The sequence below is a fragment of the Corvus hawaiiensis genome, chromosome 23, assembly GCF_020740725.1.
Source record: "Corvus hawaiiensis isolate bCorHaw1 chromosome 23, bCorHaw1.pri.cur, whole genome shotgun sequence".
In the NCBI taxonomy this organism is placed as follows: Eukaryota; Metazoa; Chordata; class Aves; order Passeriformes; family Corvidae; genus Corvus; species Corvus hawaiiensis.
This window is the reverse complement of record NC_063235.1, coordinates 19,050-262,842: the sequence shown is the minus strand read 5'-3', so window position 1 is coordinate 262,842 and position 243,793 is coordinate 19,050. Positions and strand designations below refer to the sequence as shown.

Sequence of the window (243,793 nt, the reverse complement as noted above, 5' to 3'; positions counted from 1 at the left end):
AAGCCCTTTCTTGGTTGGTTGTCCCCAAACGTGATGTTTTTGGGGCTGTGGTTCGTGCCCAGGCATGACCCCTCACACCAGCGCGTTGTCTGAAGGTGCTGGGACCTCCCTGGGGCCCAGCTCCCCAGAACAGGGCTGTTTTTGGCGTGACCCTGCGGGGGCTGGGGAGAGCAGGAGCCTGGGAGGTAACGGGACGTGGCTCTGCCGCAGAGCTGTGAGTGAGTCACGCTGCTGTGACACTTACAGGAAAGCAGCCTCGGTGGTGGCAGTTTCCCAACTCTCCAGGGTCAGTTTCTGAGGCTCCTTGGTAATTTTGGCTTTACAGGACACTGAGATTTAATACTTGGAAGCAAACTGTCCAGGGTCAGGGTCGAAGAGGTGATGGCTGTCTGAAGCAATGGGAATTCAGTGCTTTAGTACAACATGCCCTATGCCACCCTTCCTTTTCTGCCTGTTTGTTAGGGAAATTGAGGCACGGGGAGGTACCACAGCCAGCCCCTGGGCTGCCCCTGCCCCCAGGGAAGCTCTTCCCAGCCAATTTCCAGTCTCCAGTTGCCCTAACTGGGCCAATTGGCTCTTGCTCTCTGTCAGGCCTGCAGCCAAGATGCCCTGTCAGCTTTTTGTGCCTTATTGCTGTCCCTCTTAAAGTTGCTGCAGCCAGAAAAAAAAAATGAGATAGGACCAAAATATTGATGGATTTGACAGTTCCCCCCACTCCAGTTCAATCATACTAACTCAGAGCTGGGCAGCAGCTGCTGAGCACAGACTTCATCTGGGCTCACCACAAATTCCGCAGCCCAAAGGGAGGTTCTGTATCAAGTGATGCTGCTTTGGGGCAAAGTTGGACTCTGGGAATTGCTTCTGGCCCTTTTGGGGAGCTTTGGCCCACATGTGACCACACTGGGAACTGTTTAAAGGGTATGAAGGCACCAAGAGCCCAGGGAAATACTGGCCCAGGACTGGGAGAGCTTTGGCACCACCGTGGCTACCTTTTGGGGGCTTTGGTTTAGGCTGGTAAAGCCAGGCTAAGGAGAGAGACCTGGAGGAAGGTGAGAAGAAGGAAGAGAATTCAGTGCCAGGGAGAGAGTTTTGTTTGAAAATTTATTGAAAAATGCAGTACAAGAAGCAATACTGAACACTCAGGTCTGCCTAAACGCTACGGCAACTTTCCCTTTGATTCACTATGAAAATCCAAAATAACAGATCCCGTCACTAGTTGATCTAGAAAGTTTTGCCAACTTTAGAAGTTCCTATTTTGATAAAGAGTGTAAACGCCTAGCCTAGACAATTCACAATTGCCTTAAAAAAATTTTACAAAGCTCCTTCATCTTCTCAACTAAATTATTTTATTTATTTTTATATTTTTTTACAAGTTTCATCTCTAAGGCTGGGACACTACCACCTCTTAAGGTAATTGTACAATTAGGAAAATCAGCAAACCACAGTTTATTAAAACCAGAAATCAGTCAGTCCTTTGCTAACACATCTCTGTTGGTCAAGGGATTGCTACTGGGCAACTGGAGCTGCCATTCCAGTTTAATGGAGGAGAACAGGAGCTCCTTGCCTTCCTTTCTATAAAAACATTCATTCATATATAAATAGCTTCCATATAATGTATATTATACAATCAAGACAGTCTCTGGGTGAATTTGTGGAGTGGGAAGAGCTGGGAACATTCATATAAATAGACCTTACTTAGCTGGTTTGTCCCTCGAGCTGACACAGCATGCTCAGAGCCAAGGATTTTAAATCCCACCAGAGGTGGAAGGGGAGTGGGCAGCCCCACCACGGCATTGAATGAGGGTGAGAGAAGCTTCTTCTGCTTTTAACTTGTATCTTCTTCCCAAGCTCCTGTCCAGCTCCTGGGCTTGGGCACCACGTTGGCAGGAGCAGGGCTGGAAACTCCTGAGGTCAGACAGCAGGTGATGGCAAAGGGCACAGGAGGCCATGACTTGTTTAAATTATTCCAGGAGAAGCAAGAACTCCGCAGGGGAAGTGTGAGAATGGACAACCTGGAAACAGCCACCCAAAATCCAGGGAAAAAATAAAAATAGGGTTATTCTAGTCTATGGGCCCTTTAACAAGGGACATCCGCAGCCACAGTGAGCACATCCTTTTGGAAAGGAACCACCTCTCCTGCCAGGTTTCTCACCCCAGAAATCCCCTGCTTTGTCTCACTCATCATGCTCAGGGCATGGGATACCCCAGGGGAACATCCAAGGACCAGATTCCCCTAAATTCTCCTGACAGCAGAGTGCCTTCAAGTGCTATGGACAAACTGAATTTATCACGCTGGCTCTGCCTGGTAAAGCCCAGAAATCCTCTCAGCCACTGCTCCATGTGCCCCTTCACTCCTCAGGTGGCTGTTGCAAGTGAGAAGGAAGGACTGAGTAGCAAAAAACTCAATTCCCAGAAAAAGGACAGTGCCAGAGGGTGCTCAGCATGATGGGTGTTTAAGGCAAGCATTACCCAACTAAGTTGAGAACAGCAGAGACACAGACCCTTTCCAGGGTCTGCCTGGCAGAATAAGGAAGAAAAGGGCTTTTCAGACATGGACAGGAAGACTTAATCTCTACACTACAGCTGTGGAGCCCAGGACTCTCTAAATCCCCAGAGCACGATGCCCTGAGGAAGGCAGAGCATCCCGGGAGGGGACCCTGCACCCAGAGCAGCCCAGAGGCAGCTGCCGGCATGGGAAGACTGGAGGCTGAGCAGGACCCAGGGCCAGCAAGGCTCAAATAGAGCCAAAATCCAGCAGCGTCTCCAATCAATACTGACAGCTTAATTAAAATTGCACCTGAAGCTGAGAAGCTGCACCAGCCCCAGCGCAGTTCCAGGGCAACTACACAGTGGAGTCTTTGCAGCCTGAGCTAAATTCAGTGACTTCTGAAATACATTATTTAAATTTAAAACTGGAGAGCATTTTTCTTTATTGCCATTTTCTTCCCATCCTCACCTGAGGAGCAGAGCACTCCCTGCCCTCAGCTACCACTGTGCCACATTATATATATATATATTTATACATTAAAAAAAAAAATTAAAAAATCACAATCTCAAGTGGACTGAAGTGTTCACAGGTGTCTGGGCAGACTCTTTACAGAGCTTGGTTGGTTTTTTGCTTCTTGAATCTTGAATTTAAATGCTGAAAGGACAAACCAGGCAAGAACATTCCCACGAAGCTGAGAGAGCAGCAGTGGGAGCACATCCAGCCCCTGAAATCATGTTTTTGCATCACCGCTTCTGTGCTGGAGATGGCCCTGGGGGTCTGTAAGCTCAGCCTCAAGATTCAATCACCCTGATATTTCATTCCAGCAAGGGGGTCATGAAGCCAAATCCAGACCCTTAGGCCAGTGTGGAAGAGGGAATGGCAGCACTTCCCATGTGGTTTGGCTCTATCACAACCAGCAACACTTGACACCTCCTAAAATTCCTTGTTCAGCCTCTCCAAATACAGCTTGCAGGCCTAGGAAGGATTGTCTAAAGGAGTTTAAATTAAATGATAGTAGGATACATGCTCTGGGAAATGGGTAACGTGTTCAGCTTTAAATAGCACTGTGAGGGGAGGGAAAAACCCAACCCATGACTTACAAAAAAAAAACCCTCCCTAATTTAAAAATCATGAACACAAACAAGTGAAAAACTATGACACTGAAAAACTCAGTTCCTGTGAATGCTGCACAAGCCTACCTTAATAGCATCCCGAGTCCAAACACCTTAAACACACACTTCTACGGGCTTTTTAATTTAATGGCATCTAGAAAACACAAACAGGTGGGGAGCACTCGGCAGAGACACACAGGAAGAAGGCAAGATGCTATCACAGTCCTCTTAAAGCTCTAAAATTCACAGTATAAGATACTTGAAGCAACTTCCAGTATTCCTTAAATCTAGTCAACTATTCAGATGTGTGCATAGGCTACACCACAAAACCCTACTGTGATCACACATCAGGGCTGGAACCCAGCGGGGAGGGAGCTCGGAGCAGCCCGGGGGTCGCAGTGGGGCTGGAGCTCCCCGGAGCTACAAAAATAATCCAGAGGCAATTGGAAATGCTGCACAAAGTCTGACTCTTTAAACTGACTCTCCTGGCAGAAGGACCCATGGCTTTGTGAAGGCGCGTACAGATCCCACACTGGGAATATGCATGGATACAGCTCCGATATCCCTGATGAGGCAGAGGGAATACAGGTTAAAACAGGGAGCCCTGGAGCCCTGCGAGGTGGAATTCTGTGTCTGAAGAGGCTTTGTGTGAGAGGGAATGCAAAATTGAAAACCTGTAAAAAATATTCAGTCCAGTTAGAAATATGGCATATTTCTGTCACAATAGATATAAAAAAAAAAAAAAAAAAAAAAGACAAAACAAAACCCCATATCCAATAGGATCCAGTAGAGTCTGGAAAAATCCCAAGTAAAATGTCAATGCACAATGCTTAATAAATGATATGAATGTCTCTGAGTGTCAAGTCGGAAATCCAAGGTCTTTGTGCTCCAGGTAGTTTCTTGGTAGTTTTGCTGGGTTTCTTTTTCCTGGTGGTGTGGCTTGCAGGAATGTTTCCTATCAAGAGAGAAAGAGGGTAAGTTACAGCTACCAACAGCACCTTGCTGGGAGAGACAGGAATCTGCCTCCCTGAAGCCAGATGGGAACTGATTTCAGGTGAATTATCACTAATGGCAGGTGAGAAGTGCCTGAAGGGGCTCCAGGAGAGCTGGAGAGGGACTGGGGACAAGGGACGGAGGGACAGGACACAGGGAATGGCTTCCCACTGCCAGAGGGCAGGGATGGGTGGGATATTGGGACAGAATCCTTCCCTCTAAGGGTGGGCAGGCCCTGGCACAGGTTGCCCAGAGAAGCTGTGGCTGCCCCATCCCTGGAAGCATCCAAGGCCAGGTTGGACGGGGCCTGGAGCACCCAAGCACATAATGAATGTTTGGGAAGGCAAAGCAGCCTCATGGCAGGAGCTGTGTAGCTTTTAACTCATTCTGGCTCATTTTCACAGGATTAGTCTGTCTGTGACTGCCTCATCAGCCTCCATGGGTCTAACAGGAACAGCCTGAGCAGGACTCCGCAGAGAGCAATGATCATTTTACTTCAACTCTGACCCTGTTTACCCAAATCTCATGTGCACAGAGATCAATCACCCCCTGCCCCCAGCTGAGGTGGTCTCTACTCACACAGCCCGGCTACTCCTCCGCAATCTCTGTCTCCTGGTGCACAACCACTTTGGTCACCGACATGTCTGGGTGCTGCTCCTTGGCAGCCTTGATCGCCTGTGCCAGGACCTGCGGGACAGCATGGGAGAGCACAGGTTAGAGCATGTCAGAGGGTGTCAGAGCGTGTCAGAGCATGGCAGCCACCATCCCCAAGGGCACAAGAACCTGCTTCTAACTCTAGGGTGTGAAAAAGAAAAGTGGATGCACTTCATGGAATTACAGAAGATCCCAAGCTGGAAAGGACCCACAGGGATCATCCAGTCCAACCCCAGGCCCTGCCCAGACACCTGAAATCCCACCCTGGGCATCCCTGGCAGCGCTGCCCAAACGCTCCTGGAGCTCTGGCAGCCTCGGGGCCGTGCCCATTCCCTGGGGAGCCTGGGCAGTGCCCAGCAGCCTCTGGGGGAAGAACCTTTCCCTGCTCTCCAGCCTGAGCCTGCCCTGGCCCAGCTCCAGCCGCTCCCTGGGTGCTGTCCCTGGCCCAGGAGCAGAGATCGGAGCTGCCCCTCGGGAGGAGCCGCAGCCCCGCTGAGCTCTGCCCTCAGTGTCCTCTGCTCCAGCTGGACACACCAAGGGCCCTCAGCTGCTCCTTATGTGGCCCCTCCTGACCCTTCACCATCTCCACAGCCTCCTCTGGAATCTCTGTAATTGTTTTAGGTCTTAAACTGTGGTGCCCAAAACTGCCCCCAGGACTTCAGCCACACACTTTGGTGACTTTAGGTGGTATTACATTATTTCTGAAAGGAAAAGCACTATTTGAAGAATAACCCCCCATCTCTCCACTGCCCCATGGCAGAAGATGGATGAGAGCAATTAAGCATAACCTGCTTATTCTTCCAGCAAGCGTGATAGGCACATTTCAGATATCTCAGACATTTTCTGTTGGAGTTAATAAATTAGATCTTGTCATAAGAATATTTTCCACCCCCACGATACTTGCGACTAAATTTAAATTCAAAGTATAATTCTCTGATGACAAAACCATCACTTCCAACACACGCAAGAGGCCAATGAGCCTGAGTCATCAGAAAGGTTTCATATAAAGCCAAAGAGATGTAGCACAGGTGCTGAGTGCTCTGAAATGACTTCTGGCACTGTAGAGTAGCAATAGTGCTTCAAAGTTATGGGAAAATGAATGCAGATCAGCCAGATGTCAAGGAAAACTTTTATTTCACATTTTAATGGATTTTTTTAAAAAAACCTACGACTGTCCAAAACAATTCTGGAATCAAAACTTTGCTGCCAACACCAGCTTCAGAATGAAATTCAGTTTTGCTGGCTCAGCTGCATAATGTCAAAAAGGAATTTTCTACTGATATAGAATCATGGAGTGGCTTGGCTGGGCATGGACCTAAAACCTCATCCCATTCCACCCCCTGCCATGGGCAGGGACACCTTGTACTAGACCAGGCTGCTCCAAGCCCTGTCCAACCTGGCCTTGAACACTTACAGGGATGGAGCAGCCACAATTTATAAAAATATGAAATTTTATTTCTACCCCAGTAAAATTTCCCTGGCTCATTTTTTGGTGACATTTTCTTTGAACAGGCAGCCTGACTGATTTTTGCCAGCTCTGGGAAACTCTTTTGGATTATAGCCACACTCCTACCTGGTCATGGTCTACATCTGCATCTCCTGTGATGACAATCCTCTTCTCAATCCGTGTCTCTGAAATGCCACCTTTCACAGTCTAGAAAAGACAGAAAAGCCACTGTTAGTGTAGAAGTGCAGAGGAGTTTGAGCTCACTGGGGCTGCCTGTCTAAAGACAGTATCCAAAAATAGTGTCACCAAATAGTGCTGTTGTACCCGGCATTAGAGTCATGGGAAAACTGCTGCTGCTCAAGGAAAAACTGTCAAAGAGTCATTTTTTATAGCTGAGCCAGGGAAGAGCTTTTCCTCACAGTACAGCTCTCCCTGCTGTCCCACAGGACAGTCAGAGTCCAGACTGTGCTGCAGTTAATGCACAATCCACAGATTTAACACAACCAAAACTGAACCCCTCGTGCTTTGCTCCAGGTACTAATCACGTATTTGAAAGGACCTTCCAAAAGCTTTTTTTCCCTCTCACTCATCCCTGCCCATCTCTCCTTCAGGTTGTTGTCTGAATTGGTGTTTTGTGGTGCTTCCTGGTGTTACCTTGGTGATCTGGGTGGTGGTGGTGCTGCTGGTGGTTTCCGAGGTGATGGTCTGGGCAGTCAGCAGAACGCCAGGGTCTAAATCCCCATTGCCACCATCTGTCTGTGGGACACAAGAACAGGCCCTGAGCAGTGGGGACAGAAGCAGGGGCTCCACATCACCAGAGCCAGACAAGACAATCTGAGGACAGCAGCTCCATCATGGACCACAAGACACAACAAGTCAGCCTGTGCCTATGTGCACAAGAGCTGGACAGGTCTCTGAAAGCTCAAAGTCCCTGTGCTTTGAGGTTGGAAAAGCACAGATCCTGCAAGAAGGACCTGTGACACTCCTCAGATCAGGAGGGCTGGGATGTACCCCAATCTGGGCACGCTGCTGGCACCACGGTACTGGTCATACTGTCCATGCCTGAACCATGACAGGAGACCAGCATGGACACCAATCCCAAATTCCACCTGCCTGTATCCATGGAGATCAACAAAGCCAAGAGCACAACCTGATTCAGAAGGTATTTGTCACCCTCCCTCCCTCCTGACTACACCTTGCACATCCCTCACTTTATGCTCTGCAGAAGCAGAGAGCATCCAGACATTTGCTGAAACAGGAGTAACTTTTAGAGCTGGTTCTTGGTTCTCACCCTGCATGATTCGACTGCTCAAGGTCTGCCAAAAATCCCAAACTAAGTCATCCTGGCCAGCTCATCCTGGCCGTGCTTTCCATGTGCCCACTGGGCAGCGTGCTCGCTCAGCACTGGGACAATATCTGGAATTACCACAAGGTGGGACCATTTTCCACGGACTGGAAGAGATCTCATGGCACATCACACCATGCATGCACGGCCCACTGATCCCAGCCCTGTAGATGACCTTTCCTTTCCATTTCCCAGTTAGAGCAAAACTGCTCTATTCACCTACTCGCTGAAAGCCAGGGCAATGCTCACCACCACTGTCTGAACCATCTCTCTGATCCTGCAGTTGGGAGGATGCTGAGCAGCCACAGGATTCCTTAGGAGTCCCAAATTACACAATCATGAGATTCCTGCATCCATAACAACATCCCACAGTCACTTCACTGCAACAGCAGAGCACGGGTTGCTGCTGACAACCACAGTGATGGCAAAGCCAAGCTGACACAGGCTCCAAAATCTCAAATACATAAATAAAGGCTGAGAGAGATGGGGGTGTTCAGCCTGGAGAAGGGTCTGGGAGACCTTAGAGCCCTTCCAGGGCCTAAAGGGGCTCCAGGAGAGCTGGAGAGCGACTGGGGACAAGGGACGGGGGGCCAGGTCACAGGGAATGGCTTCCCACTGCCAGAGGGCAGGGATGGATGGGATATTGGGGAGGAATCCTTCTCTCTGAGGGTGGTGAGGCCCTGGCACAGGTTGCCCAGAGCAGCTGTGGCTGCTCCATCCCTCGAAGTGTCCAAGGTTGGACAGGGCTTGGAGCAATCTGGTCTAGAGAAAGGTGTCCCTGCCCACAGCAGGGGGCTGGAACTGGGTGAACTCTTAGGTTTCTTCCATCCCAAATCATCCTGTGATTTTGTGATTAAAACCTGTTTTAGATCGAGGATAATTTTAACCTTGGCAATGAATCCATACCGGAATATCCTAATATTCCTCTACTAACATTTTTACTTTACCGATCACCACATACCCACTCAAGTTGCATTTTATACAAAACATTTGGTGTTTAACAACCATTTCAATGTTGAAACCTAAGGATGACCAAATAATTTATAAACCAAGTTCTGAAGAGGCACAAACAGCCTCTTCAGGGTAGCTGGGAAAACAAGGCATCTCTTGCAGAAAAAAGGCCAACTCATGTTAACTTTGTACAGACAAATTCAATTCCTGAAGCCACCAGTGGCTGAAAATAAATTCTGTTTGCAAGCACATCTTGAAAAAATAATTACTCTTCAGGGATAGCAAAACCACTGCTCCTCTAAAAATACCAGATGCACCTGGAAATAGTGTCCACAGCATCAGTTAATGCGTCTGCTGCACTCAGACATGCGGAAAAAGGCAGGTGCTGCTGTCTCATCCTGAGGACTTGGAAACAAAACGTTTACTTGAGTTTAATTAAGCCCCTGGGAAATTTATCAGAACACACCTTACCTGTGCAGCTTCGTAGGTGATGGTCTTTGTCTCTGTATGGACAATGGGGACTTCTTTTGTGGGAATTTCGCTTTTGACGGCGCTGGACACATCAGAGATGGTGACAGTCTGTGTCTTCACTAGCGGGGGCTGTGAGACAGGGTTAAAAACATCTTGTAAACACCCAGTTCCCATCTCCACATCCTGACTGGGCTGCTCTGACACTGATCTGATAAAAGCACTATGAGAACCAAGGTCAGCCTGGAAATCTTTGGGTTTAAGTCTCTGCACTGCTCCGAGGGCAGAGATCAGGCGTGAGGATTAGACAGGCAGCAAAATCCTCCAGCCCTTCCCCACACCGTGGACTCTGGTCAGCCCAAACCAGGCATTAAGGGTTTATTGGGTGTGTCACAACACCACAGACGCTGTCTCCACTGATTCTTAACTTTCTAATTACCAGAAGCTCAATGCCAGCTGCCAGGAAAAGATGACCCTCATCTGTTGATACCAATGTCAGGATTAACACCAACCCTGGGCACAGAAAGACTTGATCACAGCTGAGCAGCTTTATGCTGACCTCAAGAGCAACACTGTGTTATTAAAAATCCTCATCAGATCTTTAACTTTTATTAAATCAATGTCAGATAAAACAGAAAGAAAAATAAGGGTGGGGAGAAATCAGTTGTTCCATCACCTGATGATTATCCAGAAGAAGACAGAGTTAGTTCAGAGCCAGTGCTTCCCCAGAGGGCTCGATTTCTGCCACCATCCCCAGCCCTGCCAGATGCCACTGTGATCATTAGGGGGGAAATGGGCATCTACTGAACCAAAGGCAACATCAACACTGGAGCAGGCAAAAATCCCTCCCATAGAGGGGAGCACAACGGGGGCATCAAAACACGCTGGACAGCACCTCAAATTTGTTCTGCTGTGCTGAGGGACAGCTGCCAGTCCAGCCGGAGCCAGCAAAATCCTTAAGGAGCTAAAATTACATGTTTTTTGAGCCTAAATATTGCCTTTTTGTGGGAATGCCACAGGATGCTTCAATCCAAGAAGAGCAAAGGGCATTGCACCGTGGCGATTGTATTTCATGCAAAGATAAATTGAGAGGGACTCATATTTAATGCAAAGACAAATTGACGGTGGCTCATATATAATTCAAAGATAAATTGAGAGGGGCATATTGCACTGACTGCAGGAGATGCACCAGCTCGTTAGCTCCAAGCATGAGTCCAAGCCAAGCAAACCCAACTCCTCTGTGGGTCTGTGGCATCTGCTTGCTGCAGTGTTTGGGTTCCCACTCCAAAGGCAGCCAGGGAGAGGGGTGCAGGAGCTGGGCTCACTACCTGGAAGCAGCGAATGAGCTCTGGCAGCCCGTTAGGAGCATCTGGGTTGGGACACTCGCCACGTGGCTTTCTAAAGGCAAAGCTGTCTTCACCATCCTCTGCCACCTCCTTCTCCTCTCCTCCCCAGGGCTGCCAGGGAAGTGCGGCAGGGCTTAGGGGAGGCTCTGGCTCAGAGAGCTCCGAGTCCTTCTCCACATCCACACAAACCCCCTTTTCACATGTCAGGTCCTCCTCGCTGGCAGAGAGGCTGGTAACCGCCTCCTCCTGCTCCTCCTCCTCTTTCTCCTCCTCGCTGCTTAGGGAGGAAGCACCAAAGTGCCAGCTGGGAGAAGGCTGTGAGGGCACTGGAGTCTCACTAAAAACTACTGACTGCTTTGAGCCCTCCCATGCAAAGCCAGTGTTAAAACTGCTCCATTCTGGCACTGCAGCCACATCCTCTTGGGAGAGAAAGTCACTCATTTTCTAAAAAGAAACGGATACACAAAAAAGGCCAGGGAGAGAGAGAGAGAAAGAGAGCAGGGAGTTAGGGAGAGCACGAGGTCAGAAGGCATCAAGGCAAAACATCAGGTTCTTATCATATATCACATCTTCAGTAACACATGCAACAGCGGGGCTGGACACCGGAAAACCTCTGTGCTATGTGTGTTGTACCCAGTGCTTTACTGACACAGCCTTCCTGGTACACTAGCAATCCACTCTCCTAAGTATTAAGGAATTAATATGAAAACAACTCTCTGCACCTAGAGGAAGAGCCACCACTAAGCGCTTTTTGCTCAGTTTGGAATAATTTCAGTGTATCAAGTGGGGACTGGTGCACATCCAAAACTTCCACAGGCAGCAAAACCCATCACTAATCCAAAACCATCCCCTGATTCTGCTTTTAACTCCTTGAAACTGTTGCCTCACTTTCTAACAAGAATCCCTGGGCAATTAAAAAACTGTAATTTGTGCTTGAAATGTGGGGTCTGAAGCCTGTGGGTTATTTGGTATAATTCATATTTTATACACCAGAGGCTTTCACTTTGACTGACCTCCTTTAATGGCACAGCTCAATGGTAGGGTAAGAGCAGGAGCCACTTTATGCAAGAACAAACAGACACCTTTTTAGTATCATTTCAAGAAATGGCTCTTCCTCCATTTCTCATGGGTATTTTTCAGTTCTCTGCTTCTTTATGTTACAGACAGATTTAGCTGTAAGATTTCTATCCATTAGAATTTCCAGCCTCTTGTGCTTTTGTTAAGCTGTTGGGATACTGCTTAGCAAAATGCATTTAATAGGAGTGGAGGGAGAGCAAGCAGCACTGAGATGGGCAGGTCAGACTGCTCACAGGGAAAGGTTATTTCTGATCCAAACCCACTTCCACATGTGCTCCTCCAAAGGAATATTTAAGAGAAGACCTCAAGGCAGTTTGCAGATTTCTCCTGAGGGGCCACTCCGATCTCTGCTCCCTGGGACAGGAGCCAGGGAATGCCTGGAGCTGGGCCAGGGCAGGCTCAGGCTGGAGAGCAGGGAAAGGTTCTTCCCCCAGAGGCTGCTGGGCACTGCCCAGGCTCCCCAGGGAATGGGCACGGCCCCGAGGCTGCCAGAGCTCCAGGAGCGTTTGGGCAGCGCTGCCAGGGATGCCCAGGGTGGGATTTGGGGTGTCTGTGCAGGGCCTGGGGCTGGACTGGATGATCCCTGTGGGTCCCTTCCCACTCAGGATATTCTACTATATAATTTCCAGATCCCACCCTCATTTCCTAACACAAGACTCTACATTGCAATATTCCACAAATCAGAACATGAATGGGGTTATCAGCTGTATACAGCCATGTCTTCTTGTTGGTTTAAAACCTGAATTTACATACTGTCAATATCATCTTCCCTTAATTATAGATGCTAAACCTTGCAAATTACTCATGGGACCTTGAGAAGACACAGCTCATCTTCTGGGGTTTAACGGAACATGCCTTAGGAGTGAGATTTCCTTACATAAGAGCTGGGACTCTACTCAGCCAAGAGAAGAATCACAGATAAAATGAAGCAGATTAAGCAGCTACACAAACACTGATGTATTTATGAGGCAAAAATCTGTATACAGTCAAAACAACCTCCCAGTTCCCTTTCACAGACCGGGAAAATAATTTGCATTTTGGAAGCATCTTGTATGAAAGATGCATAAATGAAGGGAGAGCTGGAAGAGAGCCTGTGCCGTGAGTATACTGGTCACCAGTAGAGCCAAGTGCAGCAGCAAACATGCAAGCTGGAACGACAGAATGAAATCCTGATAAGATCAACTGATCAGAAGCACTTTTTGCCTTGCCTTCCTATTCCACTCATAAGAAGATAAACTAATGGGAAGGTATTTGTTTCTAGATAAAATTATCTATGTAAAACTCTCTCATAGGAATTTCAGCATGTGTTACAAATTCTGATCTTATCAAGATTTGTTTTAAATTGCAAATGCCAAAGCATCCCTATGTTTAGAGCTCAGATTTGCAGAGTTCCAAGCTCACCTTGAGACCCAGGAAACCTGAGAGGTGCCTGGACTGCCCAGCTACTCATTTCCAGGGACACAGCCCCAAACCAGCAAGGCCTAAGGCAAGCATGAAGCAGCTGAACACAGACTAAATTAAATACAGGACAGGATGCAATGCCCCAGAAGAAACAAACTGACCCAGACATGAATGCAACTAAAGCACCACCCTCAAAATACAAATCTTTGTGCCCCTGAAGATACAGCTGAAGCATTGCAATGTGAAGTGATACACAATAATTCAGACTGGGGATAAATTAATAACAGGCTTAATTGCATGTTTGATACCGATGGCCAAAAGGATTTATTTTTCTTGCAAAGTGCTTTTGTATAAATTGGTTTGCCTGCCTTTTTTCAAGACCCTGCTGTTTTGGATCAGGATCTATTTGTGTGATCCAGCCGCCCTGTGCTGTCAGAGTGGATGTTTTTTTCATGCTGCTGCCTCTCTCTGTTGAATACTCCATTATTCCCACCCCAAATCAGACCACTATCCTGCAGAAAACTTAAGGAGTGCTAAAATGATGTCAATTGCCACTTACTATTTAATAAAAATTGCTAAACCCATGAAGTTATAGCGCACAATAACTCCCTACAACCACCACATGAAATGCCAGGAATCCCAGCTGGTTAATATCGCCCAGCCCTGTTCTTTTCCAGCATGACCATGGAATTGTTGACACTGTTATTAGGTTATCCCCAAACAAGGATCCACAGAAGCTCACAGGCTCGGAGTGACTGACTAGGGATGCAAAAGGAGACGATGTTGCTTTTGCAGCAAACCACACTCACCAGAGAGCGCTCCCAGATCAACTGATGCTCAATCTCACAGCTGGCAAAGCACTTGGGTAAAAAGTATTATAAAGCAGAAAACAAGAGATCCTTATTTTACAGTACCCACCATTGCCTTACAGAACTGCTTTGCCTTAAGGTAGAAATTAAAAAAGTTTAGAAGCTGTTCAACATACCCTGGCATTGAAAAGAATGGACATCACATATGGATTTATGGTTTTCAATGGATTTTTTCATTGCCATTGATCTGATCACAACATCCTGACCAGCCTACTCAGATGACAGAAGGATAAAAGAGATTTTGACCAAAATTAAAAGTAATGCTAGAAAATACAGTGTGCTCAAAGCTTCAAAAGATTAAATTATGTCATGAACAAGAATCCAATATATTACACAACACACAGCAACCACCTCTAATCATTGCATCATTGACTTGGGAACATGAAACAACATCAAGATCAAAACTTAAATCATCAAAATAAAGTTGTTGGGCAATATGGTTCCTCTGCCCACTCCCACTGGTCCCCTTCCCATCCCTTTTGTGGGACAGGTACTCTCACACAAAGGGCTTTTTATTCCAAAATCCCTCTGCAGAGCACAAAGTAGTGGCACTGCAAGAGCTGCTTTAGTGCAGCAGCAGCAGGTGAGGAGATAAAATCAGGGTTTATAAACGCCAACAATTTTGTGCTGCTCATTCCACTTCCCTCATTCCATAAATGAAGTTACAGCTCTGCCTTGGTGCCAGGCTCATCTCAGGGACCAGCAGCATGAGCAGCCAGACCTGCCTTCCTGAGATCAATCGTGACAGCACAGAATGAGCCAAATGGTTTATCCAAAAGTAAATAATCTCACAAAACTTGGGAGTTAAAACTGACTCTTGACACAGCCTCAAAACACAACCTGAGCTTCAACCAGCCAAAACCCACCAGAAGCTTGTGTCGTACCACTGAGCTGAGGAGCAGTGGTTCATTAGGAATGTGGTTTCTCCACTTACAAAACCAAAAGGAGCATTTTGTCCCCAGATTAACACACCAGGTAGGACAGAGGCTCTTGTAGCTGAGCTGTGCAGGACCTGCCACTTCTACTCTCAGAACAACTTTCTGTAATTGATTTTTCCTACACTTCAGTCTCCAAAGCGAAGAGGGAGAAGGTGTTAAGAGTGACATTAAGCATTTGGTAGAGGGCTCCTGCAAACAAAGCCTGTCTTAAACCAAGCTGGATTTAATCCTCAATTGAATTATTCTGGTCAGTTTGAGAGCTTAGAGCTGCAGCCTTGTGTGCTCCCTCTCCCAGGAGCACCAAACCCACACCCAAGAGTGTCCAGCAGACCCAGCACCCTGAATACCACCAGCAGTGACCCAGGGTCTGATGGCTCCTGCTTTGAGAAAGGAATACTGAGGGTTAGTGCAAGGAAGTCATTAACACAGGTCATATATAGCTTTCTTGGTTAAAAAGCAGTAGAAAGAAAGATCTGATTTGCAATAGCATTTATTAATGATAAATGTACATATTTACAAAGAAAAATCTGAGAAAAAATACAAAACCAAAATAGTGTTCCAAAAGAGAGCATTTTAGGTAAAAAAGAAAGTGTTTCTAGTCCCCACAGACTGATCCAACAGGACTGTCTACCATTGCTAAAAGATCCCAAAGGGGCCCAAACCACAGCCAGTCCTTCCCTCCAGCCTCACAAACCACAACAGATGCAAACAGACACAAGAGGAACCACCTCTGCCAGGTCACCCACTAATAAGTACCGACCAAGAAGTTTTTTGCATGAATCCATAACCCTTTTTTGGGCTGAATTTATCCAGAAAGCTTCTTCCCTCTTTCTGTAGGCCAGAACAGGCAACATCAACTCATGATGAGGAAAGAAAGAAAACCCAATAAACCAGGGGAACAATTCTCAGAGTGACAAATTACTGACACTGATGTGAAGTGAAAGACACTTTGCCCATAACCATTAGGATCTGAACTTGATGATCCTTGTGGGTCCCTTCCAACTCAGGATATTTCATGATTCTATGACAACCTTCCCAGGAGCCTGTGGTACAGCAAAGCCTCATTCCTCCAAACACAAACTACTTCCCTTGGTGCTGAGGTAATCCACCTCTCCTGATTATTTCAGGATAGGAGGGAGATATGGAATGCCTACCCTTTAGGGTCATCATTAGTTACTGGACAAACCACAAGGGAGGGGAGCTGGTCTTGGCTGAACACTGTGCCCTGACTGAGCTGCCCATGGAGAGTCCTCAGCTCACCTTCTATCACTCCTCGAGTGAGGCAGGACATGGGAAGAGATGCAGCCAACACCCTCATTTATCTGATCCCTTTTAGCAGTTGAAAAAGGGATGTTGTTTTACAGCGATGAACACCTCGAGTATCAGCACACACAGAGCCCCACACCCAGCGCAGCCTGGGAGCTGAATCCGAGTTCCAAGCTATTGGCTCTGCCACATGTGCTGCTTCAATATACTGGTGTCCACCTTTTCCTAAAGCAAGAAAGCACAAGAAACTGTGTGTTTTAGGTGGTGCTCAGAAGAGCTGGAATCTGGGTAAGGAGATTCAGGAAGTGAGTGTGGAGCCAACTGCCAATATTGCGATGGGAAGCACCAAACCTCCAACAGCTCCCAGTGGGATCCTACACATGAGCACCAAAGAGCTGAGTGACCACACCACGAAACACTGGGCAAAACCGCTGGCAGACTTACCCTACCTACGTCACCAGCATGCCAGTCACCAGAATGCCATTGCAGGAGGGATAACTCAGCTCTCCATCACTCACAGCCTGGCACTGCACCAGCCAGGCCAAACAGGGTGTGCGAACCCCTGTGTTAATGGGTGCCAGTGTCGGGGCAGGCGGCCAGGAGCTGCTGGTGGTCCCAGCAAGTTTGGTCCTGAGCAAAATAGGAGCAAAGTACATGTCTTGGTTCCCTTACAGATCCCCTGAAATCTCAGTCCTTAAACAGCACTAGAGCCCGTCAGCTCTCCCTGTGCACAGGGATGACAGCAGGACTCATAAAATACTCCTCTCAGTGCTGCATCCTGTGCTGACATCGTGGGAAAGGGGGGAAACCACAGCACTGAGGTGTAAGAGATACGGAATGTGCACAAACGGGATACAGAATGCGCAGGAATGAGACCTTACGTGGATTGCCATGGACTGTCACTCCCTTTGCATTACAAGTAAACAGGAAAAAAATGCAGAGGAGCGACTGGGAAAGGGGCTATAGCCCAAAGGGCACATCCCTGGGGTGTTGGACAGATGAGGTTTCTGTTCCTGGTAAGTTACAGGTTTCCTCTGTCAGGAGGGATCATATCTACCTGGATAAATACAGATAACTGGCCTCTAAATTGCCAGGGAAATAGAAAGCATTTGTTCAATTTGTTTATACTCTGCAGTGATAATTGGTATATAAATCCCAAAAATGTTCCTGAGTGTTCTCAGAGTGTAAAGTTTCCAAGGCTTTTGCTGATGACAACCAGCCTTATCTCAAGATTAAAAAAGAGAGAAAGAGACCATTTGAATTGAAGAGTTACAGCATTGAGTTGAGGTGACAGAGCCTATCTGTTACCCTGCTGGGATGAGACACCCTGAGCACTCTGGTCTAAGGTTGCTCTGGGCAAAGAGTTTTAGACTTCAGGTCCTTTGGAAATGGGTGACAGAGCTACAGAAACCATGACTTTGCCAAAGCCACCAGTGTGGCTTCCAAGTTCTTGTCACTGGATCAGAAATGCAGTAAACTCAGCAGTGCTGAGCATCCCAAGCAGTGATCCTGAGCAACGGCTTTGGGATGGAAGCACCTGTGTGTTCAACCTGCTTTTCTCCAGGAAATACAAACAGAAAATGGACAGAGAGAGATCCAAACAATTCCTGTGTCTTCCCTCTCCACACCATGCTGGGGAGAACAAACAATCCCTGTTCTTCATCACAACTGTTACCACCTTGGGAAGGAGATGCAGGCAGGGAATGCCAGCCAGAAGCATCCTCTGACTTCTTCCACCCTGCATTTTCTGCACAGCACATGGCACCCCAGCATCCTTCCCCAGCTCTCCTCTCCAAGGCCCACCTTTGTCTTCCTAAACTCCACACCAAATCCACTGGAGTCCAAGTGCATTCCAAGGGATGCTCCAAGGGACACAGCCTGCCGACACTCTCCTTCACACCAGACTATGCCTGGACAACAACCCTCTGGCTTCTACGCTTCCTAGTGCCAAAGGAGGAAGACTGTGTATTAAAGGCAGTGTATTAAAAAGGGAAGAGTATTTTCCAATGAAAAATCAGCATCCGCACAAAACAAAGTCCTAAAGGCACAAACTGGTGAACTAATCGGAGCAGGTTACAAGAGGAATGGGAAAGATTCCTGTGGGATTAAAACAAACGGTTTCACTAGCAACTTAATTTTCTGAGACAGCATTCAGAGCCTCAACCTGTACATAGAGAGCAAGAGGTGGCTCGAGTGGTCCATGATAGTCCATGGACCCTCAGACCAGACAGCACATGCCATGTTTGCCTTATTCCTTCAAAGTTATCTGCTAGCTTCGTAAATAACACTGTTCACACGGATACAGATCTAGAGAGGGTTATAAATACAAGTATTTATATATATTCACACATTTTAGTCCATGTAATGAAGGCCTCCTCCTTTCTCTTCCATGCTGCTGGAGCAGCTGCTATCACTGGTGGCACTTCTCAGAGTGACTGTGTCCAGCCCAATCCTCCAGTGGACACAGGAGAGCATGGATTAGTGCTGAAAGGAGATGGGGGGCTCAGCTCAGCCCCATCATTACTATTTACAGAAAAGAAACCCCTCAGACACAAAGTCCCACCTTCCCTCCAGCTCACAAACCAGCTCTGCTCAGCCAGCTGGGCTGGAGCCTGCACAGCTCAGCCAGGGTAACTCGGATAAATGGGAGCATCATCCAGACATTTACATTGTAGGCAATAAACAACAACCAGCATGCAACGGTTTGGTCAAAGAAGTCAAAAACTATCAAGGGTTTTAACATTAGAAGGGTGTCCCCATGTGGCCAAGCCAACATGCCAACAGAGGGAATGCTCAAACAGCAGGTAACTCCATCCCTGTGACCTGAGCAAACATGCCTCAGTTAGTTCCACACAAATCAAATAAAACACATCCCAAGTGCCCCAAGACCATCAGACTCCCAAAAAATTATTAATCTAGGTTTACAATAAATATCTCCTTGCAATGGGTTTTCTCCTTTAACACTATGTATTTTCTTGGATGTGAGAATAGGCATGGAGAGGGAAGCTGGGATACTTTGTCAAAGGCTTCCTCCACTAGGAAATGAAAAGCTGACCCTGTCCCTAAGTTATCACCAAGAGCAGCAGTGAGAATCAGCACTTTTTATTTAAATGCCAATCTGAGTTTCCTAGAAACTGAGTGGTTATGGATTAGATTCCAATGTTCTTCCTAGAGATTCGACCTCTTGTTGCCCACTGAGGCTGTGGACTCTCCATACCTGGAATTGTCCAAGGCCAGGTTGGATGGGGCTTGGAGCAGCCTGGTCTAGTGGAAGGTTCCCTGCCCATAGCAGGGGGTGGAACGAGATGATCTTTAAGGTCCCTTCCAACCCCAAACCATTCCAGGATTCTGTGATTCAGCAGATTCCTGCAAAGCCCCTTTTAGATCAGTGTCAAATGTTCTTCAGGTTGTGAACATCTTACATTTAAAACAACAAGCTCAAAAGCAATTCTCCAGCAGTTCCTATGGGAAGTCTACAGAAGCTCAGGAAAACAAACTCTCCTCCCATCATTTCCTCCCTCCATCTGGCCTCCCACAGCAATTGGGAGCACAGTTCACAGAATTTGCTTTTGCACCATAGGAAATTTCAGAACGGACCTGGCAATCCATGACCACTCCTGCCAGGTCCCATCACAGCCACACAAGGACATACAGTGGGATTAATACGACAGTCACAGGGTGTCCCTCCCTGGGACAGTGAACTACGAAGATCAAAGACCAGGACAAGGAAGTTGCAGCAGAGACTAGAGCCAAGAAATTCAGGAGCTTTGGTCTTGAGGTTTCAACATGACCCTGTTGCCACTCAGAGAAAGAGCAGCCACCAAACAGTCAGTGCTAGGACCAGGAGAAAGGACATCATAAAGGGAATACGTGGAGAAGGAAAAATGCTAGAGTACAGCTGACACTTTTTGAGTGATTTCTGCTCTTCAGGGATTGCAATAGAAACCTTTGGAAGAGTTGCTTCACTTGCTGGCCGGGGAAAGGCTGTCTCAGTAGGTATCTCCTGCTTTTTTAGTTTGTCTTCATCCTGTACTAACAGAGGCCGTTCCCGTGTCTGCTTTCATGGTAGAAGATCAAGAAAGACAGAGAGAGATGAACAAAAATGACAGATGGAAAGTGCCCAAAATGACACTTGGAGATGTGCAAAGCGTTAGGGCAGCTCTTCTCAGCATAAAATAAACTGCCCTGGGGAGCAGAGCCACTGGTGACCTGGGTCACACCAGCCCTGGAGCTACAGAACCATGTCCTCTCTGCACAGCTCATCAACATCTGCATCAGGATCATGGGTGTTTGGTGCCTGCCCTCCCAGAAAAGTGGATTCTCAAAATCTTCCAGAGTGTTTTGGAATTGGAATGGTTGAAAAAAAGGTTTCAGGCATTCGAAACAGGAATGGTGCAGTACAAAATGTGGTCTCTGACAGCTTCCTAATCTACAGTGCCCTTAACACCCAGCGTTTGGAAAATCCCACGGAACAGCCAGACTGCAGAGCAGAAACAAAACGGTTTTCCAAAGTTCTGACCAGAGTATCAAAATTTCGATTGGTTTGAAAATTCTACCGGAACAAGTGAAAAACTGTACATCTTAGAAATCCCACGCATGGAACGGGCAGGATGGCAGTAGGAACAGTGCAAACTCCTGGAATTCTGCTCTGTGTTTAACATTTTTGTTTCTGGAGTCTAAAGAATGATAAAAACCCGGAATGAGTAAATCAGCACACAGGACCATGCAAGGGCTTCAGCACTTCTGCTGAAGAAAGAAAACATTGTGGGAATGTTGCTGTTCCGTAACTCTGCATCCCTTTAGTTTGCCAGCCCTGGTCAAACCCAAGTGTATTTAGGAGAGGAAAAACTTGGCTCTAAGCTCCCTCAGCTGAGCCAACCTCCGCTGGTCAGTGCGGTATTTTGGGACTGGTTCTTTGCACACCCCTAAGTGGTGAGAATTCGGGAGAAAGTAGCTGGGAGACTGGGCAGCAAAAGAAAATATAAAATGCAAGAGTAACATGATCATTAAAACAACAACAAAAAAAAAACGGAAAGAAAGACAACATAAAAAGAACAGGGAACAGTTAAATTTTCAGAATTGCTTTCGTCTCCGAATACACGGTTATATCGGTCATGCAGCTTTTTCGAACCAGCCATGCACCAAAATAAGCAAAAACTGAAAGCTGCAGAAGCTGCAGCAGTGCCAAAGTCCTCTGGGTGTGAGTTATGAAACTACTTCATGTAGCCAAAAGAAAAATGTTATCCAGCAGCTGCTGTTGAGTTTTTGCTCGGTGCCATTGCAATAGCAAGTCTGGTTCAGAAGCACAGATCAGAGCAGCAGCTTTACCTCAAGCCCACCAACCTGTCTCTCAGAAGATGGGACAGTGACTTTCTTGACCTGGACACACAAAGCGTGTTAAGGTTCAGTTGTCTCATAATAAAACATACAGGAATAGCAGAAAAGTGGCCCCTGGCAAAAAACCCTTTGGCCACTAAGGCAGGGTGAAGGTACCACCATGAACAGGAGCAATGGCTTTGCACAATGATTTACCATCCTTAAATTACCATCTGATTTATGATCCTTCAACACATGCAGGTGAGGGAAAACTTTCTCCCCAGTCAGTGCCTGGGGAAGATGCATTTCTGGAAGTTCATAGCAGGACATGGCCACCTCCAAGTGAGATCACTTCAAAGAGGACCAGATTAAGAAGAAATTTCCAGAAATGCAAATCCTGGGCTGACACCAATTCTTGCAGTGCTGCAGACCCACTGCAGCCTTAGGTGGGACAAGCCCACACCATCCAGTTACGGTGACCAGCAGCCCTCCAAGATCTCAGTGTGGTCACCTTGCAAGAAGTTCTTCATAAAAACCAAGAATAACATCGTTGAACTGAATTTGTGGAGCTTGAGAGCCTCAGCTCTATCTCCCACCCACACCCCAAAACCCACGTGGCACTGTGAGCAGAGCTCTGCCACCCACACTCCTGGGGAATCTATGCTGAGGCTCAGCAAGAGGGCAAAGTCCATCTGAATGTTAAACAGGGTAATCCCAATGATAAGATTGCCCAGAGCAGCTGTGGCTGCCCCTGGATCCCTGGAAGTGTCCAAGGCCAGGTTGGACAAGGCTTGGAGCAGCCTGGGACAGAGGAAGGGGTTCCTGCCCATGGCAGGGAGTGGCTTTAAATTCCCTTCCAACCCAAACCATTCTGAGATTCTCTAACAACCAACCCTGACTAAGTTCATTTTGGGGATCTCATTTTTCTAGCAGGCAAAGAAAGCCCTTTAGCTGTCCTGGCTTTACTCCGAGCTTTGAGGAGCCTGTAGTAAACTTGGTGTTAAAGCCCTTGTATGTGTTCCAATAACCCTCCATCCACTGCAAGATTATTTCCTGATTAATAAGTATCTGCCTTGTTTGAAGATTAAATACTAGTTCATCTGCAGGGCTGTGGGACAGAAAGGGAAAAACTGGGCATTCAACCAGGAGAGTCTTCAATTGCCCCTACTTGCAGTCAGGATGCAATTTCTCTGTTGCAATAAAAAATTGCATTTACTACTTAAAAGACTGATTACCACAGGCACTAACTACAGTTTTACTCACAAGCTCCAAATCTGAGCCAGTTATCACCAATATGACACAGAGGTGTCTGTTAGCCAAGAAGAAACCAGTTGGTTACTGGTTTTTCCTTGAAAAATTACCTTTTTAAGGAAATTAGCTGAGAAACTGTGAGTGTATGTGGTTACTAACATACAGTTCCTGGAAGGAGGGAGATTCCTATCATGTTTGAACAGCCCTGCTGTGGCCACCCAAGGAGTCTTCTCGAAGCCTCCACAGCAGATCACCACCTGGAGTTCCTAATGCAAGTCTAAACCCAATGACACACCAGATTAAGTGGAGAATAAAGTGAATTTGGAAAAATCAGCCCATCCCATTGCAGATAACCCAGTGCTTCTCCACTGAGTTATCTGCAATATTACCTCTGAAGTAATAATTTAGGTCTTTGGATTTCTGGCTTGCCAGGGATTTTTCCACATTTTGGGGAGATCCAGGAATGAGCCAGTCCCCGAATCAGCCACGGGAAGTGCTCTCTAGCATCACACTGACAGCAACACTTCAATGCCAGTTAAGGGATTCTTATATCCTTCTCTACCAAAAAATCAGATTTTTATGACACTGTGACTAAAGCTTTGATTCTCTCAGAGAACATTCTGCATGTTACAAGTCACTACTAACTGTTACAATGCAAAATAAGCAGAAGCTAAGGGGAGCTGAGGCTGAACCCCACACTGCAAAGCCGCCCCTTGGACACCCTGTGCCGAGGTACTCACTCCATCCACTCCCGTGGGAATCTGCCCGTTGACGTTGAGGCTTCGGAAAGGGGAGTGAGTGGACAAACGCTTGTCCCACTCACTCGGCCGAGGCTCCGGGACGGACTCCATGAAGTTCTTCTTCAACTCACTGATGTTGGCATGGTGCTTCTTTATTTCTTCCTGGGTCTTATCTAGATCCTATCAGCAAAAGGACAGGGTAAGTGAGGGGACACAGAGAGGCTTGGGACTGCCTAAGCTGTGCTTAGCAAAGCTGCGCTCAGCAGAGCTGCTGCCGACTTCCCAAACTGTGCTCACACTGCAAACACACAAAGGGAGCATCCTCTCTCCTCCTCTTGGATTAATTGGGATAAACAGCAATCACGGAACGGGGTCTCCTCCAGGAGCGGGAGATGCCATTGGTTCATCTCAAGCTACACCAAACCAGATGACAGCTGAGCTGGAAACTCATGGATTTTCCCCAAACAGGATTCTTTAAAGTTGCCAGACTAGGTTTGTTTGGGTTATTTAAATTAACATCTTTAAACTGTGTGGGTTTGCTTTCTTTTCCCTCTGCTAGCCTGAGTATTTCCAGGTATCAATACAATTAATGATCAAGAAAATGTTTTCCCAATTTTATTTACTCTCTTCATACCTGCTTCTCTTTTATCCTAGCAGGAATTATCTTTGCTTCTAGAATATCCCCATTAGCATTTTTCTTCTCCCTCTCATCTCATTCCTCCAGGAGCTACCATAGGAGGTTTTAGACTCCAGAAATGAAGATGAGATGATTTTTTTTGAAAAAAAAATCAAACAGAAAATTTATTTTATGCTCGATCAATCAAGAAACTCCTGCTAAAATTTTTCATCTGGAAAAGGTCATGTTTTTACTCTTTGATGCCAGTTTACAGCATAAACACACAGACTTCAAGGCAAGTCAACTTGTTGAAAGTAGTTCTTCCTTGCATGCAAACCAGAGGTTGTAGAAAAGAAAGCTTTTGCATAAGCCAAACAACAACTTTTCTGGACAGGGCCAAAAAGTAGCAAGAAAGGGGGAAATCAAGATCAGTGAAAGCATCGCCGGGAAATTTCATTGTTTTTGTGCTTTTAGTTGTTACTCAGCCCATCGATTTCAGAAGATGGGACAGCAAACACAGCCCTAAAGGAGGGGCCTTCCCAAAGATCTTCATTCCTGCCGCTCACCCAGAACACAACACCCTCCCTCCGCAGAGCTAGACCCCAAATGCCTCTTTAACAATATTTACTCTTTTTGGCACAGTTCTGGGGGGAAAATAACAAATTTTGGCTTCCATCCTAGATGAAAGTACAAGGCAGGCGCCTGTTAGGTAGGAGAAGAAAGCAGAAATGAGTCTGCTGTGGACTCTGGGGTAAATCCCTGGCTGATCCAAGAACCCCACAGCTGCTCCTGGCTCAGAGAAGAGAGAAGGACCACCTTGGCTTTCCAGCACTGTGCAGGAGCAGGGCCTGGGAGGGCTGGCAGAGGAGCCAAAGCCACGAGGAGCTACGTGGAGCTGGGTCTGGGGAGCACCTTGAGGAACCAGCTTGCTCAGCATCACCCTTTTCCTCCTGTTTTGCCCTTTCTGCAGGAACCCGGAGCACGTGGAGCATTAAAAGGCTTTCAGTAAGAACAACAGGCAGCTTCAGGAGGGTGATGTCTGCCAGGAAAATATCTGATCTGCCAAGTGCATGGATTAAAAAAATAAGGGAGTAAAGGGGGTCAGCCCAGTTGTAGGGGAGGGCTGGAGCACCTGCAACAGAACTGTGGGAAGGGGAGTGGGGAGGGAAAGGGCTCAGAGGCAAGTATTGCACTGACAGGAAAAAGGGGGTTAGAAGCAATGACAAAGCTCTCTTTGGGGTTGGGGAATTGGAGCTGTTTGAGTTGGGTGAAAAAGCAACAGGCACGGTCTTCAGAGCGCTCTGGCAGTGGCTAAACTCTGCCTATCATGTGCAGACCCTTCACTTGTGACTCAAAGCTCTATGTAGTAGCAGTCAAAAAAAAAAAACCCAAAAAAACCCCCAAAAAAACAAAAAAAAAAAAAAAAAAAAAAAAACAACCCACAAAAAAAAAAAAAAACCCTCCAAAGAAACCCACACAGAAGCTGCAAAACTTTGAACATTCTGATGAGGAGAATGCAGTTAGTACACTCCACTTTCAAGAGATACCACCAGGGAAACTCTGTAAGCTGCTGGTGCTGCAAGTTTGAGTAGAAACACATTACACAGGACCAGAGTATCAGAAGCCACAAAACATCTGCCATAACAGAGTGTATTAAAAAAAATAAAATATATGATTGGCATGGTCTGTTCTGAGACTGAGCTTGGGTGAAAGCAAGTGCAAAGGGCTCCCAAATCCAAAGGGAAGAGCTGTAATGTGGAAGGATGAGCCACCAGTGACCACTGAGCCTCTCTGTCAGATCCACAGGGACCTGGCACTGAGGTAGGATGAGGCCCAGGGGTGGTGAGGCGGTTCAAGGCCAGGAAGGGCTGGGAGGAGGACGGAAAAGCTGTAAACACCACTGCAGCATCCAAGAGGATCCCTCCTGCCTGAAGCAACATGGACATTGTGGTGGCCTGGACATCACAGAGTTGACAATTTCACGGAATCCTGGAATGGTTTGGGTTGGAAGGGAACTTAAAGCCCATCCCATTCTCCCCCTGCCATGGGCAGGGACACCTTCCACTATCCCAGGTGCTCCAAACCCCATCCAACCTGGCCTTGGGACACCTCCAGGGATGGGGCAGCCACAGCTGCTCTGGGCAATCTGTTCCAATTTCACCTGCAGCTCATCCTGAATTTTGTATTTTCACAGACTGACTTTTCCCCTAGGAAAATAATTTGTTTCAAGCAGTGAAAATCTGGTCCGTGAGCCCCCCATTACAATCCATGACCCCCTGAGCAGCCAGCGGATCCCAGAACAGATCTGAGCACTGCCAATCATGTATTTTGGGTAGGTATGAGAGAATGAAAGTCAGAAGAGGAAAAAGGAAGAAGGCCTGCACATCATCATGTTTACTGTCACCATGCAGAAGCACAATTAAAAAATCAAATCAAATCAAATCAAAAGGTCTTTCATGCAAGAGCATGCAAAAACAAAGGCAGCAGCAGACGAGGAAGAAGTTCAGCGCAGATGCAGAAGGTTTAGCAAATGCAACTCAAAAAAAGCTTTGAGTTCATACAAACCTCCAACATTAAATTGCTATGCCTGATATAAATGTTTTCACCATCTAGCCTCTTTGATCTCTTCTGTGAAAATGAAAGAAAAGGGGAAAACAAAACAAACAAAAAAAGCACAAAAAATTAAAATGTTGGTCTTGCGGGATCGATAAATTGGCAAATTAAAAAGTTAACTTAAGGTTGGAAGTGCAGCGCTGTGGCAGCGTGGGGTGGGAATTCCCGCTGGGAATGGGGTCTGGCACATGGAGAATGGGAGATGCAATGAGTCCTTTAAAGAGACAGCTCCCAGGGGGCCTTGGCTCTGGCCACAAAGAGACAATTCCTGGTTTTCTGTGGAAGCCTCGAACAGTCACCGCACCACATTCCTGAGAGATGCAGGCCCACCCTTGGGTTTGAGGCTGCACTGCTTGATGGCATTTTCACGAGGTCCCGAAGTGCACAGCAACTGCACCTTAACCACTTTCCCATCTTGGATGTTTCCCTATTACTTAATCAATACCAAAAAAGCTTTCTCCTGGTATGGTTTTTTTTTTTGCATTTCCTGCAATGCAGGCTACATTTAGTTTCTAACTAAGTTTGTTACAGAGAAGAAATTTCATAAATCAAACCAAGCGTGTTTCTTTTGAACATTCAACATGCATAATTTTAGCCATCAGGTTGTCTATGGGACAAAAAGGTATTAATTTCCAAATCAAGTATTTGCTAGTTTAAAGAAAATCAACACCCCAACCTAAAGCCCATGAAGAAATTGGAGCATTGTCTTTTTAAACAGGTTACAGATGCATGAATGACATGGCAAATTTGGCTAGTGAAAGGGTAAAATGGCTAACCTTCCTCATTCTTATCAGCTCTTCCTCTTTTTCTGCAGGCTGCTGCTGTTGGGCAGTGATAAAAAAAAAAAAAAAAGAGTTGTTGGTTCATTTAACTACGTTGAACCTTGGAAAAAAAAAAGTGTGAACAACCTAAACTGAATTATTAGCACAAACCTGGGGCTGGGCACCATTCGTGGTGGGGACTGTGACCTCAATGTGTATTTTCCTCACCTACATTTAAGAAATAAATTGGTAAAAACATTTCTCGTTAGTAGATTTGTTTCAAGAAACCATTTAGTTTCCAAACACGGCTGCATAAAGTTGGTTTTGAAGTGCTGGGGGAACATGCAAAAACCAACATGCAGCCCTGGGCAGGGGTTAATGACATGGCAGCTCCCCAGCACTCTGTTAGTCAACAGCATGTTAAATAATTCCTCCAGGTTGAGAATTATTTGTATTTGAAACCAGTGCTCTCCAGTGCTTCTGAAGAAGGGCTTCCCACTTGCATTAGCTTGGCCAGGCAATGTTTTCAAATGGCGTTTGCAGCTGGATCTCCCAGTGAAAATCCAAACAAAGCAACATGCTCAAATTAACACAGACCTTCCCAAACCCAGAAATTATTGGTTATATCACAGGTATTATGTTGGCAGAGGCAGTAAGAACAGGCATAGCTACAAAACCAAGCCTAACATCACAAATTAAGTTCTTTCCTGTCCATAAGTAGAGAGCCAAGATTGTCTTAACACTCTAAGGGAAGTATTTTAGGGAAACTGGATTGCAAAGGACTCTGAAGGCAAAAGCATCAGTGGGTGTTAAAAGAAGTGATGCAGCTCCATTGGAGAAACAGTAAATTTGGCACGTTTAAATCCACAATTTCCTCCCACATCTATATTTAAAGGGGGAAAAAAATCCAATGTTTAAGCATTTAGGAAAAAACCTGTAATAAGTGAGATGGGATAAGTAAAATTTCCTCGTTCTCAGTGTAACATGAGGGAGGGGGAGCAGCTGGGCAGGAACAGCAGGGCAGGAATTCTGTGCTCCGATTCCCACCCAACAGTGACAGCCTGAAGTTCCCTTCAGCATTTTCATTTAAAAACTACTGTTCACACAGGCCATGGGATTTTTTGAAGCAACTGCCCTTTCTTCACCTTCTTCTCCCAACCTTAATTAATAGGAATCTTCCCTGGAGATGTTCACACAAGACCCACTGTGTGATATGTTATAGAATATGTGGCTCCAGCAATGCTGAGAGCAGCTAAATTTTGGAGTAATGTGAAAATTGGGTCTCAAGGCAAACACTTCTGGTGCACCACTGCAAGGTTTCAATAAGTCAGTAAGATCTGCAGAATATTAAGGACAATGTAGTATCAACAATAATTTTGCACATTATTTCAACTTATTAGAACAGCACACACATATCAACCCCAGCAAAGACCTCAGGCACTTGTAGAAAGATCAAATAATGGTTAAAAGTACTGAATTTAAACAATAAACTCCCCAAGGTCTCACCAGTGTCATTTTCAACTAAAGTTTTAGTCCAGTTTGCAGCACTGTATTACTAGCTCTCCCAGCAAAAGCCTATCAATGTGAAAAACATTCTGGCGCTGAGCTGCAGACCAGATCCATTATCACTGATTTCACTGAATTCCCTCCTGCTGTCATACCAGGAATCGGGGGGTACAGCCTGACCACGGGTAAGCCCTGAACTCCAGTTCCATGACCACGTGCAACTTTTGCCAGTGTTTTTAACCAGCTATCAGCAGGCTGCACTTGCTTTGACTACAACCACCAAAACCCGTCTGCCCTGGAGCTCCTTCTTCTACCTGGAATGCCAGGGCTGGGATTTCCCTGGCACCCAGACCCCCATGCCAGCTCCAACGCAACACCTGGGAGAGGTATAAACCCCTCATCTCCCAGGACAGAGCTCCTGCTTTGGGGTGGCTTCTCGAGTGATGCTCCAGCCTGGCTCTTCCCAAGAGACTCTGCTCTGACCTACCCTTGAGGCATCCACTGGCTCCTTGGCTTTCTCCGGTGGAAATTCTTCACGTCTCACATCAAGTTTTGCTGTTTCCTTCCCTACTTTAGATGTGGCCACGTCCTTCACGTCAGGCTTAGCTGGGGCTGGCTCTGCGGGGTGGCTCTGAGCGATGGCCGGGGCTGAGGTGGGCCGGGGACTCCGCTCTGGGGTTATCACGGCCACTGCTGAGGATGGGGGACAGACAGGGACAAGGTTCAGAGCAGGTAATTTTTCAAAGCACTATGCAAAGTCTTTCCAAATTACAGTGCTGTCATTTAAAAAGAAAGGGAGAAGGAGGAGGAGGACAAAAGAAAAGGGAAAAGAAATAAAGATGTTGAGCAAAGCAGCTTGTGCGTTTAGTACAGGAGAGTTGAGATTATTTTCCTTATGGTTTAAAATAAAATCAAATAAAACCCCACACCATATGGTTTACAAAAAGCAAGCTTGCACTCTGCAGAGAAGCCACACCAGAAAGGCAAATCTATTTTTGACATTGTGCCATGGATTTCTGGGTCCTTCACACACAACTGACACAGATTCCACTCCAATGCAACTAGAAAAGACACAGCATGAGGAGTTCTGTACTCATGGGCATCTCCTCAACCAGAAACAGATGGCTTCTGGAAGAGAAAACACAGGCTTTCCTCTCTCTCCCCAAAAAATAATCAACAAGCATTGCTCTAGAAACCTTGTCAGCAACTTCCCGGTGGGTTTCAAGGCAGGCTGGGGCTGCGTGTCTGAACCGGGTATCTTCACGGCAGTGCGGTGGGAAGATACCCAGCACCTCCAGGCCAGTGACAGTGCAGAAATGAACAGCATGCTGCCAAAAATCATCTTTTCAGAGGATGACAGTCATAAATACAAGCACTAGGTCCACATAAAATCAACTGCCTACTCATTTCTTTCAATTCCTGATTTGCCAGGTAGTTGCCTGACCCCAAGGAAATATTCAAGCCAGAGCTGCATGACAAAGCAAGCCCAAATTAATTTCCTGTGTGTACCTAGGGATACAATAAGCTATTTGGTTCTCCTGATGTTGGTTTTTAGGGATGTTTCACTAAAATGATACCCTGTCACATAAAATATTATCTTTGACGTGGTCTCATATTCCCAAAGCCACAGTCTGCAGCAGGATCATACTGTGTATCCTATTCCGGCCAACAGGAGGTCACTTGTGTCCAGCCAGTCAGTCAAAGACACTAGAAAATTTGGTGTTAAAATAAAAATTTTAATTTCAAGCAACTTCTTAGTAAGAACTCCCGTTGTACTGAAAAGGTAACAACATCTCATCTGTGTCTTAATAAAACACAGAGAGCATAAAGTATCCACATGGCCAAAAATGTACAAGGTGGAGGGGAAAAAAAGAACCTGAGCTTCCAGAGATTGGAATTATACTTTCAAGACAAACTCCTGGACACCACATCCTGTTGTAAGCAACCTTAAAACCCACCCCACCACTGCCAGCTCCACTCTCTCCCTGCTCCTCAGCACAGCAGTTCATTTCTGTGACCCAGACACTGTGTTGGCCTCTTCGAAGGACAGTCGGTGCTGTGTCCCAGTGTATTTATGTCACGGAAGCAGTGACAGCTGCTGGGAAGGTTGTACAGAGGTGAGATGGCAGGGATGGCCGGGATGAGGAGGATGCTGGGAGTGCAAAGCTGTCATTGAGGTGGTACCTGACTCCTTCGGGAACGGTTCTAGTTCTCTCACCACCATCATTTTCTCTTCCTCCTCCTCCTCCTCCTCCTCTTCAATTGGGCTTATCTCAATACTGCCAAGATCACGTTTGGCTAAAAAAGTTACGGATGTGTTAAAATGCCACCTTAAAGAGGAAGCAGCAATATTGCCACCAGTAAATCCGCAGGGCCACCTCTCTTGCTGCTCTCCCAGAGCATCAAGACATGTAGGAAAAATGGTAACAGACACCAAGCTTTTCCTGTGCCATCCAACAATGAGTTCTGGGCTGCCAGAACTGTATTTTAGTTACATTTTCCTGATTAACCACCTTTGGCTATTTTGACACGATTTAAACACAGTAAAAAGCACTGCCCCAAAATACGAGATATAAAACATAGGCTGGAACTGGATGATCCTTAAGGTCCCTTCCAACCCAAACCATTCCAGAATTCTATGACTGATCACCATCACCTCACCAACAGTCCCTACTGGGAGCAGAAAAGCCAGGATGAAGAAAAGTGCAGGAGGTTGATGAGAAGGGGCAGCTCCAGCAGGAGAGCCCTGGATGTGTTTGGGTCTGGAACCAGCTGATGTTCCATCTGCTGCCATACATCCCATGGAATACAGAATCACAGAATCTGCAGAGTTGGAAGAGACCCACAGGGATCATCAAGTCCAACTCCTGGTCCTGCACAGGACATCCCACCTGGTGCCTGAAAGCGGTGTCCAAATGTTCCTGGAGCTCTGGCAGCCTTGGGGCCATGACCATCCTCCAGTGGTTTTCATACTAACCAAGGAAACACGGGATGTTCCCAGTTACCTCCCTCTATGGCTTCAACTTCCTCTTCCTGATAAAAAATAATCAACTCTACTTTTAATTATGATTAATATGAATCTGCAGCAGCGATGTTGCTCTGACATCGTTCCCCAACTAGGGAAGTAGCAGCTCCCTAGCGAAGAAATTAAGTGGAATATAGGTGACCTCCAGCAGTCCCAGATCTCGTAACCTGATTTCCAGGCACTGCACGTTCCTACAGCTCAGAGGAACAAACCTCACAAGAAGGGACAGTATTGGAGGAGCATTAAGAGGCCACTGCACACTCATTTGCACACACAGCCAGGGCACGGCACCCCCTCACTGCACCCAGAGCACCTGAAAAGCAGCACACGGCAAGCCGGGGTGATTTTAGTGCCAACAAACAGCACCACAACCAGTGTAACCTCTGTCCTACAGCACTGCATCACTTCACCCCAGCAGCAACAGCACAGGAGCCACCGCTGCCAAACACCACTGCGGCTGTACCTGACCGCAGCTGCACCAGCTCCGCTGACTTTGGCTTGACAACAGGAACCTTAACCACCTCTACCTTCTCCTCCTCCTCTTCCTCCTCTGCAATGGGTTTCATTTCAAAAGTTTCAAGAGTGTGTTTGGCTAGAAAGAGGTTTGCAGGTGTTAATGGGGGGTGGGGACCCGCACAGACCCGCAACGGTCACCACAGCAAGGAGTGAGGAGATCCTTCTCCGTAGCTGGGAACAAGCAAGGAGGTTTGGAGGCAGCTCAATAGTAATTTCCCACCATGGAACTGTGTGTCAGTATTTCTAATGCTGTCAGACCCAACAGTATATTGGATGAGAGGAGAAAAGAACACAAAAATAAGCTTTACGGGCTCCTTGCCCAGGAAGGGAGACGTGGGACACATGAACAGCTCTTGAGCGTGGAACTAGGAAGGGCTCTGCCCACAAAGTCTGGAGGGAGGTAGGTGCTGGCTGGCAAAATCCAGGAAAAACACATCCAGATAAAATCCTATCTAAAACCTAGCATTTTTAATTGAACATATTTGAGTGATGAACTTCTAATCTACCCTGGTGTCTGAAATTCCCCATCTTCTGCTTTTACAGCACCGGGCTTTCTCCACCAGGAGATGCTGATTAGTGAGGATTCAAGGAATGCCCATGGTGGGGAAGTTTGCCACACCTCATGAAAACTTGATCTAGATACTAGAAAAGCAGTAATGCAGTCAAAAGTACGCCGTAAAAAATTCTGGGTGGGAGGAGGGTACCCGAATCATTTGCATGCGAATTATATGCAGCCCTAACACACCACAGGTGGTCGCTACCCAAGTGATGAAGACTGCAATATTTGCAACACTGCTGCTGTGATACGAATATTCAAATCTGCTGTTGTACCTACACACCTCATAAGGACATTCATATTTATTAATAGTACCTATCCTAAGAGAAATACAAGCTCCACAGAGTAAAATGGGTAGCATTTCTCAAACCCCAAAAAAACCCCAACCCAAAATGGCAAGGAGGTCCTGGGATGAAGAATTTCAGAAGCTTCACAAGATGTTTCAAGATCAAACTTTAAAGTTTTCAAATCCATATATACAAAACTACCCAAATTTAACAAGAGAGTTCTCGAGTGCCAGCACATCCTAATCTTTTCCCTACCTCCCCACAAGAATTATGGTCTAATGAGGTGCAAAGTGGAAATTTAAGGAGTCTCCCAGAGCTGGGCTGTGTCACCTCACTGCAAAACTCTTCTTGCAAAGAAATGAAAAGAGAAAGCCACCAGATTTGGTGAAACTTGGAATTGTCAGGAACAAGCATGTAGAGGATAGGAAAGGCACTGCAGAGAGTTTCAGCCACCACCACAGCTATACCTGGCTTCTCTCGGATCTGATCCGCAGGTTTTGGTTCAGGAACCTCAACCACCACCACCTCCTTCTGCTTCTCTTCCTCTACGGTTCTGAACTCAACCTTTTGAGTCGCACGTTTAGCTGAAGAAATGGGGCACACATTAACGACCTCCCGCACAGCAAAGGCGCAGACATCAACGGGGGCAGGAGTGTCACATTCCCAGGCTGGCTCTTTTCCAAGCTCTGACATCCAGGTGTAGCACTGCAGCTGCGATTTCTCTACTCATCTGGGGTCAATGGCATGGGCGAGGGGAAACCAGCAGCACCAGTCCCCTCGCTGCTGTGCCCCGTGCCTGAGGAACTTCACATGCCCAGACCACAGGGAAGCTGGAATTTGGATTTGCTTTATGAAGCTTGAACCATCCCTTCCCTCCAGTTCTGAGGCACAAAGCCCAGGCTCAGGATGTCACTGAGCCCAGGAGCAGGGACAGCCTGGCTGCTGCTGGCCATGGGGTGCTGGGCAGCCCTGGTGCCCCCAGGCTGCAGCACAAATTCAGGGCTCAAAGCGACACGGTCCCTGCTCCATCAGGTGTCCGTGGTGCACAGGGATGCTCCTCTTTCCCTGGATCCTCACAGTGCACAGGGATGATACTCTTTCCCTGGATCTTAACACCCTGTGATACAGGTCACATGGATCAAACTTAGGCACTCCCTTTTCCATGCCTCACCTCCTCTACTGCTATCCATCTCTTTTAAAAATCTCAGGGATGAGCCCATCTGACTGACACACCTCAACTCCAACCTGAGCATCGCTTTTATAGACACCAGAAAAGTTTCCATCGTGGCAAAAAATCTCCCCCTCATGTAAAACTATGGAATTTAAGAAGTTACATTAAACAAAACAAACAGAATGGCTTAATTCCCGATTTTCTAAAGGAAAATGCTTTGAGATTGAATGAAGAAATATCGTTACAAACAGAACTTTGCCATAAGCCTTCAGCACCCGGCTACATTCTTTTCATCAGTGAGTTCTGCTGGGACCACCCTTGGCTTGCATTTTTGTATTGGGTCTGGCTGAGATGACGTTCATTTACCTGTAACAGCCCTCACACTGCTGTGATATTGAGATAAAAACTGGGAGAGGTAATGGGAAAAAGTACTGAACAATGTTAGAGAGTGGAACAATCGTGGAGAATTCTTCTTGTGATTGTGCTGAAGGGACAAGGGATTTGGTGTAAACTGTCCACTTTTGTTCTGTGTTGTGATGATGCTGTTATGGTTTTTGTAGGGGGAATTTTTGTTTTGGTTTTGTTGATGTGAATGAAGGTTGTGTGATGAAACAGAATTTTCTGAGTTGGAAGGGACCCACAAGGATCATCGAGTCCACCTCTTAAGTGAAGGACCTATATGGGGAACAAATCCATCCCTTTGGTGTTATCAGCACCCTGCTCTAACCAACTGAGCATCAATTCAGTCTCAGTACAGGCACATAATTCCTAAATGTGTAAGGGGTGGGAACAAGGTCTTGTACTACAGTACAGTACAAGTTACGCCTGCATTTTTGTACAGCAGGGAATCCAGGTGTTCCTTAAGGAGTAATTCAGCATCCTAGTGATTCCAGAAGGGAGAGAGAAGATGCAGCAGGGACTCACTCACCTCCATCGAGGCTCCTGGACGCTCTCTTGCTGGCCGTGCGCTCGAACTGGGGCGCAGGCCGGTCGATCAGGGCACTCGCCTGCCGTGTCTGCGCCTGCGTCCGGCCGCTGTAGCGGAACTTGGAGCCCAGCGCCAGGAACCTGCTCTTCGGGATGGCCTCGGTGGAAGTCAGCCTGAAAGACACACACACACCATTTAAAAATCACACCTCCAGGGCGAGGAAGGGGCATGTGAAGAGGAATTAAAATATACATTAAAGGAATCCCTTGCATCCACCCAGCCAAGAAAATGCACGTACTAATAATGTCTCACATCTACATGACCCAAAGATCTCTGTCTTATGAGTCTTGAAAAGCAGAACTTGCTTAAAATTTACTGCAAAATAAACACCTACAGTCCCTGCAACCATTTCACTTAATTTTTCCAAAACTCTAAAGAACAATATTCATTTTCAATAGTTAAATTCAAGCACTAAGTTACTCAAGGTGAGGCTACTGTTCAGAAAACCCACCTGAAGAAGGTGTGATGTTCAACACATACTTTCCACAGCTTCTTTGCTGCCCGGTAACTTGGTAGCTTGAACCCAATTGTACTTTCATACTGTTCTTGCTGTGGAAAATATCAGTTATTTAGGTATAGCAGGAAATAAATGTGACAGGAGCCCAGTCCCCAGTCCACCACCCTGTTCTGCTGTGGCACAAACTGCTGAACTTGCCCTGCAATGTGCAGCAGGATCTCAGGTCAGAGGAAAGAGAGGGCTTTGGGCACTAGTCTGGGCATCCCTCAGGATGCACCGGGATTTGCAGAGGAACATGCCGCAGGTTTTGCAGCCAGTCAGCTCATTTATTCCTCCCTGTCACACCACCCAGCTGTGGGCTGGGGTCAAACACTGACCTCCCTGCGAGGCCGGGTCATGGCAGTGAAAGCAGAAGGAGGAAGAAGAGGAGAGAGGTGGATCCCCATTGTAGCCTCTCTCCCTGATGAAGCCAGGCTGCTCCAGGGATTTCCCCATTCATGAGAGGTAGCATCAATGCATCCTTTCCCTGCCTCCTGCACTTAGGTGAAAAGCTCATTCTAATATTTAATTATTTTCTTTGAATGAAAGCAAGACAAAGAGCCATTGTCTTGCCCTGTTTCCAAAAAAAGTAGTTAGCGCTGCCCCAGTTTCAGCTGTCAACCTCCCACGCGTTTCCCTGGATGCTGGGAATACCCGGGGATGCCAGGAGGTGGTGCTGGATGTCACCAGCTGGTTACACTGTCACCAGCTGGGCCGCAGCTCCAGCTCTGCCCGGGCTCGGCACCAGCCGAGGTCAGACACCCCGATGTCACACGCTCACGCAGGGAAGAGCCTGAGCCCTCCCCGCTCCATTCCAGGGACACACACAAGGAAGCAGAGCACGGCAGGAGCCCGCAGCAGCCAGCCGTACCTCCCCCGGCCGAATCTTTATGAAGAAGCTGCTGCGTTTGTAGGAAATCTTCAGGACTTTGGGCCACGGGAAGCGGTTGATTCTCAGTTTATCTTTGTAAACAAGAAGGCCACTGGAACAGACTCCCAGAGTGATATCCACTCCTTCCAAGTCCTGGGAATGCAGATGAGGATTTAAGCAGTGTCAGGGTTATGAGTTTCATGCCAACAGCTGCCTTCCAAATTATCTCTCTGGTCTTCACATAAATCACCTCCCCACCACCCAGACTCCAGCTCCCAGCTCCACGGCCAGCCTCCCTTCTCGTTCACACTTTTCCTGACAACCTCCTCCCTCCTGCTGCTCTCTCCTGTTCTGCTGGTTGCCCAAAGGGCTCATCTAGGGCCCATCCTGCATTTCCTGGAGCACAGAGGCTCATGTGGCAGGGAATATATATTGTATTCTAAGTTACTCAGAGCAAGGACCTGTCTATACGAGGAGCTTTGGAAAGTTTCCTGTGACATATAAATAATAAGAAACCAGGAAGAATCACTTCTCTTGCAGGAATGCTTGAGGCATTCCTGTTTTATGTTTGCATTTCCATACTTCCTCTCTTTCCAAAGGAGTTTCCTGAAACAGGTAAACTTGCTCCTGCAAGGGAAGGATAATCAAATTACAAAATCCACAGGTAGGTGCACACACGCTGGCTCTCACCTTGGCTTGGTGAAGGTCGACTCCATACATAGACAGCTTTTTTGCATTCTCAAGAAATTCCAGGTCTGCTTGGGCTGGAGTCATGGATCTGCAGAAAAAGAAAGGGCTTGGTATTCTCGAAACTGCTGTTTTTAAGAGGAGACAGATCAGACTTCATGAAATTCTTTAGATTTTCTTTTGCTTTCAATACAAATTTTTGCCCAGCTGACTAATTATTAAATCACTCTGACTGCCCAAATTTGTGGTTTGAGACATCCCAGTAACGTGGCTGCACTTTATTCCTGTGAAGCTGTACAGACACTAGAGAAGGAAGTGAGGAAGAGCAGTGAGGTGACGAAACTTGATTCAGCATAAGAAACCCAACTGAGCAAAAGGTGACAGGTCCTGTCCCCCCAGACCTGCTGCCTCCAGACCTCCCCAAACCCAGCTATTGTTCTCCAAACCAAACACACGGACAGCTGAAACCACTCAGCAGAGATTCCAGTCGGGGGACCAGATGAATATGGGGTTTTCTGGGAACAGATGGTGCCCTGTCTGCAGGAGGGGCACAATTTAACAAAGACATCCTGATAATGGAGGCCATTATCAACGTTATTGAAGTGTCCCTGTTAATAAGTTTCTGGTGTATGTGGTACATTAACAGCTCTGCTGGGAGAGGATTCAGCTGCATACATTTCATTTTCTGCCCTCCTTTGATGTCTTCCTTACTGAGCGCTCACATACATCTTGTGTGTGATGTAAACAGAGGTTTGAGTGGTGAGAGACGGGGCAAAGTCCACTGTAAGGACAATCTTGTAGGAAGGCCCCAGGAGCAGTCACCATCTTGATATGTGCCTTGTGCTTTGCAAATACAGTAGCAAGTGCTGGGGCATGGTTTAGCAGAGATTTCCCTGGAAATGTCCAAAAAACACATAGATGATACACTTGGGGACATAGTTTAGTGACAGGCTTGGAAGGGCTGGGTAAATGGCTGGACTCAATGGTCTTCGAAGTCTTTTACAACCTTAACAATTCCATGATTCTAGGATTCCCACTGAAAATCTTCTGAAGTTTAATGTTCACAGAATATGGACCAGAAATTAAACGGGGACGTGTTGCTTCCTCCTGCACATGCAGACAGATGAAATATAACTACATCTTATACCTTTTGAAGCCTCCTTCTAACGAAGCCATGAATAATTCAGCACTGTGATCCACCACTTCTAGCATAGCCAACGGCCTTTGACTCCAAGTTATGAAGCTTGTCAGAGGCCCAGTACTTATTTTCCCTCATTTCCTCTCCTCTCAGTGTAAATGGAGGGGAATCAATTTAAAATATTGATTTGCAGGGTTGAGTGAGGTGTTAATTGTACCTCTGGTCACAGCCAGGGCCCACATCCACCCTTCCCACTGTGCTCCAGTTTTTTGTTCCCATCTGCCTGTGAGAAAGTCTTGTCTTTGCTCCTTCTTTTCCCTTCAAGGAAGATGTGCCCAAAATAAGATGAGGAAGAGGTTTAGTTACTGTCACCCTTGAATCTGATACCAAGGGGACTCCTAGGAGTTGTTCAACCCTACCTGAACCAGACACCCCTGCCCAGGTCATGGCTGCACTATGAAACATGTAACTGCAGGTTTGTAATTCCTGGATCACCTGGAATCCTTCCACGTTAGGAAATGAATGTTACTCATCAAATGTGGTAGAAGAACACCCCAAACAGGCTGTAGGCTACGGTGTGTAGGTGTGTACACTGTAGCCTAGAGAGAAACTGTAGCCTCTAGAGAAACGAGATCAAACTACAATCCAAAATTACACAGATCCCAAAGAAATATATTAAGAAAAGACAAAGTGCAAGGTTAAAACAAGTCAATTTTACATTTGCACGTGAACTAACCCCCACTCTCATGGCTATTCTGTGGGAAAAATGCACTTGTTAATAAATAATTGCAAGATTTTGCATGTGCTTTCTAAAAACTTAGTTTCTTCTTCATGCAGGAAAAAAGAATTCCAGCTTCTAGAAAGATTTTATCCTAAGTATTAGATCTTCTGTTAAAAGTTGATGTTCATAGAATCATCACAGAATCACAGAATGGTCTGGATCGGAAGAGACCTCAAAGATCATCCAGTTCCACCCCTGCCATGGGCAGGACACCTTCCACTACCCCAGGTTGCTCCAAGCCCCATCCAGCCTGGCCTTGGATGCTTCCAGAGATGGGACATCCACAGATTTTCTGTATCTCACGGAAGTGGGGAAAACACCAGAAAATCCCATTATTTCCCTTATTTCCTGTTGCTGTGCACGAACAAGGCCTCCAGCTGCCACACCTTACCTGTATGTTTTATGAAGCTCCATAACCTTTTCTTCAAGCTCTTTTGTCTGGTTTGGGGCCAGTTTGAACTCACTGATGTAATCTGGACCATGGAGATCAGGATCATAGTCTCCCAACTCTGACTGGACCGTGTAGGAACCCAGCAGGGCCAAGGTGGCAAAGGAGCAGGGCAGCCGCCCTGTAAGGATGTCCTGTCTAAGTTGCAGACACAGGTAATACCTGGGGGCAGAAAGGAAAATACTATTCACAGAGAACAGGGAGAAATTTATTAACTTGAGGACCAGAGTCTCTGTTTTTATGCCACTGATGAACACACAACAATGCTCATTTCCAATTTTTACTTATTCCCAAGGTAAACAGCATGGAGGACTGGGGGATTCAAGGTCACCTCCACTCTGCAAAGGGAGTAAAGGACACTATGACCAGAAAATCTTGGGTAAGATTTTGGGTAAACCTAAGGTAAGAATTTACTTTTCTATACAAACACACACATGGCAGGGTTATAAATGACACTGCTTTACACATGGAGTCCAGTGGCCAGTGAGAGCATCCTCACATCCTCTAAAAGCAAACCAAACCCCCTCCAAAAGGTGAAGGCATCTGATCTCCTTGCTGAAGGAGGGCAAAACCACCCAAATATGAAACACTTCTATTCCATATTCAGAAGAATATGGCAGTAGGATTCCCAGGGGACTCACCTGGTGATGTCCTCTGTCAGCTGGGCAGGATCCGGCGGATAAAACTTGACATTGAAGGTAAAATCCCAGGGGCCTCCTGCAATGACAAGGGAGAGCTTGAGAAAAATAAACACACCAGGACAGCTTTGTGATGGTCAGTTGATATAAAAAAAAGCTGGGAAAATCCAATCTGATCTTCAGAATTCAGCAGATGCAACACTGATTTGATACCGCTCGTTCTCACAGCTGGCTGCAGCTTAACATCCGTGTAAGTGTAAGATGTGACTTCATATACAGGAGGTAAGAAAAGCAGGAGAAAAAAAAGCAAGGCAGGGAAATTTACCTGGATTAACCACAGCTTGTGGCAAAAATTAAATTGTTTGCTAAGAAGCTCAATAACTGACATGTTTTTTCATTGACTGAAAAGGAATTCATGGAGAGAGGTCAGGCACAGAATGTAACTAATGAATTAGGACTGGTTTACTGCTCAACCCAATTTTGAAATTTGGAGGAGGGCTGTGCTAAGTCACTCCTCAGCCTAATGCACTGTGATCAGGTGGTCAGACACAGGTTAAACTCAGCCCAACACAAGCATCAACCTCTGGGTGAAGCCAGAAAGCACCAGGATAGGAAGAGCTTTTCAAGTCCAGACCTAATTGCTTTAATACAGCTTGTTGCAAACCTTGTATAGCACCATTACAGACATTAACTGGGCCAGAATCCACATAATCACACATAGAATTGGCATTATATGTGGTATGGACAGCCCAGACGATACAGCTGAAGAGGTAACTCTCCCTTCTCCTTGAAAATAATCCCATTTCCCAGTAGAAAACAGCCCTGACTGAGTGATTTTCATAGTTACATCTCCCCCTGCTGTGCCCTTTAACACTAGTTCGAAATAAGATTTATTTCAGAAAGAGAAGATCTACCCCTGTGCTTAACTCGCTCAGAGGTTTATTCCAATCTCACACAGGGAAGAGGGGGAATGGAGCATTCCTGGATTTACTTCTTATGCAACGCCATAACTGGGATTAAACACAAGGCACGTTGTTTTCATCACACACAGTTCAAAACAAGTGATTCCAAGATGACATTGAAGGGAGCAGAGGTTACCTAAACCACCCCACACTGGTGTCCACATGTTCATATGTACATGCAAAATACCTTCACTTTGAGTAAAATCAAGTAATTTGCCATTTAACCCATCTCAGGGGGCCAGATTCCACAGCAGGCTGCTGTTCATTACACTCATGGATGAATTCTATGGATGGAGCAGCTCCTGCCCTTCACACGCACCCTGCTACTGATTGCAAGAGAAGTTGGTAAGACCAGGAGCTTTCCCTACTCCACAGCCCTGCGCTTCCCCCTTAATCTGGCCTTAATGACACACTTTGTCCTGGGCCTCCCACCAAAAGCATCCGTAAAACAGTATTTTCCTACCCAAAACCAGTATTTTACTTCCAAAGCAGTCAGACTTGCTCCCAAGAGAATACAAAAGCCTCTAAAACATATTTAATTTTGACACTGTCCTCATCTTGAACTAATTCAGTGCTAGCAGACCTTAAAATACAATTTGGTATTTGAGCTGGTATTTCTCAAGCCATTTTTCATTCCAGCCTCAGAGTCCATAAAAAACCTTGTTCCACCATAAAATTCTGCTCGGGGTCTCCCAATCTCCTTTGGGATTTCAGTGGTTCCCACTGACACCCATTTTCCCATCCTCCAGCAAGGAGCACATCCCCACTTCAGCACTGCACAGACAGTGTGGCTTTGCTTCAGGCGAACACACCCCAAGCTGTTTTACCACAGAAATTACATTTTTTCCTAAATCTAGAGCATCCCTAAGTCCTTAAGAAGGAGAGAAAGGATGCACAGACTGCTTGAACTTGTGCTGATCCCTGCTAGCCACCCACTTGACCTCTCCCCATCCCTGGGCCCCCCGGATGGCTCACCAAAGCCACACTGGGAGGAACCACACCTCCCCACACATGATAAATTCAATCTACTTACCATGAACCTGCTTTTTTATTTCTTTGGCAGGATCCAGCCACGTCTGTAAGAGGATAAAAACATTCACAGTTTACCAGACATTCCAGAAACACCACAGAAAGCTGCAAATTGCTAAAAATACAGCAAAAAAAAAAAAAAAAAAAAAAAAGACAATATTTGACACAAAGGCAGCCATGGAAACTGGAGAGATGGTACATTTTTCGCTACTTTTACTCCAGGCTGTGGTCTCAGTGGGTGTATTTCCAACCATTCACCTACCAGGGACTCATAAGGAAGCTGGAGGAACAAGAGGGGGAAAAAAACCAGAATATTAGGGCTGCAAGAACAGAGCGGCAGGTATGGCCACGGCCACATCCAGCTACCAGGGGCACTTGTACAACACCTTTTTTTTTTCTCCAGAACCTTTAAAAATAGGTAAATAGGACAGATACATTCATTTTAAGCACCCTGTCTCCTTACTTACCCTATTCAGATCAAAGATCACCAAGACTTTCTATTATTAGCTATAGTTTTCAATGACCTAATTGCTGAAATACGAGTAAAAGCACCCAATTCCTGAGTAAGGCTGGAATTTTTTATAGTGTGACATAAACTTCATTTAACTATGACTCAAGTTTCGAGTAATTATCTCTGCTACAAATTTAGAAATGTATCTTTTTCCCCCCTCCTCTGTAATTTGGGGTTTTGTGGGATGGTGGTGCAATGTAAGCCTCAAAACACAACTCCTGCTTTTTCCATGGTCTGAGCCTTTCCCTTTTGCAGGGGTCAGGGCCTGTCCCGCTGCAGGCACTGGCGCTGGGCTAACAACCCTCCTGGAGATGCTACATTTAACCACCTCTTCATTTTCACCAGCTCTGAGCAGGATTTGGACTGTCCAGGTCTCCCGAGGTGAAGGAATTAACTCATTGAATCCCCCAGGCTAATCTCTCCTGACCAGAAGGAGACGTAACTTCATGGCAGGGAGACAGCAATACTTGCATTTAATCTCCTCTTTTTATATGCCTGCTGCTCTAACATATAAAAGTGGGGATACAAAATCCATTTGAAAGGAAGGCTTCCTCTTTTTAGGGCCACAGCTCAGAGCAGAGCATCTCCATGGCCGGGCTGGTGCCACAACTGCTTGTTACTGGGGTGAGCCCAGGGTGCAGTCATACATCCCACCCCGCCTGATCCAGCAGACAATGATAGGAACAGCAATTAACAGCACTTTTATCCCACTGGGTCATGAATCAGTGGGAAACAATCCTCCCTTTCAGGGCAATGAGCTCCTTGCTGCTCCATGGTGACCAGCTGCTCCGTCACAACCTCCTAATCCCATTGTCACCCTCTGCTGTGTCCATGTGGGTAATTACTGGTCCTTGGAAGGTTTATTCCCCAAATATCAAGGTGGAAAATGTCACCTACAACCCCTCCCTACCCAGGAATACACACGTGTATCTCCACCTGCTCCACACAGCTCAGGTGAGGTGCCAGAGCTCATCTTTGGACCCTATTAACACCATTTTACCTGTGAATCAGTAACTCTGGGGAAGTCTTGTTTGAGGTTACAGCAGGAGAGAGATGGAGCTTCAGATTTCAAAGTTCATTGAAACATAACCAGATAGATTAAAAAAAAATAATGGTGTTTTCACCCATCAGAGCAAACCAAACCAACTTCCTCCACACTGGAGCTGAACAACCCCTGGACAGTGGCCTCATCTTCCCCAGATTCCAGCTCTGGGACACAGACCCGACAAAACAATCTGTTTTCAGTCCCTATGGTTAAAAAGATGCATAACCTCTCGGCCCTGGATGGCTTGGGGGAAGGAGGTACATGCTTCTGCTTCCAGAAGAATCAATGCCAAAAGCCTGGACGTGAGAAGAGCAAGTCCAAGGGTCTGGGAGACCACGGAATCATTCAGGAAAAGCCCTCTAAGATCACCAAGTCCAATCATTTCTCTAGCATTGCCAAGGCTACCACTAAGCCGTGGCTGCACATGCCACATCTATATGCTTTTGATCACTTCCAGGGACAGTGATTCCACCACTTCCTTGGGCAGCCTGTGCCAAGGGCCTGACAACCCTTTCCAGGAAAGAATGTTTCCTAACATCCAAATGCAGCAGCAAGCTACCCACAGCACACGCAGAAGAAGCGGAGCTCCAGCTAAACTCTTCTTGCTCTAAGTTGGATCTAAAAGTACACCTACCTCTCCCTCTGCAAGAACAAACTCTGAGGGTAAAAAATATCCACGTTATATACATGGAAACACATTTCACATCCAAGAAAATTGGAAGACACCAGAGACTGTAAAACAAACCCAAGTGGGAGTTCTGCCTGCCTCAAATAGTGTTATTTTTGGTTGTTATTTTGCCTGTGTATAAAACACTATAGAGTATTTAATGACACACATCTGTCAGTCAGTCACCTGGCTACAGGGATTGCTGCAGGTGAAGCAGAGAAAGAGTCAGAATATGGACCAACATAACCCGTCTAAAGGACATAGAATTGGGCCCTTAATTTCAATTAACTCATTTTTGGCTTTATGAAATAAACCTTGAATAATTGTTGAGTTACAGGGTAACCAAGGTTTTAAAAGATAAGACACTGCTTGAGTCAAATCAAACAAAGACCTTAAATTGAAACCGTGAGTAGGAGTTTTGGTATAGAGTCCCATCTGTTCTTCTGCAGGGCAAAGGCTCAACTCCAAATGCTCTGGATGGCTCCAACCAGACCTTCCCAATGCTGACTCCTTCAGCTGCAGCTTTATAACTTAATGACATCATCTTGCAGTCAACTAATATGACTTCTCCAGGTGAAGACCCAAGTTCACTAGGATTCATTCTATGATTCACATAGCTTTTTGACTAAAATCCACGCTCCTGTAGTCATTTATTCACCATTTATTCCTGTGTGATGACCCGCAATCCGTATTTAGGGAGGACACAAAACAAGTTTGAAGAGGAGCTTATGCCCCACTTCCTGCCCTGGGGAGATGATGCAGGAAGAGCTGAATCCCCTCAGGGCCAGCAGCTGCTTACCCTGGAGGTTGGTGTGTCCCATATGGCCAAACCAAAGTAGTCTTCTTCCAGCAGATTGAGGTGGTCGCAGACTTTTTTAAGAACATCCTGTCCCTTGGCGTGTTTCTGCAAATAGACAAAGAAATCCTGAAGGACAGGGTTGGGTTTTGTCTGTCTTTGTTCACAGGAGAGGGGAGGAAGGGAATAGGATCAAACCACACTGTGCACTATCAGTAAGGGGAAAAAAGGTCCTGGGTAGCTCCAAATCAAATCTCCTATCTCCAGGCTGTTTCAGAGCAAGGACTCCTTACAGTAAAGGGCACCAAACAATAATTCCATGGAGAGGCAACAGGAACCACAGTGGGCCTCTCTCTTCCCAGCAGCTCCATGTCTGAAAATCCCCCAAAGCTGGACTTCCCAACACAGCTCCATAGACACCAAGGATCTGTACAGGTTTTCCCTCCCAAGGTACATCTGCAGTGCTGGAATCTCCCTGGCCCTGGCTGCCCGACAATCAGGTGTGGATCAAGAGATGAAACTGCTGCTACAACCTATTCACTTCACAGACAACCTGACTTTTCTTAGGTTCAGAAAAAAGACAGCAGCACATAACCAAAGCCCATGATTTCCGTGGCCCTTCCATCACCCTGATCTGCTGATGAAAACCAGCTTCTCCCATCTGCCTCATGTGCCCAAAGCTGCTCAGCACACAGCCTCCTGCCTCCAGAAATACACTTTGAGCATTCCTATTTCCTCTTTTTCTTTCCCCCAAATCCTGCAGAAGTGAACTGACCCAAGGAACAGATACCCTTTTGGTCCAAAAACATGAAGGAAAACATCCCTGAGGCATTAAAACTATGGCAACCAGAAGCAGCTCATTCCATCGGAGGCTTTGCTAGAAGAAAGTGCAGTTCCAGTGACGCAAAATCAGCTTCACTAATGCCCGCAGCTCTCCTGTCAGTCATCTCTGCATGGCAACTGCTCCAAGACCCCTGCCATGTTTTATTCCTTGGCTTTATTCCAGCCCTTCAGCTGTCAGGTCCTTTGTGCACACGTTATGACTCTATAGGTAACATAATGTATGCGTTAGCCTGGGTATTCCTCAAGGAATTGGCACTGGTATAGGAATGAAAAAGCTTCCAGGGCTGTCAGTCGGAAAGGATGCCTGAAAGCACTAATTCTCCTTGGATAAAGGCATTTGTGCTGCTCTTTGCCTACACCTTTGCAATTCCTTCCCAATTAAATCTTAATAAACTCTCAAAACGCCAGAGCAGAATTACACTGGCGCTAAAGCCAAGGGTGCTTCTCAAGTTAAGAGGATCTCACTGACACCATGGCCCCGCTAATCCTCTGCAGTACCCACCACGACCCTCTGGACCTACAGAGAGACATTTCTCATGTCCTGCTCAAGTCAGGACCCCCCATCCCCCCACAGTTCTCCCTCCAACAGTGTCCATGACGGTATTCAAAGGCATCGCTGCAGCAAACTCAGGCACAAAGCCATGGCAAGCTGTCACCGGGATTGGAAGAAGACGCTCCTTGGGGCTGCACACAGTATCCCTGGCCAAGGGGAAAGTGATGGGGGCAGTGATGCTCTGAGCTGATCCCAGGCAGGACCAGCAGCACCATCATTACACAAACACTCAGCACTGACCTACTTGCCCAGGATCACCCAAGGTGATGGTTCCCACAAGGAGCACTGCGTCCAGATACCCTCTCCTGGCCCATTTACCAGCAGGACTGAGGGAAAACAAGCTGGTGGAATTATGCTCCAATGGTAAGTACCAGATTATTAATATTCCAGACAAGCACTTCGATACTAAAATAGGGATTTCTGCTCACTTTTTATTGCCCTGACAGCACCACAACCCTGTGAGAGAATGCACAAAATAAAGGGGAAAAAAAGCTCTCAGATGAAGGGGGTTGCAGTGCTCTAAGTCAACATAATAATTTTAAATTGTTTACTGGAAATACATTCAACTGCAGGCTAAACACAGTGTGTTTTCTTTACATCCAAGCACCAGGAGCTAAGTTAACCAGCAGCCTGAGAGGTTAAGGTACCTTGGGGGACTAGAAAAGCACAAATCAATTTCATTCAACCTATTTTATTCAAAGCCAAGGAGGCAAAAGTTATTTAGAGAATTGCAACCTACCCCAAAAACCTAAACTCTAGCCTGGGATACAAATGAGAGAGATGGTGAACAGCAAGTAATACAAAGTTTGGGTTTGTTTTTTTTTAAACTTCTCCCCACCTCTACAAAGCAAGGCACCCTGGAATTGTAGAACAATAAAAAATAAAGATTCCTAGTACCCAGAGGTTTTTACAACACACTAAATAAGTTGTTATAGCTTACAGCAGACTTGTTCTGCAGTAAAACCTGTCATGTAATTCCCTGGCAGCACATTAGGCCCCTATTAAATCGTGTTTGTGGTGATTTTTCAAGAGAAGCAGAAGGGAGAGGGAAGAGAGGAGAAGTAGAACCAAAACCCCAAAGTACTTACATCCACAGAACACTCAAAAATGGTGTCATCCAGCAAAACGACTTTGCAGTACATGTTTCTGTGTCTCTTCACTGCTTTTTGGGCAGCTTTCAAATCCTTGTGTGCTTTGGTCTCTGGAGACTCTGGCTTTGGTTCTGGCTTGGCACCCTCCTCCTTTGCTTCCCCTTCTTCCCTGTCCTCGAAGTCTCTTCCCTCTGGCTCCTGGTCGTCCCTCCTCTCCTCCTGAGCAGGCTGAAACCCCCGATTTAGAGGTGTCAAACAAAGAAAGCATCACATGGAACAAGCACTACAGGGCTGGGATCTCACACAGAATTCATTATCCCACTTTAACCTGTAACCCAGGACCTGGAGCAGCAGCTGGAGTGACCAAGAGAACAGTATTAATTTTTAAAGCTCTTCCAAGTAATTTTCAAGTTTTCATTTAATAAAGGATGTAATAAAAAAGAAGTAAGGGTTGATTAGAGAAATCAGGGCAGATTACATCATGCATTCATGGTGTTAATGACAGCACCTTCTGGATTGGGAAGGTTTTTTCCCTCCCAAGCAAGATCCCCAGTGCTCCCACTGCCACTCTGTCATAGCTGTTGTTCCAGTGCACCGGTCCTTAGCATGGCAAGGAGGAATTGTTTCACATTGACAGAGGCTAGATGGCATACTGGGAAGAAATTCTTCCTTTTGAGGGTGGGGAGGCCTGGCACAGGGCACCCAGAGAAGCTGTAGCTACCCCTGGATCCCTGGCAGTGCCCAAGGCCAGGTTGGATGGGGCTTAGAGCAACCTGGGACAGTGGAAGGTGTCCCTGCCCGTGGCAGGGCATGGGACAAAATGGGCTTTAAGGTCCCTTCCAACCCAAACCATTGTGGGATTTTATGGCAGCAGTGGCACTAAAAGGAGGGTCAGGGCTGAGGTTTTGTGGCCATCGGAGCTGACCGAGCAGCTCTCTGCCACCAAAAAGGGAAGGCAGCCTCCACATCACCATCCCTTTGCCTACGGAAGCACTTTGAGAGTCAGTTTAATGCACTCCAATAGCAGAAAGAGATGCAGTTTGGGGACAGGAGGAGGAAGGAAGCTGGGTTTTTTTTTTCTTCTGCCACTTCAGCAGGTTAAATGAGTTCATGGCAGGCTCTGACGACGCTGGAAGGGGCTGGATGCAGCAGGAGCACAGAGCTGCAGCAGAGGAAGAGCAAAACCTTGTCTGTTCAGCCCATCACATCTCATGAAATCACACCCAGGCACAAGTGCACAGAGGTATTTAAAAACTAAATAATGTCCACAAGCTGCTGACTTCTGTTCCAGCAGAACTGGGACAATCAGGAGCAGTGAATCAGTCAAAGCTCCTAATGCCCGTCGGTCAGCATTTATCAAACTGCAGCACGTCGCAAATGCTTTCACAGCAGAAATATCTGCCGAGTGTCACAGTTCAGAAAGCCACTGACAGTGATCTAAAATAAGAACTGGAAAAAAAAAAGGCACAAATGCTTCATCTGAAATGAACAGCCCATGAAGGAAGGCTGGGGTGCAAATTCACACGGGCTCAGGAGCAGCAAATCAGAGATAAATAGAGAAAGAAATCATGCATTGAAAAACCCAGAATGGCTTAGGTTGGAAGGGACCCTAAAGCCTCCTCTCACCTTCCACTAGACGATGTTGCTCCAACCCGGTCTTAAACACTTCCAAGAATAAGTTCCTCTTGAAAATACAATTTATGGGCATGAAAATCTCCACCTCTTCCCCATCCTGCTAATCCCTACCCTCAGAGGTACAAAACATGAGCAGAGATCATCCCATGGTCTTCACAGGCTCAGAAATTTGGGAAAAGAAAGGAAAAGCTGTTACCTACTATCCTCTCTACAACTTTGTAATTTTAACGAGGCAGATTTACAATTACTGCCTACTGGCAGTGCTTGAATTTGTAAAGGATTGCTCCAAAATTGAGCATTTGTGGGGATCTGGAGCCACTCTGAACTTAAGGCAGTGAGTACGAAATCCAGATTTCACCCTGTCTGGCTCCAGCAATACACACGGTTGGTTGGGTTGTACGAAATTCCCAGCTGAGGAGAAGGAATACCTACCTTTTTCCACTCCAGGATCAAGTAACAGCAGAGCTGTAACTACCCAAGGAGGAAGAGAGGGCACCCAGCACCCCCAAATCAATAACCAGCCACAGCTCAGTGAATGTTCCCTGGGGGTGTATCTGCCTCAATTTCTATTTTAAAATTTTAAACTTTAAATTTTGCATGAGAAATGACCCTGGCTGGAAAGAGCAGACACCAGACAGGTTCCAGGAGCTGGGCTCAGCCCCACACGCCATGCAGAAATCCCTGTCTACATGATGCATAAGCAGAAAACATCTATATTTGGCAGGCTCAGCACTAGCCCAGACCAAGCAGATGACCAAGTCCTAAAATGCCACGCTTGTGCTCCTTGAAGCTGAAGAAACCCTCTCCCAAATCCAAATCCACATACTCTTGAGATCTCCACCTTGGGCCCCTGACCTGCCTTGATCCGGCTCACACCAAGGAAATCCTGACGATCAACCCTGGTTTTGAATCCAATGAATGTGAACCCTCTGTGTTCTGGTGTGACATCCCAAGGCTCAGCAGAGCAATGGTTCAGCACTGGGCATTTTACATTATGCTGGAGTGTGAGCCCAATTCCTGGAACAGGTGCTTTGCAGGGATGCAAGAGGGGGAAGTACAAAATGAAACACAGGGAGCTGACAAGAGCTTTTTTGGCATCTAATGACCTTTTCTGGTCAAGCTCACATGTCTGGGATATTAAGTTTTTATAGTTTTGGCTACAAATATGCATTTTAAAGCGGCAGGGAGCACGTCCCACGGAATGGGGTGTTTTACCTGCGTTTCTGCACTGCTCAAGGAATGAAGATCCAGTGATGGGTCAGTTTTGAGCTCAGGCTCAGGAGCTGCAATTGGGGCTTTCACCAGGATGTCTTCATCAGGGCTGGCTCCTAATCCTGCATCTTTCTGGTCACCTCCCACTTCTTTAGGAGCATCAGTGTCTTTGTCCTCTTCGGACACCTGAGACTTGGGCCTCCTGAGGAAGGAGGAGAAGAGGCGGGAGAGACCCCGGCCCTCGGAGGTGCGACGTTCTTTCTTGCTCTGCTCCTCGTGCGTGGGGGTGTCTCCGTTGGAGGCCTTCTGCCTCTGGGGCTGCCTCTCCGGCGTTGGCTGAGCCCCTTCCTCCAGGGAAGCCTCTTGCTTCTGTGTTTCAGCAGCTCCTTCCTCCTCCTTGGCTTGTTGCTGCTCCGAGTTGTCAGCGTCGGCTGCTGGGCTCTTTTCTGTTGTCATGATGATGCTGTATGAGAGGAGCAAAAGGGCTCAATCAAGGAGTTTCCAATACCCATGTCTGACTGAGCTACTCAAACCAACCACGAGCACAGACACGCCGGCCATGTTCACCAGTCACACCACCCTGTCACAGAACCAGAGCGGAAGGGACCCACAGGGACCATCCAGTCCAGCTCTGAAGTGAATGGCCTGTAGGGGGATGAAACGCTGGCTGACTCCAGCCTACAAAGTCAGCAAGAGCAAAGTCATTCCTTTTGCTACAGTTTGCTTTGAAGATAGTCTTTAAGGTCCCGTCCAACTTAAACCATTCTGGGATTCTATGATCTAAACACACCAAACCACACTGCTGGGGACAGGACCCACCAGTGTTGAGCAACACTGTTCTGCACGAGATGAATCCAGTGGAGCCCAGCAGGCTTTGGGATTCATGGGATATTTGCACTGCACACTAAAAAAATGTCAAATGAAAAGGTTTCCAAACAACATCCATAATGGAGAGCAGATTTCCTCAGAGCTTGTGCTATTAAGCTGATGCAACGTTTATTTCAACTTTAGCCTGGGCTGTTGACACAAAAAGATGGAAATCACATGAGAAGAATATCTATTTAAGGTATAAAGAGGACCCAAAATAATCATGCTTTAGAGGGGATAGAACTAATCTTTGCACACTGCATCACATGTATCTGCAGCAATAAATTGCCACTGCTTACACTGAGCAAATAGCATATAATCCAATATGCCTCAATCCCCCAGCCCGAGCCTCGGTGTATAAACATTTGCTCAAAATACACACTTAAAATTAAGAAACATTGAAGATGTCATCCTCCTACATATTATTGCCTTCATCAACTTTAATTTAACTCATCCTGATTGCTAAAAGAACCAGAGTGCTTGAAGGGGAGAAGCTTTCCCAGCTCTCCAAAGGACTTTCCCCTTGCGTTTAATGCAAACATTTCATATTATTTCTAATGCTGTGCTTAAACCAGCACAGCATCACAGACCTTCCCTGAATTTGTTTCTGCAGCAATGCAAATTTCCTGAGGTTACAAGGTTTGGTTTGGGGTTCTGGTTGGGTTTTTTCACTTGGACTCAGCCCCACCAGCCAGCCCTGGGGGACGAGCTGCAGGGCTCATTTTAGCATGGTCTCCTGGCAGAAGACAGAATTATACTCCACTCACCATCTCCCCTCAGTCAGCTGCTCTGGGTATTTCCAAATCCAGTGGAGTGGCAGAGGCCACCGAAACAGCAGCTTCCAACCTGCACTGAGGAAAGAGGCACCCAAGCAGAGAACCTACATCATGGGCACCCAATGGACCAGGGATGCTACAAGGCAAAGAGAGTGCCCAAACCCAGATGTGCCCAGATGTGTCTGTGATCAGTTTGCAGATGGCAGTATACGTGTGACTTGTCCTTGCAGCTCTTACTTCTGCTCCCCTTCCTCCTGCGATCCCTTGCCACAGATGCTGCTGGCCCTGTCAGCAACCCACGGCTCCTACTGCAGAGAACCCCAGCCACCACGCAGCCAATTTCTGCTCTCATCAGCTCTCCAAGAACTCCTGGAGATGCCACAAGGCAGTGGAGAGGGCAAGGACTGTTCAGCCAAACACCCATCACCCTGAACCCACTATGCCAATGTCCAGGGCAAAGCTCCCAATGTCTCAGCACACATGGAGTGGAAGGGATACTCTGCAAGCCTGTCCCACCACAATCACACACTGACAGCCAGCTCCCTCTGGCACCAGCTGTTGGAGCAGCCTGCTTTGTAGTTGCTTCCCACTGTGTTTGTTTTGAATAAATACATTTGTAGGAATCGTTATCAAAACACACAGCGTTGGACACTTTGCTCTTCAAACCAAAAAGGCAGAACCAAGGCTTTGGAAATGACGTCGGTGGGGAGGGCACAGCTGAGGAGCAGCTCTTATCAGCCGCAGGAAGCCCCAGGGACAGCCCACAAAGGAACGTTTCCTCTGGATGTACTTTTCTCTCTTTAAACACCAACAATTTGGAACAAGATTTGTTGACTTGTTTACATTTCAAAGCCGCAGTCACGGACCTTTCCCGGCGCAGGAAGGTGGGTCTGGCTGGCGATGAGCAAACATCTCCTTGTCTTTCCTCCATCCCCCGAGAACCTTGCTGCGGCTCAGCCAAATCGCCTCAGCAGCGCTGGGGATGCGGAGACGGGCACGTAGGAGCCCTTCCTTTCCCAATAAACATTTCATAGCTGCCAGCACCAGTAACTCACTGAGTACAGCAAACATCTTGCTGCGAGACCCGAGTGCACTGCTCCAATGCATGGGCTCCTGGCCGGCTCCCACCCTTGGAAGTTTTATGCTCAGAAATGGTTTTCCCTACATTTGTCATCAAAAGCAAAGAGATTTGTAAGTAAGTAACATAACTGAGAGGTTGCCCATGGCAAGGGGGTGGAACGAGATGGTCTTTAAACCTTCCAACCCAAGCCAGTCTGTGATTCTGTGATTATACAATGAAAAAAAGGACCTTTCCTGCAAGGAGATGGGTGCCAACTGGTGTTTTGTTTCCAAGCCAGCCCAGAGCAGAGCAGACACAAAGAATGAGGTTCCCGCTCCACTGCTCTTCAACCCATCCCCTGGAGAAAACACTGCCCACAGCCAAACCACAAGCAGGATTTTATTTAAATTAAATTTTTCTTCCCTTGCTATTTCACAAGGCAATTCTGCTGAGCCTGCAGGTGCCTCAGGAGCTACCCGGATGCTGGAGGAGGATACTCTGCTATTGTATGAGCACTCAAGCAGTGCTGCTCACCTCCTCCTCTGAGCTGCCACATTGTAAATACTTCATTTGGGGGCCTTTCTTTGGTAGAGGCTGAAGGTTTGATGTCAACCTGTAAAAGGCAGGCTCTTCACATGTCTGGAGTGGAGAAGGTGTTAAACACTGTGGAAATAAGCAAGCTACAACAAAGCTCAGATGTGATCTGAGAGAGATTCTGGAGTAACAATCTCATCAGAAAAGAGTACAAATATGTATTTATATCTAAATATTTATATCTATTTTTAAGCTGAAGAACATCCTTCACGTAAGAAGGCTTTGGCAACAGGAAGCGACCTGAAGAGAAGGGAGTTAAGTATTTCCAGAGCAGAAAACAGGCTTTGCCCTGCTGAGGACACCTTCACCATGGGCTGACCTCCCACCAGCAACATCCCCCTTCATCTGCACCTGAGGGAGGACCTGAACCTCCTCAGGAATGTCGGTGCTTTGGTGATGAAGAGGGAGCTCCACAGATCTTCTCTCAAAAGGCATCAGCAACTCCGAACACCAAATGTCAGAGCAAACCAGTGCAGGGGCACCTTCTGAACCTGCCGTACCTGCGAAGACCCTCCAGCCTCCCAGCACCCGAGCCCTCCAACCTCAGGGCTTATCCTTCTTTCTGGCCAAAGGCACAGCTGTAGGGAACATTCAACATCGCTGTGGACTTGGTGTAATTCATACAGACTCATCCCTCTTTCCTGCATCAAAACCCTTGGAACAAAACAGACTTAAAAGGAGTGCAAGTGTTCATTGCTCACCCTGCTGCCAACATATATGGTTCAATCATAAAATCATGGAATGCTTTGGGTTGAAGGCACCTTAAACTTACCTCATTCCAACCCCCTAGCATTGGCAGGGACATTTTCCACTATACCAGGTTGCTTCAAGCCCCATCCACCCTGCACCAATTATCTGGTGAGCAGATGATGGCTAAACTCAGTTTCACCCGCACACGGCTCCATGGGTTCTGCTCTTGCAGATATCAAAAGACAACCCCAGTCCAAGTGAAACCATCCCCATTTTCCAGCCTGCACAGAAGCACAGAGATTTATCTAAAAGATTTTAGAGTAGCTCAAGACACCACAACAGCTCCCTGTTGAGAAAGCCTTCAATCCTCAAGAGAAACCCAAATCCCTTCCTTATGGTGCCTGTGCTCTGGAAGGTTCTCATTAAGTAATGGCACCTGAGCTCCCTGGAAATGACAGTGCTGCTCATTTGGGCTGTTCCATGATAAGTTACAGGGGCTCAAGAAACAGGAATGTTTAGGTATCTGTCTATCACCCTCTCCTACCTGTCAGCCTACTTCAGTCTCTCTTATTTAGGCACACAGTAAGTTTAGTGATAATAAGTTGAACCTATGCTGAAGGAAGGAGGGGTTAATTAGAAATCAGGAAGAAATCCCTGCCTGTGAGGGTGGTGAAGCCCTGGCACAGGCTGCCCCTGGATCCCTGGAAGTGTCCAATGTCAGGTTGGATGGGGTTTGGAGCAACCTGGCCTAGTGGAGGGTGTCCCTGCCCATGGCAGGGGGTGGGATGACACAGGCTTTAAGGCTCCTTCCAACTCAAACCAGTCTGTGATTCTGTAAAAAATCTAACTTATCCTTGTTTCCAAGCCTGGAAAAATTATTTATGGCTCATGTCATAACTTACTTAATTCCCAGTGGCTTAGTCTTTCAGAGAGAGAAGAAAAAGGACGGTCCACAGGGAAGGTTCAGTTCTTGGAAACACAAACTGTCTCGCAGAGATGCCCAACACCAGATAACGGGTGGGACAAACTGTCTTGACCTTCCTACGCAAAAATGTGTGGCTTCACTGAACGCTGCAGCTCCAGCAAGAGCTGGAGACAATGATAAGACAGAAATTTCTGCTAAAAATAGGCAAAAATCAAATAGTTCCAGCAACAGTGTAATGGTTTTTTTTAAATGCGTTCCTTCCCATTTCATAATGTGTGTGAAAAGCACATAATTCACCAGGGAAACTACACAGAACACTGCTCGAAATAGAGAGCACAGCCTGACAATTCAGTTTTGTCAAGACCTGGTGCATGTGCAACAAACCTGTGGGTGGGAGAGGAGGAAACTGCAGCTGCCACCAGCATGACTTGCTCCACGTGTGTGTTACGTGTCCTACACGTGATTTTTACTACAGTAAAGAAAACACTGGACAGAGCTTGGAGCAACCTCATCTAGTGGAAGGTGTCCCTGGCCATGGCAGGGGGGTGGAATGTGATGGACTTTAAGGTCTCTGCCAACTCAAACCAGTCTGGGATTCTATGACCATAGCAGAAATGTATGCTTGGGGGTTTCAAACAAAGTAAGATATTAAAATGCAATAAAATAAGCCTCTCAACAGAAATTCAAACAACTTTAAAATACTCTAAAGACTCAGAATCTTTCAGAATTTATTTAATAGATTTTATTAGAGGAATAATTAGTGCTGACAATTTATAACCCCTCTTAGAATTAACATGCCTCATCTTTCTGTGCCGGTACTTTGGATCCTGAACAAAAAGGACGCTGCCACTCAGCCTGACCCAGAGGGTAACAGGAGACTTCAGGAGCCTCATTGAACAGGAGAAAAATAAACCACCCAACACAACACAGATGGCACATTACAACTGCCCGGATTTAATTCTCACCAGACCAGCCCTGGTAATCTACTGCATGTCGGCAGCACCGTGCCCCTCTCCCATCTCCTGCTATCGTACAGCTTTCCTATTTAAATGAAGGCAAAAATAGTAGCTCACCATCTGCTGAAAGCAAATCATTTATGTCAAATTGAAGACTGGGCTTATAAAATGACCTGACTAAATGGAGCAGTAAGTGCATTACAACCAAAGGGAGCTGAGAGCTCCTCCTCTGTATCCTCAAAAATCCTCCTGGATGCTACAAAATTCCTTACATGGAAATTCATGGGCTTTGCTCATTGGTGAAGTGCTGAAATTTAAATGAAAACATGTACTTGTCACTGGGGCCTTGTCTACAGCAATGGGTTTGGAAAGGCTGCCTGTGTGGGATCTCTCTGGAAAATTCGCTTGAACTTGGAGCAGTTGGACCCAGAACAGACACGGAGAAGGCACGTGCAGCAGGCTGCCAGCAAAATCAAGCTGCTCATAGACTATCCCTCCTCTCATTGCAACGCAGTAATTGGCTAAAAAGACTAAGAAAAGCAGCAGTTTAATACAAGTGTTGTTTCCTATTCAGTAGTGAGCAGTAACTCTTGGGGCTCCCTTCCCCTCTGCAGCAGAGGCCAGAGCAGAAACAACATGGTTTGGTCTCAAACACACAGTGCCTGACAGGGCTTCTTCTGCAGAAACAAGTCTCCAAACCCGCCTGGAGGACACAAGGGCTCAGCCTGGCAGGCAGCAGTCACTCCAAAACCCTCCTTTGCTGAAGGAGCCGGTATCTGCCTGACCTGGCAGAGGGAGGGAGGGATCCATCCAAGCCCATCCCCACCCTACGAGCAGCTCAGCCCCTGTGTGGTGCAGATAACATCCTGGGGCTGCTCCCTCCACCAGCCTCCCATGGAAACGGGGGGAGTGGGGACTCAGCAGGCACCAGAAATCTGTGCAACAAAAAGCAGCAGGAACGGTGCTTACAAAAGCACCATGAGCAAGCCGTTCCATCACAGGGAGGCAATGGCAAGGACAGGCTCCATCCCAGCAGGTCACTCCATCACAGACGCTCCTGACTCCGCACAGAAGGAATACCCGAGGTGGCGATGACAGCACAGCAGAGATGACAATGCCACCGCTGTGTGTGACGATGGCTTTCCCTGCAGCAGCACTCCACTTGCTAAAGCAACAGTTCAACAGAAATAAGCAATAGATCTCCATCAGCTGAACAAGAGGATTTTTTCCATGAATTATTCATAAGGATTTTTTTTCCTGCCTGAACATAGATGTGTTTACTTATGTAATGTAATGTACCTCATTTACACTCAAGGTTTAACATAACAGGGCTCATATTCTTTCCTTACAGTTTCCCAAGAATGGGGGTAAAGCACTTTCTGCTTTTGTTGTTCTCCATTTGGTTGCTTCCAAACCAAAGCTATAATTAGAAGCCCAGAGGGCCCTGAACGCTCCTTTGATAAAGAGCTGCCTGCTAGGTAAATACCACCCCTGCACACACATACACACAGGCACCTGCCAGGATGAACCGCTGCTGCACGAAGAGCCAGAAGGATGTTTGATGCTAAGACCTCTTAACAGGCTCCATTGCCGACTGCCCCAGCTCACACACATGGGCTGCTCCTCCCCTGCGTGCCAGGGACATCACACTTAAGTGCTTCATTTGTTACTGCATGGCTCTAATGCAATTTGCATTCACCCAAGTGTCTCAAATACATCTGCCGCACCCTGGTACAACGCCCCAAATTCATTAAAAAGAACCCTAATCGCACAGTTATTCAGATGTTATTAGTGCACAAGAAATGCACAATATTTGAACTATCTGAGGGAACACAGGAAGGGCTGGGAGAACAAGCGCTAGGCTTGTTCTCTGCCGAGCCCTGACGAAAGCTGGCTGAAAAAGCTGGATGAAAACGTCCTCAACCCTGGCTTTAAGCTGGGCTTATTGCTTCAGAATTGCCATCAAATACCACAGAATCCTAGCATGGTTTGGGTGGGAAGGGTTCTGAAAGCTCATCTCGTTACACCCGCAGCCATGGACAGGGACACCTTCCACTGTCCCAGGCTGCTCCAAGCCCTGTCCAACCTGGCCTTGGACACTTCGAGGGATGGAGCGGCCACAACTTCTCTGGGCAACTGCTGCCAGGGCCTCACCACTCTCCCAGGGAAGAATTTCTCCCCAATATATCCCACCTAATCCTGCCCTCTGTCAGTTTGAGGTCATTCCTCTTTGTTGTCTCACTATATCTGCCTGTGTAAAAAGCCTCTCCCTCCTTTTTGTAAGCCCCGTTAGGCACTGGAAAGGGCTCTAAGGTCTCCCTGGAGCCTTCTCTTCTCAAGGCTGAACACCCACAACTCCCTCAGCTTGTCAAGGACACTTAAGTTAGTGCTACACTACCCTAAAATGATTCCAAGACCTTTTCTCCTGACAGCAACACTCCAAACATATTTAATGCAGAGGAAATATCATTCTCCCCCACAAGAACCTGCAGCGAGGGGAAACCCCCAGGACATGGTGCCTAACCCAGTGATGCCAGGGTCTGCCCAGGGGCACAGCAATGTGGTTTTGGGCTGTTTTAATGAGTTTTAAGAAGTTGTACCAGCTGCCAGGCTGAGTTGATTGACCTGGTTTGCTCTCACATGCTCACTGCCACCATCGAGCAGTGAAGCAAGGCTGCAAGGTAACTAAAATTACGTTTACACTAATTATCAGCCTGAACATTGCACTTTTAAAGATTAATGACCCTTACCTAGGAATACACAAATGCACTGGCCAGCTGCAGGTTATCTACCAAATTCCTTGACTCTTGGTTTTCTGGCCAAGCTCCAGTCACTTACACCTGCAGAGCAACAGAGGGGATGGAGAAGCTGGAGATCATCTCAGCATCCACAAGCCAGATGCAGCACAGCCATGGCTGCTGGCTCTAGAGACACAACTGGGACAGCAGCAGCTCCGAGGAGCCCAGGGGAATGAGTCAGCGAGCAGGGGGTTGTGAAGCTGAGTTTCACTGGGCGGGTACAAACACTGCAGGCATCAGCGCGCAGCAGCCTCTGCTGCTCCTGAGCTGGGGGAAGGCTTTCTTTCAGGAAGGACCACCCTCTTCTGAAATCCCCTCTTCTTTCAGGGCTCAGCATCCCACGCAACAGCACAGAGAAGGAGAGGAAATCCATTCCTACCACAAACCTTGAGCTGTAAACTCCCAGTATCACAGAAAGAACCCAACCTTCAACAATTTGACAACTCACAAGACCAGGCAGCTTGGTTTTAGAGCCCACTAAGAGCTAATTGAAGTCCCCCAACAAAAGCAGCAGAGCACGCTCCAAGCTGGCTGCAGCTCCCCAAGGCACATAGCAATGGGGAATGCAAACTGGGATGTTGCTGACCTTGCCTCAAGACTGGGAACAGCAAAGCATCTTCTGTGGGCACTGTGCACAGGAGGGGGGTGGGGAGACACCGCCTCCAGAAAGCTCCCCTCTTTTTTCTTTAAATATTGCAGGTGATGATTAATTCTAAACTCTGCACCACTCCCAGAAAAAAAACCCCCATGGGGATGACCTGCAGGCTCCTGTCTATGCCCAAGGAGAGCAGGCAAACATCCAAAACCTGGGTGTAACTATGTTCCCAACAGACCTGGTCCACAGGCAACAGACAGAAAACCAGACACTCAGCTGTTCTCCCAAATACTCGGAGCCAGGAGTCAGAAGCTGTTTGTAAAGCCTCAAGGTATGTACTCAGTTTGATTGGGACAAACTCCAGTGCCACCAGGGCCCCAGAAGGATGCTACCCCAATGAATGCAGCACCAGAAGAACACTGCATGTCTCAGGAACCCGCTCGGACACTTCACACCACCTCCATAGGGATGGTTTTCTTCCCATCTTTCCTGCTTGTGATGCTCAGTGACCACAAAGTCACCCTTGACCCTGGGGTGGCTTCCAGAAGCTGGGCAGCAAAGGAGAAGATGGTTCCTGGAAAATCAAGGCAGGTTTTGCAATGCCTCCCACGCAGAGGACGTTCTCTAGAATCCCTCCAGGGATCCTGCACCACAGGGCAGGTGACACCCGCCTGGAGTCAAAAGGCAATGGGATATCAGTGCTTGGATTAGTGAGACATCCTCACTGGCAGTCCCCATCCCATAAAAAAGTCATTCTCCTCTTAGCAAGGCTAGGGAGAAGCCCTTGGTGAGCACAGCTTCCTAGTATTTCCATTGCACAATGTTCTCTGTCCCCTATTTGGCACAATTTGGCCTATTTCATGCATACAAAAAGCACCTCAGGGATGCCTGGAGGTTCTGCCCTGTGTCCTCACACACATCTCGCTTCTGCTTCTACACAACAAGATCCCACAGCACCATTCTGAACAGCTAAGGAGCTGGGGATGGGTACCAAGATGGTGGGAGACAGCAGGACAGCAAACTAACACGGGGTGACACAACTTTCACCTTCCCGAGGTTGCACCCCAGCACGGCTGGCAGAGATGAAAATCCTTCCATCTCCACCAGGAACAGGAACTAAACAGAAGGGGAACGTGAAGCAGCAATGAAATACCATCATGTGCAGTCAGCAGTCAGTTATGGGCACACAGCAGAGCAGCTCAGTCCTGTCACCTCCCAGAGCTGCTCCTTTCGTGAGCCAACAGACTGCAGCAGAACCCCTCCCACCATCCCCCACCAAGACTCGGCCTCCAGCCGTTTCCACCAGTCTGTTTTTTCCATCCAGCAGTGAAATCAGGCAGCTTTAGTTTTTAATCCCCTTAATTAGGGGTGTGCAGCAGTCTTCATTCCTTAATTACATCCATTCACACATCTGATGCAACACATTTACAAACAACCATTTTCACTGGAGATGGCTTTGAATCAAAATTGCTGTCGAATTCCCACACTGGCTGTGCTGTGTCACCAACAGGGAGAAGACACAACGTGGCATTCTGGATGCTTTAACAAGACACACAAGCTTGGAAATGCTATTTTCATTAAATAATCACCTGTTTCTTTGGCACGATTCAGGTGACTCCAGAGCAGAGAAACCACTGGCAGTCTGAGGCAGCGGAGCAGGAGCGCAGCTCTCAGCGGTTTACACGAAAAAAGTGACCATTTCAGACAATCCTCTCAATACTGACCCACGGGATGGAGGAATGGCATTTCAGTGCCTATCCCGACGATTTTGGTCCATCACCATTCAGTAGCTCAGTTAAAGGTGGACAACAGGATGCTCCATTTCAGCTGCTCAGCTGCCAGGAATCCCTTTGATCCTCTGGAAGACTAAACACCCAGTGAGCACTTTATCATTCCCACTTCTGCTGCAGAACCAAAATAATGACGCTGACACCTTCTGCCTGCCCATGGAGCCATGGATGCATTATCCCACAGGGAGCCTGTGCTCACTTCTGCTTTGAATTACTGCCCCAGATCCCATCCTGATGCACTAATGGCTCACCAGGACACAGCAGCTGAGCTCCAGCCTGCAGCCTGGCCTATAAGCAGTCGGAAATAGTGAACAGGATATTAAACACCATCTGGGGGGAAGGGAGAGCATTGATTTAAAGAATGGGATGGAAGATAAGATGGTATTGTGAGGGCTTTTTCACCCCTGGAGACCCAAGTAAGGATCCATGCTGGTCCCCGCAGCACCCTCTGCTCAGCTCCAGAGTCGCTGCAATTATTTGCATGGAGGAAATGTACACAAACATCGCTTTCTTCAGACTATAGAAAGGAAAAGGAAGTTGTGTTCACCCTCAGTACTGCAGGGAGGGGTCAGAAATACACTTTGCACCCACATTCAGGGGCTGTTTGCTCATATTTTCGGTTGCCACCCTCCTTTCTGCACTGGATGGGTTGGTGTGGGAGGCTGTTGTGGGTTGTGATTTCACTGAACAAACAGCAGCATGGCCACATTCCACCGGCTCTCAAGAGGTGTTTTCTACCTCTTCAACACCCACCCTTGCCACCCAGCACACCACAGAAAGGTTAGTGCTGAGTATCACACTGGTGCTCCTGGATGGCCCTTGTGTTTCTTAACAAAACACTGCAGCACCTTCCCCTCCAGCCACACTTAATCCTGCTGATGCAAACACTGCTCCACCCAGGAGCTCCATGGACAACACACACTAAAAGGATCTCTCCTACTCTCCTGTCTGGCTGCAGCAGAGCCGCTCTTTCTTCCACCACCCCCTGATTCCCTCCAACCTTCTCCCCAGTTCCAGGGGCTGACCAGGACCCCCCTCCCACCCACTCACATCTTTCTCCCCAATCATCTCCCTGCATTACATACGACACTGGGAGAAGTTTAACGTCCCCAAGGGCATTAAAGGGAGCTTTGGGCATGAAGTCAGGTGAGCATGAGCAGTGGAGAAACTGGGGCAGCACTTGGAAGTTGTAAACCAGCTTTTTCCACTCCCACTGGTGCCAATGAAACCTGCCCAATGCACAGCCAGGACACTGCTGGCCACCAACCAGCTGAGAAGACAACAATAAACAGCTTCCAACTGTTTTAACATTGCAATATTTGAAAATAAATCAAGAGCCAATAAAGACAAAATATCTCCTTTAGTGGGGATAAAGCATATGCAGAAAACAGCAGCTGGTTTAAACATCTCCCTATTAAAATAAATTGTACCTGGAGCTAGTGGTGGTTTCTGGATAAGCTACTGGCCTTATGTACACAATTTAGCATCCCATTGATACTTATTTTATGAGTTAGGTCTCAAAATAATCCTTATTCTATTCAAAGTGTGTGCTTGTGTGTATACCCACAAACACCCAACAATGTAACGGTGGTAGGAACAACCACATGTGTTTTTGGAGAAGCTTTGCTTATTTTTTCCTTTTTTACATTTAAATCCCAGTCATGCAATTGCTTTACTCACAGCTGAAGTCTCAGTGAGCCCAAGAGTGCTTCACCCAGCTGAAAGCTCCACAGACTCACAGGGACTCAGTGTGGCTCAGGTATTTATCAAGTACCAAAAGCAACAGCAAATTAAGAATAAACCATATTATTCTCAGTATTTTTGACCCAAAATCAACTGGTCTTGCCCAGTACTGAGGACTAAATGGAGAGCCCCAACTAAAATTATGCTGCTAAAGGGCTGCAAGTCCCACAGTCGCAATTCCAGACAAGTGAGCCACTCTTTTCACCATGCTGCTGACAGCAGGAGCCACACAATACTGCTGAAATCCACATTCATGCAGCACAAGGGAATAAAATGCCACACAAATCCTCTTTTCTGCAGGCTCTGGTGATATCATTGTTTGGGTTAAAACTGCCATGAGAAGACCCTTCAAACGAGTGGAGAGAGCAAAAAGCATCGGTGAGCTCACCCAGGCACCTCAGCCACGCAGCTCCTGCCAAACCCGCTCTTTCCTCCTCCAATAAATATATTCTTAAACCACCTCCTCTGCACTTCCTTCAGGTTGTCTTTCTATACACACAATCTGAAGGTAAATAGTCGCCTGTTCCTCTCTAAGATGAAAACAATGAACATACAAACGAGGTCTGAGCGGGTTGAGCTAGCTCCAAGGCATCTCCTCACCACTGTAAGCTGTGAGCAGTGCAATACAGAAAATAAAAGTAGAGAAATGCCTCACCAGCTGCAGAAAGCAGGAGCCCTTACAGTGGCAAGAAGTGCAGTTCAATAGTAAAAAGCAAAAACAAGACAGAAACAAATGCAATGAGCTGGTCTCTGGTTAGGACATCAGTGCATGGCCTGAGCTCAGTTCCCCAGCTAAACAAGCTGTAAAAACTCTTTAGACATGAACTACAACTCCACAACAAGAACATTTCATTCTCTTATTCCTAAGCATGGGAGATGTTTAAAAAATATCTGCCTTACCGGGCTGTGTCCCCTCTTCAGCACCTGGGGAAGGAGAAGAGGACCTGCCCTGCTCTGTAGGCTTCGGTTCACTGCCTTGGCTTTGAAGCACCTGCATTCAGCACGGACCTCGCTGGCGTCACTGCCATGTGGATTTGCCGTTTCCCAGGCGTTTTACCTGCGTACATTATGACTGCCAAGCCTGTTTGTTTTATTTAACCATGCTCCTACTCTTAAGCTACCATCCAATTAATGCTCCCAATTACTCGGTGCTCAAGAGCCAACATTAATTAGAGAGTACCCTGCATATGAGGCTGCTGCCAGCTGAAGTGCATGGAGCTGGAGCATCCAGGACCAGTCGCTCCTCTGGGAGAAGAAACAGAGATTCCTCGTCTCGATGGTGGATTAACAGCCCTGAGCATGAAGGGCAGGGTTGGTGAAACAGTGGATGAGCTTTGTACCCTCAATGCCCAGATCTCAGCAGCCCTTTGGATTCCCCATGTATCCACAGCAATAAATATCTGTTTTTCCCTGTGGGATTCAACAAAACACAGCACCAGTTCAAGCCTGGGGACGTTAACCCAGTAATCTCCGGGATTAAGGGCACATACCAACAACGGCAGCCAGTGCTGTATAAATGCACCTTTGGCAAAGCACTCAAAACCAGGAGGATGAAGACCCCAAACTCCCCAAACTCTATGGGAGAAATGCCTAAATACCGTGGCACTTCAAGCACAGGTCACTTTATATGAAGAACTGAGCTGTTCAGGAATTAACAACAGACCTGTGAGGTTAAGACCCAAAACAACTGCCTGTTCAGAGCCCAGGGACACAGGAGTACAGCGTGAGCCTTCGGGAAGGGCATGGAACACCCATTTGCCCTCACACAGTGGCCTCTGCAGACAGCAGCGTAACAAGTTATTTTGCAACTCACATTACTCAGATTTAATAAACCCCCTAGTGCAAGACATCCTTCTATTGGATTTGGAGAAAGATCCTGTAAACTTTGGCCTCTTTTTTTCCTTTCTACAAATAGATCTCTATTGCACAATGCACCGATGCTGTGCCACCTGCGTGAAAACAGCAACATGCCAGAAGGAAACAGCACTTCACCATGATTAACTACTAATTTTTTAATTGAATATTAGATTTTTTTTCTCAAAATGTGTTTCTCTTTGCATGGTGCAGTGCACTTTCAAAGTGTTTCACCAACAGCACTGCAGAACTCAGTCTTGACAACAGCAGGGAAGATCAGTGCTAGACCTTTAAACACAAGAGGAAAAATAAAAAGGTGAGTAACTCTTCTCTGTGCTTCACTTCTGCTCCCAGACCTTGCCAAACACAAGGTTTTGATAAAAATCCATCTTGTAGCACCAGAGCAGGGAACACCATGGCGGCTTGAACTGCTCATACCAAGAACATGCCTGCATGGGGACACAGGGAACACATCCCACATCTGGGAGAGCATCGGTCGAGTACTGTGGAGCAGCAGAACATGCTTCTATAACCCACAATAAATTTCATATTAAGGGCAGCAATTAAATCAATTAGTGGTCACCCAGCGAGCTGCTACTTTACAGAAGTTCATTTTAAGCAGCAAAACCAACTTCCAGCATGGTTTAAAATAAGAAGGTGACACAAGCATACACATGCTCATGCCATTAGGAAATCGGGAATGGCTGCAGAGGCTTCTGCTGCAGGTGGCTTATACCGAACTCTTCATTAGTACCAGATGGGTGGATCTCAGATTCCAAATGAAACACACACATCCCCATTTACAGTGATTCAGCCCAAAAAAGCCAGTCCTCCAACTAAAATGCAAGTGCCACATCCATTTTTCTCCGCAGTAAATGCGGATCACAGATATGATCACTGCAAAAGCCAGAAGGGACTGTGATGGGTACCACATTGGCTAATTACTCGTGTGACAAATTATCAAGTTAAAAATCAAATATCTGCACTGCTCCAAGCTGAATTTTTTCCCAATTTACATTTTTTTCCAATCTGCATTTTTAAAAAATATAATTCACTGCTTGGAGCAGCAAAGACACTTTTTTTTAAACACAGCAACAAATTTCAAGCCTATTTCCCAAAGCACCATCAAAAAACTCATCACTGCCGATACCAAGAGGTCTGGATCTTTTTGTGTCTGGGAACCAACCCTTAATTTTAAGTTTTCGCAAAGCCTGTTCTCTTGTTTTCAAGAAACTTGCCCCATCCTGAGCTCTAGTGACTCATCCCCAGATGTCTCTGACTTGCAGCACCTGAACTGACTGCACTCATGAAACACCCTGTGACTAGGCAAAACCACAGTCCATGGGTGGGAAAGCAAAGCAAGGAGATTAACTCAGAAAAACAAGACAAAAACTGCACGTTCCCCAGTCGCTGTTTCTTCTGGAGATGTGGAACTGAGCAACTGCTGGGCTTGGCTGACATCGGGATGTTGAGGCGATGCTCAGTGTCGTGGGGTACAGCTGGCTGCATGTCTGCCCTGTTTTCCTAAACCCCAAACGCTCTTGCTCTAATAGCAAAGCTCTGACAATGCTTTACAACACAGAGATTTGTGTTTTTCCTCTCTCCACTTGTTTTTTGTTTTAAAGAAATGTCTCAAAATATTTTCTCAGGGAGTGTTTCTGCTGAAGGGAATTGGGGAAAAACACAAGCAGACACCTGAGGTAGACAGGAACCACCCACTCACAAACCTCCTGCTTCAGAGGTGCACAGCTGCAGCTCCAGTTGATGTTCTCCTCCCCCTCCCCAACCCCAGTCTAGAAAATTTATTAGAACAAGCATTTTTAGTAAAAAAACAAATGTTTTTCACCAATCCTATAGTGTTTTTCTAGTGGTAAAGCTGAAGTGCTATGAAAGTTACAGTTAATCAAACTTCATCACTCCTTGGTTTTCTGCCACAGCCAGAAGTTTCAGAAGGTTAAACTGTTTCCAAAACAAGCACAATCTATCAACAATTTTTCAGCTGATTTTGTAGTTAATACATCAAAAGGGCAAAGTTCTTTGTTTCCTTACATTTGTGTTTTCAAAGGCCAGGCAGGAGGTGATACCGCTGCACAGCAAAACCAGGGCTGAGAGCTTTTTGCATCTACTCCTACCACAGGAGAGATTTACAACTGTTTGTGCTGAGAAATCATGAGAAAAGGTTAACGTACAACCACTTCCCCCAGCAGCATCAGCCCAGCAAACGGAGCCAACCCTGTAACCAGGCCAGCACCTCGCCAAGACACCAATGAGCTCCACGCACACCTTCCAACCTCCTGAACCTGTGCGTGATGGAGCTGCGGGCACAGGGCGCTGGCACCTCTCCTTCACCTGTGTCTGCAGGGAACCCTATCACTGGCACAGACGCAGCTGTGCATCTACCTCAAAAAAAGGAGAAAAACGTTTAATTCCACTGTATTTGCATATGCTGTATACAATATCATGTATTTGTATTCCCAGATCACCAGCCTTTGCTGTGATTAGCACTGTGCAGATCAAACCCACCAATGCAATAAGCAATGCTCATGCTGGAGAGCCCAGCTCAATTATAAAAAGAAATAAACCTGCAAGAAAAGCATCACAGTGAAATACCAAATTTCTCTATAATTGCAAGCCTCTTTGCTTTGTGAATTCATCCCTCATGTCCATTATCTACTCCCATTCCTGCCTCCGGAGGCATGCAGGCAAGTAACACTAATAGATTCAGTTTCCCCGAGCTCTCCCTCTCGATTCATCATGCAACAGGGACTCTTTTTTTTAATAAACCACATCTTTGCAAAAGGAATATCACCATTTGTCATCATCAGGGTAGATGAAGAGAGTCAATCATCATTTTTAAATAAGCCAAGAGCAGCAGATGCAAAACATGAAGCCACTAACACTGTCCGTGCCACTGCTGGTTTCCCCACCAGCATCGAGTGGGTGCAGGTGGGAGCAAGAGCACCTGAACCAAGAAGAGGAATGTTTTCTGCATTGGTGCCCCAAAACTGAGGGGATGGGAGACACCAGCTACTCAAAGCATCTTGCTTCAAAACAAAATAAAATAAAACTTGCTCCAGTGTGTAAGCAGAGGAAAAAAGGTCATTTTTTGAGACTAACATGCTTGGACACCACAAGTCCCTTGGGTTCTCATTATCATTGGGTGAAGCACCCCAAACCTCACTGAAGAGAGGGGCAGGGATTAGGTCCTGCACTGGGATGGGCACAACAGCTGCTCTGACCTCATCAACCAACCCCAGCTTTATTCCACCATTTCCTGGAGAAGCGAAGGAAGGAGCAGGGACAGGTGGGAGCAAACAGATACTGCCATCCATAAACAAAGGAAGTGTTTTTTGAAGGCAGCATCTAGGTAGACCTGATGGAAATAACAGAAGCAGCAGCTACAACACCACCACCACCACCACCACCACAAACCCCCCCAAAGTCCATAGAAACTATGGCACTCACTGGAAGCAGTATCGGAGGAATTCAGCACGTGGCCATTTTCCCCCACTACTGCCAGCACACCCTTCCCAAGTTGATGCAGTTGCTCCCACTGCAGATAAATCCCCTTCTCCAGGGCCACCCCTACAACATTAAGTTTTTCAGAAAGCCCCGAAGAATGAGCCAGTTCATCTGTGTAAGTCAGCCAACCCACATGTCTGCAAGACCCCTTTTCCATCGTGTTTAAACACCCAGGGGGTCCTGGATGCACATGAAAATCCATAGAAAAGCAATATATATGTACCCTACACTGTTCCCCTCTCAAAACAGTTTCTCTTTCTTGTTGTTCCCCCTCTTCAAGAAAGTGTGGGGGTCCTTAAACCCTTTTGACTAGAAATACATATAAACAGCTGAAAACTCGCATTTTCTCTGCACTTAACTCCTCTCCAGGCCCCAAAAGCTTTCCTTCAGCTTTTCCTAGATGAAAGTTATTCCTGCAGCTGGACCAGGCAGCCCACAACTGAGTTTATCATGTTGCTACTTCATGTGCTTATTCACCAAGACTCTCACGAGCTTCTCACCACACACACTCACTTTCAAGTTGGCAGCTGGAGATAAAAAAGCAGCAATATCAGCATCGGCCACCGGCACCAATCCCAGGAGGAACGGAGGGGACATGGGAGCAGTGCTGGTATTTCCTAGGAGGAGGGATGGAGGGGCACCAAGGAAGTGCCTGGTACTCATCCCACCTCATTTCTCCCTGCTCAAATTTTAATACATGCTACTAAGGGTCCTAAACATGCTGTTCCCTTGCATGGAATGTGACCCCTTCCTCCGACAAGCTGTAGAAACTCATCCTCAGTCTTCTCCCTGTGTCAGGATATGTTTACATGATAAATGGCCTTTTTATTGCCTCTACACACTTACACACACACACTCATGCAGGAGAAAGAGGGATGCTGCTTAGGTGATTTTTTTTGACTTCACACCAACAACCACCCCCACAATTTAAACACAATTTTTCACCTTGCCTGTCAATCACTTCCAACCAACAGTTGTAAAACAGGTATTTAGGTCAGAAAACTTTGGCCTAATGCTGAGTTTCAAGACTTTTCAGACCAAATGAGCTGCTGAGTTTTCATGTACATGAAGGACAGGAGGACTCCCTTGTCCCAGGAGGATGACAGCTCACCACTGCTCTTCTCCAAGAGGCTGCATCCCCGGAGGGTCCCATTGGCTTGTGTGTGACGTGCATGTCAAGGTGACACTGCCAGGATGTCTGTCTTTGCAAACAGGACTAAAACACTATGTGCACACGGAATCCAGTATTTAAAGGACAGACCAGCAGTTTTTGTTTGGGGATTTAAGAGAGTTTTTTGTCACTCTGAAAAATGTCACCCTGAGCTGCCTCTGCACCTACTAAAGTTTGCTTTTTCCCATAAAGGCCCAGGGCATCCTGCTCTCCTCTGGCTGTCGTGTTAAGAGGGTAAATCAGGGATATACATTTCGGTGAGACACCAGAAGTTTCTTCCCCCAGAGGGTGGGCGGGCACTGAGCAGAATCCCCAGGGAATGGTCAGAGCCCCAAGGCTGCCAGAGCTCCAGGAGTGTTTGGATAACGCTCTCAAAGATGCACAGGGTGGGATTCTTGGGGTATCCTGTGCAGGGCCATGAGTTGCACTTGATGATCCAACTTGTGGGTCCCTTCCAACTCAGGAGATTCTATGACATTGGTTATAGGGTGCTCTTAGCCATCGGTTCAGGAACTGGAAGGCAGCATGCAAGGCAGGGCTGCAGGAGGAAAAATATTTGCTGGCTAGGGCAGCTGAAGCTGGACCTGAAAGATTTTTATCCTTCCAGGAACCAGCCCCTGCCCAATGACAAATGACTCCTAAAACTCCCCAGGAATGGTTACCAGCTGCATGTTTCTCATTTTCCAAGTGCCTGGCTCGAGGCACTGCAGGCAGCTCACGGAGGCAGAAACCGGGGCTGGAACATAAAACGTTCCATCAAGCTCTGTGTCAAAGGGATAAAACCAAACCACCCTTCAAGCCATCTTGGAGCATCCAGACCATCTCATGAGTGAATTGCGAAGACCAGCTCATGCTTTTGATTCATTTGCACACAGGCATCGCAGATGAATCTGGGTGGGGATTAATCCTGTCTTCGGAGCAGAGTTTGAATAGCAGGGAATAAATACAGCCTGGAGCCCTGGACACAATGGGATGGGACTGTCCCCACTTAAACCCTGCTCACTCTCATATTCAGTGATACACAGGCCTCAGGGGTGAAAAGTCCATATGGAATCACGCTCCAAGGCCACACCAGCATGGGAAGGCAGGGAGATGCTGTGGGACCAGCAGCAGCACACGCCATCTTCCACGTCCAAGGGTTTGGCTCTGCAATTCTACTATAAAGCCACATGAGCAGCTTAGTTATTTATTTAACTAAAAGCTTTTAATTATCTCTCTCACACACACACATTCCATGGGGCGGGGAAGGAGCAGAATAATCAGCCTACAACCAGTGACTGGGGGGTTCAAAGGAATTGTGGTTTTCATAGAAATAGCTAACTAGTCCTATTTTTCTTCCACTGCATTCAAAGTGTACTCCCATCCCCAGGCTCCAGCCACAGCGTGTCTTGCTATGGTTACATCTCAGGCTGAGCTGATCCCTGTAAGAAGGATTCGATTTTGACAGGGCAAAGGATCCTCCATAGGTCTGGGCTCCAGGTTTCTTAAGGCAGCCATGGAGGGTTATTCCATGGTGTGACCCTGTCTGAAAGCCAGGCTGACATCCCATGGCAGTCACTCTCACCAGCAGATGGACTGGGCTGCTCCCCAAAAATACACGTGTGGGAGGGAAGCACCCAACACCGTGGCCACGGCCACACAACCAGGCGGTCATGGAGCTCTCCCACTGCCTGCAAGGAGAAACACTCCCCTGAGCTGCTCATCTTCCTACATCTTTTAGGCTCTGCATTGAGATCAGGGAGATACAAAATTCTCAGTCCCCTCCGAAAGCACCGGAGTTCAAGTGCTGTGAGACTTCATAAATTATAAATTACAAACCACTGCTGTCGACGTTTGCTCTGAGCACAGCAGCTAAAGCAAACTGGCATGGGAATTTGTTTAAAAATCCCGGATCAGAAATGCAGCAGGGTCCGGAGGAGCATGCTCTGGAAGAGTACGATTGCTTGAACATACCCCCCAAGCCTGTACAATTTCCCTCTCTGTGGAACTGCTTCATTTAAAAAAAGAAAAAAAAAAAAAAAGGAAAAAGAGAAAGAAAGATTTAGTCCATCTACACAATCTACACAGACAAATTAAAAGCACTGGCTTTTAATACACAATGTGAGTGGCATTACACAAGCAAAAATTCACATAAAGAGAAAACAAGCGTAAACAACCAACTGAACGTAAAGAAACTAATAATATTAATCTGGATTAAGTACGAGCCATGAACATTCCTACCTAATCCATCCGATGGACAAAGATAAATCCCTGCTATGCCACATCCTAGAGTTCTTTGCAACTTAAGAAACCACAATACTGATCAAAACAGTAGTAGATAAGACACATAAAGGGAAATCTTTACGTTTCACTGCCTGCTTAATCTACACAAGATTACAGCAAAAGAAAAGCACCAAGAAAGCAGAATAATCACTGCAAAAGATCCCCAGGCCCAGACTGCAATTTCTACTCCTGATGCAAAGCTTTATATTCAACTTCCCCAGAGAAACACATGACAGCAACAAACACAGCTCCAAGCCTGAACAACCTGAGTATCTGCGATTCCTTAACACTCAAGGAAAGTTGCACAGAAGTTAGAGGGAAGCCAATAGATCTGCAGTGGAGTTTAAAAGTACAAAATAAGGTTTATGATAGGAAATTATTTGCATCCATAGGGCTGCTGCAGGGAACCTCACACTCTCCTATTAAAGCCCTTAGATTCATCACAGCTTATTCCCAGGAATGTAAAAGCAGCTCCAGCAGGTCCAGACACTGACCCAATGTGGCACACCAGTACAGCCCAGCTCTAGCTCCCCACTGCAGCCCCACGCATGCCTCCATCCACAGAGGGGTGGGAAGCTCCCCCTAGGAGCAGGGATCCCTGGCCAGGATACCTGGGGAGAGCCCAGAGCTCTCCCACCCATCATGGACACAAGATCTCTGAGCATCACCGATTTCTAGGGTTTTTTCCAAGAAATATGTGAAATATGGCAGTAAGGGGCTGAAGAAAAACCCACCCTGCAGTGACACACGTACTGTCACGGTTCCCCCAAATGAAAAGGCTCTCAGCACATACCCCTCATTTGGGAACACAAGGAAAGGTGTTTCTCCCCAAACTCCTAGTCAGATGCTGTGGACACTCAGCCAACACTTCTACTGAACCGCCCCAAGGATGAAGAGCCAGAGGTTCACCCACTGACCCCAAAATCTAAGATTCCTTTGAGATGCCAAATAACTGCTGTGAAAACCTAGTACAGAGCCACTGCCTTCCATCAGCAACCCTTCTGTACACACAACTTTATTCCAGCACGTGCCACATTCACAGCATCATCTACCTATCAATGTATCAAAGCACATGGAGCAGCCCAACATCCCTGCAAGGTACCCCAGCACAGTAACACTCTGATCTCTAATGAATGAATTTGTAGAGGTAGGCTGCTCACTAGATAAGCCGCATGCCCACCAGCCTATGTCCCATCCATTCAAATACCTGCTAAACAACCAGTAAGCGAGGCGGTAGGAGAGACGTGTTTTACCACTTTCCGAAAATCAAATGCTGTCAGGACAAACACTGTGGATGCTCATGCAGAGCACACGGGCACTTGACGGGGAGATACCGGAGCCAGGAGCTGTAGGTTTGGAGTAATATCGCCCAAAGCATTTTTAGGCTTTAGGAACATACAATGTTTGGAAACAGGCCGAGAGGAGTCCTCACTCCTCAGGATTGCTGCTTTCCCATGAAATGCTTTGCTTCTGATAAGATTATTTGTTTTAACTTGCAATTTTGAGATCAGGTGAAAACACAGGTAATTCCTGTTCTCATCATCTAAATTGTTACAGGAAATAATGAATGTGTTTATATTAGGGAAAAAAAAAATCATCCTTCTCTCTGTTTCATACGGCTCTGAGTTTTCAAGGTAAGGAACACTATGTTTATCCTGATATTTACCTTCCACAGCAGATTACGTTTGACCATGGGAATCCTAGAAAATCCTCACCTTCTTTATTAAGACCATGGCAGCAGAGATATGCAAAGGACCGCACTGCCTTTTAAATCACATCCAATGCTCAAAACTGCCCCAGAAGTGCAACTGAAGATGCAAGATGATGTAAAATACAAATATCAAGGGTATCAGCATCACTGACACGTGACACACAACCCTTAACAACCACAAAATGCTGCAGGAAAACCTTCAATTCATTAAAAATATGGCTGGACCAGCCATTAAAACAGAAAAACAACCTACTTTGGATCTCCACAAAGCAACCTTTGAAGTGAAGGGAGCAGCTCCTGGGGCAGTGACACATGAGTTAGCTAATTGTGAAAGGAATTGCACTCCACAGCAGCAGCAGCCAGGGCAGAGCCCCTCCGCATCCCTCATACAGACCCAGCATATTCTCTGCCCCACGAGACCTTACAGGGATTATTTTTACATATCTCAACTGTGAATAAGAATCACTAATTCAAAGACCATCCCTCCAGATCTAGCAAACTAAGGCAAGCAAAATCCAGCATTTTTGAAAAGCCTTCAAATCCTAAATGGAAAGAGCAAGGTAAGGCAAAAATGGAGTTTGTGGTACTGTTCAGAAATAAGATTTTCATGGAATAGTTTGGGTTGGAAGGGACAAATTTTGCCTTGCTTCTCCAGTATCTTAATTAAATTAACACACAGAATTATAACTGAACCAGCATAGCACCTACCCCAGAATTTGGACAATCTCTAAGAAATTTCCTCTTCACCACCAAACATGCAATTCTTGAATAACCATTTACACAGCCATAGAGGGGAGACTTGCCAGACCCTGTCCAAAACCAGCTTCCCCAAACCAGCGCACAAAGGGTGAACAAGTTCCTTTTCCCCAGAAAACACGGAAGCAAGGACTTGGGACACTTGCAGCTGCAGCACTCAGAGGTGGTCGAGGTGGATTTTAACTCATTCCAGACCCTCTGGAGTAATTTTCATTACAAACGGTGCCTTGCTGGAGATAGGAAATAAAAATACGCCTTGGTGGAAAATCCAGATAGCTGAAAAGCATCGCTTCCCAGTGGGTTAAGGTGTTTTCTTGAGCTAGAACTCAGGAGAAAGCAGGATGCACAGACAGGAAAGAGCCGTTGCCTGACTGATGCCAGACCACAGCATCCACATTTGTCCCATGGGTGGGTGAGCAGGCATCGGTCTGTGAAGCCCGAAGCACTTCCCCGACAGCCCTTCCCCGCCATATCTCCTTCCTCCTCTTCCTCCTGCACAATGGACTCCGGGCAGAGCTGGGGATCCCAGCTCGGCCACAGCAGCCCGGGCAACCCCGCCCCAGCAAAGGCGAACACTGGGTGCCAGCTCCCCTGAGCTGTGTGTCCCTATCCTGCTATCCCCATTTCTTGCCTCCTGCAGAATCTGTCTCGGGCTGAGCCTCAGCCTTTTGACTTCCAGAACTCCATGTCACACACAGCCCCACGGAGCCCTCGCACATGAGCCACGCGCACACACACTGTGCACACACAGACACACTGGATTCAGTCACACAAACACACGCTTCACACACAGATACACTGTGCACACACAAGGGGCAAACACAGACATGCTGCACACACACAGAGTGTGTGCACACATATACATGGTGCACACAGAAACACCAAGCACACTCACCTGGTGTGCACAGACACATGGTGCACACACACGCACAGATTGCACACGCACTGCGTATACACGGAGTGCTCACACGCACAGAGCTCACAGCAGTCACACCACACCCCCGATACAAACGACACACACGGGGTGCTTGTGCAGACCACGCGTGCACACTGCAACACCCCACGCACACACACCCTTTACACGCACAGGCACACTGACTGCACACACTCGCTGTGCAGACGCACCTTGCACAGATGAGCACACGCACTCACGCGGTGCACAACCACACACGCGCACATACACGTGCCCACCCGCACAGAGACCGCGGGCACGCACCGGCCCGCCGTTTGCGGACAGGGGGACAGGGACACAGGGACACCGGGACACAGGGACACCGGGACACGGACCCGCCGCGCAAAGGCCGTGCGCGCTCCCCCGAGCCGCGCACACGCTCCCGCGCGCACTTACCCGGCCGCCCCCGCGCGCAGCGCCCGCCGGCCTCACACCGAGCCCCGCAGAGCCCCCGCTGCGGTGCGGCACCCCGGGGCCGTGGCGGGCCGTGCCGTGCCCAGCCAGTCGCTCTGTCTCCGTTCCTCCCCGCTCCGCGCCCGCCGCTCCGCGCCCGCTGCCGCCCGCCCGCGGCTCTGCCCCCCCCGGCCCCGCCTCCTCCCCCCATAACACTGTAGTAAGTTCTCATTGGCCGAGGGCGAGGGGCGGGACGCCAGCGCCGCCTCGCTATTGGCTACGGGGAAACCGCGGCTGGCGGCGCGGGCGGGGGAGCGCGCGCCCCCTCCTGGCTCCCCCCATCCCGTTCCCTCACGTTCCGCTCCCGCGGGCGGCCCGGAGGGACCGCTCAGAGCGGCCGCCCTGAGCCCGCTACAAAAACACCGCGGCAGCGAGAGCCTGAAATAACGGGGCTACCGCCTGTTCCTGCCACCAACACACCCCTCCTCGCTAAGGTGATGGTGGCGGGGGGGCGATAATTTGGCGCCGCACGGGTCCGGTAGGAACGGGGCAGGAGGGGTCCTGCCCGCCGGTACCGCGGGCGGCAGCGCCGCTCCCCCTCCCTCCGTGACCTAGATTTTAAATACCGTTCGCTGCCTCCCAGAGAAAGTCGTGGCCCAGCTCTGAAGGGAGACCCGGGGTGGAGAAGCAAGGAGGAGTGTATGAAGAAACGGGGGGCGGGGGGGAGGGGAGCGTTGGGGTTTTCTTTATGCTGTTATTATATTCTTCATTTTTTAAGCATAAGGCTATTCGTAATCGGACAGGTACTGCCTCAGTCTGTGGCAAGCCAAAAAAAAACGACAATTGAGGTAGCGACCGCTGGTCAACAAGAAACCCCCGAGGAGCTCGCCCTGCCCCTGCTCTGGAATCCCGCACCTACGGCATGGACCGGGTTTTCCTCGCTTACAGCCAAATTAGAATCAAGTTATTTTTGTCAAGCAGAGCTGTCCAGCTCTCCGTGCTACGTACATCAGAGCAAAACATTCTGCCGAGTGCCTCTTGAGCACTTCCAAAGGCTCCAGCAAGGCTGCTGCCAGCCTGCTCATCTCAGGAACCAAATCGCCCTTAAATATTTGCACAATCCCAAAATACGCCTGGCACCAAGGTATCTCCGTTTGTCTCCCAAAGAGAATTAAGGTCTCGGACACATTATTCTGCTTGGATTAAGAGCAACCACCCTGCCTCTTCATCAGCAGATAATACCCAAGGCTGATGCACACCCTGGCTTGGACAGCTCCATCACCATGTTGAGCCTGCACTGGTACCTACCTAGCAAGGGCTACTCACACACTGAGGGCATTTGTGCTATATGGGAGCTAAAAATACCCAGATTTTTAGAAAAATTAACATGCTTCTCACACCTATTTACCTTTTCTCCTTTATGCATCCATGACACTCAGCTCTGCCAAGAAGAACGGGGCAGCTCCTCTTTGTCTCAGTGTTGAGACCACTTGCAAAAAGCTCCTTAATGAGAGGTAAGGCGGATATTTTTGCCTTAAATCTGGACTACGTGGTGGTTTCCTTGGACTCAGATGAGCACATTTCATTAAAAAAAACACAGGCTGGGAAAGGTCTGGCGGCTCTAAGTCGCTGCTCCTACATTAGGGACACGTAGTTCCCTTGAAACATGCCCTGAAGCTCTGACTTCAGTCCCCAGTGCAATAACTTAACACATTTTAATAGCCCAGGCAGTGCATGGAGGAGCGTGAGATGTTCAGTACTGACCCACCACAACTGCTACGTTTGCTACTGCTCACCCATGGGTGGGCTTAAAACACTGCCAGAAGAGAAATACAAATCCAAAGGGCTTTGAGGAGAAAACCATGGAGCAAAGAAACCACAATTTTTGGTTGGCAACAGCTTCTTGCAACTAAGAAAAACAAGCAAACAAACCCGCACTGCTTCATTGTACACCACACACAGCAGATTACATGGAGGAGAGACTAGGGCAACAAAAACTTTGCATCAAAGCAGTGATTTAACACCACACAGCGCATCATCCATCGCGCTCAGATCACCAGATGATCCCCAACTCCATCTGCCAGCAGCTGAGAACAGAGAGCAGCAGCTCCTGCACTTTGTATTCCCAGGTGAAGCATTTATCCACAGGGAACACTAGTGCAAGCTGCCAGTGCGCTGTGCACGAGGGCAAAGGATGCTGTCACCTCTTCAGACCCTAAACAAATGGTTGGGAGTTTGATTGGCTCCAAAGCTAAAGGAAGAGAAACTAAAAAGTTGAGTTATCAAATATGAAAAGAGGCACTTGGTCTGTGCCACGAGAGGCTGAAAAATGTTCTTCTGGGGCAAGGGGATCTGAGCCTACACCAAAGCAGTTTTTTACAGGGAGCAGAAAATATGGGGAAAAAAGGAAAAAAGAAACCCAAAACCACCACTCTTGTGCACATGGAAATACACCCCCATCACCACCACACTTCTGCTTGAAGTCACTGGCTTAGCTTCTTTTTCCTTCCTACACAGCCCCAAACTGACCTCTGAAATCCCATAGGAAGTAATGGAAATTTCTTAAATTCTTCACTGTAAGAACAGTTTACCCTGTGCCAAGCCCCGATTGCAACTATTTAAAGAACTCTCCCAGTTACAGCTGGTTTAAGTCGCTTTATGGGAGTCATCTAGAGACACAGAATTATTTTAATAAGTCAGGATTTCTTGGTATTTGCCTGCTGGATATAGGAATAAGGACAGGAATTATATTCATTTTAGGCATGCGTTTGGAGTGGCTAAGGCAGAGGTTGTTCCTTGCAAGGTAAAAGGCCACTGGGAGCACTCAGATCCTGATGGATTCAGTCAGTGCAAACCAACTGGGTCATGGAGAACAATGCCAAACCTTGCCCTCTGCCTGGGTGATGTGCAGGCACTTGCAAGGAGCTCAGCAGGACACACTGCAGCATCCTAGGAGCATCCAGACAGCAGATTAAATCCAGCTCAAGCAAGTTCTTCATAGAACAGACCTTTTTAAGGTGATCCAGCACTCTACAGGCCCCACAGGACACACTCCTGGTATGATTTGTTGTAAAACAGGGCTCCCAGTTTACATCAGTGCCGGGGAACACTGCCCAGAGCATTACTGGCACAACAATAAAAGGCACAGAGCTCTCCTCTTTGTCCCGAGGAGGAGCTCCACCAGTGAGGAATTCCCAATCTAAACAAAGCAATTGTGCATCACACTGGTGCTGTGCTCCCTCCCCCAAACCAAGCAGGATTTAAGGTGAAGAGAACTACTCGGGATTACATCAAGTTCTAGGAAAACAAAGAAATTAAGCTGGTCAGATGAATCCTTTATCTATCCTGCTCTAAATGAGCCACATTACGCACACATTTGTGAACACACAACAGGCACACTCTGTTTCTGTGCCTCGTTCACACACTTTGCAAACAAGCGCTGCTGCGGCAGCCATTTCACAAGAGCAAACAAGGTGGGAGGAGAGCAGGTGGCTCAGTTTTGCCAGTTCCTGGCCCTCTGCCCTTGGCTCCTCTTCCAGCTTTGCTGTCACCATCAGCAGTGCTGATTTGGCCGTGAGCAGAAGACAGGAATGAGGACGAAAGGAAACCTCTCTTCAACTTCTCAAGCTTTGTGTTCCTGTAAAATGGTGATCTAGAATTAAGATATTGCAGGTAAATGATTCACCTAGAAGGAAAGGAACCTTCAGCTAATGCTGCATTTCTTCCCGGCCCACCCCTCTCGCCAGCACAGAATTAACTGCTGAAAAAGCCTCTGACAGGCTGAACTGCAAACTCAAGGAATTTTCACTAAGGTCTAGAACACTTTGCACTGCTTTGCTACAACTCACGTGCACAGTGAAGGCAGCCTGGAATATCTACACTCACCTGGCTCTGTATCATGTATTTAACCAAAGATTAAATGTAGTCCAGCCCATCATAACACTCTCCAAAATCAACATTCATCGCTGAGATAGTTATTAAAGGGCCAAGGAGCACCCTCCATAGCTAAAGAGACTGAGTGATTTAGGTATTGGAATCACACTTGGCATCAGGGCAGTTCACCTCCAATTTTGCTAAATCCAAACTGCTTCTCCCATCCTTTTCTGTGTGGTTTCGTTCTGGAGAGTTTTCTTTTGTTGACCGTAATTTGTAGCCTTTAAAGGCTGCTGTTGCTAAACTAAAACCGCATATTCTTTCCCATGGGCAGAAGAATCCCATTTTTGAGCCATTAGATCTTTTTGGTACTGGGCTGGCTCATATGGATCCCTTTTGGGCAGATGGGGAAAGCAGAAGGGGTGGCTGGGAACTAAGTCTGTACACCCAGGAATTCCCATCCCACCTGCAATCTGGTTAATTGATACAAAAAGCTCCTGTCATGGCTTTCATTGATTTGTATGAAGCTGATGTTCATTTGAGTCAGTGTCTCGCAGCACAGCAGACAAGCTCCAAGAAGAAAGAGGAATAAAACAGAAGAGAAGCTTCAGTTCTCTCCAGGCTGTGTGCCAGTGCAGGGAAGAACAGCTCCTGGAGAGTCAGCTTTGTTTAGACTTAGGGCTTAGAGTCAGTGCGTAAAGCACATTTCTGCCAAGATGCACCATTAAAGATTAGAGAAGGTCAGCTGCAGCCTGCAGGATCGAGTGTTCATACAGCGAATGTTTCTATATTGGCAGAGAAATACTTTTCCTCTCAAGTACGAGTAGGAAGTATTGAACATACGAGTGGCTGCAGTGAAAGGATCTAGAAAGAGTTTAATAAAGCCTGGAGAATAGATTATAGGTGATGCTGTGAATACAGGCAGTGCAGGCTCAGGAAAAGGCAGTCAGTGTGGCATGAGCCTGAGCTCCAGAAACAACCCAAGAAACTGACTGAACCATGGAAAAAACCATCACAGGAGCCTCAGACTGTCCCACAGCACACCCATCTCCACCACCTCGAGACCTCACCTTCCTTCCAAGCATTTACCAGGATTTCATTCTCTGGCAGTCTCAGTAAAAGATGACATGACTAAAACCAGAGGAGTGTGTTCACAGACAGCACTTGACTCCCTACCCCTCTTTAAGGAATGCTGCTGGAAACCCCTATGTTTGGGCAGCAGGAAGAAGTTCAAGCCCTTGCGTCAGCCTCCTAAACCAAGCAGGACCAGCCAGCCTGGCCAGGGAAGCAGCTGTCCCTTCAGCGGGGGACAAGCTCAGCTATGCAGTCTTTCTTGAAATGCACCCAAAAATAACAGTGAGTGCCACCAAGAGACCAGAGCTTCGGCAGGGAGGCAGCCAAGCTGCACCACTAACAAAAGATGTCAGGGGGTGATTTACTCCTTACATGGATGAGGAGTCAAACTGCAACCAAGAGAGACTCTGGCTTCTTTTAATAACACCAGGTAGGTGTGTTTTGAACTGCAGCTTCTCCCCAGAAAGGCACCAATTCAGTGAAGGAGATTTGACTCCATACTGTTACACTCTTGCTGGGCAAAGAGCATCCCTTGGCTTCAAAATGCCCAGAGCTCTTTGGTTTGGGGAAGGACAGTTTCAAGATCAGGGTTTATTTAGGACTAGTGTGTACCTGGCTGTAAGTTTGAGGCAGATACTTGGTAGAGAGCATTCGGGTCTGCACTAACACATCCCATGTAATCCAAAGGCCAAGCAGCAAATTCACGCAAGCCACGAACCCAGCACTAGTCAACAGACAGCAACTGGTGATCAAGGGCTAGACCTGTGCCTCAGTGAGGGACACCTGGAAAAACCCAACATTTATTTAATTAAAATTTTACCAATGGATAACAAATACAACTTCTAACCATTATTTTTTCCACAAATAAGAGCCGAAGCTCTGCACCACCTTGTCCAGCGCTGCCTCCCCTGCCTGACACATCCTTGGACCTCGCAGGGTTTGTCTTGAGCTACTAAACTGGATCAGACTCATCACTCTGAGTCCTGCCTATGGATGTTCCCAGAACCTGATAGAGCACAGCCAAAGTCTGCCCAGAGGCATTTCTGCAGGTGCACAATGATTAATTGGTGCACATTTCCATATCGCAAATTAAAAAGATCTCAGCTTGCTTGAAATGCAGTATATTAACCTCTGAAACGGGCAGTCATGGATACCAGCTTCAAAAAGATTAATATCAATAAGACAGAATCCCAGACGATAGCATCCCACTGCTGTCAGTTTTTCTGGAGCTCAAAATAAGGCATTTTGGGGGTTTTTTAAGGTAGTAACCTTCCATGCTTATTTTATTAAGAAAACCCAAAGTGGTTCATATTTATAGACAGAATCCAAGTAATGGAGGAGGGCGAGGGGGATAAGAAGTTGTCAAGGAAAGTTGTGGGCATGGACGGAGAGACAGGGAGGCGAGGGCAGGAAGCATACTGCCATTGTCACAGTTAATTGCCAAGAGTCTGAAAAGCTTTGTAACTAAAATAAATAACAACTCTGTCTTTTCAGGGCGTTCTGCAGGTCCACTGAGGCTGCACAGTAACAGTGCACACAGTAAATCTTTGGAGCAGGAGACGCAGCAGCAGCTTGGAGACGCCAGTCTCACCCTGCACTCACTGCAGGCTGCGTCAGAAAAGCTAATAATCATTAAGCTGCCATCTTTTATTTCTAATTATTTGTCTCCACAGCAGGGTTTCTCCAACCATCAAGCAAAAGGGAAGCAAGTCTCAAAGGAGTAACTGTTTTGAAGTGGGCTCACAGCTGCCACGGCATGAATGGCTCTCCAAGAACAGTAGCAACTGCTCTGCACGGCCCACGGAGCTGGGAGGGAAAGCATCTCTGTTTAGGCTGGTTTTCAATGTCGGTTTTTAGGTCAACTAAAACAGCTTTTCTTATGCAACAGAAAGCTCACTTGCTTTGGAGTTTTTGCTTTCATTTAATTAGATGGTAATTCAGAGGGCAGCACTGCTATTCTGAAAGCCACAATGAGAACTGCTTCACTGCTTTACAAAGCAACAAAGTGAAAACACTGAGCTAAGCCGGCCCTAGAACTTGACACCACATCGGAGTCTGATGGTCCCCTCTGAGAGGGTGGGACAAGTGAAAGAGATACCCTGCTGCCACATTTCCATAGAATCATGGAGTCATTTAGGTCGGAAAAGCCCTCCAAGATCAAAGAGTCCAACCATTAACTCGACAATGTCAAGCCCACCACTAACCCATGCCCCTAAGTGCCACATCTACAAGGATTTTAAACCCCTCCAGGGACAGGGACTCCATCACTGTCCTGGGCAGCCTGCAAGAAGTGTTTCCCTAATACCCAACTTAAACCTCCCCTGGCACAGATTGAGGCCATTTCCTCTTCTCCTGTCCCTTGTTCCCTGACCGATCCTCCCCTGGCTGCCCCTCCTGTCAGGGAGCTGTGGAGAGACAGAAGGTCCTCCCCAAGACTCCTTTTCTTCAGGCTGAGCCCCTTTCCCAGCTCCCTAAGCCACTCCTGGTGCTCCCGACCCTTCCCCAGCTCCGTTCCCTTCCCTGGATACACTCCAGCCCCTCGATGTCCTTCTTGTTGTGAGGGGCCCAAAACTGACCCCAGGATTCAAGGTTTGGCCTCACCAGTGCCCACTACAGGGAGACTGCCCTGGTCCTGCTGGCCACACTGGTGCTGGTATAGGCCATGTATTACTTGCCTTCCTGCCCACCTGGGCTTATGTTCAGCCACCGTCAACCAACAGAAGAGGTTAAAGAAGAACATCTCACCAAAAGGTGCTAGAAACCTCATTTGTTCTTCCTCTTTGGGCTATGTGTAAACAAAAACTAAGGGGAGACCCAAATTCACAACACAACAAGCTGTCCAAGGGCTCCGCAAAGCAGTGCCCTTCTCCAGGTCACCCATGAAATCTGGGATAGAAAGAAACAACATGTATAGATAAAGATGACAGCACATGGCTTCCAGCAGCACCAGTGCCACCATATGGAAAGACAGAGCCCAAAGGCAGCCTGTGAACAGACACCCTGCACCTGCCACCACAGACACAGCTCTGAACAATTTTTCAGCCATGACCTCACCTTGGATTTCTTGACAGGCTTTAAATAATGGCAACATATGTGAATCTCAGCTCGAAGGTCAAGAGCAAAACCCCCACCAGAGACTCCTCTTGCATTTTCAGCATTTTCCTTCATGGTTTCTGCCCTGCAGCTACTCTCGGCTTCCCTCCATGGAAGCTGCTGGTGTGTTACTTTCAGGACTGATGCCCAACACTTACCAGGTCAAGAGAGGAGATTATCTTACTAAAACTCCTATGCATTTTATGTTTACCTATAAGATAAGCCAGGCTTAAAGATGGAGAGGTAATCTGAGCCTGCTGTTTTCTCTGCTGGGTGAGGGTCAGGGCTGTCCCTGAGCCAGTGAAACTGTACCACACCCCCTTTATCTTTGCCATCCCTAACAAGGTACCACTTGGCTTTCTTGTTTGCTGACAAAGATTGACACCAAGTATTCAGCAAGCAGCAAATTTCATCTCATATCAGGATCAAAACCTCCAAAGCCTGTAACAAGCAGGACCACCAAAGCGCAGTTCTCTCCCCTCTGTGCGATACATGCAAGAAAACAGGTAAAATAACACAGAGTCTGCTCTGGGGAGAGGAAACCAGGGATTGTCCACGTTATCAGCATTTCCCAAGGGAGAAAGTTGCCTTTGACCAGAGACTTGTCACACAGAGATAGTCAGATGGGTGACTGTCCTGAGGAAGAGTCTGAGCAGGAAGACTCTCTGGCCAAAGACCTGCTCCAGGCTACCCTGGCACAGCTGCAGCTGCTGTGCTGGTACAGCTTTGCCTCTCACTAACCCATTCCAACCATCACACGAGTGAGCACTTGTATCTTGCTCCACATCCAAGCTCACAGCAGCTTCCAGCTGTACCTTTCACGTGGAGGGAGTTTCATTCTGCATTCAAATGACTGCCGGGTGTTTGGTGGAGTTGGAGCTCAGCACCTCTGACCAAGGCAGGTTTTCTAGTTAATTAACGATCCTGCTTGTAGAGATTTGGTAGCAAAACTCATTCAGATCAGGAGGCAGCTGCTCATCTTCCAAATATAGTGCTCACTTCTGAGTAAGAACAACAGGTTTGTGCTTGGATTTGATTCATCTCTCCTGCCCCGCCATGAGGCATTGTATAATGATGTCGAGTTTAAGAATAAAGCAATCTGTTCCCAGCACCTTCCTCTGCTTTCCCTTCAAGTCTTTCATCAATAACTGGCAGCAAATGGAATGCTCAGGCACAGAGCAGAACTGCTCTAAATGTGCTCTTACTGGAAGAGGAGAGGATGTTATTGAGGAAGAGGAGTGATGGACAGTAGAGGGGAAAGCTTAGTGGGAGGACAGTTTGAATTTTAAAAAAGAAAAAAAGTAAATTTAAAATTACTGAATTTTCCAGAGATCACAACCTCAATGCAAAGGCACCACTGCATCCAGAGAAACAGCTTCACCAAGCAGATCCCTTCCTTCCCTCCACCCTGAGCACACACACCTTGTCCTCAGAGGCTTGAATATACAAACACCACCTCACGGTCAAGTTCAGGGGAGGCACCAAACCTCTGCAGGGAAACCGTAAGAATCCACCCCACCAGGGCAATTTTTCCCCCATGCAAAGCAGGCTCTCCATGAACACAAACTGAAAACATCAGTGCCTGATGCTCTTCTCCAAGCTTGACATACACTTCCCCTCCTCTCCTGCCAGAAGAGCCTCAGGCTCCTCTCCCTGCCCTGCAAAGCCCCAGACATCCATGGCTTGCAAAGGGCAAGGTGGTCCAGTGCCATCAGAGAGCCCCTTTCACAACCACAGCACTGACTTGCCACTAACAGATGTCAGGAGACATCCTGGGAGGAACAGGAAGCATTGCTTTCCATTCTCAAAAACATTTTCCCTTCCATTTGCTCACTTGCTGGCACTTAGTGTGTTTTTATCCCCAGGTCAGTGCTCCACAGCCCAGGCTAGTAGGAAAAACTACTGCTGGGGGCTTCCACATATTATAAAATACAGCAATTTCCAGGCCAGCTAAGTGCTTTTCAATATCCAAAATCTTCACACACACACAGACAATAAATCATGCTGTTTGACAACAACCAATGCTTCAGAGTTTAAGACAGAATAAACAGGTCAGTTTATTATTTAAATAGGTCAGATCACTAAGTTGAAGCAACTCATTTCAACCATTTCCTCCCACTGATCTAACAAAGCAGGTACTTACCCAGAGATGAGACAGCCGGGCCAACCACACAGGCGAGGCACCAAAATCCATCATGGGGCAATGGATAGAAGAGAAAGGAGAACAGACACTGGTCAATAAGCAGTTCCAGCAAAACACGAAAAACCCATGCACCCACCAAGAAAACCCCTCGAGCCATAAAGCCAAGTGCTCACACTTGTACCCACATGAGCAAGGCAGCAGAGAAAACTTCAGTATCTGACTCTTCCCAGAAGTGAAGGTGGAACCGGATGTTCACGGTCAGCCACTTCTTAGAAATGTAAACACCAAGTGGGGAAGGAAAAAAAAGTCAAAAACATCAACCCGGCATTACCTAACGCTGATAATACAGCGAGCAGTGACGCAGGCACCCCATGCCTGCCAGCGTCCACTGAGTACAGCCTCCCGTGAGTACAGCCTCCGGGGCCAGCCCCAGGGCACGGGCCAGGCAATGCCGAGCTCCGGGCACAACCGGGCTGGAGGAGCAGTGAGCTCCGCGGAGGCTGGACGGGCTGGCCCCGTGCACTTCTGCGCCCGTCCAGCTCCTCCGGACTTATGTAACTTCTCATGCAAACTTCTGGAGGCCTGGACACAGCCCAGCGCCGCCAGTCCCGACTCCACAAGGCTCCAACTGAGCCCTCTAGTGGGCTTCAAAAACTCCACAAAACACCAGGAGCCTTAATTTAATTAACACTCTGCCAGAGGCCTCTAAACCCTAATCCTCTCAACAAAAGGATCATTAACTAAATGAAGAGATTCAAGAGAGCAACGGTGCTCCCAGCCACAGCAAGGCTGGCTGTGTGCTCCGGTGGGCCGAAATTCAGCCAGATCCTCAACCCATACAACAGCCCCACTGAGGGTACAGGGACCTGCCTCACACAAGCACACAGTCGAGCCCTCGTGGCACAAGTCTGGCATGATGCCACTCAACAGTTACTCTGCCATGCCAGAGAATCACAGAATCATGGAATGGTTTGTGTTGGAAGGGACCCTAAAGCTCATCCCATTCCAACCCACTGCCATGGGCAGGGACACCTTCCACTAGACCAGGTGGAGAGATGGGCACAAGCCCATACCCACCCTTTGGGATGTACCATTATGCCAACAGTCCCAGCGCCGTCATCTCCATCGAGACTGAAAACCCAAACTGCCGAACCAGGAGAGGAGCTGGAGCACCATTTGTTTTTTAAGTGTTATTATCCAGCCTGGATGCAGGTCAAGAGCAGCTCTCCTTTCTAGAGGCAGCCTCAGTTCTGCAGCTGAAGGCTGGGAAAACATTTCCATCTTGTCCAGCCCTGCCAGCATGAACAGCAGGAAAGGCTCCCCTCACCAAGGAGCTAGGGTGTACCTTGGCAGAAGAATTCACAGCACACAGGGTGCAGTCAGGGAAAAGCCTTCACAGTCAAAGGTTCCCAGCCCACATGCCTCAACCCAATGTGACAGGGATGAAGATCTTGCCCTTTGCAGGTGGCTCTCTTGGAAAGTCACCTCCAGCTTCGGAGCCACACAGAGGATCCAGAACGGCTGTGAGGAGCACATCCATGAGACAGCTCATTAGCATGGTGAACAGGAGCAGAAGAGCTTAATTACAGGGCAGGAATCGTTCCCTCTGGATTTGAATGCCAGCAGCAGCCTCAGCAGGACCATGCTGCCCCACAGGACAGGCATTCCTCAAAAGCACCTGCAGCCAATGTCATCTCTGCCCGTGGTGAGTGGGATCCTGACTGGGGCTCTGAATGGTCTGCAGAGCCTCAGGCTCCAAATGTGAGAACCCAAAATGGGGAAGAATTCAGGTGTTGCTTGCAGAAAAAGCTTCTCTGCCAGTAGCAGTCTGCACAGGTCTGGAGATGCTAGTGCAGGCAATGGTCCCCTGCTTTTGGTGCTGTGCGTGAGCACCCCAGTCTACGAAGCAGCTTCTGAGGCTCAAATCAAGCAGTTCACCAGGACAGAGAGAGCAGTGGCTGCTGGTGGGGCAGTCACACCCCAGAGGCTGCCACATCCTGGGCAGGGTTTTTGGGATGGCCAGGAGATGCTTTAGTGTGCTATCTCTCCTCAGACCAACACAGCCTTCCCTGGGACCTCAGCCCTCTATGGTGCCCACCAAGCTGGTCACAGACCCTCCATGTTTGGGACCAGATGCTGGACAGCATTTGCAGAGGTTTCCATTTTTAGCCTTTGCCCCCAGATAGAGCCTCCAGGATAGAGCTGACATGTCGATGCCTCCTTGCCCAAAGATGCAGGAACAACTGTTCCCAGAGCTAATGAGGCTGTCCTGCTCTGACCCGGGGCAGTTTTCAGGATACACAGAATAAGCAATCCTCTCCATGTTCACCTCCTGGGAAAATCCCAAGAGCTCCCATCTCCCCAGACTGGGAAAGAACACAGATGGTCATAGAGATTAAAGTATACAGAGAATTAACCACCCCATGCAAATGAGCTTCTTCATCCAGCCCAGCACTGCCAGGTGGTTTGAGGTCCAGCACTTGGATGTGATCATCATGGCTTGCTGAGCTCTGATAACAGCCTCATATTGACCAGGACTGGGGCCAGGAAGCTGAGCAGGATGAAGACAATTTGTAGGGAAGGCAGGATGCAAACTGCTGGAGTCAGGCAGCTGCCGAAACCAAATTCACCTCCTGCTACAGCAGAAGAAAAAGCAGCAGCACCAGAAATAAGCCAGGTCAGCAGCACAGATCAATTCTGCACTTGGATATCTTGTGTGTTTCCACTCAAAGGCAGCTCGGATGGAGCAAGCTGCAACCACAATGTGAGCCATCGGACGCTGCTCGCACAGCACCAGGCGCCCATGGGATGGCAGAAGAAAACCCTCACCGGCTCCTGCTGCCTTTCCTAGAAGGCTGAAGTCTTGGCACCCAGCTGAGGCACGGGATCTGTCAGCACAGCACACTGGGATGGGGCCACATAACCTTCCCAAGAAAGGCAGGGTTTCTCCAGGCTACCTCCCAGGGAGGAGCTGCACCCCAAACCCACCAGCAATAGGTTTAAGTCTTATTTCATTTTTACTCAAAACCTCGGAAAAAATTTCAGTGGCCACGGACATCTTGTTCAGCCAGTGCCCAGCTGCCAGTGGATCCTTAGGGCCAAGTTTCAGGCCATGCCATGATGCAGATGTCTGCGTTTGCTATTAAAAGCCTCCACTCTGCACCCGAGGAAATCCTCAAGCAGTGCTGACCCCATCTGCCAGCCTGTGAGCCTCTGAGCAGCCCCGGATTGGCTGAGGCCAATCCCGGCCATACGGGAGAGGTTCACCTCCACGTCAGACACGGCACCTCCAGCACATCATCAACACAGACGCACGAAGTCACGTTACAGCTCAACGTGGCTCTGTGCCGGGCTAACATCTGCCCTCCCTCACTCCCACACTCAGCATTTAAGTTCACTCAGGGGCAGGGAGGCAACTTGTGCTGTCCTGTCCAATACATACCCTCAGCACAGACAAAGAGCTCCCCTCACGTTCTGAAGTGCCCACAAACAGCTTACCCCATCTCCACGGGGTTTTGGAGAGTGGGTGTAGAAATACAAGCCCTTGGATGGCTGGTACTATCCAGCAAGCACCTAAACCACCGTGGCAATCAGAGGGATCAGGTCACAGAAGTCACATACAGCATGATACACAGGTGCCTTAACACCCTGGTGATGCTTCGAGGCATCAGTCCACCCCACTCCCCCCCACAAAGCTGAGGTCAGTGCCAACACCAAGTTCTCCAGGCCCTAAGGCAGCTCAGAGCTTCCCCATAGCTGCCCTGCACTGCCTTGTTAGCAACACCTACCAGATTGTTGTAATGCCACTGCAGTCAACTCCAAAGGCTCCCAGCACACGCCAAGCCTCACATCCCCTCCTTAAATCCAGCTCTGGTCAACTGTGGCCAGATGTAATTACCTACATGAAAGGCTCTCAAAGCTGTCTCTAACAAGAGGATGTATTCATGCCATCAGGCTGGGGTTCCTCCTCCTCTGCTGCTTTCCAGGGCTCGAAAACTTGCCTCGCATTAAGTGGACCAGCAAGAACTTCACCTCATTTCTTGTTATGAAACCTTCCTTTCCCAGGAATGGCAGGAAAAGTCAGGTTTCTCAGTCATCTATCCACAAACAGGAGCAAAGAACATTTTAACAGGATTTGTTCATTTAACTGAATAGCACACAGGGGCTTTATTTGTGTTGGCAAAGGTCTTTGGGGTGAGCAAATGGAGGAGCAAGGGCAGGCCCCATGCCCCAAAACACTTCTCAGGGACCAGTAAACACGTCAAGGTCGAGCCCGTGGCCTTACTCAGGCCAGGATGAGCTCCCACAGTCTCAGCATCCTCCCAAAGGGGTTCCCAGCTGCCCCAAATCACCAGGAAGTCACCACCAGCCGGGAGACACAGCACAAGAAGATACCTCAAGTTCCCATCAAGCCTCTTCTCCTAAAATCTGCCAACAAGCGGCAGCTTTGGAGCCTTCCCGGAGCCTCAGGGTCTGACTTGAGGGGGTTCAGACAGCACAAAGCTGTTCCGACACCGCATTTGTGTCCCGACACAGACTCCAAGCCTGGAGCCCAGATGGTGGTTGTGTGAGCCTTGCCCATGGCGCCCCATCCTCATCTGGTAGTCCAGGATTTTCTCGGGGGGCATCAGGAGGGGACTAGACACAAACCATACTAATTGGATAGACGGAGAGTCCTGCAGTCCTACAAAGCTGCGAGCAGCTGCTCAGAACCTCTTGTGAACCACAAAAATAGTTTCATCTACAGAGAGTGGATTAAACGCCACAAACACCCTTTTCTTCCCTCTGTGCAAAGTGCATTTTCCCCCACTGCAGTCCCAAAACAAAATCCAGCCCCGCAGCTCAAACCAGGAAATTCAGCAAACTTTGAGCATGAACAATAGCAGGAGGATTTTCCAGACCTTCAAGCTTGTTTGGCAAGACCCAGATTATGTAAAGCACTGCTCTGCCATTGTCGGGGAAGCCGTGCCTGGAGCCAGAGCCAGCTGGCACCACACTGCCCACCCGGCACTGCCTGTACCCAGCAAAGGCAGCGGGGCTTGTGCAACACCACAAACTCCTTCCCAGGCACTTCCACTGCAGCAGCCACTGCCTTTCATTTTACACCTCATTGTTATGTGATTAATCATCTTCCCAGGGTCCTGGTTTTCCAGCCCCTTTACCACGGCTGTGCCCAGCGGTGTAGGATCCCTTCCATGGTTTAACTAATCCTTGGCTTTTCTGCCAGTTGGGCCACGCCGGAGGGCTGAAGCGCTTGTCCCTGTGCTCACATCCTCTGGGAAAACAATAGGAGAGCCTGGACTCATTCCACATTCAGCACCCAGCTGGAAAAACCCCTGAGGCAGGCAGGGTGGTAGCCGGCATCCATGGTACCCGGATCCCCGCATGATCCATGTCCCCTGGCAATGGCCTCGCACATGGTCCCGGTGCATTTACCTAATTAAGACTTAATGAAGTGGGGAGATCTATTGTGGGCCTGGCAGGGGAGCAGATGTGCCCTCTGAACCCGGCCACTGCCAAGGAAAGCACACTGCTGTCTACAGGGTGAATCAGCAAGAAAAGCTCAAGCCGGGATGTTCAGCCCTGCAAATTCCAGACCCCGCTGCTTTCTCAGAGCAGGGACGGAAAATGCTCTGGTCATCAGCAGCCTCTAGCGGGGAGAGGTGGACAGTCGGGCTGGCTGCTTCGGCCAGACCCCAGAGCCCCAGCCAGCCCACCCTGGCTGTCCCCACCAGCTCAGAAGGGGATGGCATGACAAAGTCCCAATGTCCCGGCATGAGAGACCCAAACCATCATGGCCTCATTGGGATAACCGCTGCGTGAGACTGCTCATCCCCTGAGTGCTGGTCCCAGGCTAAATAGGGACAACCAACTACAGCCCCTCCCGATGAATCCCAAGTCAGAGCTCCCACAAATCACTGCATGAAACAAAACTCATAAAAAGGACAACCGAGACATCCCCCTCCTTCCTGGGCAGCTCACCTCCGGGCTAATGGTGGGTAAGTCCACCCCCTTCCCAAATCACACCTCCAACCGCAGCATCCAGCGTGGCAAAGAGCCAATTATGACCCTACACTTCCAGCCATCACAGCCTCGAGCCTCTTCCTGCAGCTGTGAACACAAAGGTGAAACACTGCTGAGCAGAGACAGGACAATTCCTGCCCTCAGGGACAGGGACCACCTGCAGCCTGCCTTGCCCTCCGGGCAATAGCTGGGGAGGGAGCTCAGAAAAACCTTGCTGTATATTAAATCAGTGACATAACTTCAGAGTGCCCTGCTCGGAGAACAGCTGATGTTTTGCCCTCCCGCCGAGAGATCCTCTCCCCACCACTGGCTCCGAAAGGACCGTGCCAGCCTGGGGGGACGCGCGGTGCAGAGCGATGCGGCTGTAGGCAATTCCACCAGCTGCCAGGCTGCGCGTCAGGAAGAGGGAGCCTCATCCCAGCAGTACCGCTGCAGATGAGAAGGCAGTTTCTCTCCTCAGCAGGTTTCAAGCCCTCTTGGAAAGGCCTGAAGTTTCTCCTAAGCGCCAGGAAAAGCGAAGGGAAGGGACAGGGGACCCCCACATCCACGGAACATGTTGAGCACCACCATGGGAAGCAGTCTGATGCACAGATCAACTTTTTGCTGCTGCTGACTCGCCGTCACCATCGCCACAGGCAGAAGCAGCGTGTGCCCCACTTTGTGAGAGAAACTGAAGGGCTGCCAGCACATTGAGCTGGAGGAGACCCACATCTACACAGGCCATGGAACTGGGAGAGGAACTGTACTCCTGGTGGGATGCAAATGGCTCCACAAGTTTTAGCTGCCTCCTCCTCAGAGACAGGCATGGTGCAGCTGCACCACCACAGGCACAGTGGGTACGAGCAGGGCAATGGCTCAGAGGAAGGATTAAGCCAAACATGGAACCTTGGTCCCATGTCACCCCAACTCCGGTGCAAGTTACTTCCACGAACTAACAGGGTTACTCTGGCAGAAAGAGGACGCAAAAGAGACCTGACTCTGGCTCTCCTCTACAACTGCATCTGTACCTTCGCTAAGCCTTCGGAAGGGAGCACAGGGATGGGAACGTTCTGGGATGCACCTTGCAAGAACCCAACTTGCTCCCGTGCCCCAGAGCGACTTCTCTCCCAGGAGGCAGCAGAGATTCCCTGCACCACCAGCCTTTCCCATGCTGGCTGTTTGCTGCGGCTCAGCTGTTCCCACTGCCAGGCAGTGGCAGGGCATGTGCGACAGTGACAGTGCCAGGGGCCAACGCTGCACCCCAAACCTCGGCCCTGCGCACCTCACACAGCCTGACCTCATGGCAGGGCACGTGTGACCGATTATCAGCCCTTGACATTGTCCGACCCCTGGCTCAGCCTCACAGCCCCACCGCAGCCTCTCCTGCTCACACAAACCGCAGAGCAGTTGTTGGCTTTCCCCATGCGGGAGCCTCGGCGTAAGTCAATCCTCCGGCGAGGAGGCGGCTGCCCGTAGCGCCGAGCCAAGGCACACCCCTCCATTGCAACACAGCCCTAAAGATAGTCACTGTCCCCCACTGTCTCCTGCCACCCCGCCAGCCGCTCGGACCCCGCCAGGGAGCGGGGAAGGCAGCCACCACCGGCACAGCCCACGGCACGGACTAACGAGCAGGCTCACCAGCCTCTCGTCCCACCACGACTGCAGGAGGGCGAAATTCAGGAGAGGAAGAGATTGCAGTAACCGCCAGGCACGCCGCACACGCCTCTGGTTGCAACATCAGCGCAAAGTGTCCCCGTCGAGGAGGGGACGTGAAGACACAGACCCCCCCGCGGGCGTGGGGAAATCGATGGGAGGTTTCAGCGCGGCCACGACCGGCGCCGGGGCAGGGATCGACGGCAGGAGCAGCCCCCGTCGCTCCGCAGCTCGGCCACTGCTGCCGGCTTTGGGAACCGTCCCGGCGGGCGTAGACGGGGTCTCGGGGAGAGACCGCGGCCGTCCCGAAGCCACAGGCTGAGCTGCTGCACCTCGGGCACAGCCCCAGCAACACCGAATGCTCCGAGAACCAGAGCTGGACCCAAATGCCAAAGCGGGAGCTGCCACCTCCCAGGAAGGGACACCAGTGCTGCTGCCGTGACTGTGGGGTGCAGGGGGGACCCCACTCCCCGAGGCTGCACCTGCCTTTTCCCCTCCACTGCACCAGTGGCAACAACAGTACGGGGGGAAACATCCGAGTCCCAGGGTTGGCACTCCCCGTGAGGCAGGGCCCCATCCACCTCCTGAGCATGAACCCACTGTGGGCCCGTCAGAGCACCCCAGCCCCCCCACCCCACATCCTCCCCCTCAGCCCTACTCAGAGTCCCTAGGACAGCCCTAGTGCATGCCATTCCCCCACACCCAGCCTGACCCTACTGGGGATCCCCCCACTCCAGAGCACCTCTTCCCCATAGGCTTCCTGACAGCGCTGCAGGTGCTCCCCTGGTCTCCCCCAGCCCCCGAACATCCCCCATTTTTCCATAAACCCCCTGCTCCACACCTCAGTCACTGTGGGTCCCCCACATCTAGACTGACACCCCCACCCCCCCCCCCAAACCCTTAAGCACCCTAAAACACCTCACATCCAGCTTGACCTCTACGGGTGCCCCTGGTTCCCGCAGCCCCAGGTCACCCCACATCCAGCCTGACCCCACCAGACACCCCCTGCCTCACAGCACCCCATGTCCCCTGGTAACCCTCCCCACTCCATAACCAGCCTGAGCCCCCGTGTGCCCTCACAGCATCACAACCCCTCCTATGACCCCGCAGCCCACGACCAGACTGACCCACCACGAGTCCCTCTCGGGAGCCCCAAATCCTCCAGAACCTGCCTGACCCCTATATGCCCCAAAGCACCCCAGGACCCCCACAGCACCCCCGCACCCCATAACCTGCCTGACCCCTACAGCCCCCCACCCCCCAAAACCTCCCTCACCCCATAACAGGCCTGACACCCGAGGAGACCCCCACCTCCCCCCATGACCCCCGCCCCCCCCACTCACCGGGGCCGCCACTCCGCTCCGCGCTGCCTCCACCTGCACCGCTGGCCCCGCCCCCTCTGACGTCACCACGCGAACCCCGCCCCACTGCCGCGCCCACTGGCTGCCGCCGCCACCCGTCAGCGCGCGGAGGGGGCGGGGCCGGCGCGCGTCGCTGCAGTGGGCGGGGCCCGCAGGTGACGGGCGGGGGGTGGGGCCGGGAGATTCCTCCCAGCGCCCCGGGACGTCACAGGCCCATAAAAGGAGAAGGTGTTCCCCCACCGGGGTTCCTCCCGCGCCATGGCAGAGCCCCAAATCCCCCCCAAAACCAGCAGCAGCAGGGATTTTGTCGATTTTTTTGCTCACTTTCACCCTTTTCCTAAGTCTTCTTAGGGAAAACCCCGTCCCTGCTGAGGGCTGGAGGAGCCGGGGGTGTCCCCCTCCTGAGCCTACCGCAGGGAGGCTGCGCCGTGGCCGGAGCCGGTAACGGCGTCAGGGTCACTGAAGTGCCGCCAAACCCGACCCCATCCCTGGGGCCACGCCCGGGTTATCGGTGCCGCGCAGGCGGCTGCTGCGGAGATAAGGGGGAACAGGGCTTCCCCGAGGACGGGGATGGAGGTGGCGGCAGGATGGAATTCGGCCCCAGCACCAAGGGCCTCGCTGCCCTCTCCGCTGTCCTGGCGGTGGTGGTCCTGCGGGGGCACTGGGTGCCGGGACTGGGCTGAAGTAGGCGGGTGCTAGCCGGGGTCACGCTCAGCAGCCGGGTCCTCCCAGCACCCCTGGGGCCCCCCACATCCTCGTACCCTGCCCTGGGGACGGGGTGTCCCCATGGGGAGGTGCCTGGTGCCATCTAATGGGGACGCTGGCGAGGACCGTCACTGTGTGTCCCCCGCTGCCTCTCCCAGGGCCTTTGCAGCCCCCAGAGATCCACGGGCCGGATCGTGCCCCGAGCTCCGAACCTCAACACCACGCAGCTCGAGCGTGACAGGGGTTTGTTCCCCCGTCACCCACCCCTGCCCGGAAGCCCTAAGCCTTCCCCGGCGAGGATGAAGGTTTGGGAGCAGGAAGAGCCTCTCGCCCCTGCCGCGGTGCCGGGGTGGGAGAGGGGGGGAGTCCCTGGCTAATGTGATGAGAGGGGGATGAATCCATAAGCTGTTAAGCCACTGCAAAGCCCCTCGCGTTCTGGCCCTGTTATCACCGACTTCTGCTCACATCTGCTCCCGGGGTTATTTTTAATCGGGTATTAAGGACTTGTGGGTCCTTCCGCAGGCGGAGGGGGGGCTCTGCTTGTCCCCCCTCCAAGCAGTGGAGGGAGGAGCTGTGTTTTGTGGGCCGCAGAGATGCCTGTGAAACACTAACATCAATCCTGCTGCTATTTGGGAAGGGGAAAAGAACCCCCTGCCACCCCCTCCCCTCCAGCACCCAGCCATCAACTCTCTAGAGGGTCCCAGCACTGGTCCCAGCACCCTGGTAGCACTGGGGAAAGGTCAGAGGGGGAACCAGGATGCAGCCTCACACAAAGGGATGAGTTCAGGGATATAAAAAATAAAAGGTATTTATTAGCGTTGAGTAAAGTGCAACCTCAGCATGGTTTGAGGCTCAGCAGCCATATGAACAGCAGGAGAGAAGCTCAGAGAGGGGAAACAGCCTGAGCAGGGCTGTGCCAACAGGATACTGGGACTGTACAAAGGCCTTAGAAACAACATCAGAAAAATTATTTACAGTTCAAATCAATTATAGGAGGCTGAAGGCTCATGAGCTGCCACAGGCTGAGAGAAAGAACAGGGCCTGGGATGGGACATGGGCCCTGAGCTAGTGTGTCAGTCTGGAAGTTCAGGGTAGCAGCTGGGGACAGCTAGGACTGTCCCTTGGCATCAGGCTCTGATTTGGGGGAAGAAGATATGGTGAGGTGAAGCCTTGGGGCTGCTGCTCCTGCCTGGCTGGAAGAGGAATTCTTTGTGTTTTCCAATGGTGATAGGCAGGGATGATTTAAGAAACAGGATCAGGTCCTGTACCTGGATGTTTCTGCTAAAAATCAGAAGATTTTTCCACACCTGACAAGACCTTAGCAGTCCCACAGAGCTGCCAAGGTGCTGCTGGACACACCACTGGCACTGGCTACTGGTAGCCTTTCCTGGACCTATGGGCTGGCAATGAGGTGTCTCTAATGGCAGAGAGACTCTGCCAGGTCTGTGGCCAGGAGGGAATCCCACCGCTGGAGATGCCAGTGCCAACAGCTCTCCATGGCACTGCCCCAGTAGAGCTCCAGAAGGGATCTGCTCCATTTACAAATATGAGAATTTCCCTTGCCAGTGCCTTAAACTCTCCAGGGAGACCAGAGCTGAATGGTGTTCCTCCTGCTTACAAACATCCAGAGCAAAGACTCCAGAGCTGAAACAGCTGCAGCCTCCCTGTGCATGTGTGAGCTAGTGGGGTCCAGTCCCTCTCCCCCCCCCCCCCCCCCCCCTCCCCAGAGCCATTTCTGACAAGATTAGGAAGAAATTCCTCCCTGTGAGGGTGGGGAAGCCCTGGCACAGGTTGCCCAGAGAAGCTGTGGCTGTCCCTGGATCTCTGGAAGTGTCCAAGGCCAGGTTGGACGGGGCTGGGAGCAACCTGGTCTAGTGGAAGGTGTCCGCCTCCACGGCAGGGGGTTGAAATGAGATGAGCTTTAAAGTGCCTTTCAACCCAAACCACTCCATGGTTCCATGAAACGCTCATCAAGCCACTAAAAGCTGCCCAGAGCGGCACCTGCAGGGGACACATCTTGGTCTGGCAGCCTGGTCCATCCCCAGCTCATGCTGGAAGAACTCCAGGGGTCTGAATCAGGAATTGTGCTCTGGGCTGGAGACTGGCTGGAGCCACATGACTTTGATCCACTCTCCCCTCTGGCCAGTGGGAATACGGATCAAGTTTGCAGCTCAAGCCTGTTTCTGGTTCCTTCACTGATCTTTGCACCACTGTGGGTGGGGGTCAGGGTGCTGGGGCGGCTGGGGCTCTTCCCCCTCGGCTCGTTGGGAAAACAACAGGGACCACTTGTGTGAATGGTGCTGCTGTGGAAGGCACAGCCCCTCACAGAGGGGGAAGAGGCTGCATTGTCCCGGGACACAGCCATGAAAGCACTGCAGAGCCCTCCCGGACACCTCGGAACCGGCAAGACAGGGCTATTGCCGCTCGGTCTTGATGTGGTCTCCGATCATCCGACGGTGATACGTGGCCAGGAAGATGTCGTTGTCTCGGGGGCAGTCGTAGTGGCAGGAGCACATCTTGATGAACATCATCTTCCTCTGGAAAAAGTCCCCCTCGGGGCAGCGGAACTCCACGTCCATGGTGCTGGTCAGGAACGGGGTGCAGCAGCGCCCATCTGAGCAGCCGCCACAGAACCGGGGCCGGTAGGAGTGGGTGCTGGTGCATCCCGAAAACTCAAAGTGGAGGCTCTGGCGCTGCTTTGGGGTCCGCACACACTTCTTCCCCTTCTAGGGAGAGAATGGATGGATTAACATGGACGCGACAGGAAAGATGCACTGAGGCCTGTGCTCTGACCCCATCGCTGGGCAATGGGACACAAGAGGAAGTGGAAGCACAGAGCAAACCCTGTGACCCAGGATCATTCCCAAGGCTGTCCCTGGCATTTGGGATGCTATGTCTCCTCTCCTCCAGCACTGTACCTTGGTTTTCTCCATGGAGAAGCTGCAAGGCCGGACCATGCAGAGCCGCGTCTCCTTCTCCAGGCGGCACTGGGGGTTGTTGTTGGTCACACGGGCAGAGATGCCCATTCCACAGCTCCGGGAGCACGCGCTCCACTCCGTGGTCTGCACCAGGCAGTTCTCCTGCAGGTTGTTCAGCTCTGGCTTGTGAGCTGGATCCTCCCTGAAAACTGAGCCATGAGGAAGAGACACAAGGCAAGGCTGAGGGCTTTGGACAGAACATGGCAGCTCCACGGCTGCTCCCAACTCAGCCTAACACGTCAGGAACAGCAGCAAAGGTCTGGCCCATCCCATGAGATGCTTGGCCTCTTAGCAGGAAGGGGATGCAGGTGAGCAGGGGCTGTTTCCTACACAGCCCAGCTCCAGCCAGTTCTGCTGTGACACTTCAGGACACAGGAGCCTTCCCATAGCACCATTGAGGTTTCACCTTGTGTTGGGTCTGGCTGAGCTGGAGTTGATGTTCCCAGAGCAGCCATCCCGGTGCTGTGCTCTGCAGTGGGAGCTGGAAAGATGCTGATAACACACCGGTGTTTTTGGCTACTGCTGGGCGGGGCTGGTGCAGCATCAGTGCTGTCTCTCCAACTTCCCCCCCCTCCCCCCCCACCCCCGATCAAGGGGCTGGGAGTGGGGCAAGATCCTGGGAGTGGACAACTGACCCAAATTCACCAAAGGGATATTCCAGACTGTACGATGTCAGCTCAGATATAAAAGCTAAGGAAAGGAGGAGGAAGGGGGTGGGGGGTGGGGCATTCGCTATTTACAGTGTTTGCCTTCTGGTGCAATCACTCCGTGTGCTGAAGCCCTGCTTCTTAGGAAGTGGCTGGACACCACTTGATGATGGGAAGGAAAGAATAAACCTATTTTTTTTTCTCTTTGCTTGTGTACATGCAACTTTCACTGATCTCAACCTACAAGTCACTTTCCATTTATTTTCTCCCCCCTGTCCAGCTGGGAAAGGGAGTGAGAGAGCAGCTGGGTGGGCTGGAGCTGGTGTCCAGCTCTGGAGCTCAATACTTGGTACCCACCCCCACCATGATGATGCACAAACCCACCACCAGCCCCAAACCAGTTGGTGCCCCAATCCACCCCTCTTCCTCAGCAAACAGTTCCCGACCCCATCCCACATGCCCCACTGACCCGCCATGGCCGTTCCAAAGTGATTCTCCTCGCTGCCCTCCTCACACACCCACTCCTCGCAGCACTTGTTGTGGAACTTCACCCTCCGGGGGTTGGGGCACTCTGGGGACGGCAGGCGCAGGTCGTCGGAGCAGAGCGGGATGCAGCCGATGGCCCCATCCATGCAGATGCACTGCAGCTTGCACGTGGGCTGGAAGCTCTCCCCGTTGAGGTAGATCTTGCCCAGCAGGTCACATGTTGCACCCTCATGAGCTGGGGGAGGAAGAGGAGGAGAAGGAGGAGTGAGCAGGAGGCTGAAGCCCTCCCTGCCTTGGGGACATGGAGCTCTTGAGGAGGGACAGAGCCCACCCTCCCCTGCTCTGCCATCCCAGTGCTGGATGTCTCATATTTGCCTCCCTGGACCCAAGGCTGTTCCTGACACTGATTTTTCAGAAGTGCTGGTCCTCCCAAAATTCTCTAGAAAAATTTCTTCTCCACTTGGATGAGCTACTAAGTGTGATTTTGTCTTTGGAGCCTGTAAAGAGCCTGTTTCCCTGTCAGAGTTCTTCCCAGCCAGCTCGGAGTTACCGGTCAGTGGTGCTGTGCAAGACACATTCCTGACGTGGCACGTGAGCGTGGCTTTGCTCCTCAATATTCCTGAGATACCAAAAGGCAACACTCTTCTAAGAACAGCTGGCTCCCCCATGGCAAATGGTACCTACAAAGGAAAATGACACTTTGGGTTGGTGACCTTTTTGGCCCCTCTGCGATGCACAAATCTCTTCCTCCTTCCAGCCTCAATTTTTTCCAGTTCTCTCCCTTCTGATCTCTGGATCTCTCATCTCCAGACATCCTATCAGTCTCTCCCTCCTTCCCTATAAAACTTAAATGGGCAAAAAAAGGAAACTCATCAATATCTGACACAGAGCAGCAACCTTTACTCTGCAGGTGCGACAATGCTCCCAAGTAGTTCTTATGACTGCATTAGCCAGAACTTTCCCAGTGGAAGTTTTCCAGCAGAAATCTCTTACCTGATTAAGACAAGGAATGTTTTCAAGAAGAACCAACTGAAGCATTTCACTTTGATATGAAAGATGTCCTTTATGTTCAACCAAAATACTTGTGGGATAGTATCCATAGAGGGAAGAGTTTTGCTCTGGTAATTATTTTAGATACTATAAAGATCAAGGTGAAATATTTTGATAGAATGGAAAGGGAAAGTTTTGACACAGACAGGTGAGTATTCTAAGTAAGTCATGGAAAGTTTTGATTTTTTTTTTTTAATATATTGATATACCTATACATACATACATACATATATTTTTATATATATATATATATATATATATTTTTTTTTTTTTTAAATGTATTTTTTTCTCTCAGCCTGAAATTAAATGTTGAAATCTCAGAGTTGTTCACAGGACAGAAATCCTGATTTTGGACAGTTTTCAGCAGCTGCTGCTTTCTGCAATCCTGAATCTTAAGAAAAAACATTTTAAAAACCCCATGCAAACCTCTATGGGGAAGGATTTTTGGCTGCTTGTGGAGGCTTCCCAGGAAACCTGATCTGTTTTCCCCTTAGTCCTGTTTGCCTGGGGGACACTGTTTCAGACAGAAAGTGTTTGAATCAAACAAGGAGTGAGAATCTCTTTCCATTGCATCCCCATCCCTTGAGGGGACACAAATCTCTGTTCCTATCCAGACCTGCATCTCATCTTGCAACTCTTTTCAATGTCATTGGGATAAAAATACTCCCGTGCTCCAACTTGGACATTTCAAAATCCTCACTTTTTCCATCAAAGTGGAAGCCATCCATCCACCCCCCCTCTACACAACCATTCATACTTACTTTTAAACATTCTCTCCCTGTTTTTCCAGCCTGTGCACTCTCCCATCCCGCTGAGTGGATCATGCTGTTCCCTCTCCTCCCTCTCCCCTCCCCCTGCCATTCCCCAAGGAATAGCAGGCCGCTCCAGGGGTTGACTGTTTTCCAAACTCAATTGCTCTGTTGTGCCTTATTTACCCTCCATGACCTCCCTTTCCCACTGACCTGATCCAATTAAGGCTCCATGACGGCGCCCGTGGAGTGATCCAGCTCTTCATTCCCCGGTTCTGCCTGGCACCACCCACCCCCAAACGAAAGAGCTGCTCCATAAAGCTCTACGAGCTCCCTGCACCTCCTACCAGTGGATGGGGCCTGCAGGTGACGGGTCGGATGGGACTTGGAGCAACCTGGGACAGTGGAAGGTGTCCCTGCCCACAGCAGGGGGTGGCTCAAGAAGAGCTTTAAGATCCCTTCCAAGCTAAACTGTTCCATGATACTCTGATTCTGTCTAAGGCTGGTGCTGGATCATTTCCAGAGACATCCAGTGCTGTGGCCAAACATTTCCCTAAGTGCTCACACCAACCTGCCAGCTCTCAGGTCTTCCTGACTATTTTGAAAAGCTTGAATTTAAGAAAAAAAGGTCAGCTCCTGTCAGAGATGGGGTAGGGGAGTCTTGTTTTTTAACAAAGACCAGGAAGTTGAGGAAATACTTTATTTTCCTCTAGACCAAAATAATTTCTGCTTGCTCTACAAGGAGCTACTAAATTTAAAAAAATAAATCAAAAATATTTTTCTTTTCTAGCTGAAAAGAGGCATCAAGAGAGAAAGCATTTCCATTACCTGGCTTGGGAATGCTCATGTTCCACACAGACACAATGTGGTGAAGGAGCTGTTCAGCTCTTCCCACCCACACAGTACAGTCAGAAATACACTTTGCCTCTTTCATGGGAGCAGCCAAGTGCAGAACACCCATCCCTGGCACAAGGCAGAGGGATTTGGGGTGGGATATTCCAAGAAAAAGTACTTTCAGTAAGAGATCAGATTGGTGATATTTACCCAAAGGGATAGAGGATGACATCCCTGAGGATGTCACAGGACACATGAGAGTCCCACAGCCCCACTCGCGCCTGGCTGGAGCTGTGGGAAGGCAGCTGTGTGTGTGCCAGGGGATCTGCTGTTCCCAGGGCTGGCACTGATCTCCCAGCATGACACTGGATGAAGCTCCAAGGAAATTCTGATGGGTGTTCTGGGAGGCACCACAGAAAAACCACACAAGGACAGAACCTGCAGCTCTCACCTAAGCAGATCCCACTGCCTCTGTGGATTTTGGAGAAGTCACAGTAGAGTCCCTTGTGATGGTCACAGGGCCTGTGCAAGGAGCAGAGCTCGCCCAGCTGCCGGGCACACACCTTGCAGCAGCCACAGGCATCCCACACGTGGCTGGTACCTGCAGGGCACTGCAGAGGCTGGGAGGGACACTGGCATGGGAACGTGCAGGCCTGTGGTTCTACCTGGAAGGCAAAAAGCCATGGAGAGAATGAGTCTTCCGCAAGGCAGCCGGGCAGGGAGAGGAAAAGCACAGCTCTGCTGCGGGCATAGACACCCCAGAGAGAGTGGGACAGCCCTGCTGCAGGGGGGTGTGTGCAGCTCCCAAAGACTCACAGGACTCATGTTTTCCTCATCCCTATTTCAGCTGGAGCTCAAGGGGAAAAAAGAAAAATGATGCCTCTGGGAAGCAGAGACAAAACAAACAGAACAAGTGGTAGCTCAGAGTCCCCTGCACAGCTCACCCTCCACTTCCCTGGAAGCAATAAAGTAGTAATTATTAACAGCAAGAAACTCCAGCTTTTACACAGGACAGACATCAAAGCCTCTGCAGCAGCGTCAGACCCAGTGGAAGCTGGAAAAGCGATGTGCACAGCAACAGGACCTGCCCAAAGCCAGGCAGTGGGACTGTGGGGATGCTGAAAACCCCAGAAGCTCCCGAGGCCCATTTCGTCCCCTGCATCTCGCACTTTCTTCTTTATCACATGTACCCTCTGCTTTCCATTTTCCAAGGAACACAGCATAACCAACCTTCCTGGGGACCTTGTGACTGCACAGATACCCCCCTTTGGCAGCATTTCACTGGACAACCCTTGAAACCCACCCCTGGCTTTATGACACTTCAGACACTAAACAGAGACCAGGCTATGGCTGAAGGGTGGGTTACCTGCTCTGGAAAACCCAGATGTGTCCAGCGTCCCAGTCACTGAGCTGATGAATCCCTGTCCTGCATCAGCTCAGAGCAGGAGCACCAGCTCAGCTCTGGCTGTGCCCAGATTTGGGCAAGATGTAACACCCTGACTGTGAACAGTGCAGAATGTGTGGTCTCTAGAGATCCTCTGAAACCTCCTCAGAAACATCAGTGCCAACTCCAGCCTGGTTTTCAGTTCAGATCCTGCCCATCCAAATTCCCCCTTGCCCCACTCCATGCACCACTCCACCACTCTGGACACAGCTCAGCTACCATCCAGGGCTGACACAACCCTCACACATGGATGATGCCACCAAAACACTGCTGTGAGCAGGGTGGAGAGGGAAGCATCCAGTGGGGCAGACCCCTCACAGCTCTGCTGTCACCCCAGGAGAGCAGCAGCTGAGCTGGGAATGGCCTTGAGGGCAGCAGAGAGGGGGACATGCACCTGGAACAGGTCAAAAAATATATCTTGTTATGGCTCTGTTTGCACTTGTCAGATCCCATCCAGCTCTCACTTGTGAAGCAGCTTCCTTGGATATTGTGTTTGTTACCAATCACAGCAGGAAAACTTTTCCAGCTGTTTTGACTGTTGCTCTCACTTTAGCTCATGTGGGGTCAGAAGGTGCCAACTTCTTTGTACAACTGTGTCACCAACACAGCACTTGCGGGACTGGGATTGGGCTAAACCTTCCCTCAAAGTCATGGAATATCCCAGGTCGGGAAGGATCCACAAGGATCATTTAGTCCAACCCCTGGCCCTGCACAGGACACCCCAACAATCCCACTCTGTGCCTTAGAGCATTGTCCAAATGCTGCTGGAGCTCTGGCAGCCTTGGGGCCATGACCATTCCCTGGGGAGCCTGTTCAGTGCCCGACCACCCTCTGGGGGAAGAATCTTTTCCTAATATCCATCTAAACCACTCTTGACACAGCTCCAGTCATTCTCCCAGGTGGTCCCCAGGGGTGAGTCCTCCCAGTCTCCCTGCTCAGCAGGAATCAGCATAATTCTCCTGGATAACTCCTAGCACAAAGTATTTTGGAAACAAGCCTCTCCAGCCTGCAGCTCAGCTTTTCCCCGCTGACTGTCTGGGAGCCACTCACCAGGACCTGGCATGTCACAAGAATCAATTCCCGACTGCTGAAGTGCATTAAAAGAACTAAAAATACAGAAATCTTCCCTACTTTTTTCCATGTAGCTGCCAAGGAACGTGTTATTCAGCCCCAGATGAGCTGGGGTGGGGGGGACGTGAGATCACACAAGAGACAAAGCATTCCTAACACAGGATCTATGTTAAGATGCAATCCATGCACTTAAGAAAAAATAATGGTAACAGGCATTTTCCAATGCAGTGTCAGCCACAGGCCATAGAAAGAAACACTCCCAAAATAGCTCTCCTGCTGAAATCCAGACCAAAACAAGCTCTTTTGGGATAACAGAACACAACCGTTTTAAACCCAACTGAGTTGTCCCATCCCCGGAAGTGTCCAAGACCAGGATGGACAGGGCTTGGACCAACCTGGGATAGTGGAAGGCGTCCCTGCCCATGACAGGGGGATGGAACTGGATGGTCTTCAAGATCCCTTCCAACCCAAACCATTCCATGATTCTACAATTCTGTGTGTTTTCTTTCCCACCCTCATTAATCATTGCTGGCACTAGTTATTTCCTTAATAACTCACCCACACAAACCAGTCCACCTGGTTTTACCTTCTGTTCACAGCACCTTCATTTCCTCATTGTATCACAGCTGCTTTTCAGCAGGAGAACATCTAGATTCAGATCTCTTGTGCATCAGAGACCAGCCGGGTGACCCTGCACCCACCTATGCTGTGCCTCAGCTCCCCCAGGCGTCAGCTCAAAAGTCCAATTCATCATGATTTTCAGGACCCTTCTAAATACTCCCAGATGCCCCCACCAGTCGGCTCAGATGTGTCTCCCTCCATTGCCCAGGAGGTGCTGGGGCTCCTGTTTGCTGGTTTTATTGCTGAGCAAAGTCAGCCCGAGCTATTTATAACTCCTGCTGCTCTCCTAGGTCTGGTAGAGGAGGGAATGAGCTGGAATGGGGTTTGGCTCACACACACCCAACAGCCAGAGCACTGAAAAACTGCCTGGCTAGGGAGCCTCTCAAGTTGGGAACAGCTGGGAGAAAGTCAATGTTGAACCGACTTCCTTGAGCCCTCCATTACTGAATTTTCTTTCAGAGAGGCTGAATAGTGGATTATGTTGGTTTTGCATGGAGCATCCTCCACCCTGCATTCTTTCCAAGGGCTGCTTCTGGTTCTTCTGCCCAAAGAACTGCCCTAAAACTGCCCCAAGGAACTCCCCAAACTGTTCCCAATAACTGCCAGGATTGGAATTCAGGGCTTTGTGGCAGACCCAAAGGTAACACAAAGCCCAACACTTCCACATAACCTGCCACTGACCTGGGTCCAGAGGGATTCAACTCAGAGAACATTTCGTTTTCTTCCCTCTGCAAGAAAGGGCTGCCCCAAAACTCACTTCTACCTTCACTGGGCATGCTCCTGACTTAAAGTTCACTACAACCTTGACCTGGCTTCTGTTGAGGTTGGCAGAGCATTTCTGTGAACTCTGAGAGCAGCAGAACAGAACCAGTGTCAGAGATCAATGCTATGGATTTAAGATGGTTCTAAAGCCTGGAATGTTGGCTCTCCCTGCTCCTGGCCTTGCTGACAGCTCTTGCATCCATCACAAACACTGTGTGTGAAGCTGTGGGACTCCCAGGATCCCTGAGTGATGGCCAAGCCATCTCGAAGTGCCAACACTCAGACCAGGGGATTCCCCTGCTCTGCTCCATTCTCCATCTCTAACTCCCCAGATTCATCTGCTCAGCTGACAAGCCAGAACAAGCTCCCTCCCAACTGCCAGCACCAAAACCAGTTACCTGCAGGTAAGAGAACGTGAGAATGTTCTTCCTGCTTCATATTTACATAAAACCTCTTCCCCTGCACCCTCAGGAGAGCACAAGTGCTGTAACATGAGCTCCCACCACTGCAGCAGGTCCATGGTACTGTCAGGATTTCTCATTCCTGACGAATGTCTACAGGAGCCCAGGGAACCAGCTAAGGGAGCCAAACCAAAGAGGATGTTTTAAAATGTGTTTGGGCTCATGACTGCACTCAGAGGGCAGAGAAAGGTGAATTTTGAGCTGAGCTGGGTGTTTGCAAAGAGCTTATGGAGCCATGGGTTAATGCTGCAAGGTAGAAGTGATATAATGAACACCCAGCTGGTTCTTTTAGTGCTCCAAGACTAAGCAGCCAAAACACAGCTGTTCATCCTTCAAACACTGAATTACTGTGGGTAACCCCTGCTTTCTCTCCATCTCAGGCTCTCAAGGTGCCTTCCTAAGGCTGCTGCAGCACATTCTACAACAGCTCCTTTGGAGAGACAAGAACCAGTGACCCCCTTCACAGACAGAGCACGGGGATACGGAGACCTGCCCAGGATGAGCCTAAACATAACTCCCAGTTATCCTGGAGCAACTCCCACCTCTGAACAACACAGGAGGCAGATTCAGGAGCAACAGCTCTCATTTCCTGCCTCAATCCACAAAGTATCACAGAATCTTTAAGGTTGGAAAAGACCTCTAAGGTCACTGAATCCAATCTAATGCTCCAAGACAGTCAAAAGTCACGTTTCTGAGGCATTTGGCAGGTTTAGGGAGAATTACCTGTCTCAGAGTGGTAAGCAAGGGTCACCGTGGTGGGATTGACTGTTATTGTTTATATGAGCTACATGGTGCTGCCAAAGCTGAGCCAGCGCAAGAATCAAGACGCCCACCCCAAATGGCAGCAGTTTCCCTTAGATCGCAGACCGGGACATGTTCTTGGCAGGAAAGGGACTGGCACACACTGAGCGCTGCCAGGAGCAATCCAACCAGGATCTGATTGCCTCTCTCGGCACAACAAGCCCTGCAAGGGGCTCTGTGAACGCAGTTTCACTGATCCAAACGGCACTTACAGGAATTTAATGATGGCACTGACGTTCCTGATACTGCTGGCACGAGAACAGCACACAAATGTCCTAAGAGGAATCAGCTGCTCTCTCAAGAACTTGTATTAACAGGACAACAGGCACAAATCCTGCTCTGGAGAGGCTGCAGTCTAATTTTCCCCTCGGGATCACTGCTTTTGGGAGCATATGGGTGGATTCAGTGACAGCTGGGGAAGGATGGTGATGGTAAGGAACTGGGATACGAGACTGTTACTCTTTGCAATGACATAAAATCAGACTTCCCCTCTCTCTGTTCTCTTCTCCTGCTTCTAGACCAGGGCCGATTTCTGGCTTCCAGGAGTGGGAGGAAACAAAAGGTATACCCGCGTGCCAGGAGCTCTGAGATCCGTGGATGACACGCGTTACCTGGGGCAGCTCCCACCGTGGTTTAGTTACACGGCACGTTTGCATCGCTCTGCTTCCAGCCCAGCTTCCCTCGGAAATTCGGGAGCAGGTGGCAGCCGGGAAAAGTCTCTCAGCCCAAAGCCCTCGCATGCATCGAAGGAAAAAGCTGCAGTGCCCCGGCGGAGCTGCTGTAGGGCCGTACGTACCCAGCCAGGGGCGAGGAGGAGCAGGAACAGGGTCCGGGTCACTGTCCCCAAGTTGCCAGGCATCCCGAGTACTGGGCAGGGGAGGGATCCAGGCTGCCGGCTACTCCCTCCCGCTCCTTCGGAGTTTCCCGTCTCTTTGGAACAAGCTGCACAGGAGCTTCTCCTTAAATATCCTCTGGAAGGGGCGGGCCTCGCGCTGAGTGACAGGCTGGAACCGAGCCCAAAAGGGTGCAACAAAAAGTGTCCAAATTCCAGGGAGCACGAGTGGATTCCTGCGGCTCCGGCGGTCACGGGGCTGCCACCGCTACCCGCAGCTCGGTTACTTTCCAAATTGATAAATCAAACTCCAGTAAAAGCAGGATTGTTATTTTTTATTTTTTCCTCTTTCTACTTCCGAGTATGAAGCCTGGCACAGCTTTCCTGACACAGACCCCCTTTCCCTACCTACAGCCGTTCCTTTTCGGCTGCAAGAGATGAGGAGTGATTCAACAGAGATTTGTGGTGTTCAGAGTCTGAGCAGGAGGGAGGGACGGGTAGTTCGGTGCTGTCAGGTACCACGTCTGGCTGTGCATCACCTGTCAGCTTCGGGGAATGAAAGTTTCATGATTAGAACTCCTGCATGAGGAGCTGCGTGTTTTACAAGGCAATGAAAAGCTGCTGGATGAAAGTTTTTTATAAAGGACATCGGTCCCCCAAAGTGCTTTGGGATGGATGCAGGATCTCACACATCTTTATCTCGGGTCATGATCCTTTCTGTTTGCTGCTGAAATACAGCACCAGGCTTGTGCACAGCCAGCACGGCAGACCTTTAGAACACGAAAGAGTTGTTTTGTGTGTTAAAGAGTCGTTTTGTTTATTCCCGAAGAGCAAGCGGAGCACTGCCGTGGAAGGAGGAAGAGTGCAGCAGAGGGCACTCTTAGTCCTCGCTGGCCAGTGAGGGACAGAGCAGTTGGGTCTCGGACAGGAGCCTCTGTGCACACAAAGTGACTTGAGAAAGATGGAGCCGTTCCTCAGGGTGAGGGAGCTTTCCCGGGGAGAAGAGGTGCAAGGGATGGTACCTTCTTTGGGCCAATACAAATCCGGGTCAGGAGCCCAGGCGCTGTGCAGTGCAGCCCCAGCATATCCCCGTCCCAGCTGAGTGCTGGGAAACAAGACAGAAGATGAAAAAAAACCCACAGAGTGTGTAGTGGGTTATTTAAATTCACCTTCCTTCCTGCCTGCCTTCAAGGTAGGGCAGTTTAGCTGCAAATCAAGCCCTGCAATTCATCCAGGTCCTTTCGTCCCTGTGCAACACCAGATCAGCCTCCACACTCCCTGTGTGTCCAATACCAGAAACAGAAAACTCCAACCCTTAACTGATTAGCACTTGGAAAGCCCCTTGGGATTTGGGGCCGGAGAGCATTAGCACAGAGCAAAACAGATGCACCTTCTTCTCCTCTTCCATGAGATGGGGGATTTCACAATCACTTCTGCGACAGCCACCTCTGCTCGTGGCACACCAGAGGATTATGTCTGCACACAAAAGATTTCATGTTCTGGAGGTGGCATAAACATCCTCTGCCCTCAGGCACTTCAGAGCTCCAGGCAGTCTGGCTGGAAATACATTCCTTCTCCTTTTGGAGGGCCTGAACTATGTTGTCACCTAAAATTAGCTGCTCACATTTCCCAGGACATTCTCCCGCTGCTTGCGAATAAGACAGGGATAAAGTGCTGCACACTTCTGGTCTCATTTTCTCACACAGCAATAATATAAACTCCAGCTGAATCCTGAGCCCTCCAGGGCATCTGAAGATGGGAAGATGGCATATTTGTGGCTTTTTAAAGGGACAGTGTGTAATGTGTGGCTCAATCTATTCCTCCTTCTCCAATAAGATATCCCCCTTTGTCCAGCAATAGGACAAGGAGGAATGGCTTTAAGCTGTAAGAGGCCAGGTTTAGATTAGATATTAGGAAGAAATCCTTCCCTGTGAGAGTGGCACAGGTGGCCCAGAGCAGGTGTGGCTGTCCCATCCCTGGAAGTGTCCAAGACCAGGCTGGACAGGGCTTGGAGCACCCTGGGATAGTGAAAGGTGTGCCTGCCCATGGCAGGGAGTGGGACTGGATGAACTTTAAGTTCCCTTCCAACCCAAACTGTACCATGATTCTCTGATTCTTTAAGAAACAGCAGCTGCACCTCAAACCATGATCTTCCAAATTCTGCTTTAACATAAACCTTGCTGTGTGACCTTGGATGAACTGTTCAGCCAACATCCCAACGTCAGTCACCTGTCAGGAGTTCCGTGGGGAATATTCAGCACTGGGCCACCATTACGATGGCTGATTAAGTTTTCAACCTACAATAAAACTAAAGAATAATTCGATTATAAGACATCCTTTCCAAGCTGCTCATCATCATCCACCTGAATGCTTCCACCTTTCCAGGGCAGTAAAACATACTGAGTTCAGTCCTATTCATCCTTCAAGCCACCTTTTGGATTATCGGAGCAGGATATGAAGAAGGATCAGCTGGAGATCCCTTGATTTTGTGAGCTCACTCCACCCATGGTCCAAGATTTTCTTAGGGCACTGGGACGAACAAAACTACCCCTCATACTAGAGCTGAGCTGCTAGCCCCACTGGACATGCCAAGAGGTAAAAGAAGAACATGATGGTTGAGTGACTCAGAATGATCAACGGCAGGAAAGGCCCAAGTTTGCACAAATTTTTATCTCTTCCTTTTGCCTGAGCTGCCTCAAGTGAAGGGATAAAGATGTCAACCCTGCTTAAATCTCCCCCAAGCAAAGAATAGTGGGTGTTTAATACAGCTTGTTACATCCTTCTGGGTTCAATCACCATGCCCAACCGGCAGCTTCCCTGGATTTATAGTAATTTGAAAAGCAGACAGTTAAAAAATTGCTAGAAATCATGTCAGGCCAAAGAATAAAATGAAGGCAAGCACACACAGAGTTTTTTTGGCTCAGTAGGATCCCTCCCCATGGCACTCTGCCTGCAGAAGCCAAAATAAAAAGCTGCTACAAGCAGCATGGTACAGGGAATTGTGCTCACCCAGTCCTCAGTGACTTCAGAACTGTCCCCAACCCTTTGTCCCCTGTTCCAAAGCTTCTTGGTCACCCCCAGGACACACTGGTGGCCTCTGGAGCCTTGCAGCAGGTTTGTGTTCTCACAGCTGGTCAGTCCTGGCAAAAGTTACCTCTGGAGTGGATGACAGGCCCTCACTCCCATTTGAGACTCCTTCAACTTGATGATATCAAACTCTTTCAACCTGATGACACCAAACACAAACTTGGCCCAGCAGAGATGGTGAGATCCATCCAGCTTGATGGTTGGAAACACAGGGGTTCCATTTCCTTGGTCATTACACAACAACTGCTGCCTACTTGATGCATCCTGCTCCCACACTCAGGCTGGTCACAAGTGCCAGATCCAGGGCCATGGGGGAGTCCTTTTGCTGCTTTTTGTTCCAGTGTGAGGATACAAGACAATTCTCAAGTTGGGCTGGGCCCTTTCACTTCTCCCCTGCTGGTACAAGGTCGCGGGACTCAAGTGCCACTGGTGGTTTCTCCACCTGTGGTTATTACTTGCAATAGAACAAAATGTCTCTCAAGGCTCTGTGTTTGCTGCAAGGCTGGGAAGGAGTTCTGCCAGTCCATGTGCTTTGGGGCAAGACAGATAAACAGCCCTGGATATTTTGGGGGTCAACATGGTTCCCAGAGAATTAACAGCTGAGAAGGGCTCTTCCAGACTCGAGTTTGAGTTCAAGTTCAGCGCTAATTCAGTGTGTCTAGAGGGACATTTAGGGTCAGATTCACGCTGTCTAATTGATAGGCAATTAATTAAGGCATCTCCATTTCTAGCCTAATCTCTCTAGGCTCCCTTTAATAAGTGGAGAAGAGCTGGAGCTCCTGAACAGCCTTCTGAGATCCCTGGCTCTGTTGTCCGAGCACATCAGCTGTGGCACCACATTAGTTGCTGTAAATTATCATAAGAAAGTGTCACAGAAATGCAGCACTGTAGGTTTTCGACGGTCGGACGTAGACAGATGGAGACGAGAGATCTCTATAGGCAGGTCTTGGGACACAGTCGGTTTATTGTAAAAGGCGTGGGTATAGGGGCACTGCTCAGAGCTGCCAGACTCAGCTCGGAGCAGGCCCAAGAGAGCAAGAGAGTAAACGGGTGAGAGAGAGAGAGAGAGAGTGTAAGAGCAAGAGTAAGAGTAAGAGCAAGAGTAGAAGTGAGAGCAAGAGTGGAAGAAGTAGTAAGGAAAGGAATGTCTGAAGTCCTGGTTACAATACAATAAATCATCTTCTGTACTGAATATTCTAATTGTCACTAACCAATCTAATACAAGATACAAATCCTATAGCATTTACATACAGCCTATAAGAGTTCTTATATTACCATAGAGTGTTACATCTTAACTTCTAAAAACTACTCTTTGGACCCCTTCTGCTGAGCTAGTAGGGTCTGCTCTGACCCTTAGACCTGCTTGCAAGCAGAGGGTATTGTTCCATCAAGAGGGGATTACCTTCAGTTGGCCATACCATTGTTTTCTAGTTGTTCAGTAACTAAGACTTGGTATTTCAAAAGTGGCTTTCATTTCGATGTTGCCTGTAGTTTTCATATTCCCAAAATCTTTTGTCATGCAATCATATTTATAAGGCTTTCCTGTTTCATCTTCCCCAACACAGCACCAGAGCTCAGCAAAGGCTCAATGCTTCACCTTGCCTAACTCCAACCTGGGTGCAAGGCTTCCCTTCCCTATAGATGGAAAGGGCAGGAAAACAACCCCCTCCTCACTCCAGCACAGCCCTGGGATGAAATGCTGACTGCAGGGAAACACCTGCTGGCTCCAGCACAGCTGGGATTCCCTCTGCCTAGCTTGGCAGATACACAGCCCTGAGACCACACTGCTGTGCCCACAGCATAGAGATGTCAGGCAGGGGGCAAATTCTGTCCCTGGTTGCGGAGTTGACTTGTGAAATCCACAGTTATATTAGTTCTGGAAGGAACTATTGTATTTGAGGATTTATTGTGACAATGAAGTTTATCAAGGGATGTGACACTTGGGATGGGTGAGGTGACTGCTGATGTCTTTGTAAATAAACAATAAATACGTAAAAACAGTCTTAACATTGCAACTTCAGAAAGAGATGGTGCTCTGACAGAGCTGGCCAGCAAAAGCACATGTTCTCTTCTAGGAAAAAAAATAAATGCCACTCTCGAGCCTGATTTTGGCAGGATGCAAAACTCAGGTCTGCAGTACCAGAGTTACAGCCCAGAGCACCCAAGGGAAAGATACCAGTTGTCAAAGCATGGTATCCTTGTTTCAGAACAGGTGAACAGTGAGAAAGTCAGCACTTCCAAGGACATCCGTGCAACAAGACCATGGTATGACAGCAGGTGGTCCCCTGAGACCCTTAACAACTGCAAAATTTGGATGTTTAGATACAAGTGTGAGTCACCATCATGGCCAGGAGCATTTGTGCCAAGGCACGGGCTTGCACAAAACTGCAGGAGAACAAGCCCTGGGAGGAAACAGCTGCGCCCACCTGTGAAACAGATGCTTCCTCAAGCTTTTCCACTTCTTAACTTACTGAATGCTTAATTATCCCGAAGAAAAGGTGCAGGGAGGGAGGGCACGTTTAAGGTGGACTTGGATAGGATCGTTTAAGGAGGCTGCCAGTGCCACAGGACTCCTCCGGAGCACAGCTCCAGTGTCTGTGACCACTCTGTGTCTCGGGGGGTTTGGTCCTCAACACCTGCACAGGCAAGGCACAGGAGGATGTGCTGGAGGTAACATGGTTTGGGAAAGAGAAGGGGCTAAGAGACATCTCTCCAGTTATGGGCTATGAAACAATATTACTGGTTCTGCCTACAAGTGCTGCATTTTCTCATCCCATTTTATGGACACTGGGATCTGCCACCTCCTGAAGAAGCTGCAGCTCTGCCACAAGGACCAGGAGCTTCCTCTAGTGCCTGTATCTACACAGCTCCATCCAAAAGGGTGCAAGGGGGAATTCTCCTCTGGATCCCATCCTTCCAAGGACTTCTGGCGTCACCTAAGATCTCAGCCCTAAAATCCAGGACTCAGACAAAACAGCTCTGACATAGTTCTTCTGCAATTCATACCAGCTGCATATCTCAGGAGCCTCAACAGGCAGCAACAGGTCCCTGAGTTCTGGCAGCCTGGGAGGACCTGGAGGGGTGGGTGGCCTCCCAGGACTTGTGCGTAGCTCTCATTAGGGGTTTGAGATTCCAACAGGAGCCTGCCCACACCTTTCCCATTCAGGTTTTGGAACGATTCCAGCTTATTACATGGAATCAGTGAATAATGTAAGTTGGGTCTTTTGGTCCTCCTGCAGTCCAACCCAACCCTGAGGATAGAGAAGAGAGGTAGATTTCAGAGACCAGGAGAGATGAGCAGGCCAGTGGGGTCCCCAGCTCAGCCAGGCACTGCTCTGCCAGCCTTTCCAGTACACGGGAATCTCAGCACAGGAATACTTTATTAGCTTCCAGCCCCCCTGTCACAAAGGGCTGGCACCTCTGGAGTGGCAGGGACTTCTCTGAGCTGAAGGGATTGTTAACCTTGGAATGTAACACAGACACCTCCGAAATCAGCTGCAGACCTGCTGATTAAAGAGCAACATCTTCCTCCAAAGGGCTGCACAAACTGAGCTACAAATCTTAAAAATTATTTGGGAAATGTTAAGTGTGAGACTTTCACTTTCCTGTTCTTAATTCTTTTTGTCATTGTGGTTACAGACAGACATCCATGAGGTTGGTCTTTTTTTTTTTTTTTCATTTGTTTCCTTACTAATAGATATTTTTGAAGTTTCACATCACAAATGTTTAAGAAAAGACAAGTCACAAGCTCCATAAAGAGCCTTGTTATAGGAATGATGGGATTTTACATACATTGATAAGGAAATCATCTGTGGTTGGAGCCATCATTGCCTTCAGACAGACCAAACTCACACAAGATGAGTTTGACTCTTCTCCAGAGAGGACTCTCTTCCTACACAGTTCCCCTGGCTGACTTCTCCAGAAACTTGTGTGGTGGTAGAAACCCCCTTGATATATTTAGAGGTGACAGTTTTATTATTGGTAGTGGAAAGTTATTACAAATGCTGCATTTTTTCATACCATTTTATGTAAAAGAGTTTACTGTTACAAACCTGCTTAAAACACTTTAAGTTCAGAACCTCTATTTTCAGTATAGCTTTTGCCACACTGTCTTTTAAATACCCCATCACTGTAAAGCAACCACTGACAGACTACTCAAACTTTTACAGTTTGGGCCATTCGACTTCAGATATAAAATAATAGACATTTTCCAAAGCCTCAGTCTGTTATTTTTGCTGTTTTAAGGAAGTTATTTGAACCAATAATTTGCATGGTTGTATTTTAAATTGTTTCCCCCTCAGAAGCATGATGTCATCTGGCAACAGAGGTGCACGAGATGGGTCTGAAGGCAGACTTTAGGTGAATAATAGTGACTTGTTTTTTTTCCAATCTGATCCCTGCAATATGGCCATGAGTCAGGTAAAAGAAAAGCTGTAGCTTGTTCCATTTCTTGGCCAGGCAAATAGCCCCAAATCACCTTTACTCCAATGCCTCTTCATGCACAGTCATTTCGCAATGTTCTCCCTGGTGTATTAGACTGGAAGTTTATGACCTGCCTGGCAGAGAGAGACAAAACTGCAAGGTCAAGAGGGTTTGTTAAAAAAAAAATGTTGGGGGGATTTTCAGATTTTTACAAAGTTGATCCCAAGGTGGCCTAACCTCTCAAAATGGGATGGGGGAGATGAGAACTGTGGGGCTGGGCTCTGTTTCAAGGACGTAAAGCAAAAAGGCTTTTCCTGCCAGGGCACTTGGCACTCAGCACCTTCAGAACCCACAGAAATATTCCTGGTCTCTGGCATTAGTTGCTAGGGCTCTGTGTGTGTGCCCTGAAACATTCTGCCTGGACAGCACAGCTACTGTTTTAGCTGTAGTGGAAAAGCTGATATTCTCCTGGCAGGATCTGGGCTTTCCCCAGGGCATGGGAGGGAGGGTGAAAGCCTTTCTCTGGCCCTTTCCTTGATGAATGGAGAGGCAGCTAGGATCTGTTCCTGCTATTACAGGCCCAGATAAGTGAAATAATCATAAAAGTGTGTCTATGAGAGGTGAGTGGATGTGAGGGAGGGTCGGGGCTCTACAGTGGTTGTATCATCTTTCCACATCCTTTACAGGAAGACATTTACTCCATAAATACCCTGGATTGTGGCTGAGCCCGGAGCTCATGCTGAGTTTGACAGACTGCGCTCGGTGAGCGGCAGGTATGGGAATGTGCACATGTGGTTCCTCTCCCTTCCCAGAGGGAAGCTACTCCGCGTTCTCCAGAGTCAGGGAGCTCTGTGGCTCTCCTGGGGCTAAATCACCATTTCAAAACAGTTCTGGTGTGTTTCAGGAGGAAAAGACAAAATCATCCATTATCAGGGAATCTGGAGTTTCTTCGTGAGCGCTACAGGAACCTGAGGTCTGGAGAGAGCTAAAAAACATGGATCGGAGGTAGGACCCAGGAGGGCCACATCATTTTACACCAGTTGAACATCTGATCTTGATTCCCTTTTGGCACTCAGGATGATTTTGGAAATAATTCTTAGCATATGTCTGCACTGCAGACCCCCAGCTACCTCCAGCTCAGCACTGGATCTTGATTCCTTCTGGCAGTTGGGCTTATTTTGATCAAGGTCCTGCTCTGCCTGAGGGCCCCGAGCCAGCAGAGGAGCTGCTGTCAGCATTCCCAAAGCTCAATCCTCTCATGTTAGAGCATCCTGCTCCTCCACATTCCTGTGGGATGCACATGGAGCTGCTGTGCCCGTGGCAGGATGAATGCCCAGTCACACCACACCCAGAATCGTCCCTCTGCCATCCCTGTGGCATTGATCCACACACTCCCTCCAAGGGCTATTTCTTTGTTTACGAACTAAAGAAACACAAATTCTTGCACTACTGAGAATTTCTGCTCAGCTATGGGTCAAATTTTAAGAATCCTGTGTTCCAAGTAACAAATGTTTGTTTTGCTGAAGAAAAGGGGAGTGAACCTGTTCCACTTGAACGGGTGTAAATCAGGAGTAATTCCACTGAATCCAAAAGGCCAGGAGCAGGGAAAACCCAGCATGAACAGTGTATCCTGTCCATTTCCATGAGCAAATGAAGTCCACATTGCTCATTGCTTCTTTTACCCCCCACTGCTTTTGTTCTTTTCCCACCCTTGCCTAGTCTCCCTGCTAGAAAGAATGTCATGACCAGGATGTCAGAGCAGTTATTACTGGATGTTTGGGTGTTTTAGTAAATTTGTGATGTTCTCCAGATGCTAAAGATCTGAGAAAGCTTCAGATGGTTGCCTCTGCTCTCGTTCACACAGCTATAAATTCCAAGTCACGCCACTTCCTTCACCAAACTCATGCCAGATGCAAGCAGAGGAACCAGATCAGCATCCAGCCTGGAGCTACTAAAAGCAAACTGACCAATGGCATTTCTTAGGGAAAGGCTCTTCCAGTGATTAATGATAGACAGACAAACAATAGAGGAGCCTCGGGACACATTTCTCTAAGTCACAGCAATTTTCACTTAAGCAACTGGGAATTTTTAGTCCAAAACAAGAGACAAAATTATTTACTGTGTTCAGCTTACCCAGTTTATTTGTTTTTCTCTTTAAGAAGAAGCAGCCTTACTGGGAACATGAGTGGAAAGATCCTGTTCACAACCTGGGCTTGACTTTGCCTGAACTAAAAGTCACTTGGATTTAAGTCAACATGAGTCAGGCGAAAAGAATGGTTCCCACAGCCCCCAATCAGGAATTTAAGGATACAGAATGTCCTTTAATACAACTGCTGTTGCTCTCAGGGTTTCCAGAAGTGCAGGCAGAGTCAGAGGGGCTTTTCTAAACCAGGATTAGGTGTGGCTTTGAGATCCACCTGAGAGTTTTTGCTGTTGTGTACAGTGAGGTGCAACTGCATTTTAGTTTCAGCGGGCCATTTGTAACCCTGGTGGAAGTTTGAGATCTGACGAGCACCAATGGGAAAAAGTCTTTCAGGAAAGGTGTGATCCTCCCAAAGGAGGGCTGAGAAGCAGATTTCCCTGCAGAATATTTGTCTTTGCACATGAACCCAGGTTCTCACAACGGAGAAGTGTTTGGCCAATGCTCTCAGGCACATAGTGGTATTTTTGTGGTTGTCCTGTGCAGGTCCAGGAGTTGGATCCATCCAACTCAGGGCATTCTATGGTTCCATGAACTGCAAGATTGCTTGCGCACTTATCCTGATTAACTTACTTTTGATACACAGTTGTCTCCTGTTTATGTCACTTCTGAAGTGAATTCTAATTGTGTTGATCCAAATTTACAAAGTTATTTGATTCTTCAAATAGTTCCTAGATCCTGTTTATAAATTCTTGGATACTTTAGATCAGATGTGTCAACAGGAGCCAGGACACCTTTCCTTTTTCTGGTAGTGCAAAGCAGCCATAAACCCAGTTTAGCTGGCAAAATAAAGTGGATTTACTGGTGCTTTGGACTTGAAGGTGTTCAGAGAGTCAGAGTGTATCAGCGAATACTTGTCTGCATGTGGTACATTTCAAATGGATCCTTACTAAAATGCATACTTTCCTCAGAGAGAAGTTTTTGACACTTTATGGTCTCTTCCTTCCATAAACATAGCTCATTTTATTAAAAACAGCTGGATTTGCACCAGTGTCACAGAGATGATGGTCTGTGCTGGTCTTGTCCTGATAATTGCAGGTGTCAAAGAGGGTCAGTAAAGGACAGTTTCATCTGGAGGTATAAATTAGATGCGGGAAAATCCCTGAATTTTAGCCACACATTCAACCACTTAGAGTATCTGGGCATGTTCAAATCTTTTTCACGTGGCTTAGTGTTTCCTGGTGGACAGCCCCCGTGCAGCTGTTGGGCTCATTAGCTCTCAGACATGGAGAATGTTTGTGCTGGGAACAGTATTTATAACTTTCCGAGGCAAACTAGAGCCAAGAGGTTTCAAAGCATGGCTTGTACTGGAGTGATAACTCTGCTCCCAGATAGCCCACTGCAAAGGTTTCTAACCAGTTGCTTGGATTACCAAGACAGTAGGGAATCCAAAGCAAAAAGTGTATTCTAGACTTTGTAGGCCAATCTTGCTCTTGGTAAGGGTAAAGAAAGAATTAATTCCTGTAAGTGACAGATCTGTGGTGTTTCCTGGCCAAGGCAAGATAAGAAAGTTCCCATTCCTCTTTAATGAGAAGGAAGTGCATGCAGAGCGAGAGTGTGGATCGACTGTTTCTAGTGCAGTCTTTTATGGAAAGAGTTTAGGGAAGGTCCATGTGGGAGTTTCTAATGGGTTTTAATGCTGCAGGGTTTCACAGAATCATAGAATGTCCCAACTTGGAAGGGACCCACAAGGATGGAGTCCAACCCCTGGCCCTGTACAGACACCCCAACAATCCCACCCAGTGCCTGAGAGCGTTGTCCAAACGCTCCTGGAGTTGTGGGAGCCTTCCCTGGGGAGCCTGGTCAGTGCCCAGCTACCCTCCGGGGCAAGAACCTTTTCCTGATATCCAGCCTTTTGGAAGCCCTTAAGTCATTCAGGTCTCATCAATACAAACCTGCACAACAAGACAGAGAAGGATTTCCTGCAGAACCACTTCCCTATATTTCCCTTGCCTTCTTTGAGATCTAGGAATTTCAAACCTTATGGCCCAAAGGAGAACTGGTTTCATATAAACTGATAAATATCTATTTGGAGATCTCCTGGCAAGTTTCACAGTATCACAGTTTTAGGAAGTTTTTCAGTGCCGGAGAGAACGTATTTTCTTTCCCTGCAGAAAAGCTGCAGCTATTTGACCTTCCACTGCTCCAGGTGCACTTCCTGCTGCACTAACACCACGTCTGTGAATGATGGATTGTTGTGACCAGTGCTACCCAAATAAAGGGAGCTGCCAGGCTTTCCCAGAAATATGAAATGGCCACTTTCAGGGATGAGAAGACTCAGAAGATAAAATAACTAAGCTACAGTGAATCAGGTACAGTCACTTCCATGAGATAATTCCGAGTATTCCTAGCTTGATTTCCAATCACGTTAAACAGTCCGGTCACTTCTCCTTGGCCTCACACGCTTTTGTTTTGGTGCTTCCTGACATGTTAACTACACACGTGAGTTTTTAACTCAATTGCAGCTTCTCAGGATTAGCAGGAATGAAATCAGATGGGAACAATCTGCTACTGCTTCATCGGGAGGGATGTGAGTTGCACTGAGTCTGGGACTAGAAGCCATGATAAATTATAAAATAGACAGATTATAAATTCCAACGAGGAATGCTGGAAAAGCCTCAAGAAGGAATACAATAAGAAACAGAAGAGAAAAGTCTGTTTTGAGAAAGAGCTGGATCCAGCTTGTTGTGTTTGTGGAGCCCATGTGTGGGTCTGTATATTTTCACATGAGCACCTGTCCAAGATTCATTCCCTCCTTCTAGATGCCCCACCTATAGGAAATTTCCACGCATAAGCAAATTCACAGCTCCATGAAAAATGCTTTGCTGTGTCCCTGGGATGCCCCTAAACCATAAAACATTTCAGAGCATGGCTATAAAATCTTGTCACTTCCCAGACAGGTCTGCAGTGTTCGGGTGTAACAGGAATGATACGGTTGCTTTGCATAGTCCTGCTGAGAATCGCATTCCGGGATTTTATAGGTTTAGGCTTTGCTTAGCTGGTGCATTCTTACCATGGGACAATCAATTGGCTGCACTGGATGCGGACAGATCTGAAAGAGGTTTCCGTACTCACAGGGGAAAAAAACGCCACTATGCCCTTAAATTCAAGACTCTGACAGTTATTCCCACCTTATGCCTCCATTCAATTTCTCTGAAAGGAAGGAAGTCCATGAATCCAAGGAAACAAGTATTTATTTCCTGTCTACATGCCATGAGACTTGACAGCAATGTACAGAAAGGAGCAGGAAGGGAGCACCTGACACAGCACAGCACAGGAGCATCTGACTCCTCCTTTCACTCCTTTAATCCCGAATTCCCCGCTCCTTTCTCACACACTGGAGCCACACTCAGTTCTTTAGTCCTGCCCTTCCTAGCCCCAGCCACCTCACACAGCTATCACTGTGCCTGAAACGCAAGTCGCCTTGTAACAATGTCCCACTTTCAGATGGGATAGAGTTAGTTTCTCCACGACACAGAGCCAAAAAGATGAACTCACAGTGCATCGAAACGAGAGAAAAGCATTTAATGTGGGAGAGGCCAAGCCTGGTCCAGTGTCACCTTGATCATACCCAGCCTCTTTATCTCTTTGCAGCATTTCTCATTTTCACTGGTGGCAAAAAAAAATGGTCTTGTAACAAACTGAGCTTTTGGTGGAACTTCTCAGCCCCTGCTCATCTTTGATGATGTAAATAATTAGACCAATATTGAACATGTACCTATTCTGAACAGAGTCTCTTCCAGTTGCACCTTGCAAAGTTTAAAAGCCCAGCCAAGAATCCCCAGGGAAGCAGCTGCCTATCCCTGACCTCACCACCCAGAGAAGGATCTACAGTGCAAAGGAGGAACTTGCTGGAGGCCACAGAGCCTGGGCATGGCCAAGCCAGCAGCACAGGGCAGTTCTGCTCACTCTGCCGTGTTTCCATCAGCACAAACAGGACAGATATTCCAGTAATTTCAGAGAACAGAGGGCCCTCTCTGAGCTGCTGTGTACTGCCGTGTGTTTCCCTGCTGCCAGTGATTATCCATGGGATTCCCAACAAGGACCTACAGTCACTGACAACATCTGCTGCAGGGTTTCTAAAGGGGGCTGAGGACGAGCTGGTTTTAGCCTTTTGTTTATTTGAACAAGTTCATTGCTTGCCAGAAAAGCTCCCCTCCGAACCCCCCATGCTCTCCTGAGACAGAAGGCAAGGCCCTTCCATCCCACACATGCTGTTCTGTCCACCCAGCTCCTCAGGAGGCTGTTCCTCCCTTCACTCAGCTGCTAAATGCAGCGCTGAGCTCAGACAAGAGATTTCATCCACCATCCAGGCTGGGGAACACGAGGATGGCTGTCCCGAAGCCCAGCAAACCCAGCATCCTGCTCCTGGCAGGAACCACCTGCTCTTGGCATATCAGAGGGATGCCACATCCCCTTCCACAGATGGATATTGCTGGCCACGCAAGGCCTGATGCAGTACATGGATAAAGGTTTCTTTTTCATGCAGCCAACTGAATTCCTGCTGTCCAGTTCTGCCCCAAAACTCCCAAATACTGGTTTCAGATAGAGCCAAGGAGATGTGCTCGGAGTTGAACGAGCTCTTGAGATTCCACATGGACCAAAGAGAGCAAAGACCTGAATTCAAAGATGTTACAGGATGTTGCAAAAGCCCCAGAACAAAGATCTGCTCAAGAGGTGGATGTTCAATACAGATCACACAGGACCTGTTCTGTCCTGAACCATGGGATCACTGTTGTCTCTCAGAGGCACTTCCAGCTGGGATGGGATAGTGTGCTGGGCTGCCAGCCCTGTTCAGAGTCTGTGACAAGATCCAGCTCTCCTTCCACATGGGAGTGTAGGATAAGGCTGAGGTAGAAATCAAGGAGAGCACACAACCCTGTGTCTTTTTCACTCTGCTCCAAAGCTGCTCTGGTGCTCTAGGTCTTCACTTCATTGCTGCAGTTACCAGCAAAGAAATTAGTTAAACAGCAACGGAGAAAATGTAGCTCTGTGAAAAAACTCAAGTGGTCATTTCACAGGTCTCAAGGGAACTCAAGAGCCTAGTTTCCCTCTCATCTCCTCACCAGTTTAAAGGTGATCCATTCACCTCCACAACTAAACTCTTCTAATTCAGAGCTTTAGCTCCAACAACAGCCTATTTTGGAGATTTGGGGATGTCTTGAGGTGCTGAAGTTGACATCCAAATATCTCCAACTCATTGAGCAAACACATGCAGTATTTGTGTAGTAATCCATAACTAGGGAGCACTGCTTTGCCCACACTCCATATGAGAAGGCTGGCTGCAGTTACATGTATGCCAGGAATATTTACAGTTCTAAGCCTTGTCACATTGGGTGGGACCTCAGCTGCTATCAACACTTAACTGGGGATAAGCAACCAATGGATGGACCCAAAATCTGACCCCAATGGATCACATGCCAGAGGCTTTGGTGCTTCGAGTTCATTTCCAGTGACTTCCCAGTCAGTCTCAGTGATTCAGGCAGAGAGACTGCCAGGCCAGGACAGGCTCCAGGGCTCTCAGGTTGACACAGCTGTTGAGAGTGAACCGAAGGTCAGCAGCAACCTCAGGGAAAAGGACGCCTTGTTAGGGGTTGAGTTTGGTCCCAGGAGGGAGGTAGAGTTGCTCTCTCAGGCATTATGGAATCAACAAGAAGAGAGATCCAGCCTGATCATAAGGAAAGAATGTCTCTGATCTCCCCTTCCCAAGTGCTATGACCCCACACAGAAAGAGGGAGGGTGAGCAAAGCCAGAGCACATCCCAGGCACCCCACCAAGGGAACTGGGCATTCCAGATGAAGAGACCAGCCCCAGGTTTGTTCACATCCTTCAGGGATACCCTGACTCTGCACCAGAAACCAGAGCACTTTGTGTTCAGGGTGGCCATTCAGAGCTTGTGCTCTGCTGTGGCTGTTGTTCTGCGTGACAAACACAAAGCCTACAGTAAGTGAAATTACATGTTGGGCTTGTTTTTAAAAGCATTAACGTTTATGGAAAACTAGGAACTCGTACCAGTTTGGGCTACATCTGAACAACAGAGAAAATAAACCAGACTGGTCTTCGTGCACATACTTTTCTATGAAGAAAGTTGTTTACAATACATATTACACTCCAGAATAAATCTGAGATAAACAGAGTTGAACTTTAAATCTTCTCAGTCCATCTTCCTGTGGAAAAAAAAGCCTATTCAAGAGAGAACCAGCCCACCATCTACTCACTCCGCCTTGTTTAACTCCTTGTGAGGATCAGTGCAGGCATCATGGAGGACAGAATGCTCCCCATCCTGCACATTACTTGGCTGCATGAATGTTTCTCAACACTCCTTCCCTTGCTTTGCTAGGCAAAATAACACCTTTCTCCAAAGGCAGCAGAACAGCTTGCCTGTGTGCCAGCTCCAGATCCCTTCTGGCAGGCACCAAGCACCAGCAACTCCAGCAGGAAGCAGGAGAAGATGGAATCATTCATTTGCAGGAAGGGCTTAGCACTTTTAAAACTAGAACTTCTCTTCCCTGTGTCTAAATCCTTGTACTGCAGAGGTTTTATGAGAACACCTTTATAAGGTCCCCAGTAGCCAGCAAAACGTCACCTGTTGGACCATCAGATACATCCGATATTCCACCATGGATAATGACCAGTTCCTTTCCTAAATTAGCACACAGAGAGGTGCCATTTGAAGAATGAAAAGTCACACAGTAATTTTTGAACTTGCAGGACTTAGAAAGTCACTCCTGAAATGTAGGGAACCTAGCACTTTCCCATCCATACATCACCTTTTCTCCCTGCAAACCCAGAGCCAGTCTGGGAGCTTGCTGGCTATGGCAGAGCTTTTATACCCAACAAATACCAGCACTTTCTACCCAGTGACCAAAGACACAAACTGTCTCCTTCGACACAAACACCCAACCACACACGTGCGCCTTGCAGTCAAGACTCACTTTGAGGTCCTTGTGAGAGGAGAGGACCTCAAAGAGGAGAACAAGGGAGCTCCTTTTGGTCTGGCTCAGCCTCCAGTCACACAAACTCCTGTATTTCCACTCCTTCTCACCTTCTCACTGTCTCCACAGCTTTTTTTCTGCAGCTGAAATATGGATTAGGGAACTGACCTGAAATAAAAATAACCTAACAGGATGAAAAAACAAAAACAAAGGGGGATTTTGTCCTGGTTTTCTTTTGGAATTGAGATAATTCCAAAAGCTAGGCCATCACACAGCCATGCAATTGGTACAACAGAATGAGAGAGGGGAACGAGCAGTGGTGGTGCAGAGGGGATCAGTCACAGAAAGGAGAATGTGACTGGGTTCTGGAAAAATTAGCCATAGCAAGGACAACATGGCTGGGTTCTGGAAAAATCATCTGCAACAAGGAGAACGTGACTGGGTTCTGGAGATGTACTGCTGCTGTAAAGAAATACTTGTGAAACCCAATCCTGCCCCAGTTTGGAGCTATTTGTTTTTCACTGGAGACTTGAGAGCTTGTCCACTGCTGACTGAGAACCTCCCACACAGAAAAATCCCACTTGGCTGCCCATTAGCGACAAGGGATCATTGTCCTGCAGGACTGCCACATTCTTGGGTCCGTCTCTGATACTTTGAACAAAAACAACCCGAAAGTCTCAATTGAATAACTTGGTTGACAGAAGAAGAAAAACACAAACCTGTTAATGCAACCTGTGCTATTAATAATGTTTAAAGACCCAGGCTGAAATCTGGGTAAGGCCCACAGGAAGGCAGGAGAGGAGCTCCAGGTCCTTGTGGTTCAGGAGAATTTCTTGTCTTGTCAGCGCATGTTTCCTCTGCTCCGGGGAGGGAGGGATGGTGTCCAAGGCCATTCCTTTCACTCACTGACCATGACATTGGCTGGAGGAAGGGCTGGCTGAGCAGTTTAATGCTGACAGATGGTGACTTAGGAACTGAATGACCAGGAGAGATGAGCCTAGTTGGATTTGGGGCCTCGGGGATACTGGTTTAACTCCAGTGAGGATGTTCAGATTAACTCTGCTCCTTTCCTGACAGAGCTGTTCCAGCAGGACCTGTCTGCACCCACCAGAGACCATCCCTTGCATGAATGACCTGGGCTGACCATTCCCCACCTGCCTCTGGAGAGGCGTGATGGAGACTGCAGGGGTCACACCTCACTGCTGGGAGTGGGGAAATCCTGTGGAATGGGCAAGGCAAATGGCAGGATCCCAGTGGGAGGGAGTCCTGTGATCCTTCTCTTTTCATAGATCAGGCATAAAACACTCCCCCATCATGTTCTTTTCCACCAGCAGACAGACCTCTGGAAATCAGACCCTTTCCAATTAGATGGCCACACGTGGATTTAGGAATCTGGGCAATCAGGTTGGTAAATGTTTAGGGCAGGGTTTTTCAAAAGCAGTTAAAGTATGTCCTTGTGAAAATCACTCGTCCAGCATTAATGAACGTAAGGTGCTGTGGCAATGCTCTTTAATTAGTGCATGTACTTTGTGAGGTGGGATTCTTTTCTTAGCCCCATTTTATGGCTGGGAAAGCCAAGGTACAAACGAGGCAGCATTTCCCAAGGCTCCATTGCGTGCTAGTGCCCAAGCCAGAAACAGACCCTACTGCTTCTGACTCCCAGTTCCTCCTTTAATTACCAGAAAATTCCTCTCCTCTATGGCACAGCCAACTGGTTCCAATAATAAATCCAAGCTGCTGCAGAAAATCAAGTCCATTTTTTTAACTGCTTAACCCAAAAAAACATTTAATTTTCAAAACACAGGTCTGGCTTTTCACCAGAGAAAGGATTTGTTTTTCATTATTCATCTGTTTCTTGATTTTTTTTCCTCTCTCTCTCTCTCTCTTTTTAAAAGCCAAACATTCACTCACTCTGTTCAATATAGGGTTCCTAGGCCAGGAGTACTGTAACTATCATTACCCTATAAATCTTCATTATTCTTACTATAAATATACTTCTGTATTTTTCATTTTGTTATTTTTATGACTAAAAATGGCACCTTTAGCAAACTTCAAAATGCTTTTCAGAATTAAGAACTCTGAATCAAATCCTGTAGTCCTGACTTCTGAGAAGAAACACTTTTTAAAAAAAATTCTAACATTCCTTGGTTTATGTCCAAAGCAATAACATTGACCTATAGCTTTCCAACACTGCTTTAATTATGCCAGTCTGTTACTTTACTTAGACACAGTCAGATCGTCATAATGGTACCTTATGCTACCTATTCCTATATGGGAATAAGCCAAATCAGGATAACATATTTTATTTTTTTTAACTGTGCCCACTCAAGATATGTCAGAACAAAAGATTTGTGAAGGAGCTTTAATGTTAACAGGTACTTCTAGCACATACAGTAATCACTGACGCGCTAAAAATGAATACAAATGCATACAAAAAAGACATTTGTCGTTTTATAAAAGTAGCAGAATAGTATTTCTAGCTTTTCTTTTTATATATTTGTTTTCTTAACCTGGAAATTCAGATTCTGTGGTGGCTGGAAGATTCTCAGATGAGTGGAAAGTAACTGAAAATAGTTTTATCACCAAGTTTATGAGTGTAAAGACTGATCTGTTGAAAGGAGAAGCAAATGCTAATTAGATCCTTAAATTCTGTTTTTCATTCCCCATTTGGTGCAAATGAGTAACTAACTTTGCAGAGAAAGGATGCTTTTGTTGAAGAACTGAATCACACCAGACTCCCATTAAATCCTACCTTGTCCAAGAACTAGTAACTCACTATAAATAGGAGAACAAGTAGGGGATTAAAATGACTGAATCCATCTGGGATGGATCTTTTATCTCTGCTCCCCTCTTGAACTGCAGTCACAGATTCCCCTTCATCCCATCAGATGGGGTTGGACACAGTTAATTTTTCAGTATAACAACAAGAGGCAACAAGAGGAGCAGGAACTTTAAACTAGGTGCTTTCATGGGTGTTTTTGTTGTGTTTCTTCAGGTCCAGAGCCCTGTGCTGAGCAGGCAGGTGTAATTCTGAAAGCAACATCACTCCATGGAAAACCCAGGAGCTTTGGGGCTTCCAAGCAATTCCAAAGCAGTCAGGGAGATCAAAGTTTGTCACCCTGGGCCAGCTGCAGCCCTGGTGGCCTCATTAACCTTCCTGCCACACAAAAGAAGTAAATTATTAATTTTTTACTGGGTGCCTTTGATATGGACACTAGCTCTCTTCCAACAAAACCAAAGAACACCTGGAAAACCACTTCAGAGGATTTGAAATTATCTCTATATATCTTCAATGCAAAGAACACTGAAACAGGAGAAAATAGGTTGAAATTTAAAAATCAAAAAACCCACACAAAACCTTAGTTGCAAAGCCCAAGCCTCTGAAAACCTGTTGAGCTTTTAGCCTGAAAAAAGAGGGGATTTCTACCTTCCCTTCAGTTTTTCAGCATTCATTAAAACAAGAGCAAGATCAGGAAAAATTGTCCCACTGTACTCCTGTCCCAGAGCCTGATAAAAACCTTGCAAGCAGAAATAAGGAAACTAAAATTTCCTTCTGCAACCCCAAGCCAAAGAGTTCAGACAGCAAGATTTTATCCCCTTTAAACTTTAGAGAAAACTTTTCAAGATTCCCACCCTAATTCCCTGGTCCATGTTTGTTGGAATCAAAGAAGCAATGTAAATGTTTGACTGATTTCTCTGATTTTTTTTTTTTTTTTCAGTGACAAACCACCTCTAAGAAAGCAGCTCTTGGTAAACTGGACTTTTGGCAATCAAGAAAACATTCAAGTGTCTCTCTGTTCACTGAAATAATCCATTCAGTCGGCCTCTTTAGGGCAGAACTTTCCCCCACTGGCACCCAAAATTGGTACCACTCCATCAAATCCAGAGAATTTCAGGGTTTTATTTAATTTACTCTGCCCAGATAAACTTAGATCAGCCTTACAGACTTAATGTACCCTGCAGGATGCGAAAACTACAGGTATTCCATCCTGGAAGAGGTGTGGATATAATCTTATCTTCCCTCCCTTTCTCATTCCTCAGGACTGATTGGGGTTTTTTTTAAATATAAGGGTTAAATCCTTAGAAAATTCCCTTGACATCATCTACCCAGTAATTGTAACTGTGATGGTCTCATTCACAGAAATGGTCAGATTGGGAATTTATTCTGGTTTATTCTGTGTAGTCAGTTCCAGTGCTGTGGTGTAAATGTGAAAATTCCCTGAGTCCATGGGAGATTTGCAGATGGCACTGGACATTTCTGCAAGCCAGATCTTTGCGCGCAGCTATACCTCTCCCACCCATTCAAATTCCCTGCTTCCCAACGCCACTGAATCTCATCCCAAGCCCAGAGGAGCAATCTTTACTCCCTCAAAGACGTGATCCAGCCTCCACATGCATTACCCACCACAGGGACACCATATTCAGGGGGTATGCTATGGTAAAAAACCCACAGAAACTCCCATGTGAAGCCTGCTGTCTAATAAGTGAAAACCTGGAAAAAGCTTCTTGAAATGTGTTTTGCTGGAAGTTCAGCACCTCCCCATACTTTCTACAGCAGTCAGAGAACAGATTCAGCCTCTTACCTTTGACCACTGGAAGACAGTCCTTAGCAAATCCTACCCTTCATCTTTGATTTCTGGATTAAATAAATCCAGTTCCTCCAGCTTCCTCCGTAGCTCCAGAGTTTTAGACCTCTGGTTGTTCTTTTGGGTCTCCTTTGTTCTCCAGTGTGTCCTTCTCTCCCTCAGTGCATCAATGACTCCCAGATGAAAAGCCTTTTTTTTTTTTTTTTTTTTTTTTTTAACAAAGCACCAACTGGTAAATTGTGGTCTCCTAAAACCTCCACATCAATCTCCGCTGTGCCACCACTGAGCAAATTCCCATTCCTACAAATCCACTCTGGTTTTCCTTGCTTGTCTAGGAGAAACTGATCTACCTCTTCCAGACTTACAGGAAGAAATGCACCAAAAATAAATATTAATTCAACTGCACAAGCTTCTGGAGAGACGAAAGAGATGAGGGATAGGGCTCTGAGGAGCTTTCTTGGTGCATCTCCAGCACCATCCAGGCAAGGATAGATTCGTAACTGCTCAGAAACTGATCCATGAGTCCCTCAAGTGTTATTTTTCCGATCAGTGACCATTTGTGGGGTCGTGCAAGACATTTCCAGCCATCTCCACTTGATGCTGTGTTTCCAGCTCAGTTTTAAGGCTGCAGGAAGACCCAAATGTCACATAACTGGGGTGAGACCACCACATGCTTCTGCTCTGCCACCCCATGCTCAGCTTTGCGTGGCTTCACGACATGGGTGCCACGCTCTACCACAAGTCCAGATTTTAACTTACTGTGCAAAATACACACAGTCAGTGAAGAACAAACTGAACACTCCACACACTGGTTGGAGCTTGGCCAAACTGGAATGCAAAGAAAGTGCTTTTAACTGCATTTTACAGAAGGGATTAAGAGAAAAGAGCCCTGATTTACCCCCTTAACTCCAGGTATCTTTTTGATGTGCTTCAATTAGTAGCCTAAAGTGAAGAGCAGCCCTTCTCCCACACATCCCACACTGCTACACACATACATGCACAGACACACACACACAGGTGCCCACCTGAGAGTCAGGGGTGCAGCAGAGACTTGTGCCAGCTCCTGCAGTGAAAACTGATCACCTGGTACTGCTACCTTCCAGTTGTGCTGTTTTCAGCATGGATGCCCTGATGAATCCACTGTCTCAGCCTTCAGCTCTCCCTCTTTCTCTCCCAGCCTTGCACTGTGCCTTCCCCTGTGCTGGCTCCATTCAAACAAGGCACTTGCATGACCCACTGGGTTTTCTGTTGCCTTAGAATCGATTTGAACAGACTGGGGCTTGTTTTCAGCACCAGAACTGTTTGTACTGGGCCATTAGCTGAACACTTTGAGATGTTCACTGGTGGAGTGGAAAAGCTCATTTATTTATTTTATCTTAAAACATCATTAGCATAAGATCCCACAGCTGACTGTGTATGGACTACAAACATGCCAACAGATATCCCAAGAGCTACTCACAATCAAATATCCAGACCCAGGATTAAGTCTGTTCCGTGGGATCTGTATGGAGGATGTAAACAAACAAGCCCTGCCAGTTAGTAAATTATTCCTGTGAACATCCAGAGCACTCTTATTTGACCAATTGACCTTTTCATAAATTCTCTGAGGGTGAATTCCCTGTATTACCAAGGGAGAAAACAAGGTCTTTTTGACCCTACTCCTGGTGAATTACATCCACAGTCTGAGATAGCCCTTGCTGAATCCTGGTGAGACACAGCAGTCTATGATTTGATCCCTGTGGAGGATAGATGAGGTCTCCAAAGAAATTCCCTCTGAGGAGTGAGTAAGGACATCCCTCAGTGAAGATATGAAGAGGATAAAAACTACAGAGGAATGGAGATTGACTGATGGTGTGGGAATAGGAATGCAAAACCAGCAAGAGGAGCACATGTGTTCCTAGACGGCAAAACTGACAGCCCTGGGAATAAATTCCTCTGGCCCCACTCGCTCATGGATGTGCTCAGCTATTCCTCACACTGAACTCCTTGCGTTGTTGCTCACAGTCATTCCACTTAGAAACCACTGAAGCTGGAAATACATCCCCTTAAAGCAAAAAGAATGGACTGTCCTTGTCCTTCGATCTTGGCTTTGTCGGGGAATCTCACAAAACCCAGAGAAATATGAACATAGGACTGTCACATAAATGACTGCACTTTTTTCTTAAATAGAAGGCAAGAGAGGACATCAAGTCTCTCCCACTGCACCTTGATTATATGCAAGAGACTGAGTCTGGATAAAAAAGCTAGAAAGCACAAATGTATCAATATGAGCCTTTACTACAATATCTTTCAAAAATACCACTGGCACCTAGAAATCAATCAGAAATTATTTTTACTTGCTGTGAGATCATGACAGGAACAGCGAATCATCAATAAATAAGAATGTCAAGTCTACAATAATTTGTAAATTCTACATTGAAAAAGACCCCAGATCTCTACATCACTATGAGCTGCATTATCTTTGTAATGAAGAGATGGATTTGATCAAATTTTAAGACATACTATCTCATGCAATAATGGAAAACAGATTCCATGGCATATTTTCTTCTGGATTACTTCAATTGCTTTCAGAAGCTATTCCAAACTCAAAAGTTTTGCTTTATGTTTTGTTTTGTTTTGCTTTATTTTATTTATCATTTCAATTATCCCTGGCCAAATTAATCCCTGATCTCAGTCCATTGGCTACAGTTGCCTAAGACGAAGGACTGACTTGGACCTGCAAGACCAACAAAGGGAAGGTTCTAACACAGTAACATCCAGTACTGAGGGCACAAAACCCATTTGAGTCAGTTTCAAGTGCAAGCTAAAACCAGCAAATACAAATTAAAATCTCCCAGGCCAGATTCTCAAGATCAAAACCATTTATTTTAAAAGTTGAAACCAGTCAGGGCCTCCTCCCGGGAGGTACTGAGTGACCCTTAACTCCAATCAAAGTTACCAAGAGTTCAAAGAGCTCTGAAGCCTGCAGGACTGGTGCCTCCAACAGGCTACAGCTCCCAGAGACCAGGTGAAATTGGGCTCAGGGATCACCTTTCCAGTGGATTCCAGTAAACACTAATTAGAATTTACTCAGCAGTTTTTAGGACCAAGTTCCTAGATCCAGAAATACCTGCTCTCCCAGCAGAGGGAACAAGGGACACATATGTTTGGCTTCTGACACACACATTCGGGACAGAGGAATGCCCACGTCTTCCTGTCACGGCCTCTTTGCCAGTTCATAAATTTTTAAAGGAGAATAAACAGTTTTTCACATAATAACATGCTCCTGGCACTGTTTTTGCTCTGTCACAAGGTTAAGAGCATAAATAGCAGTCACTTCAGATATAACACCGAATACAAACTTCTTGTCTTCTCCTGGTCCAACACAATCACAACCTTCTGCATTTTCATTGCCCAGCATCCATCTCTATGGATTATCCTAGGAAAAGCAAATGTTGTGTTACTCTGTTGGAAGGAAAAAAACAGAAAGGGGTTATTAAAGGCACTGGACTCACTTCATCAAATGACAAAGAACTACTGGGTTCTATAAGTAATAACAGAGAATGAGCGACAGCTTTGTGGGCTCTGCAGAGGAGAGCTCCAAGTTAACCAGTGGATAAATTGCCATGCCGGGAAAATAAAACCATTCTGGAAGCTGACACCTGAAACGCAGACACAGCAGGGGCTTCAAAGGGGGTGAGTTTGCAAGAGACCAGGTTGCCAGTGACATCAAGGCACAAAAAGTGCAACTTGACAACCCAAGGTCTTCATTCAGCCGAGTTCTCAGCTGTGGGTCTTGCTGCCTTTCTGATTTCATGCTAGATTTTACCTTTTAGGGAAGAACTTGGAAAAAATGACCTGAGGGTGCTCTAGGGACTCAGAAAACACATAAACTGTGTTAATCTCATGTCTTGCACCCCCCAAGACTTGATATTCTAGAGCAGCCAATACTGGCCGTGCTGCAGCGTGATGAGAGATGCAGATCCTGCTCAGAATGAGGATGAAGGATTCTCACAGTCTCTTACAGGAATGTAGGAAGGATCAAATGTTCAACATACGCTTTGTCTGCAAGGGAAAGCAGAGCGAAGAATTCTCCGTTCCGCTCCCGGTGGGTTTCAGGCATTAGTCATGGAAGAGGGATGTTGCAGGGCAAGATTTGAGCGGACACTCACACAACACTTGGGAAGGAGTTCCAGAATTGGCTCCATCACGCGAGGCTGCCCAGTGCCTGCACCGGAAAACCTCCCCTCCACCCGACACCGGCGGGCTCTTGCTGCCCTCTCCCGGGATACGACCGGCGGAGCCACCGCCCGGCTCGCCCGGAGCCCGAACCACCGCGGCGAAAATGGCGCGGAGGCTTTTGAGTGTCCCTGTCGCCAGGAGCTGGATTTATGGCGTGCGGCAGCGCCTGCACAACCACAGCCAGGGATTCAGCCCATGCCTGGCGTTCCGTTACAGGGCACAGGACTCACCCGTGACGGGAGATGCCGAAATTCCAACCGGCTCTCGGGATGCCGAAAATACCAGCCGGCTCTCGGGCGCGCTCGTCTCTGCTCCGTTGTAACGAGGGGGCTCATCTTCTCCAGGAATTGCCACGCTTGCTGTCGATGGCCTGCGGAAGTAAACAAGAGAAGAGGATCACACCGTACCCAATCCAGCGCCACGTTCTGGGCTGATGACCCCGAGGATGGATCTTCTGTCTCTGTGAAGAGGCAGTGGTCTAAGCTCAGAGCCCCAGTTCGGCTGGGATTCGAAGCTCCTGATGCAGCTGCTGCCCCGTTGGGTGGAGGGGAGCCGGGATCATGGCCTCTCTACCACAAAAAAACAAACCTCGCTACCACAAAAAAACCCCACATCAGGTCTTTGGCCTTTCAACATTGCCAAAAACTGTCCGACTTTGTAAACCCTGTGCCAGCTCCGACAGCGGTGGTGCCTTGAAGAGATGACCAAAGTGCTTGTCACAGCATGGAGCTGTGTCAGGGTAGGGTTAGGTTGGATATCAGTAAAAGGTCCTTCCCCCAGACGGTGATCGGGCACTGCCCAGGCTCCCCATGGAATGGTCATAACCCCAAGGCTGCCAGAGTTCCAGGAGCGTTTGGACAATGCTCTCAGGCACAGGATGGGATTGTTCGAATGTCCTGTGCAGGGCTAAGAGTTGGTCTCGGTGATCCCTGTGGTCCCTCCCAACTCAGCACATTCTGTGATTTTTTTCTAATATCTGAATCTTCTGTCTCAGCTTAAGGCCATTTCCCCTTGCCTTCTCACTGCAGGCACTGTAGACGAGACAGGTCCCCCACCTCACTACAATCTCCTTCCAGGTAGCTGTAGTTGCCCCAAACCCTCCTCAAGTTGCCCCAAACCCCCGCCCTCTCCCACCGGCTCCCTCCCACGGCTGTCGCTCCTCCTGCCGCCAGGGGACGCTGCGGCGGCGGGGGCGCCGCTCTCTCCGCCCGCTGGGGCCGCGGAGGAGGCGGCGGGGCCGGGCCGGGCGGCGGCGGGAGGGACCGGGGGAGGGACCGAGGGACCGGGGCACCGGGGGAGGGACAGAGGGAGGGGCGGCGGCGGCGGGGCCGGGCCGGGGCCGGGGCCGGGCCGGGAGGCGGAACGCGCGGCCCCGCTGAACCCGCCGCGGGGCCTGCGGGAGCAGTATGGCCGCCAGCCTGTGGATGGGGGACGTGAGTGTCCGGCCGGGACCGCGCGGCTTTGTGACGAGGGCGGGGGGCGGCGGGACTGCGGGGGGAAGCGGCCGGGCCGGGCGGGGCGCGGGGGGCACTGACCGGCTGATACCGTCACTGACCGGCACCCGCACACTGACTGACTGGCACCTTCACGTCGACCGACTGACACCCTCACACTGACACACCAATTGATGCCCTCACTCTGGCACCCTCACACTGACTGTCTGACACCATTACAGCAACTGACACCCTCACTCTGACTGACTGACACCCCCACACCAATTGACACCCTCACAATGACTGGCTGACACTCTCACTCTGACACCCACACAACAACCGACAGACTGACATCCTCACAGTTCTGACACCCTCACTGACTGACACCTGGCACCAACTGACCCTCTCCCTGACTAACTGATCTCCTCACACCACTGACCCCCACACTGACACAGCTGCACAGCCCCTCGCACACTCAGGCACACCTAAACTCCCCAAGTGACACTCGCCTCACACACTCCTGTGCATGCTGACATGCTCACACAGGCTGACACACACACACTCAGACATAACCCCAGCCCGACAGGCACATTTGTGAGCAGTTACACTCACACGCATACACACACCCCAGAGTTACCGTCGTCATCTGCCCGCAGCCAGGTCACAGCGACACTTACACCAGTGTCCCTGGTGGGCAGACACATGTGTGGGTACCAACAAGTCTCACACTTCCTTACTCTTAAGAGGCACTTACACACTCCCATACTCACAGCATGTATACTTGCATGCTTCGAGGATTTATCTGCTGTTCTACCAGCTCAGCTGCTGTAGGCACTTACATGCTCATATTGTCCAATTACACACACTCATGGTTGTGCTGCTAATTGTGCTCACACTTGTGGGCACTCACATTTGTATGCACCTCTCCAAGATTATCCCTCACAACCTGCCCCTTACATGCACACCTGTGGGTGCACTTACACCCTCATAGGGATTTTGACTCTCCTACGTGCACACACATTCACAAGCACCTACACATCCCGCTAGTTCCCTCATTCCTGCCTGTGTGTGTACCTGGCAGGAAGAGCACCTGTGAGAAGCACACTCACAAGTGCTTCTTCACCCAAGGGTGTCGTGATGCCCTCTCATGTGCACACTGTGGGCACACTCACAGTGATGCACAGCCCACAGTGTCCCTTGTGTGCCCTTCACACACCCTCACTCTTGTGCCCTTGTGTCCCTCACCACTCGCTGCTGAGCATACACTTTCACACACGTGTGTACTCACCCGAGCGTGCTGTAGTGCTCTGCCACCCACCCACACTGCCTGTGTGTGTGTGTGTGTGTGTTCAGTGTGATGTGGTGCCTGCATTGCTGCCACTGTCATACGCTGTGACACACTCACACATGCGATCCCACTGCTGTGTGTAGTGTCTTTGCTGTCTGACACACGTTTGTACACACCTGTGTGCACTCCACTATGCATGTACAGTCACACACACTAGCATGTCACAACTTCCCTGCCACCTGTTTCTTGGATGCACGTCTTCCTTCAGCCCCTTTCTTGCAGGTCTCACCAGCACAGTCCTGCTTGCATGTAGTGTTCTTCATCTCTCACGTGTGTGTGTGTACACACAGCCCAACACATCCCTGAGGATCCCACAGGGTACTTCTCTCCCACACGCACACTCAGCACACCCAGTTTGCCACCGTATCAGGGAGTCCTCTACTGCCTCTGCTCATGCATGGAGACTCCCTGGAGTCTGTTCTCCCCTTTCCCCACCCAGAGGGTTATCTGCCACCTCTCCACCATAAAGCCCATCTTCTTTTTCATCGCCACTCTCACAAGCAGGCCATGGCTCTTTGAGCCACACAGACATATCCAAGCAACCTGTTGCCTTTATGAATCCAGCTTTCCTGTACACACACACACACTCCCCCAGGATCACCCTGCATGGCAGGTCTGTACAGAGTGGTGCTGCCTCTGCTCCTGGGACAAGTCAGTTCTGCTTCACACTCACCTCCACAGGGCATCTGCTGCCTTTTACATGTGCAAGTGCAGTATGGTCACCTTCTTTCACATACTGCACATTCTGTCACACACACAAGGTGGAGCCACCTGGTACCTGACAGACACACAAATAGTTGAGGGCTGTAGGTTACTGTGAGCTACTTGTCTTACACAGGTAGATACATGGAGCTAGATATATTTCATATATATATTTTTCAGCTCCATGTTACCTGTCACACGCAGTGCTCCCCACTTTAATTTTGGTTAGTTCCCTCCTCCAGTTTCTGTTATACAGAGATGGGCCCTGTTCACTCAGGCTCTTTATAGTATATTTGATCCAAATTCCAGCACCATTTCCTTGTAAGGGACTTGTCAGTCCCTTACATCACGCAGACACCTGCTCTCCAGCATGTTCACATACACTCTTACCTGCACAGTGCCACCCTCACCTGTGACATGAACACGGTCAGTGCTCCCATGGGCTGTACAAAGCGTAGAGCCGCTGTGGGACGCGATTCCAGGGTTTCCCCCAAGTGCTGCCCTGGTATCTCCGGGGTTGTGCGAGGCAGACGCAGCTCTGCAGACCCCTACCGCAGCTCCACAGGGCGGTGTCACCTGCCGCATGCCACCTGGGGTTGCGCCACACCTGTGTATCCACAGCGCTGGCCCAGCCTTCGCTTGCACCTGGAGAAGGAGCCTGCCACCTCCTTCTCCCCGGCTCCCTGTAGCGAATGCTCAGTTTGTTGCTGTATGTTTCTGAGTGGCTTTTGTCCTTCTGTGAAGCTCCCTGTTCTCTGAAATTCATGCTGTCTCTTGGGTTCCACTTTGCAGACTGTTGAGCCTGGTTCATGCATGCCTGCTGGTTTTGAGTGGCATCGACCCTCTTAAATGAGTCTTCTTTTTGAAGTGTAAGGGTAAAATCCTTCTCAATAATGTTTTAACTGCTTAGGGGGACATTGACACATATATTCTCTTTTTTGTAGATGCCCTGATCTAACTTACTTTTTTTTTTTTTTTTTGCTTTTGTAGCTGGAGCCCTATATGGATGAAAACTTTGTTTCAAGAGCCTTTGCCACCATGGGAGAGCTTGTACTGAGTGTAAAAATCATTCGAAACAGGTTGACAGGGTAACTGTTTCTGTTTGTTCTCCCAGTGCATTTGGACTGAAGTGTCGCCGTGATACTTCCATATCAGAGTGAATTTTCCCTTTGAGTTTCCCACCATTGCTGCCACCAATATGAGAATATTGATGAGAGCAATGGAGAGGGCACTGCTGGCTCTTCAGCCTCCCCTCAACAAACAAGGTTTGGCCCTCATTCTGCAGTGCTCCAGTACTCAGTCAGAGCAGTGTATGTATCTCATTCCATCCCTTTGGGAATTACCACCCCCAGGCTTTGGTCACTAGTCTGTAGTGCAGCTATGTGATGCTGACAGAGGTGGGAAGTCTGACTTGGAGCAATATGAGAACCTTTAGAGTTCATTTGAAATAAAGTGAGTGACTGTATGCAGAATAAAGTCGTTTTATTCTTGTTCATTATTCTTTTAAGTGTCGTAATTTCAGTTTTCAGTAGTTTAAACTTGGGTCGGCAAATTGGTGGTCAATGAAAGTTGGAAGTAAACTGTAAGCTAAACCATTTTCTATGTGCTTATGTTGACCTGACTTATGGTAAGTAGGGGCTATCCCTTGAGATCCAGCTTCTCTTTGGTAGCTTATGTTTATACTTTTAAAAGGAACTGTTCTATGTATTGCAACTATAGCAAATTTCCTACCAGTTATCTAAATACAACTTCCCTCCTCAAATGTGTTTTAAATTTATAACCTTTGTCTCTTCTCTCCTGTGTTGTATGTTCAGAATTCCAGCAGGCTATTGCTTTGTAGAATTTGCAGATCTAGCTACTGCAGAGAAATGTTTACACAAAATCAATGGAAAACCACTTCCTGGTGCTACACCGGTAAGTAAACGGGATCAGCCATATGAGAACCAAAACTTGGAAGGGACTGATAGTGTAGAATCTGTATTTTTAAGGATTACAGACAAATTCAACAGTTAGCAAACTGGGATTCTTCTTTGCTTTAGATTTGAAGTTATGACTACAAAACTATTAATGTTCTTGCTCAGAAAATTGTTGAGAAAAATCACTGATTTCTTTGTGACTGTCTGGATAAAATCCAGGTGTAGAAGTGGTGTGGGGTGCAGGGTTTTTTATATCTGAGCATTTCTGCTGTTACCAAAGTTGGACTAATGAGAAACCTGAGAAGAACAAGGAAGAAATTGGACTGAGTATAGTGTATGTCTGCCATAATTCTTCCATCTCTCTCCTTTTGTATAATCATGGAGTCACAGAGTGGTTTGGGTTGGAAGGGACCTTAAAGCTTATCACATTTCATCCCCTACCATGGGCAGGGACACCTTCCGCTAGACCAGGTTGCTCCAAGCCCCATCCAGCCTGGCTTTGAACACTTTCAAGGATGAGGCAACCTGAGAATTTACCTATGTGTGTTGTTACATGTGTACAGGATGAACTTGCAAGTTCACACTGACTTTTGAGTAACATTGATTTGCAAGAGAAACATGACTTTTAACCTTGCATTGTTCTTGGCCCTTAGCAAACAGAAGTTATTCAAACCTCTTTACAGTGGAGAAGGAGCCAGAGCATTGAATAATTGCAGTGCATAACTAATGTCTCCTGTACATAAAAGCTGGGTAGTTAAAAAGAAGAGGAGGAATAGTCAGAGAGGCTAATTTTAGGATGTTGACTCAAATGTGTGGTAGATTAAAATGGGACGGCTGACACAGCTGTCTGTTGTACCCACAGGAGTTGGCTGCAGTAGCTGGGGTGACTGGTTCATAAAGCAGCTCTAGAATCACCTCAGTTATGGTGTGATATACAAGGTAAATGGATTCCTGTTTCAGAGTAGTTAATACCCAGAGTAGGAAACTGGGAAGTTCAGATTGAACTATTTAGTCAACGTTCCTGAGAGGGTGACGTGCCCCGTTAAAAGGAGTCGACGAGAGGCCTGGAGATATCTGTTTCACGTGTTTGCTCATGATTAAGGCAAGCTGATCATCCTGGATGCCTTCTGTGGTCACTGGAGAGACAAAGAGAGCAGCTCTTGTAAGAGTAAGATAATAATGGAAGTTTGGTTTTGGGAATACCCGTCCTTCTTCACAGTTTTGTTCAAATCACTGTGCTGTGTGGAGGGATGATTTGCATACCACACGGAGAGAATTACAGATGTCAGGCAGAGATCCAAAGCAGCCCAAATCAGTGCACTCAGCAGGCAACTGCTCAGCTCATCCTTTGCATTTAGAGACTTCTGTTTACAGAAAACTTGACTGGGGCTCATGCTTTTATTTATTTTTAAATACTGAATCAGCCAAAGGAATAACAGAGAGCCATGGTGCTGGTGCTGTCTCTCTTTTCCAAGAATTGGTGTTCCCAGTTCCCGAGTGGACGTACTCTCAGGTCTCTCAATGATTTTAAACCCAGAATATGGCAGTGAAGAGCAGGATCTGAAAAAAAAGATCTAAGTGCTTCAACATGGAATCTAAATTTTGTGTTAGCTTGTAAATGATCCACAGAAGTTGTGTAGCGCTGTGCTCTAGAGAATGCAAGCATGCAAGGAACGGGATTGTAGCCTAGAGTTAAGTCTGTGCTCTGTTTCCCAAGAATTATTTACCTATCTTTGAGGGAAGGAAATCCATCATACAAGGTCCAGGAACACACTGGGCTCTTCACTGTACTGAACACGTGCCCTGATCTCTAGGGCATTTCTGATTGTGATCTGAAATCCTGATTTCTGATCCTGAGATTAGCCCCTGATCTCTAAGAGCTGGTCCAAAGATCTTGGTCTCCTTAGATCTTGGTCTAAACTTACATCTAAGTTGGGCACAAGTTGCTGAAGTCTGATAGGTTGGAGACAGAGAGTTCCAGATGTGCCAGAGGGCACAAATCTGGAAACTTGTTTTAAAAATAAATTCAGATGCAAAATTTAGAGAGGCCTCCAGTGTCCAATGTAGTTCTTTCAGAACCCCTTAATTTTGGATCTTGCTAAATGTCCGGAACCAAGTATTTAGCCACACTTCCAGACTCAGGTTGATTCCATTTTCCAGTGTGGTGGATTCTGGTCTGCCAGTGTTTGTGTTAAATCACAAAACTCCAATAGTGGTGCTGTCATTTCATTTTAAGACCTTAGAATTGGAAGAAATTTAACATTTGTTATTAGTACCTTCTGTTCGGGTTCTGATTTTCATTATTATATCTGTATTGGCACTAAATAAAAATGTGCTTGTTACCTTAACTGGCTGGCCTGAAGGCAATTGAACATGTATCAGCATTAAGAAAGTTGTATTAAATCAGTTTATTGTATTTTTTTCCTAATTGTTTGAAATCATATGACAACGTTTGAATGTATGGATTCATTTTTGCCTTGTTTCAGGCGAAGCGATTTAAATTGAATTATGCAACATATGGAAAACAGCCCGATAACAGGTAAGTGCTCAATATTTAAATATTAATTTTGCCTGCCTAATGTCTCTTCATCAATTGCCTTGAAAAAAGTATTCAAAATATGTAAACCTGAAGTTCATCACTGCTAGTCTTTAGCAGAGGGAGGAGAACTTAGACTGCCAGTTTTGTGCTTTGCCCTGTGTGTGGCACAGCAGATTTATCCAGTGTCCTTAACGGTATTTAAACTTTGTAGCATCAAAGTATGTAATCGTATCTTATCATTTGAGATCTATAAATTATAATTTAAGATCTATGTATTGGAAATAGCATATCTATAAATGAGATATTAATGTTTTCTTGCCATATGAGAAATCAGAGATATCCTGTGAGTAATAAGCAGTGAAATAATCTTTAAATAAAAAGCAGTATTAAGTAGGTTGGTTGTGCTGTTTGAATTAACTTGAAAAAGCAGTGTCAATAAAAATATTAGTTAAGCAGCTTAACTGGTGACACTTTAAAGTCTCCATTAAATGGTCTTTTAATATCACTCTTCTCTGAGTTCAAATATTTAGGCTAAATGGTAACTGTCACTCAGCATGTCCCTTTTGTGTGTGTGTGATTGTATTTAAGAAGTTTTCTTTTGATTTCTTTAGTCCAGAATATTCCCTTTTTGTGGGAGACCTGACTCCTGACGTGGATGATGGGATGTTATATGAATTTTTTGTTAAAGTTTATCCATCGTGTAGAGGTGGAAAAGTTGTTTTGGACCAGGCAGGAGTATCCAAGTAAGTAATCTTTTATTCACTCTTCTTTTTTTTCACTTCACATGTGGCAACAGGAAGGATAGAATGCAGCAAGGGGGGAAAAAAATTATTTTTCTTAGATTTTACTGATCTTAAAATATAGTGTTCTTGGCCATTCAGTCTGCAGTTTGCATGAGTTTTAATAGTCACCATGGGTATTGTCACTCCTCTGTCAGTGTGAGGCCCTTTTGTGTTACTGCACTTCTTAAAATGCTGAAAAATGTCTTAAGTAATCTTGAAACACTCCCTTCCTGGACTCTCGGGTGGAATTGTGCTTTACAAACTTTAGGCTATTGAGTGTATATTCCTGTGAGAGCTGTACAGGTTTTTATTTCAAACAGGGTAGGGCACACAAAGCTGTGATTCACTGTCAGGTTCTCAGTAGGTGCCTCGTTTGTCTTTCCTGAAAATGTCTTGCCAAAAACAGGTATCAAAAAGTTGGATTTCTTAATGTAGTTAAAACGTTTTCCAACTAGCACAAAATTAAGCTGAATTTTCCAGAGGAGGGAGCAGTTGGTGAGCATCCTTGTTTTCAAAGCAGAGCACGGCTTCAGTGAAGCACAATTTTCTGATATAATACCTGTGAGAATGTTGGGATAAGATACAGGCTATGGCTGTAGGTGCCCCCACCTTCTCATATGCAGTTTCTCAGTCTTAGACATGCTGGTTTGAAGGAATCTCTGGGGGTCTCTGGTCCAGCTCCAAACAGGACTGCAGCCAGCACTAGATCATACCATCCATGAATTGTGTGGCCTGGAAAACCTGGAAATAATTCAACCTGGAAAACAGGAGATAATTCAACCTGTCTGGGCAGCCTGTTCCAGAGCTGCACTCCCTCCCCAGTCATGAAGTTCCTCTTCATGTCCAACCTGAACCTCTTGCAGAGCTGCTCAGTCACTCTGGCTGTTGGGTCCTCATGCTGTCATTGCCACCTCACCTGGGACTGACACTGCTGGGTTGGGCTCTGCATGCCTTCTGCTCCTCCTCCTCCTCTTCGGTGTAAACCCCGCAGTTCCCGTTGTGCTTCACCTGCTTCAGTCTCTGTCTATAGAACAGGTGTTGGTACTGCAGGCTGGACTATTCGCTGGGTTTTGGGAGCTGTACATAGGTGCAGACCTCAAGGAAAGGGAATCCGTGGCAGCTTGGGAAGTGGGGAAGGAGCAGGGACTTAGAGGCCTGTTTCTGGGAAAAGCAAAGCTGTCTCCCCTGGCAGTGCCAGAGTGTTGGTGCCAGGGGCTTTGTTGAGACTTGTGCAATTGCTCAAAGCTGAGGCAACTGCAGGTGTCAGTGGGATGGGAGAGAGGAGCTTAGGGCTTGCGGACATGCCCAGTGGAACCCTGGCCCTTCCAGCCAGGGCTGCTGGATCAGGAAGGCCTCCTCCCAACACCTCTTGTTCCAGACAGGAGAGGAGCTTGGAGCGTGGTGCTGTGGTGCCATGCCTGCTTCTCTGCTTTCTGCTGAGGGTGCAGGTGTTGGGGCTTTTCCAAACTTCAGGGACAGGACAGAAGGTCTGCAAGGAGGTCCTGGCCACGAAGAAATTATTTCTTTTCACACCAGTGATTTAGCCATTGGTGTGGAAAAACTAAATGTCTGGAAGACTTGGAAGAATCACTGTCTCCCTTGCAGTACCCAGCATCTATTCCTGTACACTGCATCCAACTCCACCTGTCTCTATTTTGGAACTCCCAGTCTTCCCAGTTTCTCTTAAACACTCCTGGTCCCATCTGAAAATCTGCAGGAGTCTTTTGGCAGCTTAGAAACTTAGTTGGGTTTGTGTGTGAACACCTTAAACTGACTTAGAAGTTGACTTGCGCTGGATCAATTTGCCATAGTCCTTTGGCAGAGGGCAAGTTAAACGAACATGGGCCTGTGTACAGTTTTGCTTGTGCTTAATAATCTAGTTTGTACGTAGATAAGCCTAATCTTTGATCTGGTCTTTTGTGAGGAGGATACCTCCATACCTGTATATATGTATAAAAATAAGATATTTGGACTTGTGTGTGGAGCTTGCTGTGCAAGGTACTGCGTTTTCTGGGGCGTGAACTGCTCTGGAATAGCTGCCAGTGAGGACCTCCCATGAGTAGTAGGTGATGCTGCTTTCAAAGTAGCACATTACTTGGTGTTTAGCAGTTCACACAGAATAGATAATGCACTGTAAATTTACACCCTTGCTTATGGCTCGTTCTTTTCCCCAGGTAGACAAGCCCTTCCCTCCCAGACTCCTTCCTTTGCTTAGATGGATTCCTCCCACACCTAAGTCTTTGATCTTTCTGCTGCGTGAGGCAGCCCATCCCATGACGGGATCCTGGCACTGCCCTCTTGGATGCTGTTGCATTGCTTCTGACTCACTACAGCATCAAAATCCCACGCAAAGGATCGTTGGGGTTGGAGAGAGTTGGAGATTTCTGTCTGGCTGACGTGTAGTGCTGCCACACCACACTGAAGGGTTGCTGCAGAGTCTAGGGGTTCTGGATGTGTTGTCCCTGTTCCAGCTGTGCTCTCGGAGCAGGTTTTAGCTACTTGATGTTAAGAGCTCATTTTCAGGCCCAGTGTTGGAAGTGCTGTTGCTGGAAGTGGCAGAAAGCCTATTTGAATATATTCCTGTTGAAAAGTGAACTTGACTGGAAAGCATATCTCATTGACCCTAGGGAAAAGTAGTGTTATCCTTCACAGTGGGGCAGTTTTGGATACGAGCAGTGTCTGTCTTGTCAATCCTGTGCTGACTTGCAACTCTTGAGATTATCAGTATCCTCCCAGCAGGGATTTGGGGTTTTACCACTGTCAGTTCAACGCATTTCAACATGGCTCGTGTCAGCTCACTTCCGGTTCCCCGGAATCCACTGGCACAAGATCTACTTTACATTGACAAGCCCTTGAAAGCACTGCCAGAGCTTAGACATGTGGCTTCAGGCATTTAGGAAGAGCAACTGGAAGGCAGAATCATTTCATCTCTCCCAAAAGCAGGAACAGCCTTAATGAACATTTTCATTCACTGTGTTTCCCAAACCAATTCAAATTTCACTGTAACTAATTTTTATAACGTGGCATGGCTCTTTGGGGTTGGTTTTATGTGAGTTATTCTGTGTCTCTGCAGAGGTTACGGGTTTGTGAAATTCACGGATGAACTGGAACAGAAGAGAGCACTGACAGAGTGTCAGGGAGCTGTGGGGTTGGGCTCTAAACCTGTACGCTTGAGTGTGGCTATACCAAAAGCGTGAGTAGAAGAACAGGTGGACGTTTACATGAGAAATCACATCTGTTTTTAAATGCCTTTTAGTGCTTCAGGTACATGTCCTGGATGTTTCCATCACAAAATGAAGGAATACCCATGAATATGGGGAGCATCAGAATGCCGAGAAGTTCAAAGAAATTATAACATTAGCTCAAGACTAAGCATTTTGCACTGTTTTGAATTGTAAACATTATTAAACCCACACACATGCACACACACTGTAGTTAAATATGATTGTTTTTAAAGCGTATGTTCCTTTGCATTAAATTGAAATAGTCTAAATCTGCTTATTGATGTCTGGATATCAAAGCTCAACTACCTTGCTAATTCTATTATGATGTCTACTACATGTAAGAGTTTTGGGGCAGGGATTAACTTTTTTTTCTGTGTTTGTTCAGAACCTGATACAATGAGATCCTGGTCTGACTTGGGGCTCGTAGCACTAGGGTAATACGAATCATAGTAATTGCTCCCTATTTGAATAATATTTAGATTTTCAGTGACCTCATAAGCCTTGGGGGGGAAAAGGAAGAGAAAAGCAGAAAAAAGGGGTGTATCATGGTGAGAAGATTGATGTTTCCTTCTTCCTACTTCTCACTAATTTCATCATGAGTAGAAATGGCTTTATGTGTGACATATTTTCATTTTCAAACAATATTTGTCATCTCATTATTTCAAATCTTGATAGGTGGAATCCTAGTTACTTGGGAATGCTGCCACTTTATGGCAAGGAATAGGAATTTTAGTCAGTTCACAGGGTATTTAAGTTTATTTTTTGATTACTAGTAGTTCTTATTTCATGAACTTTTTCAAGTCTGTGCATTGAAGACCACCCAGTTCAGAGAGAAAGGGGACAAGTCCTTGCTTAGGTTTCTGTACGACAGTGGCAGAAGGGAGTTTTTTCCATTCTTGCAAAAGAAAACTCCAGGTTTTTTGCAAGACTTTAAGTCTTTCACTCTTCATGTAAAGCAAGACTCAGTACCTTCTCTCAGAAAGCTGCAGATCACTTAACTTCATCCTCTTTATCAGAAGGAAAAAGGGACCCCAGTATCTGGATTGTGGTTCAGGATTGTTCAAAACTGAAGCTCACAGTCCTGAACTCTTCCCTTCGCAAAGGCAGGAGGTGATACCCAATTAGCTCGTAAAGAATGAAAGCAATGTTTATTAAGGAAGAGGAATATGAATACGGGAAAGGGCATTAAATTTAAACCACTTCTTTCTTTATGCAAATGTATGCAAATAATAAATACTGCTGCAGTAAATAGTGCTTCTATTTTAAAGATTGAAATTTGCATGTTAGACTAAGCCTTGTCTTTTTACCACATTGTATCTTAAGCTATTTCACTGCTTTTTTCATACTTGTTCTGCAATATTTGCAACTTACTCCTGCTTTATTTTTTGAAGTAATCGTGTGAAACCAATGGAGTACAATCAGATGTACAACTATAATTACAACCAGTATTACCAACAGTATCACAGCTACTACGCGCAGTGGGGGTACGACCAGAACACAGGCAGTTACAGCTACAGCTACCCCCAGTATGGCTACACGCAGAGCACCATGCAGGTAGGGCAGCACAGAAACACCACGGAGCTTGAAAGGTGGCGTGGGAGTATCTTCAGCTCTGAGAGTCACAGAATGTCGTGAGCTGGAAGGGACCCACAGGAATCATTGAGTCCAGCTCCTGGCCCTGCCCAGGACACCCCAACAATCCTACCCTGTGCCTGAGAGCATCGTTTGAATGCTCCTGGAGCTGGGGCAGCCTTGGGGCCATGACCATTCCCTGGGGAGCCTGTTCAGTGCCCAAGCACCCTCTGAAGGAAGAATCTTTTCCTGATATCCAGCCTAACCCTCCCCTGACACAGCTCCAGCCATTCCTTCAGGTCCTGTCCCTGGTCATGGAGAGCAGAGATCAAAGCTGTCCCTTGGGAGGGGCTGCAGACCCTAATGAGCTCTGCCCTTAGTCTCCTCTGCTCCAGACTGAACACACCAAGTGATCTTAGTATAGACCTCTTAATAATGAAGTCTTAATATAGCTACTATTTAGTGTTTAGCCCCTGGTGTGTCCTGTTGCCTTCTGGGGGGTATATTGCTGCGGTAAGAAAAGGTCTGGAGGACACAAAGGGTCTCTTAATGCACTTGTCATGGTAGAAGAGTTCTCTTGGTACAGGCTGTGCTCAGAGTGCCTTTGGGATCCTTCATAAGCTTTGTTATAAAGGATAGAACACATCAGAACAGCCACCCCACTTCAACCCTGGAATTTCAAGAACTGCCTCTGTTGGAGGTTTAGTGTGGGGATCTTGCCTGTGGAGTGTTGGGAATGGAACACATGCTTATGTGTGAAGAATTCTGTTGTAGTAACTCCAGTATAAAAGTCAGTCTCTGACAGTACTAATCAACAAGTGATGCTTGAAAAAGAAAATATAATTATCCACTGTCCTAAGGGGTTTGTTTCTCCTTGCAGACATACGAAGAAGTTGGTGAGGATGCATTGGAAGGTAAGTTTCTCAAATTCTGTATTGAAGTTGTCTGTTTGTTCTGCACTGCTTAGAGATGGACTTTCTCAAATTGGCCCTAATTTCAATTTATAATATATCTTTGAATAAATCTAAATCTGAGAAAATTTGTGGATCACTATCACCTAGAACAGTTGCATCTTGGTTTTACTGTTGCTGCTCCTAGTCTGAACCTGGTGAGGATGGAAACTATTTGACTTCCCCAGCACTGAGATTTTAATCTTCTGTAGTACTGAAATTTTTATCCTTTTTTCACTAGGGTTTTTTTTTCTGAGATGCTACCAAGAAAAAAGTGGATATTCTGTTTTTCTATAAAATCTTGACATTTAGAGCCCAGAATATTCCATTGTGCTTTTAGTTTAAAAATAAAAGGGAATAATATTAATCAGCATGCTGATAAAATATTTCAAGCTGTCCTTTCTTGAAATGGGTCACTAAACCAGATTGGGGTTTTAGATACCTGTAGCTTTCAAGTAGCTTTCATTTATTGATGCAAGAAACTGTAATTCCATGCCAGCAGTTCCAGATTTCTGTCTTGAGTGGAATATGCACTATGCAGTGTATCTTACTCTTCTCTTAAAAAAAAAAAAATTAAATTACATGGTAACAGATCTACAGGATCCACAGGTATGAGTAATGATGTGTGCAGAAGCTTCTAATGGCTTTTAAAAGCATTCCAGGAGAGCTTTCCTTTTGCTGAACCAAACATACCAGGACTAGAGTTGGAATATCTCTGGATATCTCTTTTTGTGGTTGATTAAATGAATGATTCCTACATTTGTAGGAAACTGAATTCATGTATTGCCACTGTATCATTCCTTTTCCTTAAATCTCTTCTCCTGTAATGTGTTACAACATGATGTAGCTAAAACCAAACATAGAATCCTGGAATGGTTTGGGTGGGAAGGAACTTCAAAAGCCATCTTTTTCCACCCCCTGCCATGGGCAGGGACACTTTCCACTAGACCTGGTTGCTCCGAGCCCTGTCCAACCTGGCCTTGGACACTTCCAGAAATGGAGCAGCCACAGCTTCTCTGGGCAACCCCTGCCAAGGCCTCACCTCCCTCACAGGGAAGTTACATGTTTACAAACATTTTATTCCTGATGTGTTTTAGAGACTTTCCATTCATTCCGCTTTGCACTGAGAGTCATTTACTGACCCGTGTGATTGTGCTACTCTGATAACCTGGGCTTTGGGTTGTCAGTCTTGTTAGGTGAGCTTTAGACCCTACAGGGGTTTGGGGAGTCCATCACTGTGCATTGGGAGCAGCAGGATTGGATCTGCTGGCTTGTTGTCCAGCTCCAAAATGCTTCTCAAACATTTCTTCCACATGTAAAATAGGGCTACGTTCACACATAATGCTGTGGTGCCACTGGCACTCCCTTGGTTCCTAACTGTGACTCCAGCTTTGAGCTGCTGGAGGCATTGGCAGACAAGCTCTGGTGACTGCTTGCAGCAGTATAGGACGCTTCTGTCCATCCGTCCATCCATCATTTGTGACCTCACAGTGGAGTGAGCAGGAGGGAACAGGTACCTCTGCTTCTGCTCCTGCCCTTTCCATCAGGACAAGCCCCTTCTGGCAGTGCAGGTGGCTGCACTGGGCTGTGAGGTGCAGGTGTGTGTTCCCTCCACTGGCCCTCCTGCGGGGCAATCACTGCTGAAAAAAGGGATGTGTTTGGATGCAGTTATTCCTTATCCCATTGCAGAGAGATTGACTAGGGCTGATCTGGTCAGGTTTGTGATTGGGCAAGTGCTGGGAATGTTTGGTGATTCACAGAATCACAGAATACTTGGGGTTGGAAGGACCTCTGGATATCATCCAGTCCAACCTGCTGTTAATGCAGGCTTACCTAGAGTATGGGACACAGGAACACATCCAGGTGGGTTTGGAATGTCTCCAGAGAGGGAGACTCCACACCCTCCCTGGGCAGCTGTTCCAGTGCTCTGCCACTGTCCATGAAAAGAACTTCTTGTTCATGTTGGGGTGGAACTTCTTGTGTTTTAGTTTATGGCCATTGCTCCTTGTCCTGTCAGCAGGCACCACTGAACAGAGTCTGGCACTATTCTCTGACACCTACCCTGGAGGTATTGAGACTTCCCCCATGCTTGTTTTAATAAACCAACTTGTTTACAGGGTGGGTTTTTTCTGAACACCTTTGATGTGTGACCTGTTTTTCTGTCTTTCCTTCCACAGATCCCACACCTCAGTTAGACGTCCATGAAGCAAACAAGCAGTTTATGGAACAGAGTGAAGAGCTCTACGATGCCTTGATGGACTGTCATTGGCAGCCTTTGGACACTGTCTCATCAGAGATCCCAGCTGTGTTATAGCCTTGCTGCTGAGGCGTCGTGTCTGTGGGACATCCTGCCAGTGCGCTCCGGACTGTTACGCTGCCCCTGGATCCTACAGTAGCGAGGGGTGGCCCTTTCCCCACCCAGGTCTGGTACTCGGAGTACAGGAGGACTGTGGCCTTTCCTGTAGAGAACAAGTATTGTAGGAGCATCACGGTAACCTTTATTCATGGTGAAAATTAGAACTGCGACAGTTTTATTCCTTTTGTCTTGAAATGAACTCTTAATACTTACTGGGAATTGTAATTTATAAACTTGCAACAAGATGGCACAGGGGAGAGACTCTACTCCATCGTACAATAAAAAAGTTGGTCTTTTAAGTAAAATGACCCTTTGCATTTTGGTTCCTGCCCATCTTTCTGTTTTGCTGCCCATTCAACTGTCTTAAGTCATTTGACCCAACACTCATGAATATGTTATTTTAAGAAAGATCATTGTTGGACACCATGAAAATGTCTCAAAATCTTTCTAGTGACTGAGTAAGGTTGCTGTAACTTGAGCATGGGATGAAAGCTAATGTTCTGGTTAACTTAAACTATGATCTTGAGCTTGCAAGTTTGGTGTTCTTAAGCAATCAACCCAAAGAGCACTTTGGAGAGCAAAGACGGAAAGGAGCGTTATAAAACTACAGATTGATGCCTTTTACTTGGTGATCTCTTGCACACCAGGCCTGCTTTTCCACCTGTGTATGAGGAAATAATTCCCCATCAACCAAGCAGTTTAAAACACTTTTTCCAGCAACCATATTTAAATGTTATTTTGTGTATCATGCCTTTATTTTTTTTATTGTGGGCACACCTTGATGGTCTCATTGAGATGTTGAGATTTTGTAGTGTCTTCCACTGTCTGGTCAGAGAGAAACTGAAGATCTTGCAGCAAAAACGGGTCAGAGAAATTGCATTGATATATTGTGCAACAAATGGTTGTTAACCTGGAAAGTGGTTTTCTACTGGATGATGTGTAAGCTGGATGGACAAGCAATATATTTAAGCCGATATGTTGCATTAGAGGTGAAAGTGAAAATAATAGCACTTATATACATGTTATAAGCCCTTTTTCAGGCTTTTGTGCCTTAAACTCTTGGAAAAATAGGAACAGAGAAACTACCTGTAATAAATGTCTATCCAAGGAATAGTTTGGTAACTGGAATTGCTACTGCAGAGCATTTCGTTGCCTCCCTGCCCATGTTGATGCAGAGATTTACCACAAAATTTAAATACTTTGATAAAGCTACTTCTACTACACCTTTGTTTGTGTCCATAATTATGACGTATTTGTCAGTCTGTGGTCTTTTTTATCAACTGGAAGTGGGAATGTGATGGGAATGGTGATGTGACTGGAGTTAGGTTATTCCTAACGAGTGGAGCTAGAGGACTGCGTTCTCATCTGCTGTGAATTTTCCTCGTGATGTGCCCCTGACTGTGCTGCTGTCTCACCTTCAGCTGCTCTGAATGTAAGGAAAGGAATGTTCCCTGTGCATGCCAGGAGTTTTGGAAGCAGAAGAAGTGGAAGAGAGCAGAGCTTTATATTCTCTGATGTGGCCGCTCAGCTCAGGACAGCCCCTGTTCTTGGGAAGTTCAGCAGAGTGGCATTGCAGAAGTGATGTAAAGAAGGGGGTTTAAAACATTTTCTAGATCATTCTGTTTCTGTGCTGCCCTGTGTGCCCGCCCTTCTCCTATTTTGGAGTTGCCTTTCCCTACCCCCACGAATTTTAGCTTTTACAATGTGGCCATCCCAGTTTGCTCCAGGGGGTGAAGCCACACTTACTTATCAATATGAATTTATTCTGCTGTTCTGATCTGCTCAGCATTGCTGTCTGTGGAGTATTTCCTAATGCCTGGATAAACTACCTCTATACAAGTCTGTCTCTAGTGAAGAGCAGGTTATCAGGGAGCAGACAGCAACCCTGTGGGAAAATCCTTTTGCTCTCTGCTTGTGTTTTGTGGTGGAAAGAAAAATGGTAAATATTAATCCAACCCATCCTAACCTCTAATTCCTGGGAGAGCTGGGCACATACAAACCCTCGTGAGGAATAATTTGGGAGTGCAAAGACCAGCAGAGATGACCTGCTGACGCCTGTTTACTGGTGCTGGAGAACTTAAAATAGCTCTTGCTTTCCTTTTAGGAGAGAGGTTGATGCGAGGCTCTGGGCCTCATTCCGTGGAGGTATGAGCCAGGCTTTTGGGGTTGTTTGGAAGAATCTCAGCCAAGGTTCTGTGGAGCTGTTAAATCTCTGCATTGTTTGGTTTTTTTAATTATATCACTTACTCATCTTAATGTTCATTTTCAGCTCTCGGCCATTATTGCGGTGTCTGAAGCACAGGAGAGACTTTTATGTGGAGCTACAAAACAGCCACCACCTGGGATTTGTAGGGTTTGCCTTTTGGAATCCAAGTTAAATAGAGTGTGGGATTTTGTTTCTCCCGGATGGCTACAGGAAAACCCAGATTAATTACCATTTAGTGTCACACAGGATGAAAGACAAGGACTCCGTGTAGTAAGGTAAATTCTGCTTTTATCTCTGTGTGCTAAAAGCAAGAAGTCCAAGGCAGATGATATCACAGCTCCCTGGGATTATGTAATTCCTGAAAATTGCATCCAAATCTGCAACAGAGATCATGAAGCACTCTGCCTTTCAGCAGGCGGGGTTTATAGCAATTCCAAAAACAACTCAAACATTCTTATTGTGTTCTTTGATGAACATGCGATTGCCCAATTTAGATGAAATTGTAGGGACTCTGATTCCCGTTTGAGTTACACAGACAGGGAATGTTCAGCAGAGTTGGAGGGCCATGGGTGTTTTCAGGCATGGAGTGGTGATTTCCAAAGGCTGAGCTCTGAGGTTGTGGGGTGGCCTCTTGTCACTAGCCTGTGTTTAATTAAAAGCTTGACAATACACATCGGGCTGGCCTGGGGGTGATCCTTCCAAAGGGATGAGGAGTCTGGAAGCATTTCTTTAGCAAATGTATTGATGAGAGGGCTGAAAGGGGCTGACGGTGATTTTTTTTTTTTTTCTTTCCCATGTGAGTCTGACTAGAGAAAATTCCTGTTACTTAAATCAGTTTCTGGAGATGGGTTCATATTCCACACACTAAGACATACACAACACCCTTAGGAATTTCTCTGAATCCCTTTTGAGGAACAGAGATAAATATTTCACTCTAATCTTCCTGTACTGGGTTTCTCATTACTGGCTTGTTAATCCTCAGCTTTTGCTAAACAGGATCTGAGAGGAATTTTTACCTTCCAGCCTTGCTATCTCCCAGTGATCTTGTAAAGCATACTGGATATACCAGTTTCTGGATTTAACTTGGGATTTGCTTAAACATGAAACTAATTCAGTGGCAGGATGGGGTATGAATTTGAAATGCAATAGTAGAAACTGATAGAGCTGCTTCAGGAAATGTCACTGACAGAGCTCACTTTCCCTTTTTTCCTGGTTAGAGCATTTCTTCGGAAAATATCTCCTTTTTTTTCTTCCTTAGCAGTTATTCCAAGTCAAAATGGTTTTTCCAAGTGCAGTCAGTGTTTTTAAGAAAGGGTTTGGGGTCCTGCTTGGCACACGCTCATTTTTCCCAGGCACAAGGTGGGATTCTTGGAGTGTTCTGTGCAGGACTGTTGGGCCTGATGATCCTTGTGGGTCCCTTCCAAGTCAGCATGTCCCATGAGTCTATAATTCAAATATCATGCTGCTTCTGCTGTAAAATTTCCAGGGAAAAAGCAATGGTGGATAACACAGCTAAGGTGATAGAGATTGAGAGCTAACCATGTCCAGGACTTGGCTTGTCCCCTTGATGTGTCCCAGGGAGCCACAGGTACAACAATCCACCTGGATCACTAATGCACACCTGCTTTTCCCTACTGATAGTTTTCACATCCCTGTGCATTGTCTGGTCCCACCTGTCAGGTGCTGGGAACTGCAGCCTCTTCCAGCATGTGCTTGCTGTCCTGTGCCATGGAAGAGGCTGGTGAGAGATTCCTGGGAGGTTTCATCAGGGCTTCACTGACCATGGACATGCAGTGGGATTTTCTTTGCCCCTCTTGGATCTCTATCCATCTTGTCATGGCAGGCTGAGGTCTTCTGGGCATCCAGTGCTTTTCATTTCTGCTTTTCGGGGATTCTCCGAGTTCAGCATTTGGAAGAGTCTCTTTCCAAACAGTGTTTGCGAAGGTTTGAATTTTTGGGGAAGGTTGATGGTTTTTTCCTACAGTGATTTCCCAGGTTCTACCCTGCCCTAGGATTTGACATGATTTCTAGGCTCACACTGTACAAATGGCTGTGCCAAGGAGACTCCAGGGATTGCCTCATGACTTGGCGGAGCAGCTGTGAGATCCATGGAGGAGGAGAACGGGAGCAGCTGCTTGTACCTTATCCATGCCAGCTTTGGCAAGGGCTGTCTTGGGGAGGATTTGGCCACACAAAGTTTGGGGCTCGTTCCCAGACTTGGCTTTAAATGGCTGAGGGTTTATTTTGTTGCTGATCTGGCGTGTTTGGAGGGAATTACCAGCTCAAAAGGCCATTACTGAACACTGGGAATTTTTTCATCTGTTCATTTGCTCAGAACAGATCAAAAAATGACCATCATTTTTGCCCTTTCTCCAGGGCTTGGGTAGGAAGCAGTCTCAGGCTTTTTTGGCTGATTTCCCACGATGGCTGTGCTTTCCGCATCAGTACCAGCAGCTGTTCCAGCACTCCCTTCGAGCCCGTTGGCAGGTGCTCCCATTTTAAATCCTTTCCACGGATTATGGATCATGAGCCAGGAGCCTTACAGAGGTATTTTGTTGGCAAACAGACTTCTGTTTCCAAGAACCTTTCCTTCTATTCCCGAGGGTGAACTGTTCCCTCCATGTTCCAAAAGAGAGGAAGGAGTAGGGGAAACGCAGCTGCTGCCTTCAGCTTTTCCAAGAGCAACCCCTGGTGTGCACCTTGCATAGAAGAGGAGAGAGAAATTGTGCTTGCGCCACCCGGACTGGAGAATCATTTACGTGGGGTGGGGGTGTGCAGCTTCTCCCAGTGCTAGTGGGGGTTGTGAATCACGGGATCATGACATAGTTTGGGTTGGGAGGGGCCTGAAAGCTCATCTCATTCCACCCGCTGCCATGGGTAGGTTGTTTGCGGGGCTTGTTTATCCTTTGGGATGGGATGGAGGGGAAGGAAGGAAGGAAGGAAGGAAGGAAGGAAGGAAGGAAGGAAGGAAGGAAGGAAGGAACGAACGAACGAACGAACGAACGAACGAACGAACGAACGAACGAACGAACGCTGGCGGGGGCTGTAAGCAGCGCGATCTACAACTCCCAGAGGCCTCTGCGGGAGGGCCGGGCACCAGCAGCCAATCGGAGCCCGCACCTCAGCACTATAAAATGTGGCCTCGGGCCAACTTCCGTCTCTCTCGGCTATGGCGGCGAGTGGGGGTAGCGGTGCGGGGGGCCATCCGGGACCATCCACCGGCATCCTTCGTCCCCGGGGCGCCCCCGCCGCATCGGCACCGCCGCATCGGCACCCCGTGGCTATGGCGCCCGGCGGCGGCGCTTCGGTGCGCTCCGAAGGCTGCGAAGGGCAGCGCGGCGTTGTTCCCGCCCTCCTCCCCGGGCCCGGCCCGGCCCCGGGTGAGTGAGGGACCCCTGAGGCTGAACTAATCCCCTGTCCCGGGACAGGCGGTGGCGGGCGGAAGAGCCCTGCGGACCCGCCCGGCCCTATCGAAGCTGCGTCTGTCGGTGCTGTGGCAGATGCGGTCAAAAAGGAGCCGAGAGCAAAGGGATTTTCCTCGACGGTCGCCGCTCAGTTGGAGCCTTCGTAGCTGTCCGGCAACATTTCGGGAAAGTACACGGCCCGCCGTGGGCTAGGGGTGGTTACTGGTGCTGGAAGCAGACAGCTGCCGCAAATCCCTGCCCCTGGGGTTCAAACTGACGCGCGGGGGGGCTGGATATCTTGTCTGTAGTTTTGTTTCAATTTACTTTTCTTGTGATTTACTTAAAGCTCAGGATTCTCTTCTTCCCCAGCAGCATCGTGGTATAGAAGGTGATCCTGGAGCATGGGATGGCTGGTGACGGCCTCAGCTTTGCGCAGGTGAGATGGGCGATCCAGGTTCTGGAGTCCTCCCTTGGGCTGAGAATTTGGTAGGTTTTGTGGCCTCCCTGGGCCAGAGCAGGAATCAGCAGCGTTTCCTGCCCCTCTGCTATTGGACAGTGCCATCACATGCTGTTCCAAGGTCATGGATCCTTCATAGGGCTTGTCCTTGGGGCTGGGCCCTGCAAACTCCCTTAGTTCTTGCTCCATCCAGATCTTGTGTGGGTGAGATAAGGGCAGTTCCTCTCTCTGGGCCTGGCTAGAGGCAGAACTAGGAATCAACCCTGATCCAGAGCCAGTCAGTCACTCTGTCACAGACTTTACTGGATAAACTCCATGTTTGCGTGCATGTTTATCCAAGAGCTGTGGCTCCACGCAGTAGCTGCAGGTCTCCAACAACATGCCAGAGCAATAGGAAGGTCTTTGACTGCTGGGCCCCTTCTGCCTGTGGCTGTCACTCACCCCTCCGATACATTTTTGGGAGTTGGGCTGTTGCTTGCTTGTGCTTTCAGGGTGGGATGAGTCAGGGCTTTGTCCACATGAGTCTGCAGCCCACTGCTGATATTGGGGGTATGTTGTGATGTCTTCCAGGGGTCCTGGGTGTTCCAGAGCTCACCCATCTGATGAATAAACCCAGGTGAGAAGGTAGTAAGTATCCTTGTTAGAACTCCACAGCCCATCCCTCCAAATCCCTTTCCCATCAGATCTGAATACCGATCTTGTGGTCGAAAAAGGAGGAAGAGTAAAATTCATGCTGGTCTTGGGCTCTCTGCAGGTGTGTCCTGTGCTGAGAGGGGCCACTAGGAAGACAGGCTGTGCCAGCCTCACTGTTTTGGGAAGTCTGGTTGGGAAGGAAACCCCTGGTCGGGAAAAGGGGTAAACGTTGGGCACAGGGGGCAGAGGTGCCATGAAGGTTGGAGGGCTGAGATTTGTTGGGAGAATCTGAGCCATGGATTTACAGTGACCCATCGGCTTCAGGCATTAAACTCTGGCTCAATTTTTTCAGCAGTTACTCTGGAAAAGGGTGAGCTCTGTCCCAAGGGTTTCAGCTTGCTTCCCATAGGACCCGAGTTGTGGGGAAGCTGCAGTGTGGAGCATGTGAGTGTCCTCTGGGGAACTCCTGGTGTTGGGCTGTAAGTTTAAACTAGATACTGGGAGGAATTCCTTGGCTGTGAGGGTGGGGAGGCCCTGGTTGCCCAGAGAAGCTGTGGCTGCCCCGTTCCTGAAGTGTCCAGGGCCAGGATGGATGGGGCTTAGGGCAGCCTGGTCTGCTGGAAGGTGTCCCTGCCCATGGCAGCGGGTGGAACGGGGTGAGCTTTTAAGGTGCCTTCTAACCCAGACCATTCTGGGATTGCATGATCTGGAGTGGGGCCTGGAGGACAGGGAACAGTTCGAACTGACTGTGCCTGTGCTGGAAGTGGCCAGTTTTTTACCTGGACTGTGCAGGTGGGAATGATCAACCTCATTTTGGAGGTTTTTAATTGGCCAGAGTTGTGATCTGTGGGGCAGGGTGTGGGTGAGATCAGTGGCAGTGCAGCCTGGTCCATGATGACTCCTGAGTCTGGAGACTGTTGGATGAATCCTGCGGATATGGGGCTGAGGCCGGGCATGAGCTACCCAAAACCACAGGGCACAGTGGGAACATCCAGGAGTTGCAGAACGTAGATAGAATCTGACACAGCACTGAGCCCAACTGCTCATCACTCAGCTGGATTCTTTTTTATCCCTTTTTTCAGGTCTAAGCAGAGGGTGAGTCATCCCTGAGAGACTTGGTGCTGCAGTGCCAGACTGTTCTTTCCCAGCCCTCTCCTCTGGAAGTGGGAGCTCTGCAGAGCCAGATCCTGGCTCCTTCCCAAGCTGTGAGCTCCACCAAGGGGGATCAGCCACTTCTGGGCTCCACTCACCTGCACTGGAAGGTGATGGAACTGGTTTGGCTCCAGGTGTTGCTCAAGCTCCTGTTCAGGTGCTCCACGTAGAAGAACAGTCTGTTCCATGGAGTTTTCTCAGGAGAGGGTCTGGATATACTGGATGTATATATCTGAATATATCTGGATATACTTTGTTAGAGCACAGCACCAATAATGCCAAGGGTGGTGGGTTTGATCCCTGTATGGGCCATTCACTTAAGAGTTGGAGTCAATGATTCCTGTGAGTCCCTTCCAGCTTGGAATATTCTCTCCGTGATAAGAGTTTGAATAAATGCAATTACTTCAAATCCTTGCGGTGTGTCCCGTGTTTGGGTTGCATTGGGATGGGCTGAGGCTGGGCTGGCTCTGAGCTAGGGAATCTTGAGCATCCCCTTCCAGTGGTGCTCACCAGTGTTCAGGGGCGAGTTCCTGTCCTTGTTGCAGCACCTGCCACTGGGGGTGTCCCCCACAGCCCTCAGCAGTTGTCCCTGGAATGCAGAAACACACCTGGGCCTTCACGGAGGTGCTGGAGTGGCTCCTGCAACCCTGGGGTGTTCCAACACCCTCAGCTGGAGAGCCTTGGTGATTCTGGTTGCTTGTTTTCTCACCATGGAGAAGAATGGGTTGTGGGGAACCACAGCCTCTTGAGTTGGAGCCGCTCTCTTGTTTCCTGTCCCTGGATGGCTGGCCTGTGGCAAAGCTCCTCCACCCGAGGTGACCTGGCTGCCGAGAGTACTTTGTCCTGGAATATGCAGCTGGTGCCTCTGACTTCTGGTCTCCTACCTGCAGGTCTTGAGAGCCCCTTTGCTGTGGAGCGTCTCCCAGGATCTTGGCTTCTGGGGGACACTAGTGAGTGTGCACTCACAGCCTGGCTCTCCCTGTTGTCACCAAAGCCAGGGTGACAGAGCTGGCGTGTGGCAACACTAAACATCCCGACGACAACAAAGACTAAAGTGCCATTATGTTGCAAGGAAGTGATTAGAGCTGAACCTGTGTTGCTGCTAAAGTTTGAAATGTTGGGCTGTTGCTGGGATTTGTGTTTTGGAACTTGGTGGTTGGGAAGCAGGCAAATGGAAAAAAATAGTTTTAAAAACAGGGGAATTAAAAAGGCAAGTTACTTAACTCAGTGTTTTTCCTAAGTGGTTAAAAGAACTATGCAGCAGCTCCACAAACCGTTTTTTGTATGTACGCCTGGGAAGAAGACTTAACCCTCTTTTCCTCAGGGTTACCGGGAAGGATGAGGAGGGAGCTGGCAGCTGCTCCCTCCCTGGGACAGTTTGTTTGTCCGCCCGGGTTACTGCGGGGCCAGAGCCGTCCCTGTCCCCAGGTGGGATAGGGACAAGGGTGGAGACCTGTCCTGTTGCCGCCAGCACAGCAGGAACGCAGTGGGTCGGGATCCGGCCAGCTCAGCCATGGAGGTAGTGACAGATTCCCCCCCCCAGGATCCCGACTCCGAGAGACACTTCCAATTCCGCGTCATCGTGCTGGGGGACGCGGCCGTGGGCAAGTCCTCGCTGCTGCGCTGCTTCGCTGAGGGGCCGGGTGGGGGTCCTGGTGGGGCGGCCACCTCCGGCCCCACCGTCGGCGTCGAGTTCTACAGCCGGACTGTCCTGATGCCACCCACCGGCAAGGCCAAGCTGCAGCTCTGGGACACAGCTGGCCAGGAGAGGTTCAGGTGAGGCGGGTATGCGGACCCCAGCACCCCACTGCGTTATCCTCCCACCCTGGGGTGTTTGTAAATCCCCGGCCGGGCGTGCAGGGACAGGCAGCGATGGCTCACTGGGACGGTGCTGCTTTAGGGACCAGTGACACCTTGTGCTGAGTTGGCAGCGACACCGAAGCTATTTAGGGGGGCAGCCAAGGGAGCAGGGCCGGGTGCTGGTCTCGGTGTGCCTGAGGGCTGGGGCTGGGTGGTTTCTTTCCTGATTGCATCAGTCTGGAGCCAGGAGCGCCTGGGAGTGTGAGAGAGGCTCAAATGGGGCGCAAAGGGCTGAAGAGCCAAGTGCTATGGCTGGAGCTGGGCTCCCCATCCCTGGGAACCTTTCAGAGACCCCAGGGTTGGTCTGGGGGTGCCCTGTTCCTGTCCAGGGCTGCCTCATCCCTACTGCATCCAGGGCTGTTGGAGGGATAATGATACCACAGAGTCCTCGAAACCCCCACAGGTCTTCTCTGGAGCCCTCCAGTCTGGGGAGAGGGATACCGAACAGAAAAGGGGAGTTTAAATGCCCAAGACAGGTCTCCCTTCCCCACTTCCAAGGTCCAATCTGTCACCCAAAAATCTCCCAAGCCCCATCTGAGGGTTGTCGGTGTGAGAGCTCCCCAGTATCCTTTGAAACCCTGCTGGGTATGCCCAGATCCATCACCAGGTCCTTCTACCGGAGTGCGGCAGGGGTGCTGTTGGTGTTTGACCTCACCAACCGGGCATCTTTCGAGCACGTCCCCGAGTGGTACCACGAGGCTGCGGGGGACCAACCGCCTGCCTTCGTCCTGGTGGGACACAAGTGTGACCTGGTGGCCGAGCGAGCCGTATCGGCAGAGGAGGCTGGACACCTCGCTGCCACCCTGGGCATGGCCTTCGTGGAGACCTCGGCCCGCAGCAACGTTAACGTGGAGTTGGCCTTCCAGACTCTGGCTGGGGGTATCCAGCAGGCCCTGGGCCGGGGGGTCCTTGCCCCACACCAGGGATGTGATGGTATCAGGCTCATCTCCAGCCAGAGCTGCCGCCAGCCCACGGCATGGAGGGAGCCCCAGGAGCGCTGCCGGTGCTGATGGGGATAAAGGGACATGGGACCCCGACTCATGGGGATGCTTCTCTCTCCACCCGGTACCTGCAGCTCTTGGGTGATTATGAGGTTGGGTCTCCCACCTGGGCTTGGGTTTATTTCAGACCTTAATCTGAGTGCTCTGAAAAAATAATACTCTGGTGTAGGAGTGTTTTTAATAAATCTAAGACTTTTCCACACTAAATAAAGGCTATGCCAAACACCACATTCCAGGCAGGGGCACAGCACTCAACCCATGGCATGGGAGATCCTCTGCTTTGGGGGTCATCGCTGGTGGGGCAACAGCCCCCCTTGTCTGTGACACTTTTCCGGGTCTCCTGTCTGTAGGAAAATGGGAGCAAGCACCCCTGAGTGCTTCCAGCTGGATGGAGCCAAAATAAAGGGGACAAAGGGGCTCCAAAGGGGCCGCACAGCACCAATGGTGCTGGGAACGCCTCCTGGGTGGAGGAGTTCCCTGCCTGCCTGAGCACGCTCCTGGTGCGGGGGTGGTGGATCCTGGCAGCCGGCAGAGGCACCGATGGAGCAACGATGGCAGTACCAGTTCCGGGTGATCATGCTGGGGGACTCGACTGTGGGGAAATCCTCGCTGCTCCGGCGCTACACCGAGGGCGTCTTCCTGGATGCTGTCAACCAGACGGTGGGGGTGGACTTCTACGTCCAATTCGTGGAGCTGGAGCCGGGGCTGCGAGTGAAGCTGCAGTTCTGGGACACAGCCGGGCAGGAGAGGTTCAGGTGGGTCCATGTGGTGGGGAGGGGTGGTGGAGATGTGTGTCCCCCTCCAGACTTGGAGTGGAATGTTGTGATTCCAAGCCCAGGGAGGTCCTCGATGTGGCTATGTTCCCACTGGTCCCTTTGGGTGAGGAACCACCGTGCCAGAAGCCAAAGCCAAGGGAAAGGAATGCTTGGGACTGCCTTGTAAGCCCTTGCTCCAGCTCTGAAGGGGGTACAGGACTCCCCCAAGAACCCCCCTGCCACACCAGCTGCAGAGGGGCTGGGGAACAGCTGGGAGCCCACTGGGTGCTGGGCAAAACCTCTTCCTCAGCTCAGCTGCCAGGAGCCTTCACACCTCACTGTGAGGCTGTCTCCACCAGCCAGGCAGCTCCTGGGGACAGGAAAGCTTGGGAGATGTGGCTGCAGGGGATGGGAGAGTGGCAGATCTGGGTTTGCAGGAATGGGAGAGTTCCAGGACTGTTGTAGCAGAGATGAGAAAGTACTGAGAACATGGCAGCAGGGACAGAAGAGCTCCAGGACCGTGACAGTAGGGATGGGAGAGCTCCAGGACTGTGGCAGCAGGGATGGTGCAGCCCTGGGGACATGGCTGCAGACACAGGGGCACTTGGGGGCTGTGGCTGCAGGAGACAGATGAGCGTTGGTGGCTGAGCAGGGACAGAGCTGCCCCTGGAGCTCTTACGGACACAGCAAAAGGCTGATTATCCTCCCTCTCATGGTGCTTTGAACGCAAGGTGCCACTGGCAGGAGCAGGTCCTAGCCAGGGCTGCTCTGCAGGCAGGGAACATGCTGCCCGAGGTGGCACAGGAAACCCTGGGGGCTGCTCACCTCCCCTGCTCTTGGCACCCCAGGTCTGTGACTCGCTCCTACTACCGCAACTCAGCCGGGGGGATGCTGCTCTTCGACCTCACCAACCGCGCGTCCTTTGAGAGCATCCGGCGATGGCACCAGGAGGTGACTGACACGATCCAGCCCTTCCGCATGGTCTTCCTGCTGGTGGGGCACAAGAGTGACCTGGCTGGGCAGCGCCAGGTGGGCCAGAGGGAGGCGGGGAAGTTGGCGGCCTCGCTGGGTGTCCAGTACGTGGAGACCTCAGCCAAGGATGCCTCCAATGTGGTCCAGGCCTTCCAGATGCTGACAGTGGCCATTTACCAAGCGCTGCAGACGGGGCGGTTGGTGGCCACTGAGGCTTGGGACGGGGTGAAGAGCAGCGTCCCACTGCCGGTGCTGCCCAAGGCTCAGGGGCTGGAGAAGGAGGAGAAGCAGAAGAGATGCTTCTGCTAGAATTGGGGACACTGGCACGTCAGGGACATGCTGGGCTCAGGAGGGGAAATGGATATGGAGCAGTCAGGCACAGGCAGGAGCAGCACGGCCACATTAAATACCCCTGGTCACCCTCTGCCTGCCTGTGTTTTCCTGGGAAAGAGGAAGCGTGTTGGAAGGGTGAAGTCTTCAGGTGGGACTTCACAGGCCTGCAGAGGTCAGCGTCAGCCCCTTCCCCTATTCTCTCCTGTACTGACTGAGACCCAAATCATAAAGCCCTAAATTCTTTAAGTCTTCCCAAATAGAATTAAAAGTGACAAATTTATCATGGAACTCAGATTATGTGTCTGCCACTCTGGCTGAGTACATGCCTAGTTGAGTTCAAAGCAAAAATAACCACATGCCATTCTGAGGAAGTGCCCACTTTCCCTTTTAGATTAATCTTCATGCAATTTAATTTGCAAAAAACCCCTCTCTACAAGGCTGTAGAAAGGAGCTCCCCAGGCTCCTCATCCGGCAGTGACATGAGGAGAGGAGCGAGCCCAGGATGGTCCTGCAGTCGCTTCACCCACCCTGGTTTCCCCTGTGGGTACCGGGAACTTCCAGAGAGCTGGGCAGGGAGGATGAGCCCAGCTCTGCCCAGGGCTGCAGGAGCCTCCCCGTCGTGCAAGGGTTTGCAGTGCTGTCAACTCCCTCATCCCCACAACAGCCCCTGCAGCTTCCCTGAGGTCTGAGCAGAGCAGCAGGAACAGGCAGGGGCATGTGGCCTTCGTTTTCAATGTCCAGGCACAGACAATCAGGGGGACCTTGACTTCCGGCCCTGTCACAACATCCCCCTCCCAACAGTCCAAATATCCCAGAGATGGGGAAGGGACTCCACCCTGGGTTGGAGGTCAGGAGGGAAGCGACCTGCCCACCCTGACTGGCAGGTGAGGAACTGGCCAGATCCTTGCAGTCTAGAAGGGTCTGGAGGGGAAACCTTTGGAAGAGCAGCTGAGGCCACTTGGTCTGTTCAGCCTGGAGGAAACAGGAGAGACTCACCGGGGTCTGCAGCTCCTCCCAAGGGACACCTCCAATCTCTGCTCCCTGTGACCAGGGACGGGACCTGAGGGAAGAGCTGAAGCTGTGTCAGGGGAGGGATAGACTGCATATTAGGAAAAAGTTCTTCCCCTAGAGGGTGCTCGGGCACTGAACAGGCTCCCCAGGGAATAGGCATGGCTCCAAGGCTGCCACGGCTTTGGACAATGCTCTCGGGCATTGGGTGGGGTGTCCTGGGCAGGGCCAGGAGCTGGATTCAATAATCCTTGGGAATCCTTTCCAGCTCAGGATATTCCACGATTCTGCTCACCATAAACTCCCAGATCTCCCATAGAACAGCACCATACACAGAGCCAAGGTGGCACTGTCCCTGCCATCCCCGTGCAACGCTGCCTGAAGAGCACAAGTCTATGCCAGGATCTTAGATTAATAATTTCTTTATTCATGTAAAACAAATGCAAGTATTTATATAAACACTGACATTACAAAGTACTGGAGCAGGTAGGGGCAGGAAGGAGGAAACAAAAACCTCTACAGATGCTTCTAATACTGTCCCACACACGATCAAATGCTCTGTCCCTTGGATAATCACTTGTACGATAAACCACTTTCAAGTCACAAATAAAAGTCTCTGTTTGAGATATGTCGCACTCTGAGGAGGAACGAGGAACAGGGCGTAGAATGTTTTTGGCAGGTCTCCTCATCAAGTCAAGATATTGCTGCACCGTTAGTAAAAAATAGATGCTTCTCTGTAAAGCATTAAAAAAAATATCCCACAGGTGACATCGTGGAGGCTTCAGTGGAGAGGCAGGTATCCCAAACTGCACTGGCAGCGTCTCTGGCTCTGCCCAGGGGCTATTTCTTGGTAGTTTTGCGGATCAGTGCCATTCTCTGCAACAAGAGAGGGAAAACCATGGGAAGCCGAGCAGCTCAGAGCAGGTGACTGCACAACCACTCACAGCAGGAAAAAGGTGCTCCCAGGATGCTGCCTGACTTGCTTCCACACAAGTCTTTCAGGTCTGTTTGAATCTTAATGGGGTCCCAGGCTGGAGCCAGAGGAGAAGGAAGTGTCTGTGCTGCTCCACTTGGCACCCTGGGGCGGTGGGATCAAAGCCCATCTCAAGGCGCCCCCTCTCTGCCCACTGGGAGCTGCAGCATCACCCATGAACCCACCGCAGGGCAGTTCCTTCTAGGCTCTAAAAAGCAATGGCCCAATGCAGCTTTAAAGCAAAATTAAGGGTATTTTTACAGTCCCTTTGCACAGAGATGGAGCTGCCAGGGGCAGCTGAGAAGTGTCTGTGTGCAGCTCCCCGTTGGTTTTAAGCCTCCCAAGCCCCTCAGCACCAAGAGCTGCTGCTTCACTTTGGGCAAAGCCAACATAGCTGAGGAGACACAGCAACCTCAAACCTCTGCACAAACAGGTCAGGAGGCTCTGGAAGTCGTTTCCAGTCCGAACCACTTGGAAGAGGCCACAAATTCACAGTGCCAGGAGGCCATGACCACCATCCCCGTATCAGCCTTCTATGTGATTCCTGGTGTTGTGAGGGCTCCTTACCTGTTTGTGAGCTTCTGTAGTGCAGGCTTTTTTGTAGGGCCTGATTTCTTCAGAACCAAAGCCCGGGATCCACATGTTCCACTGACGCTCTGGAATTCACAGAATGGTTTGAAACGGAATAGACATTAAAGCTCATCCACTTCCAACTCCTTGCCATGGGCAGGGATGCATTACCTACTCACAGGTTTCCACCACAGCAGCACAGCTGTGCCCCGACTCCAGGAAGAGCCGAGAGCTGGGGGTAGAGGGGGAAAAAACAGATAAAAGTCACTCACCAAGGTGCAACTGGACATCTTTCACTTCCAGGGTGTTGGACTTGCGATGCCGCGCGAGCTGGCAGGCGGCTGTCACCACGCTCTCGATGAAGTCATCGGCGATCTGTAGCAGCATCTGTGGTGGAACAAGGGCAACAACCAGCCTGGTCAGCACTAAGCAGTTGAAATTATGTGGGGAGATGAAAACAAGCCATCAGAAGCTGGTATTTAGAAGTAGAGAATGTCCTGAATTGGGAGGGACCCACAAGAATCATCCAGGCCAACTCCTGGCCCTGCACAGGACACCCCAGCAATCTCCATCCTGTGCCTGAGAGCGTTGTCCAAATGCTCCTCGAGCTCTGGCCGCCTGGGGAGCTGGCATTGCCTGGGGAGCCTGTTCAGTGCCCCAGCACCCTCTGGGGGAAGAACCTTTCCCTGATCTCCAGCCTGACCCTGTCTTGGCCCAGCTCCAGCCGCTCCCTGGGTTGTGTCCCTGTTACAGAGAGCAGAGATTGGAGCTGCCCCTGGGGAGGAGCTGCAGCCCCTGCTGAGCTCTGCCCTCAGTGTCCTCTGCTCCAGCTGAACACACCAAGTGCCTTCAGCCGCTCCTCCTGTGGTTCCTCCCGATCCTTCCCCATCTCCAGAGCCTCCTTTGGGCGCCCTCTAATAGCTTCAGATCTTTCTTGTATTGTGGCGTCCAAAACTCCACTCAAAGGAGTGGATTTCATAGGTCTTTGCTGCAATTGCAATTTTAGAAGCTTTTTTGGTACTGGGATGCAGAAAAACAGGGATGGCTGAAGGCTGCATGGGAAAACAGATGTTAAATGAACCAACGCTCCCTCCTTGGACAAAGGGCCACTGATCTGTGACAAATCCCAAAATAGCTCTTTCTGCAGTCTCTTCTATGGCTTGGAACCTACTTCTTCCACATCTTCATCCAGCTGCTCGTTCGGATCCACCTCACGCACCAGGTCCTGCAATTTCTTCTTGGTTAAAACCTGAGCGTGTGGGAGGAGAGGAAGGATTTACTGCCCTGTTCCAGCAAAGAAGCTGCCCACGGAGCACAGCCACAACCACAAACACCTCCTCCCCCGTGCCCCCAGGGCCGAGTCACACTGTTGACACAGTCTATCAGCTCAGGAATGGCAGAGATAAGAAATATCAGGTGTTAAGGAGTCATTTTCAAGCACCAATGGTTGCTCTGGACATGACTGGAGTTCAGCAGCCAGGATAAATGTTACCAGCACTAAAATGCTGCTGGCAAGGAGTAGAAAGGCAAAACTACAAGCGTTAAGATGCAGACTGCAAGTGCAGTATGCATCAGTGACTAAAGTTGTGCTCAGGGCATGAGGGAAGCATTTCCATGGCTCTAGCACTTATCAGCTTTAGTGCTTCACATGGAAAACAGAGATGTGGGAATGCTAGGTTATTCCAACACAGTCAGATGTGGCAGGGAGCAGAAACCACACTGGGCTGAACAACAGGATGCCGAGTCTTAAAAGATATGGATGGAAGTTGTCAGCCTGGTCAGGTCAACCAGGCACAGATGGGAAATTCCTGACCTTCCTTGCTCCCTCACTGCTGTGGCTGTTTTGTGCTGGGGTCTAGTGCACTTCCCAAGAGTCTGGGTGCCAGCCAAGCCATCAGGGAGCAATGCCAGGGCATTCCCTGGGCAGCACTATGTTTTATGCGGATTGAAGGCTCCATGCCAGGTTGGGTTGGAAGGGACCTTAAAGCTCATCCCATTCCACCCCCTGCCACGGGCAGGGACACCTTCCTCTGTCCCAGGTGGCTCCAAGCCCCATCCAACCTGGCCTTGGACACTCCCAAGGATGGGGCAGCCACAGCTTCTCTGGGAAACCTGCACTTCACCACCACCCATTTCTCCCCATACTTCTCCCATCTAAACCCCATTTAAAAATAACTTCCCCTGGCACACCCCAATATACATTTTCCTAAGACTGGAAAAACCTCTACACCTACAGCATCCAAACCCCATCCAGCCAGGAAGCACCTGGGAGGGAGGAACTCTGCGAGGAAGTTTTGCTGGCTCAGTAACTGATACTTTAATAAACATTGTATTTCTGCTGGTGATTGAAAGAAGGTGAATGAAGCCATAGGCAAGTCCGTGATGCCTGAGCATCATCCCTGCTGTCCCAAAGTTGGGGATGGAATTACCTGGTTGCTTTCAGGACTGAGCCGCCCTCCTCCGCTGGGCGTTCCTGGCATCTTTGCCACAGTGGTGCTGTTGGCCATGGAGCTCTGGGGGGGGGTGCTGGCTGGTTCCGGCTTGATCGAGGAGAAGTTGGAGAGGTTGATCAAGGTAGAAGGGCCAAACTGGTTCATAATCTGTTGGGTTTTAGGTTTTAGATCATAAAGCTTGTCTAGGTCCTGCTTCTCCTTGGGGTTGTAGGGATCCAAACCAATCAACTGGAAAGGGAGAGGAAAGCCATGGTTAGCAAACAGAAGGAATTCAGCAGGATGAACAGGTCTTTGTCCAGACAAAACTGCAGTGTTCTGACGGGGCCTGAAGCTTATAGATCAGGAATCTCTACTCACAGCATGAAGGGAGAAGTGATGCTTAGTAGCAGAGAAAACCTTCCCTGGTGTACGGAAAATGAAGTTTTCCAGAAGCACGGTGGCTGCACGCTGGTGACAGAAGCACTGATCCACCCACCCATTCATCCCTTGAGCTGAACCCCCTCACATCCACCCCCACACGGCCTTCCTGAACCCATTTCCCACAAAGAACAGAGCACTCAGAGCAGATTTAACTGCAGGACATGGCTCGTTCCTGCTGCAGCAGCATGGGATCTCTCATCTCTACAATCCAAAGCCCTGGAGAGAAGGCAGGGCCCAGCCTCCCTGGGGTCTCCACAGGGTGGGGGTCTTGTTTTTGGCAGCATCATGCTCTCACAGCCCAGCCTGCAGTGACCCCTCCACCTGGGATTGACAACATCGGTTCATTCTGGGTTCTGAGAGCACAATCTGGTGCTCAGACGGGGAGGAACACGTGTGCCCACACCTGCCCCTTGTTCCTCCCACATCAGGCAACTGAGAGCCACAGGAAATGGAGTGGGATTTACGGAGCTCCCAATGGGGAACCACAAGTAGATTGTGTGGTTATGCAGATCCTCCAGGTGCTGAAGTTACTCAGGGTGTTGGTCATGGGGTGAACACTGACTGGCACCTCCTCTGTTTCTACTCTAAGCCCCAGGCTCAATGAAGTTTTGCTCTGTCTTCACTGGTTTGTGACAGGAAATTCATCCAAACCCTGCACCTTCCACTACCACAACCATCGTGGGCAGCAGTGATGGGTCTGTCACCGGGAAAGAGAGTTTAAGGAATGGTTTGATGGCAAAGCCTCTTGTGGTGGGGCCAGAGATAGCTGAGAAGCTGAGGCTGAACTCACAAGAAGAGTTTAACCAGCTTTACGGGACACTCACACACCGTGTCTGCTCCCTATTCTACAAACAGACATTTCCCCTCATCAGAGCAAGCTTGTTTGGATTAATTAATATCAAAACGCACACGAGAAAGCACATGGGAGGACTTAGAAGCAGCTGCTTTAGTGCTTCACTCCAATGCACACTCATGCACCTGCAGACATGGGGCCCTTTGAGGGGAGTTTATATCCCAAACAATCTTCTGCAGTGCCCTTGGCTCTGCTTCCAGCTCCATTTTAATTGAATTAACAATGGAAAATCATCACGCTTACACCCTAAACCCCTCAGCTGGCACTTCTGGCTGAGGAGCCCAGCAGAAGATCGTGAGGGACCTTCAGTCTTGATTTTAGCTGGGGTTGATCTCAGGCTGTTCACCCTATGCCTCACTTCACAGATCCACAAAGTAGGAATTCCTACCCACTATGTAGAGAAGGAAGCACCGAAATCCTCAGACACAAAGCCCCAAAATCCTTGGGCAGAAGCACTTCAGCAGCATAAAGTCGTTTTGTTGGTTTAGTCCCAGATCTTACTGCACCCTCCACATGCTGCTGAGATCCCTGAACACAAAACTCACGGGAGGAGCAGATTCACAGGGTAAGTCCCACATGCCAGCCCCATTTACTTACAGCTATCTGAGTGTCTAGATCTTTAATTACATCAGTGACTGCTGTGAGCCCAGTGAGTGGAGAAGCCATAGCCCACAGCCTTCCCAGAACATCAGCAGTCGGTGTTACCTACTCTGGCTTCCTCCTCTTCCACATAACTCTCATTCCTACAGGAACACCAGATATTTTTTGTATCACCCATTGTACGTAAGATGGTTAGAGGAAACAGTTTCACAAGTTGTCCTCACTACAGTGCCACAGGTTTCTCCATCAGAAAAGATCACACAGTGGCTGCTGCAGAGGACGAGCATCTGGCAGGATCCTGAAGAAAAATACGGCCAAATTCCCTTTTTCTGCCAGGAAACAGAGTATCCTGGTACCTGCTCATGTGCAGGCAAGCCCAGACCCTCACAGCAGCAGCTCCCTCCAGGGCAGGAGGGGGTTTTGGGGCTGCGATCAGTACCACGACCTGTTCAGCTCCGGGACAGCACAGTGTTAGAGCTGTAACTAAAATCCATGTTAATGACAAACAGCACATTCCCTGGACTGCTCAGGGGGCTCCCACTTCCACTAACCATAGTAATTTTCACCAAATATCTAAATATAATCATAGAACCTCAGAATGGCTTGGGTGGGAAGAATCCTTAAGCTCATCTCATTCCACCCCGTGCCATTAACCGGAACACCTTCCACTAGACCAGGCGGCTCCAAGCCCCTGGCCTTGGAAAATTCCAGGGATGAAGCAGCCACAGTCTCCCTGGGCAATCTGTGCCAGGGCCTCACCACCCTCACAGGGAAGAATTCCTTCCCAACATCCCAGCTAACCCTGCCCTCGGGCAGTGGGAAGCCATTCTCCTTGTCCTGTCCCTCCAGGTCCTTGTCCGAAGTCCCTCTCCAGCTCTCTTGGAGCCCGTTTAGGCAATGGAAGGGGCTCTAAGATTCTCCCGGAGCCTTCTCTTCTCCAGGCTGAACATCCCCAGCTTAAAGCGCTCACCAGCCCCACAGGGACCGCCGAGATGGGAACGAGTCCCCCTCCCCGTGCAGAACGTCCCCGCCAGGAGCCGCGGGGCAGAGCGAAGGTCACCAACCGCCACCAGGACCGCTCGGCGCCCACTCTTGTACTCCCTCCCGGATTTGCAGCATCCGGTGTGGAGCCCCCAGGTGCTCCGCGCAGCCCCCTCGAGCCCCCGTACCTCCCCATGACCCGCGGGCACGCCGAAGCCCCGCCGCCACCGCCGCGCTCCCTCCGCCGCCCGCCGACACCCGGCAACGCTTCCGCTTCCGGCCGTCGCCCCCACCAATGGGAAGCGGAGTCCCCTGCGCGCGCGCGCATCACCGCCAATCAGAAGCGACTCTGCCTGCGCGCGCGCCATGGCGCTCCCGCCAAAGGCGCTCCTCCTCCCCGCGCTGCTCCAGGGAAGAGGCGTGCCCAGCATGCCCTGCGCGATTTGCATAACCCTGGCCGACTAAAAAGCGGGGAAAACTGCACTTTTTTGAGGGAAAACCGGGAGAAATGTCAATAAGAAATGAGGAACTCGAGGAGGAAGGATAAAGGAATAGACACACAAACATGATGTTTGGTGTCTGTGGCGTCCCTCGCCGTGACCTGACGGTGCACTGGCGCTTCCCCATTTTGGATGGGGTAGGAGGAATATTTCAAAAAGGGCTTCTGCCGTGTGTGGCACGGGGGGGCTCCACGCCACCTCCGCGGAATCGACATCAAGAGATTTCGGAAGCACAATTTTTGTAAGGGAGGGCCGCCGGTAACCGCTTGTTCCGGCACCCCAGCGTCCGTGAACAGTAGATAACGAGTAGTGAGGGGGGCGGTGGCGTTGGCGTCTGCGCGTTAGAGAGAGGTTGTAGCTCCGCTGATTTTCGTGGTGTAGCTCTACGAAAGTGTCCCCTGTGGTTGGTGGGGGGCAGACCCTATGACACCACGAACGGCAGGAAAGGTGGGACAATGAGTGTGACACCCCAAGCCGCGCGGATGATCGCATGCTGGGCCAGCAGGCGGTGCGGGGCACAGCGCTCCACATCTATCTTTCTCTATGTATTACATATATTTACATAGGATTACTTTTTAAAAAGCCCCCTGCTAGCACGGGGAAAGTCCTCCTTTACACGTGCCCCCCCTCCCCCTCCCCCCCCCAATCGCCTCATATCGTGCCGCTGTGCTCCCCTCCTCACAAGGCTTCATGGTACACGTGTGCGAGGGGACAGTGCTTAGGCCACCCACGGGACCCCTCGGAGCAGGGGCTGCCAGTCTGCTCCACCCCAGCTGGCAGCTCCCCGGGCCGCGGGGCAGGGGTCTGGTACCGCACCGGGGGGCACCCAGGGGGCCCTGCGATGCCGCAGCTGCTGCGGTGCATCCCGGCAGGCTCCGGCTCACTGAATGGCGTGGCATACTCAGGCTCTGGCGGCAGCGGCTCTGCGTACTCATGGTGCTTTCCCGGGACGTCATAGTGGCTCAGGACCAGCGGCAGAGTGTAGCCCTCTTCCAGGAGTGGCTTGAAGGTGGAGGGACCCGTCTGGCTGCTGGGGCTCACCTGCACCAGGTCTGGCTCAGCGTACTCTGAAACAGGGAAGCCGCCGTGTCAGGGGGGCTCATGGTGCTGTGGCAGAGGTGGGTGGGGTGGGTTGAAAACGTTAGCATGTTTGGACTTCCAGGGATGGGAAATGCCAAAACCCACCCAGGGCAGGGCACCCACACACGGAGACCCCACATTCCTCTGCCACACCAGAGAGGGGCTCCTGCTGTCCCCAGCCACCCTCCAGTGCCAATAGCTGTGATAGAGGTGGACTACTACTACTAAATAATGTGTGGCGTTATTACAATCAATTATAATAATTAATTATAATAATTAAAGGGGGGGGTATAATTAATCAGGGCCTCCCTGTTGCAGGAGGACCATGATGCAGGAGGGATCAGATCAGAATGGGGAGGGGAAAATGGGCACCCCAGGGCATCCCCGAGGGTGCAATGGAGGAGACTCAGCTCTGGCTCTGGGCTGAGGGACAAGTTCATGCCCTGATGCCCCTGTTACCTGGTGACTGGGTCCGGCTCAGGTCCCCTGGCGTGGGGAAGGAAGACAGGCTAGGGGCTGGCAGGCTCTGCAGGGAGCAGACCTGGCTTGACTCCAGCTTGGGGTACCCTGGGCAGGGAGAGGAAACCCTCGGTTGTCACAGGCTGTCACCTGGACATGCAGGTGCCCCTGGGGGGTGGAACAGGTCCAGGCTTGGCAGCAGCACCAGTTAAACCAGCTGCACCCCATGGCACCGATTTTTGGGAGGGGTTGTGCACCCTTTTACCTTTTGTGATGCCGCAGTTCAGCTCCGCTGTTGACTTCCTGCCAAAGGGAGAGGCAAGATGGGGCAAGAGGTCCCAGCTTCCCCGTGCCCACCACCACCCATCTCCTCACACCCACTGCATGGGGGACTGCACCCCTTGGGACCCAGTGAGCAGCTGGATGAAGCTGCCAAAATTTGGGGAGGTGATACTGAGTCCCCCAGGGCAAAGCAGGGGTCAAGGCAGGACGAACCTCTTCCTGTGGCAGATGAAAGCCAGGAGCAGGAGGCAGGAGCAGAGGAGCACAAAGCCGCCAATGAGAAGCACCACCAGCAGTGTGGAACCTGGGGAGGGAGGGCAGTGTCAGCTCCCCCTGGGCCCCCATCCCACCCCTTTGCACCCATGAATGCCAGGAGCCCACCTGGGGCCACTACAGCAGGAAAATCAATGTGTTCCCACAGGGGGATGAAGCCCCACTGGCACCTGGAGTACCACCAGACAATGCTGCACCCCAAGGACAGCCCCCCATGGCACCCACCTGCCTTCTCCGGGTCCAGGGCGATGCCAGGGATGGGGGTGCGGCTGGCTGGGTGGCTGGTGGGTTCAAGGACCTCCTTGGGGACACTGGGCACTGCGGGGCAGAGTGGGGACTGTGACTGTGGGACCACCACTGGGTGCACAGGGAGGTGGAGGCCCCAGGACGACGTTTCAGACACGGAGGTGCGAGCTCCTGTGGAGGGTCTCACCGTAGGGACGGGGCGCACGGACCCGTGCCAGCTGGCAGCCCACCAGGGCCACCTTCAGGGCCACGCGCTGGTGCCAGCTCTGCGGTGTGACGCGGACATAGCGGGCAACGATTGGGGGGATAAAGGCATTGGAGACCTCCCCTTGGCTGTCGGCGTTTCCTTCAAACACCTGCCGGAGAGGGTGAAGAGGAGCCGATGGCCAAACATCCATGGGAAGGGGGTCTCAGCCCCATGATGTCCCCCCATGCACACCTTGTCCTCCTGGCCACTGCTGCCTCTGTAGGGTCTCCAGTTCTTCCCATCGCGGCTGGAGGAGACGTGGTAGGACGTCACGTAGTAGTCGTGCTGCTCGGAGGAGCCCTTTGTGATGATTCCTGTGAAGGCAGGAGGGGGGGTCCCGGCTGTTAGTCAGAGGTTGCGGGGCTGGGGAAGGGCCGCCCTCTACCCCACTGCCCTCCACTCCCAGCTAGAATAACCCCCATCTCTGGGATACTCAAGACTCAGCTGGGAAAGGACTAGGAGGGCAGGACATGTCACCTGGCAAACGGGGGGTCCTTCTGATCCTGGGAGGGGGTTTGGGTGGCAGATTCCAGTGTGGGATGCCCTGGTCTGCCCCCAGGAACAGATAACCTCCAGCCCCGGCTGCCAGCCCTGCATTCCTCCCTCCTCCAGCCTCCGGCTGGACAATGTCCCCATTTTCCTCGCCGCGGTCGCCAGCCGCTGGTGCACAAAGCCCCTGCTTTCGGCAGGCTCTGGCCAGACAAAAGATGCTCACTGGCACCAGATGCAAGAGCATAATATTAACTTGTTCATCCCAGAAATGGCTGCAGATGAGGGGGCAAAGGGACAAAAGGGGGACAGGAGCAGCCAGGGGGGCTGGTGTGCATCTCAGTTTGCACCAGTAAAACCATGGCACAGTGAACTCCAGAGAGTCCTGGGAGTTATGGGGGTGCAACTGCCCTGGGCAGTTTTGTGGGGACGAGTGAGGCTGGCACAGCAGGAGGACAGTGGTCAGCGTGAATGGGGACACAGGCAGCTGTTGTCCCCATCTGATGGCCAACTCTCACCTGTGACATTCCTTCGGGTGCCCAGGTCCAGCTCCAGCCAGGCGGCCCCGGCGCCGGGTTCGGCTGCCCAGGAGTGGCCGGTGGTGCTGAGTGCTGCCCGTTCGGCCACCCAGGCTCGGTCCTGGCCCAGTGCATCCATCTCGTGCCACCAGGATGAGGCATTGAAGGCGACCACCTCCAGCACATCATCACAGGCTGGGGACAGGAGACAGCACACTGGGAACCCGGAAACCCCAACTGGGCACATGGGGGTGGCACCAGGTCTGACAGCCAAAACTGTGCCTTAATTTTAGGGCAGATGGGAAAAAAATACCTTTGTGGAATACAAGTCGCTTCTCAGAAAGAGATCCCCTGTGTGGAGGAAAGCAGGGGGAGCATCAGACGGGGGGTGAACAAACCCTGGGGTCTCTGAAATGGAGGGGTGTCAGTTTCCCAGTGTTAGCGTGCATGGGTCCCGCAGCTGTGTGTGGGGTGCAGCCCCAGCCACTCCTCACCCACCTTTTGGAGTGGAGCCCATTGGCAAAGGCTGCCTCATAGAGCGTGATCCCCTTCTCCCGGGACAGGGTGACCTGCCCGCCCAGCTCGTCCGCAATCACCCCGGCATGCACGGCTGCCTTGCACAGCACCGATGTCTGCGGGGAGCAGGGGGTAAGGGCAGCACCCCACGGCAGGCCTGAGCATCCCGTGGGGCACCCCAAGGCCACACCCATCACCTCTGGGTTGCTGGGGGTGACAAGCAGTGGCCACATGTGCTGTGGGGACTGTCCCCGGAGGGTGCACCATGGTGCCCACACTTACATCCCGGTAGCCCTGGCTTGGGTTGCCCCAGATGTCCCCATGGATGTCCTTGCAGCCTGCAGGGCAGTACACACTGAAACACATGGTAAGGGCTGGGTCAGGGCTCCCTCCCATCCAAACCCCCTCTGCACACCCGCTCTGCTCCCCATCCCACCAGACCTCTACCTCAGGAGAGGGATGGGGATGAAACCGGGGCTGATGGGGACCCCTGGGGCAGGGGACACCAAAATGGGACCATTCCCCACCTCCGACCACTCACCTGACATGCTCCTGGGTGTAGTGGGTGCCTCGAACCAGGCAGGAAACCAGGTCTGCAAGGCAGGGACACCCCAGGGTGAGGGACCCCCACCTGCCCCACAGCACATACCCACTTCTGCCCCAGGGCACCCCATTCCCCTTCCGAATTTAGTCCTGCTCCTCATTTGGGTTTTGCCCTTCAAGTCCCCATGTCTGGAGGGGCAGGGAGGGATGGCCCCTTGGTCCCTGCAGCCATTGGCCCCATGGCACAATCTAGGGTGCCTGTGGCTCTGCCTGATATTGGGGTGCCACCTGACTTGGGGGCTCAGGGTTCTAGAAGGGGTCCCAGCTGGCTGGATGGCCTGGGAGTCTCCCATGTTTGCCCCCAGCCAGGGAGAACATGGATGTTCAGGGAGCTTAGGGAAATGGGAGCCCATCCCGAGGTCAGCAAGGAGCTCCCTTCACCCCCCTGCATGGGACAGGATACGTCCCAGGGGTGTCTCTGTGTCTCAGGGGATGCTACCCCCTGTACCTGGGTGCTGCGTGGTGGCATAGGACAGGAGAAGCCCTCGTCCCGAGCGGTGGCTGGTGCTGTTGAACAGGACGGTCACAGTGCTGGAGTTTGTCACCAGGAGTGGGGCAGAAGGGACGGAGTTCCTGCAGTAGGGCCCTGCCAGCAGGGATGGCACCATGGAGAGATTTGGGACCTGGACCCTCTCCTGGCTCAGCCCTTGCCAGGGCCAGGGGGGCTCAGGCATTTGGGCTGTGCTCAGGGTGGTGGTCCCAGAGTTGTCCCACATCCAGGGTGGCCCATCCCCAAGGTAATCCCAGCACCAAGGTGCTGAAGGGTGGTCCCATGCAGTGTGGCCCCATGCCAGGCTGGTCTCATCCTGAGGGCGGTCCCATGTTCCAGGATGGTCCCACACTTAGGGTGATCCTATGCCCAGGCTGGTCCCAGCCCCAGGGTAGCCGCATCGCCCTCATCGGGCACCTGCCACTGCATCCCCCACTGCAAGGACTGGTACACATGGCATCACCCCATGGGACTCCAAAATGGGAGCTGTGTCCTTGTCTCCTCCCCATGTGCTCTTTCACAGGTGCTGCTGAAGCTGCCTCCTAAACCATCCCCCGCCCGCCCCCCCCCCCCCCCCCCCCCCGTTTAATCCACATTAATTTGCAATCTCCATCTCCCTGATTAAAACTTCAGCTTAGCAGGCAGGCAGGTTCCTTAGGGACATCTCTGCTCCCTAAGGGGGACAGAAGGTGGCCCCAATCCCTGGACTGCCATCACCCCCTGTCCCCCACATTGCTCTGTATCATGCCCATCACTGGGGCCTCTGGGCACCCAGAAATGCTTTGAGCAAATGCCATTGTTGTCCTGGGGACAGGGAACTGTGTCCCTGTGTCCTCATGGGGCAGCAGGTGACACCTCCCCCTGTGCCTCAGTTTCCCTACCCTGACCCACACCCTCACCCTGCCTAGATCATATTGAACCGGGAGGTCGATCCCAGGGGACGTGGAACACACGTGCACGCAGAGATGTCACATATGTGATAGAACTGAGGTCTGCATGATATGCAGATGAGATGCAGATGACACACAAGCAGATTTCCCTTCCACCAGTTGCCAGATGCCAGTGCTGCCCTGGGTCAGTGGTGCCACATCTGTATGGATCTCAGTGATACCCTGGGAGCTGGGAACCCCTCAGCTGAGCCCCGGAGGCTGCCACCCCCATGGGGACCCTGCCACGTCCCAGTAGAATCAGGCCAGGGGCCAGACACCGGGTCTGAGTCAGCAGGAAGGAGCCCACAGCCTCCGCCTGCTCCAGCCGCTTCCTGAAAAACATCTGGGACTTCTCAAGGGCCGGCGTCAGCCGCGAGAGAGGGAGTGGAACCCAAGCTCTGTGTCATGCTGGCATAGCCCTGGTGGCACCCAAAGGGGCTGCGGGTGCCCAGCCACCTTCCCCAGCCCCCCAAGAGCATCATCTCGGGGGGTCCCCCCTTTCCTGCATTGCTTTGTCTCAGCCTGGGGCCAGGAGATCTCTTAGCTTTGGGAACAAATATGTCCCTGAGGCCACAGCAGAGGGGATGGGGACCAGGGACCTCGCATGCTGTCAGCCCTCTGGGGACCAGCCCAGAAAGGGTGAAAGCCCTGAAGAACAGGGAGAACTCCCAGTCCCATGGATCCAAGCTGGCTCCTTTCCATCCTGCATTTCCCACTGCATCTCCTGTCCAGCCCCTGTCCCTCACCAGGGCTGCTCTTCCATCCCACCCCATCACTCCCCCCACCCCCAAGACGTTTTCCTCAGCACTCGTCATGCTCCCAGTGCTGCCAAATCCCTCCAAGATGATTAAATCTGTCTGGGAAAATCCTGGACGTGTTTGGGCAGCGGCTGGGCCGACGAATTAATTATTCAGTGGCTGCATCTGGTCCCAACTGGGCAGTTCCCCTCCAAGGCTGGCAATAATCATCTCTTTGGGTACCTGCCTCCTCAGATATCCCCATTCGCAAATATTACTCTCCTTGGATATCCCCCTCCTTGAATATCATCCCCTCTATTTGGGTACCCTCACTCCTCAGGTACCCCCATCCTTGGATATTTCTCTTCTCTGGATAACCCACTCCTCAGATATTGGGTACCCCCCATCCTCTGATATTCCCGTTCTTGGGTGCCCCCTCCTCAAATACCCCCTTCCTTGGATACTGCCCTACCTGGTTACACCCCTCCTTAGATATTCTCCCTCCCCATTACGAAATCAGCTAAAACCCCAGATTTTCCTGATATCCTCCCTATCCACAGCATTGTTATCACTCCTGCCTCAGTTCCCCTGGGACCCCCCTTACCGTAGGCAGTGCCAGTCTGGGGGTCAGCGAGCAGCAAGGAGCTGTGGGCACAGTGCTCCGAGGATTCCAGATCCACATCCCCGAATGCCAGGAGCAGGGAGGTGCCTGGGGGGGCTTGGAGCTGCCAGCAGCACACGGTGTGGTTGGGATATGTGCCCGGGTAGTTCTTGGAGCTCAGGGTGCCACTGTGGGGTGTCAGCAGCGTGTGGCCGCAGCCATTTCCTGCAGAGACACCAGGGAGGGGGCTCAGACAGGCTGTTCCCTGCCTCTGTCTCCCCTCTTGGTGAGGCCCCCAGAACAACCCCTGGGCACCTGCAGCCTCTTCAAGTGTTTTCCTCGTCCAAAGCATCATTTTCTAGTGGTTTTTCTGGATGCTCCCAGCACTGGGAACTGTCCGCAGGGGGATCCAGGGATGAAGCTGCCATAGCTTCCCCCAGAGCCATCCCCTCTACCTTCCAGCTCCTCTACATGCCCCAGTCCAGGAGAACCCCAATTTGGGGGGATAGAAAAGGATTCAGGGAGGGCTGTACAGCACTGGGCAGCCCCTGGGACCCCTTGACTGGAGCCTTGACCTTGAGGATAACCTTGGGCAGCTGCAGCATCCCCACCGCCTTCTTCCCAGGGTGATGCCAGACCCACCACAAAAGGGGCTTTTCTCCGGGCTCACTGCCTCTGGGCATGAGGGAATATCCTGGAAATAAGCTGAAAGCGTCCGGCGTTGACATCTGGCCGGAATTTCTGGGCAGGGCTGGGGTGCAGGGAAAGAGGGGAAAGCACCACTCAGCCCCACTGTATGGGCTGGGGGTTTGTGGGGGTCCAGTGCCCCACACCTCTTCCCCACATGCCCCAAAAGCTGTTGCTCCTGCCAAGCATCATCCTGGCACAGCCAGAAAGAAAAGGGATGGTGGGCACAGATTTGCCCAGCCTTGGCTTCCCTCGCTGTCGCTGGGAGACGACACAAAGCGCCAGCAAGGGAAAATCCTGCAGGGATAAAAAAGCAGGGGCTGGAGGTGAAAGATGCCAGCCCCCCCACAGAGCCCCCTCCTCCTCAGCCTGCGGAAAGGGCTGCCAGCCAAACTGGGGGGAGATTTATCCTATGGGACTGGGCGAAATCACCAACTTTTCCCCTTTCTGGGCAGTGTCTGCTGACAAAGCAAAGCCGGGAAGGATCAGGCCCTCCGAGAGTGGGGGCTGGGGGGGGGGGCAGTGGGGACCCCAGGGCTGCCAGGACAATAGCTCCCAGAAGGGCTGCTCTGCTAGGGGAGAGAAATTTGGGGTGTGTGGGGGGAGTTTCTAGCCCAGAAAGTAGAAGCCATTGGGATCTGCATGGAAAACTCTCTATGGCCAGGACAGCTGGACACATGAGCCCAAATGGGGCTCTTGGATGGATCCCCCCAGCTCCATATCCACACTGGTGGTGTAGAGGAGCTGCGGGGACCCATTCTGGGAAAAACCCATCCAAGGAAAGGAAGTCTTTGTTAGAAACATCCTGAGTGTGACCAGCGCGTGCCGGGAGGGAATGCCAGAGATAAGCTGAGAGCTGCAGGCACTCCTGGGAATTTGGCTCCAAAGATGCTACCGAGGGGCCAGGAATAGCCAAGAGAGAGCCACGGGGGACTTAGTCCCAGCCGCGGAAACGTCATTCCTCTCCCAAAAACTGTGAAAACTGGATTTCCGGTGGGTGAGGGTGAACTCACGGCTGGGCCCCGCTGGGGTCATTCCTGCCAGGGATTTGTTTGTTTTCTCACAGGATGCAAGAAAGACACAACAGGGCGATGGTCCGAGAAAAGCCCGGCACACTCTTGCCTCCGTCATGCTGACGGCTCCGGGAAAGCTCCCCCGCATCCACCAGTGGGTTTAGGATCCAGTGGAAACCTGCTGCATGATGTGCCCCAAATCACACTTGGGGAACGTAGCGGGATTCTGTCTCCAGTGATCCCGCCCTGGCCCCGTGCCTCAGTTTCCCCTCGCGGAGAATAATGCTTTGGATGACCCGTCGTTGTCTCCTCGCTATTGGATGAGTTGCGGACGAGTGACACCGGGAAACACGAACTTTTGGATGACGTTTGGGTGAACATTCCCTCGGGGTTGTTCTGGACCTCGCGGCTACAAATCCTCCGCAGCATTCCCGGGACGGAGCCCAGTGCCCGGCTCTCCCGGCTCTGCATGTAAACTCCAGTGATCCCCTTAACCCGGGGATTAGGGGTTCCCCGGGAAAGGCCTGCAGGCGGGATGGAGCCGAACGCAGGACTCTCGGGACCTCCGGGGTAGTTGCCACGGGGGGCAGGCACAGAGAGAGCCTGGGGGGCCGCGGGGAAAATAGGCGGGTGCAGGACCGGCGTGATGCTGGGGTGGTGGAGGCAGCAGGGAGCTCGTCCCGTCCGGTACGGGAGCAGAGGGATAGCGGGGACCCCGTCCCGGACCAGTAACAGGACAGACGGACGGCGGCGACCCCGTCCAGTCCGGTACTGGGACAGAGGGATGGCGGGGATCCCGTTTCGGACCGGTACCGGAACAAAGGGATGGCAGGGACCCTGTCCCAGGTCAGTACCGGGAGACAGGGATAGCAGGGACCCCCTTCCGGAAAGCAACCGGGGCAGGCGAACTAGGACGACCCTGTCCCAGTGTGGTCCGGTCTGGACACAGCGGGGAACCGTTCCCGGGAGCCCATCTTGGTCGGATCCCGGTCCAGACACAGCGAAGAGCCCGTCCCGGACCGTCCCGGGCCAGAGGCGAGCCCGTCCGGTCCTCCTTCCCAGTCCCCATCCCGCACCAAGTTACGGTCCCCATCCCGGCGAGCGAAGCGGAAGCTCCGGGGGTACCGGTGGGAGCGGGGCTCCCGGTGCCGCGTCCCGGTGTGGGATGTCCCGCCGCCGGTGCTCCGCAATCGGCACTCACCGTCCTGTGCGCCGGTCGGGCGCAGCCCCAGCGGGCCGAGCAGGAGGCAGCGGCGAACCAGCGCCAGCGCCAGCGCCACCGGGGCTGCCCCGCCGCCCGCCCGCATCCTCCTCCCGCCGCCGCCGCCCCGGCCCCGCCGCGGCCCCGCCGCGCTGTCGCCCCGGCCCCGCCCCCCTCCACCCTGCCGCGCCCCCCTCCACCCTGCCGCGCCCATTGGCTGTCGCCCCCGCGTCACCATTGGTCCGCCTCGTTGTCAGTCGACCGGCCCGCGCGGCGGGGGTGAGGCGGGCCGGCCGTGGGAGGTCCCGGTGGTCCCGCCGGGGCTGGCTTGGGGCGGGGCGGGAGATGCCCGGTACCGCGTTCCACGGCTCGCTGCCGGGACCAGGGGGGAGCGAACCCCGCCGTGACACCCCCGCCGGCAACTCGTGTCCTGGGCTGGCGGGGGACGCCACGAGGGCGATACTGCCCGCGGCCACCAGGGGGCAGCACAGCATCACGCGCTTCACCGGTCGGCGCCTTTAAGGCAGGCGGCGGCCGGAAGTGCTGGCGGCCGAGGCCGCGGCGGGCACTGCGCATGCGCTGCTGCTGCCCGGCCCGGCCCCCCCCCCATCCCCCCGTTCCCCCGTCCCACAGCCCCCGGTCTCGGCCGCTCGCCGACGGTAAGGCCCAGCCGGCGCCGCTCTACGGGGGCCGGGAGGGGCCATGCGGCGCGACAGGGCGGGGCGGGGCGGGAGGGGGCCCGGCCCCGCCGTGAGGGGAGGGAGGGGTCGCCGCCGTACGTGCCGCCGCCGCTGCCGCGAGGGCGGACGTCGCGCGCGCGCTGCTGGGGGGGGGGTACTGGGGGGGGGGCCCAGCGCCGGGGGGGGGGGAGGCCACGCCCCCTCCCCCGGGCAGGCCACGCCCCTTCACCGCCGCGCGCGCCGCGGGGTGGCCCCGCGGGTCCCCTCTCACGTGACCCCTCGACCCCAGCGCGGGTGAGGCGGCGGCCCCCGAACCGCAGCCCGGAGCCACCGCGGGGTTCCCCTGTGTAGCCCTCCCCCCCCACACCCCCCCACTTAAGGCCTCGGCGCGATCGCCGCCGCGGTTTGTCCGTGTCCTATTGACCCCCCCCTCGATGGCCATCTGGGGAAGCCCAACCGTCTTTCGGGGAGTCTCGAGTGGGCCTGTCTGTCCCCCGGAGCGGGATGAGGTGCGGGGACCCGCGGGGGTCCCACGCCTGGAGCCGGGTGGGCGCGTGGCCCCTGTGCCGGTGGCTCTCCAGGTTTGTCGTGATGCATCCCAGCCATGGGACACCGAGCCCCCCGTCACCCGCCAGGAGATCCTGACTTGAAGTCTCTGACATTTAGAAGGGATATTGAGAAGAAATTCTTCCCTGTGAGGGTGATGAGGCCCTGGCACAGGTTGCCCAGAGAAGCTGTGGCTGCCCCTGGATCCCTGGAAGTGTCCAAGGCCAGGCTGGATGGGGCTTGAAGCAACCTAGTCGAGTGAAAGGTGTCCCTGCCCATGGCAGGGGGTGAGATGAGATGAGCTTTCAGGTTCCTTCTCACCCAAACCATTCCACGATTCTGACACTGGCTTTCCCAGCAGCTTGTAGACCCCAGGCTTGCAGGCATGAACTCCAGCCCCACACTGAAACAAAACCACCTTTGTGCCTCCTGCACAACCATAGACACATCCTCTGGGAGTGCAGCTGCTCCGGGACCCCGTGTCAGGTCCTCCTGTGGTGGCACCACACCTTGACGCCAGCTTCTACTGGGAAGGATTACCCACAGGCATGTTCCTGGTAGTGAGGGATCAGAGCATCCCAGGGGTGGACCAGAGCATCCCAGGGACGGCTGGAAGCACTGCCGGCCAGGGCCAGCGGGAGAAGCTCTGTGTTGGAAACGCACTCTTGCCAAAACCCACCATGTGGGTTTGTTCCCTGGTGCCAGGTTGGGGGGTTCAGAGCTGGAGAGAGCTGCTGGCTCGGGAAGTTATGAGTGGGATGACACTGGGGGGATCTGCCTCTGGGATCTGTTCCCAGCTCTCGTGATCCACAGGGAGGAGAAAACCTCGCCGGGTTCATGTGAGAGATGGCGAATGCCGAGGTGAGCGTCCCTGTGGGTGATGTGGTGGTTGTACCAAGTGACAGGAATGAAGGGGAGAACCCGGAGGATACCAAAACCCAAGTGATCTTGCAGCTCCAGCCGGTGCAGCAAGGGTGAGTAGGATTGTACTGGTGTAACTGGGAGGTGCGAAGTGGGATGGGGGGGAGCCCTGTGGGTTTTCATGGTCCGGGGACAGAGCGTCACTGTGTTTTCCAGGTCTGCGTCAGTTTTGTGCCATGCAAGGGAGAGAGAAAATGCAACAAATTAAAGCTTTAGTGTGTGTGGCTGTCACGGGGCCTCCGAGGGCTGAAATTGTCCTGCGAGGCTGTGTTGGTGCAGTGCTCCTGGATCGTGGAAGCAGTGCTGTCCCAGTCTCTCTCTTCCTTCTCCAGTCCCAGGGTTGGGTTTTGCCACACTGCAGCTGCTGAACGCAGTGGTCTGCGTGTTCAGACCTTTATGTGCCTCTGTGCCAGCTCTCCCCTAAAATAATCCTCTTCTAAAAGTGAGGCTGGGATGTGGAGGGAATTTTGTGGCTCCCTGGCAGCTGCTGCAGAGAGTGGTCTCATCTGCACTCTGGATCAATCAGGATGGAAAAAAACTGGCTCTAGTTTGCTAATATTTGCAGGGCAGGGTGGCTGTGGGCCTGACAGCAACTTCCCTTTGTGGTCATCTGTGCTGCAGTGTCACACAGGACTGGAAGGGAAATCCTGGGACACTGGGCTCTGCTTCCTGCTGTTGAGGGTGACAGAAAGCAGAGGAGAAGGCACAGGGAAGCCTGCAGAGCCGCCTCAGTGGCGCTGGCAGTGTGGAGGGTGGGATGACAGCACTGGGAATGCTTCTGCATGTGTCAGGCCTTGGGATTATTCGTGTTTTGTACGTGCCAAAAAATTCCTGGTGATTGAAGCTGTATCAGACAAAATTCATGTCCCTTGAGGACAGGCAAAAAGAAATTAACTGAATTTTTAACCCTGTGCTGTGAATCCTAATCTCCCATGATTTATACAGTTTGTTTATGGATGGCCACTTTCACCACAGGATTTACCAAGAGGGCTCTGAGGCCAGCGCCGCTGTGGTGGCCGTTGAAACCCACACCATCCACAAGCTGGAAGAAGGGATCGGTGAGTTCCCACTTGGCATGGATGAATCCCCTCCTATGCAGGGCTGGTGTCTCCAGTCCGCTGGGCTTCCTTCTGGCTCTGCCCCTGCAGATGCTGATTCCCAGGCATGGATGTGGGTGCAGGGGCTGGGCATACTCTGGAGTAAGAGTCTGCTGTTACTGCTTGGTCTCAAAGTCCTGGAAGTGAGATCCTGGCTCTCCTGCAATGAATGGTAAGGGCTCCCACAGGGTGCAGGGGAGCCGGGATGTCACCCTAGTCATGTGTGCAGACACTGGCAGCAGGAATGATAGTGATGAAGATGTGGTGGCTGAAGCATCAGGCTCTGGTTGCGGGGTCTTTGCTGAACCAACAGTCCGATGGTTTGGACTGGATGTTCAGAAGAACCAAGCAGGCTGGCTCCCAGTGCTCCCTGCCATCCTGAGCAGTGTGTGGGAAAAGGCTCCTGTCACCGGGTGCTGTCACTAGATCTTGACTAGAGTTCTGCTTCCTGTGTGGGTATGGGTCTTTTGGCAGGCTTAGCAGAAACTCTGCACGTGAAGAGAATATATTATCAGTAAATATCTGGTATCACTGCTAAAGAGGTACCAGAGCTGCAAGAATTGGAGAGATATCTGTGCTTCAAACTTTAAACCATTTTGTTGCCACTAAGATTGTTCTCATTGACACCTACCCTCTTACAGATGTGTTGGATTTCTGATTTCACGTTTCCTTATAAATGAACTTTATTTGGAGCATTGTTATACCAAAAAGCAGATCCCAGTTGCTGTTAAGAGTTAATCTGAACTAACTCTGAGAAGACAAAGAGAGGACTGATCCTGAACTGGGATCTGGCCTTTTTTTTGGTTTCCCAAGTGCAGGTCTCACAGCCTGTGAGCTTCCAGCTCCTGCCTTGTGGGATTGGAGCCTCTTGGGTGGAAAGTTTCATTTTGAGTCGTTCCTCCCTCAGACCCCAGCACCCTCGAAACGAGTGAGGAAATCGAGATCGCCTATCCCATCACCTGTGGGGAGAGCAAAGCCATCCTCCTCTGGAAGAAGTTTGTCTGTCCAGGAATTAATGTCAAGTGTGTGAAGGTAAGGGAGAAACTCCCAGTGGATTTCTCCTCTGCTCTCCAGGTGCGCTGGTTGGCCTCCACAGGAATTCCTTAGTTTTTGTGTTTCATCCTAACCGAGTCCTTGGATTGTTGGTGCTAAACTTGTTTTTTGATGGGGAGAAGCATAGAAAGAGTGGGTTAAGGAGGGAAGGATATCTATCACCCACTTCATATTTCAGCTGTATTGGCCTTTGAGGAGGGACTGAAGGCAGGCAGGAGATGTGTGTTGAGATCTGGCAGAGCTTTGCCTCCTCCCTTTTCCTCGGTGTCCTGGTACTCCACTCCTGTCACTTCCTTGGCAAGCAGGTTGCACTGAGAAGGGAAATCTTGGTGTTACCTTTTCCCACCTGAGAGCATGGCAATGTGACAGCCAAGCCCCTTGTGCTCCTGCCCCTCAACAGGAACTACTCGAGTCACTGGAGCAGGGCAGAATGGATGCCCAAGGGAATACCTGTGTCAGCTGGATGCTGCTGGGCCATTGGATGTAACAGAAACCTCCTGTAATGATCTCCAAGATGACTGTACATGTTCATAGGAGATGATTTGGTTCATATAAAGCCTTCAGGGCTGTTCTTGGTTAAGGCTGTTCTTGGTTAGGGCTGTGAATGCCTGTGGCTGGCAGATCATTCCTACAGACGTCCTTCCTGGAGCTGTGAGCGTTGCTGTGTCCAGGGGATCAAAGCTGGGAGGGATCTGAGAAGCAACTCCTCTCTCTGGGTGGAAGTGGGGGCTCAGATGAGCTGTGTTGGATGTCCCAATCCTCCCAAGCGATGTTACCCTGTTTGCTGAGCCTTTACTTGTCTCATTGCCAGTTCAATGACCAGCTGATCAGCCCGAAGCATTTTGTTCACCTGGCTGGGAAGTCTACCCTGAAGGATTGGAAGAGAGCCATTCGCCTTGGAGGAATCATGCTAAGGTATTTGACCCTGTCCAGCTTCAGGGCTCCACCCCTGTAGCTGCAGGACCCCCAGCAGGTGTTTTGTCTGCTTTGCAGTCCCCAGGAGGCCTCTTGGAGGCCCACAGTACCTGGCCAGCAGCCTGCAGAGATCCCGGCCCCATGATGTGAGGGTCAGGATCCCTCATCCTGGACAGAAGTGGCCTTGCCTGGGGAACCTGGGGTGGAACAGGACTGAAGCCCTGTATGTGAAGCTGGGGCTGGCTTGTATTTGCCATTTGAAAGCCTTGCAGGAGATTTTTTGTGTGCAGAGTGGCCCTGGGATCTCCCTTTCTCTTTCCTTCCCATGGCCATAGCATTCCCAGGTGGAATACTGCCTTTTGTCTTCAGGCTGAGATTTGAGCTGAGCCTGATTCTGTCCCTACTCCCTGCACAGGAAGATGATGGATTCAGGGCAGATTGACTTCTATCAACATGACAAAGTTTGCACCAACACCTGTCGAAGCACCAAGTTTGATCTCCTGATCAGCAGCGCCAGAGCACCAGTGCCAGGGCAGCAGACCGTGGTGCAGACTCCAACCTCAGCTGACGGTAGGAAAGCAGTTACCAATGCCATGGGAACTTCCCTCTGATGCTCCTGTCCCTCCCACACACACTTTACACCTTCTCCCTGGGCACAGCAGGGCAGTCCCACCAGGAGATTGCTCTGGTTTCTGGGAAGGAAAATGCTTCTCATGTCTGTTTGGAGAAGTCTTGGCAGCATCCGTCAGGGAGCTCTGCTCTGCAGGACTGGGAAGGCTGGAAAACTGCTGGCATCAAGCAGCTGCTTTCCAGAGAGGCAGCGTTGGTAGCCAGGAGTGGGATTGAGAGCCTTGCAGGGATCCTTGCTCTGGGATCATCACGTGAGCAAACACCTGTTAGAGCTCGCACAGCATTTTCTGATATATTTTCCAGTTGGGAGTCTGTTATAAAGGCATGACTTAGGCTCATACTTAGGAGTGAATTTAGAGATGCTGTCCTCCTTCAGAACATCCATGTGCAGAATGTGGTGGCTGGACATGATTTGGTTGTTGTTCGAACTGCAAGTTCTCAGTGATCCTATGCTGCAGAGCAGAAACAGATCTCTTTGCTGAGGTTAAGGGAGAAGACTATTCCCAACTGTACCACACTGTTAAGCTGGGTGGGTTGTATTTCTCTGAGCCCCTGGGTGAGTGACATGGCAGAGTTGTCCATAGGCTAAGGAGAATCTCTTGGAAAGCACCATAGCCAACTTAGAGTGGCTGCACATTGGTTTAGTCCCAAATTTGATCCAGAAACTTAGGATCGAGTCAGATCCATTTCCCTTCTATAAACCAGCTTGGACCCTGGCACAATTTCCTGAGGGATTAGGGGTGCAGAGCTGCCTGTGAATGATGCAAGGCGAGAAGGGTGGCTGGGCTGAGCCTTATTTGTTCCCTTCTTTATTCTGATCCCTTTCTGCTCCCTTGAACCGGGACTCCACTGTGCAAGGCACATGGTTTTCCCTCCAGAAGCCCCAGAGTTCTTCACAGTTCCAATTGAGAAGCAGCAATATTTGCTTTTAACTGTTTTGGTTGAAAGGATCCAAGCACAAACCTGACGCAAAGAGTGAAAGAGAGCCTGGGGAGGACTCAGGGGTTGGGAAGCAAAGCAGGGATTCAGGGCTGGCAGAGGGAGCTGATGGGGGCTCTCTGGCAGGGAGCATCACCCAGATCGCGCTGTCGGAGGAGAGTATGGAGGAGGGGATCGAGTGGAACTCGGCTCTGACAGCTGCTGTCACCATGGCCACTGAGGAAGGCATGAAAAAGGACACAGATGAGATCTCAGGTAAGCTCAGGCTGCTTGTTGGGTGGTTTTTTCCCCTCTCCTCCCCTGTTACATTTTGGAAACCTAAATCTTCAAAACAAGTAAAATTTGGGCAATGACAAAACTGTCCCCCAGCCCCTTGGCTATCCCAGCATTTCCCAGGCATGGAGGCTTTCTGCCAGTGGAGCTCCTTACCACTGTAGTACTTTGTCCGTGGCCTCGTGGCGGATGGATGATCCCCTAGATCAGATGTTACTGGTTACAGTGAGGGGCTTTTCTATTTTATTCCAAGGATGTGAAACACATCTGCCAGCCTGGAGCCAGGCTGGAACCAACAAGGAGCAGAGTCATGTTTGTTCCCTGTCGACTCTCTGTTCTGTCTCTCTGGCCTTGCATTCCCTTGTAGTATCAGTATGGAAGCTTAGCTAGAATTTCCTCAAATAATGATATTAAGTTCTGCACCTTGCAGAAATGTGAAATGTTGCCTTGGAAGTCATGGACTTGCTTGAAAACCTGTTCCTGATTTGCTCCCCAAGTCCATTTTGCTTGGCTTGGGATTGGTTAGTTTTTTCACGTGTCCTGTCCACCCCAGTGGCCAAACTACCTTGCAAAGGTAGTCACTTTGAAAAGATACGTTTGTCTGAGAGGTTTAAGGTGGCCCTGTGGGAAAAATGCCAAATGCTTGTACATGTTGACTTCTTTTCCTCCTCTTTTGTGTCAGAGGACACACTGATGTTCTGGAAAGGAATAGCTGATGTGGGGCTGATGGAAGAGGTGGTGTGCAACATCCAGAAGGAGATAGAAGAAGTCCTAAGAGGTGTGCAGCAGCGGTTGGGTCAGTCTCCCTTCCAGATGACAGGTAGGTTGTGAGGAAGAAGCCTCAAAAGGGCAGCTGCAGGCAAAACAAAAAGTGCTAAGGGTCCATCCCACCATGTAAAGCTGGTGAGTCAGGATAGGGAGTGAGTTCCCACTCATTAGCTGAGTTGTGGGAGCACAGTCTCTGTGTGTTCTCAGCCTGCCCAGCTGTGAAGTCCCCTTGCTTCAAAGCACAAGGACACACTGTTCCACCCTGTTCCCTCAGCAAAGTGACCCTGGCAGCTTGCTGGGACCATCAGATGACTGTCTGCAGCTCCCAGCCCTCATGGAAGCTCTCCCAGAGTCACTTGGACTGGAGTTACTCAAACACTTCTCTGTGACACTGCAGGCTTAAACAGGTCCTACCCCCTCACTTCTCGTTCTGCTTTCACTGGTGCCAGAAAACCTGTTTTGGGGGCTGAACCAGATGAGGGAAGCAATCTGGGTTAAAAATAACTCCCCTCCCCTTTTTAGGGTTATTTTTAACTTGGATCAGCTCCCTAATCCGGTTCGGCACATGCCCCTGTGAACACCTCTTGTCGATGCTCTTCCTGAGAGAACATCCATGTAGCCACAAACTTCATTTTACCCAGGATCTTTTAAAAAAAAATTTCTAATTTAACTTTGGGCTGGCGGGTCTTTGTGTCTGGTAGGTGGTAGTTCTTTGGGAACTGCGAGTGGTTGAAGTCAGTGGATTATAATAGACATTTTGCACAGTTTTCAGCGGAGCTTGGCATGTTAATGACACTGTCAGCAGCATGGGGTGATGATTTGTGGGTGGAGAGCTCATTTGTATCTCTGTGATTGCAAATTACACTGTCATTTGCAGCAATTTGGAGCTGCTTGAGTGACACAGCTCTGTTCAATTTGCTTTATCATGTGAATGGGATTTTTTAATCCTGGGATGTCAGAAGGATGAGGGAGTTGGGCTTCCCCTTGTTAGCTAGCCCTTGTGAAAGAACAGAGAGAGTTTGAAAAAGCAGTAGAAAATTTTTGGTGTAACAGGAGCATCTTTTGAGTGCCCAAGTCTTAACATCCCTGTGCCCTTTCCTTGGAGATGCTGCAGTCCTGAACAACGTTGCCCATACATTTGGCTTAATGGACACAGTCAAGAAGGTACTGGACAACAGGAAAAACCAGACAGAGCAAGGAGAGGAGCAGTTTCTTTACACATTGGCAGGTAAAGTGCCTAATAAGGGTTCACATCCTGCTGCTACTCTTGGGAATGGACGTGACTTTCCTTCCACACAACCCCAATGAATGAGGGTTAGTGTTCACTACAGGCTACCCCAGAACAAGTGCATCCCAATCCCTTCCTGTCCTAGGGCTTGAGTGGAATTTTGTCTCTCCCCTGCCTCACAGAGAGCAGTTGCTTGGGGCGTTGGACAGCCCAAAGTCCGTGCCCTTTGCTGCAGTCGGGGTGCTGCGGGCTCGAGTCCAATTCCCTCGGGATCAGGAATAGGACCTGCCAGCTCAGTGCTGGGCCATAGTCACCCGAGCCGTGGACAGTGTCATGCTGTACCTGAGCTAATAAGCCTGTCCGAGTATGGGGTGCTGAGCTTCTGCTTGTCTTGGCTATCGGGGCTACCTGCTTGTCTTGCGGAGCTATTGGGTGTCCTGCTCAGCTTCCCCTGAGCTGAAGCCACTGACTGACCTGGGATCCCCAGAGCTGCTCAGTGAATGTGTCTCCCTCCTCGCTATGTCCTGTAGGATCTGTTGTTATCTGAGATGTCCTAGTCCCCTACTGCCCTGAATAAATGTGGTTACTGTGCTACTTCTGGCTCCCAGTGTTCCCACCACTGACAAGGGTTGAGGGGGATGTTTCGCTGACCCCGGCATCCTGCTGCTGTCCCTAGTGCAGGTGCTTGGCTCCTGGGGAGGTGACCCAGCCAAGCTCAGGAAGCAATTCTAACTGCCAGGGTGGGGGGTGGAGGTGGGGTTGTCCACACTCCCTTGCGGGTGGGTTTAGTTTGGGGAGCAGGAATGTCCATCTCCTCGTCAGTAGGAGTAGCCAACAGGTACGGAATGTTACCTGTGTCTTACCCAGGCGCTGGCAGCCAGAACATTGACCAGGTCTATGTGGGTGGCAGGAGAACCTACCCTTTTCCTTCAGTGCCATTTGATCTCAAGGGAGAAGCCAAGATCAGGCTCACTGGGTGGTTGGGTGACCTCCTGTCACAAACCTGGGAGTGATGGTTGGTTCTGGAGCCCCAGGAGCTCCTACTTACCCTGGCGTGACGTGTTGCTCCACCATTCCCTTTGCAGACCTGGAGCGGCAGCTGGAAGAGCAGAAGAAACTTGCCAGGGACCAGAAGGCCAAGTCCCAAACCATCCAGAATGTGGTGCTGATGCCCGTGAGTGCTCCCAAGCCCCCCAAGAGACCCCGTCTGCAGCGTCCAGCCTCTGCCACCATCCTCAGCCCCTCCACCCCCATCCAGCAGCCTCAGTTCACTGTCATCTCCCCCATCGCCATTGCGCCTGTTGGACAACAGTTCTCTGTGGGCAACATCCCGGTGGCAACCCTCAGCCAAGGCTCCAGCCCGGTGACTGTTCATACCTTGCCATCTGGCTCCCAGCTCTTCCGATATGCCACCGTGGTTTCATCCTCCAAGACCAGCTCCTCGGACACGGTCACCCTGCACCCATCCTCCAGCCTGGCACTGCTGAGCTCAGCAGCCATGCAGGACAGCGGGGCCCTGGCCAACGTGGCGGCCGTGGTCAACCCTGTGGAACTGGTGGCCATGGAGTCTGGCATTACTTCCACCATCCAAGCTGTGGAAGGCACCTCGGACGATGGGCAGACCATCATAGAGATCGACCCGGCGCCGGATCCTGAGGTAGACACAGACGAGTCAGACGGCAAAGCTGTGATCCTGGAGACAGAGCTGAGGACTGAGGAGAAAGTGGTGGGAGATGTGGAAGACCATCAGCACCAGGTCCATAATGTGGAGATTGTGGTCTTGGAAGACTAGTGGGGAAGGCAAGCATCAGTTAGGGGAAGAGTTGGGAATTTGTTTTATTTCAGGCTTTTTTGTTAAGCATCTTTTCCAGCCACCCCATTTGTTACCATGGATATTTTCATCGTACTGTATATTTCATATATATATATATATATATATATGTGTACAATTTTGATTTTTAAAACAAAGCTGGAGAAACACGTGAGACGTGGAAAAGGCTCCGTCTCTGTGGAGCACTGAATAGTACCACGTGTGGCAGGGTCAAGGAGAGACTGAATCTCTGCTGGACAACCCAACCAGGAGGAACTAGCCACGCCTTGGTGCTTCTGCTCTGGGGCTGCCCTGGCCCGGAGGCTTTATTTGAGAGACAATAACTGGTGGCTTGAGTGTGGATGTGGCTGTGAGAAGGGTGATGGATTTGGGGTGGAACAGGTACCTCATTTGTATTTTTATTTTCCCCAGGGAAGGGAATTCTGTCAGACCCTTCACTGTCACCTCAAATGGGATTTTTTATTCTTACTTTGGGGGGGACTGACAGTACAATGAATTTACTGTGCGTGTTCTCCTCCTCCACACAAATTGTTTTTATATATCTATTTTTTTGTATTTGTTTGCTCTCTCCCTTCCCTTGTCCAGATTTCCCAGCTGCAAAGCCCTGGGACCTTCTCTCAGGGTCCCTCTATCCCAATCCCACCTCTTCCCACGGCACTTTTCCCCCATCCCTTTCCCTGCCTGGCAAGGCTCGGTGCTGCAAATGCCGCTTGAAGACTCCGAGATCACTTCAGCCTTTTGTATAAGGCAAACTATAATCAACTCAAGCTCAAACCCAGACCCTCCCCCTTGGCTGCTCAGCGCCGCAGGGACCTTTCGGGGTGTACAAAGCATGTTGTGCTGTTGCTTTCCGGGAGAGCCGGATTTCGGATCGGGACAGCTTCTGTTTACACTGTGTGCTGAGGCTGCTCCATGCTTGTCGCTACTTGTTTGGTGGTTTTATTTTTGTATTATTTTTTCTTCTTTCTTCCTATAATCTCTTGGCAGGATTTGAACTGGCACGTTGGTGAAATACTGTGCACCCCGCTGTTTTCTCTCTTTCCCTCTTTTTTTTCGGTGGTTGGAGATCCATTTGGGCTTTGCCACACTGGGAAAATGGAAGGGGGGAAGCACCGGGTGGCTTTAGAGCTGCAGAGGTTTGGGAGGGCTGGGAGGGTGGGAGCTGCTTGGCTGGAAATATTAAGCAGAGCAACGGCAAAGGAAACACACCTGGGGAGGGTGGGGGGAGGGCAGGAAGATGTGTTTGGCTATTTTTTTGCATTAAAAGGAAAAACAGAATTAAGCTCCAATGGATTTTTCATGGAGAGGTGAAAGGCGGTGTCTCCATCACCTTGGGGACAGCAGGGATCCCAGAACCTGTTTGTGAGGGGTGGTTGCTGCTGCTCTGACCTTGGCCTCTGGGAAGTGTTTCCTGGCTTGGGGTGGAGGTGGAAACAGCTGTGGGAGCCAGGTCCCATGCTCAGCCTGGAGAAGAGAAGGCTCCAGGGAGACCTCAGAGGCCCTTCCAATGCCTAAAGGGGCTCCAAGAGAGCTGGAGAGGGACTTTGGACAAGGGCCTGGAGGGACAGGACAGGGAGGAAGAATGGCTTCCTACTGCCAGAGGGCAGGGTATCAGATGGGACGATGGGAAAGAATTCTTCCCTGTGAGGGTGGTGAGGCCCTGGCATAGGGTGCCCAGAGAAGCTGTGGCTGCCCCATCCCTGAAATTGTTCAAGGCCAGGTTGGACAGGGCTTGGAAGAACCTGGTCTAGTGGAAGGTGTGCCTGCCCACGGCAAGATGAGCTCTCAGGTCTCTTCCAACCCAAACCAGTCTGGGATTCTGTGGTTTTGGATCAGGGATCCACCTCCTTCCATATCCAGCCACCTTTCCTCCATTCCCCTCTGACTTGCTCCTTCAGGTAGCCCCTTGGCTGAAGGGCAGTGGGGACCTTTTGGGCATCCCCTTCCCCAATCCAGGCGTACAGCAGATCCTGTCAGGTCCCTGCTGGAGCTGTTCCTGTCTCTTGGCCGGGAAGGGGGGTGACTCTGGGTTCCCTGCTCGCTGTATGCCCACCCAACAGCCAGGTAGCCCACTTGACCTGGGTGGGGGTCCCAGAGGACTGCGATGTCCTCTGGGTTCTCCACACCCTGGAGTGCTGGACTGGGGACGGGGGGAGCTAAAATGTCGTGGCGCGACAGAATGAGGTTGGGCTGAGCCCGCAGCCGGGCCTCGAATTTGCCATTTTTTGCCTTAAAACCGCCGCGGGGCCGCCTGGCCCTTTAAGAGCTCTCCCACTTCTAGCCGAGCGAGGCCGCTGCTCCCCCAACACTCCGGTCCTCCGCCGTCCCGGCATGCCCTGCGCCCCCCCTCCCCCCCATTTCCCGCCATTGTGCCTGGGCGCGCGCGGTGCCGCGTGACCGGGCGGGGGGAGCGCGAGGCGGCGGGCCCGGGCCATAGAGACGCGCGGTCGGGGGGGGGGGGGGGGTGGGGTGGGGTGGGGATGGCGGGATAGAGCGTCCCCCCGCCCCGCTCCGCCGGCGGCCGCCCCGAGTCCGCCAGGGCCACCCCGAGCCCGCCGGGCCCGGACAAAGCGCCGCCGCCTGCCGCCCCGCCCCTCCCCGCCTGCAGCCCCGCCGCGGAGCCATGTCGGCTAGCAGCCTCCTGGAGCAGGTAGGAGTCCCCCCGCCGATACCGGGACGGCCCCGCCGGGCGAGACCGCGGCTCTGGGCCTAACGGGGGTTGCGCCCCGGGCCGGGCCGAGCGGCGGCTGCGGCCTCACCCGTCTCCTGTCGCAGGGCCGCGCTCCATTGTGATGCGGCCGGGCCTGGCCTGTCTTCGCAGGGCTCGACCCCGCCGGGACGGATCTCTCCCCTCCCCGGGCCGGGTTTGTCCCTGCCGAGCCTTGGGTTCCCCCGCCGCGACGGGTCTGTTTACCCACCCTGGCTCTGTCCCCCCTTCACCGGGCCGAGTCTGTGTCCCTGACTCACCGCTCTCCCTCTTTCTCTCCCCACGTCGCCGCCGTCGCGCCAGAGACCCAAGGGCCAAAGCAACAAAGGTGAGGTCCCGGGAAGCCGGGGGGGGGGGGGGGGCGGCTGGGAGCGGGAGGGTCTCCCTAAAACCTGCCGGGGGGGAAATAAACCCTGCGACCGGGCATGGCTGCTGGGGTGGGGATAGTTTGCGGGTGATGTCTGTGCGGTGGGCAAGCGTCTGTGTGCCGTGGGCTGAGTGTAGTGTGTTAGAATTGGCAGAAGTTCGTTATGTTACGGGGTTTGGCTTTAAATACTTTAAGCTGTTCGTTATGGGAGTTCATTGCATAGGTTTTTCTAACGTTACACATCTCTTCTCAGTGCAAAACGGCTCTGTGCACCAGAAGGATGGGCTGAATGATGATGACTTTGAGCCTTACCTGAGTCCCCAGGCCCGCCCGGTGAGTACCTGATGCAGGCAGGAGCACCAAGAGCCTGATGGTTTCCTGCTGCTCCAAGGGAGGGGAATTTGGCCTCCTTGTGTGTTTCCCATCTCCACTGATTGCATTTTGATGTTTGCTAGCTGCCTTAAATTATATCCTATCCTACACCTGCATTTCTGCAGGCAGAAAGCATTGACTGCCCTTAGATAGTGGTGGGTGAACTAGGAAGGTTTTCAGCAACTTTCTGAGGCTGTGAGAACTTCCTAGAGTTGGTGTCCAGGTCTTTTTTTTTTCCAACGTGACTGTCTCAGAGTCACCATTTCTGCTCTTTCAGTTTTAGTGTTGTGCCTGTTTGGTTTCTGGCTCTTTACATCAGAGAGATATGCTGAGTTGGGTTGTGAAGTTGCTTCACGTGATGCTGCCGCACTTTTGGAGGATCAGATCAACCTTCTTACCTGTACACCAAGTCAACTGATGATGCCTGTCAGGGGGATTTCTGTTTTTCACCAAAAAACCCCCCCAAAAAAAAAACAAAAACAAAGAACAAAAAAAAACCAAACCAAAAACCCCAGAGCCCACATGTGATGCAAGCGTTGAGTTCTCTTTGTGAGAACTTCGGTTACAAGTTGAGCCAGAGCATTTTGTGACCAGATCCTGGAAGTCAAACTTGCAGCTACTTTTCCTCTTCACTTTCTCTTAGATTAACTCCACTGTTAACTGGTGTTTGTTTGTTTTCCTTAATGAGCTGCAGGGGAGTGACACAGAACAGATGGAGTTCAGCTGATTAGATGTACAAGTGAGTACCATAGATAAACATCTGTAGTAGCACTGGAGCAGTCAGTTTATTCTCTTGGCTTCTCTTTCCAGTTGTGACCAGTAAAAATAAGCTGTTCTGGTTTCCCCTTGCTGTATTTTTGCTTATTTTTACTAGTCCGTACGTTATTTTTTTCATGTAAACGTGATGCATGTTTTGTTGGAACACAGAAACAGATTTCTGTCTCAGTTAAATTTTCAACAAGTAGTTTCCTAGTTCGTGCTAAAGATCTGGGGATAAGTATTCTTTGTCATGTTAGTTGTTCATAATCTTCAGAATTCAGCCTGTCCATCAAGACAATTCACTGCATTCAGCTCCCCAAAGAGTTACAAGCCTAAATTCAGTCTTCATAGGGTGAGAGAACATTATTACTTTCTCGAATAAAAGCAGCTACTTTCCTAGTAGTTGTTACTTAATGCTGGTTTTTTTTTGTCTGAGCTATCAACATCCCTAATTTCCAGCTTCCTTCTGAATGTGGATGTATTTCCTACAAATTGCAGTTTTATTTAGGTTTCCTAAAGACAATGAAGGTTACTATAATTTTGAAGCAACAGAGTGTTTTACTCTATTTTGCATGTTTGGTGAAGTATTTCTGGATCTTTAATTTTTTTTGGTGTGTCTCAGGCTGGTAAAAATAGGTTTTAAAAATCAGGAAGCGGTTGGATGTGCCCCAGGAGGAAGAAACTGAGCTGGAGCGAGGTGAAACCACCAAGTTAACTTGGAGTGGAATCTCTGAGTGACTCTCGGTTCCTCATTGTGCTATGTTGCTGGTCTGTATTCTATAAAATGGAGCCCAAAACCTCCAGAGCTTGGTCTGGAGGGAGGCAAAAATACACAGGTATCCAAGGGTGCACCTCTTTGCTGGAGATGGGAAAGGGAGTTAGAGAAACTGCTCTGAGTAATTGAATTAAATGAGTTTTGGAGTTGCTTCCCAAGCTCTCCACACACCCGTGAGGTAACCATGTTGTAAAGTTTCACTGCTCCTTATTCCCCACCTGCTCTCTCAGGTATGACTGTTAACTTGTCAGTTCCCACGAGGTTACTGTGTATTGTAAAGCTCAGATACACAGTAAATGATTTCTCAACCCTTTAAAAAGGAAAAGCTCAACAGCAAGGCTCACTGAGAACCCTGCTTCTGGTCTGAGATGAGGAGGAACAGTGAATTTGAGGAAATAACTGTGCAAAGAGTGTTAGTCATGGAGAGAATGAGAAGCTGGTGGAGTTTTATTTGCATGTTAACCAGTAAGCGTGTCAGTTGTGCAAGGGCAGGGGAGCAGAGCGAGGTACTGTGTTTGATAACAAAGCAGTGTTGGTGGTGTTCAGGTAGAGAGCAGCAGTGACTGTGTCCCAAATTTGCTCTGAGCTGCCTGTGCTCAACTCCTGAACTGCTCTGCTCCCTCCTTACTACGTGTATGTAGCTGCCTAGTACTCCACAGGTCATAGCTTAATACAGCCTGTGTTAAATATGTCGAAGTTGAACATAATGACAAGTGGGAAAATATTTTGAGATGACAAGAGGAAAGATTTTTATCTGATAGTGAGGTGCTTCGAGTGCTCCTGTGGAGAGGAAATGGCTCTCCCTCGGGGTTAGGGATGGGCCAGCATGTTCTCGTTCCTTTAAAGCTGAGTTTAGGAGAGAATATCTTACTCTTATCATTGAGGGGATTAATTTATGAAGGGGCTTTGCTGGTTCAAAATAAGTAATAGGAAGCTTTAAGTTCTTTCATTTGTCTTAGAAATTGGTGTCAGTGTTGGTGCTTTTGGACAGATTGAGCCCTGGGTTTAGCAGGATTGAGTTCCTCAGTTAGTAAAACCCTGGATGAGAGTGAGGGGTTTTTTTCTGATTTGCTTTTTGGGAGACCTTTGTGAAAACAAAGGTTGGAGAGAGCATCTCTGTGAGTTTTCAGGCAGTACCACAGAAATCTTCTTTTCTGAACATGTGATGTTAAATAATTCCTATTAATTTCTGTGAAGTCGGGGCTTGGTTAGCCCCAAACCTGTTGCTCTCCCGTAAGTAGAAGGTGGAGTGGCAAACCAGCTATTTCTGGAGGGTGCCAGAGCCATCTTGAGAGACTCCCTGGCTTTCAGTGTGGCATGAAGTCCTCTGGGAGCCGTGCTTGGCACGTGAATACATGATTCAACGAAAAATGGAGCAGAGCCTGCTGCAAGTCAAGCTTTTAGCTGGGAATTGAACCTGCCTTTGATCTCGTCTACACTGGGCTGGTGTGTTAGGGGCTGGGCAGCAGGAGGCTGCTGCTCACAGGTTCAAATTACTCAGGATGATGTCCGTTAGCAGGACTGGAACCACTCCCCGGAGGGGACCCATGTTTTTGAATGGGAAATGACAGATGTTTTTCCTGTAAGCAAATATTGGGGATGTCTGAGACTTCCCTAATTGTCAAATTAGGCATTTGTTTTTTGTAACCTAAAGGCTGTTTGGATGTTAAAAGGGAGATCAAGGCATGGCGCCGGGTTTTTTTTTTTCCCTCTCTCTGGATTTGAAACCTGCTTGTGCTGGTGCTGTCACTGTGCTGTAAAAGGCTTTTATTGATTACCTCCCACTTTCAGGTAATTTTCAATGTGTGCCCACAGCACTAGAGAAGTTTGTGTTTTGAGGAATCGGCTTTAAATCCCTGTTTGTTTGCGATTTCTTGGAATATTGTGAAGTGTGGAACTTCAAAGTGTAGGAATAAAGCTGTTTTCATGGCTAGTAAGTTAAAGAAAGGCCATCAGGGACACTCGTGATTTTTGCAGTGTGCTTCCACTGGATCCTTTTTCTTCTTAATCCCCTTCTCTCTGCATCCTTTCCCCAAATCCTGCCTGGAACACCATAATAAGGGTTAAGTATGTTACACAGGCAGGAAAAACCCTTGTTGGGAGTAGCTACAAGCAGAAGATGGTATTTGGATGCAAGGTAAGATACTGGTTTTTAAAGCCTGGGCAGGGGCTTCCCAGTGTCCCACACTGTATGTCAGGAGCATCACACGCTGCCACCTTGGCATGGGAAGCTTTGTCTTTAATCTTTCTGTGCCTTTGTCTTTAAGCTTTCTGGCAGTGGAACAGATTTTAGAGCCCTTGTAACAAAGGAGGTGTTCAAGGCTGGGCCTGTTCATCTGCCCAGCCCTAAGGTAGGGAGGGGTGGAGCATGGGAAATCTAAGCTGCCTTTATTCCTGATCCCTCAAAATTGGTTCCACTCCTTCTAACAATTCAGTGCTTATGTTTTTGTGGTTTTCTTTCAGAATAATGCATACACTGCAATGTCTGATTCCTACTTGCCAAGCTACTTCAGTCCCTCCATTGGATTCTCCTACTCCTTAGGCGAAGCTGCCTGGTCCACGGGGGGAGATCCCCCCATGCCCTACCTGACCTCGTACGGACAGCTGAGCAACGGGGAGCCCCACTTCCTTCCCGACGCCATGTTCGGGCAGCCAGGGGCCCTTGGCAGCACTCCATTCCTCGGGCAGCACGGCTTTAACTTCTTTCCAAGCGGGATAGACTTTTCGGCTTGGGGGAATAGCAGTTCTCAGGGACAATCCACTCAAAGCTCTGGCTACAGCAGCAACTATGCCTATGCCCCCAGCTCACTGGGAGGGGCCATGATCGATGGGCAGTCGGCCTTTGCCAACGAGACTCTGAACAAGGCTCCTGGCATGAACACCATTGACCAGGGCATGGCAGCCCTCAAGCTGGGTAGCACGGACGTGGCGAGCAGCGTCCCAAAAGTCGTCGGCTCGGCCGTAGGGAGCGGATCCATCACCGGTAATATCGTGACGTCAAACAGTTTGCCTCCGGCGACGATTGCGCCGCCGAAGCCGACCTCATGGGCTGACATTGCCAGCAAACCCGCCAAGCAGCAGCCCAAGCTGAAGACCAAGAATGGCATTGCAGGGTCAAGTCTTCCGCCGCCTCCCATAAAACATAACATGGATATCGGAACTTGGGATAACAAAGGGCCGGGGGCAAAAGCCCCGTCACAGGCCTTGGTCCAGAATCTTGCTCAGCAGCCAGTGCAGGTGTCCCCACAGCCCATGGGCCAGCAGATCAGTAGTAGCCCGCCGGTGACCCAGGCTCCGGGTGGGCAGCAGCCACAGGCGCTGCCACCGCCAGCTCCGCTGCCTGTGCCACCAGCACAGCCCACCCGCTGGGTCGCCCCTCGGAATCGCGGCAATGGCTTTGGCCAGAACGGAGTGGACGGTAACGGAGTGGGACAGGCTCAGGCCAGTTCTGGTTCTCCTTCAGAGCCGCACCCGGTCTTGGAGAAGTTGAGATCTGTCAACAACTACAACCCCAAGGATTTTGACTGGAACCCGAAGCATGGGCGGGTTTTCATCATTAAGAGTTACTCTGAGGACGATATCCACCGTTCCATTAAATACAACATCTGGTGCAGTACGGAGCATGGCAACAAAAGACTGGATGCAGCCTATCGCTCCATGAACGGGAAGGGCCCCGTATACTTACTGTTCAGTGTCAACGGTAGCGGTCACTTCTGCGGCGTAGCAGAAATGAAATCTGCTGTGGACTATAACACCTGTGCAGGTGTGTGGTCCCAGGACAAATGGAAGGGACGTTTTGATGTCAGGTGGATTTTTGTGAAGGACGTTCCCAACAGCCAGCTGCGACACATCCGCCTAGAGAACAATGAGAATAAGCCAGTGACCAACTCCAGAGACACTCAGGAGGTGCCTCTGGAAAAGGCTAAGCAGGTGTTGAAAATCATTGCCACCTACAAGCACACCACCTCCATCTTTGATGACTTCTCACACTATGAGAAACGCCAAGAGGAGGAGGAAAACGTTAAAAAGGTAACGTGTTTGTGTGTCTTTTCTGAGTTCTGCAGGGTAAGAGGTGGTGGGGGCTGCCTTGCACTGGACAGACTCTGGGGTGTGAAGGGGTATTAGCCTGTGGGCATTAGCCTGGTTTTTGGCTATCTGCCTGCTCGTACCTGGAACCCACACCCAAATAGTCGCCCCTCTTTTGGGGGGAATATGTCCAGAGAAGCCACCAAGGTGATTAGAGGGATGGAGCACCTCTCCTGTGAGGAAAGGCTGAGAGAGTTGGGATTGTTCAGTTAGGAGGAGAGAAGGCTTTGGGGTGACCTAATTGTGGCCTTCCAGTTGGGCCTGACGGGAGCCCACAGGAAAGATGGAGAGAGACTACAAGAGCCTGGAGAGGCAGGACAAGAGGGAATGGCTTTAAATTGAGCGAATAGGTTTCGATGGGATATTAGGAGAAAATATTTCCCTGTGAGGGTGGGGAGGCCCTGGCACAAGTTGCCCAAAGAAGCTGTGGCTGCCTCATCCCTGGAAGTGTTTGAGGCCAGGTTGGATGGGGCTTGGAGCTGCCTGGTCGAGTGGAAGGTGTCCCTGCCCACGGCAGGGAGTTGGAATGAGATGATCTTTAACAGCCCTTCCAATCCAAACCGTTCCATGATTCTATGAAATGGGTGCCAGCACTTGGCAGAGCAGGGTGAGGAGCCTTGCCCAGGCCCTGCCTGCGATTGACTGTGTGTTGGTTATGCTGAATCTCAGTTTTCCCTGAGTGCTGTGATGTAAACAAAACGTATTTCTGTGCCATTATCAGCTCCTGGATCAGAGCAGTTTGAAGTCAGAGACCAGCAGGGCATTTGGGAAGCTGTTAGAAACCAGAGCCGGGTCTTAGATCGGCTGCTAATCCACCCCCTGGCCACAGTGGGGTCAGCATGACAGATGTCACCCTCCACTTGTAAAACCTCCAGGAACAGCAGTTCCTGTCCCTCCCCAGGCAATCTATCCGTCTGCTTAATTATCCTTCCTGTAAGGAGGCTTTGTCTAATGCCCAACCTAAATCTCCCTCACCGCGATTGAAGTCCATGACTGCTGGTCCTGTCTCCGGTGGACATGGTCGTTGTGCTCCTCATGGCTCTGTTTGGGGCCGTGGTGGGCTGTCACCGGCATGGCACTGCCAGCAGTGTGGCACATGAGCTGAGCTTACAACTTGCCTTGCAGCTGCCCTGGATGCTGCTCTCAAAGCCTGCTGTCATCATCTACTCCTTAATGATGCATTAATTGAAAATCCTGCCCCAAATTCAAGAACCACTGGGCTTGGAATCTTACTTGGGTTCGGCTGTAATAAAGTCACCTGGGGCTGCCCTTCTCCTCAGTGTGGGTCTGGCTTACGTTTGATCAAAATGATAATTATAAAAATTAGCATTAGCACAGCTGGCTGGGAGTTTGCCAAGTTTCCTGATGATCTCTTTAGTTTGAGCAATGGGGAATTTTTCACCCAAGACTTGAAGAACAGAATCAGGAGCTGCAGCTGGTTGCTGTGACAGTGAATGCAGTTTTTAATTTTTTATGTATATTTTACATGGAGCATCTTATAAATAGTAACACTTCAGCGCAAAGGTGGTCATGTTTTGCAACTGATAATCAGCACTTGCGGTGCTTGGAGAAAGTGTGTAAGGGAGGAACAGTAAATGGCAAGGTGTAAACTGGTATTTAGTGAGGACCTGATTGTTTTGTGTGATTTCACCTCCTAGAATTGTTTCACCACTGTGAGGGTGGTGATGCCATGGCACAGGTTCCCAGAGAAGCTGTGGCTGCTCCATCCCTGGAAGTGTTTAGGGCCCAGCTGGATGGGGCTTGGAGCAACCTTGTCTAGCAGAAGGCATGCCTGCCCATAGCAGGGGGTGGAACAGGATCCATCTGCAAGGTGCTTTCCAAACCTAAATCATGATGGGATTCTGTGATACCCTCCAGATCTGACTTCAGGGAGTAACAGTTTGCAGTGTTAGAGAGTCGAACCTTGGCACAGTGGGAGAATGCAGGGGAAGGGGGAAAATGCTCCTGAAGGACAGGTTAGGGAGGGAGGGAGGGATGGATGGATGGATGAAACGAGTTAATTAGTACTAAGTGTGGGTAAGCAGAAGGAAAGGAGAGGAGAAGGCTTTGGGAAAAGCAGACAGAATGATGGGCTCTTCTTCCGGAAAGCTGCTGTGTTTGCTGTGTAAAGTCTGAAAATCAGAAATGTACTACAAATGAGGCTTAGCAATATTCTTAAAGCTGTAAACCATCTTTATTCATCTTCCCAGTTGCATATTGAAGTCTCCTCCCCTTGCTTGCTTCTCGAGATGTGCCAGTGTGGAGAGTCGGAAGCAGCAGGGATAGCTGGAACGCTGGCGCTGCCTTTCTGAACCATGTTTTAGTGGATGCAGCAGCAGTTGATTAGGAAAGCATTCTTTCTTTGCAAAGGAACTTAGTCATAGGTCTCTGGAATTCACAGATGAGAAGGGAGTTGTGTAGGCACAGTCGGTGTTTGCTCTTTGCCGTGTACTCACCCTGCATTTCGTGCTCCGGGCCCCTGTAACATCCGGCATGGAGGAAGTGACTCTTTGCGCCTTGGTCGTTCTTGCAGCAAGCTTGACCTCCTCAGTCACTTGGTGACGCAGCCTGGAATGTGGCTGAGGTTTCTGTAACTGCTCGTTCATGGTTTCATTGAGGACCAGTTATTTTTCCTGAAGGAGGGTGTTCTTTTTTCTTGGAGTGATTCTCACCATGGGACTAGAGATGCCAAAAAGCCCAAACCATGCTCTCTCTGCTTGAAGCATCTCAGGTATCCACTTGAATTAAAAAAAATATACAAGGAACCAGAGTTGAAGCACCGGAAGGTTAAAATGCTGTTCTGGCAGCAGCTCCCTGCCCGTTTTTTGTGCTGCTTTGTGCTGGGGAAATCCCATTGCTCCCAGCTCTTTTATCTCTCCCACAGTGTGAGATGTTGATGCTCTGCAGTTGTGTTCCTTGAAGCTTAAATGTCTCAAGGTTTGGCTTCTTTCGAACTTCTCCCAAGCTGGAATTGTTTCACTTGGCTTCAACTTGCCCAAACCTCTGTCTCATTTGCAGTTTGATTCCTGCTTGCTGCCCTAGCAGATGGATGAGCTCTTGTGAAAGTCTGGAACTCTTGAATATTCTTTTATACTTCTCACTGTTAGTCATTTCTTCAGAATTCCCTAAAGCAGGTCCAAGAAATTATATGAAAAATGTATAGTGTTTGTGCCCTTTCTGTTGTCCAGTGAAGGGAGAGGGGTGGGTAGTTAGTTCAGTGTTGAAAACACTGAAATAATCCTCTTTTTTTTCCCTTTTCCTGTTGCCTGTGCCCAATCCTGTTCCTCTAAAGCTAATCCCCATTCCTTTTCCGTGTCTTGCTTTGCTCTACTAATCCAGTTTTTTAAAAGGTTTGAATGTTCTCCTGACCCAAAATGGTGGAGCTGACTCGCAGTGCAGTTCCTGCCCAGTGCAGTCCTGAAATTCAGAACAGCTGCTTTTGTGGTAGAGCTTGTCACTGACTTCTTCTGTGTAAGAACTATTTTATCTTTGCTTTAAACAACCAAAACAACAACACAAATCCCCATGCCCCATGGTCGTGCACTTGGATTTCTAGGAATGCTGCAGTGACCTTGGTGTAAAGATCTCCCATAATGATCTGCTTGGTATGAAAGGTTGACAGCTTGTGTTTTGTATAAACGCAGTCAGTGGAAACTCTAAGGGAATTTTGTTTAGGTTCTTTCTGCCTGCCCAGGCTTGAGATGCTTGGCTACTCACAGGTTCCAGGGATTTTAGGAAGGCTGTCTTGTGAAAACCAGTCCTGTGCAGAGTGCTCAGTGGTCAGGTTTGCAGCTGAGAAGAGAAACTTTGCGCTGGGACTTTGAGTGTCGAATCAGGCTGAGCTATGCAAGATGGGGTGGGCTTTGGTGGGGTTTGTCATGCTGAGGATGGGCCTCAAAGCACAAAGGTGGGATTGGCCAGATCGGATCTGTTATTTCTGGAATTGTGCTGCCTTGTGCCTCAGCTGACGCTGTATGCTGGTTAAAGGAGTATTAATAGTGGCAAGTGTCATTGCCTCCTTGGAACACGTGATTTAAGGGAAAACTGAGGGGTGTTGTATGAGCCTGTTTGAAATGAGCAGGCTATTTCACAATCACTGGAATACATGAACGTTTTCTGATGGATTTTACAAAGCACTTTTTCTCTTCCCAATCTGAAATCTCAGAGGGGAGGAGAGAGAATATTCCCTATAGGGTGGACCGGCACTCTTTCCTCCTTCTGTTACAGCTGTCCTGGAGAATGCTGCATTTGCTTTGGCTTTACCATATTCCACAGGACAGTATTTCTTGACTATAAGATTCAATTCCTGGATATTCTATATCCAGGCAAAGCCAGCTGTTCTCTGTGGCAGCAAGGGAGGAGCACTCCTTCCAACCACACAGTTCCTTTCATCCAGTGATCCCAGGGCTATTTGCTGTTTTCTACTCCAAATCCTGGCCATAGCGAAATTAATTGATTAACGCACCGGGACAGAATTTCCACTAGGCTGTTCAGCAATGCACGTGGTTTCGGTTTATTTCCAGGCTGTTTAAATCCTGTAGGTCTGTGTCCAAGCTCATATATTTGCCCGGGAATGGAGGAGACAAACCGTTGGGCTTATTCCAGTGGCTTGGCACTGGCTGTTCATAAGGAATACTTTGTGCTTATGATATGTTTAAGCCAGCCCTTAACAATACTCACAGATTTTTGCTTGTGTTCTAGCTGTGTCTAAAGACAGGAGTAAACCAGAGGAGAAAACTTAGATCTGCCTGATGCTCTAATCCGTGTTTTCTGCTGTGAGACAGGGAACTGTGTTTCCTCATCCCTAAAACAGGAGCAGCTGGGAGCCTTTTCACTGCAACTGAAGTGGAATCAGAGCAGTGGAAGAGCGAACCACTTGCTGGCACTTGCCTTGTAATCCTGTCTCTCACTGTTAGTATTGTGTTAGAAGCCTTTAAAATAATATTTTAAGGTAATGTTTGTTAATATTATAATATTTAAAATTGACTTGTTGGCATTGGTTTAAGGGCCTGTCGAGATGCACTTATTACTATTACCCGCAGCCGTAGGGAGGAGAGGAGAGACGAACCAGCAGGCAGGAATTGTGCAGCAGGATTGATTTATTTAATTATTTTACAAACTCTTTTATAGACTTTTTCCTTCATAGTCTAATTGGACAAAGGATCAGCCACCCCCTGGGTGGATTGGCTAGAAATCCTAAACATCCATTGTCAAAATATTTTTCTACTGTACCATAAACATAGTTCTACAAGGTCGCAGGTGTTCATAGTTTACAGAACTTCTGCTATTATCTTCCCTGAGAGAGAGAAGTATCTCATGGCTTAGAAAGCAGCAGGAAAATTCCTTGCTAACAGCATTTTTGTATCCACATGCACTGTTTAAATTTTTTCAATTGTTTTATCCCTGTCCATGGCAGAGGGTTGGAAGTTGAAGATTTATAAGGTCCTTTCCAACCCAGGCCGTTCTAGGATTCGAGGACTGGGACTGGTGTTGGGCCAGACAGAGAGTGCAGGCCGTCTGCAATAGGGTTTCTCATCTCTTAGATGCCTCGAGCAGGGGGAATTTATTCCACACCCTCTTCTTGTGAACTTGTTTCCAACCTACTCGCCTTCTCAGTGTGGGCAAAGCTTCATGTCCTCCCACTCCAGGTTATCTTGGCTGGATGATTTCAGCTCTGAGCTGCAGAATACCCTGAGCTAATTGTTCTTATAAATATGTTAATTGAATTGATTATGAACATACTAATGACTTCAAATGAATGTCTTAAATTAAAAAAAACCAAATTTTTTTCCCTTCAGCAGATGAGTTAAAATGGGGGAAATGACCTTAAACTGAAGGAGGGTAGATTTAGATTAACTATTAGGGAGAAATTAATTTCTGTAAGGGTGCTGAGGCCCTGGCAGGGGTTGCCCAGAGAAGCTGTGGCTGCCCCATGCCTGGAAGTGTTCAAGGCCAGGTTGGACGGGGCTCAGAGCCACCTGGGAATAGTGGAAGGTGTCCCTGCCCGTGGCAGGGGGTGGAATGGGATGGGCTTTCAGGTCCCTTCCAACCCAAACCAATCTGTGATTCTGTGATAAATTGTATGCGTATGGCTGGCAAGTTCCGTAGAAACACCGTGGAGGGCTTGGAATGCAGAAGGGAGTGTGTAAGGTGTCAGCAGTGGGGGTTGCTTTGTTTATTTTCCTCTTACTTTTTCCTCCAAGTTATCCTCTGGATAACTTGCTGGCACCAAGGTTAAGAGCTACTGACACAGGTGTGTGTTTCAGGTTATTTTATAACAGCTGCTTTCCCCAGAAAAAGTATTTATCTTCCAAGCAAAACTCATTGCCAGCTGTTTCATTCAGTGTAACCCCCAGGGCATGGTCTGGTTCAGTTCCCTGGATTTTTCCCTAGTGCAGAAGTACAGTGGGTCACAAGACACTGCTGAAAGCCGATTAGGATCCCAAGAAAACTGTTGAAACGCATTGATACGTGGGCAGTCCATCAAGAACAGCTCCATGCACAATGTTCCTTCCTTGTTCTTACTGAAACTGTAATTCTGCATCAGCTTTTTGCCTGAAAGAAGCTGCTTTCTTCTTTTCTGTCTCAGGTTCATGAAGCTCCTTGTTCTGTGCCGTGTGGTCATTCTCACCACAATTAGTCCTCCCGTTTTCCTCCGTGTTCTGGTTTGTACCTGGTAGTGATTGTGCTGTCCTATGGCTTTGTGAGTTAGTAACGAATTCCTTAGTGGTGCAAACCACTGGAGGCTTGGCAGCCAGAACAGTGCCAGCACCCTGCTCTACCACAGCATTTCCTAGAGAAGTCCCTGTTAAACAAGGATGGTCATTATCCAAACTGATGCCTGGGATAGAGAGTTGTTTGTAGCTCCTTCCAGTGAATAATGCCCAGTATGGGCCTTTTTAATTGACATATAAGTCATGTAACAGTGTGCAGTTAATAATGAACCATTTGGGGTTTGTGCAAGAACTTGGAAATTTCTGATTATTTTTAATTAGAATTTTTTTTATTCTTAAAACCACAATGCCGAACTGCTTTTTTGTTTGGTTAACTGCAGAGCTATTGTAATGTAATCCCGGTTTGGAAGACTTAGATAAAATCTGCCTAAGACTCTTGTCCTATGTTTCTAATCTTGGGGGGAAAAGAAACCACACTCTTAAGTTTCCTTCCCTGTATCTGTGCACAGAGGGGGAAGGCTCTGGTCTCTCCATCTCAGCTCTGTTATTTATGGTACTGTCTGTAAAATGCCTTGAGAGAATTTCCCATGATCATCTCAAAAGTAAGGAAATCGTGGAGCCCTGATCATCAGCCTTTTGGCTGTTGCAGCCTGATTTGGAGTTCAGCTGACTTTATGAGCTGTGTTCTTGATACACTTAAAGGAGGGGGGGGGAAAAAAAAATCAAATACAAAATTCCATTCCAGTGAATGTGGCTCTGTGTTCCCATCCAAGTGGCTATAAAATGACAGAACACACTATAGGGAGTGTTGGCTCTTTTTCTTGAGCTTGTGAATTCGGCTCTTCATGGCTGACCGAAGCAGGCAAATAGATCTCCTCTTGTCCTCTCATAATACAGAATATTGTGGTGTGTTTTTCCTGTAGCGTGAAGTCTCTTCTGTCTTGTTTGGGATGGAGGTGGTGTTTAAGCCTCAAATACAGGACAACTGCAGTGGGTCAGATCAAAGTCTGTGTAAGTGCTTCTCATGTGGCTGCAGGAGCTGCACATCTGCCAGGCACAGAGACAGACATTGCTTGGGCATCCCTGCTCTCTGTTTCCAGGTCAAAAGCCCTGTGTGCAGCTGGCAATAACACGGTTGAGAGCAAACACCTGTGAGGACGGTACAGGCACATATCCACCTCCGAAGGTTTTCCTTCCCTTGAACGGTATGTGGCTTTGGAATTTCCATAACCCCGAGGATGTACCTTTGTCTTTATGAGTTCATGATTTTTCTGTCCAAGATCTCAGTGCGCTCCTTGAGCATCCACAGGATCTCCAGTTCTTCAGCTTAATAATGTGTTGCGTGGGGAAATATGTCCTTTTGGTTTGCTTTGGGTCTGCCTTGTGATTTCCCCATTGTTCTTGTGTGAGAAAAGGTGGTGAGCAATTAATTCACTGTCTTCTCTGTGCGTACTCTGCTTTTCCAGTCATCTGTCTTCCAGGCCAGAGAGTTAGAGCACAGTGGCTCTGCAGATGGAAACGCTTCTGTCCCTTGCTCATCCCTGTTTTTCTTTGACCGTTTTCCAGTTCTGCTCCATGCCTGTGGAGATGGAGAGGAGCAGAGCTACACTCTGCTCAGGATAGATCCTGTCTGGGATGTCTGTAAACAGCACAGTGGTATGTTTTGTTCAGGGTGATACTTGCTTTTCTTCAGGGTAGGCAATTTCCTGGAGTTACACATCGTGTTTCCAATGGTTAATAGTCAGTTTGGAGCCCGTAATCTTGGAGTTAGGGTAGGGATTTTCCGCACATGCATAGTTTAATTTTTCTCAACCAGGTAGACCAAGTGTCCTGTAAAGTTCAGCAGCTTTTTCTCACAAAGTCATACACTTTGTCAACTGCTCTTTTTATTACCCTGAATAGCTTAATGTCATCAGTAAACTTGGTCACTGTTATTCACTCCTCTTTCTAGATGTTTTATGAATATGTGGAGCCACAAATTCCACTGAAGCTCCGTGGGTTTTCAGTCCTTGGCATTACACCTGCATGGTGTGACAGAGGGCACTGCCAAGGCTTTGTTAACTCTACGGCAGTGAAGATTTTGAAACATGAAAGTGGAGTTCCTTCCTTTTCTAAAGAGGTTTTGTGGCACTCGTACTAAGACTTCTTGGCTGAGCGATGGCTTAAGGTAACCAAAGTAACAAAATGCATTTCCCTTGTAGTGATGGGGAAGAATAAAAAAACTCCCTGGTTGTTGAAGACCAGGAGAATTTTCTTTCTTCCTAATGACTGGAAAGGACTTGTGCCATTTTGCTTGTGCTCCAAAGTCAGCCAGTCCAGTTCCAGTCTGTGTTGTGAGCCCAGTTGTCCTCCCATGGAATGCCACTGGGAATCCTCCCAGCTTGCTGTGTCTCCTTTGTTCTAAATATTCATGCATGTTCTCAGCTTTTCACCATTCTGTTTCCTGCCCTGTGGGACAAGAGTCCCTATGTGAGAGTAATTGTAAATGTTTATGGGAATTGGCCTGCTTTATTCAGGCAATTAAATGTGATGTTTAAGCAAGAAGAGGTTTGTTCTTTGCAATTGATTGCATCAGTTTTAAAAGGTGCCTGTAAAGATGCTGGGGAACAGCAGTGTGCCTGAGGATATCTGATAGGTCAGACCACCTTGTGTAAACCCCCCTGTAGGGGAAGAGCCTTGGCTGTCTTCATGCCCTTCTTGTCCTGGGCTGGTTGCTCTGATATGGAAATTAAGTGTCCAAGGCCATGTGTCTCTTTTTCGCTCCTGCTGCTTCAGTGCTGTGAGTTTACCCTGTTTAGGGTTCTGTGGATATTTGGGTTTGCTCTGTTAGATTTTGATCTGTAGAACTAAAGGCCTGTCCTGCTCTGATGAAGAATCACTTTTATTTCTGTTATCTCCTGTCTTCCTTGGTGCTGAGCCCCATTAAGTGAATGGGAGGTAGGATGAAGGTGTCAGGCTATAACCAGATCGCTACCTGATTATTATCCCCTTTTCTAAACTAGGATGTAGCTTTTTTTGTAACCCTGATGGCTTTCTAATGCTGACAACAGGGAAAAGTCATGTTTGGTTTGTAAATACTGGGACTCGAGGCTGCTTGTGGAGCATAATATACAAGTGATGCATCATCCATCATTTGTGCTGTGTCTGTTCCTTGAGCAGATCCTGCTGGGAAGGCCATGGGCTTCAGTAACTCTTGATTTCTAAGGTGGTGATCTAAGATGTTTGCCTTGGAAATCCCACTGGATTGCTTGGCTGGGATTGCATCAAACAGCAAAGTGCGACATCATGGACTGAGTGGGGCTGTTGAGGTGCTTGATCAGGGAGAAGGGTGGGTGTGGGTGTGTGTTTATTGAGGCCAGGGTTTGATTACAGGCTCCCCAGAGAACGGTCATGGGCCCCAAGGCTGCCACAGAGCTCCAGAAGCATTTGAACAACACTCTCTGGCTCGGGGTGGGATTGTTGGGGTGTCCTGTGAAGGGGCAGGAGCTGGACTCAATGATCCTTATCGGTCCAACTCAGAATTTGCGTGTCTCAGCCTTTTAGGGAATGATACTGCCAGCTCCGATGCTCCAAAGAAGGAATCTCCTGCCAGTTCTTCTGTGGGCAGGCACTGGGCGGGTGTTGCCTTTTGCTTGGGGGACCTTCTTAGGCTGAACTGAGACTCTGCCTGACCTGGCCTGCCCAAGGGCTTTGGGCTGTGCTCCAGCTCAGGCAGGTGGTCCCAACAAACCAGGGGCAGCGTTGTCTCTCACTGTCATCTTGTCAGGTACAAACTCCTGAGCCTTTTGTTTTTTGCTCCCTGCAGTGTGAATAGATAAGGGGATCTCTCCTTGCTCAGTTGCTGTTATCAGGACCTGGCTCTGACATGGCTGCAGCCCCTGGGGACAGTGGTGATAGGACTGAAGTTGCTTTGAGTGGTGTGATTAGAGAGGGCTCCTGTTTGCATACTTACCCTTTGTGAGCAGAGGATTTGAGCCATGGCACATATCAGCCTTTCCCATGCCATGCTGCTCTTTGCCCTTCCTGTTCCTGAGGGGTTTGACAGATGGGGATGAGTCTGAGCAGGTGTCTTTCTTGCTCCTCCCATGTGGATCAATAAGATGCAGCCCAAATTTAACGGAAGTGCAGCCAAAGGGCATAAAACACTTCCTGATGGAATCCCTTTGCTCTCCAGGGATTGTATCCCAGAGCAAGCCCAGCGTGTGTGCGCAGATGCTGCTCTGCCTTCCGGGGCTGTTGCGTAGCTGTGGGTTGTGACTTACCCTGTTCCACAGCACGTGGATTCAGAGGAGGATGAGCCAGGAAGGACAAATGTTTGCAACCTGGTTGAGCCTTGCTGCGTGTTCTGGTAGATCTGTCTGGTGGTTGAAAGCTCAGTGTAACACCCCAAGGACCAAGATGTCTCAGACCCTTCTGCTCCACTCAGGTGAGACCTTACCTGCAGAGCTGCATCCAGCTCTGGGGATTCCAGCGTCAGAAGGATTTGGAGCTGCTGGAGCAGGTCCAGAGGAGGCCGCAGAGATGCCCTGAGGGCTGGAGCCAGGCCGGGAGAGCTGGGGGTGTTCACCTGGAGAGGAGAAGGCTCCAGGGGGACCTCAGAGGCCCTTCTAATGGCTAAAGGGACTCCAAGAGAGCTGGAGAGGGACTTTGGACAAGGGCCTGGAGGGACAGGACAAGGAAGAATGGCTTCCCACTGCCAGAGGGCAGGGTATCAGATGGGACGATGGGAAAGAATTCTTCCCTGTGAGGGTGGTGAGGCCCTGGCATAGGGTGCCCAGAGAAGCTGTGGCTGCCCCATCCCTGAAATTGTTCAAGGCCAGGTTGGACAGGGCTTGGAAGAACCTGGTCTAGTGGAAGGTGTGCCTGCCCATGGCAAGATGAGCTCTCAGGTCTCTTCCAACCCAAACCAGTCTGGGATTCTGTGGTTTTGGATCAGGGATCCACCTCCTTCCATATCCAGCCACCTTTCCTCCATTCCCCTCTGACTTGCTCCTTCAGGTAGCCCCTTGGCTGAAGGGCAGTGGGGACCTTTTGGGCACCCCCTTCCCCAATCCAGGCATACAGCAGGTCTGAAGTGAAGATGTTCACTTTTGTCCCCTCTCTAGCTTGGGGGCATGGGGACATTTGCCCTAGCCTCTGTTCTGGCACACTGGTATTTAATGGGGGAGTTTCACTGGCTCCTTGTTAGCTGCACGCAGGCCTTGGTAGCAGCATCACCTTCTCAGCGGGAAGAGGTGATTGATCAGGGTCCCGCTGCTCAGCTAACAGGGTGATGTGTGCGGCAGGATCCTTGGCCGCTGTCCTAGCCCAGGACACTGGCCCTGGAGATGCACAGGGGGTGATTGAACCTGGCAGCCGGCTTATCTCGTGTCCGCATTTGGGAAGCGGGGGCATTAGCTCAGGCAGTTGCAGCTGCTTCCCAGAGGGATGCGACACATTGCCATCTGTCCCTGCGCAACATAACATGCTGGCTGCTGAGCCAGGAACAGGGCCTTGGCACCTTCCTTTGGATTCGTGGCTCTCCCTGCAGTGCTTGTTGTGCTCCGTGTTCAGGCCTGGCTCTGCTTCCCACCCTGGCAGTTGGATTTTGCTGTGGTGCAGTGGCTTTTTTGGCATTGAAAGAACCTGCAACAGACTTGGGCAGAGTTACAGGAAAAGAGGGGAATTAAATCAACACTACGTTCTTGATGAGAACCTGTGCCTTGATCTGATCCCTGTCCCTGGAAGACAGCAGAGGATCATGCTGCGCTCACTTTGCATCCTGCAGAGGAATTGGAGGGGAAGCCTCCCGGGTGTGTGGCTGAGAGGCCAAAGCCAGTGGAGTTGTTCTGAGCTGGAGGCCAGGCCTCCCTTTTTGGGAAGGTTTCTAAGCATAGATGGCCGCATGTGCTGTTGTCCCGGGACTGAAGCTGTTTTGGGATGGGCTCTCCCTGGATTTAGCAGCGGCAAAGGATGGGGTTTCCTGTAGCAGCCTGTGTGCTCGTGGCAGAGGTTGTATGAGCTGCCAAGATGGGAAGGTGCCTCCCGTCACCGGGTTAGCATGGGACCGTGGAAAGCAGGCAGGGAACTCTGTTGCTGCCCTTATTGCAGGGGATACAACTCCAGGCAGAGCAGTTGACTTGCAGGGAGACATCCTGAGCTGAACCAAAGCACCAGGTTCAGAGCCCTGACAGCATCTCCTCTCTGAGTGAAGAGGGAAAACCTGCTGCGACTGTGGGTACCTGCTGCAGGTGTGGCTTTGCTGTGAAAAGTGGGATGGACTTGGCACCTCTTGGACTGGCCGGGTGGCGATGGACTCACTCCAGGGGAGCCGGAGCCCCGCAGTGCCTGTCGTGCTCAGACTACAGGGACCTGCCTGTCTTCAAGGAAGAGGGAGAGCCAGGGAGGAGCATCAGCTTAGGGCCCTCTGGCTGCTGACAGGTTTAATTTCTGAGGTGGTGTCTTGTGATCTGGGAATGACACTTCAAATACCTCATAACCCTTTGGGGAAGCCTGGACCAGCTTCTGTGAGAGCTTCTCTGTTAAACCCAAGCAGACCCCGGAAGAGATGGGCATGGAGTGCTGAGAACAGCAGAGAGGGGGTGGCAGCCCTTGGTGCCTGGGGGTATTTGGTGCTGTGCTGCCTCTTTGTTCAGCTGCAGGTGTTTGGACAGAGTGTTTCCGCAGTGCTGGAGGAATACCCAGGGGTGATAGCAGAAGTCGGTGGGAAATTCCTGTGAAGTTCTTGGTTTTTGAGTGAGATGCCATCAAGTAGTATCAGGGGTATCAGGGAGGTTTTCTGCTGGGGGCTGGGACAGTTTCAGTCCCTGCAGACCAAGGCTGATGTCAGTGCTCCCTGGGTTTGAGCTCCAGCCTGCTTTGATGCTCACATGGGAATTCAGGTGGAGTTTTTTCATAAATCATGGAATGGTTTGGGTTGGAAGGGACCTTAAAGACCATCTCATTCCAATGCAGACACACCTTCCACTAGACCAGGCTGCTCCAAGCCCTGTTCAACGTGCTCTTGGACACTTAGAAAGATGAGGCAGCCACAGCTTCTCTGGGCAACCTGTGCCAGAGCCTCACCACCCTCACAGGGAAGAATTTCTTCCCAATATCCCATTCTGATACCCTGCCCTCTGGCAGTGGGAAGCCATTCTTCCTCCCTGTCCTGTCCCTCCAGGCCCTTGTCCAAAGTCCCTCTCCAGCTCTCTTGGAGCCCCTTTAGGCATTGGAAGGGCCTCTGAGGTCTCCCCGGATGAAGACCCCCAGCTCTCCCAGCCTGTCTCCAGAGCAGAGGGGCTTCAGCCCTGAGAGCGTTTCCATGGCCTCCTCTGGACGTGCTCCAGCAGCTCCACATCTTTCTGATGTTGGAATCCCCAGAGCTGGATGCAGCTCTGCAGGTGGTGAATCACCTGGAATGAGGAAAAAAAGAATGAGGAGCTGTTGGACCTCAGAAATGTCACATCCCTGCAATGACTGGATGCAGTAGCAGCACCTCTTTTGACAAGAACAATGCTCTTTCCCTGGCTTTGCTGGCTATGGGACAGGCTCCATGGGAGCGCCAGTGGTTGGAATGCTGATGTGTAACAGCGGTGAATAAAATTGCTCTCAGCTAATATGATCTCTGTTATTTCTTTTGCAGGAACGCCAAGGCCGTGTCAAGTAAAAGGCAATTCCTCCCCCACAGACTGCAGCAGACATTGCATCCCAGCTGTCTTTCAGAGTAAGAAAGGAGCAAGAGCAACCCAGAGAGAATTAGGACTTTTTTTTTCTTAATTCTTTTGACTTCAAAAAGACTTTTACAAACTTCCAGTTTAAAAAAAAAAAAAAGTATTGGACTATCACAAGACATAGGACTGAAAAAACAAAAACAACAACAACAAAAAAAAAAATCCCTTCTAGGTAGAGTAGAGGTAAAACCTGTCCCCTTTCTTTTGGCTTTGGTTGTGATTTCAGAGCATACGCTTTGTTTTTTGTCTTTTTACTATGGTTTTTGGATTTTCAAGTCCATAAGTGGCATATGCCTTTTTTTTCTCTCATTTTTAAATCCCATCATTTCCCCTCCTTCCACCCTCTTGCGCCTCTTTCCCTGGTTTTGACATTTGCACTTGGAACACTGAATTGTAACATCCACCATGCCAAGTGGAGTAACTTTATTTTTCTTTCTTTCGCCGGACTGGAAGAGGAGGAATTCCATGAGGAAGTTGGGGTTTTGGCCTAAGAAGAATTGAACAGAAAATTGCCCACAAGGTTATGTCTTAAAGGTGGTTCATTTTTCTCTGACCTTTTGTTACTCAAAAGTCAAGTACTAGGAGTCCTAAGAAATGTTCTGTTCTTGTGCATTATATGGATTTAAAGATTAAGTCTGGATGAATTTGATTTTTTGAAAGCTGAGACCAGTGGTAGAAATCTTTTTATTTACAGGAAAATGAATTTTGGACAATAAAAAGCCCAAAACAAACAATCCAAGGAAGAAATATTGTAAAATGTGTAGTGACTATGTTTCAGTTTCTTGTTAAGCCAGTGAGGAATGGGCGTTGCCTTTCTTTTCACCATTAATCACTTCTCAATAATAAATGTGAGATCCTGTTGAGCATCACTATTGTCTCCTGCTCCCTTCCCTGTGCTGTCAGCTCCTTGGATTCCAAGTATTGGAAAAATACCTGAAGAGGAGTGGAGAGGTGATTTCCCTCGGGTTTGAAGTAGGGTGCTCTCATGTGGGCATCCCCAGCTCAATCGTGCATCTGTTCCCAGCCCTTTGGGATACTTACGGCCCCCTGGTGTGGCCTGGCTCCAGGTGTGAGGGGCAGTGCCCACCTGGCCTTGCTCCCAGGATTCCTTCCCATGTCATGGGTAAGTTGGGAATGATCCAGCTCCTTCCAGGTGTGGGAAATGCAGACACCTCACAGCCCCAACCCTCTTTCCTAGGAAAACCACTCATTGTCAAGAAAATAACAATAAAAAAATCCTCCCTCTTCCTCTTCTCTTGTCATGGCCCCTGCTGCTCATTTTTGGTAGACTCCACCTCTGTTCAGTGCCCATTGCTCCGGGAGCAGACTGTCAGATCCCCTCCAGTCTGACAAGGGCTGCTCTGGAAATGAGGTCAGGTGTCCTGGGGGCACGGGCAGCATCAGGGCCCCCAAGTGCCAGCAGACTTGCTGACGGGAACTTGCTATGTGCGTGACGGAGTACACCCTTACCAGCTGCCTTTGCCCTCCCTTTGCGCTGGGGAAGGGGCTATGAGGGAGCCCTGGGTAAGAGGTGATGCAGGGATGGTGTCATTTGGGGCACCCCAATGTCACTGGGAGAGTGGAAATGCAGTGGAGAAGGTTAAGTAGGTTATAAGAGGGCTTAGGTGGGGTCCTCCCAAAAATGGCAGGTTACAGCCCGAAATGCTTGGAAATTTAGGGAGTGTGTTTGTGCAAAAAATACAAAAAACCTGTAGCTTTTGTTATCTTTATATATATATACACACACACACACACACACACACATATATTATAATTTTAATTAAAATTGATTTCAAAATACAACCCTGTATTTACTGTATTTTATACAGGATCTTGGACTATAAGAAATTTTCAATATAGATATATAGGGTTTGAAAATGCAAATACAATTTTTGTCTGTGTAAATTAAGCAACAACGGGCTTGAAGATGGAAGAAAATACGGTATTCTTTAAAGGCAATAGAAATAGCTTAGTGATTCAGAGTTTTTTTCTCTCCGTGAAACACAGCATGAGCTTGCAGCTCGTACTTAAATCGCTGCCGCCCCCTGGTGAAAAGAACGACGTAGTGCAGCTGCTCGGTGAGGCTATGCCACACTCAAAATGGCGGCTCGGGCACGGGTGACACCGCCCTTCCCAAGATGGGGGGGAGGGTCACGCATGCGCTTTGGGGGAGGACGAAATGGCCCATAGGCAGGACCTTCCTTCTCACAAAGGCGTCTTCCCGCCTGCCTAAGCCCGACCCTGCGCGGCGCTTTGCGGTGTGGGGACGCGGATGGTGCAAGAGCAGAGCCGGCGTTACAGTCGGGGTTGGGTTCAGACAACGGAATAGACGCTTTTCCGAGGAGCGGGACCGTTTTTGCCGTACCACACAAAAGATGGCGGCGTAGCCCGAAGTGGCTTCTGCCAGATCCCAAGAGGGCGAGGGGGCGAAAAACACATGACGCCAAAAGATAGCAGCTCAGCACGCTGATTCTGTCCTTCTAAAGAAGGCGGCATGATGCGCATGCGCCTTTGGGTAAGGACAAAATATGCTGCCGCGGAAGCACCAGAATTCTCGGAAAGGCGTCTCTACGGCTGCCTGAACCCGACGCCTATTTCGACGCCGACCCGGCGCTTTCAGCGCGATTTTCCGTGGCGTTTCCCGGTGTGTGAACACGAGTGGTGGGGTCAGCGGCGCCGGGGGCGGGAGGAAGCCTCTGTCCCGCGCCTGACGAGGACCCCGCGACGCCGCGCAGTGCCGGACCGGGCACCTGTTCGCACCCCACCCCCGGCCCGGGGAAATGCTTCAGGATTCAAAATGGTCGGAAAATAACAGTCACTAGAGCAGCCTTCGCCATTCCCCCTGCTCCCCCGAAGGGCAGGAGCTGTGCAGAGTCGGGAGCACTCCTCCTTCCCAGGAGGTGAGAGGTGGAGGGGCCGGAGCTGGAGGCAGGGTTTCCCAGACGGGAAGCAGGGAGAATGTCAGCTCCCAGCAGCTCTCGGTGAGTGCTGGATGGACTCCGTGCTGGGCAGGTGGGAGATGTGGGTCATATTCACGTTCCCAGGAACTGCTGAAATGATAAGTCGCAGCAACCTCGCACGTCTGTGTGTAGAACCAGCTCTAATGCTGGCTGGCAGCCACGTGTGAGCTGGGAAATGAACATGAGGAGGCTGGGAACAAGTCCCAGAAATTGGTTAAAATGGGATGGACTTTTGCCAAGCATCTGAAAATTGCTTTTGTTTTGCTTTAGGAATTCAAAACTGAAGCAATTCTCAAGGTGTTTCTTGCAGCTGCTGTTGGCTGAACAGATTGGCACCTGATTTACCTGTAAGGTCCTGGCTTGTTCACTGCCTCTCACAGCTTGTACAGTAGCTGGAATCCCAGTGGTGCAGGGATGCACTGGAATTCCTGAGTTAATGTTAAGTCTTGCCAGATGATTTTTACGAGGTTAAATTCCAGTGAATCTGTACCAAAAAACTGGAAGCCCTGAAGCACAAGAAGCTGTGCTGCAAGACCTGATGGCCTTGGTGTGCTCCTGGCTGTACCTGTTCAGGTATTCCCCTGCTGTGCTGTCTGTCAGAGCCGTGGGGATGGGCAGATCCAAAGAGCTGGAGTTAAACCCCACGGAGGCATTTTGGAGCAGGCGGGTGGGACCAAGGCAGAGCTGCTCAGGGACTGCAGGTAGAAACTGAAGCCCTCACAGGGAGAGCTGTGTAATCATCACAATCCTCTGCTTTTCCTATGACAGAGCCTGTTCTTGGTCATTCCTGCAGTTTGCAGGGAGTAAAAATGCCCTTGGGGATTCCCTACTGGGACCAGCGATCCATATTTTGAGGGGAGTCTTTGAAACAGACCTGTAAGAAATGAGGATGCTGCAGCCAGAACAATGGGAATGGAGAGTCTGTCGCTGTTATCCCCAGAGAACGGTGAATCACGACATAGGTCCAGGTTAAAAGATATGGCCAAAGCAGAGTTAAGACCTCATTTAATGAATTTCTCCTCTTTTATAGTGTAGTTCGCAATAAAGAAATTACATGATTGGCTTATTCACTCACCACCTCTCAAGGTGATAGGCCGAGCAGTAAGACACCCATTTCCAAATATTATTCTCACAAGACTGAAAACAATTCTAGTGTTCTGACAACAATAGCAGGTGTAGAAATAGTTCACATTCTTACAAACTGTTACCCGTCCAGTTCTCACGAGAATGAAAGCTCTCACAGAGAAGCTGTGAGAAGCTGGATTTCTCTGTTTTTCAGCTAGAGGATGAGAAAGGAAAAACTTCACAAACTATAGAGCTGGAAAATTTCTCTGCTCCTGCCTTTTAGCATCCACAGAGAGTCCACAGTGAATGTTGTCTGGTGAGTCTCTCGATATCTCTGGTCTAATGCTGTGCTGTCACCAAGTGACCTCATTCTGATTTAAACGGTCCCAGTGTGCTGAAAGTACACACTGAAGTACAAAATGCCTGTGGGAAGATTCATGCTCCCAAGGGATTGGTCTAGGGATGTGCAGCTTCTGAGCTGCACAAATAATTCAGATTGCCACAATTGCCTGCTGGGCCATCGTTCTGGGCCAGGAGTATCAGGAAGGTGGCATCTTTGCTGCCAGCTCAACAGTTATTTTCCTTGGAGCTATCAAGACAAGAACAAAATGGTGATCATGCCCCACTTACAAACCACAGAGCATGATCAGTGCTGTAACTGTGTATTTTTTTTCCTGCTCTCTGCAACTCTCTCAAGGATGCCCTGAAGTGCTCTGGCTCATGGCAATATAATCTGTGTGTAACAGCTTCCCATGCCTGTCTGTGCAGCTGGGTCAGTCACAGGCTGTCCCATAGAATCCCTGAGGCTGGAAAACCCTTTGAGACCATCAGGTCCAACTGCTGCCCCAGCACTGCCAGGGCCACTCCTTACCTCTGTCCCCAACTGCCGCATCAAGAACCACCCACTGACAAAAATTGGGGTGAGGGCTGCAGGCACAGACAGCGCCATTGCTCACTGGCAGGGGGTCTGGGGGTTCCCAGAGGGCGTCCAAAACCCCTGGCCTTCCCAGGCAGGATGGCTGGTGTGGAGAGCACAAGGTGCAGGTGGGAGCATCCCAAAGCCAGACTCGGGATCATTTCCCTGAAGTTCAAGGAACCCGTGCTCAGAGCACCTTTAACTCCACTGTGCTTGGGACCTTTGTGTAGGTGTAGGTTTTTATGCACTTTGAAACAGATCTTGGGATCTGCCAGTGAATTCAGTGAATTGTCCCAGCCAGAGGCCTTTTGGCTGACCTAAAAAGTAGCTTTTGAACCCTAGAGCCACAGGGCTTGTAGTGTTTTTCAACAGCAGAGCAAGACTCAATGGGTTATCCTGTTCAGCTGACCCCACGAGGGCCAGGTCAGCTGGGACAGCCCTTGCTGTCATGCGTTTTCCTCCCTCAGAGAAAGAGAAACCACTTGGCTTTACTCTGCAGGGTTCACTGAGGCTCTGAATTGTAATCCAGAGCATCTTCAGGCTCCCAGTGCTTGGGGCTGTGGCCTTTGGTGTGCAGAACACACCCCGATCTGTCTAACTCGGGTTTGGATGCACATTTCCAGTTACTCGGACTGGGAAGAGGCCAAGAGGGTGGTGAGAAGGGCTTTCTCCCGGGCCTGAACACCCTCAAGGCAGGGACGATTTTTAAATGTTTGTTGTCTTTTGTTTCCCAGCCCAGGGCTAAGTTGGTGTTCCCTGAATTGGATGCGCAGTTAGGGCATCCAAAGGATCGTGGCAAGCGCAGCACTGAAAACATCAGGATGAAACAGTTCTCAAGGATCTCAACTTTCTAAAACATTTGTCAAGATAAAACCATACAGGAATGACCTTGAAAGAAAAGCCGCTGTCAAGAAAAGCAGCAGGAGAACAGCTGTGAACAGAGACACTAAGGAATTGCTGCTGGCTTCCGGTCCCAGCGTCCTGTTTTTTCCAGGCAGGTTTTGTACTGAATTGAAAGGCAGTTTTCTTGCCTCTGCGAGGCACCTGCATCCTACCTGCGGAAGGAGAAAGTGTGGAGTGGTAAGTGGGAGGAAGGACCATTTTTAGATCTACCCTTGGATTCCAGTTCTTCGTGGAGGGTCTGTGCTGCCTGAAGTACAAACGAAGTAAATCCTGGAGTACCTGTTCGTTCACCTGCTGAGCTTGGAAGAGACACACTGGACATGAAATTCCAGGGAAGCTGCACTTGCAGTAGTGTCTGGAGCAAGAAGCAGTGGAAGCTGTTTGCTGTCTGCTTGTTCCCCACCTTCACATTATTGTCAAAATGGGATCTGTGCTATCAAAATGGATATTTTCTGTTCTGAAAAGCTTTCGCCCAGTGACCATCAATACTTGTATTTATTTTGATCATTTAGCCAGATGTAATAAGAATTTTACTTTAAAAGCCAACACTTGTAGTAGTTCTCTGCTTAGTTCTTGTCTGTGAGAACCGGCATTTGGGCAGGAGAGCTGTGGTCAGGAGTAAAGGATGGAGTAATCTGCTCCCTGGATGGACAGGGAAAGACTGAGTAGCAGGCAAAGGGAGTATTTATAAACTATATCAATATTTCACGGAAATTTGGGGTAGACCAGCGATGGGGGGCTTGGGTTCTGTCGGGGCCTGTCAGGATTAGCCATAAAAAACCTGGCCAAACCCTTGTCCCCTCAAGGGATGTGTCAAACACTTCCACAGAAACACAATTCAGTAATGATTGCAGAGAAAAAATTACCGGTAATCGCTGATGATCTAAGGGAAATTTCCTCGGTAATTACAAAGCTAGGACATAGGGAGTTTTGGAGGCAGAATCCCAATTTCGGCCACGGGCACCCGGATGAGAAGGCCGGTTCTTTTCCACAGAAGGGAAAGCCCGGCACCCCGGTGTTTCAGGGACAGACAACGGCCCATGTATGGGAGGGAACGACCGGCAGGGCCTTTCTCCACCTCACCCCCCACTCCAAGGCACAGCAGGTCCAGGAATGACCAGCTCCTTTCAGAGGGTTGCCCGGGCACACCTGCACAGGGAGCTACTAGTTCAGAGGGGCTGATGAAGGTATCCCGAGTGTCCCTCCACGAACAACAGTTGGAGCATCCTAGCAGGAGCTAGGGAGCAGCCAGATGTACCTGGGCACCTGAGCACTCCAGGCAGCATGTGGGGTGCCATGGGGAAACTTTCAACTTTCCCCTTTTATCTTCTCAGTCCCTCCCCAGAGCCCCCAGAAAAGAGAGGTATTATTAGGAGAAAAGGGGCTTAAATTGAGGGAAAAAACTTCCTTTTCCATAACTGTCTCTATCAAAATTGAGGGGGAATCCCCTTCCCCTGCAATTTTAATAGTATCATTTGAAGGAAACCCCACCCGTTCTATGCTGTTAGGGGTATCAATTGACAGCAAATCCCCATTTTCCATTATTTTCTAGTTTAAGTGGAAAGGGAAAACCTTGACTGTGCTATTTTATGGGTTTGAATTAAGGGTAACTCCTGCATTTTCATCATCCAAATGTGTAAATGGAGGGGGAAGCCCAGTTGTCCCCCTTTTTAAGGGTTTGAGCTGAGGGAAAAATTACTCTTTCTGTGTCATTTGAGAGATTTAAAGTGAGGAAACCCCCTCTTTTCCAAATATTTTAGGGGATTAAATTAAAGGGGAGAAACCATTTATTTGCCATCGTATTGGTTTAAGTGGAGGTAAACACCCCATTTTCTCATTTTAGGGGTTCAGTTAAAGGAAGTGCTCCCTTTTTCAGCATTTTAAGGGTTTAAATCTGCATTTCAGGGCACTTCTACCCATGCCCCGGTACCAAATATCTCATATGGGAGCAAGCCCAGCACATACGTAACCCTAACAGCACCCAGGAATTTATTAGTTTTCTTATTTTTATTTATAATGTATCTAGCCCTAATTAGAGGTCCCAATAAGAGCTTCACCATTCATACTACTTAGTCACATGTGAAGTACTACTTACTAATCACTAAGGAAAAACTGTGCAAATTAACAGCTAGTTATCCCACTTAGCTATCTATGCTGCCAAAATACAAAGTTTTATTTCTTAGCTGGTCTCTGCCCTTTTGTTTGATGTAGCTGTAGTAAAAAAGAAGGTATCATCAATTCCCTGAAGAGCATTTTTTCTCTCTCCAGCTCTTTACTCATTTTGAATTTAAATCAGAGGAGCCAAGCAGCTACAGCGCCTTTGACAGCTTTTATACCTTGTGGTAATTACCTCCTCCCTTTTCTGGGGCATGATGGGAATAAGAGGTGGACCTGGCCAGGGGTATATTAACCCCAGCCTTTGCTAAAGGGATTCATTTCCTCCCTGGGATTGAGTGGGATGAGAGATCTTCTCTCATTTCAATGAAGGGGGCCTTTCAGCTTATATCAGGTTTTTTTTTTCCCCCAGTAAATGCTTTTGGCCTCTAAACCAACAGAGGTTTTTGAAAACATTGTGAAGAAGATAGTGTTGAACACAGGGAGTATTTAGGCTCATAATTTTGGCTTGAGTGCTCAGGGGTGGTAAGGTGCTTTTCTAATTTCAGTTTTTCTTCTTGTTTTTTTTTCTTTAGGAGCATTGTAACTTCCAGGTTGTATTGAGTATGAAGCTTCAAATTTTTTTAGTGCATTCATTGTGTCATAAAAGGGACCTTGCCCATATCAAAGAAGATATCCAAAATTGTGGCTTCTGATAGGTAAGTTATGGATTGCAGCTGGGAGAGTGTGAGCAGGGTAGCTGGCTTAGGAAGTGCCAGAAGGGGTTTTGAAGGCCGTAGGGTGGGAAAAGGTGTCTATTTGGGGCTACCTAAGGCTTTTTCCCAAGCACAGCAGATGCATTTATACATCTTAAAGCACACAAATGCATCTACCGCACTCACAGAAATACCATATAACTTTGCCCCTCGCTGTCTCACGTGTCTATTGAAATAATGGCCACAGCTTTTGATTCTGGGTGAAGCTGGAGACCCAGGCACCTGGATGCGCTTAGGAGGTGGCGAGTAGCCGAATTGTGGGGATTTGGCCTATATGCCACTAGATTTGTGCATTGATCTTGATTTTTTTTTTTTTTTTTTTTTTTATTGTAGCTGACTAAGAGGCTAACCTGGCTATTATGGGGCCTTCCAAGACGACTGAGGAGGACTCATTTCACATCCAACGTGGATTCATGTTGCCGGTCATCCGAAAGATAAGTTGGGGGCTACGACCTGGAGATAGGATGGCAGCAGGGTAGTGAGTTGGAAATTCCTGGGAAAAACTTAATAATTAGTGCAGGGGTAAGGGATGCTCTCTAAGGGGCCTCTTAGGACAGCTAAAGGGAGAGGCTCTACGTTTGATTGCAACCGTAGGGTATGCAGTGCAGAGCAGTTCCAGTCTGTGTTGTGTTGTCTGGTGTGTTGTGTTGTCTAGCGTGTCTTCAGGATCCCTTGGATCAGATATGTCTGCCTTTTATCCTTGAGGACCTTATGGCAAGTGTCAGCCATCATCTCTAGGTTCTCGAACATTTGCACTTCTCGGCATGTCACCGATATCTTTTGTTCTCTTACCGACAGGCTCAGCCGTGTCTTGGGATCGCATCTCAGAAGTGTTGAGTCAGATGTCTTTTGAGGCCTCATTCCCAGCTGTATTGCCATACATCCTTTCCAGCCGTGAGTTGTAATGTCCTGGGGCTTATAACATTGTAAGGATATGGGGAGCATTCTGAACATAGCGTTGTTTTGCAGCCCTCTTGATCATCGTGACTGACAGTTCTTATAATAGGTCACTCTATTACAGTCTTTTCTTCTGCTCCTTAGAGCTGCTTCCGTCTACTGTCGCTATGCCATCAGTCATCTCTTTTGGCGTCATCTCAGTCCTCACCGTCATTCTTCTCTCCGAGAGCTTTTTTTATCATCCTTGTGTCACACTGTTTGTAGCATAATGTGTTGTTTAAGTTTGTGTTTAGCCTGGAACTGCTCTGCCCTGTGGAATAGACTGGGGGGTAGGTGGAATAGAAAGAAGACTTTACGGGTAACCTTTATCTTTGCGTAACCACCTGAGCCACAATGCAGACGGAGCAACCACGGCCGGTCCGTGCGGGGTTCGGCGGGAGTGGTATGGCGGCGTCTCGCAGTTTTCTAGTCCTTTGTCTTAATGCATGCTGTTGTCAGATCCTAGGCGGTTTGCTTTGAGAAATGAGAACCTGGGAAAGGTTAAACTTGCCCTGTGTGTGTCTAAGTGACTTTGACAAATAATTCTTTTGCAGAGGGATAGGATGTAAACCTGCTACAAATGGCGGAGGCCAGAGGAGCACGGCGACGAGGCAGGTCGGCACCCAACCTCCTAGCGAAGCCTGAATTTCGGCTCTATGTTTACTTCATTGTTTGGCATTTTGTTTCATTTTGAAGACGTGAAGTGCTTGTCACGGCCGGGTGTCGGCACCGGGGAGATCGTGAGCCAGCTGGGTACCAGCAACAGAGATAAGTATTGATTCCAGCACAGACCTAGATGCTACCAGAGGTGTTGTACTAGTCATAAAACTATAAGCATCCTTTGGGTGTTTTTGTGTTTTACAGGTGGTCCACAGCATTCAAACCCCTATTCCAAAATGACAGAGACCCTTGCGGATAGAGATCACGGTCAAGTGATTTCAGATGGAAACTACCACGGCCAACACAATGCTTTCGGACCCTACATCGATACCTGCCTTTTCCTTTTGTTTTGCCCCTTCTCTGCCGGGAAGGTCAGGTAACCATTCTGCTTTTCAGGGAAGGTGTAAACGGTGGTTGGGGTGTAGTTTGGCCTCTAGATGGTATTCCTAGATTGACACAAGATGGCTGGAGCTGTTAAGTTATCATGCAGCCCTTTAACTTTTGTCATCACTTTCTTTCAGATGCAGATGGATTAAATCGGTGGCAGAGCGCCCCATACCGGGTGAGAGGGCTCCCACAGGAAAGTCGGTCGTCATCTGTCTTTGCAGGGCAAGTGTAAATGGTGACTGTGTTCCAGCATTGTTCTTTGTCTTTATTTTTAGGAGGGAAAGCTAGATCTCAGCAGTCAAGGTCAAATGAGCAAGGTAAGCAGTGACAGGTGGAAAGAAAAAGTTGTTATTCCTTGAGTGCCAAGTTCTGGTACAGCTCTAAGCATCCCCAGTCATTTGTGTGTTTTAGGGGGTCCACTTGTATTATGCCAAGCCCCCTCACCGACTGGCCGATGTACCCGGCTTGCTGCCCTTATGAGCCCTCCCAAAGCATTATGGGCCTCTGCGATGAAGCCTTTGCCCTTTCCATTCAAAGATACCGTCCGGGCAGACTTTGGCAATGGCCGAGAAGTTGGGGTGAGTCGGGGAGGGAGGGGGGAGGAGCGAGGGTCTGCTCAAGTCTCAGCAATGCCGCATCACCTTGTCTCCTCTTAACTCAGGTATACCCTGGGATGATGGCGTCAGCCTTGGAGCGTGGCCAAAGTGTGTGGCCCCAGGACCCCGGCCTTCTTAGGAGACGGTGAGTAGTGGAGTTGTTGGGTTTTGGCTAACGTGCCACTAAGTTCAAGCCTTGATATTTGGTTTTCTTTATTGTAGCTGACTAAGAGACAACAGCCCGGCAATGGCAGGAGCTTCCTGGATGGCAAGGCGGCCCTCTTTTGCACCCGAAGAGGATTCACATCCCTGGATGTCTGAGAGATAAGTCGATGGGATGAAACGGGGTGTTGGGTGGGGGGTTGGTGGGAGGGATTTTTGAGTCAGCTTTGGAGACGGGGCTACCCACAAAGGGGCCCCTTAGGCCACATAAAGGGAAAGCCTCACTTTTGATCACAATGCCGAGGTGCGCAGGGCAGAGCAGTCCCAGTGCATGTTGCGTCACTTGTCTGTTGTGTATTCTGTGTCTTTTGGGCATCTTGTGTCTCATGTCTTTTGCCTTAGCCCTTTGATGTGCTTGCGGTCATTCTTCTCGCCGAGAGTTTTCTCTTCTCGTTGTGTCCCCTCCTTTGTCATCTGCTGCATGCAAATCCTGCATGGGATTTGGCCTGGAGCTGCTCTGCCCTACTGCACAGTCGGGCCTATAGGTGTAATAGGGCAAGGCTTGGGGACTTGGAATTTGTTCTGTAGGGTGTAGTTTGGCCTCTAGATGATATTCCTAGATTGACACAGGATGCCTGGAGCTGTTAAGTTCATGCAGCACTTTGACTTTTGTCATCGCTTTCTTTCAGATGCAGAGGGATTAAATCCGTGGCAGAGCGCCCTGGACCGGGTGAGGGGGTTCCCGCAGGAAGGTCAGTCACCATTTGTCTTTGCAAGGCAGGTGTGAATGGTGACTGTGTTCTAGCATTGTTCTTTGTCTTTATTTTTAGGAGGTAAAGCTGGATAGCAGCAGTCAAGGTCAAGTGAGTAAGGCAAGTGGTGACCGGTGGAAGGAAAAAGTTGTTATTGCTCAGGTGCCGAGTGCCGGTACTCTAAACTTTAAGCAGCCATTGTCATTTGCGTGTTTTAGGCAGTCCACTTGTATTATGCCAAATCCCCTCACCGACCGGCTGACAGAGCCGGCTCGCCGCCCTCGTGAGCCCTCCCAAAGTGTTATGGGACTCTGCAATGAAGCCTTTACATTTTCTGTTCCAAGGTGCCTTGCGGGTGACCTTTGGCAACGGCGGAGGAGTTGCGGCGAGTCGGGGAGGGAGGCGGGAGGAGCGAGGGTCCCCTCAAGTTCAAGCAATTCCACAGCACCTTGTCCCTTCTTAACCCAGGCATATCCCGCAATGATGGCGTCTGCCTCAGAGTGTGGCCGAAGCGTGCTGCCAGAGGACCCCGGCCTTCTTAGGAGATGGTGAGTAGCAGAATTGTCAGGTTTTGGCTGACGTGCCACTAAGTTCAGGTACTGATGTTTGGTTTTCTTTGTTGTAGCCGACTAGGAGGTGGCAGGAACTTCCCGGACAGCGAGGTAGCCTTATTTTGCACCCGAGGCGGATTCCCATCCCGGACGTCCGAGAGATAAGTCGAGGGTTACGACCCACAGAGGGGACGAAAGCAGGGTGCCGGGTCGGGCCTCGCCGGGAGGGATTTTTGAGTCAGCTTTGAAGGCGGGAATGTCCAAGAAGGGGCCCCTTAGCCCACATAAAGGGCAAGTCTCACTTTTGATCACAATGCCGAGGCGGGCAGAGCAGTCCCGGTGCGTGTCGTGTCACTTGTCTATTGTATGTTCTGTGTCTTTTGGGCATCTTGTGTCTTAGGCCTTTTTCCTTAGCCCTTTGAGGGGCCAGCTTATCGGAAATGCCGGGCATCATCCTTAGCATCCGTGTTCCTCGGCCGAGTGCCGATACTGTCGGACCTTTGACTGATGAGCTCGGATGCACATCGGAATCGCATCTCCCTTTAGAAGCATTGAGTCAGAGGTCTTTTATGGTCTTGTTCTGAGCTATATTCACAGCTGTGCACCGCAGTGATCCATTAGAGGATCAGGACTTGTCAGAATGCAAAGAGCGGTAGAGGATTCTGACCGTACGATTCTCGGGCATCCATCTTTGCGGTTCTCGGAATAAGCCCTTCTGTTAGCATCTTCTTCGAGCCTTGTCGGTCTCGCTGAGATCATCTCGCTCCGCATTCTCTCGGTCCTTGCGGCCATTCCTCTTGTCGGAGTTTTCTCTCTTCATCGCATCTCCTCGTTTGTCATTTCCTGTGTCACAGGTGCCTGCATGGGTTTGGCCCGGAGCTGCTCTGCCCTGCCATGTAGTCTGGTGTATAGGTGTAGTAGGACAAGTCCCAAGGCCTTGAAATCTGTAATGTAGGGTGTAGTTTGGCCTCTAGCTGGTATTCCTAGATTGACACAGGATGCCTGGAGCTGTTATCATGCAGGACTCTGACTTTTGTCATTGCTTTCTTTCAGATGCAGATGGATCAAATCTGTGGCAGGGCGCCCCAGACCGGGTGAGGCGGTTTCCCACCTTCCCACAAGAAGGTCAGTCACCGTTTGTGTTTGTGGGGCAACTGTAAATGGTGGCTATGTTACAGCACTGTTCTTTGTCTTTGCTTTCAAGAGGTAAAGCCAGATAGCAGCAGTCAAGGTCGATGGAGTGAGGTAAGCAGTGACAGAATGAGTTGTTATTGCTTGGTTATCAATTTCTGGTGCAGTTCTAAGCATCCATTGTCATTTGTGTGTTTTAGGTGGTCCGCTTGTATTACGCCGAAGCCCCTCGCCAATCGGCCGATGGACCCGCTTCACCACTGTCGTGAGCGCTCTGGAAGTATTACGGGACTCTGCAATGAAGCCTTTACATTTTCTGTTCTGAGGTACCTTCCGGTACATCCATGGCCGAGGAGTTGTGATGAGTCGGGGAGGGAGGGAGGGTCCACTTAAGTTTCAGCAATGCCACAACACCTTGTCTCCTCTTAACCCAGGCATACCCCGCGACGACGGCGTCGGCCTCGGAGCGTGGCTGAAGCGTGCGGTCCGAGGACCCCAGCCTTCTTAGGAGACGGTGAGTAGTGGAATTGTTGGAGCTTTGGCTGACGTGCCACTAAGTTCCTGTAGTGGTGTTTGGTTTTCTTTATTGTGGTTGACTAGGAGATGACAGCCCGGTGACGACAGGAGCTTCCCAGAGGGTGAGCCAGCCTTCTGTTGTGCCTGAGGAGGATTCCCATCTCCAGATGTCTGAGAGATAAGTTGAGGGCTACAATCCACTGAGGGAATGAATGTGAGGTGTTGGGTCAGGGCTTGCCGGGAGGGATTTTTGAGTGAGCTTTGGAGGTGGGGATGTCCAGGAAGGGGCCCCTTAGCCCACATAAAGGGCAAGTCTCACTTTTGATCACAATGCCGAGGTGAGTAGAGCAGTCCCGGTGTGTGTCACTTTTCTATTATATGTTCTGTGTCTTTTGGGCATCTTCTGTTGCAGGTCTTTTGCCTTAGCCCTTTGAGGTGCTTATTGGAAATGCTGGGTGTTATTCTTAGCATCTCTCCTCTTGGTGCTCCTCGGCCCAGTGCCGATACCATCGATCCTTTGACGCGAGAGCTTGGAGGCGCATCAGAATTGCATCTCGCTTTAGAAGCGTCGAGTCGGATGTCTTTTACGGTCTTGTTCTGAGCTGTATTCACAGCTGTATGCCGCAATGATCCATTATAGCGGATTAGGACTTGTCAGAATGTGAAGTGTGGTAGAGGGTTCTGACTGTATGATTCTCGGGCATCCGTCTTTGTGGTTCTCAGAATAAGTCCTTCTTCTGCCAGGGTTCTTCGAGCCTCGTCGGCTCACCGTCAGTCTCGCCTAGGTCCTCTCATTCCTCGTTCTCTCGGTCCTTGCGATCGTTCTTCTCGCCTAGGGTTTTCTCTTCATCGCATCCCCTCCTTTGTCCTTTCCTGTGTCACAGGTGTCTGCATGAATTTGGCCCGGAGCTGCTCTGCCCTGCTGCATGGTCTGGCATATGGGTGTAATAGGACAAGGCCTGGGGACTTGTAATTTGTGATGTAGGCTGTAGTTTGGCCTCTAGATGGTATTCCTAGATTGACACAAGATGGCTGGAGCTGTTAAGTTCTCATGCAGCCCTTTGACTTTTGTCATCGCTTTCTTTCAGATGCGGAGGGATTAAATCCGTGGCAGAGCGCCCCAGACCGGGTGAGGGGGTTCCCACAGGAAGGTCAGTCACCATTTGTGTTTGTGGGGCAAGTGTAAATGGTGGCTATGTTCCAGCATTGTTCTTTGTCTTTATTTTTAGGAGGTCAAGCCGGATCTCAGCCGTCAAGGTGAAGTGAGTGAGGTAAGTGGTGACCGGTGGACTGAACTAGTTTTTCTTGCTCAGTTATCAATTTCTGGTGCAGCTCTAAGCATCTGTTATTTTTTGTGCATTTTAGGTGGTCCACCAGCAAGATGTCCCGGTCTGGGATGCTGGCAGCCAGGTGGGTGCAAACTTAAGGTGTAGGTGCAGTGTACTTTAATTGAAGGGGGGAGGTTGTGGTTTCAGAGTCTTTCAGGATGTTTTTTGCTTTGTTTCTTTGCAGGTGCTGCTGCTGCCTTGGACATGCCAAGAAATAGAGACAATCAGGTGAGTTGGCCTTTAAGTGGGGCAAGTAATAGGTAAGCGGTATGTGGCGGTGTGCTAAGCATGTACCTTTTTGCTTTGCAGGTATTTTCTGGGCCACCTCTGGAATCGGATGAAGATTTGAGGTGAGCTGGGGTACCGGTGCGGAGGACCCCCGGGGATTAATATTCTCGAGGGCCACAGTGACGTTTTCTGTTTTGTTGTCTTAGGTACCGTGAGCAGCTGCGGAGCCGAAGTTTGGAAGCGGCAGGGAAGCGATGAGCCTCGGCCCTTAGGAGGGAGGCAGGCCTTGCGGAAGGGGTTGCTTTTGGGACGTCTCATTGCGGTCTGAATTTTTTTTCTGAATTTTTGCAGCCACCGAAACAGACCCTGGGGACTGTATCAACATCCATGGCGCCCGTGTGTTCATTTCCATTGAGGATGGATTTTGTCGGCTCGTCTTCCAAAAGCTAAGTGTTGGGACCAGTGGTGGGGACAAGGGAAAACCCTTTGGAATTGCAGGAGGCAATTTGAAGTTAGCTTAGAGGAGAGGGCTGTAATGGGATAGGCCCCTTGGAAATAAGGGAGAGGGTTCCTCCTCAGCATCGCCCGACCTTTTGCCGGGCAGGACGGTTCCGACCCGTCTCCGTGTTCTCACGAGCTTCATGTCATCAGCCTTCTCTGAGTCTCGATGTCATCGCAGATCTTTTTGCCCGAGGAGCTCGCCTTTGGGTCCGGAGCGATCGCTCCGGTCCCCTAGCAGTTGTTGCCTTCTTCTCTAGGCCTACTGAGCTTCTTGGGCATCCTCTTAACAGCTTTGGTACTAACTTCTTGTAAGGACTTATGTTTCGCCATCATGTGCTATTGCCATAGAGCTTTCTTTCCTTTGGCATCATTGGCCTCTGGTTCATCTTGCTGTAGGAATCTTGGGTCCATCAGGTGAAACTGCTGGGCAGTTTCAACTTGTGTCTGTGTTCTGTAGGTTGTGTCTTTGTTACGTAGTGTCCATTGTCCTCTGTGTCACAGGGCTTCGTTGCATGTCAGTGATTTTTTTGCATTGTTCTGGGCCATATTGGCTGTACTCTACTTGCCTACTTTCCCAGATGGGGCTTATTCTGGCATCTTTACCTTCTTACTTCTTGAAACTGGAGGAAGTACACAAAATGTTCTCATCCATCTTCCTTCTCAGTTTTGGTACTGGCTTCTTTTCACATGCCATTCCCTTGGACTTCTGTAGGGAGGGTATCGGACCCTCCCTCCATGACCGCAGTATTTCAGTAGGTTCCATCGCCTCTAAGTGTATTGCACTCGAGAATTAATCTTCTGGAGACTCATCTCGAGCCCTTGTGTCACCTTGTCTTAATTTGGGGTGCTGCCCGTCCGTGCGCCGCTTAGCCACCCTGCCCTGGCACGTAGAGTCACAGTTAGGTAGAACAGTCATAAAACTTAAGGGTTCATCTATTTTCTATGGGGTTTTGGGCAGAAAATTTATGGGCCTGGTGTGGGGATAACTCCTAGCCACGGGCCACTCTCTGACCGCTTCACATTTTCTTGCAGGTCCCGAGGCGGCTTTGGATCTCCATGGTCACCGATGCTACCGATTTTTCCCGGAATCTATGGTTCGACATCGAGGAGCGGCAGCCAGGGAAGATGTATCAAAGTATCTTCATCGGTGGAGTGTTTTGATGAATGGCTGCAGTCAGTGTGTAAGCTGAAGAGCGTGTGACTGTCTGTATCTGTGTGTGAGAGGTTGTGTCTGCCTATGTGGTTGTGTCTGCCTGTGAGAGTGTGTGTGTGGAATGGTTCTAACCTTGTGTGTTTGGTTTTTGCCTTTCAGGTTTTTCAATACATTTTTAAATTTAGAATAAAAAAACCCCAGCTGGGGTTCCCCCCCCCCCCCCCGGGCTCAGGTTTTTTTTCCCTCGGTCCCAGCGGTCTGTGAGGCGATGTTCATTGCCAAAGTTTGGGTGCAGACCGTGCCGGGGCCGGGGTTTTGTCAGGCAGGACGATTTGGAGGGTCTCGGGAGCCCTGTTTCCGAGGGGCCTGGGTGGGGAGAGTGGTTGAGATGATGGTGGGATTGTGTGGAAGCTGAGAGGGGTGTGTGTGATGGATGACTGTTATGTTCTCCCTGTGGTGCTGTTGTTTTGGGTTTCCTCTAACAATAAAACAAAATGTAGCAAGTTTTCCAGAAATAGAAAAATTGTTATATTGTATTGATATGTATTTGGCTTGTGTTGCTCTGTATTGGTCTGTATTTGTGTTTGCTGCTGCATTTCCATGTATTGCTCTGTATGCAAATTGGACTTTTACCAGGGTGTATATGGATTGTATTTGTACTTTATTTGTATACATTGTTGTTTCCGTATATTGTGCTAGAGTGTAAATACAAAAATCCATTCAATAAAGTTGAATAAACCCTAATAAAGATATCCAGGCCCCTCCCCCCCCCCCCCCCCCCCCCCGTCTTTCTTTGGTGTGGTTTAGTCATTTTTTCACTGTATTTCTTGCTTTGCTTTACTTTTTAGTCTATTCCTCATTTTACTTTTCCCTATCATTATTTCTGTGTCTTTCTTTTTCTCACTGTTTCTACCTCTGTCTCTCAGTTTCTCTTCTTCTCACTCTCTCCAATTATGTTTCTCTCCAATTATGTTTCTCTCTAGGTTTATTTTCCTATTTCTCTTTAACTATTTCCTTGTTTGTCTTTGACTCCATTTCTTTGCTTCTCTAGAACTCTGTTTCTTTGCTTTTCTCTTTCTCCTTATTGCTTCGTCTCTCTCTTTTTCTCTTTTACTCTAACTCTGTTTCTGTCCTTCTCTATTTTTCTCTTTAACTCTGTTTCTTTGTTCCTGTTTGTCTTTATTCCTGTGCTACTCTACTTTTCTCTTTCCTCTTCTCTCTAACTCTACTTTTCTCTTTCTCTCTAACTTTACTTTCTCTCTCTCTAACTCTTTAGCTTTGCTTTTCTCTTTCTCTCTCTTTAGCTTTACTTTCCTCTTTCTAACTTTTCAACTTTACTTTCCTCTTTCTCTCTAACTTTAACTCTTTAGCTTTGCTTTTCTCTTTCCCTCTAACCCTAACTTTTCAACTTTACTTTCCTCTTTCTCTTTATTTCTAACTTTTATGTTAGAAATAAACTTTATTTTTATTTATAGCTTAAATTTTAAAAAAGCAGCAGTAGAATTTTAATGCTCCCTGGGAGTAAAAAAAAAAAAGTTTTACATATAAAATTTTTACTCCCAGGGAGCATTAAAAGTTCTACTGCTGCACCAGACTCTATTATTTTTTTCTTCTGTTTATATATAGTATATAGGGCCCCTAATTAGTGCTCCACATGGGAGTAACTAATTGAATTGATTAATCATTACATAGCTACTCCCATCTAGAGCACTAATTGAATTAGATAATTGGATAATTAGTCAATTAGCCAATTTTTTGGTGTGTGCACACACACCACCCACACCTATCACTCATCCTAAGCTCTACCCCCCATTTGTCACAGGCTCCCACCCCCCCACCCATGTGTCGCTGCCCCCTGGCCCTGGTCGCCACCCCCCTGGCCTGCGTCACGTGGCCCTGGCCCCGCCCCCTGCTGTACATGTCATGTGGCTCCGCCCCGGGCACCGCCCCCCGCCACGTGTGTCATAATATAAATGAAGAAGAATGACAGGTAGAAGGGGAAATGGATGTCTCCTCCCCAAGGGAAGGCTCCTAAATTGGATAGGAGCCGTTTCTCTAGGAACTGCTGCCTCTGATTGCCGCTGGAATGGCTCTGGAAGGAGCACAGAGGGGTTCATTCACCTCGGATTTGTCCTGGATGTACAGAGCTGGGGAGATGCTTTGGGGCTGAGAGATTTCCTGTGCCATCTTCCATGAACATGAAGAGAGGTGGATTAAAAGTGCCTGCAGAGCTCTGATGTGCAGCCTGTGGCTCCCTGCTCCCACTGCTGCTCCGCTCAAGGAGTTTCTCAGCCCCAGAGCAGGAGAAAAAGGCAGAAAATAATGGAATCCTGGGGTTGTTGAGGCTGGCAAAGGCCTTTAGCATCATCAAGTCCAAACATCAACCACCACCATGGTCACATCAACCCATGACCTCAAGTACTATGTATTTATCCATACATATTTATCCATGGATTATCCATATACATTTATCCATATATTTATCTGTGTATTTACCCATGTATTTCCCCATGTATTTTATGAACACTCAAGTGCCATATCCATGTATTTTATGAGCACTTCCAGGGTTGGTGACTCCACCACTGCCCTGGGCAGCTGTTCCAGCGCTGGACAACCCTTCCCATGCTGGGCCAGGAGATGGATTCTGGAAATCCAGACTCCGAGGAGCAGGGGATTAAGGCAGCATTGGATTCCTTTATTCTCCCAGAAGGATAAAGGAGATTTATCCCCAGACGAACCAGAGGTGATCACACTGAGGTCATCAGTGGGATTTCTTCCTTACTCCCACAAATACCCACTGGGGTGACAGAGTTCCCTACAAGGGCGGTGTTGGAAGGAGCTGCTGGAATGTTTTGCTCTTTATTGGGATCCACAGGATGTTTGGTGTCTCTCAGAGCTGTTCCAGGCTCTCCACAGACCCAAACACTCCTCACACTTCTCCTCAGAGTAGAGAGGTTTCCCAGAGTGCTGGTTTTTAATTTCAGATGCTGGGATAACGACACGGCTTCAGGAGGCAGGAGACTCATTGTGCTGTGCCTCAGTCCAGGCAGGGACAACCCCCAGCTAATAAAAACCTCTTTAAAGCACAAAAAGTCCCATTAAACTGATATTATAAAGGCTGCAAATTGAAGCAGGCCTCAATCAGAAAGCAGCAGAATTTAATTCCCCCCCTTGCCCATTTGCATGATGATCTCCTTCCTAATTGCCCATCCACACTTTTCTCACAGAAGTGGGAAGAGAGCTGTCCCGAGGTTGGAGATGGTTCCAGCTTTATGGAGCTTTATCTGGTTTTACTTTTTACAGAGCACAGAACCAGAGAGTGGCAACTGCTTTCCTCTTGTTCCTCCTGTGGCAGTGAACTGCTCTTCCCAAGGACGGCTGCAGGAATTCTCAGGCAGCAGAACGTATGGAATGCCAGGCATGCTACAGAATTCCAGTGGGAGCGGCAGGAACTTCTGTTCTTTGCTGGCACGGCTGTGCCATGAAGGGGAGCTCGGAGATATTGGTCAGCTCAGGGAATGAGCCTGGCTCATGGTAAGGAAATTCTCTGTGCAGTTACTTTGGGCCCTTTCTCTCCTTCTCCTTCTCCTTCTCCTTCTCCTTCTCCTTCTCCTTCTCCTTCTCCTTCTCCTTCTCCTTCTCCTTCTCCTTCTCCTTCTTCTCCCTCTCTTCCCAACACCAGTTCCAGACCTCAGTATAATCCATGTTCCCACAGCCTGACCTTGCAGTTTTCCCAGTTTAGCAGCCCCAGCCACACTTGCAGCCTCTTTGTCTGGACTTTGTCTTGCTGAAATCTCCCTTTGTTGATCCTTTGCTGCCTCACCTTTTATCCAGCAATAACGTGCAGTGGGTGGAAGCTTCTCAGAATTCCCTCCCTGTTCCACTGGAAACATTCCCGAGTGGAAGCAGCTGCACTGCCCATCAGCACTTCCCTGCTTTTAGGGGTGGTTGAGGCATGAAGGATGCACCAAATGGAGTTGGCTCCAAGGGGATGAAATGCTCCCCCTGAGGCTGCTCAGAGAGCTGGAGCTGAGGAATCCGGGTGGGAATCACTGCAGGAAAAAGGAAGGAAAAGAGAGCAGAGGAACAGGGATGCAATTCCAACCTCTCCAAGGACTGGCATGGGCACATTCACCATCACCATTTAATCTAGACACGATTTCTTCTTTGCCTCTGGCTGCCAGGAGCAGGATGAGCAGTTTAATGAGTTTAAATAGTGAATAGTTTAATTAGCTGGAAGAGACTGGATCAATAGCTGCTTAAACAAACAACTGGATCCCTGTTTCCAAGCTTGGATGTAGTTTTGGAAGGTTCCTGGCAATTTGGCAGGGATTAGTGATGCTGAGAATGTGCTTTTTTGTGGGTTTGGGGCTTTTACTCCTGTTCACATGGCTGCTTTTTCTTGTTGAGTGGAAAACAGGAGGGAAAGCGCAACCACGGGAGGAATTCCACTCTTGCTGCTTCAAGGGATGGATCAGGAAGGGAAGAGGCTGCAGGGAATTTGGAGTGCAAACTGAGATCTCTCCGATATTTTCGGCTCAGTCAGTCCATCGGTGCTTGGTGGCTGTTTAGGCCACGTGCAAGGTGAAGGATGGTGCACATCGCAGAGCTGCTGGTGGCTCCTTCCCCTGCCCGGCTGTCAGTCACCCTGCAGGGTGCTGGAGCAGCGTGCCAGAGGCCACGGATCCTATGGATCCCATGGATCCCAGGGGCGTGATCAGGAGCCTAAGCCTGCTGGCCACTCCTTGCTCTCTCTTTTCCTGATTTTTCAGCTCTGCAGCAAATCCAGCTCGAGCTTTTCAACCCTTAGAAACCCAGGGAACTTTCATGTCTGCTCTCAGATCTGGGATTTAAATCCAGCCCTTATCAAAGCACCCCGTGACCAGGCAGGCCCTGAATCCCAGCAGGGATCTGATAAAGAGGGACCTGACATCCTAAAGAAACCCTTTGAAATCCTGCTGGGATTGATTTGTATCCATAATGGAGCCCAGAGCTCTGTGCCAGGGAGAGATGAAGCTGCTCCTTTGCTTTATTGTCCTCAGGCCCTTCCCAGCTTTGAGGGAAATTCAGTCCCTCTTCAAGCCCCAAAATGATGGAAAAGTTCCTTTGTATCCTTCTCTCCACAGCCCCTATGTAGATTAATCAACTTTTCCGAGCTGATTAATGGTTTGACAGAAGAACTGCCTGGAGAGCAGCTGAATTCCCACAGCAAAATTCCTGACTGAGGGAAACGACCTTGGGTTCCTCCCCTTCCCGTAAAGCCTGGGAAATCTGGGAAAATCACAGCTCCAAAGGAGCTGCTCCCCTCGCCCCCAGATTCAAAGAGAAATGGAGAAACACTCAAGGAAGTTTTGAGATAAAACCACTGCAGAGAAAATTGAAATGAGCCCTTCGGCCCTTTTTTTGTGTGGTATTTAGGATGCAAGGGGAAGAAGGGCTGGGTAATCCCTGGGATTAGGGAACAGCACGGCTGAGGTCCCAGATTTCGAGGCCAGGTAATGGCTGGAACAAAACATTAATATGGACTTTGTCTTTAAAAGCAAAAGCTTTGAAAATTAGGAATAGAACAGAAACTCTCATTAATTCAGGACTTTACAGAGCCTAAAGTCTCCTTAGGTTTTCAGCTCAAACCAACTTTCTTTTTCATGGGGCCATAAACAGATTTTTTCTGGCTTTTTAAAGCTGTTTCCTCTACTAAAATCCATTCAGCTGTCAATCCATCCTCCCTCAGAAGGTGTCAGGGCAATCTACCTTAAATTTAAAAAAAAGCCCAGGGAAGAAGATCTTATCTCCCAGATGGAGAATGGGACAGGAGGAATAATAAAAGTGAAAGTGATTCACCAGGACTGGTGATGAAAAAATCCGTGATGGAATCAAGATTAGGGTCTTAATCTGCTCCCTTCTTTCCACCTTGCCCCAGATCTGGGGCAGCTCTTGCTGGGCTGGATCCAGGATCACCGAAAGCAAAGTGCCAAAGGCTTCCAGAAACTTCAAACTCAGCAAAAATCCCCCCAGCTCTGCCTGAAATAGGAATATTGGGTTTAAAATGGGCCTTTTGTTACAGGGCTGGAATTAGGGAGTCGCCTAGCAGGGACTGAAAACACATCTGAGGATCAGCAGAGGAAAAAGCAGCTTTTTCCTGCTGTCTGCAGGTCAGAGCTCTTTAAATTGGGGCTGTTAAATGTCCCTGGCCACAGGAGACTGGGGAAGCAGAGGTGAAGGGAAAAAAATCCTCTTTTTTCCCTGATTGATCCCTGAGCTTGGGCTGCTCCAAAATGCAGCCCCAGAAAAAGAAGAAGCAGAGAGAGGGAATTTGTGCCTGCAGGGAGGGGCCTAAAGCCTCCTTAGGTTTTCAGCTCAAAGCAACTTCTTTTTCATGGGGCCATAAACAGATTTTGAACTGCCTTTTTCACCTTCCTTCCTTTGTTCATTTTTACCTTTCTACCTTTGTTGGTTTCTGTAGCAGCTTGGAAAAAACCAAACAGAGACCACTGTTTCTTCAGGCAGGATCTCTCTTTATTACACAAGCCCCAGTATTTCTGCGTTTCTATTTTGGGAAAGTTTTAAGAGAGTTTTGGGAATGGGCACAGGGAAAGACAAAACAGATCCATGCCCACACTTGTCAGGGCAGACTTTCTGCCCCTTCTAGGCCACTGACTCAAACATGAAACCCCCCAGCTTTCTGGGAGGTGAAGGAAGAACAGTCACACCTGGTGCTCCTACCTGTAGTCATTTGCCTGCTCTGCATCTTTCCCAAGAGAGCAGAAGGCCCTTAGCAAAGTGAAGATCAATGTAACAAGTTGCTCTCCCACTCAGGGCTCTCGTTAAGGCTGGAATGGCTGCTGCCAGCCTCTGCACTTTCTGCCTCGCCAACTTCCTCCCTTTGTTCATTTCTGCCTTTTTAACTTTCTACCTTTGTTTGGTTCTGACTCTCTACCTTTCTATTTTTCTACCTTTGTTGCTTTCTACCTTTCTAAATTTCTAACTTGACATGTTTGTTTGTTTCTACCATTTGAACTTTCTATCTTTCCATCTTTCTTCATTTCTAACTTTCTACATTTCTACCTTTGTTCATTTCTGCGTTTCTACCTTTCTACATTTGTTCATTTCTACCATTCTGACCTTCTGCCTTTCTACCTTTTTCGTTTCTACTTTTATGACTTTGTACCACCTTTCTAAGTTTTCTCTCTTTTTACCTTTGTTCATTTTTACCTTTGTTAGTTTCTAACTTTCTACATCTCTGACTTTCTATCTTTGTTTCTACTTTTCTGACTTTCTACATTTCTAACTCTCTACTTTTGCTTTTCTACCTTTCTACATTCCTAACATTTTTGTTGCTACCTTTCTAACTTTCTACCTTTGTTTGTTTCTAACTTTCTAGATTTGTCCCTTTCTGCCTTTGTTTGTAACTTTGAAACTTTATACCTTTGTTTTTCTCCCTATTTTTACCTTTCTAACTTTGTTTCTAACCTTCTTGTTAGAGAAGTTCCCTCAGGCCCAGAGGGAAGCCAAAGCATTAGGTGTGAATTAAAACCTTTGGACATGCTGACATCCATGAAGCCACACCAAAATGAAATAGAAATACAGATTTTTAACTTTTAGTAGAAATATATGTTAAGTGCCTTAAACATGAAAAAGCTGTAGCAAAGATCTTAAACACAGCTCTTGCTGCAGCAGTGTTACCTTTTCACAGAATTCTTTACTTTAGACAAAATCTAGATAGAATTACACTGTTCACATTTTTTAGATGGAGTGTTCACATAGTAAGAGCTGATAGAAATTGTATGTGCAAATCTGTGTAATACAGATGTAACACTTGTGTGAGGCTTACAACTGTTAGAATTAGACCAGGATGGGTTAGCAAAAAGAAAACTAGAATCGTGTGTTAATCTTACTGGTCAATTAACAAATCTAATCCACACTTCTGTAAGAAAAAATATAGTGTATGGAGCATATAGAAGAAGCTGGTTTTGCCTGCTGCTGCTGCTTGGCTTTATCATGTAACCCCATTCGAACTCTGCCTTCAAGACAGCTGTGAGACTGTGAAATAAAGAACTTAGCAGAACAGCAGCCTCCTCTGCTCTTTCGCCCTGGTCCGAGAAGGAAGGGTACCCTGTCAAAGGCTCAACACTTGCCTTTCTGACTTTGTTTCTAAATTTCTACCTTTCTAATTTTGTTTGTTTCTAATTTTTTTTTGTTTCTAACTTTGTTTGTTTTTAACTTTCTACCTTTAGAAATTTGTTCGTTTCTTGTATTTTACCTCTGTGTTTGTTTATAAATTTCTGCCGTTGTAACTTTGTTTCTAACTTTCTACTTTTTAAATTTCATTTGTTTTTAACTTTTTACCATTCCTCCCAGGGAGGGATGTGTGCAGAATACTAAAACCTGTTAAGTTCTTCATTTTTACATCTATAGGCAAATGCTACTGATTTAGATGTAAATTCATTTTGAAATAAGCCAGCCCTCTCTCTCTACTCTGTCGCACACAGGAATATAAGAAGCTGGGAATAGAGATCAGCAGGTTTTGAGAATAACGAGCCGGCGTTTTTCTGTAGGAAGGAAAGAAGCAAGCGCCTGGCCCCAGGAGCCGAGACGCTCGGGCTGCAGGAGCTGCAGAGCGCCCAGAGCCGGCTTTTCCCTCTGCTCTGTCCCTGCCCCCGGGCTGAGCTGGGCGGCGCTGCTGCCGCCTGGTGGCGAGAGCGCGGCACTGCCGCCCCCGACACGGCGCCCCGGCGCTGCTGCCGCCCGGTGCCGGCTGAGCCGAGAGGGCGGCGGCCTCGGTGGCTGCCGAGCGTGGCAAGGGCAAGGAGCGGGAGCGAGCGGGGCTGGGTCTGTCAGCGGAGGGGAGGGGCGAAGGGCGGCTCGGAGCGCCGAGGGACAGGGCCGTGCGTGAGCGGGGCCACAGCTATG

General features: G+C 49.3%; 9 protein-coding genes, 7 long non-coding RNA genes and 5 other non-coding genes across 70 annotated transcripts; 15 read left to right on the top strand and 6 right to left on the bottom strand.

The window, feature by feature from the left end:
• Positions 1-1,084: 1,084 nt before the first annotated feature.
• Positions 1,085-95,720, bottom strand: EPB41 (erythrocyte membrane protein band 4.1). 24 transcript variants are annotated; one of them, XM_048327122.1, is made up of 26 exons: positions 95,702-95,720; positions 51,108-51,567; positions 48,255-48,485; positions 45,774-45,878; positions 42,756-42,798; positions 40,764-40,839; positions 40,066-40,284; positions 37,759-37,846; positions 37,069-37,221; positions 36,153-36,250; positions 35,642-35,814; positions 34,010-34,126; positions 32,647-32,775; positions 31,343-31,456; positions 29,646-29,851; positions 27,824-27,880; positions 27,668-27,712; positions 26,844-26,906; positions 23,663-23,842; positions 14,092-14,142; positions 10,787-11,248; positions 9,462-9,590; positions 7,349-7,450; positions 6,821-6,901; positions 5,173-5,280; positions 1,085-4,555 (listed from the first exon to the last, which is right to left on the bottom strand). In XM_048327122.1, the coding sequence occupies exons 2-25, from the start codon at positions 51,558-51,560 to the stop codon at positions 5,182-5,184; spliced, it is 3,474 nt and encodes a 1,157-aa protein (XP_048183079.1). In that variant the 5' UTR covers positions 51,561-51,567; positions 95,702-95,720; the 3' UTR covers positions 1,085-4,555; positions 5,173-5,181. The 24 variants fall into 24 exon arrangements, with proteins under 24 accessions (XP_048183079.1, XP_048183078.1, XP_048183082.1 ...); XM_048327121.1 differs by lacking the exons at positions 31,343-31,456; positions 95,702-95,720 and adding an exon at positions 87,034-87,270 and having other exon boundaries at positions 51,108-51,550; XM_048327125.1 differs by lacking the exons at positions 14,092-14,142; positions 95,702-95,720 and adding an exon at positions 86,703-86,881.
• On the top strand, positions 49,002-56,617 carry LOC125337423. Its single transcript, XR_007208041.1, has 3 exons — positions 49,002-49,057; positions 52,947-52,952; positions 56,558-56,617. It is a non-coding gene; the product is annotated as an uncharacterized LOC125337423 (long non-coding RNA).
• A 2,520-nt stretch (positions 95,721-98,240) lies between the features above and the next one.
• On the bottom strand, positions 98,241-109,249 carry LOC125337513 (CCN family member 2-like). 2 transcript variants are annotated; one of them, XM_048327349.1, is made up of 5 exons: positions 109,125-109,249; positions 103,620-103,833; positions 100,519-100,770; positions 99,343-99,551; positions 98,241-99,150 (listed from the first exon to the last, which is right to left on the bottom strand). In XM_048327349.1, exons 1-5 carry the CDS (start codon positions 109,185-109,187, stop codon positions 98,839-98,841), a joined length of 1,050 nt encoding a protein of 349 aa, XP_048183306.1. In that variant the 5' UTR covers positions 109,188-109,249; the 3' UTR covers positions 98,241-98,838. The 2 variants fall into 2 exon arrangements, with proteins under 2 accessions (XP_048183306.1, XP_048183305.1); XM_048327348.1 differs by lacking the exon at positions 109,125-109,249 and adding an exon at positions 108,940-109,106.
• Positions 109,250-132,647: 23,398 nt separating this feature from the next.
• LOC125337434 lies at positions 132,648-138,589 on the bottom strand. 4 transcript variants are annotated; one of them, XR_007208047.1, is made up of 3 exons: positions 138,505-138,589; positions 134,842-134,981; positions 132,648-133,808 (listed from the first exon to the last, which is right to left on the bottom strand). It is a non-coding gene; the product is annotated as an uncharacterized LOC125337434 (long non-coding RNA). The 4 variants fall into 4 exon arrangements; XR_007208045.1 differs by lacking the exon at positions 138,505-138,589 and adding an exon at positions 135,746-135,850; XR_007208048.1 differs by lacking the exon at positions 138,505-138,589 and adding an exon at positions 135,667-135,723.
• LOC125337433 (tRNA selenocysteine 1 associated protein 1) lies at positions 135,941-152,656 on the top strand. Of its 3 annotated transcripts, none has more exons than XM_048327158.1 (10): positions 135,956-136,044; positions 138,887-138,963; positions 139,085-139,182; positions 139,909-140,008; positions 142,497-142,549; positions 143,161-143,292; positions 146,405-146,524; positions 147,947-148,109; positions 149,008-149,041; positions 151,255-152,656. In XM_048327158.1, the coding sequence occupies exons 3-10, from the start codon at positions 139,097-139,099 to the stop codon at positions 151,389-151,391; spliced, it is 825 nt and encodes a 274-aa protein (XP_048183115.1). In that variant the 5' UTR covers positions 135,956-136,044; positions 138,887-138,963; positions 139,085-139,096; the 3' UTR covers positions 151,392-152,656. The 3 variants fall into 3 exon arrangements, with proteins under 3 accessions (XP_048183114.1, XP_048183115.1, XP_048183116.1); XM_048327159.1 differs by having other exon boundaries at positions 138,887-138,969; XM_048327157.1 differs by lacking the exon at positions 138,887-138,963 and having other exon boundaries at positions 135,941-136,044.
• Positions 152,657-156,460: 3,804 nt separating this feature from the next.
• LOC125337490 lies at positions 156,461-159,694 on the top strand. 9 transcript variants are annotated; one of them, XR_007208065.1, is made up of 4 exons: positions 156,461-156,516; positions 157,413-157,479; positions 158,071-158,577; positions 159,216-159,694. It is a non-coding gene; the product is annotated as an uncharacterized LOC125337490 (long non-coding RNA). The 9 variants fall into 9 exon arrangements; XR_007208066.1 differs by having other exon boundaries at positions 156,477-156,516; positions 157,416-157,479; XR_007208063.1 differs by lacking the exon at positions 156,461-156,516 and adding an exon at positions 156,582-157,019 and having other exon boundaries at positions 157,140-157,479.
• Positions 157,099-157,241, top strand: LOC125337563. Its single transcript, XR_007208096.1, has one exon. It is a non-coding gene; the product is annotated as a small nucleolar RNA SNORA16B/SNORA16A family (small nucleolar RNA).
• Positions 157,824-157,954, top strand: LOC125337564. Its single transcript, XR_007208097.1, has one exon. It is a non-coding gene; the product is annotated as a small nucleolar RNA SNORA44 (small nucleolar RNA).
• Positions 158,159-158,275, top strand: LOC125337565. The gene has a single exon (XR_007208098.1). It is a non-coding gene; the product is annotated as a small nucleolar RNA SNORA61 (small nucleolar RNA).
• On the top strand, positions 159,017-159,087 carry LOC125337561. Its single transcript, XR_007208094.1, has one exon. It is a non-coding gene; the product is annotated as a small nucleolar RNA SNORD99 (small nucleolar RNA).
• A 1,104-nt stretch (positions 159,695-160,798) lies between the features above and the next one.
• On the top strand, positions 160,799-162,155 carry RAB42 (RAB42, member RAS oncogene family). Its single transcript, XM_048326742.1, has 2 exons — positions 160,799-161,061; positions 161,741-162,155. The coding sequence occupies exons 1-2, from the start codon at positions 160,799-160,801 to the stop codon at positions 162,153-162,155; spliced, it is 678 nt and encodes a 225-aa protein (XP_048182699.1).
• Positions 162,156-162,500: 345 nt separating this feature from the next.
• LOC125337256 (ras-related protein Rab-39B-like) lies at positions 162,501-164,498 on the top strand. Its single transcript, XM_048326741.1, is given in 4 exon segments — positions 162,501-162,534; positions 162,537-162,640; positions 162,642-162,901; positions 163,750-164,498. Coding segments are annotated over 4 exon segments (831 nt in total). The 3' UTR covers positions 164,183-164,498.
• Positions 164,499-165,620: 1,122 nt separating this feature from the next.
• On the bottom strand, positions 165,621-172,353 carry TAF12 (TATA-box binding protein associated factor 12). Of its 3 annotated transcripts, none has more exons than XM_048326961.1 (6): positions 172,253-172,353; positions 169,187-169,438; positions 167,929-168,006; positions 167,030-167,144; positions 166,755-166,843; positions 165,621-166,090 (listed from the first exon to the last, which is right to left on the bottom strand). In XM_048326961.1, exons 2-6 carry the CDS (start codon positions 169,352-169,354, stop codon positions 166,055-166,057), a joined length of 486 nt encoding a protein of 161 aa, XP_048182918.1. In that variant the 5' UTR covers positions 169,355-169,438; positions 172,253-172,353; the 3' UTR covers positions 165,621-166,054. The 3 variants fall into 3 exon arrangements, with proteins under 3 accessions (XP_048182918.1, XP_048182920.1, XP_048182919.1); XM_048326963.1 differs by lacking the exon at positions 172,253-172,353 and adding an exon at positions 171,081-171,866; XM_048326962.1 differs by lacking the exon at positions 167,929-168,006.
• Positions 172,354-172,717: 364 nt separating this feature from the next.
• LOC125337559 lies at positions 172,718-172,846 on the top strand. Its single transcript, XR_007208092.1, has one exon. It is a non-coding gene; the product is annotated as a U11 spliceosomal RNA (small nuclear RNA).
• Positions 172,847-173,100: 254 nt separating this feature from the next.
• Positions 173,101-183,478, bottom strand: LOC125337347 (discoidin, CUB and LCCL domain-containing protein 1-like). 6 transcript variants are annotated; one of them, XM_048326952.1, is made up of 15 exons: positions 183,171-183,476; positions 180,038-180,259; positions 177,726-177,863; positions 177,216-177,267; positions 176,957-177,029; positions 176,657-176,790; positions 176,472-176,509; positions 176,159-176,353; positions 175,344-175,465; positions 175,092-175,260; positions 174,884-174,976; positions 174,599-174,689; positions 174,369-174,406; positions 174,104-174,211; positions 173,101-173,631 (listed from the first exon to the last, which is right to left on the bottom strand). In XM_048326952.1, the coding sequence occupies exons 1-15, from the start codon at positions 183,427-183,429 to the stop codon at positions 173,243-173,245; spliced, it is 2,121 nt and encodes a 706-aa protein (XP_048182909.1). In that variant the 5' UTR covers positions 183,430-183,476; the 3' UTR covers positions 173,101-173,242. The 6 variants fall into 6 exon arrangements, with proteins under 6 accessions (XP_048182909.1, XP_048182913.1, XP_048182910.1 ...); XM_048326956.1 differs by lacking the exon at positions 183,171-183,476 and adding an exon at positions 180,350-180,479; XM_048326953.1 differs by lacking the exon at positions 177,726-177,863 and having other exon boundaries at positions 183,171-183,478.
• Positions 183,479-183,491: 13 nt separating this feature from the next.
• Positions 183,492-194,835, top strand: GMEB1 (glucocorticoid modulatory element binding protein 1). 2 transcript variants are annotated; one of them, XM_048326958.1, is made up of 10 exons: positions 183,492-183,594; positions 184,975-185,135; positions 186,058-186,140; positions 187,087-187,211; positions 188,044-188,147; positions 188,563-188,717; positions 189,843-189,971; positions 190,672-190,809; positions 191,863-191,985; positions 193,071-194,835. In XM_048326958.1, the coding sequence occupies exons 2-10, from the start codon at positions 185,008-185,010 to the stop codon at positions 193,775-193,777; spliced, it is 1,692 nt and encodes a 563-aa protein (XP_048182915.1). In that variant the 5' UTR covers positions 183,492-183,594; positions 184,975-185,007; the 3' UTR covers positions 193,778-194,835. The 2 variants fall into 2 exon arrangements, with proteins under 2 accessions (XP_048182915.1, XP_048182917.1); XM_048326960.1 differs by lacking the exons at positions 183,492-183,594; positions 184,975-185,135 and adding an exon at positions 186,231-186,351 and having other exon boundaries at positions 186,057-186,140.
• LOC125337351 lies at positions 186,845-193,076 on the bottom strand. The gene is made up of 2 exons (XR_007208025.1): positions 193,034-193,076; positions 186,845-190,842 (listed from the first exon to the last, which is right to left on the bottom strand). It is a non-coding gene; the product is annotated as an uncharacterized LOC125337351 (long non-coding RNA).
• A 1,505-nt stretch (positions 194,836-196,340) lies between the features above and the next one.
• YTHDF2 (YTH N6-methyladenosine RNA binding protein 2) lies at positions 196,341-218,137 on the top strand. 2 transcript variants are annotated; one of them, XM_048327160.1, is made up of 5 exons: positions 196,341-196,466; positions 196,827-196,851; positions 197,144-197,223; positions 201,260-202,825; positions 217,181-218,137. In XM_048327160.1, the coding sequence occupies exons 1-5, from the start codon at positions 196,440-196,442 to the stop codon at positions 217,202-217,204; spliced, it is 1,722 nt and encodes a 573-aa protein (XP_048183117.1). In that variant the 5' UTR covers positions 196,341-196,439; the 3' UTR covers positions 217,205-218,137. The 2 variants fall into 2 exon arrangements, with proteins under 2 accessions (XP_048183117.1, XP_048183118.1); XM_048327161.1 differs by lacking the exons at positions 196,341-196,466; positions 196,827-196,851 and adding an exon at positions 197,957-198,001 and having other exon boundaries at positions 197,152-197,223.
• Positions 218,138-219,806: 1,669 nt separating this feature from the next.
• LOC125337442 lies at positions 219,807-227,687 on the top strand. 2 transcript variants are annotated; one of them, XR_007208051.1, is made up of 6 exons: positions 219,807-220,168; positions 222,944-223,289; positions 225,381-225,454; positions 225,803-225,925; positions 226,316-227,533; positions 227,615-227,687. It is a non-coding gene; the product is annotated as an uncharacterized LOC125337442 (long non-coding RNA). The 2 variants fall into 2 exon arrangements; XR_007208050.1 differs by having other exon boundaries at positions 220,144-220,249.
• Positions 227,688-228,244: 557 nt separating this feature from the next.
• On the top strand, positions 228,245-228,884 carry LOC125337280. Its single transcript, XR_007208009.1, has 4 exons — positions 228,245-228,282; positions 228,377-228,543; positions 228,627-228,706; positions 228,784-228,884. It is a non-coding gene; the product is annotated as an uncharacterized LOC125337280 (long non-coding RNA).
• A 590-nt stretch (positions 228,885-229,474) lies between these two features.
• LOC125337413 lies at positions 229,475-231,842 on the top strand. 3 transcript variants are annotated; one of them, XR_007208036.1, is made up of 5 exons: positions 229,475-230,023; positions 230,101-231,271; positions 231,358-231,483; positions 231,592-231,671; positions 231,758-231,842. It is a non-coding gene; the product is annotated as an uncharacterized LOC125337413 (long non-coding RNA). The 3 variants fall into 3 exon arrangements; XR_007208038.1 differs by having other exon boundaries at positions 231,358-231,493; XR_007208039.1 differs by having other exon boundaries at positions 231,768-231,841.
• The last annotated feature ends 11,951 nt before the right edge of the window (positions 231,843-243,793 follow it).

Excerpts from the sequence above, each read along its gene's own strand:
- LOC125337513 (XM_048327348.1), bottom strand. The coding sequence starts at position 109,068 with ATGCGAGGGCTTTGGGCTGAGAGACTTTTCCCGGCTGCCACCTGCTCC. Across the intron at positions 100,771-103,619 it reads AGGCAGTGGGATCTGCTTAG|CTCATGAGGGTGCAACATGT; the intron begins GTGAGAGCTGCA and ends TTCCTCCCCCAG. Across the intron at positions 99,552-100,518 it reads CTTTGGAACGGCCATGGCGG|TTTTCAGGGAGGATCCAGCT; the intron begins GTCAGTGGGGCA and ends CTCATGGCTCAG.
- LOC125337433 (XM_048327157.1), top strand. The coding sequence starts at position 136,018 with ATGGCCGCCAGCCTGTGGATGGGGGAC. Across the intron at positions 140,009-142,496 it reads CACTTCCTGGTGCTACACCG|GCGAAGCGATTTAAATTGAA; the intron begins GTAAGTAAACGG and ends GCCTTGTTTCAG. Across the intron at positions 148,110-149,007 it reads ACACGCAGAGCACCATGCAG|ACATACGAAGAAGTTGGTGA; the intron begins GTAGGGCAGCAC and ends TTCTCCTTGCAG.
- LOC125337347 (XM_048326952.1), bottom strand. The coding sequence starts at position 183,429 with ATGCTGTGCTGCCCCCTGGTGGCCGCGGGCAGTATCGCCCTCGTGGCG. Across the intron at positions 176,510-176,656 it reads AATGGGCTCCACTCCAAAAG|GGGATCTCTTTCTGAGAAGC; the intron begins GTGGGTGAGGAG and ends TCCTCCACACAG. Across the intron at positions 173,632-174,103 it reads GAGCCGGACCCAGTCACCAG|AGTACGCTGAGCCAGACCTG; the intron begins GTAACAGGGGCA and ends TCCCTGTTTCAG.
- RAB42 (XM_048326742.1), top strand. The coding sequence starts at position 160,799 with ATGGAGGTAGTGACAGATTCCCCCCCCCAGGATCCCGACTCCGAGAGA. Across the intron at positions 161,062-161,740 it reads GCTGGCCAGGAGAGGTTCAG|ATCCATCACCAGGTCCTTCT; the intron begins GTGAGGCGGGTA and ends GGGTATGCCCAG.
- YTHDF2 (XM_048327160.1), top strand. The coding sequence starts at position 196,440 with ATGTCGGCTAGCAGCCTCCTGGAGCAG. Across the intron at positions 196,467-196,826 it reads CTAGCAGCCTCCTGGAGCAG|AGACCCAAGGGCCAAAGCAA; the intron begins GTAGGAGTCCCC and ends CCGTCGCGCCAG. Across the intron at positions 196,852-197,143 it reads CAAGGGCCAAAGCAACAAAG|TGCAAAACGGCTCTGTGCAC; the intron begins GTGAGGTCCCGG and ends ATCTCTTCTCAG.
- GMEB1 (XM_048326958.1), top strand. The coding sequence starts at position 185,008 with ATGGCGAATGCCGAGGTGAGCGTCCCTGTGGGTGATGTGGTGGTTGTA. Across the intron at positions 186,141-187,086 it reads CAAGCTGGAAGAAGGGATCG|ACCCCAGCACCCTCGAAACG; the intron begins GTGAGTTCCCAC and ends TTCCTCCCTCAG. Across the intron at positions 187,212-188,043 it reads TTAATGTCAAGTGTGTGAAG|TTCAATGACCAGCTGATCAG; the intron begins GTAAGGGAGAAA and ends TCTCATTGCCAG.
- EPB41 (XM_048327121.1), bottom strand. The coding sequence starts at position 87,268 with ATGAGAAGTTACATAAGTCCGGAGGAGCTGGACGGGCGCAGAAGTGCA. Across the intron at positions 26,907-27,667 it reads AGCTGATAAGAATGAGGAAG|AAGAGATCAAAGAGGCTAGA; the intron begins GTTAGCCATTTT and ends TCATTTTCACAG. Across the intron at positions 6,902-7,348 it reads CCACCACCCAGATCACCAAG|ACTGTGAAAGGTGGCATTTC; the intron begins GTAACACCAGGA and ends TGTCTTTTCTAG.
- TAF12 (XM_048326963.1), bottom strand. The coding sequence starts at position 171,149 with ATGGCTTCTCCACTCACTGGGCTCACAGCAGTCACTGATGTAATTAAA. Across the intron at positions 168,007-169,186 it reads TCAGTCCTGAAAGCAACCAG|GTTTTAACCAAGAAGAAATT; the intron begins GTAATTCCATCC and ends CCACACGCTCAG. Across the intron at positions 166,844-167,029 it reads AGATGTCCAGTTGCACCTTG|AGCGTCAGTGGAACATGTGG; the intron begins GTGAGTGACTTT and ends TGTGAATTCCAG.